Source organism: Neolamprologus multifasciatus, chromosome 10 (assembly GCF_963576455.1).
Source record: "Neolamprologus multifasciatus chromosome 10, fNeoMul1.2, whole genome shotgun sequence".
NCBI lineage: Eukaryota > Metazoa > Chordata > Actinopteri > Cichliformes > Cichlidae > Neolamprologus > Neolamprologus multifasciatus.
Window position 1 is genome coordinate 26,844,416 of NC_140448.1, and position 277,125 is coordinate 27,121,540.

The 277,125-nt window shown below is 40.1% G+C and overlaps 9 protein-coding genes and 1 non-coding gene across 27 annotated transcripts; 4 read left to right on the top strand and 6 right to left on the bottom strand.

Annotated features, from left to right (window-relative positions):
• Positions 1 to 40,702: 40,702 nt before the first annotated feature.
• On the bottom strand, positions 40,703 to 57,032 carry elmod1 (ELMO/CED-12 domain containing 1). 2 transcript variants are annotated; one of them, XM_085174145.1, is made up of 12 exons: positions 56,893 to 57,032; positions 56,400 to 56,462; positions 52,121 to 52,266; positions 50,560 to 50,588; positions 50,309 to 50,406; positions 50,018 to 50,147; positions 49,534 to 49,667; positions 49,259 to 49,327; positions 47,605 to 47,625; positions 47,271 to 47,321; positions 46,454 to 46,587; positions 40,703 to 45,393 (listed from the first exon to the last, which is right to left on the bottom strand). In XM_085174145.1, exons 2-12 carry the CDS (start codon positions 56,414 to 56,416, stop codon positions 45,218 to 45,220), a joined length of 1,005 nt encoding a protein of 334 aa, XP_085030271.1. In that variant the 5' UTR covers positions 56,417 to 56,462; positions 56,893 to 57,032; the 3' UTR covers positions 40,703 to 45,217. The 2 variants fall into 2 exon arrangements, with proteins under 2 accessions (XP_085030271.1, XP_085030272.1); XM_085174146.1 differs by lacking the exon at positions 47,605 to 47,625.
• A 3,073-nt stretch (positions 57,033 to 60,105) lies between these two features.
• Positions 60,106 to 66,495, bottom strand: slc35f2 (solute carrier family 35 member F2). Of its 2 annotated transcripts, none has more exons than XM_085174144.1 (9): positions 66,345 to 66,495; positions 65,754 to 65,853; positions 65,198 to 65,370; positions 64,643 to 64,770; positions 64,220 to 64,322; positions 63,794 to 63,950; positions 62,544 to 62,596; positions 62,270 to 62,424; positions 60,106 to 61,276 (listed from the first exon to the last, which is right to left on the bottom strand). In XM_085174144.1, exons 2-9 carry the CDS (start codon positions 65,840 to 65,842, stop codon positions 61,070 to 61,072), a joined length of 1,065 nt encoding a protein of 354 aa, XP_085030270.1. In that variant the 5' UTR covers positions 65,843 to 65,853; positions 66,345 to 66,495; the 3' UTR covers positions 60,106 to 61,069. The 2 variants fall into 2 exon arrangements, with proteins under 2 accessions (XP_085030270.1, XP_085030269.1); XM_085174143.1 differs by having other exon boundaries at positions 64,220 to 64,379; positions 66,345 to 66,494.
• Positions 66,496 to 66,804: 309 nt separating this feature from the next.
• Positions 66,805 to 89,968, top strand: LOC146510399 (cullin-5). Of its 4 annotated transcripts, none has more exons than XM_085174129.1 (19): positions 66,805 to 66,849; positions 74,193 to 74,302; positions 74,392 to 74,491; positions 76,445 to 76,621; positions 76,723 to 76,864; positions 77,869 to 78,014; positions 78,243 to 78,323; positions 78,885 to 79,023; positions 80,786 to 80,916; positions 82,082 to 82,189; positions 82,275 to 82,339; positions 82,432 to 82,564; positions 82,867 to 82,998; positions 83,233 to 83,356; positions 84,530 to 84,705; positions 85,131 to 85,292; positions 85,428 to 85,546; positions 86,416 to 86,539; positions 86,694 to 89,968. In XM_085174129.1, the coding sequence occupies exons 1-19, from the start codon at positions 66,820 to 66,822 to the stop codon at positions 86,886 to 86,888; spliced, it is 2,394 nt and encodes a 797-aa protein (XP_085030255.1). In that variant the 5' UTR covers positions 66,805 to 66,819; the 3' UTR covers positions 86,889 to 89,968. The 4 variants fall into 4 exon arrangements, with proteins under 4 accessions (XP_085030255.1, XP_085030257.1, XP_085030256.1 ...); XM_085174131.1 differs by having other exon boundaries at positions 78,885 to 78,978; XM_085174130.1 differs by lacking the exon at positions 66,805 to 66,849 and adding an exon at positions 70,674 to 70,769.
• Positions 89,969 to 90,905: 937 nt separating this feature from the next.
• capn5b (calpain 5b) lies at positions 90,906 to 154,566 on the top strand. Of its 5 annotated transcripts, none has more exons than XM_085174136.1 (16): positions 90,906 to 91,036; positions 91,214 to 91,278; positions 91,672 to 91,918; positions 104,768 to 104,941; positions 115,389 to 115,520; positions 127,810 to 128,018; positions 129,072 to 129,264; positions 133,831 to 134,024; positions 136,771 to 136,848; positions 137,769 to 137,964; positions 138,049 to 138,171; positions 138,258 to 138,454; positions 139,762 to 139,883; positions 139,992 to 140,045; positions 141,126 to 141,262; positions 145,861 to 154,566. In XM_085174136.1, the coding sequence occupies exons 4-16, from the start codon at positions 104,777 to 104,779 to the stop codon at positions 146,041 to 146,043; spliced, it is 1,983 nt and encodes a 660-aa protein (XP_085030262.1). In that variant the 5' UTR covers positions 90,906 to 91,036; positions 91,214 to 91,278; positions 91,672 to 91,918; positions 104,768 to 104,776; the 3' UTR covers positions 146,044 to 154,566. The 5 variants fall into 5 exon arrangements, 4 of the variants coding, with proteins under 4 accessions (XP_085030262.1, XP_085030261.1, XP_085030263.1 ...); XM_085174135.1 differs by having other exon boundaries at positions 91,702 to 91,918; XM_085174137.1 differs by lacking the exon at positions 145,861 to 154,566 and having other exon boundaries at positions 90,909 to 91,036; positions 91,702 to 91,918; positions 139,762 to 139,905.
• Positions 122,027 to 124,243, bottom strand: ompb (olfactory marker protein b). The gene has a single exon (XM_085174148.1). It carries the CDS (start codon positions 123,972 to 123,974, stop codon positions 123,492 to 123,494), a length of 483 nt encoding a protein of 160 aa, XP_085030274.1. The 5' UTR covers positions 123,975 to 124,243; the 3' UTR covers positions 122,027 to 123,491.
• Positions 154,567 to 157,272: 2,706 nt separating the features above from the next.
• On the top strand, positions 157,273 to 217,260 carry myo7ab (myosin VIIAb). Of its 5 annotated transcripts, none has more exons than XM_085174121.1 (50): positions 157,273 to 157,549; positions 158,728 to 158,830; positions 166,216 to 166,284; positions 169,069 to 169,182; positions 170,508 to 170,660; positions 171,323 to 171,507; positions 171,711 to 171,832; positions 171,941 to 172,083; positions 173,352 to 173,465; positions 174,182 to 174,335; positions 174,429 to 174,505; positions 174,643 to 174,762; positions 175,458 to 175,600; positions 175,689 to 175,899; positions 175,986 to 176,121; positions 179,409 to 179,515; positions 180,363 to 180,404; positions 180,987 to 181,124; positions 184,393 to 184,551; positions 185,269 to 185,361; positions 187,196 to 187,290; positions 187,509 to 187,593; positions 187,971 to 188,189; positions 192,097 to 192,414; positions 194,432 to 194,641; positions 195,758 to 195,934; positions 196,020 to 196,109; positions 197,118 to 197,245; positions 199,074 to 199,200; positions 200,275 to 200,394; positions 201,559 to 201,732; positions 202,015 to 202,242; positions 205,125 to 205,295; positions 205,377 to 205,494; positions 205,594 to 205,720; positions 206,682 to 206,851; positions 206,932 to 207,122; positions 208,983 to 209,101; positions 209,188 to 209,345; positions 209,916 to 210,069; positions 210,545 to 210,700; positions 210,970 to 211,075; positions 211,278 to 211,391; positions 212,305 to 212,392; positions 212,501 to 212,607; positions 212,821 to 213,006; positions 213,897 to 214,013; positions 214,168 to 214,251; positions 214,711 to 214,830; positions 215,309 to 217,260. In XM_085174121.1, the coding sequence occupies exons 3-50, from the start codon at positions 166,267 to 166,269 to the stop codon at positions 215,399 to 215,401; spliced, it is 6,579 nt and encodes a 2,192-aa protein (XP_085030247.1). In that variant the 5' UTR covers positions 157,273 to 157,549; positions 158,728 to 158,830; positions 166,216 to 166,266; the 3' UTR covers positions 215,402 to 217,260. The 5 variants fall into 5 exon arrangements, with proteins under 5 accessions (XP_085030247.1, XP_085030249.1, XP_085030248.1 ...); XM_085174123.1 differs by having other exon boundaries at positions 206,935 to 207,122; XM_085174122.1 differs by having other exon boundaries at positions 184,396 to 184,551.
• gdpd4b (glycerophosphodiester phosphodiesterase domain containing 4b) lies at positions 210,783 to 232,780 on the bottom strand. 3 transcript variants are annotated; one of them, XM_085174139.1, is made up of 16 exons: positions 232,655 to 232,780; positions 231,464 to 232,232; positions 229,098 to 229,201; positions 228,825 to 228,918; positions 227,226 to 227,285; positions 225,692 to 225,790; positions 225,492 to 225,585; positions 224,973 to 225,118; positions 224,475 to 224,557; positions 222,780 to 222,930; positions 221,924 to 222,148; positions 221,629 to 221,786; positions 221,401 to 221,548; positions 220,361 to 220,443; positions 220,166 to 220,245; positions 210,783 to 218,981 (listed from the first exon to the last, which is right to left on the bottom strand). In XM_085174139.1, exons 2-16 carry the CDS (start codon positions 231,617 to 231,619, stop codon positions 218,899 to 218,901), a joined length of 1,764 nt encoding a protein of 587 aa, XP_085030265.1. In that variant the 5' UTR covers positions 231,620 to 232,232; positions 232,655 to 232,780; the 3' UTR covers positions 210,783 to 218,898. The 3 variants fall into 3 exon arrangements, with proteins under 3 accessions (XP_085030265.1, XP_085030266.1, XP_085030267.1); XM_085174140.1 differs by having other exon boundaries at positions 231,464 to 231,650; positions 232,655 to 232,725; XM_085174141.1 differs by lacking the exons at positions 210,783 to 218,981; positions 220,166 to 220,245; positions 220,361 to 220,443; positions 232,655 to 232,780 and adding an exon at positions 220,457 to 220,704 and having other exon boundaries at positions 231,464 to 232,451.
• An 11,322-nt stretch (positions 232,781 to 244,102) lies between these two features.
• On the top strand, positions 244,103 to 246,772 carry LOC146510404 (aquaporin-11-like). Of its 2 annotated transcripts, XR_014876384.1 has the most exons (4): positions 244,103 to 244,829; positions 245,275 to 245,391; positions 245,652 to 246,459; positions 246,516 to 246,772. XR_014876384.1 is itself a non-coding variant. In XM_085174147.1 (3 exons), the coding sequence occupies exons 1-3, from the start codon at positions 244,241 to 244,243 to the stop codon at positions 245,756 to 245,758; spliced, it is 813 nt and encodes a 270-aa protein (XP_085030273.1). In that variant the 5' UTR covers positions 244,103 to 244,240; the 3' UTR covers positions 245,759 to 246,772. The 2 variants fall into 2 exon arrangements, 1 of the variants encoding a protein (XP_085030273.1); XM_085174147.1 differs by having other exon boundaries at positions 245,652 to 246,772.
• A 2,606-nt stretch (positions 246,773 to 249,378) lies between these two features.
• rsf1b.1 (remodeling and spacing factor 1b, tandem duplicate 1) lies at positions 249,379 to 272,687 on the bottom strand. Of its 2 annotated transcripts, XM_085174127.1 has the most exons (17): positions 272,498 to 272,687; positions 270,141 to 270,232; positions 267,656 to 267,748; positions 266,385 to 266,590; positions 266,211 to 266,302; positions 260,295 to 262,561; positions 259,925 to 259,972; positions 259,536 to 259,817; positions 258,898 to 259,002; positions 257,905 to 257,984; positions 256,944 to 256,998; positions 256,735 to 256,847; positions 255,471 to 255,538; positions 255,049 to 255,262; positions 254,728 to 254,951; positions 253,996 to 254,175; positions 249,379 to 252,765 (listed from the first exon to the last, which is right to left on the bottom strand). In XM_085174127.1, the coding sequence occupies exons 1-17, from the start codon at positions 272,649 to 272,651 to the stop codon at positions 252,203 to 252,205; spliced, it is 4,836 nt and encodes a 1,611-aa protein (XP_085030253.1). In that variant the 5' UTR covers positions 272,652 to 272,687; the 3' UTR covers positions 249,379 to 252,202. The 2 variants fall into 2 exon arrangements, with proteins under 2 accessions (XP_085030253.1, XP_085030254.1); XM_085174128.1 differs by lacking the exon at positions 259,925 to 259,972 and having other exon boundaries at positions 272,498 to 272,686.
• A 2,198-nt stretch (positions 272,688 to 274,885) lies between these two features.
• Positions 274,886 to 275,049, bottom strand: LOC146510406 (U1 spliceosomal RNA). Its single transcript, XR_014876633.1, has one exon. It is a non-coding gene; the product is annotated as a U1 spliceosomal RNA (small nuclear RNA).
• Between the last annotated feature and the right edge of the window lie 2,076 nt (positions 275,050 to 277,125).

Consider the following 277,125-nt stretch of genomic DNA (forward strand, 5'->3'; position numbering starts at 1 on the left):
AAATACACTGATCTGTCTTTGTGAGACTGTAACATACAGACAGAACAAATCTCTGATTTTGGTTTTTCCAAATGAAGTGGACCTCTGAAGATAACTGACTGTCTGCAAGTTTACTCCCACACTTTAAACTTCAGTAAGATGGCAGAGCTCAAAAACACTGAAACCACATTTCCAGTGTCCAGAGAAGGAAAAACAGAGGAGACTAGGGAGGATGCATTCGTAACAATGCAGGCTGGTGCTAAGTAACAGATTAATTTCACTCACTCACTAACACTAAAGCACACACACTTCTGGGATGGTGTGTAGCACACAGCAGGTAATGCTATTTATCATAATTCTGTTACAAATGGCCTATAACATCAGCACCACCAACTAATTTTGCAGTAACAGTATCAAAATGAATGAGTTAAGTTAACTATGGAAACCAAATAAGTCTTGGGGAATTAACTCTGTTTTGGATGAAGTCTCAAGGAACTGCTTTTTTTTATTTTAAAGTTAATGTCATTTTCTTTGGCACTTAATATAAACATCACGTCCATTTTAAAGTTTAAACTGTCTGAGCTAACACAGCAGACATCCTCACTGATGGTGTCGTAGCTTCAGCTGTGTGCACAGTTCAACAGAAATACAATCCAATATTTTGTAAACCCACAGCTTTCCTGAAACAAGTACAGTTATACTTGTTTTTTTAAATATACAAACTTAATCAGCAAGTTTGTCCAAGTGAATTAAAAATAAGTAGCTTGTGAAAAAAAAATGTCACATGAACTTGTGCAGTTTACTGTGCACAAATTCAAAGCACCTTCTTTGACATAGAACTATATTGAAACTACATTAGGTACACCTGTTCTTTACTGCTAATATATTGTCAGCAAATTACATGGCAAAAGCCTAAAGGGGCCCAATGCAGTGCAAGCAAAGTGCACCCTAATGCAGTAGCAAGTCTGTTTTTGGAATATTTAAATCATTTTTAAAAGCTATGAGGGCTGATTATTTTTGCCCTATGCAGCAGATTTATCAGCTCGTGGCCGAAGTCAAAAAGATCACAGGTGCTGTTAAATTTTGGTGTCTGCAAACAGGTGTCTCACATTCCCGAGAGCTGGTCTGCATCACTAACACTATGCCATAGCAACTGAGTGTGTTCCTGTGGCTATGTGGAGTTGCCTTTTGCAAATTTGTCAGTGTGATCTTCTTTTTTCCTCCCCAGCCAGAGCTAATCGATTCTCCACAGGCTGGTGGGCCGAGAACTGCTGCTTTCTGTCAAAGCCTTGAATGAGCTGGTGGGTGGATGGATTACTCCATTGTAGCGAGGGGCACGCAGCTAGAGATTTCACATTATATTAAATTAAAACCTGTAATTACAAAAACAATAGCCTGAAAATTGGGCGACCCTATTTTATTTTAATGAATGATTTGATTTTCATTTAAGACAGAAAATAGAGCCGTGCAATTCTTCCAGGAGTGAAGGAGGTTTTTCACAAGGATCTTAGGAATTAAACCCCGGCCTTATCGCAAGCATTTTGAGTTTAATAATTAAGTGATGGCAACACAGCGCTCAGGAGATCTGTGTGCAGCATTGAGATTTTTTACTCTGATTTCTCCAAAGTCGAGTGTCTCAACTCAAGCAGGTCATATTCTTTGTTATTTTAGAGCTGGAAACATGAACACCAATTAAAAGAATCAGACATTGTCCCTTCAACAGCCATCCATTCTTGGATTCCCTTTAGAGCACTGAAGAGAAGAAGAATCTCATTAAAATTGTTGGGATTACAGTTAATAGATTTCATTTTTTTTTCCTCACTTAGAAGTGGAAAGTGCACACACTGTGTTTTGGAAATGGAATTGGGATGAGCATCAAACTCAGAGAAACCAGAGGACTTGTTCTCCCCAGAATCGGCACAAAGTCATGACGCAGACACCCGTGAAGCCGTTAATGCCTCATTAAAGCGCACAGGTATGGGGAAACCTGTTTTAAAATCCTTCTGGTAACGAGTGAACTGGAGATACGGAATTCAAAATAACGGACTCCTTTTTGTGATCCAATTGAGATCAAATGAACAGACCTGTGATGAAAATAGTTTCATTAATTCTCTCTACAGAGCAAGAGACTGCGACAGGTGACACTCATGTGGTAGCATTTCTTTTAAACACAACTTGGGCCCCACTAAATCAGACCCTGCTTTATCTTCTTACCAGCAGGCAACACGATTTACAAAATAAATATGCTGTATTCAGTAAGTTGTAAAACATCCATTTACAGACCCAGCAAATATCAAAGTCATCTAATATGTGCACAATTATCAGTAATAATCCTTTAGTAAGTTTCACCTCAACCAGATGCTTTTGGTAGCCATCAACAGTCTTCTGGCATAATATTTGACCAGTCTTACTGTCACCAAAGTGCTTGTTTATAGGTGGTCATGTGATTGCTGGGAGTTTCTCTGCATTATTGTGGGGTCATATATGCCTTACAGTATAAAACGTCTTGAGGTAACTGTTTTTCTGATTTGACGCCATATAAATGAAATTGAACTGGACTGAAATCAAAGTGGTACCTGTCTTGTTTCTTTATGTTGTTGTGGGTTCTTAAGAATGACACCATTACTTGAAGAGAAGGTATTTTATCGAACTGTGGTTCACATGTAAACAAAGCTTCGCCATCACAGTCTACTCCGAGGTAACTCCCTCTGGCTCTCTAGCTCCCCCTACAGTCTAGGAGTATTAACAACATAAAACATGATACTAGGCAAATAAGGATTTGCTGTTATCATTACAGTACCCATACCACTGGCAGCAAAACAGCCCCAGAGGATGATGTTACCACCACCGTACTTGCAGTTGGTGGAAGTATGGTGGTGGCAGACATCCTAACCAATATCAAACAAATCTTTTGTATGCTGGCAAAGAGAAACGGCCAGTTGTAGTCAATCTTTCTTGTCGTTTTCACTTAGTGGCTGAAAGAAAAAAAAAAAAAAAAAAAAAACCCAAGATGTTGTAATACAGCGGTCCCCAACCCCCGGGCCTCGGACCGGTCCGTGACTCGTTTGGTACCGGGCCGCGAGAGTTGAGGCTCAGGTGTGAAATGTATGATTTTCAGGGTTTTTGTCGGTTTTCAGCGTTATTTTGTTATTGTTTTTATCGTTAACTCTGTTTTCCTGGGTCTTTTCACGAGTGTTATGAACAAATCTTTTTTTTCAGTACCGGTACTGGTTTTATTTTGTTGTATTTATCCGCGACACCTTAAAGGCCGGTCCGTGAAAATATTGTCTGGCATAAACCGGTCCACGGCGCAAAAAAGGTTGGGGACCGCTGTTGTAATAGCCCAGTCAAAGTCCAGACCTCAAAAGGACTGAAATGATGTAGCAGGACCTTAAGAAAGCTTGTGCATAAACAATGCCTGCAAACCACTAAAAGAACTGGACCCGTGTTGCATATATTAGTCTGTATTTCAAACTTTTGGCATTGTACTTGAATGGTTGCAGAGAATGTGGTGTTCAAACTTGAGTCATCCTGTAAACATTAGTCTATTCTGTCATGCATGTATAAATGTGTCCAGCCACAAAAAGTGAGAATTCCTCACTGGGAGCCCAGCTGTGAGTTGGCTAAGTGTGAACAGAGAGAGGAGAGAGATGGGGGCATTAAGACGTGAGGATATGGGAATGCCAGATGGAGGAGAGAGCACGCAGCCGTCCCATTATCCGATTATACATCACAAGAGAGAAGGAAAAGTCAGCAAGTGACTCATCTTTTTTTCTTTCGCTATAATGTTACATTCACATACAGCAGTGTACAAGCAACATATATCGCTTGGGATGCCAGTTATGTTTTTTTTCTTCCAACAAAGGTAACAATTACAGAGTAAACCCCTGACTGTTCTGTTGTCAGTGTCGTAGCATTAGGGAGACAGAACTTGAACTCGATGTTTGACATTTGAGTCGAGCGAAGCAGAAAAGCAAAACACTGAAAGACTCGCTGTCAGGGCTCTGTGTGCAGGCGGATGGAGAGGAGGATCCAAATGCGAGACTCTGAGACTGAATTGAAACTGAGAACCTTAGCTTTATTGCTGGTGATAAACGAAAACATGAACTGAACAATGATGCTGAGAACTGAACACACAGGCATAATTCTGAGGGTACGACGCAACACTGAGCACAGGAAAACACAGGGCTAATATACACAGGGTGGTAATCAGGGAATGGGCAACAGGAGGGAGACACAGCTGGGAGAAATTGGACTAACGAGACAGGGGGAACAAAGCTGCACACACTAACATAAGACATAGACTTTCACAATAAAACAGGAAATAAGACACAAGGATGCAGACTAAGAAACACAGACTTAACACGGGCAGAACTAAAAATAAACCAGAATAAGCTGGAACATAGAACATCATCATCATCGCAAGCACTAAGAGAATAAGAAAACAATCAAACACACCAAAGTAACTTGAAACGCAGATTCATCATAAAACCCAACAAAGCACCAGAGAAACATAAAGAACAATCCATCATTCAAAAATAAACCAAAACATAACTCAAAATACTGGGTCAAACTGACCCAGAACCGTGACACTCGCAAGTAATTGATCCAAACTGAGACCACTTTCATGGTGTAATAGGGCAATTAAATGTTTAAATAAAAGAAAAACATGGGGTTCAGGGACATTACCAGAAACATATTCTGCTTTTCTGAAATCATATAAGTACAAATTCCCAAGAAAAAAAATACATATTCCTCAAAATTATTTAGTAACGAATTTTTTAAGACTAAGTGTTGCAGTTGCAATTACCCAGACAGCAATATTAATTACCCTATGGATAGATACTGCCTGGACTTCTATATGAGCAACCCAGCCAAACTCCAAGCCTTTGGAATTAACCGGATTATTCTTTGCATATGAAGATGTGACAGACAACAGATTTAATCAAAGGAAAGCTTTTTAGATTCCTAAATTGCATATCCTGATTGAAATGAAGGCTTAAACTTGAGTGCTTGCTTTACAAATGTTTCCTTCTGTTCCTTGTAGATGTCGTTGCTTATGGAATTATGAATTTCACAAATACTCAGCAGCACTAATAAAGAGCTTTTGCCCCATAAAATCTGATAATACTCTGTTTCTTCATCACTCACGTTTCTTACTGTGTGTTTACACAAGACTCTGCATTTAATCATTAGTTATTACTCACTTCTGGCTCTCTTCCACAGCTTGTTTTGTCCCATCTTGCTTGCAGTACCTCTAACTGGTTGCAGCAGATGTTCACTCTTTTCTGAGCAGGGTTCTGCCGGAGGTTTCTTCCTGTTAAAAGGGAGCTTTTACTTCCCACTGTCGCCAAGTGCTTACTCGAAGGAGGGTTGTTTGATTTTTGGGGTTTCACTCTGTTATTGTAGAATTTTTACCTTGAGGTGTCTGCTGCTCTGAATTGAATTGAATATACTATCTAACATAGTATTCAGTGTCACTAGATAGTATGAATGGATTATTGTAACAGTTGTTTCAGGATTTGTGTGCCTTTTTTTCTATTAGCATGTAATCTAGCACTGACTAGAAGACATGTTTCTTTGCGTTGCACCCTTACAGTTTATGTGTGCAGCTTGCTACCTGTAAAAGAGTCCATGGTAGGAGGACCCAAATGCAGGATACACAAAATTCTTTAATCCATGTGGCTTAAGGCACAGAAAAGCAATAACAAAGGGAAACAACGCGTGCAGGTTCAAAAAACAGGTAAAAAGTACAGCATAAACTAAGAATGTAGAAGGAACTGTAACAACTAGAAAACACACAAAAGTGTAACCTGAAAGCTTTACAGCTGAGCTAAACAATGACAGCCTGATAAGTGAGACGAGGTTTATGAAGGCTACTGAGGAGACTGATTACTAATTGAATGCAAGGTGTGCCACAACCTTGGCTGGAACAGAAAGTGGCTAATGCAGCACAGGTGAGACTAAACGGACCCATTTACCATGAGCAGCAAACTGCAAATGGAAGAAATGAAAAGTGACAGGAATGACTTGACAAGCTCAAACATCCTAAACCATAGATGCACAGTTTGTGATGTCTCCATCCAGTATGTCTCCATAATGATACATTTTTAGACATTTTGGGGGGGGGGGGGGGGGTGTCATTGAATTAGCACTGTACATTAGCATTGCATGCACCGTGAACATGTAAGTTTCATTTAATTTGTGGAAAAGCTAGCATGGAGGTAGTTTAACTGAAAATAACTCCTGTCATAGCCTGCTGCTTGGGACAGAGACCACCACACAGAAACACACACTAACAAAGCTCCACTTCCATCCCTGTGAATCTTATTTACACACTTCAGATGACATCCTCTGAACTGAACCGACAGCTAAAATTGGAAACTTCACTGAAGCAGGGAGAAGTACCTATTTGAAAACATGAATGTCTTATTCCGATCAGTAATCTGCTATATGCTTCCCTCCGCTACTCCAAAATCCCCCCTGATCTCTCCACTCATTTAGTGCCAGTCCACTTCCACCTGTTCACGTCTCCCTTTGTGAAGGTGTAATTTTTCACTGCACATAAGAGCCTGCCATCAGACATAATGCAAGGTTTTGACCTGGTTTTTGTGCCACTGATGGAAGATTTTACTCTCTGAGAAATAGCTGCAATTTTTGCAGAAATTAAAACCTATTTTGCTACTTTAACTTGCTGTTTGATGCAGTTATAATGAGTCAAATGGCACTGAATTACTTGAAATGTGTCCCGATTCTAACACAGGGACAGAGAGAAGGAGGTGGTAATTTTAGAATCTGAAAATACATTTGATAAAGTATTTATACAGAATGAAAACCAGGCACAGAAACAATCAGTGATGGTAAATTTTCTCTTTCCATATGCAATAAAAGAAAGTCTTGACACGCAAGTCTCCTTTTGTGGAGACAATGGAATTAGTATAATATATTGGAATTGGATTACATGTCTTTAAGTGTCTTAACTCTGTAACTGAGCTTTTATGTTCAATATGTCTCGTTTATAAAAGTCAACCTGCAACCTCCAGGGCTCAAAAATGAAGCCAGCATGTAAGTTCCTCTTGACAGTCCTCAGATATTAAACTTCACAACAATAAAATAGATGTTTACAATCTGCTACCAAAAACTGTTTTAACCTCTATGATTAGTTTGTCTATGATTCTGTGGCTACAGATGCAGCTTGCTTGCATGCTTGCTACCATTAGCAAATGACTGAAAACTCCTACGTGTCATCCAAGTATGTTAACATCCATCTGGCTACAAACTAATATATGGCAGCAGCAGCCAAAATGCTGATGTAGATGCTTCAAAAAGCAAAATGGGGAGGTTATGATGGCTTTTATGTTTGTTTTCATCTCAAATATATTAAAAGTCATATTATTGCTTTATATTTTTCTTTTTTTAATATGAGAATGTTTCTGTCCTTCACCAACATGAAGATTCTTACAGTTCGAAAGGGAGAAATGTCTAAGTTCCACACAGACTGTCCTTGTACAGGCTTGTGTTTGCTCTGTATGCTTTCAGGTGTTCCCATTTACAGATACCTGTGTTCGGGAGGGGTTGTTAGAGCATACAGATCATTGTACAATTAGAACATATAAAACCAATGATGATGACTCTGCTACTAAGAATAGACCTTCTTATCGGTGAGGCCACGTCACTATTGGCTCATTGGCTTATATCAGTGTTCAGTTAGTTCAGTAAGTTCAATTATATTAAGGGGGCAAACAGCGCATGTAGTCTGAGAATGTAAAGTGAGAATGTCATAACTGTCCTTTCAGCAGCTTACACTCAATTTTTTCCTAATTTCATGGCATGCAGCAGTGGAAATTTAATTGCCCCCATATCTGACCCTGCTTTCAGATGTACACAAAATGATGACACGGTCATCGCTGACATTACATTATAAAGACAGCTTTCCCCTCTAGCCAGGAGCCGTTCTCTTCATCTGCTGTCTCTTTGTCCTTCATTCTTCGTACTTCTTCACCTATCCTCCCTGTTTCCATTTTCTCCTGTAACCTTGTGAGTTTGCTTTAATATTCATGGTGATTGAACCTGCGGGGAATTCAGCATGTCTCTCTAATTTATGGGAGATTGGCTTCATTATTCACCCGGTGATTTAATATGCATCATAGGATTGGTGAGTGAACATATGAGACAGGGAATCTGAGAAACGTGCACTCGGGATCACAGTGGTGGTTGGAGTTAAACTTCTGAAGAGTTGACTGATAGTTTCGCCCCAGGCGGTGACTCTAAGCCCCTCTTTTGTCAGTTCCTCTCCTTACACTGTCACTCTTCTTTTACCTCGTTGTTTTTAATGACATGGCTCCATGAATAGAAATAAAAGCTCGCGGTTTATTTTGGTATCGTGTTTGTTAAAGTAATTTTTTTGACATCTTTATGTCAGGTGAAATGTTTAATGTGCCCTGTCTTATTTTTATAGGAAGTAATGTAAAACTACTTCTCAGCAATGCCAGGAATACCTACAGTAGAATACCTCCAGACAAATTTCTTAAAGTGCCAACTTTATACCACCTAAAGACATACACTGTTGCCAAACGTATTTATTCTTCTGCTTTATAAATGTATATGAACATGAGTGACATCCCATTCTTAATCCATAGTGTTTAATATGATGTTGATCCGCCCTTTGCAGCTGTAACAGCTTCAACTCATCTGACTTTTCACAAGGTTTAGAAGAGTGTTTATGGGATTTTTTGATCATTCTTCCAGAAACATATTTGTGAGGTCAGACACTGATGTTGGAGGAGAAGGCCTCACAGAACACGCTGAGGTCAGAACTCCGTGCAGGCCAGTCAAGTTCTTCCACACTAAACTCGCTCATCCATCTTTTGTGGATCTTGCCGTGTGCACTGCTGCACAGTCCTGTTGGAACAGGAAGTTGCCATCTCCAAACTGTGCTTGGACACAGTTAGTAGGTGTGTTTAAGCCACTGAGCCAATAGTGACGTGGGAACATGAAATTGTCCAAAATGTTTTTGGTATGCTAAAGCATTAAAGCCCCCTTTTTCCATTAGTACCTAGTTGGATCGACTTGCTACAACTCAACTCTGATCGACTGGTTTTCCATTACAATTTAGTACCTTCTGATGTGTGTGGTCGTTGTCAAAGCAATGCGTCCAAGCATCCCGTGAGAGCAACCCATTCTTTCACAGATGTTTGTAGCAGCAGTCTGCATGCCTAGGTGCTTGAATTTATACACTTGTGGACATGGAGATGATTTGAACACCTGAATTAAAATGCTTGGCTGGGTGAGCCAATCACATAGCAGCAACTCAGTGAATTTAGGCATGCAAACATGGTAAGATGACCTGCTGAAGGTCAAACTAATCATCAGAATGAGGTAGAAAGATGATTTAAGTAATTCTGAACCTGGCAGACAGGCTGGTCTGAGTATTTTACAAACTGCTGATCTGTCTGCTGGATGCTCATCTCTGAGCACACAGCAGCACAAGACAGTTCATAGTCAGACTAGTCCACAGACCACTGAAAACCCATCCAATAAATGTTATTCTGTAAGAGCCACTGGTGAGGATCAATCTTCCGACCCAAAAAGGTTTCTTGTGGTGATGGAACGAGGGTTATAGCATGATGTTTAACCCAAACCACCAACACCAACCAATCAAAAGTGAAAAGTGACTTGTGGGTTGTGATGGCAAGTCACACATCGTAAGATCCACACCTCACCATTAGTTATTTTCACTTTAGTTTACTTTGTAGTCACTACATTCAATATATTTTGCTTGTTGTCCAATATATTGTTTTATTATTAAATTAGTTTTTCCATCACACCTTACAATGTTGACATGGAGTGCATATCAACACTGCAAGGTCACAATTTTGTTTTATGTTGTAGCCTCATTGGACTGAACCACATGCTTCATTGCCTGGATGGCAGCTGATAAAGAACACCCTGAGAATACAATGGAAACCCTTACAATCCCCCCAAAGGCCAAGTCATCAAAAGACTTTGACTCAGATATATATATATATATATATATCGATAGATCAATCGATAGATATATAGTACACACACACACACAGCAGGTCACCAGTCTGTCATTGCACTAATACAGACCACACCTATGTCCAATTTAAAATCCACAGTTAACCTAACATGTATGGTTTTGAACCGAGACAAAGCTGGATAAGAGAATCCATGCAGAGTCAGGGAAAACATGCAAACTCCATTTTAAAGGTAAGAAAAATGCATTGGTTTTTTTCCATTAAAACTGCACACAACACTACCTAAAATATTCTATTTAACAAAATGCTGACTCTCTTCTCTTCCCTGTATTTCTCTTTGTTTGTCTGTCTACTTCCATGCATACATAGCTATCTCCAGCAACCCGTCTTTCCTTAGCTGGCTTTCCCATAAGGACCACATTCCTCCCAGCTCCACTCTCTGACACATTTACTCTGTGTTATCTTTATCCTTTCACCTCCCTATGCTAAAATGGGCATTTGTATTCCAGAGTCAGCCTGGCAGGGTATGCTTATCTCTTCAGAAGGCCTTTGAAAAGGCTCCGATTCTGCAGAGGCAACCTCTGTGACATTTCATGACACATTAACAGAGTTCAGTAGGCAGGTCACTAACTAGACAGCTATTGGTAGCAGATCCATCAAGGCTATGATGGGAGATGAAGTATTTGGTTCAGCATCAAACAAAGCACGTTATTCCCCAGTGCAGGCGAGCAGGATGGGGAATTCCTAACACACCACGCCTGGCTTCCAGATGTGTACCATGATAGTGACAGACGGATGTGACCTGTGTAAGGTATTTGAAGCTGAGTGGGCTTTGTGATTCTCAAGTTGCTATGAGTACTGAGACAAACCAAAAGAAAAGTAGAGACTATAATACTGATTGAGCTTACCTTAAACTCCTGTGGTTTTATACAGATTTCTCTGGATTTTATAATTCTCCAAAAGCCAATTAGAAGTGGAAAATGCAGACAGTGGCTTGATCTAAGTGCACAGACAGTCATAATAATGGTCAGTGAAGTCTGGTGTTTGCTTCAGACCCATGTAAGTGCTGTGGCTATGAAGACAGATATAAAATGCTTAGAGTAAACTATAAAACTAATCATGTATTCACTTCATTTACAAGCTTTTATTTATTTTTATAGTTTTAACAAATATTCTATGAAAATTAGTTATGGGATTTATTATTTTCATCTAGTTTACTTAATAAAACTTCTATTAAAGTGGGAACTGTTATGCTAATTTATAGTTTCATCTTTCTAATTCTTAGGTTTTCTAGAGGAGCTTTGCAAATAAGCCTTCTTTATCTCATACTGGGCCTTGGTGCAGTTCCTCAGGTCCTTTTCCACTAACCATGATAAGTGTGTTGCTGACGTTATTGTTAATCTTTATCTGCCACCAGCCAGCAACACCAACCTCACTAGAACCTGCTGTGGGGCCTGAGCTACGGAGAACGTTCTTATCTGGTCTTACTTGCCTTAAAGTAATCGGTCAGACCAAGTGGTCCCAGAAAGTTATCAATCTAGCTATAAGCATGTTTATGTGAATAAAGCAGAGTTGTTAGCGATCACAGAAAAGCTCACTGGGCCCAAAATCTTGCTTTGTAGAACTGGCCTCTGGTCCACTGCTAGCTCTAATCTTGCGGATCATCTAATCTAAATCTAATAACTAATGTTTATAAATCTTGTTTAACTCTTAAATTATCTGAGTCCAGTTTTGTGATTTCCAGAGACTCGACCAACTATAACAGCAAATCCTTGTTTTCAATCATTGAAAAAACAATAGCCATAGTGGCCTTTTTTATGCACTGACATACTTTTACTTAAGTAACATTCTAAGTGTTTTTGCTTGTAATTGAGGTTACTTTAACAGCGTAGTATTACTAAATTGCATTTAAGTAACGAATCTGACTCCTGGTGGGAAAAAACACTGCTGCAGATGTCCTTGAAAGAGCTTTAGGAAAATATTTGAAAGAAAGAGAAAAAACAAGTAATTTATTCTCTTGTAAATATGAGGCGGAAAAACTGTCTCCACTTAGAAAAAATATCAGATGCAGTTCTATCTTTCCTCTTACAAAATACACTGCAAACATACTAAACTGTGTTACTATGCATGCCAGCTTCTTTTCCTGCTCATGTGGACTTGTGTTGTCAGCACAGCTGGCCCTCAGCTGACAGCAGTGTAATGTGTGGTTGGTCTTCAGGTCCTGGCACATTTCTTCTCGCAGGCCCTCTTGGATAATGTTTTCTCAAAGCTGTGAAAGCTGTCAGGGCTTCACTGCTTACTGGGGCATGTATCATCTACAAGCTGCCTCAGCCTCTGTTCTTTTTTCATCTTTGTCCTGCTTCTTTTGTCTTTTAAGGTGTGTAGTCACTCTTTCAAGCTGTATATACTGCATGATGTCTCAGGGAGGGAAATTACTTGAAGAATTCAGCTTACACATCCACTGATATCGTAGTTGGTAATAATTTACCGTAGATTAATGTACACATTACAGCCTGTTCAAATACGGTTTAGTTTAAGATCTGATCTTGTCCTCGTTGGTGATAACTATGCATCTAAAAGCTACTCAGTAAAAGATGAACAGAAAACTCGCCAGCTGCATCTCTACAGCCATTAAAATAGTGAGACACCTTGGGCTCTTTCCTCTTCCTGAAGCTTAGGCCTGCCTGGCTGCAGCCTCTTTACTACCTGTTCCCATCTCAGTCCTGTCACTCTGGTGTTGAGCTGCTAAATGTTTTCACAGACCTTCCTTCTTATTTCGCCTTGTCGGCTACAGCCATCTGATGCCAGTTTTCTCAGGGTGTGGCCGAGCCTTCCCTGTGCTGGTGCTCTGTCTGCCGCCATAAGTTGACTTTTTTTCTGGCCATGAGATCGAGAGAATTTGGTTTAGGCACTAGATCATAAAAGTCTGAACTTTCCACATGTTGGCTTTTTGTTCTCCATTTCTCCGCTCCATACAGCAGCAATGATTTGATGGTAAACGGCCTGTATTTGTATAGCGCTTTACTAGTCCCTAAGGACCCCAAAGCGCTTTACACATCCAGTCATCCACCCATTCACACACTGGTGATGGCAAGCTACATTGTAGCCACAGCCACCCTGGGGCGCACTGGGACACTGGCGCCACCGGGTCCTCTGACCACCACCAGTAGGCAGCAGGTGAATTGTCTTGCCCAAGGACACAGCGACCGAGACTGTCCAAGCCGGGGCTCGAACTGGCAACCTTCTGATTACAAGGCAAATTCCCAACTCTTGAGCCACTGATCGCCCTGATGCTTGAATTGAGCAACTTGTTGCGTTGGCGGATCTCCTTGGAGCTATAGAGGCTCTGATTTCATCTCAAATATCTTCAGAACAGAGTCTGCCCCATCTTGCTTGTCTGTCACTCCACCGTTAAGAAGTTTACTTCTTCTAGGAGTTCATGGTCCAGTCAAATGAGTTAGTTCCTGCCTTTATTGACCTTCCATGTCTTGATCTTAACTGTGTGGTTGTTCACACCTGAGCTTAACATCGACATTATAGGCTTTTTTTTGTCTACCCTTGCAGGTCAGGCTGAGATTGTCCACAGACATGGCTCCATCTCCAAAGGCCATATTTTGTGTGCTTGAGAACAATGTTGCTCGATTTCCACATAGTTTGATCCTGGTACTTTACATTAGCCAACTTTGTTAGGATTTCACACCAGAAGTTGACTCTTCAACTTCTTTTGAACAATCTTTTATTCTACTGAAGAATTTCTGCAATTTTTCCAAAACTGCAATAATCTCTATACACTAAATTTAAAAATGTTATTATTAGTAGTTATGAAGCATAATTGAAACAGACTGATGTGGAATTATAATAAATAATAACAAATATATGGCATCATGTTAAGTGCACACTTTTGAGGGAGAATTTAACAGTATTTCATTATGATATTTGTAACAAGCCTCGAAAGGATTTGAAGTTGACGTCATTGTCGACTAACCTGAAGGATGTGGAAGAACGGAGAGTCCCGACCAGGCTCGCTCGCAACCCGGCTTCTAAATGAAGAAATCCCGAAGGTGATTAGATTAGATATTATCTGCTGGGATCTCTGGTCCAATAGTATCAGCACTGCTGCTGTTTTTCTGTGTTGTGTTCCCCAAGAGAGCTTGTCAACAAGACAGCTGACACGAGGGCCACAAACTGAGTACTTATTCAGATCAAAGGTATGGAAGAGATGCCAGAAATGTGTCAAAACCAAAGAAGAATAGACACCTGCCTGCCCTGCAACATGTTAATCACTGTCAGCTTCTTTACAATGATGTCAGGGTGTACAGAGTGCCATCAACGACCTGCTGTTATGGAGAGGGAATTTTGTGCTTACAGAGCTGTTTAATGTCTTAATGAAGTCACTCGTGTGAAAAAGATAAACGTCTGTTGCAAGAAAAAAAAAAGTTCCCCTGTGGAGAAGAGGTTACATTTCTGCTGAAACATGGAAAAGTAGATACTCAAGTGATGCATTTTCTATTTCTCATTCTCTGCTTGGTATAAATAACTATTTGCACAAAGCAGAATGCAATTTAAAAAGTCGTTGCAGAAACCTTTGGGCCCAAACGAAACCTTGGTTTCTGGTGGGCGGAAAGGGAAATATAAATTGTTTGTTCTTATTTCTCACAAAGAAAAAGAAAATTGAAATAGCAGCTGTGCATTTCAGAAGTTTTCCCTTTGCCACAGAAATGCCTCCGCTGTAAGGACAAGTAAAAACCCTGAGCCTGTGTGATGGCAAAACATCACAAAGGCTGGAAAGGAAAGGTTAAAACAAAATGAAAGCACGTCCGTGAATTTACCTTTAGACCACTGGGCAGTTGGAAATCTAGAGAAGCTCAGCTGATGAAAAACTGCAGAGAAAATCTGTTAGCATCTGTCTTTGTCAGAGTGACTGGAAACAAGAGACAGGTGGGAACAATTAAGAAACTGAAGAGGTAGGACAATAAACACAGGAGGTAATACTACAGGAGACACACAAGCAAAGCTGGTAACCAAAATTGAGAAAGCCAAGAGAATCCAACAGAGAAAAGAAGAGACAGAAGAATAAGAGAGAGCCAAGGAATCACAATGTAAAAACTAAGCAAGGTTGGCAGAGTCTCTTTTGAAGCCTGAAGCTGAGACCATTTTTAAACTGCATTATTTTCTTAACTACAGACGACTGCTTTTTGACTCCCGTAAGTACCAGAATTTACCATAAATGACTCACCAAACAAAAAAGTAAGGGCCAATGACTTCCTTGGATTTGACTCTAGTGGGGAAAAATGGAAGTTTTAATTGTGTCTGCAGTGGCTTCAATGTTCAGACCGGAATTTATTTTAATGCAGTGATTGTGCAGTTTTTCTTGTTAGCTTGTTGGTGGCATGTTGTTATTGGCATTGTTGACTCGCAGTAAAAACTACAAATTTTCATGTAAATTGTTTTGCCTGGTGCAAAAAATTAGCAAGTACAACCACATGGACAAAGTGGAGTAATTTAAAATAAAACATTGAGTTGAAGGATGAGAAGAACCAGTGATTGACGATATGCACAAATCATTTACAACAACCTCTAGCCAACAACTGTTTTTATAACTCTGAACAGAAGTATTTGGAAATTCTCTTAAAAATATCCTTACCTAAATATATATTCAACTTAGTTTGTTGTACCTTTTCATAATCAGTAATGTCTGTGTAGGCGTATGATTGTGATTGGGGGGTGTATGAAGAAGGTTCAGTTTAGGAATAAACAAATGAAAGTGAGCTGGTATATTTTTAATCTTAAGGACTATGAACTCTGGAATAACATTTAGATCATGTGAACATAGAAATTCTAGACTTGGTTATGGCTAATCTAGAAGGTCTTACAGACACTTTAAAAAACAGAAGTACAGTGAATAATAATAACCATAAAGCAAAACTAACTTCTCATAACTATGAGGCTTTAGGTGGGTTTTCAAAGCTAGCACATAACCATGAAATTCTTCCACAGCTAAACATGAAGGAGACACAATTGCGGTATCTGTCTTCGGTTTGCTTCAAGGTTGGAAATATTTCCTGGATCGCTTCTGTCAGGGCCTTCATACCTCCACTGTTGCCCGTCTTTGTCCTCTTTTCCCTGTTTTCTCCTTGCCTGTTTCTGTTTGGTGGTATTTGTGCAGTTCTCATTCTAAGAAAGGAGGATCCTGCGATTTTTGTCAGTGCCACTGGTATCGGTAAGCACAGGATTACCTCCTGAAGGAGAATGTCTGGCCATCAGTTGATGCCCTGAAGCTGAAGCTCATTTGGGTTATGCAGCAAGACAACAATAATGTAAAAAGTGAATTTTGTTTTTGTTTGGGTTATCTTTGTCAAATATTACAATTGTTTCATGATCTGAAGTGTAGCAAATACTTAAAAGGAAGAAAAAAATCAGGAAGGGGGCAAATACTTTTTCACAGCACGGTATGTTGTGCAAGTAACAACATAATTGTTTAATTAGTAACTGCAATGTAATGTAATACTATAACCATATCCATTACATCACTGCATTATAGACAAATGTAATGTATACAGGCCATGATGTACCAATGCATTAGTGAGACAGTGCTGTTATTTCCTTCTTGTCATTTTCAGAAGTGTGGTGTCACTGTTGTGAAGCAGTTTTTAATGCCTTACTGTCATGGTCCTGGGTCATGTGACTTGATGTTTTTATTCTTTTCAGTCTAGTTTCATTTCAGTTTATCTAGTTACATTCTGTCATGCCTAGGTTACAGTTTTAATTCATGATTTATCAAGCTCCCCATTTGTCTCATCCCTGTGTGAAGTTTTCTGTGTTAAGTCTTCGTGTGTTTATCTGTCATGTTTCATGTCCAAGTTTTCTTTGTTTGTCAAGTTCGAGTCATGTCTGGGTCTTGTTATGTTTCCCGTTTTATTTTGAACGATCCTTGTGTTTTTTGTTTATTGTATTTAGCTTCACGTCCCCTGTCCTGTCATTATGTAAATTATTGTCAGCTGTTTTCCCCATGTGATTCCGCTTCCCCTGATCATTCCTTATGTGTACTTAATCCATGTGTTTCTGCTCAGTCTGTGTCAGATCGTCTGTTATCCTCACCTCATCTTTTCATAGTTTCCGTTATTGTGTCACTGTTTCATAGCCTCCCTAGTTACTATGTGTTCATAGTTTTTTCATAGTTCTTTCACAGACTGTCATAGTCTTTTTAGTTTTCACAGTGTTCTTAGTCTCCTTAGTTTTCCCAGTTTCAGTGTTCTCTAGTGTTTTTGTCATGCCATCAGCCACAATAAAGGCTTGCTTTATTTTTGGAAACCTAGTTCTGTCTCCACCGTGTCTGCATCTGGGTCTACCTCTTCTTCACACCAGCGTACCCCGCTGTGACACTTACTTGCACTTCCTGCTAGGATTGAAAGAAATTAAAGCACAAACCATGATCTCCTGCCTGATGAACCAGCAACTTAAGTTCAAGCTTTTTCACAACAGGGTGTATCAAGGTTTGGGGAGATTTGTGATCTTGGTTAATGTGGACTCCTGGGTGTTGCTGGTCTCAGTCATCTAATCATCAAGCCACAGTACTTATACCTCAGTACCGTAACACTGAGGCCATCTCCAGGTGTTTTATAAAGATTTCCTCTGTGCGCTTGATCCTCTTGTGTACCATCCTGCTCTGTTTGCTCCAGTCTGATTCACCAGCTCAAGGCCTGAACATCATTCACACGACTAAATATTTTGACAGCCTGACAGCTTCTGGTCACAAACCTGTTTTCTTTTTAAGTAACAGGCACCTCCATCGTCTTCAGCCAGAAGATTTCCTTTTGTTCCGACTTCCCTCTCTCTCACCACCTGCCTGACAGTTAAAGTGCAGCCTGGAGACAATCAAACGCTAATTACTTCAGACTCAACTCCCTTCAAACCTTACACAATGAGCACTTACCTCTTTCCCTGCATTACCAGTAATTTGTGTCCCGATTAAGGAGGGAAGGATTTTTTTTTTTTTTTCCAGTTTCATCAGTCAGAAGGGTGGGAAGCTTTGTGAGACCTGGACATAATGTCAGGATGCCGACAGCTCCTCCTCGCAGCTGAGTTATTACTTTGAGAGCTTGACTGCAGGTACAGCACTTTTCTTTTACGCTACACCACTGAGCTACACAAATGTGTGTTTGATCAAAGGATTAAGCAGAAAAAAGATCCTCTTGTTTCATTTATTCAGTCAATATGGGGCCTGTCAGTTATTCCCCTCCTTTTTGCATGTCAAAAAAGTTTTAGTCGGGTTGCTACAACAAATTAAAATTCATTTATAGGCACTTAGTGTTAACAGCAAAACAAAAGATTTTGATCCCTTTTATTTTTCCCTCCTTTACCTCCCTCAGGCAGTGTTAATTTGGAGTTGCATGTTTCCTTACTCGCAGTATAGGTGCAGTCCTGTTCAATAATATTCATTGTAACAGAATAAGCTAAACACACACTTTTAAAGTAGGACTGCTCAATGTTTTGCCAATTTCTTTAAAAAGAAAAGAAGTTGAGCTACATCAGCACCTAAGTGTCGAAATTTGTGACAGAAGTATTGAGTTTCAGTCAAATCCCTGCATAACACAAGGGTGAATCACATTAGTGTAAATTTAATATCGCAGGATCAGTGCTGTAAGTGTGTCTGTAACTGTACGTCAGTTGAGCCACATTACAAACATCTGCCTAAATCAGTAATACCGCCACTGTTAGGAGGTGGTGGTGGGTAGGTGTATTGTTGTTTTTGGGTTTTGTTTCCCTTCTTGGCACAGGTAGGCGGGGCGGGGCTTGATGGCATTCCGGCACACCTGCTAGTGATGGGATTTCCGGCTCTTTTTAGAGATCCGGCTCTTTCGGCTCGGCTCACTAAAAAGAGCCGGCTCTTTCGGCTCCGAACCGGCTCTTCAGGTTGTTTTGTTGCTTTAATTATTTAATCATTAACAATAATATAAAATTATGCAGAAAAGGAATTACTAATGTTAAAAAAAAAGTGGTTTTATTTATATATGTTTATATATGGCCCCTAGAGACAAAGCACGTACAAACTCTAAAGCATATACAAACTCCAAAAAGCACGTACAAACTCCAAAACACATTTCTAGCGTTTACTGAACTTCCAAAACAGAGCTACCCAGATCACTTAAATTACACAATTGAAAGCATGTGTGTATTGTTTGTGTATTTATAGACAAGCACTCATATTTATTCAAATAATTAAAAAAAAAAAAAAAGTTCATTACCTGTTACTACCACACACCAAATCCGGTTGTTGATACTTCCTGGCTTGTGTAGCCACTAGGAAACAAAAGCTCAACACTGCGCCCTAGCATCCTGGAGCACTTCTTTGTCTTTTGTACGTGATTCTGAGTTTGTACGTGTTTTGGAGTTTGTACGTGCTTCTGAGTTTTTACGCGTTTTGGAGTTTGTACATGCTTAGGAGTTTGTACGTGTTTTGGAGTTTGTACATGCTTTGTCTCTAAGGGCCACCATAAATATACTTTATTTATTCACTCCACATAAAATGTAATAAATAAATCATATAATACAAAAAACAACTATTTACATTTAAAATTTTTACATTTTCAGCTTTTTCCTTTTAAACAAATTTAACGTGAAACAACACAAAACACTGCAAACCACAATACAATTAAATATAAATTAAAATATTAAAACAAATAGAAGATGCACATTCTCTGTCATATGGGCCTGCATGATTTCTGAATCCTTTATCATCTGCAACTGAAAATAGTGGATGATTACTATACCTTTCTAATGTGACGTTGTTGTCCCTGGCTCTCTTTCTCTCTGGCTCTGAGCGCAACTAACGCCCCTCCCCCCTCTGCTCAGCGTAAAGTACAGGCCGCGTGTGCGGAGTTTAGCGGAAAAAAGGGCGAGAGAGAGGGTGAGAGAAAGAAAAAAGGGAGCCGGCTCGCGTCGTTCACTTCAAAGAGTCGGCTCTAAGAGCCATTTCGTTCGCGAACGACCCATCACTAACACCTGCGGCGCATCGGACGTCATCAGTGAGCGCTTTTATGGAGCTGAATCTCAGACGTCTGGTGTCGGAGTATTGTCGTTTTCATAAGTGGTAACGTGTTGGTGCAAGCTGAATCTGTTGATTCCACGCGATTGAGCTGCATGTTTTTAGGATCCATCACCTGCCTGCTTCTCCTTTGTTTTAGCCTGTCCCGCTGCCTGCTCGCCTGCCTAGTTTTCTAGGCTTCTGTGGATCCGTGACGGAGAATTACTTCGTACCAGGTTGTGACCACCGCTACAGCTGTATTTCGGTGTTGCAAGTAAGCTCTCCAACTCTCCTCGTCCACTTTTAGTTTAACTCTCGGCTATCGACGTACTCTGTAACTTTGTTTGTCCCTCGCTTTTAGGTAATTCCGGTGCGTCATCGGTCCGCCCGCATACTTCGGCTCCGTCTCATCCTTTCAGCGCTGCTCTCCGTGCACATTTTTATCTGTCACTGTATATAGCCCCTTCCCTTGTAAATATTCCCTCATCAGTGTATATAAATCTGCATCACTACTATCCTGTGCTCGTGTGTTTCTGCCACTAAATCCATCCGGGTAAAGTCCCCCTAACAGCCAGTTCAGATATTTCAGAACGGGGACTTGAATCAAAACATAGCTTTATTAACAGAACGGGAAACAAGGCGATACAAAAACAGTACAAAGCTAACTGGGAAAACAAAACTGACAGGGAGGCACAAGGAAAGTCACACAGCTTGACGGAGGATGCGATGAGGAACTGTGGGAGATGCAGACATAAATACTCAGAAGGATAACGAGGGATGTGGGAACACACGGGGAACACAGCTGACACTGATAATCATAACGAGACAGGGCAGGAGCAAACACAACATGGCGTATACTGACGGGAAACTGACAAAGTAAAACAGGAAGTACACAGGAGGGGGATAGAGAACACGGGGAGAGCAAAGACATAACGGGCTGGGGAAAACATGAAATAAAACACGAGGAGAAACGAGGCATGGGAACTCACAGATACATGGAGGGGGACACATGGGTTAAAGACACGAGGGGAAATCTAATAAACTAAACCAAACAACCTAGGAACCATGGAATAAATAAAGAACAAAATACAAAAACACAAGAAAACTATGACCCAGGACCATGACAATAATACAATAAATGATATACAAAATAAAGCAAAATGCATAAGTGCAGCCTTCTGGACAGCTTTGCAAATCGTGCAAGTTGCAGTTTCTCAGTAAATGCAGGGGAAGATGAATTATTTTTAAACACTTTGTAACTCCTCTGTCTTATGACGTGCATTTTAGATCACAAACTGTTAAAAGCTCACTTTTATGTATTTATCTTAGACTGGTTACCTGTAAATGGATGGATCCTGGCAGCCTCCAGTTCCCAGGGAAAATGTCTATTCCTTGACTGGTTGGCAAGTGGTTGCTGGAGGTTTCAGTCGCAAAGAGGGTGACACACGAAAAGCCTTCTTACAATTGCTTTGATCAACAGTAGATTACCCCAGTCATCGAGATGCTAACCTGTCTGGAAGCACTTGCCACCTACTAGCAGGGAAAGTAGTGAAATTTGAAAGTGTGATGCAAACTAGAAATGGACTTGCACAGCTGAAAAAACATCCCAAAAACGAAGAGAACAGAGGAAACAAGCGTATGGCTGTGGCGGTCTGAGCCTCAGCGTGTGTTTCTGTTTCCTGTTTTATTGTGATAGTCTCTTTTTCTCTGTGAGTTATGTGATGTTCTGCTTCCCCTGTCTCGTCAGTCAGACTATGTTCAGCTGTGTTCCCCAGGTTTCCTCTCTGCTCTCCTTCCCTCTTGTGTATATATTGTCTGTGTCTCCCCTTGTCTGTTGTTGCGATCTCCCTCAATGTGTGTGCTTGCTGTTCAGTGGTTCCAGTCAATATGCTGTGATATCTGCCAGTTTAGGTTCTGTGTATTCTTGGAACTTTAATAATAAAGCTCCAGTGAGTCCAGCCCTACATCTGTGTTCTGCACATATAAGGTCAATATAAAAGACTTCGGCTCTTCGGTTCTGAGGATCTTGTCTCACTCTGGGACAGAGAGCAAGTTCCCTATACTTGAGCTGGGCTTATACTGTGCGATTTTTGGTCCATTTTGAGCCAATTTTTCAGTCATGTGACCGTTTTGGTGATCGGCCCGAGTTTGGCCTTCATCGTGTGTCGTGCATCAACCAGCTCCCGATCATCAATCGCTTGGTCGTGAGGGTGTCACTGCAGCTTCTCACACTGCACACGCGCAAACACATAAATGTCGGTGAAAAAGACGGAGTAGCACGGCAGTGCAGCGTGTGATCTGGAGACAAGCGATGGAGGCACAACTTGTACAACTTTGGCAAGCTCATCCGAGCCTTTTCGATGTGGAAAATTATCACAACCACAACAACCATGAAAATAGTTGGATTTACACTGCTGCTCAATCACAGCTGCCTGATCAATGTTTTTCATTAGCAATTTAGCAAAGCTGATGGTGGCGGTGTGCATGTCTGTGTGAGTGAAAGACAGAGAGGGAGAGCGAGCGACAGAATTTCTGTTATAATCTTCATGTTATGGACGCACAGTTTGAGCACTCGGGTCGCATCAGAGCATCGGGCCGTATAGTGTGAGACCCTGCATTGTGACCTACGAACTTTCAACCCCTGCGAGTCAATCGTGCAGTTTGAGCAGATCCGATCTGCTAATTTCACCCTCTTTATATCAGCAATTAACTCTTCATTTCACTCATTTCTGTTACCTTTACCTGCCTCTTCTTGCATCTTTACTTGAGTTCCTTCTCCGTGTCCTGAATGTTAATGCGGCCTGACCAGCCAACTGCTCCCTGTTTTATTTAAAGCTCTTTTGTCAAAGTCCAAATTAAAATCTACCGCATCAATTACATTTTCCAGCATGGAAAAGTGTCTGCCTCGGTTGCCTCGAGAGGGTCTGAAAAGCTTTTGATTTTGAAATTATAGCGTTAGCTTTAGACCTCATCATCCCTTTGCCCCTTATCTCATTATTGTGATGTCCCTCGGTTTCAAGCTTTATATTCTGCAAGCCCTCTGATCAGAGCCCTCTATAGGTATTTTACCTAATGTTCTAATAGACTTGATGGATTTTTAAACGGGGGGAAAAAGTTTTTAAAAGTCTCACTATCCTGTCAAGTACTTGAAGCACATAGAGATTGAGAGTACATTCAGAGCCATTTGAAGCCTGACATTTAAGGGTTTATAATCGACCCTTCTTCAATTATAAGTTAGTAAAAGTTCATATTTAATAAACTGTGCACCTATCCAACTAGTAATGAAAAGGTTGAGATATATTTTAAAAATAATAGAAATTCCAAAAGTGTCAAATTCTGTGCATTATAAATCACAGAAGCTCTACAAAAGCACAAAAACTTCAGATGCAGAGTTTTTCAAACTAAATAACTATATTATTTTATTCTATGTCATGAGTTTTAGAATGAGAACTCAAATGCAGACATTCAGGCAGATGGGATAACAGAACGCAAGGCTTTTACTATGGCAGCTAGAAGGTCCATCACAAACAAGTGCCTACATGTGAAAGTAAAACTTGAGCAGGCAGGGAGGTAAACAAGGAAGTTCAAGGGACATTAAGACAAAAGACAGAGGGAGACTGGATTATTTATGCACATGAGGTAAAAAAAATAAAAGAAAATAAAAAGAAAAGAAACTGAAATGCAAGATACAACTAAATATCAAAAAAGAAACAAAACAAAAAGTCAGTTCAATTCAGTTTTACTTACATACCTTCAAATCACAACAACAGTTGTCTCAAGTTCCTACAATAATACAGAGAAAACTCCAACAATCAGACAACCCCCTTTGAGCAAGCACTTGGCGACAGTGGGGAGGAAAAACTCCCTTTTAAAAGGAAAAAACTTCCAAGAGAACCAGTCTTAGGGAGGGGACAGCCATCTGCCATGATCAGGTAGGGGTGAGAGGTGAAAGAGGAAATAAAACATTAATAATATAAAAAGTAAAATGAACCTTTGACCTGATGGAGCATTATCAGAAATAATCATTTATGCCAGTCCGTTCAGAAGATGCTTGTTTTTTTTGTTATCTTTTTTTATGATTCTCCTGATATTCATGATTCTGAGTGAAAGCTTTGAGTTTTCTTGTTTCTACAGGGAACCACAGAGACTCACAAAAGTTACCGCTGTATTTTGTGCCTGCCTATGTCTTTATTTGTCATGTGCCAGCGAGATGCTTAGCTGTAAGAGGTAAAAGATGAAAAATATTTGTTGACCATAGTACATGTCAAAGGCGAACAATCAGAGAAGGTTATGTCCACTGTGACTACCTGTACTAATAACTCAGATATCATCATGTTTGCTCTGCGGCGGCTGTGGTGGTTTCTGCAAACCTTCACCTCCTGGTTTGATGGAGTCATTGTTTGCTGGATGGTAAGATGACAGTATTTTACACCTTCACACTAAAGCCTTCTCTTCTTGGTTGCAGTGCTACAGATGTCACCCTTCTCCTGCAGTCTTCAGTCAATAATGCGATCCAAAAAAACATATCTAAACAAGTTGCTGCTGTCGAATTTTGCCCTTATCTTTCTATGCATTATAACTTCTCTTCACAGTTGAACGCGAGGAGCATTTTTCTGTGAGAAGATTTAAAACCTGGCAACTACACAAGTCTCATGAATATACATTAATAATGCCATGGGAGCATGAGTTGGGTTTTAGCTGGTATAGACTATATTTCCTCAAAGAAATCCTCCAAAGTTAGCTTTCAACTCAAATGATGGTCATGATTTATGAAATGCACTTAATGTTTTATTCAATATGTCTTAAATCTAGGGACTGAGCCCATAAAGTCTTCAAAAAAACAGTTTCCAGAGACCACACAGCAAAGGAGCCAATGGCTGTTTCCTCATAGACTTCTATACAGCTGGAAGTAGTTTTTGCAGTCCGGGGATATGCCCCCTAGTGGCTATTAAAAAGAATGCAGGTTTAAGGTGCTTCCATGGTGGCTTCACTTTCAGACTTGAATGCTGTGTCTATTTATGATGAGAAACACACTAAATTAACCACAAAAAACAGGGTCATGGGCACTAAAGTCTCACTGATGCACATGGAGAGTGAAAGCCGGCCTTTCTGTAGCTCAAATTCTTGAAAAAGTTTGGAGCGGGGTTGTTTTGTATGGGGTTACACAACTGCAGACCAGTCAGGATGCCAATGGATGGTCAAACACCTGGCAACGGGATGCATTATGGGAAGAATAGGTCTGTGAAATGTCTTGGTGGTGTGATCAGGTAGAGGATCAATAGGGTGTCCATGACCCTCTTGGGGACACTCCCATGGGGCTTTAAATCTGGGACTCTCCACCAATTGCTCTTAGAACTGAAGAAGATTCTGAAATGAGAGGTGAAATGTCTTGAAGGAAACATAAAGAAGTCCAGATGGTTTTCTTTCCAAGCTCCTTAGATTATAGGAAGAAGTTAAACCAGCAGAGGTAGTGCAATGCTTTTGGCAATGTTCTGCTGGGTAACGTTGGGTCCTGCAGACCATGTTCACCTTTTCGTAGAAACTGATAACTGTGACCTGTTTCAGGAGGATAACATGCCTTGCCACAAACTAGGTTCAAGAATGGTTTGACGAGCACAACAACGAGTTTGAAGTGTTCACTTGGCCTCCAAATTCCTCAGATCTCAATCCAGTTGAGCATCTCTGGGATGTGATTGACAAACAAGTTCAATCCACGGAGGCCCCACCTCTAACTTACCACAGCACACCTTCAGGCGTGTAGTGGAATGCATGCCTCTATGGGTCTGGGCTATTTTGACAGCAAAAGAGGGACCACCACAATCTTGGGCAGGGGATCATAATGTTATGCCTCATCTGTGTATGTGATATATTATTTGTTGTCTGTTAGAATCAGAAGAAGGTGCTGATTCGCTTGGTAATTTGGTAGCAGCAATCCGCTTCACTTATTTTAAAAAAAATCACATCAGTTAAGAATAGTCTCACTTTAGTGACCATATGCTGCGTATGAAAAACTAATAGGATATACTTGGTGTCCCGAAGTTTCCGTCATGGGTTCAGACCAGTAGTTGCTGACTCATGGATTACATCGAGGCAATCGCCTTTTATGGAACCACAGTGTTTTCATTTCTTCCCGTTTCATCTTTCTTCTCACAGGGAGGCTTCCTGGGATCATTATTGGGACATTTACAGCGGCTCTGTTTTCACACATCAGTTCTGCTGTGTTGTGTGAGAGCACACAGGCGCTTTGCACTCTGCTGCTTGAGCAGATAATGCAACGCAAATACAATCAGCTGCTGCTGCCAGTGAGCAAAAATTAGCATTTGTGCATGCTAATTACTTATTATGATAAGGACTGCAGAATTAACCAAGAGTGATGAGGAAGATGAGCTGTAACAATGATGACATCATAATGGCGATAACAACAGCGATCCATTTATTCCTGATGGTCCCAGTGATGAAGAACGCCGGGCTACAAGAAACGACTGGATTATTATAATGCCGATGTGCAGCTCCATCCAGCATATTAGCTCATCCTCCACTCTGATAAGCATGTACGAGTGCAGTGGTGGGATTATGCAAATGGCCAATGGAAGAAGCTGCCAGTTTCCCTGGCAGTCGACTTCAAAGCGGCCAGGACCGGAGATGGAATTAGTGCTCTGCCTAATCCCACTGGAGGAGGGCGGGAGGGGGAGCTGCACTTTATTAATGCACCAGCAAGCTTAATCAGAGAGGGAGAGGAGGGAGTGGGGGGCAAAAATTTATAAAAAGCTATAAAATAGTGGCAGAATGAGAAAAGATGGGTGTACAGGAGGTGAAGGAGGACGATGAGAACAAGAGATCGAGTGGAGTGTGCATGATGTGTTTGTGAACAGGGAGAAAGAGAAGCGCAACATAACGAGGAGATGATCAAAGAGAATTTTTATGGCAGACCTGGAACGTTGTGATTTCCACAGTTTCCAAAACAGAGATCCTTTTCCTGCCAAACTACCACACCTGAAATTCACTCTGACAGCAGGGTGCAAACCGACCCTTAAGGGCAGATCAATACAAACACTGCAGTCTTGCATGTACACTTTCATGTGGGGAAGTTGTTCTCGGTGTACCAGCACCGACTCCCTAACACAGACTCGCAGAAACAATGTGCTGGTTCTGCCCACGAGTTTCCTGTTAAGTTATGCAGCATGACTTTTATTTTTGGTGGGATTATTAGAGATTATTGTTCAGCATCTCCATGTGTCTAAGAGAATGTAGAGCGCCATTCTGTACTGAGATTTCCAAAATCTAACTGTGACCTTTACAGTTCAAATGATAAACTATAGTTAAATTTCTACTGTTCATGAGACTGCAGTCACACAGGAGGAGCTCTTTTTTCCATTTCGTATTGCTCCACACGTTATCTTTTGCACTGCTAAAGGCATAGCGGAAAGGATCACTAAGTCGGAGCTATCTCAAGAACTACAGGCTAGATCATAATGAGCTATAGACTGGATATACATGGCCCTGGGAAGATGTATCCTCATGAATTTGGCTGTGGTGAAAGTGTCATTTTTGCTTAAAACGGTTCTTAACTCACAGATTGTTTTACCTGGCCCTACATGAAAAGTAGCTGCCTCTATTTGTTAAATCATAAGTTACCTGCGATTAAGCACTTTTTTTGGAGTTTACTTATACTAGCCTCACCTGGGCGATTTTTGGGAGATTTGAGTTCCGTTACATCTAGTGTCACACTGGGCGGAGGCCAGAAACTTGAACAGAACCCAAGCACAGAAACCCAGAGCGGAGGCAAGAAAGCGTTTTAACACAATTTATTGGTGAGTGTACAATACATGTCACGAAGGTAAATATACAGGGACGTTGCTAACTGTGGCGTGGGAACGTGGCCGTGAAACTATCAAAGTGGCAGGACCATAAGGACAACTGGATCTGGCAGGTACACTGGGGAGAGCAGAGTTAGAGCTGGGTTTAAGTGGGCTACTAGAGAAGGTGAGCATAACAGTCTTTCCAGCTTACTTGCAGGAGGTGGAGGTGAGGTGTTGAGGGGGAGGTGATGTAATTCCTTGGGGTTTGAGAAGGTGAAACGTTGGATCTAAAGTGGTGAGCGGGCAGGAGGGCAGCCAGGCAGGTGAGGTCTGGAGATATTTCCCAGTGAGCGGGAACCGAGATCCAAGAGGTGAGTGGCAGTCGGCACTGGAGAAAGTCCTGGAGCACAAGAAACAACACAAGTCAACCTATTTGAGAGCAGAAACATGAACATGAGAGCCAGTTACCAACATCAGGTAGATGACAGCGTAGAGCTTAAATCCCCTTTGGCCTGATTGCCGCAATTAGCTCCAGATGGGTGAAGCTGTGGTGGCCCTGCCCATGGGCAGATCCAAGGATCCAAGGATGCTCAGGAACTGATGGAAATTTCCAGCTGCTCACTCAGACAATGACATCTAGAGAAAAGCTAACACAGGATTTTATATAAAGAACCTTACAGCAACAGTCAAACATGGTGGTGGCAATGGTCGTGGGATGGTCTGGGTCTGCTTCACTGCTTCAGGACCTGGATAAATTCTGTACTCTACCAGATAATCCTGAAGGAGAATCACCAGCCAGTTTGTGCCCTAATGCTCAAACACACGACGCAGCAGGACAATGATCTAAAACACATCAGCAACTCCACCTCTGAATGGTTAAAAAAACAAAATGAGGGTTTTAGAGTGGCGTAGTTAAAATAGCGTGCTTAAGAGGAAGACAACTGGGGAAAACACAAGTAAAACTGCCGGCTGTACCACTTCACCTTGTTTTAATGATGAATCGGGCAGATGTGAAAGTAATGGACCCCTTCGAGGACCTCTCTTATAATTCAGCATCAATCATGTTGTCCTTGGAGTGCTGTGACCTCGCTGATAAGTCACAAAAAATTAGTAGGGACATGGAGTTTGCAAGCACCCTCTGCTGATATAATTTAAGTAAGTGTGAGGAAAGTGTGCTTCAGCCTTTCTTGATTTCTTTACGATAAACCAGGCTCTTCTTTACAAACAGACAAGATATGACCCGACCGTTAATATTAGAGGATAAACAGTCCTATTTAAAGTAAGGCAGACAGGAGAGTGCTGCAGTGGCTTAAATTAGTGGACTGTGAACCAGCGCATTGATGTTTGTGTCCGATAGGTACATTAGTTTTTGTCTTTTGGTTTGACTTCAGTTTATACACTAAAACTTCTTGGTAAAGTTTAAAATTTGTCACGTGAGATAACCCTGGATGCTGAAAAAACTACTTAATTTTATTTTAATGCACTGTGTACCCTCATTTTGAGAGCACAGGGTTAACTATTCCCCTTGGCAGCAGAATTCAAAGCAACACACAATCCACAGCCCACGTCAGCCATGACAACATTCAAAGCACAGGCAAGTGAATATTTCAAGGTGTTTACTGAGGTCAGTGCTGGCTCTAAAGCTATTTTATGTGTAGCGGTAATAACAAAGAAGTCTGTCTTTCAATAAAATAAGGCATTCTTTTTATTTTAATGATATTTCTATTCAAATATTATTACTATAAATGAAATGTCCTGTGGTAGCGCTAAAACAATTGTTTTCAGACCAACCAGCTAAGTCTGATTCATGTTGATAAATATGATTGAACAGGAAGGAGACACTGAGCAGCCATGCTCAATGTGATAGCCAGTTATCTGGTTACGTATTTTCATGCCACCATTGGTAATAACATAAATTGTGGAATAAGTATTTTTATTACTGAATAATTTGTGTCATGATTCAGTTTAAAGTTTGGTCATGTTCCTTAAGGCTATGAAGTCAGCAGGATCTCTTTCTGTTATCTTCACATACCCTAACATGGGCAATAAGGATAAAACATTAAGCTAACTCACTAAGGTAACCCAGGGTTTCACCTGCACATGTACATTAAAGCAGCATCTGACCACCATCTGATCACCATTATGGACAATTAAGTGTGGGGCTGATTTTCCAAAGGAAGATAAAAGCTATATTGTGGGAAAAGTGAATGTGTATGTGTGAAATAATACATTAATAGTAAAATCTAACCTACTTGAAGCAAGGAGGGAAACCAGCAGTACCAGCTGTGTAAATTAACAGACTTATCAATATATAACAACTCTGTCATTAAGACATGTGGGGATCTGATGGAATATAATTTGTGTTTCATTAAATAAATGCTTAAAAGACAGCTTTAGTTTTTTTCTTTCAGCTTCAGCCTCAGCCACACGTAGGCTATAAATATGCACTTTAATCTCTTGTACGATCATATATTATTGTTTATAGAACAACAAAATAGCTGTAAAAGTCTTTGAATTAAGAAGTAAAGTAATACAATTGTTGGAGGGTGAGGTTAATTGACGATTTTAAATTGACCATAAGTGTGAATGTGACACTTCCAGGATGTACCCTGTCTCTCCCTATGGTAGCTGGGATAGACTCAAGTCAGACGCAGCACTGAACTGGATAAGTGAAAGATGGATGGATGGAATAAAGTTGTGTCTAAGAATTTGTATTTCTTACTGATGGGAAACAAACATACATTAGAGTCGACTGAAAAAGACTTTCGACCCACCTTGTGCTTGTTCAGCACACGGCGGACAATTAGATCTTTCAGGAATGGTGACATTTTTTTCTAATCTACAGATGATTAGGTTCACAGCACAAGCTACCATGACAAAGCACCCCGGTAAGATGTGAAACACCTCTATAGTTCAGAAAATGCATATATGTTTGTGGTATCCACAATGTTATAAAATCCCTCCAAAAGTTCTTTGACTCCAAAAGTTGATCACTTCTAATTTGTGCTAAGCCAAGTTTTATATGAATCTGTCCAAACCAAAATAAATGCATAATTTCCTTGTTGAAGGTAATAATAATAATGTATACTTTATTTACCGTAGGTAAATTTCAATCCAGCCAATCCAGCGCGCGCGCACAGGGGGGGGAGGTACCTTGCTCATTCAGTGGATTCGAACCCCCGTCCCTCCATAGGGGGACCACTCTACCTACTGAACTATTCCTGCCCTTGTAACAAATCCCTGTAACAAAGAGGGATACGAAACAGCTTGCAAATAATGTAGTTAGTATTGTTTTATTGATATTATAAATGACTTTAATGTAACTATATTTGTTATAAAAGTGTAGCTTTCAGGGGACTATTTTTTTTAAATCCTTAAAATTTAGGATTATCTCCGCAAATGTCCGTCATTTCATCCTTTCAGTTTCTGTACAGCTTTAGTTTTCAGAACCATCTTTAAATAAACAGCAGCTCACATGTATCAAATAATCATAGATAGATCAGCAAATTTTCAAACTTATGTTTAATAAACCCACCGTGCTGCTGAGTCTGATACACACACACACACACACGTGGGTGAATATTTGTCTGTTCAAATCAGGAGAATATAGAAAAAAACAGTGTGTCAAACTGTCAGACTGTAATCTTTTACATTTGGCTTTACACGTTGCTTTACATGAATGTGGTGGAGGTTGGGCAGGCTGTTGCTGGCTGAAATTGAGGCAATGAATTGTTGCCCGCTAGCACCTTCACATGGACGTTTGAAGCTACTGTGGAAATAACTGTAGCCTGACATCATGCTAATGTTAAGCTGAAGAAGCTCAACGACTGTGTTAGTAGCCTGTGGACACAGAAGGAGGAACGTATTGACGTGCCGTCCTGGAGGAGTTGGTCTACCTGTACAACCTCTGCAGGGTCCAGGTGTCGCCTCATGCTACCAGTAGTGACACTGAGCCTCGCCAAATGCAAAACTAGTGAAAAAAAACCTGTCAGATTATGAGGGGGAAAAATATCAGTGTCCTCCACCTGTAAAACCTGTTTTGGGGGTTGCACCTGTTGTTAATTTCATTAACACCAAAGCAGTTGAAACTGATTAACAACCCCCTCTGCCTCTTAACTGATCAGATCAATAACCCAGAGGTTTAACTGATGTGATTAAAAAGTGTTCCTTTCATTTTTTGAGCAGTGTACAAACCATGGTAGGGGCTTTCAGTGTCACATTTCACTATGTTGTGATTTTAATTCAAAGTAGCTCCAAATATCATTTTTTATGTCACAAGCACTGTTAAAGCTGTGATCATAAAGCCCAGCTGTATTTGGGCTATCACAAAACAGCTGATATTGCAGCTGTCTCAGTCATCATTTTCAAAATAAGACACGACTCCTCGTGTCGTTTCCTCACCTCCTCTGCTTGCGTCTCTGGTGGGAGGGACTAAGACATGAGTGGAGGTGTCAAGGATGTGGCAAATGGAAACAGGGGAGTATTTACAGTGGAGAGAGTGGTTAACTAAGCAAGCAGAAAATTGATGAGGAATGAAGCAAGGACTACAAAATGAAAAAGCATTCTGATGTTTTGTTTCTGTGGCATCGCTTCCTGAGTTTATTTTGTGTTAGTGTGTGATTCCTTTTTTCATCATTCAACCCCTCTAAAGAAAACCAAAATGTTTCAGAAATCACTCACTGTATCAGGAGTTAAGATAAGATAAGCATCGCACAATACCCTGTGATACCAATACCTCTGATGTAAACTGTATCACATTGTATACAATTATAAACTGTGAAATAAACTGAAAAAGTGAAAAGGTGTTTTTTTTTTATGTAGTATTTTGAGAAAATATGCCATTAGTGATGAATATTTATCAGAAATTATGCGTGTTGGTTTTAATTTATTTAGCCACTGTTTTGTCATTTATCACTTCTCTGATTAATGGTTCTGAGAAAAATGCCTGAGTAGTGTCGAAAAGTGCTGTTTAATTTTGCCAATCAACTCTCCTCTGCATATAAACTACCCAGGAAACACAGAGTGATGAATGAATGGGTGATTATGGATGCGACCAGTGACAGCATCAAGGAAGGAAGGCATTAATGTTGTTGCGATAAACATTTCTTCCATCCACTGTCTTTTCAGCATTACCAAAAGCCATTTTTTAAACTCTAGATTGTGCTCATCATCTTACTTCATATGTGAAAGATGTGGGATTGACTCGAAATAACAACACCTTAATTCATAAATAACATTTATTGGTTTCTTTTAGATTTAGCAGGGAGAGTAACTGATCCAACTAAAGAGAACAATTTCTAGGTTGGATCATATTGTATTGAAATCAGTTTTAGTAAAATCTCCTTTCTTGCAGCTGTAAAGTCAATTACATCACAAAGATGTCAGTCATAATGCCAAGGAAAGCTTGTAAATGTTGCAGGCTGTAATTATTTTCTAGTTTTCTCTCTTTTACCCAAAATAATAATAATTTGAGATCTTCTCTGGTATGCATCACACAACAGACTAAAGCTGCTATTGAATAAAACTACTGTTAAGAAACTATCAATGTGTTTAATAGACCCCATTTTCACAAGAAGAAGGCCTACCATTAATTAATGCGTCAATCTTAAATATGATGAATCTGTCTCTATTGATGGGCTAAACACCATAGGCCTTCAAGTTGGTGTTAAGTAAACCATTAGTTAAAAAGACCCAGACTTCTTAGCTAATTATAGACCAACCTTCCTTTTATCTCAAAAATTCTTGACAGACTTGTAAAGCAGCTAACTTCATCAGATTTCAGAGCTCATCACAGTACAGATGCAGCTTTAATGAATGAATAATGGCTACAAATGATCTTCTTATGGCCTGTGACAGTTGATTTATCTCTGTGCTTGTCCTGCTAGGCTTCAGTGCAGCGTTTGATACTGTTGACCATAATATTTATTAGAGTAATTACAGAGTGTATTAGAGGATTAGAACATTAAAGGTAGTGCGCTGCTTTGAGTCACATCTATCTAAAAGACTCTAATTGATTCATTTAAATGGAGAGTCCTCTTCATAGATAAAGGTTGAATACGGAGTTCCACTGGGTTCCATGCTAGGGCCAATTCTGATTATGTAATACATGTATGTATGTATATGCATTAGCGGTGTAATTTGAGCGCATAGCATACGTTTCACTCCTATGCAGATGACACCCAGCTTTATCTATCTATCAGAATCAGAATGAATCCAGATGACACACAGTGATTAGTTAAACTACGGAGAGTGCTTAAAGACATAAAAGACTTTGATGACATCAAAAGATAAGGATTTGTCCTTCAATGTGTATAGTAAACAAATGTGTAGGAGGGTTTTTTGTATCAAACATACATTGATTACTTCTAGGCAGTGTTTGAATAACAGGGTAAGGAGCAGCTATATGCTAATAGTCTCATGCATTTGATTAACTAAACATCAGCAAATGTGACCACCTATATAAAAGCAGAGGTTTTTTCAGATCTAGAGCATTCAGGTGTCTGTTAACACACAGCAAAGGAGGAAAAGCATCAGGAGTGACTTTAGATCTTAGTTAGAGGGAATGATTGTAAGGCAATTTTCCAACAAAACTGTTTGAAAAGTCCATCATTCTAAGAGATAAAGATTGTTCACACCTAGATAAAACCAAAGTGGAATTACCAAAGTGAAAACTGGCAATAATGCTCGACCCAAACACAAAACATCAGCCAGGGACCACACCTCTGCCCCAGAGGTCAGCTGTTTGATATTCGAAGAGACTGTTGTTTTTCTTGTCCATGTGACATTTTTATTTTGATCTAGATTTTGCTGATTTAAGTCTGTTATTAGCAAAAAGGTAATATAAAACAGTTCTTGAACACAACTGGAATCATTAGCAAGGTTGTCCATAAAACATTGTGGAATAACATTGAGCTGACAAGTTGTGTTGACGTGGCTAAAACTATAGCTTTAACTTTGGAGCTATTTTTTTCAGTCGTGCATAAAAAGCCATCAAGTGCTTATTCAGTGTTAAAATGCTTTCAAGTTCAGCTACCGAGGAGTGGATAAATCTTTAGCACTTTAGGATCTTCCCATAAAGTTCTATCCAGGGTGTGTGAAATGCTGTGTCTCCTTTTTTTCTTTCTGCCAGTTGGACCTGAGCTGGAAGTGTGGCTGGATCCAGAGGTCAAATCATGTTCCGGGTTAACTTAATGTCCGACCTTTTCAACTATTTCCTTGACTTTGCCAAAACTCAGCGACCACCGGTGAACGACTGCTGCCTGGAGTTAAAGTTTGACTCTTTGGATTTACCCTGCCTCCCGGTGTCTTATGTTTGGGCCTCTCCTCCTGTGGCTCATTTCACAGACCTCTCAGCTGGACTCCAATCAAATCCCAAACACATCTCAAGGACAATTAAAGCAAAGAGGATGCACTTGACCAAATTAATTTCATTACAGATAACATTATCTACAATCACGTCTGCTCTGCATCCTCAGTACAAATGTAGTAAGGCTCTTAAAAGAACAGAAGCATTTTGTCTTGTACTTAATATTAACTAAGTGCCTGATCAACAAAGCTGAGACTTTCATTCTTTTATCAGAGCAACTAAAACACATTTAAGCACTCTAGCAAACTTTCCTAACAGCTTGTCAGTGAGTGTTGGCAAATTTAGAAGTGTTTCTAGTTTGTTTCCTAACATTAGAGAGACAGACAGACAGAGAGAAAGAGAGAAGAGGTTACAGTGTGTAATGATAATGCAAGTGGAGCTACATGTACATCACATCAAAGCGGTGGATTAGTGCGGATCAGCTCCAGACAAACTCTGATGTAATGAGAGCTAAGTCAAAACTGCAGTGCTGTGTTAGACACATTAAAAATGTGGATTGCCGACACAAATCTTAGTCAGCACTTATTAGGCTTTCTGCCGGCAGCAAACATATTTTACTGATTCAGCCGACAAAATCATGAGAGATGAAGCTGGGAGACCATTTGTTCTATTCTTATTTAAGCCATTTTATTATAAGTTGTATTTAATTGCAGTAACAACAGAGTTTCAACACTTCTTGGACAAAGTATCTTAAACACGTGGTTTTTTTAGACTTTTCTAACAAACCAAAGGATTTCTTTTAAAAATTCTGACAGCTATTGTGATTTATAACTTGGATAGGCCGTCTGCCTCAATAGACTGGGAGATGCGGCTTTTAATGTGGAGGTCAGGTGCACCTAAAGGGTAGCCCACACTACAAAAGAAATTCAACATAGTCAAGCTTTCTTTGTGTTAGCAAGCGTGACAAAACCTAAAACCCCATTCTGAGTATCACAGTGATACTTATCATCTTTCTCATCTTCAGGCTCCATCCACGTGCACATAAAAATACGACTCGTATGACTCTGCAAAAATTATCCATGTGAGTGCCGCCCACACCAGAAAAGTCGAGATGATGATGAAAAAATGCTAAAAATCTATGAAGAACATGTTAAAAAATACGTAACAGTGCAACACCGATGCAAATGATAAAGCAGATTAATGCTGCAGAACATTATTATCACAGAGATTTAGTCAGTTTAATGAGACAGAAAACTCTTACTTTAAGCTTGACATAGCTCACTAGCAAATAACTCCACAGTGACTATAGCAGGGATGCTGACAAGCTTTGAAACGTTAGTCAGCAGCCTGCCACACGCTCTAAAATAATTTAAATGTTTCTTCACAGCTTTTTAAACTGCTCTAAAGTTCTACAAAAAAGCTCACTAAGCTGAAAGACAGATACCTGTGACAGAAGGACATGGGCATAGTCAGTGACAATAAACATAAATTGGATGCCATTTAAAAGACATCTTTCATCGTTCATGCTCGCCAAACTTAAACTTTAGCTTTGGCTTAAACCTTTTAATTTATTTGATCGTTTTGTAAGTCTTGCCTCCTGTGCTTCAGACCAACTCTTTGTCAGTGGGCCTCCAAGCCCTTTTTTTTTTCCAGAGACTTGTGCCAGCTCCAACCTTCACTCCTCATCATTTCCTACCCCAGCAGCTCTTGATTGTCTGCTTCCACGGCCTCATCTTCATTCAAGCAACTTTTAATGATTCTCTGCTTTCAATGAAAAAGAGACTCAAATATTACAGTTTCCTGTTTCTGGGTCAGCTCCTGCTCATTCAAGACTGTGACTGTGGTGAGTCATCACTTGTGAGGCATGCTTTTATCATAGAGGGTTAAATATACAAAAACAACACAAGGCCACATCTGCAGACTTTCTGCGTTTGTTTGGAGATTGTGCAACACACACTGTACATCATAGTGTCGGTGTTAATCTTCTCTGCACACTCAGAGCAGGAGTGTTTGTTTTCTGCGTGTCATCAGTTACTGATAGGAGACAGCTGCTTGTTCATGAGAGTGAACGGAAGAGATCAGCTAATCTTAATTACTGTTTCTAACAATACAAACTCCATATATTGTGATTTTAGTGTACAGATTTACCTTCTTTAAAGCTTTTTTTAGTGCTGCGAGCTGCTCTTTTATACAAAAAGGTGTAGCAAATAAAAGAAAAATCTGAAGATAAAGAAACATAATCATTTTGCTTCCGAGCAGGGCGTTAGGGATGTGCTCATGAGTTTTAAAACTATTTATAATCGACACATAGTACTTGAAAGCCTTTTAAAGCAATATTGCTTTATTCAATTTTATTTTATTTCTATTATCCACCATCAACCAGCAACTGCAAATAGCCACACGTGGAACAAAAAGTTCTCAAAACTGGTTATGGACAAATCAAGTGTGTGATCATGTATGAGTTGTATAGTTTTAATGTTTTATTTGGGAACAGAATGGTGTGTATGTGTAAGTTTGGTGATGGAGTTTTTATTATGAATGAATGATGATTTTTTATGAATTATTATGTCTATTTTTTTATGTTTAAGGACAACAGATGGAAATTAGCCTTTGGCTATAATTTGGCATGTTTACATTCATGTAATTTTTCTTTTTTTACATTTATGTTCATTAACATGCACTGTCCTAAATAAATAAAAAATAAAAAACAGTACTGAGCTTCAAGTAGTTTTGGTAACAAGATATTTTCACTGAGAGTCACACCAAAAAATACAAGAGTCCCACATGTATACATCCAGTGTATAATTTATTCATATGCTTTAATTTTACGTGAGATAAACCGCATGTCTTGTAAAGTGTTTTCATGTACATTCGGGTCCAGTTTGGTCCACATGAGACCCTCAGCCGGTCAACCAGTTTGAGTTTAGTGTAACATTTAGTCAAGCAAAATATATGTTACAGCTCACATTACAGAAATGCCTTTATTCACCATTTGTCGTTACAACGCCGTTACCGTTACTAACAAGAAAATGTGGTGCGGTCGCGTTACTATTTTTCAACAAACAGACGGTTGAAGCTGTCTTCAGCTTACTGTGGTATATCAGTAGGAAGTAGCTGTCTACGTAAGTAATCTGGGCGCTACGGCTTTAAGCAGCTGCGCGCGCTCCCGCAGACGGCAATCACTTTTTGGCACAACAACTGGAGCTAGGGGGCAAAACAATCGCATGAGTGCTGCTGTTTGACTGAGGAAGAATAAAGTAGTTGAGTTGTGGTAACCCAAACACATGTCCACTTCAAGATGAAAAAGCAATAAGGTGATATATACCAGTTTTTAATTGTGTTGATAGGCTACGTAAAACCCAGAGTCATGATAAACAATTTATACGCTGTGTTTTTTCCTCAATAGTTTCGCCACGTTTAACGTCTACGGACAGCGCAGCGAGCACTTTCTGCTCATGACCAAAAAATAAAAACAAACAAATTAAAAAGAACCCCACCCCTTTTGTGTTGGTGGAAGAATGTACCATGTCGACCAATCAATTTGGTTATTTAGGAAGAGGGGGAAGTTTTAGGGGTGACAGCAAGAGAGAGAGGGTTTTGAGATATAAGAGATTTGTGATGTTTAGCGTGTGTGCCGTTAATGTGTTGTCTTGTGTAGTTAGTGTGTAGTGTTGTGGATAGTTTTGTGTTGTGTGTCAGAACAATGAGGCAGCTGCTGAATGAAAACAGGAGTGATACACCTGCTGCTGTCAGGCCTGCAGGCATCAGGCTGTGATGTTCTCCTTTATAGTGGGCATAAATTATTTTTTCGAGTGGCACAAATAATTTGTGTGGCATCTTATTGAATGCAGAACACCTGACTGTTATGCAAATAGTTTGAAATGGTTACACAAAAGGGTAAAAGGTAAATGGGTGCAAGTAACTTTGTTGTTTGCAAAACTTGTGCATATAATTTTAAAATTGACAATTTATATTTGCATTTGAAGTTATGAAATATGATTCAATAAACATGTTTATTGAATCTTTTCTACTTTTTTCTACTCGGGTTTTATGTTTTTTCTCTGATTTTAGATCAATTGTGTTAGTACAGTATGTCAAAATGAAAACATAACTGTAAATTCAAACATGTGAGGTTGTGCTGAAAAGGATGATACCAAACAAGGCAAAGTAAATAGTTTTTAACCCTTTAAGACCTACCATAGAACCAAGTCCGCCAGAGCTTATATTATATTTTTACATGCTGTAGTGCCATTTTTGGGAGCATTCCAAGTTGCTATACATCAATACGACCATTATAGCCCAAATTTTAATAATATGTATGCATTAAGTGCATAGTAATTACATAATTTGCAAAAAAAAAGTGCAATAAACTACAAAAAAAATTGAAAATTGTTTTTGTTTTTTTAAAATATATTTCTAGTTAGAGAAATTTAAGAGGCTTATGCCTCAAAACTGTAAATACAAAAAAGTTGTACAAAATTGTTTCCCACCACAGGAAATTTATTTTGAGTGTCTTCATAGTTTTATTTTTGAAATACACCAATTTTTATTTACTACAGGAAAAACTAAAACAAATATTATAATGCAAATTTGCAAAAAAAAAAAACCAGCGTATGCATCAAAATAAACTATTTCCAGCAGTGCAATATGACTTCTAAGCATCCCAGAAACAATACAGAAAGTCATAAAGTCAAACATAACTTTTAAAAACACCAGTACAGGCTGATGGGGCCCTGAAGGTAAAAAACTACATTTCCGAGAAAATGACGTCACTTCTAGAAGCAGACGATGGAGGGAGGAGTGAGGGAGGAAGATGTAGCATCTTTCAACTTCTGTTTTGTTCAGCATCACTTCTGTTGTGTTTTGTGTGCTGTGCTAGCATTTTCTTAGGTTGCAGTGTGTTTGACTTCTCAGGGCCAACCTCAGAGGCTGTGGCCCCGATTTCTGATCTAGTTTTCAGGTCGTTAATTTCAATCAGAAGCGTGTTTAGGGGAAACAATCATCGGTAATCTTGTTTAGCAAATGCTTTGCAAATAGTGCAAATAGTGACCCTGCAGTATCATCTGTTCTAGTCTACATCTTCTGCTTTTTTCCCCTTGTTCTCATTTCAAAGCGGCTCATTCTGCCTTCTCTTATGTTGCCTCACTGCCCTCTGCTGTTCATTGAAATTAAATGCACGAGCAGCAGAAATTCAGCAGCATATTTGTCATAATTTTGACTCCATTGCACATTAGAAAAGAATCCAAGTTGGAGCGATGTTTTGTTTTCAGCTTAGAAAGCAGAAGTCGGGTTATGAGCTCGTGGATGTGCAGGCGGGTCATTCATCTTCACGTTCTACACTGGCCGCAGATATTGTGTTAGACCTGGGCTACATGCCCATTATTTGTCCTGCCTCATGTCCATATTCAGCTAAACAGCTAGAATAATTATTTACACCACCTTCAAAACAAAAGCTCCACAGGGTTGCATTTATTCTGGCTAATCTCATGAGTGCTCTCTATGAAACAGTAAGTCCATAGAGAGTGGCATTTCTACACTTTATTAAAAGCTCTTTGTTTTTACTGTATCCAACCAAAAGAAAGTCAACTACACGTTTAACTCTCCTTTGATCTTTATTGTGATCTCAAAAAGTACAGCACAAATAAATGAAGCACACTACAATATTCAGAAGTACTTTACTGAGGAATACACAATGTCGAAGCAGCGACCGTATCATGCAGATCGAGGTCTCTTAGGCAGTTTCAAAGCAGAATATACAGCAGCATGTACCTAACTTCATCTACAGTATCGTTGGACACGTCGGCCCTCACACCACAAATTACTGATTTATTAACATAAAGAAAACTGCATTTATATTTTTACAGTAGTGCAAAGCTGACCACAGTAAAGCAAAGCAAATGCAAGCAGGAGATAAAATCGGCACTGACATTCACTAAATAAATCAGCTGCGTAATACTGACAAAAAGCTTTGACATTCACTTCAAAAGGAACAAAGGTATTCAGTACTGTTCAACACAATCAACAGTGCAAGCATGGATGTAAAATTAATGCTTGTGTTGTATTTCTTTCAGTAATGTGATGAGTACATTTGTCAAAGCATGTTAAATACAGTGGTTGTGTGTTCAAGAAAAGACGTGGGCTTTAACCATTTGGTGAAAAAGTGAGTGTGGCTCAGAGCTGAGATAAAAAATCAAAATGCTGCTCCAGAGACAATGAACTGGATATTACCCAAGTCTGTCTCTACAAAAGGACCTCAGCTGTGTGACAAATAAGACAGCTGCAGTGGTCCTAGTGGGTCCACGTGATGAATATCAAGAGGGGAAAATATTTCCTGTACAAAGTTTTGTTCATGTTGTTTAGACCGTGTATTTTTCCTTATTTGTGAATTAGAAAACAGTTTAATAAAAAAGAAATCGTAATGAAGAATTACAGAGCAAGAATTGAAGAACAAGAGTTCAGGGTCATCAAATTTAAAATAAAGATCCCTCTATCAATTAAATTCCCTGCTGATGCTGACCCTAGGTTTGCCCTAATATCGGCCATGTCTTCTTTTGGCTAGCAGGACTTTACTAGATTAACCTGGGTGTCTTCAGGCTTAATGTTAACATCAAGCAGAAAAAAGCCAGTAACTGCTAAATATCATTGTTACATAACATTAGCCAGAAGAACGACACTTAGCTTATGTTATTTTATCTACTAAACCCAGAAACATTATAAGAAAAAAAAGAACATTTTATTGAACTGTATCAGAAAAATCTATAACAGCAGTAATGGAGAAGTGTAACTTTCAGGGGGAACCGCTTTTAAACCCTTGTTTTGGTTTAGTTTAGATTTGACTGGTGATTTTAGCCATGTAGGTTTTTATGTCCCAGTGACAATTAATTAGGATAGATTAGGATAATTGAAGTACTCCTTCAAAATAATAGCATAACCACGGTTGCCTAGATCGCTGCTAGCTACCTAAGGTAACTGCTAGCCGGCTAACCGTTATTAGCTTAATCGCTAAAGTTGTACCTAAGTACTGTCTGAATCCACATCAGTTTTGGATTTTTGTACTGTGTGTTGGAGCCTTTGTTGGTGTACAGGATTAGTGGACTCTATTTAAGTTAGCATTGATTAGTTCTTGTATTTGGGAGTGAACGAGGGGTGGTAAGGGAAGGCACTCTGGAGCTAGCATAAAGGTCATGCTTTGGATTTTCAAGGACAAATCCCATTCAGTGTTTTACACAGGAATCATTTTCTAAGTTATGTTACAATCTGTTCTCACATCAGTAATAAAATAGCAGTCAATTAAAAATGTTAATTAGGGTTCTCATTGAGAATGTAATCCAAATATTTAACTGCATTTTTCCTGAATACTAATTTGTGATCCACTCACTGGCCACCTCATACCAGTAACACCTGGCTAGTACCACCACATCCCAAAGGGGCTCTACTGGATTGAGCTCTGGTGACTCTGGAGTCAACATTTATGTAGAGTGAACTCGTTTTGATGCTCGAGAAACCAGTTTGAGATGATTTGAGCTTTGCAACATGACACGTTAACCTAATGGAAGTAGCCATACGATCATAAAGGTATGCACACAGTTATCAACCATATTCAGCTAGGCTGCTTGGTGGCTAAACAATGCTCAACTGGCTCTACCATCTGAATGTTGCAGCAGAAATTCACAGTCGTCAGATATAATTCTCAATCTTCTTTTTCCAATTCAATTAGTAATTTTGAGCAGGTCATCTTGACCATGTCTATATTCCTAACTACACCGAGCTGCTTCCATGTGTTTGATTTAACATTTGCATTAGCAAGGAGTTGAACTGTGTACCTAATGAAGTAGCTAGTGAGTGTATTTCTCATAGTTTTCTTGTTCAGGTCATTCTTGCACATCTTAAACATGTTCTTTTAATAAAAATAGGAGTTAACTTTAAACAAAAATATGAAAAATCTGTACCATCAGCGTCCTATTGCTCTCACTAGGAGGCTGATGCCTCCATCAGTCAGATTGCTGATGGTAGCACAAAGGAAAGAAAAACATTTTGGTCAGTGTGACAGTGAGAGCTCTGCAGGTGGTGTATTGACTGGCAGGTCAACACCTCCATCATATTGCATTTTAAACTTTCACTGTCAGCTCTCCTCTGTTTTAGCAGCAGTCACTTAATAAACTCCCTATGGAGCAACTCTGCATTTAAATGTCTTGCCAAATTCCAGCATTGTTAAACGCAGCGCAATTGCCGCCACAGTCGAGGAAACCTTTGTCTGCGGTAATTATACTAATGTTTCAAAGTTAATGTGGTGACATTTCACCTGTATTCAGCTCTGCATGTGGCTTGTGTAAACTGATTAGTATTCCAGCTCTGAGTCAGAAAGTTAAACAAAACACTCAGGCACGCATGGTGCAAATAAACACATTTTAAAGAAATGTGCAGTGAAATGAGTGTAAATTATTGCTTTGGCTGATACAACAGTGGACACAGTGTCACATTCAATGAATACAAAAAGAATCAAACAATCGTGGATGTGAGAAACATTCATAACAGAATCTCTGCATGGAGTCAAATCAAAGGCAAAAAGCTTTTGCAAACCTGTAGAAAATGTTCACAACATACATATTTAGATTTCTACTATCCAAGCTGGGAGCAGGGTTGCCAAATGCCACACATCGAGTAAGGTTCATAAATTATTTATAAACATAATTTAGCAGGTTTGCAAAAATGAAATTTAAGCAAAGCTGCTGCTCCACATTCGATATTTTGGCAAGGAGAAATCTTAGGTGTTGATGTCATTTAGACACCATCTGTGGCAGTTCGTAAAACAGGTGTTTCGAGGTGAAGTGGCCCTTTATGGTTCGACTGGAACAGCACCAGCAAAAGTTCTCTCAAACTTTGATTTGATGAGGGGGATTTTTCGCCTCTGGTCTACATATTCTCATCTCCGCTGAATTATTTTTAGTCCCAATTGGGGCAGAATTACTCTACTACCTACTCTGCTAGGTAATTTTCTGAATGCAACTTCAAAACAGTCAGAAACAGTCAGCACCACTGTGACAGAAGATCTTGTGGGAGTCCCGCTCCAATTTAACTGGATATAAAATATTTAAGTGTGGCCAAATGACATATAAAACTGGGTTAAACTTTTATATTATGTTTGATTGCATCCTGCTGTGTCCACAAGACGAAAACATGAGACTGAGATGCAAATTGAAATTTAAATAGAGATTCAGAGGGATTTTTTCTGGAAATTCAGCAGCTGCTAAACTTAGTTGGAATTCATCCCCTCCCAAAAAGGATCAAAAACACCCCCCTTGCCCCATAAATCACACCTTTTTATATGTCTATACGTCTTTGTCTCTGATAGTCAGTGCGCTAACCGTCAAAATATTCCAAACTGCTGATCAATACATCGCAATCTATCTAATAGCTGTTTTTGGCTGATAAAGTAAATTTGGTTTGTTATTAAATTAAACAAAAAGGGTTCATAACTGAGGTGTAACGGCTGTGATACAATCGTTATGAGTCCTTAAAGCAACAACAATGAGTGTAGTGATGGAGTGGTGCCAGCCTCCTCATGCACAGCTACAATCGCTATGGTCATCTCTGATGCTGGTGGTCTAACGCTGCAGTGAGGGCAGATAGGCAGTGTGTATGTGTGTGCACTTCTTTTTTTAATTTATTTTTTGGGGGTCAAACATCTGTTTACAGTGTGGGAAGTCTGAGGGAAAAGTCCCCATTTTAAATTATTAAGATCCTGTCTAAGGTTAGATTCTGTGTGTGTGTGTGTGAGTGTGTGTGGTTGAGTTAAGCTGTTGGCAGTGATGCGACATGACGTTAGCTGGGACGTGTTGGGCTGAGCAGACAGGGAACAGAGCCTTCCTGATATGTCCAGCAGTTGGAGGAACCATCTCTGCGAGTGTGAGGCTGGTTCTGATTTATTGATGGCCTACCAGACATCTAAGGGAGACCTCTGTGGGGGTTTATGAAGACGGGAGACCTCTGTGGGGGTTTATGAAGACGGGAGACCTCTGTGGGGGTTTATGAAGAAGGGAGACCTCTGTAGGGGTATGAAAGGCTCAGTGAGGGTGATGGTGGGGGAGACACGGGACCAAGGGGGTGTTTAGAGGTTGACAAGGTGGAGATCGGAGGCAGAGAAGTGGGGGCACAGAGCCATGTCTGGGTTCTTCAGCTGTCGCAGGATCCTTCGGTGGAACTTGGAGCGGACTCGGTTGAACTCCATGATGTCGCTGGGATCCTCCTCAATCCAGAAGCGGTGGAACTCCTGCATCAGGTAACCTGCCAAGAAAGAAAGTAAATAGACACATATGTGCAGCTAATCCACAAGTAATTATGCTCGTACTGCATTTTAGCATCTTTTTTATTTTTCCACCACACAGTTCAACTGATTTGTTTCTTTCTCACACCTCTTTTTTTTACCACAGCAGGTGGAAAAAAGAGAAAAAGCTTCCAATTACAAATCTGCACACACTGGTAAACAAACAGCTGAAAGTTAATGACATATTTTTAACAATGTATGTGGTTTAATTTTTTTGCCACTTTAGAGCATTAGAGATTTTTTTCTATGACTGTATACAGTTAAGGCTCTCACAGTTTAAAAGATGAACGTAGTTCTGGCTCAGAAAAGTGGATGCAATGCAGAAATAGCCACCAGGGGCGCTACCTGTGGTGGACCCCATAGACTTCTGCTGCGATAGAAGTCCATTAACCCATTTTTGGCCAAACTGATTAATTCAAATAATAATAAAATAATAGTAATCCAAAATACATTTTGTACATTTTGGATATTTTAAGTTTCAGAAGGATTATCCCAGGTATGCTCGTTGGTTAAAACGTAACAATTACAGGTCTGCAGACAGTGAAGACAGTGACATGCGGTAACTCTCACCTTTCGCATCTATTTTCAAAACACAAAAATGTTGATTCCAGTTACTGAACAGTTTTAAGTCAAAGAGCTGATGTCTCAAACTATAAGCCTTAACAATCTGCAGAAACATTAGTTATAAAAAGAGTTCCCAGATATACAGTTGGAATAAAGGTTGAAACTACCCAAACAGAATAAAAAGTTTTCTGTCCCAGGCTTTAAACTTGTATTATTGATATGTTTGGCTCGGGGTATTTGGAGAATGACCTGCTTTGGAAGATGCCACTTGGTTAAAATACAATTTTATGCAAGTTCTGTACACCAACATCTCCCCAGCCTTAAACTTTAAAAGAAAACTTTTTTTTAATTCTGATGCAAAAACTTACAAAATTCTAAGCAAAATGAAAAACACATAAATCAATATACAGGAAAAATAAAGACAAAATACTGTTCATCCCAATCCAATGTACTCACAGAAGGTCTGCTGGAAGTGCAGCAGGCTGGGCATCTCTGGAGCCACATTGTACAGATGGGTCTTCAGAGCTCCACTCACCAACAGAGAGTAGGCCAGATCTGTGATGTTGATGCCCACAATGGCAAAGGAATACCTGGAGGGCAAAATATTTACTAAGTCAGTAGGTGGGACCCTGTTTTTTGTTAGACTGCTGTGACAGGAGAGGAGAAGCAGACAGCAGGTTTTCCATTTCACAAAAGATTTTATGTTTTTTAGAGAACGGAGATTACACTCAAACAGATGGAAAGAGAGCCTCTGTAATCAAATTACCATAGACATTAAACACAAGGACTTAAAATTCTAAAGGCATAAAATATAGATTAACAGGATTACTGTCCCAACATCACTCGGCCATAATGGTGTGCTCAACATCTTTAACATTTCACTTCATGACAGTCCACACTCAGTGCAAATCACAAACTGTCTATTTATTAAAGACACTGTTGCGATGTCGCACTTGTTTTCTCACAACAATCCTCGGCTCTATTCGGCGCTAATGCAGACTGACAACAGAAGCCAGCGTAGCAGTACAGCGGGGCACACAGTAGTAAAATACTTCCTGCCCATTAGCACATAAACACAGTCTCTCCTGCTTACAGATCCACACACTTCTACAATGCACTCACATGCATATGCTGGCTTGTTGTGAGCGTCACATGCTGAAGCTGCTCTGTATTGAGGCCAAACCTCACACAGCTCCAGCAGCAGCAGCCCAGATTTCCCTGCTCCACACACACGTGCATGTCTGCATATATTGCATGTGCATGTGAGACTTACCCAATCGCTTTGTCAAGGTTCTTCTGTTCCCATTCAGGCTTGTTTACCTCGCTGTGAAGGACACACACTTGAGTCACGGATGGTTTACATGTGAAGCAGCAATCACAGTGCACCATAATGCGCATAAAAGCTCAATCTTCTGAGAACAGTTTAGAAACTGTCTGTTAATGCTGATTTATGGCTCTCTCTTTTTCTGCCTTTAGGCTGACAAGACGATGCTTCAGTTTGTATAAATTATCATGCTTAGTGCAGCTTTAGGTGCATGAAAAATCAACCTAAATGAGTAAGCAATGAACGCGGCAAACGGCAAGTGAATGAAAGTGAAGTTGAGTACCTTGGCTTTCTGTGTGTGCTCCTACAGTGCATGAGACAGACAGAGAAGGAGACATGGGCAGAAATGGAGGTGGAGGAGAAACAAAAGAAAAAGAAGAAGAATCTTCATTTTGGAAATGAGACCGCTCACTGGGATGCCGATGAGAAACAATACAAGCAGCAGTAGTCAATAAAAGATGAGGCAGTGAATGGCATCAAGCTGTAAAAATGAATATAATCAAGCAGAGTATGATGGATGCAGAGTTATGCATGATTAAGTACAGTTTAATGTAGAAGGAATACACCAAGTAGTTGTAAGTAGACGCTTTGATTTATTCTTATGTTATATCTGTTTTTAAGCTTTTCTTCATAACCATCAGGTATTATGCTGGACTGGTAGCTTCATTAGAGCTTTGTTTTACTTTAAAAGCAAAAAAGGGAGAAGCAATGAGCTAAAAGAGGCTAAAAAGATTTGTAAACTGGTCATAAACGTCAGCACTGGTGGCACTTGTAATACAAGTAGTTTAACCTCCTAGGACCTGGTGTCCACATATGTGGACATCACATTTTGGGACGTCTAGACCAAAATACTTAATTTTTCTCTACAAGGGCCTGATATCCACTTGCCACTGTTCTATCAAAATTTGATACAAATGTCCTCATATGTGGAACTCATTTTTCTCAAAAACAAAAATTAGGTTAAAAAAAAAAAATCTGGTAATTCTTTGTTTTTACATTCTTTAAGTCCCAATCAACCCAAATAGCAAAGAAAAATTAAAAATGCACGCCATGAAAGAGTTCGGGTCTTAGGAGGTTAAAACTGGCCTAATTGCTGTCTGCTGAATTAATGATTTAGCTACATAGGCAATAAAAAAACAGATGTGGCTAGATCTGAAAAATGAAGCCAGTGCTGAATTGCCTTCACTCTTCTGAATGGCCAGCAGGGGGCGACTCCTCTGGCTGCAAAAAGACTTCCATTTGTACTGAAACTATGGGAAAAAACCTCCTCGGTTCCCTAACTGTGCGACCTCAATTAACACTTTTCTGGTGTCTTTATGAAGTCAGTTGCCAGAGGCCCGTCACATTTAGTAAAACTTAAAGTTCATTTTTCAAATTGTGGTCAGTGTTAGAGACAGAAAGTACAATTGCCCAAGCTATGTACATTGGCTAAGGGTTCAATCAAATCAATCTTAAGTTGTTAGTCACTGACAGAAAGCTGTCCTGGTTTTACCATTAGGTCCACCGTTGATCACTTTTGGTTTCAATAGAGCACATACACTATGTTTGGCATACATATGGCCTTTTAGCGAACAGATGTGATTTTTTTTTTTATTATATTTTATACAAAACCAACCTCACATCCATGCTTTGTTTGAATCTGAAGGATATTATTTCCAGCACTGTGGTTACATCTAATATAATGTGTTATATTGTGATTCTGCTGTATAGTTTACACACTTTTCATTGACTAATACTTGAACTTTGTGCTATTATAGCTCAATGTGCACTTTCCTCTGTTATTGCAAGGTTACATTTTTCTGTACTTTTCTTTTTCTATGAACTATAAACTCCATAAATTCATATACAGTCTACATCTGTAATTATTGACAGAGATGTTCTACCAGTCCACTTGGTGTATTCCTTTCATATGCCCATGAAAGGCAAAATGAACATACTTGTGCTTTGGTTGGAGGGAATCATGGAGCATCTGCAGGGCAGTAGCCTTGTCGTGTTCAGCAAAATACCTGTAGAAAGACAACAGAAGGGAAAAGGCACGTCTGAACTTCCCGCTCATGGATATGCATATGTAGCCTATGAATTATAATTATTTATTTATAGTTTTGGCTTTGATTTAAAGTCTTTAAATGACATGCTGAACATGTATATCTCCATATGTAAGTGTTGCACTGCTTGGCTGGTTTTTAGTCTGTGTTCCAGGTCGACAGCTTACAGCAGGTTGTGCAGGCCCAGCAGTCCCATGCCCCTGAAATCAGTCTTTGGATCGCTGCCCTGGAAACCAATCTCACACCACTGTTTGGATATGCGACCCGTGAGAGGTGTGTCAGGGCGCAGCTCTTTCCATAGCTACAACACACACACAAGCACACAACCACAGCTCAGTAGAGTAAAATTATTATTCTATAACAAAGCATAGTATTCATTACAGTGTAATATCATGCCTGACAAGTGTAAGTACATGAGACTGTAATATAGTGGTACAGGGGGAACTTTTTCTATAGTAAAAAATGTATTTAATTTAGTAGTGGGAGAACATCCATTTAATGAAATGAACTACGGGATAACCGATTTAACTCAAGCAAATGTAAAGAGTAATGGTTCAAATAAGTGACCCCAGTCATGAAGTTTATCTGACACTACATGAAGACAGATACAATATTTTGTTCTCTTTAACCAACCAGAGAGAGACTGCATACCTTCATCAGCATTTCCTCATGCTCAGGATTTTCGCAGTCATAAGGCTCCCTGCGTAGCTTCTCCACCTCTGCCACCAGGCTCCTGTAGCCCACAATCTGCAGCAGGCTGGCCTGCAGAGAGATGCCAAGCCTGGAGAAACAAAGGGTCAGGTAGTCCGTTTGTCTCTGAGGAGTGCATTGTATAAACTCTCCGCTGTCCTTCACAGCTACTCTAGAGATTAGCTTCCTTTGTTAACCTCTAATTAACCACAACACAAGAACAGAAATGTGATATGCAGCGCAGAGTCTCACTGTGGGTTGGTGTCAGGGTTAATTTTCTTCAAGGCCATGATGTCATCGATGGTTTTCTCCACTTTATCAGGATGGACGCTGAGGGCAGACTGCAGCAGCTGGAGTGGATAAGAGCAGAGAAGATGGCAGGAATATAAAGAGAGAGGCAAGGACAGAGTGGGAACGCATGTTAAGGACTGAGGCAAGAAGACTGAGCAATAAACCCGGATTATGTTGCACGTGCATAACGACAGATTGAAAGAGCCCCATACCTCATTCTTGGAGTACCTCAGAGATGACTCTGCAAGGAAATGTTGCAAAGAGTAAGACAAATGTGTACAGTGACAGTGAACAATGCTCTGTCCAATGCCTCAGACTGCTGATATGGTACACTGAATGTAAATCATGAATCTCTGAGCTAACGTAATACTGAATAAGTAAGAGGCAGAAGAAAAGTAGATGAATGAATTCTTGTGTTGGTTTGATTATATTCTGATTCTTCTGTGTTCTTGTCTGTGCTTCGCTCTGTTCAATTACTGTGTTTAAGCTTTGAATCATTTGTGTTTCCTCCTCTTGCACATCCTGGTGTTAGTATTCATGTATATATTGGTTATTTCCTGTTTTACTTAAAGCGTTTTTTTCTTTTGGTTTCTACATGTGTTCTGTTCCCCTAACAGGCACTCTGTGCTTATATGGCTGTTTTTCCCTCCTAATTCTTTAGTTGTGCTTCCCCGTTTATGATCCTGTGACTCACCTTTGCTTATTGATCATGAGCCTATTAACAGCATGACCCTTATTACTTTGTCTGGCTACTGTCTTGCATCTGAGTCCTCCTCATCACTATATCACTTCATCACTTAAATCATTTTAAGCATATTTGCACTTCACAAGACACTAAATAATGTGGATTGCACAACACTGGACATTATATTCCTCATTTCCAGTTAATACTTGTACAGCTGCTGTTATTGTGTATATATATATTTATATTTCTTCATACATTCTTATATATTTCTATACTGTGTATTGTGTATTTTGTTGTACAGTTATTTTATTTTCAACTTTAATTTATATATTTTATCTTATTCTTTCCCAGTTAAATTTACCCTTCATTCTAATTTGTGTTGTACTGTTATCTAATTTTTAACTTAATTTTTATATTTTATTTTATTTTCTTCCTTCCTAGTTAAATTTACCCTTTTTAATTTTCATATTTATTTCCTATCTTATTCATGGCCTTTTCTTTTTTTCTTTAGGTCACGAGCAGTTGTCTAAGCATTTCACTGCATATCGTACTGTGTATGACTGTGTATGTGACAAATAAAATTTGAATTTGATTTGAATTTTAAAATCCAGAATTAGATCTATCCTCATATTGTAGCAACTTGACAACCACAGTGAATTATTTAGGCTCTTTATTTTACAATATAAAGTGCATGCTGATTTGGCACTATATAAAACTGAATTGAAGGTAGCCATGCCCCAAAGAAAACTCTTATTTATCATCTGTTTTGCTCAAAATGTGACCAAATTTTACAAAATGAACACAATCCTGTATCAATGAAATTTATACAACAAACACAGGCAGAACGGTGTTTACTGGGGTCATAAATCAAGTGAAAAACATTATTCAGATAGACTCCTATACATGAAGTCTAATAGGCCCCCCACTGGCCATTACACAAAATGCAGACTTACGTCATTTCCACACTGGCTTCACAACTGGAGTCTACGTCTATTTCAAAATGCAACTAAATATGACCAAATCATATACAAATATGAACATTGATGCATGAGTGCGAAACATTTTTACAAATAAGATGAAAGTCATACCTATCTTGAGGGTCCTGCGGGCTCCATGTTTGTTGTTGTAGCAGATTCGCTGCAGCTCGCAGCGTCCTGTAAACTTCCTGACAACAAACTTTAGGCCCCGCCAAAGACACTTGCAGTAGAGGAACACAAAGAACTGGGTCACAACTCTGCAGGGGAGAAAACAAGGGGATTATACTCCTAAATATTTACACAGATATTATATACAGTGGGTAAAATAAGTATTGAATACATAACCAATTTTCTAGGTAATATATTTCTAAAGGTGCTATTGCCATGAACTTCTCACCTTCATTTCTCAGTATTACACATAATTTATGGGCATCTGTGGTTTGATTTCTTTGCCTGTGTGGATTGGATGTGTTGTTACCGACATCAGGTGAGTAATGAAATAATAAATAACTGTAGGTATGATTTTTTTTCTGTTTGCTTTTTTACAGTTCAGCATATTACACAAATATGCCTGCATAAATTTATTTTTGACCAATTTTGTTTCACATTAAGTTTGAGACAAAGACACTGAAGTGAAAATGCAGAAGCAGAGAGGAAGACACAAAGTGTCAGAAGAGTGTGCTTCACTTCTTGTCTACTAGGGGAGACTTGCAGCACATCAAAGTGTGCTATTTTTGCAGGGGACGCTGAGAATGAAAATGGAAATGTCCTGGGAAATGCATAGTGACCCATTAAGAGAATAAATGATTTCCGGCCTTCATCCGCCTCGGTCTGCAGAGAATGCTGAACACAATCCTTTTTTTTTCTCAATGTTTTTCCCATCAGTTGTCTCACTAAAGATTGAAAATTGTATTTTCCACTACTACACTCAAAAAAAAATGAAATTGGGTGGTTGTTACATTTGCAAAATTCAAACTTGTAATGTGAACAAAATAATTTCATGTTTCTGTGGTAAACGTAATCAAAACAAGTAGGATCTGCATGAAATCCGGCAACTTAATTTATTCTTGTTGAGATGACATGATACAATCTATTAAGAGTGGTTAGTTGCCTGGACTCACAAAATTCACAAGATCACACAAGAGTTCAAACCACAGGAAAATCACTGGGGTTAGAAGAGACAGACAACCATACACACACTACATATATGCCTTAGCTATTTATTGTGGTTTAACCTGTAAAGGACAAAAATGTACAGAAAATTCTATATCAAGCCTTGTAATTATAGCTTCCCTATTTTTTTGAAGTCTACATTGACAGCTCGGTGGCACAGTAGTTAGCACTGTTGCCTCGCAGCAAGAAAGTCTTGGGTTCAAATCTGCAATCTGGCCAAGTTTGCAGTTCTCTCTCTGGGTCCTCTGGTTTCCTGCCACAGTTAAAAGTCATGCAGTAATTAGGGTTAGGTTAATTGGTGTTTCTAAAAGATCTGTGAACATGAGTGCAAATGGTTGTCTGTCTCTCTGTGATAGACTGGTGACCTGTCCAGTACTCTGACTCTCACCCTATCACATCTGGGATAGGCCCCAGCCACTGCAACCCTGGTAAAGATAAGAGGATGGATGGAGTTATTATTATAAATCCATTAACATTTTATGTTAACCAGACTCTAGACTTTGTTGAACACTCCAAAAAATAACTCTTTAAATGAACTTAAAATAATCATGGAAAGGATTTCCACATTAATAAATAGCTTTCTATTACGATTAAGCATTTAGTCGCACTAACGTAATTTGCATGGGTTGGATCAACTCAATTAAATTAAGTTGGACTCAACTGTAGTAAAACAGTTGATTCATCATTAATTAATCACGTTAGTCTAACTCAAGTACATTAAGTTGGAATAACAGAATTGCATAATTCTAAAATAAAGCAATTTATTTACATGGAAATTTTTTCCATGATTTTTTTATGTTAATTCAAAGAGTTATTCAAAGAGTCTACTTCTTTTTTTAATTTCCAATGTATAAATGGATTGGAAGCATTAGTAGGTAAGCTAATGGTAGCAAGAAAGCAGATTTTGTGTAGCGATTGGGAGGACTCACAGTACTTTAAGTACACTTGAAAACTTTTCTTTTCTATCCAGCTGCTAAACCTCTATCTTTGTTCAGCATTTACAATTTTTCCAGACAGCTTGTGCACAAAGATCACAGTAGGACATGATCTTCAGTATCAACAACAAAAAATAGAAGGGAAGAACGGTCCGTGGGGATTAATCTCTCGTTCTCAGCTTGTGGATGAGACTGGCATGTTGAACAGCTCGTACTGACATTCAGCTTTTTAACCTTCAAGGAAGCGAACACCGAGCAAAGTGAGAGTGAAGGAGGCGTTTAAGGTTATATAGCAACCCACAATTACAGGCTTAATACACAGAACTGTCTAATAAAATGTCCTTGAACAACACACTTGCCACCTGCTAATCTATTTTAAAGGGTTACCCCACTGAGTCATACACATAAAGGTCAGTTTGCTGGTTATTGCGAGACCTGCTCATCCTGTGAAAACGGTCAAAACAATGGAGACAACCTCCCACCATCATTTTATTAAACTTCACTTTGATTTAATTACACACAAGAAAAAACCCTAACTGATGTCCCCAGCTGCTAAAATGATTAAAGGGTTTCCGTTAATTCCTTCAAAATACTCTGATCAGCCAAAAGCATGAATCATATTTCCATCTCTAAACTATTGGTAGAGTCATCGTAGCACATTAGAATAATTACTGTAAGCAAACACAGCCATCAGTGAAAAACATTGGCAGCCTCTACTGGCTTCTACTGTTCATTAAAAGTTAATGAAGCTAAAATTTCTCCAACAAATTTATTCATTCACTTGGGAAATCAGTTGGGATTTATGGGAAATTTGGTATGAACTGGGGCAAAGGGGGGGAAAGCACTGGTGGGTAAAGCCAATTTAAAGATTGATGACTACAGATGTGGAAAAAGCACAGTTATGAATACTGCTGGCTTTGCTAAATGCAAAACATTTAAGAATCTAGCTCCAAAATACTGCCAAGTTATTTTTTTCTCCGTCATTTGGTGTTTTGCATTAAAGGTGTTTTATTTCACCTGGGTTTTGTTCCCCCCTCGTGTTTTGTCTTTCTCTTTGTCGAGACGTTTACTACGCCAACACAGTTTCACAGCAGCTTGTGAAATGTTAACAGCTTCTAATCGTATTCATGGACGTTAACCTCCCCTCCTTATTTTCACGTCCCTGAATACATTTATACATGTCAAGCCTTATATGTATAGATTCCTATGGATGCTTGTTTCCACTAAAGAACAAAATGTCTGTCCTTAAGTCAAAATTTTAAGTTATGCAACTCAAAATTTTGCCTTACATGAGCATACTTAGTAAGTCATCATTTTATCCGTCTCAATTTAGCCCTGCATGGGAATTTTATTTATTTATTTCATTGGCAGTAACGCGCTTCCATGGATTTCTGTGAATGTACAGAAATGTAATATTTTAGCCTTTTAAAGGACCAAAAAATACCATATTTGGAAGTTGGTGATGGAGCAAAATGTTCTACTTCCTGCAGCAAAAAACATGCTACAGATACATGCACGTCTGTCTGCCTAAGAACTTCAGTTCAAGACAAACAAAATCTGATCTGCTGCTAAGCTGTCAATCATCTAGACCAATTTAGAACCACCAGTTAGAGTGGTAGAGTAGTCTTTGGACTATGGAAATAAGCCAGAGAATCAGGACAAAACACACAACAAACTTAACACAGAAAACTAACCAGGCCATTTAAACCTCTTGCTACAAAGTGACAGTGCTAACCACTTCTGCATCAAACTATATATATAGAAAGCTCTTCCTCAGTGACCTCAGTAAACACTTTCCTGAAGACTTTATAGGCTCAGGTGTTAATTTCACCCACATTGATTAAACTTTTGCTTTTTAATATTATACTCTCCCAATTTTGGTCAATATTGAGCCCAAAATAGGGGGAAAACCCATCATAATTTAAAAAAAACACACATTAAAAAGCCAAGGCAGAATGCAGAACTGTTAATAGAAACACCTCTGGAGCGCTCATTATTAAGAGGCCTCCTTACAAAGGGACTCATTCAAAGCCATTCACACCATAACAGCCACTTACTGCTACACAATGCCATAATGGACTGGAAAGAGCTTAAATGGGAGGACTGGGAATAAAGGGACCGCGGTGCTTGTTATTAATAATTAATTATAGCAGGTAGAAGGCAAACATGGATAAACAAGCTGAGAGGAGAAGGAGGAGAGCGACGATGAATTCCTTCACGTTTCCATGCAAAATGCAAATCCACAGCACAGCTTCCATCTTAATCACGGAGACTCGCCTTACCTCAGGAAATGCTTCATCTCGGCCGCTGTTACCCCTCGGGTGCTGGTGCAGTTGAGTGATCACCTGGAAACGGGGGAGATGATGAGTGTTTGAGGCTTGCGGACACGGAGCCGTCAGACAGGCCCGAGCTCCGGAGCTGTCCGCGGTGCTGAGGAATTAACGCGCATGCAAATCTGCGGCTCTCCGCCGCAACAGCGCTTGATTCCTGCGAGCCGCAGAGCTTCTGTTTGGGTTAAATTTGGTGCTGTAAAAACCACAGCCAGCCATAGAAGCTCTTGTGGAGGATTGAGGGCGGTTATTTAATGTTTTCAGAGCAGAAAAAGGCAGATAAATTCAATTTTCATTCCTCGTTCGTCTCCGGTGTGATTAGCAACCAAGGCGCAAACACTGAGTAATCTGTAGCTGAAGACGCTACAGGAAATCAAACAGCGGCTGTAAAAGGTTTACCTGTAATATAACCGGTAAAACCAAAAGAAAAAGACCCTTTTCTTACCGATTTGGGATAATAAGGAGGCAAAACGGAAGGCGGGAGGCGGCAGGGTGCAGCGTTTTTGTCCTCTTCTCTGGGCTACAGTCGCCTGCTTTCCTCCATGATGACTGACACTCAGTCTAAAAGCTACAGCAACAGCAACGCATTGCAGAATAACAGCACTCATGAAGTCCCAGGAACATTTTCTATCAGTATCATGTATTGATAAAACTGGATATGTTCTTGCTTTTGTACCTTAAAAAGTGTAGTTGCACGTTTCCATCTCCTTGTTTTCATTGTTCAACTCTCAACCAAAACAGCTTTGCATGATTTATAGTTTAAAATCATCCTTATTTGGTTTATACTTGCCCTTAGGGCCTCAGTTTGTCCCTTAGAACAAACCAGTTTAGCTCATTTCCTTTCTTCTTTAATACGCTTTCTTCTGATTGGCTGCCCCTCAAAAACAGATGGTTTGAATAGCATGTGGGTGGGGCTTCTGGACCTGAGGTAGCCGTATTAGAAATAGCTCCCTAATGCCTTATAGATCCAAAAGCAGACAAAGAATAAACTGAAGCCTTAAGTTTTGGTTCACAGGATTTTGGTTCTTCATTATTTGAAACGTATCACTATGAACACCAATAAATGTTCTAGTACAGATATTAAAGGGAACGTGTAATAGGGCCACTTTAATATCTCGTAGTGTATTCATTAACCTCCTGTGGTCTGAGTCATCATTGGTCATTACCCTAAAACGGCACTATGTTTTGGATAAAAGCAAAAAAGGCTTTTTTTTAAAGACTTGCATAAAAAAAAAAAAAAATACATATTAGGATAACATGGGTTAGGTTTATTTCCAATGGTGGCTTCACAAGATTCATCTCATCTCTAAGCTGCATGATCCTGTGATGATTCAGCTTGGCATTTGCCATGAGTTTGCCTTTCCCACTGATCCACTGCCAGACCAATCACACTGGATGAAACTGCATGCAGCATGATGTTCACCACAGTGTTTCCAGACTCTTCTGTCTGCCACATGTGCTCAGTGTGAACCTGCTCTCATCGGTGAAGGGAATGGGACATCGGTGGTGGACCTGAAGGTTCTGGTGCTCTCTGGATAATGCCAGTCAAGCTCTTCAGTGGTGGGCTATGAACACTAAGTCCAACTAATGATGTCAGGCCATCATTTCACCCTAATAGAGTGACAATCTGATCAGATACATACACATGAGCATATCACTGGAAGTCATTTTGTAGGGCTCCAGCAGTGCTACCCCTCTTCCTCCTTGCACAAAGCAGCAGATTGATTGATAGTTGATGTCCTTCTGCAGCCCTTTTGTCTCCTTGTGTGACAGCCAATCTCCTGCTGCAGGTACCATCTCATGCTATAACCAGTGATGAGCAAAACAGGAAAAAGCTAAATTATAGATAAACAAGTTTTTTAATTATGTACTTTTTCTAATAAATTAATTTACAATAACATCTCAATACATTTACTGTTTTTATTCAAATATAATACATAATAGACCAAAATATTTTTGATTGTTTGCTGTGCTCTGTATCTTTACATCTGTATTTGTCTTGGACCGAGAACCACCACCACATTTGGGTTTCGTATTGCTAAGTTTTCTTTACATCCTGTAAGTTGTGAGGTGGGGCTTCCATGGGTTGGACTTCTATCCCTTATTGGATTTTGATCTGGGGAATTTGGAGGCCAAGTCAACACCTCAAACTGGATACTGCCGTTGCCTTCAAACTATTCCTGAACCATTTCACTTTGTGGCAGGGTGCATTATCCTCCTGAAAGAGACCACAGCCATCAGGGAGTGCAGGTTCCACGAAGAGGTGTACGTGGTCTGGAACAATGCTTAGGTAGGAGGTACATGTCAAAGTAACATCCACATATAGGTGCAATGGTGACGAGATAATCAGTGTTGTTCACGTCACCTGTCAGTGGTCATAATGTTATGCCTGATCAGTATGCTTCCATGTTAGTTTACTAATTAAGGTCATGACATAGTTAAGGACTCTTGTTCTGGTTAAACTGAATACATAACCAGATCAACTTTCCTATATCATGTGCAGAATTATAGCACGTGTCATATTTCCACATCATCATATTTTACACACACACATTCTTGTTAAATTACATTCACCAGCCACTTTGTTAGGTGCACTTTGCTAGAACCCGACGTAACTCCCCTTTGCTTTCAGAATTCAGGGTAGAAACATTCCTTAAAGACTTTGGGTCATATTGACATGATTAGCATCACAGAATTGCTGCAAAATCTTTTGTCTGCACATCCCTGATGCAAATCTCCACCACATCCCAAAGGTACTATATCAGTTGAGATTTGATGACTGAATTCTGACCCTACCAGTCTTCTACTCTCCCATTTTTGTGAGCCTATATGAACTCCAGCCTTCAGTGGTACAGTGCTGTCTTCTACTGCTGTACCCCATCTGCTTCAAGGTCTGATGTGCTTTGCTCTTCTGTATACCTTGGTTGTAACAAGAGGTTATTTGAGTTACTGTTCTTATCATCCGGAAGCAGTCTAGCATCTGATATCTGATATCAGTGGGGCATTTTCTCCCACTGAGGTTCCACTCACTGAATATTTGTTTTTTGGACTCTGTAAACCTTTTGCTGGTTGTGTGGAAAACAAATCTCAGGAGATCAGCATTTCCTGAAATACTCAGATCAGCACATGAGAGACCAGCAACCATGTGGTGTTAAACGTCCCTTAAATCACCCTTCTTCCCTACTCTGATGCTGGGTTTGAACTTGGTTGTCTTGACCCTGTCTACGTCCCTAAATGGGTTGAGTTGCTGTCATGTGCTTGGCTGATTGGATACTTCCGCAGATGGGAACAAATATACCTAAACAAGAGGGCAGTGAGTGCATAATTAAGAGATAGAATATCCGCACATCATTTGTCTAATGCAGGACTGAGATAGACTTACATGTTTTCATTTCTGTAAAATCAGCATTTTAAAGTAAAGTAACTGAGAAAAGACAAGAACAAAGAAAATTTCAAAAAATATTTTAATAGTAAAAAAGTAAAACTCTGGGTGCAAGAAAGCCATGATGCTGTTTGTTGATTGCCAAATGACATGAGTATAAAAACTGTAACAGCACCAGAGGAGACAACTAAATGAGCTAAGTCATTTGTCTGCATGCAACCATGTAACTCAGAGGACTGTAAAACTGTAGACTGTAGAGGTGATGCTTTTTAAAAAAAAAAACAACAAAAACAAAACATGAAATATGGTGACATTTTATAAAACAAAAAAGAAAACAAAGAAAAATCAATAATCAAACAATAAACAGCAGCAGGAGTGAAAGTTGACGTCAACTGACCCACCCTCTTTAACCCCTTTTCTCTGTTTATTAAATAAAGGAGAAAACCGCAAAAATAAATCTTACAGGGGACCTATTATGCTTTTCCTTTTGTCTGTGATGATATTCTGTTAATATGCTCAAATTAAAAATAACTAAAGTCTAAATTAAGGCTCTGTTTATCAGAGGAGGTACTCCTAACATGGTCATCCCAGGTACACTACAAAGATTCTGAATACAGAAGCTCCACCTACCAGTTGTTAGAACTTTGTTTCTGAGAGGCAGCCAATCAGAAGACAATTGGCTTAAATGGGGAGGAGCCTAAACACTTTGTTTTAGACAGTGGATGAAGTGAAGGGCTGTGCTATTCAGTTCAATCCGATTTCATTTATACAGCATTGTGCTAACGCCCACAATAAGATTTAAAAAAAAAAAAAAGGATGATTCTGAACTGTGGATCACACCAAGCTAAAGAATAAAAACATGGAACTGAAAATAGACACAATAAAACTCTGAAAACTTCAAGGGAAGCAACAGGCAATACTCTACAAAAATGCTACAGCATTAATGAAAATGTGGCAATACAACTGTAGGACCCTAGATGCAGTCTGATTTCTTGTGCTTAAAATGTATACTTTTATTCTGATAGTCTGGTGCAGACAGGAAGTTTGGCAAGAAGAGAGTGGAGCCACATGGTTTTTTGACCTCTCAATCTCTCTTCATCTATTTTGAACTGAGCACACACAGGTAGTCTCTGGCTTAGTGCATAAAAGCTCAACTTCTGTAACAATATTGAAGTAAAAAGAGTAAAACTGGCCTTTATCCACTGACCTACAGTAGGAAACAAAAGACGTCATTCTTCAGTCATGGTGTGTCGTTGGCTGTGAGTGTCTCGGTTCTCTGAGTGTCACTGTCTGCAGACAGCAGCAGCTGGTCTGAGGAGCTTTGAGCCTCGGGGTCATCAGATGCTTCAGCAGGCTCTTCGGGTAAAACTGAGTATGTTGGGACAGCGTTGAACATGATAAAACCCACGGTGATGACAACAAATGAGATGATGTAGAGGGCTGAAAACTGAGACACACAACAGGGACACAGATTAACGCTAGAGGATTTTGTTCATGTGTGAGGCCTTTTTTGCTTATACCTCCACTGTCATTAATCAAATGGAGTTGTTGTGGGCAGTGTGGTATTTCAGGTGTACGTCCTCTCCTGTTGTAATCCACCTGCTACAGTTAAACAACTATGATCTACCTTGTGTACTTTGTGGTTGGGTTTTGACTTCTTTTTCAGACCGTTTCTGCATTGTTCTGAACTAACAACAGTTCAAGGAGATCAAAATTTTCCAAAAGAAAAAAAAAACATTTAAAAACCAAGCAACAGTAACAAGAACACAAAATTCTTCTTCTGTCAAATCCTAGCCAACCTTCACATATCCATTAACCCTCCCCGGGTTGACTGGCAGCCTATTGTCATGTGATAAAGTCAATTTTTGCTGTTTATTGTTTTTTATGCAAGTTGAAATGCCTTCTTTTTTGCAAGTCTTGTCAAGTCAACTTTAGAATAAATCTTACAGAAAATCTTCAACAGCTGATCACACTTCTACTACCCTGTGTAACATATCGAATCCTTAAGGAGCTACTGGGATGACAGGGTTTGCTGATGCATAATGGATTATACAGGGATCTTGACCATCCTCTGCATCATTTACTGGGCATGCTGCTTGAACATTTTCTCTAACGTCAGCCTTAGATTTACTGCCACAAGGTCAGATACAGGAAATCATTACCCCCTTATTTAAATGCACTCCTAGCATTTATTTTACTGAACAATATACCTATTTGATTTTCTAAATATTTTTCAAAAGGACAAATTTTCTCACTGGTCATGTGCCTGTCATCTTGTTTTTCATGCTCTAGTAGAAATCAACTGGTTCAACACAAAATAAATCTTTTAACTAACCAATTAAATCATTTGCATTTCCTGCTGCTGCGAGACAAGGCAGAGCTATCGCTCATTTCTCTCATTAAGGACTGACATGCATACATACAGACATCACAAACTCACCTTGTACATGAAGAGAAAGAGGCCACAGAAGAGGCTGAAGAGGTCAGCGGTGAGCAGAGAGAGGTTCACTGCTGTGGCGCTCGTCATCTTCACCACTACAGGCATGAAGCTGTATAAAGCGTACATGCACAAGGTGTAGACTACAAACAGCATGGCTGCAGAACACAATAAACAGATTTGAGTGAGAGGCAGTGGAGTGATATTAAAATCAGAGACGCTTCTATAAATGTGATTATGTTGCAGTTTAATATGACAGTTCAGAAAGTGAACTCACAGATGTGAACGTCCCACTTGATTTCTCCTACTGCACGTGTTTCCAGCACAACACTGCAACAATAAGCAACAACAAGTTAAAATGATGAGGGAACATCATTAATAAAGGGTATTGCATCACAATTAGGTACTATTAGGTATTACATCATTAAAAAAAAATCTTTGTTTGCATTTGAACTCATTATACATGAGTAAAGGTTGAGCAACCAAAACTGGCTCCTGAAGGTCCTTATATGTAAGATATTATATCATCATGTTGCCTAGCAACCACTTACCAGCGGCCTAAAATGAATGAGTGAATGAATGAATGAAAGGCTTTAATGACCTGTTTGTAGCTTCATGTATTAAGAAGACGATGATTTTGATTTCTGTTTAACTTTCAAAACACTTAATATATATCCACAAAATCTTCAGTATGTGTAGTATATTGTGACATCATTGTGTTACCTAGCAACCACCTATCGACTGACTAAAACCACCAAAAACCCACATTTTTCCTGTTTCTTTGTTTGTTTTATTCATTTGTTTTATTCACGTTAACACTGGTGCTAGCCTTGGTCATCCTCAAATCCTCCATATTCATACATATACCCACAACCTAAATTTAAATAAAGCTCAACAAGCAAGGTCTTCTCACACAGATATCACTGAAATTCATAGAAAGTATAAGAAAAGAGGATACTAAAATCACAATCATAATCTCAAAATTTTCCATTTTCCAACTATTCTTGTTAACATCTTCTATAGAGTCTATCATGGTCTCATCTATGTGTTTTTGCTCTCGCCTTCTTATTGTTCTGAAACCAGATGAAACTTTTAAAACACAAGTTGCTAGCAAATAAGCAAACTGTGGGTAATTTTCATTTCTGACTTATGGAATGACTTAAATTCATAAAATGGATTTAATGTTTTAAATGAGCAACCCAGTCCAAATAGAAAAATAATCAAAGTGTTTGTGAAGGTCAGGTCCTTTGCTTGTCTAAGATCTGAGGAAAGACCCAAAGGATTTTGAAACCACAGCTATCGCCCCCTGCTGGCTGTTAAAAGGAATTCAGGTTTAAGACATCTGGTTCATCTATTAAACAATGTGGGCTGGCAGAGAGCTGTGATGTATATTATCTGACGGCAAAAAAATGACACTATTCACATTATATTAATGGTATTAGCACATTAGTAGTCATTACTCTGTAACAACAGCACAGAACAAAACTACCTGCTGTGTCAGTGGTGCAGAAAAACACAATATCTTACAGTTGTACACCGCTGATGAGAGTCCCAAACAGGCCCATCATGCCCAGGAATTCAACTCTGCTCAAGTTCTTCACTGTGTGCTCTTGGCACATGTTGGATATGGCGTAGAGGACGGCGCTGAGCAGGACCAACCCATCGCCCAACAGTACATCACTGGCTGCACAGAGAGAAAGCGGCAGTTAGTATAAGACACAGGCACAATTCCAATTTAATTCAGTTCAATTCATACCAACATCTGCCTCTCACACACTGAGGAATTATTTAATATGAACCTACACTGACTGCGTTACGAATCTTTTACAGTGATAAATGTATTTTTGCCTGTTTGTTTGTTTTTAGTCAGATGAGGATACTGGCTGTCTGAATGCATCAAGAGGATAAACAAAAAAGTCTGACATTAACTTTGACTGAGGAAAATGTGCTTACTGGATCCCTGGTCTCTTCCAGCCAGAATGTCAGCTCCTACCATGGCCCCCACCCCCAACAAACACACTGCTACAGCTACAAAGTGGATCACCCGATATCGAGTCTTCAGAAAAAACCAAGAAAGTAACATCAGAACCGGGATCACAAAGCAGTCCAGCAGCTGAAACACACACAGTGACAAACAGGCGTTAACATGAGGGCAAAAGACATGTTGCACTTCATGCAAGCCAGCTTGTTCCTCACAAACAGACCTCTTTAGTATAACCTCCTACCATGTAAACCAGCTAAGACAATAAGCTCATCAGGAATGCAGCATCAGGCTCGCCCCCTGCTGCCCAGTGAAGTCTTTTGGTTAACCAAACTATACATGTGTTCAAAGCAAAGTCAGGAGAAGAGTCTTTACTGACGACACTCTTTTGTTACCTGTATACTTGTCAGCGTGGTAAACTGGTACGCCTTCACTACTGCGTAGTTCGCCTCAACGTCTGCTATAGCCATCCCCAAATACTTCCACCAGTTGGTTTTTAAAATCTGTAGGATGTTCCTGTCACCTGAAGAAACACATCAGACTGAATTCAAATGGTCCATAAGACCCTTTAAACATCTAAACACTGCTTTACACATACATTTGGTGATCTGAACAAACTGTGAATCATTAACTCCTTTGTGCTATTTTCTGCTCCTTTGATCTTATTTTACTCACTGTTCAAAGGATATTATAAACAAAGGGAATTAAATTAAGCTTCCCTTTAGAGGAGTTGATGCTGTGTTGTGTTCATTTATTTGCATTCAAATAGTGGTTACGTGATACAATTATGACGTCAACGTGATTCTAAATTGCTAAATATTTTGTATCCATTTGTAATTAATTAATGTGTATATGTAAACAGTTTATGTTTACGATAAAAGGTGGATTTTCAGAATAAGAGCTCTAGTACTAATATTTGTTTCTGTCCGCTAATATGCAGACAGTCTGACCTTTGCGGGTGCTGAGGTATGTTGTGTAGGTGAACAGCAGGAGGGCGTAGTTGAGGAAGCTCTGCAGCATGGGTGTCTCCACTTTGGCATGAGTCAGGTACTCACAGCTGACTGCTGTCCCACATATCAGCAGTGAGAGGACCTGACCCATGAGTATAGTCTTCAGCAGACTCCTGGTAAGTGAAGAACACAAATCATGCATCAAAAGAAAAACACTGTCGTGAATGTCATGATGATATTCCAACTTGCAATTTGCTTAGGGATATCTAACCGAATATGGGGTGGATGCATATATTTGTATATTCAGCTGTATGCGCACTCTTGACACTGTGTGGTTTAGAGAAAATCCCAAATTAATAAACACTTGTGCACCCGCTTTTTTGTTTTTTAGTTATTAAATATGTATGCTGTACAACCATTCAACTCTTGAAAAAATGTGGATGTAAGTTCTCTAGTTCTTTTACAACCCTGGTGATTCCACGCCTGTTACATTCACTGATACAACATACATTACAGTAGCTAAAAACGAGATTTACACATCTAGATTTGTGCTCACCACGTGAAAACATCTCTCAGGTTGTATCTGTGCAAACCACAGCCAATCTTCATTTTCCCACACAATCTCTCCTCCACGGGCCCCTCCATCTCTCTAAGAGCTAAACGCATAAAGACATAACGACATGGACACCGAGCAAGATTAAAAGCTGGAAGAAAAATAATTGGGAATTAGTGTCTTTGGCTTTCAGTATCTTCATCAGACTGCCCAAGCAGAGCATGACACCTAATCTCCAAAGGACTGAGGTTAATGTACAAACACATTGAATGAAGTGATTAAACCCGGTTATATATATTTCGTTACGAGCTTTGTGTACACTGGAGGCGTCGACGCTGATAGGTTTACTATTACATGCTTTAGTTAGAAAATAAATATCCCGAATTGTAGTGTAGCTCGTAATGATTCGTAATACGTACTTAGGTTTACGTTAAAGCAGGTATAAATAATTAGTAGCAAGTACAGAAATATTAAACTTCAACTTTTCAAATGGAGTTTGGTGAACCTTGCGTCATTTATTACACTCCATTAGCTAAACAGCAAACAAAACAGCGAATTAATCAATGAATGTAAATGACTATAAATAAAACATACATTTTGACGTTCAATTATGTGGTGACATCCTCCAGCTGTGATGATTTCATGTTTATTCAAGAAGAATAAAATCTTCGTCCACGCGGAGACACCTCTCAACCAGGATGAACAGGACTAACCTCGTGCTCGCGTAGGACCGCCCCTTACGCTCTGATTGGTTGCAACGAATTCTAGGTGACGTGTGCACAGTGCAGTCAAACTTATGAAGCTGATAAAGAGGATAATTACAGTTAGTTTAGTCATTTAAGAAAAAAATAACACAAAACGTATTTTATTAGGGATGAATTATTGTTATTAGTATATTTGTACAAATTGCACATTGATGCTTTGGCAGTGTTGTTTACGGAAACTTTCATGCTTATAAAGTCCTACTTGCTGATCGCATACTTGTGGTATGCGGTGTGGAGATCTGCCTTTCTGATTTTTCTGATGGGCTAGCACTGCATCTCTATGCCTTGTTCCCGAGTTCCACATAATGTTCCACATTTTTTGCAGAAGTCAGCATGTGAGTCTAACAACACACACTTTATGTTTTTAAAAAGTTGCTGATCCGAAACCCAAAGAGGAAATAACCAGACAGACGAGCAGACAGGGTGACAGTTATCAACAAAAGTAGGCTACTAGCAGAGGCTAGAAACAGAGATTATATTTCTTCCGTGTTAGCCTCTCTTCATTTGCTTCCTCTTAAAACCCTTTCAAGATAAGATAAGATAACCTTTATTAGTCCCACGTGTGGGAAATTTGTTTTGTTACAGCAGTGGACAGTGCAAAGTTGCATAGAAAAATTAGAGAAAAAACACTGGAATAATATATCTATGAGATACTGTACACAATAGAATAGAATAAAATAAAATACTATATACAATCGAATAAAATAGAATACAAATGCTATATACAATTGAGTATAATACAACAATGCCAGAAAAGAGTATTGCACTTAGTGTTATAGCTATTGCACATGTGTGGATGTGTGTGTTTGATCAGTTGAAGTCTTTGTTGTGGAGTCCGACAGCAGTAGGGAGGAAAGACCTGCGAAATCTCTCCAATCCTTCTCCTCACATAAAAGCCCTGAATGGGTCTATCATACCCTAAAGACCTTATAGTATCATTGTATCCCAATAGAGCACTTTACTCTCAGCCTGAAGGCTTACTTGTGGTTCCTAGCATTTGTAAAAGTAGAATGGGAGGCAGAGTCTTCAGCTGTCAGGCTCCTCTGGTGTGGAAGGCGATCCCAATTTGGATTCTGGAGACAGACACTCTTCCCATGGCTTCCTATGTCCCCGGCCATTCCGCTGCTGCGTGGCATTATCCCTCATCCTGAAAGACTTGGGGTATTGTTATCAGAGGAAAAGTCCTGTGAATGCAAGACATGTTTAACTAGACCTTTGACAAGTAGCAAGAAATCAAGTATAATCACTATTTATGTATGCTGTCATGGCAGTGCAAGCAAGAATGCATTGTGATTAAGAAAGCATTCATCCATCGATTTTTAATTACATTATGTTCATTTTAGGTGACTTAGGTGCATTAGGGGAGACCCATCAAGCAGGCTTTCTAGAACTTGTACTTCCAGGGGATTTGTCCCACCTAAAGATTTTACTGCCAGGAGGGGTAGCACTGGATTACACCAGTATTTTTAAAGGTTTGCCTTCTCTCCCCATCTCTAGTATTTGTTTTGGCTATGGTCTCCCTATGCTCTCCTCTTCTCTCTTCGCAACCAGTATATGTTTGCCCTTCGCTAAGCCTGGTACTGCAAGATATGTCTTCTGGCAAGGACAGGAAAGGAAAGGAAAGGAAAGCAAAGCAAAGGAAGGGAAAGGAAAGGAGAGGAAGGGAGCTCTTCTTCTCCACTGTCACCAAATGCTGCTGAAAAGTTCAAGTTCAGGTTTCAAGTTTTATTGTCATGTACAGATAAACAGTGTAGCCACATTTACCTATAATGAAATACTTTGGCTCGTGCTCCTCAGTTTTGCATGACCATATAGAAAGTGTGCAGTTATATTAAGAAGAAAATAACATGAAAATAGCAGTAGTAATCATAATAATAAGCTTTGCGGTCCAGAGTATTACAGTTGCCATACCAGGTGGTGATGCAACTATTACCAATTTCAATGGTAATGGTTTCGATAGAAGTTTGTTATTATTCTAGAGTTCATGCTGAATCTTCTCAGGCGCCGCAGGAAGTAGAAGAGCTGCTGTCTTGCTGCTTTTGTGATCACAGCAACATTGTGTGACCAACTCAGATCCAAACCAAGGGATTGATTTTAGGGTTCTCATTTTGTAATATAAAGTAACTCCAGGCAGTTGTTGCAAATTGGAATTTTGGAATTGAAATACATTTGAGGTGAACAGAAATATACTAACCCAAAAGTTTCTACCTCCAATATATGCAGCAATGTGTTTATTAGAGTGGTGAACATTTCGCCTGTGATTTTTCCTGTTTTCTCATTATTTTCCCGCTTCATTTGTAGGCTATAATTAATATAAAACATTTGTAGACAACACAGAAGTTTGTATAAAAAGTAATGTTTTATCGCTATTAGCGGGTTTGTTTATTCATGAGGTGCAGCAAATGTTTAATTTGTCATATTTTGTATACGGTCACCAGAGTGGAGAAAGTATTATACAGTAACAGTATAATGTGTCTAAGTACAGGACAGGAAATGTCCCCAGCACTTCACTTTATAAATCAAACCTAGACTCTTACTCAAAGAATGTAGGTTTGATTTCTCCTAGCTTTTCTTTTTTCCTCAGCATGATCTTGTCATGGAAAAAGCTCAGCAGTGACTGAGCAAAATTCCCTTTTTTATTAATGTTGTTGTACTTCTCTCCTCTCTCCCTCATGTCATGCAGGGAAGGAATGATAATAAAGACCATGCTGACAGTGAAACAATAACTGGCCCTGGGACTGTACAAACATTTTCCTATCTCCAGTTCTGCACTCAGTGTGATATGTGGCAAATATTTCCTTTTAGTTTTCCTACATATCATTTACAAGGCAGTGAGAGTGAACTAAAACAGCAGAGGTAGTGCTATGTGGTTCAGTATGGCAGAAAATACCTTCTAATGTCTCTGATTAGCTGTATTTGTTATACATTATAGTACAGGAACCATTTTTTGTGGTTTATTAGTCCTAAATGCATAAATTCTGTAAATCCTATAAGGTTTAGAGAACTTTAAAAAAAACTTCAGTTAGTTGCAGATGATGAACTTCAAAAAAGATTTTCACAAACGTGATTATACACCGTACCTGATTTTTTGATTGAAGTTAACATAAAGTAATTATTAAGCAAACTAAAAGATTTTTATTTACTTTGACTTTGTTTTATAGACTCTTTATTTATTTTTTTATGAACTTGGAAAAGCAATGTTTTGTGGAGGTATGGTAAAGATGACACAGGAGATCTAGAGCCGCCACATTTTCACTATAATCCCTTACGGTTGGCAAAAGTAGTGCAGTATACCTGCTCAAATTACACTTTGCTCATGTTGTTTGTGAACATAAATAAATAATATTCAGCCTGAGAATATTTTAGCTAATGTCTATAATCTGTTTATTCTACAATGTTGTAATATGATTAATTTTTAAAAATCATTTTATGTTAAAACAAAACAAAACAAACAAAACACACAAATCATTTAAAATAATTCAAATATTTTGGTCAGGTACAAACTATGATTAAATCTCATAGTGCCTTTTTTCGTTCAATGTGACCTTACAAATTTTGGAACACACAATAACACTCCAAAAATTGATTGTACCTGTTAAAATGAGATGTCCACTGTGGATTAATTCCCAACAACTTATGAATGACAAAGCCTCTGTTACACTTACTACACTAATGTTGCTGTAAGAAAAAAAAGCACACACACACACACACACAAAATCAAAAACATAAAAATAAACAAAAAAGTTTTAGGAGAAGGAGAGTGCAGGAAACATGAAAACGATAACATAAACTTTAACAAGTAATACTTCTTAATGGCTACATTATAAACTAACTGTAACTAAAAATAAACCTTTTATGTGATTCTATAAACGTTCCACTACAGAGCGTTGTTAAATACTGTTATTAATAAAGGTGAAAATAGATTATACAACAAACGTAAAATGAGCACCACAAAAAGACATTCTGACATAGGCTGAGCTTTAAGGAACAACAAAAAACGTAAATAAATGCACGTAAATATTAATAAACAAAAATAATTTTACTTTATTAATACATATTAATAAAGTACATCTATATGTAAAAGAAAGTGGTTAAAATTATACTTTTGTCCTTAAAATATTTCTATTTAAAAAACAAAAACCTCCCTAACAACAGCGATATTTCGATAAGGTTAATCTTCGTAGGTCTTGTTGTTCGCGCGAGATTTTACGAGAGGATAAGTTGAGGGAACATGGCGACGTCTAATTTGCTAAAGGTAGGATCTACTTCGATTCAATTATTTGTACTCAGCGTCCGTGGAATTGCTTGTCATGTGTGCAGTGTGCTGTGGGTGTTTAGCTCCGGTGTTAACGAACAGCACGCTGCACCCGTTTGCGGCCGTCCCGTCGGTGTTTACTTCAGCGTGGAGCAGTTAAGTTGCATCTGGCTAACATTAGCCACTTATCAGTGATTTAGCTGGCTACACAGAAAAGCTACAACACTGCTAAATGTGAAGGGAAACGGCAGATACGGGGGAGCTGCAGAGTCACAGGGATGTATTCTCTAATGAGCCTGCGTTAAAATACGACCATAGTCTGTGTGTGTGTGCGCGCGCTGGGTGCAGGTCTCATATCCTCTACCTGTCAGTGGCTCAGGAATCTGCAGCCAAGCTAAAGGCTGCCTGGAGCTGCTCTGTCTGCTCTGTTGGCTCCTGTAATCTTCAGCTGCTGTTTCGCTAACAAAGCTTCGCTTGTCAGACACCTATGGATGTGAGCAGGCACAGGCTAGAGCTGAAGGCTAGGTATAGTTAAGTGACAGAAAGCAGTCTATGCAACAACTGTCTATTCAGTAGGAAAATAACTCAGTGATTCTCAACAGTTACTGTCAGATGAACATTCTTTGACCAAAACAGAATCTGTGTGGATCTTTATTATGAAGGCCTTCACACGCAAGGTTAATGATAGGTGTAAATAATTAAATCTGCTACATGTGACCACTCTGCAGTGAGCTATTTATGATTATCTGGTCCTTTAGCTTTTTACTTCTTTACCATAGTGCCATGTTTTCTTGCATTTATGAGATGATCTAGTAAAAAGTAAGAAAATTCGTTGTTTTCCACAACTTTATTGCCAACAAACGGTCATAAAAATACAAAAGGTGAAAGGTAAAAGGAGAAATGGGACACCAGAGGGTGAAAAAAGCTATGCAGACTATTTTGAGATCAACCTGTGTTTGCGCATATTAATCAAATTAAAAGCAAGAACTAGGCCACATACAGTTGTGTGATAAAGTATTTGTCAAACATGGTGGTGTTAGCCTGATGGTCTGGGGCTGCTTTGCTGCTTCAGGAAGTTGTACAGGTGGAACCATGAATTCTGCTCTCTACCAGAAAATCCTAAAAGAGATTGACAAAGCCATCAGTTTTTGCCCTAAAACTCGAGCTCACTTGGGTTATGCAGCAGGACAATGATCCAAAACATACCAGCAAGTCCACCTCTGAATGGCTCAAAAAAGAAATAAAATGAAGGTTTTGCAGTGGTCTAAGCAAAGTCCAGACCTAAATCAAATTGAGATGCTTTGAACTCACTTTAAACAGGCCGTTCAAGCTCGAAAACCCCCCAATGCGGCCTAATTAAAACAATTCTGCAAAGAAGTGTGGGCAGAATTCCTCCACAGTAATGTGAAAGACTCATTGCCAGGTATCACAAATGCTTGATTACAGTTTTTGCTGCCAAGTATGGAACAACCAGCTATTAGCTTTAAGAGGCAGTTACTGTTTCATATAGGGCCAGGTAGGTTTTGATCTTGTATCAAATATCTTTCTCTAATATTAAAATTTATTTGATAATCTGAAACATTGAAGTGTGACAAATATGCAAAAAAGTACGAAACTGGAACAGCCTGTATGTACCTACGGTGGTTGGTCCAGCTGTAGGGAAGGCCAAAACTCTTTTGATGATTGCCAGAGAAACCGTGATATACTGGTGATTGATGTCTGCTAATAATGTCATTTGCTGATGTCAGAGGCAGAGGTTAAAACAAAAACAGTAAAACACTAGCATAGTTGATCAGCCACATTATTTTAAATATTAGGGTTGTTATGATCCCAGGATTTGTGACCAACTACACTAAAATCATAAAGATATTTAAACTAGTTTGACGCAGAGAACCCGCACAAGGTAATCAACAAGTAATAAAAGGTTATATAGCCACAAATTAAACTGTGCAACTAGATGGTAGATCACTTTGTTTTGGTAGTCTAACCTCGGTCACGTGGTGTCGGTAATAGTAATAGTGATTGCTATATCACCTGTTCACGTTCTGAGGGAATTTTTGTGAATGAGTGGGTGATGGGGGAAGTTGACTTTTGCTGACCGCTCAAGCTTAGAATGTTTTTGATCACTGTTTTTCTACGGATTTTAAGGATTTGATAACAAATAAAGGAGTTTTAACCTGGAACTTTGACTTACGTTTTAAACAGCGGGCGCGTCAACATTATTCCCCTATTCAGCTGCTCGGCGACTCAAAGGCTTGACAGTCGCCAATACTTAGTCTATCTCATCTGCACTATTATCAAGTCTTTGTGCAATAATTACCACTCTAAAAACTCCTGTCATTTTTTTAAGTTTTTTTTTTTAATGATATATAACAAAAAAGCTAACACACTGCAGACTGAATCAATATCAGCACTGGCATTAATAATATCAGACATATCAAAAGTCCATCAGCACCGCAGCGCTTCTTGAATGAGTCACTGTATGACCCATCAAAATGAAAAACAGCTGAGATTAAATTAAAATCCAAATGCTTTTATTTTGACTTTTTGTACAAATCAACAAGTTCAACACATCTGAGATATCTTTTCCTTATCTGGCTTCACTTCACCTAACATCATCAATCAGGCTGAGTGGTCACACAAAACTGCTTCACAACTCGATAAGTCAATACAGAGTTTATCACTCTAGTTATGAGGTGAAGTTGGCAGCATCTGACCAATCAGAGAGGGGAAGAGCACTGCATGAAAGTCAGTAAAACTGAAAAGCAATATAAAAATAAAGTCGATTTAAGTCAGAGTATGTAAGTTAACAGACTTCACAGTTTTGGTGTTAAGAAACAGATTTAGCCTACTTGCAGATTTTATATGTGGTACAGAAGTACAAGGTTCAGACTTCCTGTTTTTGGATCATCTATATTAAGGCTTTTTTTGCTCACCAGGGAAAGACAAAGACTCTGTCACTGAAAACTCTTATTGTCAGCACACTGAGGTCAGAGCAGTTTTCCAGGAATGGTGATGGTGTTTTCCAATTCCTAAATCAGGCTTCATGGTCGGCCCGTGAAGTCATGTTTTATTCTGTGGCTGAGGAGGGGGAGCTTTGTCCATTTTGATAAGTCATCACAAGTGATTGTTCTCTGTGGGGAAGACTCTGCATTTCTGCTTCTCCTCTCACTGCCTCCCATTCCCTTTCATCTGTATTGTCAAAAAGAAACCTCCATCTCAAAATTTTGTCATTGTACAGAGAAAAACAGAAAGCTGAGAAAGTGAAACTTTCTCAGTATAGTTTTTAAAAAAAAAATATATACATATAAATCGTAAATTGCCAGGTGTTTGAAAGCAGATTAATGTTGAGTTGTAGCTCACCCTAAAGTTTTGTTTTAGTGATTCATATAATTGGACTCTTCTCCTCCTGCTTGTTTCCAGAACAAAGGCTCCCTTCAGTTTGAAGATAAATGGGACCTGATGCGCCCCATAGTACTGAAGCTCCTGCGGCAGGAGTCCGTCACCAAACAACAGTGGTTTGACCTGTTCTCGTAAGTTTTCGGTGACTCTACCTCTGCGCTTTCACCTTAGGCTTTGGTTTTTAGATGTGATGACGTGACTCCTTTATTTGCTTCGACAGAGACGTCCATGCTGTGTGCCTGTGGGACGACAAAGGTCCAGCTAAGATCCACCAGGCCCTCAAAGAGGACATCTTAGATTTCATCAAACAAGCACAAGCAGTAAGCTTTTTGTCTTCCAGTTCATTTAAGTTCAGTGTTTCCTACACATACATGTTGCTTGGACAGCATATACAAGCATCTTACCCAACACTCAAGTATATTTTGTGACTTATTTTAGCGTTTTGTAAATGTTTTTGTATCTACCTGAGTAGATGAGAAAGTCTTCCTGTTTAACATCTTTGCATTTTTCTAATATTGTAGTTTTATCTTCCTTTACTGTGGCTATGCGACTAGGAAGAATGGGCAGTTTCCTAGTGATTACACTGAACTTTTCTAGACAGAGGTTGAACGAGCAAATATCCTCGATCCCAGGCAATCACTTTTGATCGCAAGGTGATTGCACAGGTTGCCTAGGGGAAGCAACATGTCTTTAAACAGTCACAGTTTGACTTATATTGACTGCAGTCACTCTCACACAGATTGGGAAAGGTTTGGTGTCTAATTTGTAAATGCAGACAGATGCCTTCACATTACCATCAATCTGAGTCTGCAACAGGTCTCTTTGCAGTAGTGGGCTCCACTCAGCTTGTTGTATTCTGGGTATATTCCTGTATAAAAGCAACATTGTCGTTTCACAATAAATTGCCGTATTGGAGAAACTGCTTCATTATTTGTGGAGCAATTTTTGATTCTTATCTACGGGGTTCTGGCTGGACACTGAATGTAAGTAGTTGACATGAATTTCTGTGGATGCAGATAGCAACAAATTTGCACTTTTTGTCAATTTATTACAGTTAATCACTTTATCTTCGTAGACAGATTGCATATAATTGCAAATGTAACCTCATTCAGTCACAGATGAGTAGCAGACCGACTGCATCTTATTGGTGTTTTAACTCCGTTGTGACACACCTAAGATGCTTTGAAGAAGACAACTGACAGCAAATGATCCTTTCTTCAAAGCAACCATTGCAAACCTCTCATCTCAGACCACTGTTTTGTGTGACTGTAGGGCCATAAAATATGGCCCTACAGTCACGGCCACTACACCTGTCCATGGTTGTGATTGTTGACATGCTACCACTGTTGCATCTTTCACGTCCGTCTGCTTGTAGCTAGTCTGATTGCTGTTGTTGGAATAAATGAAGCTAGATATGGAAAAAATATCTTTTATAATTTAAGCTTTCTTTGTAGTACAGCCCCTGTTTCAATGAACAAAATAGATTCATGTCATGAGTTCCTCTTTTGATCATTTTTGCAGCACACATAGACTTTCAGTTATTTGTGAGGTTGCCTCTACTTTACAGTAGCAGAAAAACCTTGCCCCACTGCCTTAGCTGACACTTTCACACAGTCCTCTGAAGATCAACTGCTCCTTTCTTCTCTCAGAAGGGACATTTGGGTTTTGAGAGTCCCCTTTATGCTTAATTGGCAACATCATCGCCCAACATTAGCCAACTTCCCCTGACAGATGACCCGGTCAGGCCGGACGGCATTCTGCTCTCTAGTACTCAGAGCTTTAAAGTCACGCTGAAATGAGTCCCTCCTTCCAGCGTTTAAAGAGTAGGTTTCACTTTAACAGATTTTTTTTTCTCTAATATGGTATGGCATTTGTAATAAAAATACTTAAAAGATATAAGTATTACAGAACTTTAGTAAAATCTAGCCTAGTCTCAATTTCAAACTGAGATTGATCAACTTCTTCCCCAAAGTTTTGTGTAAGTTCTCCTTTTTTTACCTGTTAGCTGACCGTTTTGGGAACTGCTCCATTAATTGTTGGATGAATGTTATGACAGAGATTTAAAATTATCTGTGTCTGTTTGAATGATAGATACAGGCTATGTTTTTTTTCTCCAGACATTTAAAAAATACTTTCTGTTCTGACATCAGTTTAAATTTCTCATCAGTGTTCGTGCTGATTCTTTAAGGTGTATCTTAATTTTAAATATCGGCTACCAATTTATTTCTGCAGGTGCAAACTGGCCCTAACTTGTGTCTCTCTCCTTTTCTTAGCGGGTGCTTAGTCACCAAGATGACACGGCGTTGCTGAAGGCGTACATTGTGGAGTGGAGGAAGTTCTTCACACAGTGTGACATTCTGCCCAAACCTTTCTGCCAGCTGGAGATCACTTTGATGGGTAAGCAAGGAAGCAACAAGAAGTCCAACATGGAGGACAGCATCGTCCGCAAGGTGAGTGGGTTTGTTTGTTTCTGTCTTTTTACTGTGATCCAAAGAAACATTTGTCAGTGTGCATGTTTGTGTTTAACACTTTTTCTCTATGCTCACTGCAGCTCATGCTTGACACATGGAACGAGTCCATTTTCTCCAACATTAAAAACAGGCTACAAGACAGTGCCATGAAGCTCGTCCATGCCGAGAGGCTGGGGGAGGCCTTTGACTCACAGCTGGTCATCGGAGTGCGAGAGTCATACGGTGAGAAAAACTGAGACACACCTGTTTCAAGCTTTTGTTTGGATCCTGCAGGCGACATCGGAAGGTTCAGTTTGTCCAGTCATAGATCAGAAAGGGTAGAAAATCTGACTGCTCGTGAATGACAGCGTAGTAGCTTTTGGTTTCAGAAGCTTGGTATTGAGGCTGAGGCCTCCTGTTCTACATGGCAGACATTGTTTATGAATGCACAACAACTGGAGATGGTCTGCTTCACACTTTTTGGACTACTGGAAATACTCTTTGTGTTATACATACTAAAGTCTTGAGTCACCCCTCATTTCTTCGTATTTCTTCGCTTTTGCAATCAGAACAATGATCTGAATGCACCAAACATACTAACTCTTTAAGGCGATGTCCACACCTACTTGGGTATTTTTGAAAACGCAGCTTTTTCTATGCGTTTGGGCCTTTGGGCCTTTCGTCCACACGTAAACAATGTTTTTGCTCACTGAAAGCAGATTTTTAAAAACTCCTGCCAGGGTGGAGATTTTCAAAAACTCAGTTTTCAGTTTCTTTCTTTATTGAATAAACTCCGGCCAAGAGACCAAGTGACATTTGAAATGATGAAAACACTTGAAAAGTAACACAAAATTAGCTGCCTTTCCAGAAAAACACAAAAACTTTTCAGAAGTACTTAAGGATTTCTGAGGGCACAAAACCCTGTTTACTCTTTCCCTCCCCAACTTCTAGACTTCTGATTGGCCAACATTTCTACACGGTTAGGATTTGGCATGTTCTTGAGAGCCTTTGACTTCGTTTTTTGCATTTACAAAATTGCAAAATTGCTAGCCCTACGTCCCGGGGCTAGCGATATCTCCGGTCGGGCGACCAAAATCTATCTCAGCCCCGCCCGTCGGGCTAGCGATTTTGCGAGCCCTGAAAATGGAGTGCTGTAGAAAATGTAATTCATCACCATCTGTAAAAAAACACAGGACCAGAAATCGTACTGTATCTCACTGTGTGATGATTTTTATTGTCCTGAGCAGTAAACCTGTGCTCCAACCCCGACGACAAGCTGCAGATCTACAGGGATAACTTTGAAAAAGCGTATATGGATTCTACTGAGAGGTTTTACAGAACACAAGCACCGGCCTACCTCCAGCAGAACGGCGTCCAAAACTACATGAAATATGTGAGTAACACTCCTGGACCAGAAAACCGATTTCCCAGTTTCTCTGTTTATTTTAATGAAACTGCTGCTCACTGTTTACTTGCTGGTATAACTACCTTTATTTATCCCATATTTGTGAAATACCAACTATAAACATTTAAAACTTACAGGCTTTTCGTCTTTATATGTTTACTTTTAGCTTTTTCTAACATGCATAAATATTGCATATATATGTTTTATTTTCATCAGGCTGATTCGAAGCTGAGGGAAGAGGAGAAACGTGCCCTGCGTTACCTAGAGACGAGACGTGACTGCAACTCTGTACAAGCAGTTAGTATAAGCTCCATTGTTTTAGTTTGAAATTTTGTAAACATGAACATCAATTTCTGTGGTCTCTAAATGTTTATATTCTATTTAATTTTTAAGCTTTTTCTTCTTTTTCAAGTTACAGTAAAAATCATTGTGCCAGTTTCTGCCATATTTCACGATTTTCACCCAGAAATCAAAGACAAAAAGCAACTTTTTAAATTATACTCGTTTACTTTGTGTGATTAAAAGATTGCAAATAAATATTTAGAGTATGTAAATTTCCCTTGAACTGCAGTTTTTACTGTTTTTACAAACTGCTGTTTGTAGTATAGTGAGTGAGTATACAGATGTGGCCAGGTGTTCCTTTCACATATTTCCTTTTACTTTAATATTTGGGTTATTTCACACAAAGCCTATTTCACGTTTCCTCTTATTATTATTCCTTGATGAGCTTATTCCAAGTTTGGTCTTCTCCTCTTACTCTTGGAAAGAAAATGCTGAAGGATCGTCCCAAAAATGCTGATTTCTGATATCTGCACGTGTGTTGTCTCTGAGTGTTTTTGCCTCTGCTTATCTTTGCAGTTAATGGAGTGTTGCGTCAATGCGCTAGTAACATCGTTCAAGGAGACCATCTTAGCCGAATGTCCGGGCATGATCAAACGAAATGAGACAGAGAGTGAGTACGGCAGGACTGTTCCCACCAAAGGCTCAGCCAGCTCAGGTTTGCACTAGAAAATAGCCTGAACAAATCTCTCTGCATCTGTACAACATCCCTGTGTGATAGTATGACCAGCCTCGTTAATCTAAAACCAAGTCGGAGGTTTACACAGAAGGCGACGTGTGAGGTGGAAGGTCGTCACGATAGATCCGTCTGTCACAGCACTCGATGTTCTAACTGAGTGTCCTGTGGGATCCAAAGCTTTTACTTGGCGGGGGGGAGACTGGTTAAATAGTATACACCAAATTTCATAACGTTAATAACAAGAGGTATTCAGTGGATCATAACTGATTCTCGCGCTGGTTTGAAAACACACAGACTGAGTGCAGGAAGTGCAGAAGTTGTTCAGGTTAAAGTAAAACAAAAATAAGGATTTGAAACTCGTTACTCAGACATGAATTTGTTGTTTGTTTTTTTAATAATAAGAGGCTTTCAAGTCTTGTATCTGTGCCCAACCTTTGAGACTTATTCATTAGTTTTTATATCAGAATAGCGCACTGTAAATTGTGCCGAAAGGAAGTCTGGAAATACAATAAGCCGGTGCATGCTCAATCTCTGACTGGAAGCGCTAATTCGTCATTCGGCTTGTGTCAGACTAAAGTAACTGTTAAAACTGTTTGAAATGCTCAGCTATACAACAAGGAGAGATTGAGAATTTCCTTTTAGTTCTCAGTTTATTTGATATTAACAAAAGTTAGTCAATTTTGTCTGTTCTTCTGTAAAACAAACTAAGATTTATTTTTAGAATTAATATTTTGTTTCTAAGTGGAATTGACAATTTAGTAGCCTGTTTCGTTTGTTCTATTTTGAAACTTAAACGCTTTAGCAGCTGCCTTTTGTGTAGTTTGCAATATTTGCCTTTATTTATCTGAAAAAGTCTCACGTTCCTTAAGTACATCTACCCTGTTGAACTTATTATGGGAAATAAATATTTAAATCAAAACAAGCTGCTGATTATTTCACATTTTACTTGTGAGCAACAGCACATTTAAATCTTACAAATAAAGTTATTTGACTTATATCGTGATATATATCGTTATCGCCTGAAATGAAAAAAAAACATATCGTGATATGAAAAAATCTTATATCGCCCAGCTCTACATTAAAGGTAAGTCTGTGCTCATTGCCACAGATGCATTTAGTTTTGAATTTGATATTTTAGCTGCTGGTATCACATCTTGTTCTTTTCTTTTGCTCACATTGCTGTTCACTGTAGATGAACACATCCTGGTGCATTAAACCTACCCAGAGATTATGTAACATTTTTCTTCCAGACATTTTTCACGATTGCAATGTAAATGACCAATATGGAAAATCTTAAGAATACATAAAAGTTTGTATTGGAGAATTGTTTCGTGATTAAGACCTCTGTCAAGTTTCTGGGCTGCATTAACCACCCATCCGTATTATTAATGCATCTGTGTGTGTGTGGTTTAATTCATGAAATTGACAAAGGCCTTCCACAATAATGGATTTTAAAGTAGCTCATCTTCTGCTCGTGTTATAATGTAGCTACAAAATGAACATTAGAGACATGTCACTAGTACAGAAATGCGCATTTAGGGATTTAGTTCAGTCTTAATTTTTTAAGTTGTATTGATTCTGGTAAAGACTGGGGCATCAGAGTTATTTCTTGCAGTATATCATCTGTTTTAGGGTCTCTCTGCAGCAATAACACTGCCCACCTCCTTGCTGTTGACTGCTCCATAACTCTGAGTCATAATCTTTCTAAAAAGCAAGGATGATGCCTTTGCTTTCACCACAGAGTTGCACCTGATGTTTTCTCTCATGGACAAAGTGCCCAACGGCATCGAGCCCATGCTGAAGGACCTGGAGGAGCACATCATGAGTGCTGGGCTGGCCGATATGGTAGCATCGGCGGAGACGATCACCTCTGTGAGTGTCGCACAAACAAACATGCCAAACTGGTGATGGTGGGAGGTTAGCAAGAATAGACTGCAGGTTATTACAGTTTGTATTAACATCGTTTCAATGACAGCAGTAAATGCTGAGATGCCGTCATTCTTATTAATCAAAACGCCAGCATGATAATGATCCAGAGAGAGATCGTTGGGGTTGGGAAAGGAAATGGGTGTGCAGCAGATGATGAGTTTATCTTATGCATGAAGACTAAACATCCATCCATCAATTCTCTTTCACTTATCCTTGTCAGGGTTGCTGGGGGGCAGCCTATCCCAGCTACCATAGGGTGAGAGGCAGGGTACACCAGTTGCCAGTCTGTCGCAGGGCTAACAGAGAACATGTTAGATTTTTATTTATTTATTTATTTTTTTAATATTGCAAAACATTTTCCTCACTTTACACCTCCACACTTCTGTTTAAGCTGAAAAATTCTCATCTTACACTCAGTCCTTTTTATGCAAATAAATTAATTTAGAAATTTAGATGTGGTACAGCAAATCTACACAAATCCTTGGACTCCTTAGATACCCCATCAGGGGGTATTGCTGTCACCCTGCCAGGAGGCCAAGTGGGCACCATGGACATCGAAGTTTGTGAATGGGATAACTCGAGACTGAAGCGATGTAGGAATTTAAAACTGATACCATAGGTGAATCTACTAAAAACTTCAGACGAGTTTGAACTTGACCTCAAGTCCAGAGGTAAAGTTTCTAAAAATCTTGTGGATGCAATATTCACCTGGAATTTTGAAAGAAAAAAAAGGCTGAGGGGTGCCACTGGCCTCAAAGTGTATGTCCTTTCTCTTTTAAGAAACACTATAAGGCTGTTGCCAGGGAGTAAGTCTATTGCTTTCTACATAATTCGTGCATTGTGAAAATGAACCAGATGGGGGGGCTTTTATAAATGTTTTTAATTTTAAGAATAGTGCATTTGTACCTGTTTGTAACTGGTATTACAGATTGTCCTTATGGCCCCTTTTTTAACGGTTTAGATTTTTAATGCTTAAATTATAAAATTTAAGGCCTGTAGATAAAATTTCAACGTACTGTAAGTTTGTGGACCTTGAGCTTAGTTAATGTAAATCTGAACTTTTATACTGATCTCAGTGAGTGGTTGCACCATCGGGTCTTTGTTGCAGGACTCGGAGAAATACGTGGAGCAGCTGCTCACCCTGTTTAACCGCTTCAGTCGACTGGTGAAAGAGGCCTTTCAGGATGATCCACGCTTCCTGACTGCTAGAGACAAAGTGAGTCACACTTCTAAGTTCCATTGTAACTGTAGGATGCCTGTCTTAGAATATCCTCAGAACTTTTTTTCAATCCTCTTTGCAGGCCTATAAAGCGGTTGTGAATGATGCCACGATATTTAAATTAGAGCTTCCCATGAAACAGAAAGGGTAAGAGAGCTGCCTGCATGAACTTCAGCTCCGAATGATAAAAGCAGCCTGACAGCTTGATTGCACTCGTCTCTCCTCACCTGCGTTTACAGGGTAGGGTTGAAAACTCAGCCTGAGTCCAAGTGTCCAGAGCTGCTAGCCAACTACTGTGACATGCTCCTGAGGAAGACTCCACTCAGCAAGAAGCTCACCTCTGAAGAGATCGAGGCCAAGCTCAAGGAAGTGGTAAGTTTAGTGTTCTTATTAGTTTATTAAACTGCCGTTACTGATTCTGACATTGATTTACTGTTAGTTATTGCTCTGGAAGTCTTGAGAGAACATGCAGGAAGAACATGAAACAGGCAAGCTCTGACTTTATTGGAACGTTAAGAAAAAGCAATAACCTCAACAAATTTGTGCCAGCTCAGAAAAATATTCCTACGTGTTTGAATTCTCAAGAAACTGCAACAAACACCAAAGGTCGCTGCTGAGGCATGAGTCCTTTCCAACCGGTGTTTATTTAAATTTATTTATCGGTTTTCCTGCAGCTTTTAGTCCTGAAGTATGTCCAGAACAAAGATGTTTTCATGCGCTACCACAAAGCCCACCTGACCCGTCGGCTCATCCTGGACATCTCAGCCGACAGCGAGATAGAGGAGAACATGGTGGAGTGGCTCAGGGTAGGAGCTAACGGGGAACATTTACTTTCAATTTTTCCTTCTATGAAGCTCACCTTACTCTGTTTACTAAATGTTTTCATCAGTGAGACATCTGGGGCTGTCTCTTTTTCATTTATCATCACAAGTATCACCGAGAGAACATCATAATAAGAAACTGCTCGCAAATTAACACAGATACAATTAGTAACACGATTAATTGATTCATCTTTACTGTGATGTCATTTGTCCAAACAGGAAGTAGGAATGCCAGCCGACTATGTCAACAAGCTAGCGAGAATGTTCCAAGACATCAAGGTGTCGGAGGACCTCAACCAGTCCTTCAAAGAAATGCATAAACATAACAAGCTTGCTTTACCAGGTAAAGTCAGAAAATGTTTTATTTAATAAAATGATGACAGAGTTTGATAGTTTGGGGAAGCAAGTACGTTTATTTTCTTGCTTTTCTCCACTGAGATGAGCAGATTGATGTCACTCATGTATAATCTAAACACAAAGACTAATGAGCAGTAGATTAGCTTAGCATAGAGGCTGGAAATGGGGGAAACGGCTAACCCCTACGACTTAAAAAAGTAACATAACATGTAAATTACCTGGGAGGAGACACAACCCCAAAGGGCCCTTACAGTTCAATACACTGCAATCTACATCCTCCACAAGAACAGTGAGCACAGTGTTCAAAATAGACAGACATCAAATTAGGGCTGTGCGATATGACCAAAATCTCATATCCCGATATAAGAATTCTATCGTCCGATAACGATATAAATCACAAAAATGTAACATTTTCTTGCGGCAAGTGTTTCCAGCTGCGCCTCATGTAGCTGGAGTCGAGTGTTTTAACCGATGGATGAAACGATACATTTTTAGACATAAGTTGTAAAGGCCACCGTTTTCTTTGTGAGTATTTATTACACGGCGTGCTGCGGGGAAAAGCCTGTTCTAACGTTTGAGTCTAAGGTTTATTTTTTAGCACCTGACTGCTCTTTTTTACTTCTCATCCGAAATAATCTGCTCTTTCACGTGATTCAGTTTATTTTGAAAAGTCTCAACAGGATCTTGAGCTTTATTGTGAAAGGTTTATGTGGAACATAAACAAGCGGACACGGGATGGTGTTACCGTCGTTGTTGCTAACGACAACGCATAAAAACAGGCGCTTGTCCGTCTGTAGTGTGGTTATATTAAATATAAGAGAAAGAGAGAACTTTAAGAAATTAATATAGTCACTACAGTGACCATCAAAACGATGAAAAAAATATTGCCGTAAACAGTTTATTTCGCAACACCACGAAACAAACGATAGCGTAAAATGAAACGATAGACGTTTTTATATCGTCATCCGATATATATCGTTATATCGAACAGCCCTACATCAAATACTGTTTCAACATTAGATAACACAAAAGCCTAAAGACTTTCTTTATGCTAAGCTAACTAGTAGCTGGTTTTAGCCAGCAAGGTGCAGTAATGTGTACTTTTGACTGGGATGTGCTATAACTGTAAACTTTCTCATGTTGGTGCGCTCCCTTGCAGCTGACTCGGTCAACATAAAGATCCTGAATGCTGGAGCGTGGTCGAGGAGCAGCGAGAAGGTTTTTGTGTCTCTCCCTACGGAGCTGGAGGATTTGATACCTGAGGTAGAAGACTTCTATAAGAAGAACCACAGTGGCAGGAAGCTTCACTGGCATCACCTCATGTCCAACGGCATCGTGAGTCTAACGTGTCTTCACAGGAACTCACAAAAGCAACTTAACTGTGAAATTGCACCATTCCAGTTATTGTAATGGCCATGGAAAACTTTCACTGGTGCAGCTTTGCATATTTCACAGATTAATCCTTTTTTATCTAACACTGAGCTCAGCAGCTTCTCCACTGTCTGAAATAAGCTAGTCAGCTCCTGTCCCTTCAAACCAGCATCCTTCTGATTATTTGCCCAAGCTTAGAAAAGCATGTGTGTGTCTGAGGTGACCACATTAGCATATTAATTGTGTATTGAACATTTTCCAGGCAACTCCTTCAAACGTTTTACAAAGGAGAGTTTCGACCGTGCACATGTACTCCTCCCGCGATCTATTATTTCTTTATTGTTTGAACTTAGTAATCAAACTAAATAAAATGTACTTCACTTCTCCAGATAACGTTTAAGAACGAGGTAGGCCAGTATGACCTGGAGGTGACCACATTCCAGCTGGCGGTGCTGTTTGCCTGGAACCAGCGACCGAGGGAGCGGATCAGCTTCGAAAACCTCAAATTAGCCACTGAGCTGCCCGATGCAGAGCTGCGACGCACTCTCTGGGTAAACAACGAGGACAAAAGTGCCTGTGAACTGTAGATGACTGTCTCTATCACGTCTTAGACAAACAAGTTTGTTCTTTTGTTTGATTAATACAAAATTTTCTGTTTCCCTCCTTAAACCTCTCTGTTCGCCCAGTCTCTGGTAGCGTTTCCCAAACTCAAGAGGCAGGTGTTGCTCTATGATCCGGCAGTGTCTTCGCCAAAAGACTTTGCAGAAGGAACGTTATTCTATGTCAACCAGGAATTTTCTCTCATGTAAGTGATCACGTTCACCCTGTTCCTCTCTTCATCTTCTTCTTCTTCTTCTTCTTCACAACTTTGCCTCTTTAGTGCTTTCTGTGAAGTTTTAATGCACAGCCTGGTCTTAGTGAGGAAGAAATATAATTTTGCACACTCTGTTGTTTCCAAATTACTCCTAAAATCCATTACATAACTTTTGAGTGTTTGGAAGTTTAGCTCTGTGCATGTGTTTCAGCTTTTACCACATTTATAGCATCAGACGTACTTGAGGGACACGAGAGATGCTGAGAGGTTATTGAATGAAATTATGATATTCCAAAAATAGGAACATTTCAGATTCAAAATCACTTCATTCTCTTTTTAATTTGAAAACACTTTTGTTTTTAAGAACAGGATCTTAGATGTGCTTTAAATGTGCAGCCCTATGCAAAAATCTTGAGGCTCCCTTAATTTTTATGAAGTTTTTCTACGAACGCAAGAAATTGTTGCAGTGATAAATGAGAATACATTATATAAACGAGAAAAAAGAGTTTTTGTATTTACTCATGTTATCTTTGTCTAATAACATTTTTGTGATTTGAAACTAGTAATAATAAGAAATATAAAAATATATGCAAATGTAATACAAATAATATTATTATAAATAAAAACCTATTAAATAAATAATAGCTTAGGTAAGCAGGGTTAGACAACATGGCGGTGTGCAGAGGTGCAGCAGCTTCTTCCGGGCCTCTCTGCGTCACTGCTGTTAGTGCGAACAGACCAGTGGTGATGGTGTTTATAGTTGGTGATTAAATGGTCACACTGCAGACCAGATATCTTAGTAGAGATCACAGGTCCATACGCTGACCCAGGGCATTTCTTTTTCAAATTCAACTTTACAGAAAAAATTCCAAGGTTCAGAAAAGGGGGAAGATCAACCTGATCGGTCGGCTGCAGCTCACCACGGAGCGAATGAGAGAGGAGGAGAACGAGGGCATCGTCCAGCTCAGGATACTAAGAACACAGGTACAGAGATGAGCTCGCAGCATGCAAGTGGAGAGGCTGGTGCATCTTCATTTGTTTTGAACTCCACCTACTGTGAATAAAGAGCCTCACAGTGCAGTTTCTTGACCTGCTTTGTTATTTTTCCACCCTCCTCTTTTCCATTTCTCACGTCCAGGAGGCCATCATCCAAATAATGAAGATGAGGAAGCGCATCAACAATGCTCAGCTGCAGACGGAGCTGGTGGAAATCCTAAAGAACATGTTTTTACCACAGAAGAAGATGATCAAGGAGCAGATTGAGTGGCTGATAGACCATAAGTACATAAAGCGGGATGAGACGGATATAAACACCTTCATCTACATGGCATAGCAGAGCACATTAGGATGACTTGTTCTGACTTTGGTTTCAGTGGATCAGGCCTGATGGACACTAGAATACTTCCAGGCTCCCCGTCCTTTATTTAAAAAAACAAAAAATCCTGTGCAGGGAGGCATGAATTTTAAGACTGAGTCCTATTTAAAAAAATTCAACTTCCTGCCTTAAAGTTGTACAGACATAAAAAACAAAAACAAAGACCAGTTGCAGTGGGAGTCTGCACCAAGTGATCATAAGTATTTTTAGTTACGGCGGGGTTCCTCTGCCGTCCAGATGAGGCTGTTAATCTTTAATGGTCTGCTTGTGATGCAGTGGAGCATCATCGGGGCAGCCACTATAACACTCCTGCTCAGTGCTTGCACACTTCTGAAGGCATGCTGACAGGAAACGGCCGAGGAACTCAAAATACCTGCAGTCCATGTTTAATCCATGCCAAATCCACATCATCTGAACGTTGAATAAAGCGCCGCCCGCGTCCCTCAAAGGCTGCTATAACCTGTATGGTGGCGGCTCTCTGCAGTTAAAGTGATCAAACACTTAATCTGGACTTTGTGTGAATAAATAAACAAAACAAGATAAGCACTTCACAGTTTGCAGGACTGAACCAGACAACAATCTAAAGCCAGCTCCAGACTCCCTCAAGCCTCTGGCCCTGGGTAAAAAGTTAGAATCCGAGTCCCTGCGACCAAATGTACCCAGGAACAGAGGTGGGGGTGCCGGAGTGATGCCAGGAAGCCTGGGAGAGGAGGCTGAGGTCAGTATTACACATGGTTAAAAACTACACTTCAAAGCTATAAGAAAGTGTACTGTGAGATGTGAATAATGAAATGATGAAATAAACAGCACCTTATTATAAAACAACATGTAGGCTTGTCTTTCATCACATGAACAGTTTAGGTGATTTCTTTTTTTTAAAAGGAAGCCCTAACAATCCTCTTAATTGCCCTCAATTGAGGTATATTTGGAGTCATTTACAAGCCTGTTTCCAGGCAGAGCCAAGAGCAGCGTACGCTTCCTTCACTCAATATGTTGTTCATAGAAGCTTTAAAGAGGTTGAAGCTCCAGCAACTCTAAACTAGGATAAAAAAACAGCTTTATTACTTGATCAGCACCACAGGCCAAAACGCATTAGTCAAGTAATAAAGCTGCTGTTTATACTGCACGTGTTGCTAGAGCCTCGACCTCTTCAGACCCTTGGTTCTTCTAAACGAACCTTGGAAGTAGGTGAAGTTATGCTAGAAACCTCCATTCTGTGCCAAGAGGCTATCAATGAATCATTTTTCCCAAAGCTACACCTTGTAACCAAGCAGGAAGAGACTGTGGAGAATGCAGTGTAGGTTTATAATAGACTGCCAGTTGTTTTGTTTTCACACAAAGTGTCTCTTATAATTTGGCACTACAGCAAGTTTACTTTAGCCCAGAGGTACCCAGACTTTCCTGGGATCAGTTGCTAGTTTGGAATAAAGCAAGAAGCCCACTGTTTAAAAATGTGGTCATTGGAAGCATCACAAAGAAGGACGATGAGCCAGTCGCCGTGCCCTGCTCCTCGGTTTCTCCGTCAGATTCTCTCCTCACTCGTCACCACCGGTTTTCAGTCATACATGTACTCCTTTTTGAATTTTAGTAATCCCTGTGAGCTGAAAGCTCAAGATTCAGACTCCTTTAAACACCCATGGCATGATCATCTCAGGTATACGGCTCTGGATGTGAGCACAAAAATCCCACCCACCCCCTGTGTCAGAGTGGAACTGATGGGTGGATCAAGCATGAACCAAGTAAAACTTATTTTGAACCATTAATCATGAAAGGCTTCCTTCAGCCTCCATTTATAGGCCATGAGGGCTGTTGCAGTTTCTTGTGTTAATAAACACGCAAGGTTACCCTATCGGATAACACTCTGGTACGGTAGTTAATTTAATAGTGAGTAAATCTAACATGTTACAGCTAAGTGCTGGTATAATGAGTACAACTTCGAGCTAATCTAAAATGTTCTTTTTTAAAAATTATTATTATTATTATTTTGCAGGATCGTGGTCCAAAACCAACAGTAAATACTGATGCAAGGTGAAAAGTTATTAAGCGACCAAAATACATCATCTTTATGAACTTTAGTAATAATTATATCAGTTGTGTTGTAAAAGTACCCTCTTGTAGTCCAGGGCCAATCAGAGATCACCAATAATTCTGCATAGATTCTCTTGGGACAACAGCTGTCCCAGGTTTTTGTGCCTATACATCATGCTGATTTTAACATAAACTATATAGGCAAAAGTATTTATCTCTTTGAATTGCTGCAGGTGCACCTTGCCATGCAGTCTCCCTTTACAAACATTTGTGAATGAACAGGTTGTTCTAAAGAGCTCATAGAATTTGAGTGTGGTGCTGTAATAGGATGCAATCATTGCAACAAGTCCTCTCTCTGAGATATTACAGTATTTAAGTAGCCTTATTGCAAAGTGGAAGCAACAGCAACTAGTCTCCAGCCACGTAGTTGGAGAGCAGAGTCACCAGTGCTAAGGTGCATAGTGCCTAACAGTCGCCAATGCGTCTGCAAAGCTCCAGACTCCCTCCTATCATTAACATCAGCACAAAAACGGTGCAATGGGGGCTTCATGATATGTGTTTCCATGGCCAAGAAGCTCCTATGTGGGTGGCCCAGTGCTTTTGTCCATATAGTGTAATTCACTGGATCAGTGAAAACTTTGACCAACTAGTGATGCTGGAGGAAAGGCCAGTTGGCTCTGTTAAAATAAGTGGCACTCATCCTCTGGGGACCATGAAATTTTCTTTTCATTAAACGTGGAGATATTTTGAGCACTGAAATTTAAATGAAAATTAGATTTTGTTTAACAAAATTGTGTTTTTTTTCTTCCCATCATTAAATCTGAGGCTCACGTTAAAGGCAGTTTGTTCACCTGTAGATAAATGATATTCCCAGCAGCATTATAAAGGTGGTCACTGAACAGCAGATGGTGCCAGAGCCTCAGCAAAAAATCTGGAATCTACACAGCAGTGAGTGTGCATATGAAAATCCATCACCTTAAAAAAAAAAAAAAAAACTCCTTTACACACACTTGTGGAGGTATGATTCAGTCAGTTTCTCACTGGTAAGGTAAGCTTGCATGGGCTTGATGTAACTAAGTACTGTACTCTCAGGAAAACTTAAGGAAAAATAAAACAACTATTAAGCTCCAACGTTTTTGCTCATATGTTAATTCATCAAGAGCGAAATATTTTAAGTTTTTTTTTGTTTTTTGAAATCCAGTGATGCTTTTGTCATGCAAAAAGCTCCAAAACTCCTGAAACGTGAGGCAGTTCCGTTTTATTTTTAAATAGTTATTACTTGTAATTTTTAAGATTTGGTTTTAAAACACAAATAATGCAATGATGTCACTTTTGACTCTGGGTCACGTATCACTATTTTTCTATTTTTCAAAAATCAGTCAGTTAATTAGGAAATTAAATGAGCAATGGCAGAGTTCGTGAAGACTATTAATATCTCATCATCGTCTGCTTTTTAATACTTGGTAATTGTTATATTAAATTTCCTCGCCAATACTTTTGCTTTATGTTTTAAATTGAGGGCTTACTGCGTGGATTTGTTGCTTTTTTGATGAAACGACTCATTTTTGGGCAGTAAATGCGCAGTTGCAGTCGGTCCCGTTCATTTAAGAAATGCACGGTATTATTTTATTGCACTTTGCAAAGCACAAATCTTGTGTTTTAATTTGTAAAGAGAAATGTCAAATAAACCTACCTGTGTTTATTTTTGTTTTAATGACCTTAACTGTTACATAAGTGGAAATCTGTAATTGGGCGGATAGGTTTCCTTAATTACAGCAGATTGCGTCCTCTTGTTATTTGTGACAAAGGGGATTACAGCAGGCCCGTTAACTGAGCGCATGCGCACTGTGTACAGCCCAATATTGAGGATTCCCGTTACGTGGAAGCAAAGGAGATACACAATTTCCCATTTGTACCTTCAAAATAAAACTCACTGAAGCGCGGTGTTAACAAACCCTCTTTATAATTAGTGGTAGAACTAACAAATCAGGTGCTACTTCTTCCCGAGTAAAAGTCGGCTAAATGTGGAAAATGAGGTAGAAAAGGAAATTCCGCTTAAAATTTGGTGTTTTACAGAAGTGAGTACGGAGTGTAACCAAAGTTGTCAGTTCAAGATAAACATTTAAAAAGATCATATAAGCGCAACATATATAGACAATAATTCAAAGTTAAAATATCAATAACTAAGCCGACGAATAGGGAAGTAAAAATACCTGTCTCTATGGACGTCACAGTATCTGCCATTTTGATTTCAGGCATGAAGCTGGCACCTGTCCAGGATTTTTTTTTACCATCTTGATAACAGTCGCCTTCGACCACGGTAATCAGCTTCTACTCAGTTAGTAGTTAATGTTATGGTTTAACTGCTCTTTGAGTCGAGTTATGGCTTGGAAATGGCACAATGTACCAATTAGCATGCACTTGCTAGCGATTTATGGGCAAAATGTGCTTTGGTGAAAGAAAGACTAAAGGACAAGGGACTAAAGACTAAGTGTCCTTTTATTTAAATTAAACACAATATTATATACAATATAATGTGCGAAAAATTACATATTTTTATTTTGTAATTCATTTTTTAGAAGTAAACGTTAAGCTCCTGGTCATCTCCATGGTCAGGGGCTGGGGGTTGTTTTATGGCGCCCCCTGCTGCTTCGCTGGCTATATTACAGGTCATGTGTGTACATTTTTTTTATTTTTTTATTTTGAAATCAAGAGAGCGGAACTCCTCGTTTTCCATCCGCAGCTTGATGCTGCTTGGGTAAGGAGAGGAGAGGAGGAGAGAGGAGCTCCGTCGGCGGACCAGGGAGCGCGTGGAGAGGAATCCCAGCAGCCCCCACCCCCCCTAGCCCCGGAGAGCGAGAGCCGGACCGGCTGGATCCCCCTCCTCCCTCGCCTGCTCCCCCCCTGCGGAGGAGGACCCGAGAGAGACCCACGTTGCCACGGGAGAGGCCTCGGTTCAGGTGAGGGTGCTGTTTTAAGCCGCTTCAGGCTGCTCTCCCCCTTGGCAGGCAGGTGCTGTGTGAAGGGCTGCCGGAGATGGAGAGTCGGCGATCGGCGAGTTAAATCTCGGTAGATTCGATATCCTGTTACTTACTTGTCGTATGATTTACACGGCCTCTGTGTGCAGGGCTGCCGAGCCGATAACGAGAGGTGAGGATGGGGGGTGGGAGTGAACTCGTATTGCACCGGTGTGAAAGCAGCTTTTACTTTGCGCAAAAAGAGCGCTATATATTGTGCATCTTGGACGGGAGAGCCGCTCTTCCAGGCTTTACTCGTCTTGCCTGTGCATTTCAGGGCTTGCAGCATATCCACTGTTTCAAAGGTGCTTAGTCTTTTACATTCTCGTTTCATATTTACAATGCACAGCCACAGTTGCATTAAATCTGTGTGGAAGCCATATCTGAGCGAGCTGCTGTTACCCTCACCAAATATCACTCACATCAGTAGTAATGGCTCCTGCTGGAAAATTAAAGCCTTTCTCAGTAAGTTTTCCTCTCAAACAGGGACTTTCTGCGTGACTCTGTGCTGCCTGTTTTTCTCCCCCACTCCACTCGGAGTAATAAATTAGTAATTGCACAACTATATTGTTCTGCAGAGAACCCAGAGGGGAGTGGATGCACATTAATAGTCTATGTTTGGACCACTTGCCAGCTTTCAGGGTCTAAAAGTGGACACTCTCAGCATGTTTTTACTGGCATTCAACCTTAATCCGATTCGTGCCAGGTAAGATGTGTAAACCCAATAATCGCTACTTCATATGTGCCATTATTGTTCATTAAAGAGAAGATAGTGCTCAAAAATGTCAGCTTTTTGTCGGGTTTAACTAACACCTTATAATATTCCTAAACCACATAATGTAACATTTATCTATGTCATCATATAAGTGTCGTATGAGTAGCTAAAAGTGAAATAGTCTGGCCTGGGTGGACTTTGGGCATAAGTGTTGTGTGTTACGGCCAAGCCCACAGAAGCACAAGGAGATACTGCAGAGGGGAGATCACGATGCTGGGAGGATGGGGGAAGCTGGGATAGCCCTCCTCCGTGATGCAGGAGAGAGGTGGGGGCGGTGGATGAAGGATGGTCTGGCACACCCTTCCCTCTCCTCTCTCTCCCTCTCTTTCCGTGGTGTTCTGGTGCATTACTCCTCCCTGTTCACTTCAGAGCGTAATCAGTCTGTCAGCAGAAGCAGACTCAATCAGTCACTCCCTGACCACCACCACCACCACCACCACATCCAGTTTCACCTGAACACACTCTGATATCTGACCACACATTCACCACCATTCTGTGGGGTGCCTCGGCTTTAAGCTCAAATCGGTTCAGTAATCTTTATTTTCCGTTGTTGTTGTTGTTGTTTTTGTGACTCAAAGTGTTGTCTATTCATACAAAACCAGATGGAAACGTGCAATACTCACATCACTCTTCAAGTTAACTACGCTACAGCCCACCTACACTGCATTTCTGCTCTACAATACACCCTTATCATCTCTAGTGTGTGAATTTCCTGCATGTGTCGTGAGCAACAGCTAAAAGAACAGAAGAACAGCCTCTTACTGTGATTCCAGGGTGTGTGTGGACTCATTTGCACATCATTATTCAGTGATGCTTTCTTCCCCCAGATCTGATTAGATACGTGTTTTTCTGACTAGCTTAGAAGACTCGTTGCCATTCAGTGCTGTGTCCCAGGAGCTGTCCGTGGTCCTTAGATTGCTGTGTGTAATTCACTTGGGTGTGAATGGGGGAAAGAGACATTTTGCAGAAAGCGCTTTCAGTGTTTAAGTAGAGTAGAAAAGCTTTATATAAAAACCAGTCTATTTAACATTAACCATTAATGCTCTTAAAGGAACTCTCTGTCTCTTTGCTGGTATAATATGGAGGTAATTTCATTGGCTCCTCTATCAAGATTCCACGGAAGAAGGTAGGCGTGCCCCAAGCTCCTAATTTGCTAACAGATTAAATGGAAATATGCCTACAGACTTAACAGCTTACCTAAAAGTAAGAAGAACCTGAGTGTGGGTAAGGTTAAGCAAAACACACAGTAGAGTCACTGTTTGTGAGTTTACTCTGACACACAGAAAAACTTCTCATTTGGAAGTTGCAGATGCAGATCTTTGGAGTGCAAAGACTGCATTTCGAGATCTACACATGACTTCATTTGAATTGTTTTAGTACAGACTTGTAGCAAAGCATGAAGTGGTGATAAAAAAGCCCCATTTTTTTATCATTGAGCATGAATGTGTAAGTAATTTTTGCTTTATAAGACCTGGCAACCACTTTATAACCGTGTTATAAGCCTTTTCCTAAACCTGACCGTGTAGTTTTTCATCCCTCACTGTGTCAGTGATACTTGAATTTGGTCCAGCTCTTCCATTTCTCTCAGTCTCCGTCTTATCAGACTCATCAGAGTCAGTCGCTCCAAAACAAATATTTCACTCACTGTTTTCAGCCATTCATCTGGCCTTGGTGGATCTGGTTTGTGGCATCGCTTTGTGATGGCTTTCTTACAGGCTACTAACAAGATTTTAAACAGCTGTCTGTCTTCTCTTCTACTGACACAATATTTCCTTCCATATTACCTAAATATGGTACCTTGGTATATGAAAGCCCAGTATTTTGGCAATCACCAAAATTTCAAAAAATTGTACTGAATTCTTGAAAACCGCGTTCTCTTGAAGTATGTGATGATGTAGTGGATTGTTGTGTCTCCGTATTTGCAACCGTTCATCCTCAGAAATACTCACACGTTACTTTTCCCATTTCTGTTTAACATATAGTGTTGTAGTTCCTGTTCTCCTCATTGTTGGTATAATTTAGATATTATTCTATAATTGAAAATATCTGAAGTGGTCCTTTTTGTACACTGTAAAGCTTTGTTTTATGTCCTGAAACCAAAGGAAATCCTTTTAATTAATAAGCTATCAAAAAAAGTCAACTTTTGTCTCTGGCATGAGCGTCAAAGCGATTCACTCCATCACCAACCCACCAAACCTCCAAATGCAGTTTTTTTTTTCCTATGCAAGTGGAAAATGTGCATTCTGTAGATGTGAGGGTGGACTGCTGAAGAAAATGTGTTCAAGGACTCAAAAATCATGTAGAACCTGACTTGACTTCACTTTATTTTCCCAAGTAGGGAAACTTATTGCGCAGCAGCTTGTGTGATTAAAACCAACAATGCACAAAAATGTTAATTTATTTCATTCCAATGAAATGAATTTACTTATAGCAGAAAGTTTTAAATCTTTGGAAGTTTTGACTTTCTTCCCAAGCAGAAGTCCTGAAATTCTTCTGGTGAAGGATATTTCTTTCTGGCTTAATGCATCTGCCACAAAACTGAAATTAGTAAATTAAAAAATATGAGTCTGCGTTGATTATTTTTTAATATGTTATTAACTTAAAATAGGCTGCTGTGATTATTAAAAAATTAGGTTAGGTTTATGGATTAAAACACTAACGGGTTAGTGTTTAGAAATGTCATGGTTTGAAAGCTCAGATTTCTTGGTTGACATGGTGACACAGCCCCCGAATTTATCCGGACAAGCTGCAGAAAGAAAATATGCCAGACTTTTTGCTAAAAATACATTACCCACAAATCCCTGTCGACTATCAAGAAAAACACGTGACATTTTGTGTCCAGGAACGCGAACAAAGATTGACTCTTTTGTGATTGTTTCAGTGTGGTCCCACCCAGTGCTGTGTAACAGGAGCTCTCCGTGGTCCTTAGACGAATACTCTTCGTGGTGCTGCAGAAGAGGCTCGACAGAAGGAGGCTCGAGTCGGAAAACAAAATAATGCGATACTCTTTGCATTAATTTTTCACTAGAGGGCTGTCAGTGTTTTCTCATTATAAATCCAGTGCACCTGCTTCTTTAACAGCAGTGCTCTTTCACCCCCTCCTTAAAGCTCAAACTTGCTTAATGTTTTGGTTGATGTAAGCAGAGAGAGCATTCCTACAGTAAGATCAATCTGGAGGAAGCCTAACAGTGTTTCTTATAAATGAAGTTTAAGAAAATCACTGCAAAACAAAACATGTTGTTGAATTCAGTTATCTGCATGATGTTGGTAACTTAATGGATAATCAATAAGTGTGGATTACAATAATAACCCAACCGCAGATTTATTTTTTCAATTAGTTTGGCATTCGCGTATGTCAAAATCTTGCCATTTTGCCATCATCGATACTCTGCGATGCCTCGGCAGCACTGGGCAGCACCGGTCGAATGACATCAATGTTGACATCTGCTGACCAGCAGCTCTTCCTGCTCAGTAATGCAGGCATAGCACAATGAAGCAAGGGCAGCTGGCAGTCTGCACCTTCGCTCGTATTCAGCCATTTGTTCATGTGTGTTGTTCACTCACAGCGAAGATCATAGATCATTCTGGGACTGCAATCAGTTTATTATCACCTCTCCACCAAAATCTGTAACCTCACAAGATGTCAGGCTTCTAACACTGTTGTGTAAACAAACAGGGGAAAAAGCTCAGTGTCAGAAATGAGGAAAAAGCGAACATTGTGAATAATTTGTTTTCCGAGATCAACAGTTTAGAGCGCAGTTGAAGATTAATATTTGCTGCTGGAGGCAATGCATTAAACAACATGTTGTTATTACATCAGCGTTGCTCACATTTGTCAGAAAGGGCCCTTTGTTTCCTCATTCTTATTGATCTCTGATTGGCTGACTTTTCCCTCCAGCGTTTCACCTCTCTCCAGTGCATGAGCCGTCGTTTTCTTAATCACGTCTCCATTGTTTTGGGGGAGAGATTTGTGCTTTGTGTCAGCTGGGAATTCTTTAACTGTCATTTTGTCCTTTCAAAAGTCTTCCTCCTCCTCCACACGCCTCCTCAGCTGCATCAGGATTTACCTCATTTATTCATTCTGACTGCTTTCACTTCCAAACAAAATCTGCCACGGTCACTTCTAATGGTTGAATTTTGATAATTCTATTGAATGATGGAAATGCCATCTTCCTATTATTCACAGTTTCTTGGTTGTGTTGTCTTTGTAATTTCTGAAGAGGCAGAGAAACCAAATGGGCTGCTTTTAGCCTCTTGATGACTACCAGAGTCTGCCCTGCCTCCACTCGCTTGCTTCACCCTTTGTTCCCATAGCGTAGGCAGTTCTTACTGAGTTTCCATCGGAGAAACCTCCCATCTGCTTTCTTTCCGCACTCGTAGGAGGGCTGAAGTCTTAAATCATCATAAAGCACGTCTTCCCAAACATCTGCCTGCAGTCCAACAGCATTTCTTCCACATCAGAGCTCCTGTGGCCACCAGTAGACCTTTTTCAAAGCAGACGTTTTCAAATGTTATTACGGGAAAATCACATGTGCATTAATGGTGGTTGTGCTCCACTTAGGGAGGGCCCTGCTATTGTGTACGCTGATTCGCTGTCATTGCTCAGGGGGACACTTAATGGAACAGAACCACTGTTAAAGAGAGGCCTATTAATCTCACTTTTAGGTCCATATTGTTATTCTTCTGCTAGAGAGCTCTGAAAGATTGACAGTACTAAATAATCCTGATTTACTTTTACAGTGGGGCTACAGTGGCCCATTAGCTCATCCTCTATCTGTGCCAGAACTGGAGTTCAGCTCAGTTCAGCTCCATGTCACATTAATGTGTGTATAGGTAACAGTCCAAAAAACAAACAAAGAAGATGAGTTTTAATTTTAGACTGATCAGGAAGACACAGCAACACAGGATTGTTCCAAGGATGTAAATTAAAATATATATTTAGGCACAACAATTGATGAAAACCACAAGTGTCATTTACAAGAAAGGATCCCGAGGCTTATACTTCAAGTAAAAGCTGTGGGAGCTTGAAAAGAACCAGACCTGCAGACGTTTTATTTCTGATCTTCATCATTTATCAATCAGAGAGAAAGAGGCGATTCCAATAAACCAGTCAGAGTGATCCTTTTGAAATAAATCTTAAGTCCTCACCTATCAATTCCTGCTACCTGTGTCAGTTAAACAGCAGTTAGAAGCCTAGACCTCCCACCTCCTCCAGCTTATCCGGGGGAACACCAGGGCGTTCCCTGGCCAGCCGAGAGATATAATTTCTCCAGCGTGTCCTGTGTCTGCACCGGGGTCTCCTCCCGGTGGGACATGCCCGGAAAATCTCACCCAGGAGGCGCCCAGGAGGCATCCTTGTCAGATGCCCAAACCAACTCAACTGGCTCCTTTCGGTGTGGAGGAGCAGCAAGACAACAACACAGAGTGATGCAACTATGTTAGTCCAGAGTGGTGGGAAAGGGGGTGAGCCACTCTAAGTGATGGTGATGCACTGCCATCAGGACGGAGATTTTTGCAAATCTCGTGTGGACAGAGTGCTTTTATACCTTTTCATATTTATTTATCATTTATTATCATTTATTATATAATATTGTTTATATATTAATTTAACTCTGATGAATAAATCCAGGTGCTAGTTGTGCTTTGATTCTCTTGTTGCTGCTGTTGGTGTGCAGCTCATTAATGTCAATGTAGAGCTGTAACGTCTTCTTCACTGCAGTTGCCACAAACATACATGAAATTTCTATAGTATGTCAAGTGTTTACCTTAGCTTTAGAGTGTATTTGTCAAATGGGTTGGGTATTTGTGTGTGTATATGTGCATATAGTTATCTTGGAAAGGGATTTTGTGATAGGGGCATTAGATACGGCCCATTATGGTGAAGAGGGAGCTGAATGTAGCTGAGGTGGTTTGGGCATCTGACGAGGATGGCACGTCTTACCAGGAGAAGAAGTGGCTGAGCTCAGTCATTCGACAGGGACTTGGAGTAGAGCCGCTGCTCCTCCACATCGAAAGGAGTCAGTTGAGGTAGTTCGTGCATCTGACTAGGATTCCACCTGATAGCCTCCTAGGTGAGGTATTGTGTCCTAATGGGAGGAGGCCAAGGGTCAGACCCAGGACTCACTGGAAAGATTATGTCTGAGCTGGCTTGGGAACGTCTTGGTGTCCCCCAATGACCCGAACCCAGATAAGCGGCAGAAAATGTATGAATGGATTATCCAGTAGCGGATTAAAGCAGTAGTTGTTCTCTCAGATGAATAAAAAGAAGCAAAAGTGCTAAAATAGGTGGCAAATGTACCAGCATAGGAGACTGTATGGGAAGTGCAGGCGTCAAGTTTATGGATCGTCCTGCTTCACAGAACAGAGAATTTGTTTGAAAATTAGATATAAATGCACCACATACTGACAGATAATCATAGTAGAAACCTCGCAGCTTTAATTTTCAGCAGTGATTGTTGCTGTTCTTGCCACAGTAGTGAAGAAATGCAGCCCAGCAGCTTCTCAGGATTCGTTCTCTGCAGGTGATCCTGTTGGCAGTCCACAGAGGCCAGATGACAGCATGGTTTTCCCCATTGCAGTCACGAGCCAAGTCACCAGGCCATCTGTCAGACTTTGCTTCCAACTGCGACCTCCTCATTCCCCCAGGAATTTACTTTATCACTCACTCAAGAGTGAGATAGCTTGTTAATTCCTCTAAAGTGAACTTACTGGCTATTTTCTTTAATTAAGGTTAGAGACTAATCAGATACAGGCTGTAGGTAATGTGACATATCTGAAAGCCACACTTGCAGCAGGATGTTTAAAGTTTGCTTGGAACATATAAATGTCTGCTGAAAGCATGAGATTTCTCAAAGTGTCAGAAAAAGTTAGTCCTTAAATCCTTCAAGTTAATCGTGTTTGAAAGGTACTGTGGTTAGATTTCATTTAGCTGCTGACGTACTTTCAGTGGGGCTGCTCTCAATTTTCTGTTCTCCTCATTTTCCCAAAGATATTAGATGTCATTGAGCACTGCTGGAAGGTGAACAGGTCATCTCAGCCCAATTAAAAAACACTTTATGTTAATAGCAGTGCTGCGTAGTAATCTGGCATAAGCAGGATTTGGTTTTATTACTTTACTATACTGAGAAATACCGAGACATTTTACATTATACATTAATACCACAGGCACATGCACACATGTTTTGTTCTCCAGTCTTCAGTTGTTGTTGAATGTATTAGGTCATTTTTCGGCAGAAAATGCTGATTTACTGCTTCAGAGTTGACCTTGTTCAGATGCAGATTGGTTCAGTACCAAGTTTAGCAGGGATACATTTCCATTTCTCTGAGCAGGTTTTTCTCCGCACACTTCTGTTTGCAGCATGATCCAAACAACATCACAAGAGCATTTCATCTGTGAGTTTTAAGATGATTTAAGATGAGTTTGAAAAGCTGTAGCGGAATAAGCCCTCCCACTTAATCTGAACATCTCCCCCTTGACTCTGTGTTGGAGCACAGCGTCACTTAAAAGCTGAGCCCTACAAAGACTCGAGTGCCTCAAGCAGCCGGATTATACACTGGTGTCTTTTTAGCATTCAGAACGCGTTAGCTTTAAAGCAGCAGGCTCTCATAATGCACCCGAGAGTGCATCTGACAGGTTATGTGTATTGTTTGATTTGCCAAGTATAAGCAACTAAAATGTACAGGCTCAAATATGTGCACGCCCTCACTTAAATATTTTATAGAGTGATGCTGAAAGTTTACAGTGTACCGACTGTCAAGCATAGTGTTGGCAGCATCATGCTTTGGGGCTGTTTTGCAGCCGCTAGTATCAGTATATAAATGAAGGAGGACTACTACGGTTGGGTATCGTCACTGATTTCTAGAATGGATTCGATTCTGATTCACAAGGTCCCGATTCGATCGATTCGATTTGAATTAGGGAAATTTTGCCTCAGACAGTCAGAAATATTATAATTCTGATCATTTATTAGTACATATCCATATTTTTATATCTATAAAAAGAAAGGTGACACTTCTGAGACTTTGTCAAAGGTGTAAGCATCACAACAGATGCCGTTGCGTCAAAGTAACTGAGCATAAAACGGAAAACATGAAGGAGATTTTCCTGACCTGGCTTTTTATAGCAGAAAACCTTAAAAATATTCTGCAATACAACAAAAAATAAAGAAAACCATAAATTAACATATAAACATTACCAGATGCTGCTGAAGTGAAGCAGAACAAAGTTACAGAGGTTTAATTAGAGACACACCTAAGCGTTTTGCAATTTCGCATAATTTTAAAAAAGTTTAAATTTCTTCAGTATTGAACAGCAGACATGAGACTTTCTTGTCGGAAGTCAGTTAAATTAAAAGAAAAAATAAACAGTGGCCGACAGCGCTGTACATAATGGTAGACTGGTGGGTAATAAGCAAGCGAATAATGCAGAAAACAGAGATTTTTAGATGGGAAACTGTCTTGAAGTACACTGAGAGAGAAAGAGTTGTGCATGAAGTGTTATTTTATCGTGGTGGAAGCAAAACAGCAAGAGTAAGAGGGAATTCATGGCGATGTTTATGTGAAGCTAAATGTGAAGCGTAGTTTGGATCTTCTTTTGCTGCTGGTTTGGTTGGATAGTGATGAAACCTGCAGCTTCAGAATCTAGCACAAAAAAGACGTAAACACAAAGACTGGACTGCCGACCTACCAGGATCAGTGGGATGTCGGCTCTCAGCCCCGATGGCGTGTCTGTGCCGTCGGGTGAGAAAGCCGACATCTCACTGATTCTGATGAGTCGGCGGGTCTGTGCTTTGTGTTAACCTCTTTGTGCAGAATCCGTGTATCTGTGTCTCATTTACTGTTTTAGCTGTTCGTTGGTTGTCAAAATTTAACCTGAGATTCTGGCGTTTCGGGCAAAATAAATTTCTATTTAAAATTTTAATAAATCGATATCACGTTATTCAAGCTAGAATTGATTTTAGTGGTAAAATCGATTATCAAAACCCACTCATAAGGACTACCTCCAAATTCTTCACTTCAGCTTCCCCTCAGCTCATCAGCTCGATATACTGTGTGCAGATTTGGTTGTTCAGACAGGGTAATGATTCCAAACACGTATTAAAACTGGTTTTAGAATGGATAAAACTGGCTAACATTAAGCTTGCAGAATAACACTTCCATGGCCCCAAACCATGCTAGGCCACATCTATGCTAGGAAACCAACAAAATTCAATAAATTCTATTAATTCCGCCAAGAAGAGGTCAAAGGTCAGATAGCCACCCAGAAACTTGGTGATGGCTACCATAAGTGTCTGGTCGATGCAAAGGGACATTTAACCAAATATGTGGAAGTATATGCATATCTTTGAGTCTGTGTTCTTTTGATCCTGTGTGGATTATAGAAAATACAAAAAAAATTTGAACTTGTGCACCCAATTTTATTTTAAGTCATTAAAGATGTATGCTGTTCAATCATTGCACCCTTGAAAAAAAGAACAGTTCAAGGAATTAATCAAAATCAAATCAAAAGCCCCAAATTATCAGGACCTTCATGTCCATGATGAGTGCATGGTATCTTCTGACCACAACCATAGTAATACTAATCCAGTGTTTATCAGCATCAACTGTAACTATTAATATTTGTGTTTTTCTCCTGCTGTTGATATTTCTTTGTTTACATTTCTTCCTGCCAGCAGTCATTTTATTAGTTGATAAGTGTTCAGGGTCTAATAATGGTTCATGGCACTGTACTATTATATGTGCATCTTGGCAAATCAATCAAAATAAAGCAGGATGTCACATTAACCTTGAGTGCAACAAGACTTATTGATCTGCATGATCTGCATTTGTCTTCTCCTGACTTCTACCTGTCAATAAGACCTTTCCACACACACAGTACTGTTCTTAGTTAATATCAAGAACATTATAAGAACAAAATATTTAGAAAATTTATGTTTTCCATAGTTTACTAATTTGAGGTACAACCACAGCTAGATTCAACATTAAAACAGTCTTTAACCTGCCAGTTCCCGAGCACACAGAGTCTGTGTAATAGCAATGTAAGAGCAGTGCCAGTGTGCAGTCTTCTACTGCTCTTAGACTGGAACGTATAAAATGAATTGATCAAGTTACGGATTAGCTAAATGCCATCCCATCTCAAGTCAATGATTCCCATTGTGGGGATTGAGAGTCTCTTCGTGGGTACGCAGGGTTAAGCTGCAACATTAAGACTTTGGATATTTATTTCCAAACTTTTCTTAATGTGTGAAATATTAGATTAGCTTATTATGATTAGACATGTGAGGTGACACAATATAACAACTGAACTTCCTGTTTTCAGGAAACAACATAGGAACTACTTTGTGACACTGTAACTGGGTAAATAATAAGGTGAGTTAATCAATAATAATTAAAAAACATTCTGCCGTCAGACAAAATAAGAAAATATATTTTTATCACCAGTCAATAAACTCAGTTTCTAATCAGCCAGTATGATTTTGCCTTAAATGCCTTACAGCGAGGCTCTGATTTCATAAGTTGTCAATAGTTCTGCTGGCAGAGGTATTGATTATGATGTGACACTGATAGAAAAGGACATATGCAAATTGCTGACCATGAAAAGTTCAGACATAAATAATTCTGTGCATCTGAAAAGCATATTGACTGTTTCTGAGGTTTTAATTAAATATAAAGAGTTGTCAGTTGTGTTGAGTCCAGTGCTAAGGGATAGCTACCTGTTTCTGACATTCTGACATAAAACTAATAAATATGATGAGTTATTTAAAAACAGTCGATAAGATTAAAACCCTATTAGATATTGCTGAAGTCGGACTTTTAAGGTTGACCTTGTGTACTTTGTTGTTTTATTTTCTATCGTGTTCATATGTTGTAAGTAATCTCTGTGAGGCAAAAAGGCTCTGTTTTAGACAGTTCTTTTCTACTCTTGGCTCTTTATGATGTCATTAAGAAGGCATATCGCTAATATGACTATATCAGGCACATAGTTGATGCAAAGCTACTCTAGTAAACTCCAAAAATAAGAATATGGATACGATAATAATAGATCACATTTAATAAGTAATTTGCTAAGAAAACATGCACTTCTAGCTGTAACTGATGTCACCTTTGGTTATTGTGTCTTTTATCAATAAGGGGCCATATCTACCTGAAAGTGTCATATATTATATTTTTACTTGTGCTGATGCTCAGAAATTTGAGCTCTGAGGCTTAGCGATACCACACATTTTGGGGCTGATACTGATATTTGACTGCTTTCACTGTGAATAATATTAATCTGAAGTGTGAAGGAGTAACAGGCAGACGTGTGAGGTGGAAGCGCTGAACAGCTAGAAAACAAGATATTTTTAAATCGCCGGTGGAGACCAAAATTGAGCTAAAAAGAATGAAGAAAAGTATTTTAATTATTAGTATGGAAGAAATGTGGCTCCAAATAAATTATAACATTGTTTTGTGTTTGCTTAATGTGTAAATAAATCATTTTGTATCGATGTGTAGCCTAGTGATGTTAAGTAAGCACTTAGTGATATGTAGAACGGTGTGCCATTTATTCAGTGTCTCAGTATTGATTATCCCTTCAATAGTTCTTAGTTTGCCTCCTCCCTCACTCACCGGTTCCCCTGCTTGCCCTGAGCTGATCAATTTATGTGTGACTCCTTTAATGCATAGCAGTGATAATTAGGCCCAGGAGGATATCAGTGAATTGACAGATTAATCATTTTGACCCAGTGAAGCCTGGCTGTGCTCAAGGCAGCAGCGCACATCGACTTTCTGTTTCCACTGAGAGCTTTCGCTGCTAAGGTATTACCGTCTGCTGGATTCAGCTGTCAGTCTGCTGGGATGACTGTGAGTTGAAAACCAGATGAGCAAGAAGGAAATTTATTTTCAGAAATTACACAAGATGGTGCTTTTTCAGAGAGGATGCTGAAATGTGTATGTGAAAGTCAATGATAGAAGAGGAGGGTGGTGTGATGACAGGATGCAGATCTGTACTTCATTGCCATCTGCGTTGTGTCCTCCAGGGCTGCAGCATGTTCACTTCAGTGAAGGCCTTCGAGGGGCAGCAGTACTCCACCCTGAAGAGGCAGTGCTTGCAGAGTGGCCTGCTCTTCGAGGACCCCCGCTTCCCCGCCACAGACGACTCGCTCTTTTACCAGGGTAACAGGATCGGACGTGTCGTCTGGAAGAGGCCTCGGGTAGGTCGGCTTGTTTCAGCAAAACAAAAACTGATAAATCTGATTAAAAGTGCAGCATTAAAGATTTACTGCTGCTGATGAATATAAATATACAGGTATTCATTTTACAGTTCAACAAACTGCTAATGAAATGTGTTTTAGCATTTTTAAATCCATTTATTTATTTTTATATGAGGAAAAGTATCTATAGGTAAGCACTGAACCAAACAAGAGTGTTGATATCTGTGCTGTGCTGGATGAAATCACTGGATTGTAGGGGCGTGTCCAGAGGGGGGCGAACAGAGGGGCACTGCCCCTTAGATAAGATGATCTAAAAATATGTTACACTATATTTTTATAGCTGAAGTTACCCAGCAGTTAATAAGAAACTAAAATAATCTCCAGCTGAAAATCAAAAGTGATGTAATAATTATCTAAAGATTAAATAATATAGTCTGTAATGCATATCATTCTTAGTAATTACTACTTTTACTTTCGGTACTTATATTTTGATAAAAACAAACCTCATGGATTGGTTACTGATTGGCTAATAATATAATTACCATAAAGAATGACATAAAAACTTGGTTTCGAGTAACACATTTGGTGCTTTTTAGGTATTGTTTAGTTTTAAAACTGCTAAGGCGTAGAGTGTCTATGTCCAGATATGAATTGTCAATAAATAATAAAACTGTACAATCATTTCACCATGAAAAAGAACAGTTCAAACAAATCATTAAAAGCCTCAAATTACCAAGACATTCATCTTGGTGAACAAATGTACATTTCTGACCACAATGGTTTAGGTCGAATACAAACTCTGCGATATCTAAGATTCAAATATGATAAATGGTATCGAACACTCCTAACCACCACTTTAACTTTTTTACAGTTAACTCTTTCATTCCTTTAAGGCACACTAAATACAACAAACATTTCTGGACTCAACCAATCAGTATTTTTGGCCAGTGTTTCCAATTCTACCAGTAAGAAGCCTCAATAAGCTTCAGCTTCACTGAAATTCCACCTCTTTTTTTTGCCTGTGTTATTTAAATGCCTGTAGATAAGCAGCTCCAGTAATTCTAACATGTATGTTCGCACAGAAGGAGTAACAAGCTGTTATTCTTGGTCCAAGATCAGTTCACCCACTGAAAGATATGTGGGAGCAATGTGCCTTTGAATCTCTGGAAATAATTTGTGCTAAGATGTTGCTAACTAACTGTTGTTGTTGGTGCTTGGTAGTAGTAACTGTATTTATAACTGTATTTCCATGGGGTTGACCCAGATTTTCATGAAATGAGGATGAACTGTCTAAGTGTGAATGCAACTAAATACATGTAAATATTCATTGATTGCAGTAGATAAATACAAGTGATTGAGTTACTTTGCGCATTGGATATTATATCGCTCGCTACTGTTACTAAATATTAGCTCCATATTAACTCTTTCTTATTTTTTTATTATTGATATATTTTCATTCAATTACTATTTCTATAAATATTATGCTACATGTAGTTTCAGTAAATCTATGTGTTAACCCACAGTTACACGCTCTATTTGCTAACTCTTAATGTGGTAGAATTAGTATTACTGTTATCATTTTCCACACTTACATTTTAAATGTAAGTTTAAATTATTCTACTTTCTAATTCTAATTATACGCAGTTCATTGTAGTTCAAAATATTATGGTATTAATAAAATGAGATTTGATGTGTAACATCTAAACAAGTATAAATTATTGACTTGTATAAAAAGACGTGTATATGTTTGTCAAAATCATTTTTTATGTTTGTGTAATGGTTAGCCCACCAGATAGCAGATTTTTAATGATCAAATTTAATCATTGATTTTATTGCCTTGTTATCGGTCCGCTCTCAGCCCTTGGTAGTTTTTTCATTTCTCGTGTAACTTCTTCCTGATGTTGACTTGGTATCGTTACATCTATCACTACAGCCGTCTTCCTCTGCTTATCTACAACTACTATGTCCGGTTGGTTAGCCATCACCACTTTGACTGAGCTAAAATCCTTCTAGATACAAGACATTCTCAACCACCCTATCCCATTTTGACCTCAGGACTTACCATGTAAGCCACTTGATTATGCCGCTCCATGTATGCCCTGCTAGCTAGCATCTTCCACCCTGCTGGTACGTGCTGGATTGTTTCATGGGGATCTTTGAACAGTCTGCACCTGAGGTTTTGCCTGGATCTTGTGCTTAGAGCTTGTTACTGTGCTGCCATAATTAGTGCCTCTGTGCTGTCTTTCAGTCCAGCTTTATCCAGTCATTGGTAGGATTTCTCGACGTCAGCTACTTCTTCTATTTGCCGGTGGTACATGCCTTGCAGGGACCTGTTCTTCCTTGATGGTTCCTGTTCTTACTCCTCTTTTTTCTCAGGTTTCTGCTGCCTGAGGTATTCACTAAGCACACTATCAGCCATGGCCGCTTTCCTAATGAACTCATAGATCGTTGTTGTTTTATCCTGGATAGTAGTTCTGATACTCACTAGACCTTCCTTCCTCTTACCATACAGTCTCAGGGCCCTGGACTTGAGGTGAAACCCTCCATGCATGGAAAGGAGCTTCCTTAACTTCATTTATGGACATTTGTGGTTTGATTTCTTTGTGCAGTTTATATATACATATGAGGGAAGTAAACGTGTGAAACTGAACATACTGCACGTTGGGGTTGCACTGAAGTCACTGACAGTTCAGCAGTGTCACAGATTTTTGGGAAGATGCTGTGTTTCAGTGTGTGTGTGTCTGTGTGTGTGCGGAGTGCTCTGAAAAGACGGGGAGAAGCTTAACCGAATGGCGCCGAGGGTGTATAGAGATCTCTTGTAGAGATTTGCGAGCGATGCATGGGTCTGTGCCGGCAATGTTTTGTGCTATTTCATGACACACTGGAGGGCCTTTTTGTGAGCTTTGGTGTTGCTACTGTACCAGGTTGTCACACAGATCGCTTTATTGTGCATCTGTAAATGCTGACAAGCAGTTTTTAGGCGAAGTTGGCTCTCCTTAACCTCCTAAGAAATGAAAGCACTGTTGTGCCTTACCCATGACTGCTGAGGTATTGTCATTCCAGGCAAGATGAAACCTAAAGCTGAAGACTCCTTGAGTTCTGTGTGTAGGGTTGTTTTTGCAGCCCTACATCTATATCTCTTTGGTCTTTGTGATGTTTAAGACCAAGTTATTATTGATTCATGATGATGTCCCTGTATGCATGCCTATTGTTAGCAGTTATAAGTGTGATGACTGTTGTATCGTCTGCAAACTTGTTGCAAATACAACAAGAGCTAGAATTTGGGGTCTGAGCATGCAATTTGGTAAATCTCCAAAATGCAATCTGAATTCAATTCTTATACAAGAAACTTTACCCACAACTTCACAGTTTATATGTTCAGAATAATTTACTCCTCAGCATACATGCGTGTAAATAACAACCTATTCCCTGGACAGTCAGTGAGGCACAGCCGATGCCCTGCAGCAACATTTTATTCTGGACATAAATAGTGAGCAGTGTTTGCACCTGTAAAAACACTCGAACTGGGGAGTTATCAGTGCCAAAGGTGCTTGCAGAACAAGAGTTTTGTGACATAGAGAAAGACGAAACATTTATAATTCAACACTAACATCAGTTGTAATCAGTCATTGCTCTACTGCACTCTCTAGTCTCCTGTATAAGCTGGCACCGCGCGTGTCTTTCGGTGGTGGATGATATCAGATGTAGGGCCTCAGGATTTACTGAGCCGAGTCCCCCGCCGCTGTTATCCTCCTCTCACAGCACGTCGTGGTTCTGGATGCTGTAACCTCCTTCTGCTTGTGTACCGCTGCAGCATGCAGCCAGCGTGCATTGCCATGGAAACTGGGTCACACAGATTATATGTTTTGGTCTGTGCTGATGTCAGTCATGCAGACGGAAAACTGGAAGAAGTCAAAGGGAGAGAAAGCAGGAGGAGCATCCTTTTCATTTTTGCCAGCACGCGATTTGTGTCGTCACTGACAGCGGTTTATGTGAGAAGGTTAGGAACCCGGAGCAGGACATTTTTAGCCCAGCTATTTTTAAAGGTTTTATTGAAGCTCAAAAAAAGCAAAATTAATGTGCTTTAGTGATTTTTATTGGGGATTTTCTTAATTTTGCTTAAGAATCTGTAAAAGCACCTCCCTGTACACCAATCATCCTTTAATATTAAACATTAAAAACACTGACAGATGAAGTGATTAACACTGATTATCTTTTTTTAGAAGTCCTAAACTAACCTTTCCACAATGCCTGCTGTTTGAGTACGAGATAACATGAGCATGAGAGGTCCCCTTTTGGAGTACTATCTGATGAAGTAGTATTTTTACCTGCCAGTGGTGCTTGCATAGAGCCAGACTTGAATTGATGAGTGCAGCAGCATTCAAAAGAGTCTGGACTTCACCATCAACTTTGCAGATCAATATCTCCCATAGCATTACCAGTGATTGTTGCTGTGGTTTTTCTTGGTGCAATCTATCCTTTTTTTAAAAAAGAAAAAAAGTAAAGAATGTAGCTGACCCAAAAATCTACAAGACAAAGCAGAGCTCTGTTTTAATTTGTTAATGCAAAAGCTGATTCTGTTCTCTCTGCAAGCTCTTAGTGCAGCATTTCGTTCAAGGGAGAGTGCACGATAATGAAGTTAAACATCAAATTACTTAGGAGCAGAGTGGCTGTGAGAGAATGAAATGTTCAGAGCAATCAAAATGTATGAGGTTCCAGACAAAGGCTCATTTAAAAATACTGTATGCACACTCATTGTACTGAGCTTTTCTGCAAACTCAAGTTTACATTTAGGTCAAAGACGCTGTTTAGGATTAGAATGTTTTTAGCGCTATTTATAATTGATCATCTCCTGATTCTGCTCTGATCCTGTCTTTTTGACCCAGCACTGCATCGAGTAACCTTTTCTCTTATATGCAATAGGTTCAGCATATCCTTAACAGCTCACTTCAGTATGGCTTCTCTGACTCATTGATCCATATCGGACTCCTTTCACAATGTTTGACTGCCTCTTCTAGAGTAAACGTGGATGCATTGACATCTGAGATCAACAGTGGACTGACTGGCTTCCACAGATAGGGAAAAACTCCTGTGTAGATCCAAATCTGTTCCAAACAGTAGCAGAAATACGCCGGCTGGCCACAGCTGTTACGAGGTACAGTTCACATTTTGTGTTTTTGATTTCTCTTGGGGGACTAAAACATGTTTGTCCTACAGCGCCCACTGTAGCTAGGAATTAGGATGGGCACGCAAGCAGAACTCACTTGACTACAATTCACAATATACTGACATCTAGCAGTAAGCTTTTTTTCACATAGGATATTTTATTTAAACTCTTCATTTAAAGTTTGAATTTGTGGGCATTCCCTTCTCGAGTCTTCGTGTAAGGTTAAAATGTATAGGAGTGTTTTAATGGTCTTCTAATTCTTACAGGTTATTCTGGTCCTTGAAAATGAAAAGATCCCTGCGGCCTATTTTCCTGGCCTCTAAAGTAATAACTTTCAGCCAATTTATCTTTCTATAATGAGGAAAGCTGCTGTTAGCAGGCATGATTTTACCTAACTGTTTGGGTTGGTAGTTTGGCATGTAGGAAGTCCTCTGTGAGAGTCCTTGATACCGGCTTAAGTTAGTCTCTGCATAGCCTAACCTAGGGTAATAATCATAGCATCAGAAATGCTGACCTCGGTCCTGACTTCCTGTACAGGGGTAACTGGGATCCATTGCTATTTCTCATCCTTGAACATCAATAACTGCTAATAAATCAAACTTCATACACGCATTTGTGCTTTCAGCTGGTCCAAACTACCAAAGCTGGTGGTGATGGACGCAGCCGTTACTGTTACAAGTGGTGACAGTTTAGTAGTGCCAAGGAATGCAGGTAGAGAAGAAGAATGTGAACTGGCAAACCTGTGTGTAAATAATCCAAGCTTTCATTTTTTTCAAAAATGTTGGGTTACTTTGGATTCTCACTGCTGGATTGCACTTTTTATTCTCTGGGTTTTTGCACTCGTGGCTCATGTCTCCTTTACCAGCTGATGAATGGTGCTGAGGAGGGCTGTGAAGCCGGTTGAAAGGTTCTCAATGGCAGGGTAAATGATTAGGCTGTGCTCAGCCACAATATTCACATTACTTCAGAGACTGCAGGGCTGGGCACTGATCAATACTCTATTACTTTTCCACCTGAGCCAATCCCTGGATGGCAGGCCACCACAGGGAGCTCTCGCCGCTGCTCAGACTCCACCAATCAATGTTGTTGCGGACAGGGAGAAGAAACGTGATTAGATATCTTAACTCAGACACAGTTTCACAGAACAACATCAAAACATTGCCTCACAAAGTTCTGCCGACTTGCACGTACAGAGAGATTTCAGACAGGAAGCTCTGGTGCTGGTCAGTGTAAGGTGAGAGGATCCTGCTGGTAGAGACTGCAGGCCTCTGGGGAGCACTGCAGTGGCCTCTGCTTCAGATTAAAAGTTTGCTTTTGCAGCATACAGCTTTGCAGAGTCAGCAAATGACTGACCTTATTGTGTCCTGTGTGTGTGCACACGCTTGCAAGCTTTAGGTTCACACACTTGTGTGTATCTGTATGCTGTGATCTGCCTTTATATACATGCACATGAGCCGTGAAGGCTGATAATAGCACTAATCTTCATGATTAAAGTCAAATGGTGTGCTTGAGGCCGTCCCAGCCCACATTGGATGGGCTATTAGAGGGCTGATTCAGTCATACTTAAAATCACCCCTAGGGCACACGCTTTAAGTCTCTGTTCAGCTGCCATGTTTAGACTGTAAAACAGTATGCAGACTACCGGGATTTGCCTCAGGTTTAGAGTCTCTTCTTGGTGGGTGGGTATGTGTATCACCAAAAGACCTGCATGTAAATATTTTAATTTCCAAATGAGCTGCAGAACTCCAGACGTCCTATGACATTAACATCAGCACAGAAACTGGCATGGGTTTCCTGTAGGTGTAATGTATAGGTGGTCCACATAGTGTGGCTCACAGAAAAGTCTACATATTCAAAAAAAATCATACCTAGTGACTATAAACAAGATCAATAGAACTTAACCTGGTAATATATTAAATATTAATCGATTACAGGGATACTCAATTAGAATTTAAGAAGGTCCAGAGAAAATTTTCTCAAACAAAGGTCCAAAACATCACAAAGTTCCACACTTACTATAATTCAATATTAGATAAACATGATCTTCAGGCATTCAGGTGGCACTGCATTGATTGATTGATTGAATCTTTATTTTGAACATGTTAAAAAAGTACAACAACATAGAATTAAAAGAGACAAATAAACAAAGCAAAGCAAAAAGAAAATGAGCAACCACAACTACAAATAACTTTCATGTTCAAAAAGGAGCAGGAAGAAGCATGAGCTTATTTAATCCCACCCCTTTTCCACTATCTAGTAATTTATAGACTACAGAAATACCTCCTTGCAATCACATTATATGTCATGTGTATTTTTTTTTTTAATTATTATTCTTTTTTTTATTTATTTATTTTATTTTATTTATTTATTTATTTTTAATATAGATACATATATGTTTCTATCTATCCATACATACGTATTTACACATACGCACATATACACATTAAAAACGGGCATGATTCTGTCGTGGAAATCACTGCATGAAATGAGGAACACTTCCACTGTCTGTGAACACAGTTCACCATGCTGTCCACAAATGCAGGTTAAAGCTCTATCATGCGAAGAAGAAGCCAGATGTGAACATGATCTAGAAACACCACCATCTTCTCTGGGCTCACTTAAAATGGACTGAAGCAAAGTGGAAAACTAAATACGGTCAAGGAAAACTAACAATGATTAAAGTCAGGTCTGGCGAGCAGATGCACACAAGTCACTGTGAACTAAAAAGCATCAGTCACATCTTTCCTAAATGTGGATTCTGCAGAATTGGTAACGCAGGTGTAAAACGAGTGTAACCGTTTTCTAAATTTTGCCTATTTAAAAGCTCGACCTGCACCATGCTCTCTCCCTCCTGGCCCCTCTTTTACTTTTCTAACCCTAGTTGAGTGCTGCCAGTGTGTAAAGATAAAGAGCTGCTAAGTGGTCCCATGCTTGCTGCTGCCTGTTGAGTAATGGCCGAGGTGCTCATCGACCCGCTGGTCCCATAAAGAGAGCAGAGAACAGACAGGCTTCACACCCAGAACACTGCAAGCACAGCTCTGCAGTAAAAATGAAGCTGGCTCATATTTTGTATCAGGTTAAATTAAAGCTTGGATGATCTCATTTTTTGTTTTTCTTTTTAGTTAGTGCATTAGATGATTTTATACAAAACAAACTCTTCTTTGAATATACGTGAAACACCTGTTTCTGTTTTATTCTGTCTTAGGTTTTTTGTTATTGTGCTCCATTATTTTATTTCTTCTATTTACTTGAGCTTGTTTCCTTGTGTAATCGTTTTTTAACTGTTTTGTTTTGCCATAATATATTTTATATTTTATAATCATTTATTCATATTCAATTCCCCTTTATCTAATCTATTTTTAAGTTGTATTTTCTGTTTTATCTTTTCAGTTTTTATTTCACCCAGAGAGTGAAATACAAACTGGAAGCAAGAACGCCAGGTTAGAATCAGAAAATGTTTAGAATAATATGAAGTAAGAGAAAATTGTAAAATCTATGGTGCATAGTATCATTAAAAGATAAGAGAGTCCCACTTAATTTAGGCTGATAAGCCAAAAACCTGCATTCAACAGCTCAGTGCTGCACTGATATTACCATTTCTTTGCCAGCTGGTTATCATATTGTTACAAAAATGTTACTAATATGCTATTACTGCTATTACTAATATATTTGTTTCCATATCTTATCTTCAGGTATTGCCCTGATAATTAAGTAGTAATAGCTTCTTATTTCCATATTATTACCCCACTATCACTACATTATTATTGAGCTGCAATAGAAAGAGTGTCAGGGAACTTAGTTTGCTGCTGTAAAAGTTACAACTACCATGCAAAGAAAAAACATGGATCAGCAGGATTCAGGAGTGCCTCCATCTTCTTGTGAAAATTGATGGAATTAAAATCCCAGTAAAAAAATCAAACAAAACAACACCGTTTGATCCACAGTGTCCCTGGACAGTCTCTGATTGTCAGCAGCTTCATTTTTCAACATGAAAATAATCTTAAACACTGCCAAAGCAGTAAAAACATAGTAGGATTTAAAAACAAACAAACACAGTGGAACACTATCAGTCATGGATTGGCCTCCCCAGAGCCTTAAAATTGTTGAAGAAGTGTGAGATCATGTTTACAGAGAACAGAACAAAAGGTGGCCAGCATCCAAAGATCTTTGAATGCCCTTCAGGAACCCTGGAGAACTATTCCTGATGACTACTTAACGAAATTATGAGAAAATCTTGTCTTAAAGAGTTCAAACTGTGCTGAAGAATAAAGGTGGTCATACTACACATTAACTCTCAAGCTTGCTAGAATTTGACACTGTTGTTGCCTTATATAAAGTGTTTCCTGTGTGTTGGCACCCATTTCAGTAAATTCCCAAACCCTTACAGAGAGTCTTTAAAAGCAGAGGTGAGGCAACACTGTGGTAAACATGCCCGTCTCATGTTGCTGTCATCATCAGGTAGAGCTGGTGTTCTAGTACTTGAAAGCTCAGTGGTTTCAGCCCCAACTCCTCTTGTCCACATGTCAAAGTGTCCTTGGATAACATACTGAACTCCAAACTGTGTGTGTGCTGAGTGAGAGTAGAAAAGCTCCATAAATGCCACTCAATTCACCATTTACACAGCGACCCAGATTTGTTGGAAACGGGATTGTGTTTGATTTTTAAAAGGCGCAGATAACCTTGTGTAGCCAGCGTGTATGGACGAGAGTAAAAGTGTCCACTGACAGCACGCGGCCTCTTGTAATCGCCCCACAGAAGATGTGGCTGTGCGTGCCGATAGATGTGCAGAGTCCAGTTTACATGCGGGAGAAAAAGCGTGAGCAGCTCATTGAACGTGTTGTTAGCGGTAATAGGCTGTCTGTACACACTGTGCCAGAAAATGGACCTCGACACAGCAGCCGCAGCAAATGTGATTTCACAAATGCACACAGCCCACCCATCACCCCCCCCCCCCCCCCACTCCCGACTCCTGGGTAGAAGATCATGACTGTGAAACATGGATGCATAAGGACAGATGGTTTCTTTCTGATTCATGAACTCAATAACCTATTTATGCACCTCTGTGCCTTGTACTGTGGGCTGTACACACAGTTTATTAACCAGAAACCTTATTTCAGAGGCGTTTCACCCTCGAAACAATAACTTGCTTCTTTTCCCCCCATTAAAATTATTTTTTTAAAACACATATAAATAATAGTATGAGTTCCTGCAAGGGTTCTACTCATGTACTGGCTGTGCAGCGTGTTTCATAAGTGTTTTTGTCTTTCTCTGGGAGTGTAGGAGCTGTGTGAGGACCCACACTTGTTTGTAGATGGCATCAGTGCACACGATCTGCATCAGGGACAGCTGGGTAACTGCTGGTTTGTCGCAGCGTGTTCCAGCCTGGCCTCCCGAGAGTCTTTGTGGCAAAAGGTAAGAACGTGTTTTTTCCTCTGCCTTTTTTCCTGATTACAAGGTTGGATTAATCTTGTATTAAACCCTGAAAACATTAACCTACCGATGAAACACTTCTGGTTTGAATTGTGTCTGTTGTTACTGTAAATCTGCACTTAAATGATTTTAAACAAAGTGTGGGTGGGAGTATTTTTAAATCCAGACCAAGCTTGTTGTTAGCTATGGGTGGTATGCATTTAGGATCTTTTTAAGATTACGGAAATGTAACTTTGAAATCGTTGCTTCAACCACTCAGTCATCTTCAAAGCAAGTTTGGTGGATCAAGACGGCGATAAGATGGAGTCGGTCTGCTATCGGTTTGTGATAGAATTCAGTCAAGTTGGCAGTTAATGCATCTGTTAAATAGTTGCTGCGGGACAGCAATTTATCTGTAAAATGACAGCCACTCAGCAACCTCGTTTATATTTTGGAAGATAGTCAGAATCCCAGAAGTTGAATTTGAGTTCCTTGATGTAAAGAGACGAGTTGCAGACAAATTGTTCTGACTCAAACTGATTGCAGTGTGTTTGCAAACTGTTCACAGTCAGTCCAACTTGAGCCACGATTGATTTTCATCATCCATGTCTTTTTGGATCTTGAATGTAGCAAGAAACCCACCTAGCTAGCTAGTATTACCCAGCATGCTTTTCAGATTTGTGATTTTATAAATGTTTAGTGTTGCAAATTGTAATTTTTCAAGTTCCAATTCCCCACCCATTTCTCCACCTCTTGTGAAAATATCGAACTATTCCTTTAAAACCGAATAAACTAATGACTGCAGCTGCTTGCCAGTTGAAAGCTGCTGTACTCTTTTGCTCCCTCTAATGGCTGAGTGTCCATTTTTGTCAGATAACTTCTTCTTACTGAACAGTTGCCAGCATTACCAAACAAACCACACACAACCCTTTGGTTGAGGATCAGCCAGGTAATGGAGGCATAGTTGAAGAGAGAAAGTCCCTGTGCAAAAGTGTGCACAGTACATTGGAAAAAAGGGATGCATCATATGCTCGACTGTGTTTAAGCATCCATTAGGAAACATTACTGTAAGAAGTAAACACCAGACTGCATCAGTCAGTAGAAGTCTGAATAGTCTGTGGAGTCTCTGAGGACAGACTGGAAGCACTAAGGCTAGATTGATGTCCTCTGAATGGGTTTTTATTAGTGAGGGCTTTTTTATTATTATTTTACATGGTTAACCAGCAGAGGCGTTTCTGCACTGCTAAAGCAAGCAGGGGCACACTTAGCAGTAAGAAGACAGAATACAGTTAGGTCCATAAATATTGGGACATTGGACATAAACTTTTATCTAATTTTGGTTCCATACATTACAACAGTGAAGTATTAAATGAAACAACTAAGATGCAGTTGAAGTGCAGACTTACAGCTTTAATTCAGTGGGTTGAACAAAGAGTGGATAAAATGTGAGGAACTAAAGCATCTTTTTTTAGTACAGTCCCTTCATTTCAGGGGCTCAAAGGTGATTGGACAAATTAAATAACTAAAAATAAAAAGAACCCTGTCATTGGTTTGCCTCTGATAGCTGCAGACTGGGAACACCCCACAAGGGCTCCAGCTTATCTAGCCATCACAGTGTGGCCCTTTGTCAAACTTACCTATTTTCCTGCTGCTAACATATCAACTTTGAGGACAAAATATTCACTTGCTGCCTGATATATGTGCCACAAGTGCCATGATGAGAAGATAATCAGTGTTATTCACTTCACCTGACAGCGGTTTTGTTATGCCTGATCAGTGTAAGCCCTTCTAACACCACATCCTGTCACTTAGCAGCCATCTTTGCAGTTATTCAATACAGCTCAGAGGTGTGGTACATTTTCCCCAAAGTAAGACTTAAATGGAAAGTTTGACAGTGTTACAGCTTCATTAACTGCTCAGTCCAGAACAGTTAACATCACCGATTAACGTTATGATATCATAACAACCTAATATCGTGCTAGCTGCTCAGCTATCTTTGATACAAATGTGCATTAGTGTAGCAGCTACACTGATTCATTATCTGGGGGAAAACAAAAATAAAAACAGAAAGATTTGCATCCAGTGGTTTCAATTTAAATCAGAGGAACCTGTTTTGCTTGTTTATCTCTTCTTCTTGTCTTTTTTCCTCTTCTGGGTTTGTGTTTGTGCTGTAGAACCACAACAGCTTTGGAGAGCACATTTGTGGTTTTTGTGTTTGGACCACACGTTGTGCACTATGGAGAGTTGCTGGCACTCCATTAATGTATGCACGGTAAACCCCCTCAGCTAACCTGAATGATCAAACCATGGAGAAGAGGCCAAGGCTCGAAATACACTCGCATAACAATTATATAACCTGCTATCACAGAGCCTACACAACCTACAACATAGACTACTATTCGGGATTCAGTGCCTTGTCTGCCTTTTAGCCAATTCATAAAACGAAAAGCAACAAGACTTTTAATGCTCTTATAATGCAGTTTAAAATATTACTGGTTAGCTAGCATTCAAATACACCTGCCTGTTTGAATGCTTCAAAAGGTGCCACTCAAAATAGTCCTGACTTGAATACAGTTTAAATCAGTGAGTAATCTAAAAATTTAGAATTGACTGAAGGAACTGCAGTTTTTGGCGTTTCCACTTTGACTTCAGAGGTTCCTGCTCTGTAGCAATATTAGCATTTTAGCTCTGGTGAGGCTTATTCAAGCTTGCAGTGGCGAGTACTTCACCAGTGAATGCAGACGTTTGTACCCCTCAGCCATAAAAGGCTGATGGAGTGTTATTGGCGCTGTGACTGGCAGGCGTGGATATCCAAGTCTGTGAATGCGATAACTCGAAAACGAGGCAACGTAGGACTTTCAAATTCATCAAAAACCATATGTGTATCTACTAAAATTCATAAGGTCAAGGTCAGAGGTCAGGTTTTCTGAAAATCTTGTGCTCTTGTGTGTCACCTAAGACTTTCATTGGTGCATCTACTATGAGGCTCAGGGGTAGAACTGGCAGCCGCTAGTATGTTTTTTCACTGTAATAAAAATCCAGAATTAATTCACAAGTGGAACTTCTGTGTCTTTGTGACATCTATGGCAGATTTCTAATTTGGAAAAAAAAGGTTTTATGCAGAAAAAAATCTGATATTCTTCTGATTTTCTCATGTTTGTTTTGCATTGGGATCAGCCTTAGCAGGTGTCTTTTTCAAGATTTATTTTTAGGCATTTTGATTCTATTTGATAAGGTGGGTAATAGGTGAAAAAGACAGGGGGGGGGGGGGGGTGACATGCAGCAAAGTGGATGTCATTATTAATCAGTCATAGCTGTTGTCCAGCAGTGTGGTTTGTTGTAAGAAGATGCAACAGTGCTTTAACAGATTTCATCCAATGTTTACTACCTCTGCTAATTGAATAAAGGTGCATTGGAGATCTTTAAATGGACCGCAGAGAGCTTCATTCAGCTGTCTTTACTTTGAGAGATGTAGTTCGCTGCAATGAAAAGTCAATTTGAAGCCTTTTAAACACAGATTTAAATAAACAAGTGTTTGCATCCTGATGGCACCACACAGCCACTATCGCCAGCTCGAGCACACAAACTTGCAGCGTTTTGTCAATAAAGAGCAGTTTATTTGAACTGTGCTGAGCTCTGTAGCCGGTTTGAAGTCTCTGGCGTCAGAATGACTCTGAGATGTTCTTTCACGTGCTGATAGAGGAAACAAAATGATTAGTGAGGTTTAATGGGATTTGAAACAAGATGCCTCAGCCTGTTCTAGAGAAATGCTGTATTGTGGAAGACTAGGCCGAGTACACATGGGGATTCTTACATGGCAGCTTGATCAGGTCCATCCTCAAGGAACAGCATGTCTGCTGCTTATTTCCCTTCTTAGGTCTTTAGTTTTGGCTGATTATTTTGTTCTGGTTTTTCCTTCTTTGTTAATGTCTTTTCTTTTTTCAAAATGATGCACATGTCTGATTAGAATCACTGTAAATCTTCCTTAATCCACCTGAGCTTGTTGAATGCACGTTTGTGTTGATTATTGCCATCTACCTGCAGTGTAATTGTTCCTGTAATTTAGCAGCTAAAATTCACAGGCCATTTTTCTGGTGGATTGCAGTTGTTATCAGACACCTGTAGGTGCATTATCACCACAGTAGGCCTTTCTTTGAAGCCCCAGGTGGCGTTCTGAAATGATAGATGCACTTGTAGGCTTGTTTAATGCAATTTTAAAATGCATGCACACAAGTACAGGAATTAAGTGTTTGTGTGAAATTTGTAGCTTTCCCTGCATTCGCCTCTGAAGCCCACCTGGTCTTTTAGTTCTACTAAAATAGAGTTTTCGGAGTGCTGCCTACACGCGTAAACATGGCAAAGAAGTTATAAAACTAAAACTTTTATTGCTGAGCCACTTACAAAACAAACAAGATGAAAGCCAAGAACAAATAATCCAACCAAACCTTCAAATCTTCCAAAAGACAAACTGCAAGGGATGAAACAACAAAGAATAGAAAACTGATAGGGTTTAAATACACAAGAGGAGATTGGGACAGAGTGAACACATCTGGGGAAACGGATGAACTGAATCTAATGAGATGAGGGACTGTCAAAGTAAAGCAGGAACATTGGGACAAGGACTAAGACATACTAAATTGACAGAACTAAACATGGACACAGAAACCAGACACGGGGACGCAACTGACTTCTCACAGGAGATGCTGAGGACAAAAACATAAAGACTAGGCTAGGACAGACTGGACACGTCAGGTAACTTACAAAATAAACAAGGTGTTTAAGTTCCAGTGTATTTGACCTCTCAGGGCCACTGTAGGCATATAAAAGTGTGGCACTTCTTCCAGAATTGCTCCAGTAAAGCCACAAAATGCTGTAAATCATAAACTCAATTGTGTCCTGCCTGAACAGGAGAGAGTATTTCAGATGTAAAACGAAGTGTAGTCAGTGTAAACACAGACCAGAAGAGGGTCCATCATACTCGGGCACGGTACGAGGTAACTACATGTCTTTTGTGATTTTTGTCTGTTTTCTGTCACACTGAGGTTTTAAAATTCTTTTTTGCACCTTGACTTGAGAAAACATCTTCTTCTTTTTTCTTACAAAAAACCACAAGAAGATGCAGTGTTTAAATAACAGTATGTTAGTAATGTAAAGCTTTGTGTGATGGTAAACGTGGAGAAAAAAGGAGGTAAATTCGTAAAATAATCTGCAGGCGGGAGGAAGTTTTTATGGAGCGGAGCATACTCAGCACAGGCCCAGGTGTCGTCTACGCCGCAGATGGCCCTCCAATCAGCACCTGCAAGAAAATACAGCTCAACAGAAAAGAAAACAGACTCGTAGGGTCATTTGGAAAATATCTGCTCCATGCTGCCACCCCTCAGTGTGCGTCGCCTGCAGCTGCTAAAGGAAACTTCCAATCAGCATCTGCTGCTGTATTTTTTCCAAGATGTTGCCACTTGTTCATTCTTTTCTTGTTTCTTGTTCTTCATCATTAGAATTTGTTACATAATAAATTATAATACACTTTTTAAAAAAATACCTCCAGGTTTTAAAACATTTATTACTGACTCTGTCCTGGAACCAGAGTTTCTTCATTCCTCATTTTGGACACATTTTATTGAGTAAAAATGTATAGGGACACATTTTGCTGGGGCTTCCCATGATGCACTGTGTGTTTCTTCTTCACTCACCTTTTCTCTCACTGTGTGTTTATACACATTGCATCTGAATTTAATCGTTAGCTATTATTAATCTCTCTTCCATAGTGTGGCTTTTGCCCTGTCTTCCTTCTTCTTCCTGAGTCCGGTTCTGATGGAGGTTTCTTCCTGTTAAAAGGGAGTTTTGCCTTCCCACTGTCAACAAGTGTTTTACTTATTTGGGTTCATGTGATTCCTTACTTATTGAAGTAAACTGAAATTCACTATTCTTATTTGAAATAATCTGCCTTGCTATGGTTTCATGTCGGCACCTTTGAATATAACCAACACTTGCAGTCATTGCCTCAAAACAAGTGTAAACAGGAGGAGGATTTTTGTGTCTTTTTAATAGAGATTTAATGCGGTTGTGCTTCCACAGACATACAGGTTTGTGTCCTTTCCTGTGCTTTTTGTGTTTGTGTGTTAGGAGGTCGTGGTGGAGACTGGAGGAGAGACAGGTGGACCATTTTACACATATATCAAGAGACTGAATGAGCTAGTTGTTACTATCTACCGTTTTAGCTGTTGGGGTGCTCCCACTGATATAGTCTACATTCTGTTTTTTTTTTTTCATGCTCAATGTGGAAAAAAATCCCTTGTTAGTCTCTCTCAGTAGCAGTAGCCCTGTTCTGGTTTTGTCGTGTAGCATGGAGGGTGGATAGCGCTGCATTAATGAGTAGACATTGCTGACTCCTTCTGTGCCCGTGGTTAGCAGTTATTACTAATGTCACGGGGGGGATGATAGGCATACCGCCCAACCTGATTGGGCTCTAGTGCTGAAACACTAATTGGTCGTCACACAGGAAGTCAGGATCAGCTCCAGGTGGATGCTTAGTTTAAGTTTTCCCTATGAACCAAAATGTGTCAACAAAGTATAGCTGAGACATCTTTCAAGCCATCTAAAAGCTAACCATATAAAAATGTCATGAATTTAAATGTAAATGTGCAGGAAACAAAGTAACAGGTTTATTTTTCTTTTCTTTTTTGGGCATGATAATTCATGTAATTCATGAAAAATTAGGCTTTAATCTTAGAATCCTTGATTCTTAATTCACAGTTTTTGAATGCATTAAGTAGCCAGTGTCAGGTCTTGTAAGCGAGGATAGACATCCTCATTTACTTAGTTTCCTGCTAGTTTTACTTCCTGTGAGAGCAAAACAAGTAAATGGTCCAAGTCTCCCAGGAGCAGACACATCTCCCTGGAGATCCTACTTCAAAACATTTTGTACTTTTGTACCAGTTAATTACCTGCAAAAAGCTGCCAGCTTTTAAAGTTCTTTCAAATAGTTCTGGAAATGTTTTAACTTGTCATTTTTGATGTTCTTTTATTTGTGTTAATGAGAAAAATCCTCACTTGATAATGGGATGACCGGTGGGCTTATTTCTCTGGTGCATTAGTTTACCTCTCAGTCACAGGGCGACAGGAAAGAGTGAGCAGAGAAGACATACCAACGAGGACAGTCGGTGAAAATTCATATTCATGCATTCAACACTGTTGGCAAGATCGATTTAATTGAGACTCTTGAGAATGTGCAGTTAGATTTTTTTTTTTAAGCAAAACCGAGCCTCTGAGTTGCATGTTAGTCACACGCTTTGTACGGACAAGAAACGAGTCTAAAGCCTCCTGTTGTCTGGGTTATTTTCCTTTTTCTCTCACACTTTTCCAGACACTTGTCTTCTCATTCACAGTTAGCATTTCATCCCCTGAGGCAGTTTGAAAGCAGTCAGGGCGAGCCTGCAGGAGGAAGAAGTGGAGGAGGAGGAGGCAGAGAGGTGAAATCCACATGCATCTCCTCACTTGTTTGTCAGGGTCACCATGTAAGACAGAGACCGATGAGGTGGCAGGAACCTGTTCCCCTCGTCCGCTGGGGAATAGTTGCACCCATCCACCCAAGTAAACACTGTCTCTATGCATTATCTCGTGTGGGAATCGGCTCCAGCAAACCCTTCAGGGCTGGCTGTTTGTGAGTTAGAGATGGGATAACACTTTTGTTCAACACTCAAACCCAAAGCACTTAAGAAAATGCAGATACGCCTTTTAGAATGATTGGATTTATTTCAATGATCTGATACAAAGCTATGAAACAACAACCTGTTTGATCACTAAAGTGTTTTTGAGTCCTTAAAGGATGTCATATGGCCTGTGTCGATATTTTAGAGGGGAGGAATCATAAAAGGAGACAGAGGGCTGGCTTTATAGTAGCGGGTTCCTCAACTGAAAGCACACAAGCACTGAAGATGAGTCCAAGTATCTGTCCGAGATCCTACACGCCGCGTCTTATTTGTCCACCGTGAAGGTGATGGAGCAGTCGACCGTCTCTGGGCTGCAGCCTTCTGAAAATGCAAACAAGAAGTACATCACCTTCCTCACCTTGGCCAGCTCTGCGATCCTCTCACCGAACTCGTCAGCGTCAGCCTCGTAGCACTGGACCGGCGCATCGTCCCCATCGCCCGCCGCTCTCCAGAAAACACCTGGCGGCTCGAGCAGCTGACGGGTCATCAGGTTGGTGAGGTCAGGCGTCCAGAGCTGCGAGGTACCCATGATGGTGAGGCGGCCCGGCTGGGCCAGCCACACCTTCCAGTGTGAGAACTGGAGGGACTGGTTTGAGAAGTCCAGCCGGTACACGGCCTCATTGCCCTGCAGCAGGCGCTCGCCCTCCTGCCTTTTTTGGCCGCGCTGCTGCAGGGACTGAACCCGCAGGCGCATCACCTCCGTCAGCTCCACGTCCAGCCGGAAGGGCAGCTTCACCTCTTTAGACATGCTCAGAGGGCACACCTTGACAGGCAGAGAGGTCAATACCAACTGCGAGGCTGGATTAGATCGGCAGCTGTGTCGAAGCTAATTTATCTCTGTCCAGACCCTCCTGTGCTCCGCTCCTTTCTGCTGGCTTACACATGAGCGTGTACTACAGATAGCAGAGGCGGGTCTTAGTTAGAACTACAGAAGGAGATAGAGAAAACAAGATGCAACCACAGTGCAGGGTTAGCCCTCAGGGAGCTGTGCTTAATAGTGTTTGTCACATTCGTTTGTGTCTCTGCTTCCTTAGATACAGATTCTTAACTGTAACACGTTTATTGCATCAAGTGTCGTCTAGATTTTGGAAGCCTGCATGAGTGGCAAAACAAATGTGAATGCCAGAAGTAAGAGTCAGGTGGTCCCTCGCATGTAATGGGTGGGCTTCTGTCATCTGAGGATAAGAAGAAAGGAGTGTTAAGTAAGCCTCTTCACTCCTCTTATGTGGCAGCAGGGGAGACCTGCGGGGCTTTGTGCTTGTGTCTCTGGTCAGTCGTTGGGTCACTTTCCCTCCAGAGTTCAGCTGCAGCACTGCCCAGCTGAAAGCTGAGATAAATGGAGCCCCCCCCCCTCCCCCCGCTATGCACACTGCAGAGACAGAGACTAAGTAGCAGCGAAGGTGGAGTGCAAGAGAGATTGCTTCCCGAAGGATTACGAAATGACTCCGTGGTGTGGTGCTTAGATTTTTTTGTTTCTTCCTTCTCCTCGCCTGTAAAAAGGAGCTGTTGCTGCCTCTCAGAGCTCTGGAGGGGCCAGATTCTCTCCATCAGCGGGTGTCACCTCCTGCAGAGAGGGTTGACAGTAACTGCTGTTCAGTTAGCGCACCCTGACATCTCCAAGATCTCCCGCTGGGACAGTCAGTCACACATGTTGTCGCTCTCTGCATCATTTGCAGGTTTTATCGGAGACTGTATTCACGCTGATAGAGGCTTCACAGACACTCTTTTTGTAGGTCACTTCTGGTGTTCATAAGGTGCTCCGTTATGAGCCGCAGTGGGATCACGGTGAAATGATATTTCATAAAAGATGAAAGCAATCACACCACGCTGTAGTTTAGAAATCACTTGTTGTGTCCCCTTGTACATTTCAGGTTGTTGTCCGGTCACTAATTTAATTTCATTGCAGAAAGTATGAAGATAATCATCATTTAAATATGTGAGTTATAGAACCAAATCAGTCTGAGAACAGCTGATGAGGAGGAGAGAACAAAGCTCTTCTTTGTACCAGGATGTAAAGATGTTTATTTCTGCTGTCGGCAGTCTGTTGGGATTAACATTATTTTGGCTGTTTGACTAATTTCCTGCAGCAGGAAGTTGTGTTCAATGAAAAAGCTGAGATAAAATATTGCTCGCCACACATATGCGGACCAGCTGGGAGTGAAATTCAAACATACAGTGGGAGCTACCGTAGACTAAAGTAGAGCTAAAAGGAAAAGCCCTGGACTCTGCACTCTCAACCACAAACACACGCACAGCAGCATGCATAACAGTCTAAGGTAGCAAAAACAAAGAATTGGGTTTAACCAGATATTAATATCTGATCATATGAAAGAGGTTAAACATCTACTTAGCATACCTAACACTGCGTTGGTGAAAGTAGATTGGGGATATGCAGTGTTGGGAAGGTTACTTTTAAAATGTATTCCATTACAGAATACAGAATACATGCCCCAAAATGTATTCTGTAACGTATTCCGTTACGTTACTCAATGAGAGTAACGTATTTTGAATACTTTGGATTACTTAATATATTATCATGCTGTTTACAACTACATGAATGTACTATTGCTGTGTGATTTATTACTGTTACTGAAGGTCCGCGGCTCCGAACTGTAGTAAAGGGACCTCTGGCTAATATGGTGGGTTCTGTGTCGGGCTCGTAGCTGAAAAATAGCTTTACTTTGTTGTCTGGGTCAACTTTGCTAGCGAGAGACAGAGAGAGACGTTGAAAGGCTGCTCCAACGAACTTAGTGTTTTTGGAGGAAAACAAGAACACGGTGTACAGTCGAGTCTTAATAGCTTACTTACAACTGGGCTCGTCAGGCTCTCTTCTTGGCTGCAGTGGTTATTATTATATTTACATGCTTCCAGCTCCCGTTTTTGCTCGATGACAGCTCATACTTTTTCCTTTTTCTCCCTCCCTCGCTCACAGACACATAACGAGTATGGCAGTCCATTCTCCCTGCAGCACGGACTACACTGCCTATGATGCTACATTCTTTAGAGCTATACTGGTAGCATTCTGCCTATTAGCTTAGCACAACAACAACAAAAAGATGCTCTCTCACCCAGGAAACACGCAGCGAGAGAGAGCGTCACCCTGTAACCATGGCAACCGTAACGCTGCCGCCTGGAACAACAGAACGTAGCTGTCAAACAAAACCCAAACAGTCCTGACCCGCCACAATATTAAACAGGGAAGTACCGCCCTGTAATCCATTTATTTCAACAAAGTAACTGTATTCTAAATACCACCTTTTTAAACGGTAACTGTAACGGAATACAGTTACTCATATTTTGTATTTTAAATACGTAACGGCGGTACATGTATTCCGTTACTCCCCAACACTGGGGATATGTCAAAAACCTCTGGGAGGAATTTTGCTCATTGCGTCAGGAACCAAACTTTGCTGGACTGGCACAGCATTGTTCCTATAACAGAAGGAGAGTGAGAGGCTATAATAGAAATGCCATAATGTTAACAAAGGCTGTAACCTGTCTGCTGCAGATATTTCTTTATTTTATTGAAAATCAGTCAAAAATGTTGTCATTTAACTTTGGTTTACACTTTTTTAGGAAATTTGGGTGTGATTAAGATAATAGATGGTTTCATTATTAAAGACAAGACTGAAATACAAGCTTTTTTTGCCTGCATTGAGTCAGTATTCTGAATGGTGAGTTATATATCAAATACATATTTACATGTGCAGTCCTGCGTTCATACACATGTGCATGCTTTCTTAAATCAGTCACTATATGCACTTTGTGATACTAGGGCAGTTTTTAGTTGCATTGTGTGGACCGACTCCAGCGCCACTGTCTCAGACTGCAAGGTGGTGGCGGCAGACATTGTGAGCTTCTTGTAGGTGCAACACTTCTTCACCTGCTGCAGGTGTGGTTAAAGGGACCCTCCAGCACACAGGGGCTCTCCAGAGCAGAAGGACGACTGCCGTGACCGGTTTCAGTCCAGTACGGTGGAGTCAGTGTCTCTCACCGTAGCTGAAAGATATCAAAGACCTGAGGGACCTGAGCCTGGAAGAGCACAACTGAACTTTGAAAATAAGAGGACTGTAAAGTAATAAATGAGTTGCAGGTAATGTTGCTCTCTTGGTCAAAAGGAGGTCAAAAGTTCTCAAAGTTGGGTTACTGAGCCACGTCTCTGTGCAGGAAACACTGCTCTGTGCCTGCTCAGGGCTCTGAGGTCATCAAGAAATTCCTGATACGTGTATTTGATTTACCTCCCCTGTGAAAAAACTAACTGCAGTTCACAAAATGGAGTCTGGTTATGGGCATTTCGCTGGGCCAGAGCAAATGCAGGCAGCCAAAACACACACACACACACACACACTGCAGTCAAACAGTTATTACCTCTCACCCATGTCCTATTACAGCTGGATTTATGACTGTGAAAGCCAAGGTTATAAATTTGTCCCCTAATCCCGAACGCAACAGCAGACATGAGGGGGACGGTGGTCTCGCTTCGCCTGCCCACTCCACTATGATATTATTTGTGCTCCATGGACCAACGGCTATTTGTTTGGCTTACCTGCCCCTCTGCTCCCCTGTCCTCCTCCACCATGTAGGTCATTCCAGACTGGAAGGAGCAGGAGTGGGATACAGAAAAACCAGACTCCTACGCTGGGATTTTCCACTTTCGCTTCTGGCGCTTCGGGGAGTGGGTGGACGTGGTGATTGATGACCGGCTACCGACGGTGGACAACCAGCTGGTCTACTGCCACTCCAACGACAGCAACGAGTTCTGGAGCGCCCTGGTGGAGAAAGCCTATGCCAAGTGAGCATCAGAGGCAGCAGATTTTACTTAAACTCGACTATAAATCCATCGGAGTCAGATTTATGAAGCTTGTACAGAGTCACCAAGGGTGTGGTCACATATTGGTGTCATTAACACTTTTTTTTCACATCACAGATACATTCATTATTCCTAGAAATCATCCCATAACACAGAAATTTGTAAGATGTGTTAAACTGTGCTGAACGTTTATCATTTATCAGTGAACAGGCAAGACGAGCACATTTCAGCAGGTTTCAAGCCCGATACAAAAGAATTATTATGTCCTTCATAAAACACAAGACGGCACAAGAGTACATCATTTTTTAGACGTGGATGACTCAACATTGATATCAAATAACAAAAATTATTTTAAAGCTATGCAGAAAACACTCTCTGCCTTTTTTTGGTCATTAATAAATAGACATTTTTACCATAAGCTTGAAAGCAAAATTTTAATAAAATGCAGGAATTAAGTGTAAATTTCTGTTGCTACACCTGTGAATATGGCATCAGTTCTTTATTACTTTTTTGTGATTTTTAAACAAAAAACATAAAACTCTACAATCTGTTGTAGAGTCAACAGCATAAGACAGCTAAAAAACAGACTGGAAATAAAAGTGCATTACTTTATGAAGGTCAGAGGTTCTTTTGTGTCTTTCATATTAAAAAGGTTTTATGAGTCACATCTGTGGGCAGATTACTCCAGAGATCAACACTCATTCATGTGCACAAGTTTGCTCTTTTAGTTCTTTCATGGAAAAGAGATAAATCGGTTAAAAGATGTGATTGATGTCCATTTTCTCAGTATTTTGTACGTCAGTTTGATTTTATAGATTTGCTGAACTATTTTTATTGCTTACACTTAGTCATTTAATGTAACCGGTATCTGTAAATCGATTTTAAATTGGTAAATTCTCTAAATAAATAACACAAAAACAAAACACATCATGGCCTTATCTCTGTTACCACATTTAACCAGTCAGAAGTAACCTGTTTTTGCGACAGTCCCAAAAAAATAGGAACTGTATATGAAATAGTTCCCTCTTCCTGCAGGGTTTACGGCTGCTACGAGGCTTTGGATGGGGGGAACACGGCTGACGCACTGGTGGACTTCACGGGTGGTGTTTCTGAGCCCGTGGACCTGCTGGAGGGTCAGATGGCCACAGACGAGGCGGCCCGTAACCAGCTGTTTGAACGAGTGCTCAAAGTGCACAACAGAGACGGCCTCATCAGCTGCTCCATCAGGGTAAGAACCGTGCGAAAGGTTCAGCTTAAAGAACACGCTAAGAAACATCAGTTATTCTAACATGCTTGTGTTTGTTGGATGTACATATATGAATATGAAGCACCAAAAAAAAACCTTGAACACAGCCCTCAAATCAAAGCTGATTTTCTTTGTTAAGACTAAAATTTGGATTACAGTTCAATTTCTGGCCATACTTCAGTAATTAATGTGCTAATTACTGCACAGAAACTCTCTTACTGGAGGTCAGAGTCAAAGATGTTGGTCTAAACTGCAGCTCAACCGGCTGATGGAGTAATTTTAGTTGGAACTTAAACCTCATCCCACTCCAATAGTCAGAGGATGTCAGTTTCTGCTGTTTGCACTTCATCCAGGTGCAACAGCACAGAAGTAGAGTGTCAATTAAAGATGCATTCAAGCACCTGACTTTTGAAACAAAGCCATCGGGAATCTCGCACTTGGCATTTCAACAGCATTCAAAACCCCGCTGTCTGAAAATTGTGTAATCACCCACAGCTGACCTCCCCAGAGCCCTTTAATAATTAGAACGTTTTCTATTCTGATTTAAAATCCAGGGATGAATAACCAACCTCTGCCTGTCGTGACTGACTTTCCAGAGACATTCAATTGTCTGGCAAAGATAGCAGCCATCTCAGAATCTCCGAATGAGCTCTTCTCAAAGGCTCTTCAACTTTGTGCTATAATTAACGTGCGAACGAGGTGCCATTGTGCGCAACATTTCAGATTTGTGCCTGTGTGTCTTTTCCTGTCCTCAGCATTTGAAGAACCAGACTCGGGTATTGTTATAGGCTTCCTGTTAGCAAAAGCAGGTTTTAATGTGGGGATTAATAAACGGTCCATTCCAGTGAAAAAGAGAAGCCAATAAAAACTCACTTATAAACCAGGACAAATTTATGGCCATTTGTATTAAAGTTATAATGTAAAGACGTGAATAGTCAGTTAAAATCACGTTCTGTTACTAATTTGGGTTTTTTCTGCTGTTAGTTACTGAAATGACACACAAGGTTTTTCCACCCTGACGGCACATAACTGTAGCTGTAAGGTAGTGCTGGAAATGTAACAACAGTCAAACTTCAGGGCTGTGTATGAAGTTTCTTTGAGTCTCTATTTTATTTTATGTATTTATTTTCTGGCTCTAATTTACAAGTTATATGTGTGTGTGCTCATATGTGTTTGAGCACAGGAAATTATTATTTTTGCAAGAGCTTCAGTTTTTATTTGAATAATTTAAGGAGAATTTTTTTTTTTTGCTGTTAGTAAAATTTATTCTTGGAACTCATTTAGATTCAATTTAATTTTCACTTAAATAGCACCAGCCTTACAACAACATTCATTTCAGGGCACTTTACATTCTGTTGCGAAATCAGTTTTACCCCGGTTCTTTTTTATTCCTCGAGCGTCCAGAGACGGCACCGGACTCAGTAGTCATTTTCACAAAAACTTTATTCATCTTTATTCATCTTTACTCATCTTTATTTATCCTCATTTAAGCATGCATTCTTCTAGAAGGGAAGACTTGACAGGCCAATGTCCCTCTGCAAAATCTTCACCCCTTTGTTAGTTACAGCCAGCTTTATAGAGGCAACCCCATCATAAAACCCCCATGGTGTGCTCCAAACTCTGTGTCTGTGTGTATGCACGAGCATGCGAGTGCCTGTGTGTGCGCGTACCCGTATGCCTATGTGAGCGCACGTGAGTGAATGTATGTGCGTACCTGTATGTATGTGTGAGTGCACGTGAGTGACTGTGTACGCATGTGGGTGTGGGTGCGTAACAGTTAAAGCACTGTGGGTGCGTGTCTCTATGTACGTGACTCCCTGCCGGTCATAAAAGTCCATCTCCCTTCCAGACCACAGTTATCCAGTTACAAATGTTGAGACCCCCACCCAGGTATCCTCTGGGGAATTTCCACTCAGCATTAACTCCTCTTTGTCTTACTTTCACAGTTCAACTGGGGGAGGGTCTCTTACAATCTACTCCTAAGTTCATGACACAGTCAGGCCTTTATTTATATCCAGGGCAGGGTCAGTGTCTCACAACTCTATATCTTATCTAACACATTCCTAAACTCTAAAATAAGACAATTCCCTTTGAGCAAGCAACATTGGAAAGTAGAAAGTCAGACTAATTTGAGTACAATAAATGGGTCAACATGGATAAAACATGGATGTAGCCACTCTGATGTCACCCACTCGTTACTGAAATCCTGTTCTGCACCTCGAGCTGAGCATTTTCACCGTTGACATCTTGATGTTTTGAAACTAAAGACGATGACGTGTGGATCTGACTGACGTCGGCAGTCATTGGCCAATGAGGATAGCATTGATAATCCTGTCTTTTGGACACTAAAAGGTGTTAAAGCGGGTCGTATACCAATCAGAACGTTGGTGGATCGATCCCCGCCTCCTACAGTCCACATGTTGATGTATCCTTGGGCAAGATATTGAACTCTGAATACCCTGATGCGTTCATTGTAATGTGGGTGTGTGTAAATGTTAGATAAAAGTGCTTAGGTATAGATATCAGCAAGTGACTCAAAACTGAGTAGAAAGATACTATATAAGTAGCAGTGGGTTACTGTAATTTGCAAGATGATCTTAATGTTTTATTCAGTGTGATCTGAAACCAAAAGTCTTTTTACAATAAGATAAGCAGCTCCCTGCTGGCCTTTTAAAAAGACAACAATTGCATTTATTTATATAGCGCCAAATCACAACAAGAGTCGCCTGTAGGTGATGGTTAAGACCTCACAATAACAGAAAAAAAAACATCAATCAGACGACCCTTTATGAGCAAGCGGGAAGGAGAAACCTCCTTTTTCCGTCTGTCGGGGCCGGCTGGGGGGTACAGGACAAGATGCACCTAAGAATTCAGGTTTCAGGTGCTTAACTTTTAAGACCAGGAGGCTACGTCCATCTTTTATGCTTTCTGAACCTCCAGTAAACTGAGAATTGCTGCTCTCCTGCCACCATCTGTTTAGACATCAATATAGCAGCTTTTCCACAAAGCTCAGTTCTTCCAATAAAACATTAAGCCGACTCACCTCTATGCAAGAACAAATAGTAAAAGCTGTTGCAAGCATAGATTTTATGTAAAAGATAACAGATGTTGGTTACTCGAGCTTTTTGAAGTCTCACCTTTTTGCCTTTTTTTCGAGCTTTTTGGCCCCTGCAGCTTGCTTTATTTTGTTCTTTGCTCTTTTTTTAACCAAAACTGATCATATTTGGTATGTAAGTTGAACATACTGACATGGCGGTCTGTGACAGTAGACATGACGGACATAGCCTATATGATGTCACCCATTGGTTTTGCACTACATTTCCACATTCCAGCATTAGCATTTTGTCTGCCACCATGATGGGGAAGGTTTAGAGCCAGAAGCTTATATATCAGCTAACACCACCTAGCATTTAACAAAGCTGCATTCATAAACTATACAGGTGGAACACACACACACGTACATCTGCTAAATATTTTCAGCTGCCTCATTTAGGGGTCGCCACAACAGGTCATCTGCCTCCATCTCACCCTGTCCTATTTCTACCGTGCTCCTCTGTGACACCAGCCCTCTGTATGTGCAAACCTTCCTTTCTTCTTTTGCCACAAATCCCTCATGACAATCATCTTCACCCACTCCACCCTGCCTCGGCTCTCTTCTTGTAATCGGAAGGTTGCCGGTTTGAGCCCCGGCTTGAACAGTCTTGGTCGTTGTGTCCTTGGGCAAGACACTTCACCCGTTGCCTACTGGTGGTGGTCAGAGGACCCGGTGGCGCCAGTGTTCGGCAGCTTCGCCTCTGTCAGTGCGCCCCAGGCCAGCTGTGGCTACAATGTAGCTTGCCATCACCAATGTGTGAATGTGTGTGTGAATGGGTGGATGACTGGATGTGTAAAGCGCTTTGGGGTCCTTAGGGACTAGTAAAGCGCTATACAAGTACAGGCCATTTACCAGGCCGTCTTCTTCACCTCTCTGGTGCACTGTCTGTTGTTTTGGATGGTAGTTAAAATCTCTCTATCTTCAACTTTCAAAGCTGCTTCTACGTACTTTCATACTCTTCACTCTTGTGCATACCTCCACCTCTCCAGGCTGTCTTCCACCTGCTCCCTCCTCTCACCACAGATCACAGTGTCATCTGCAAACATCGTAGTCCACAGATACTCCTGCCTGACCTATTCTATCACCCTGTTTATCACCACTGCTGATAATTAGTTCTAATTAACAGACCAATAAAATACTAAACTGAAGCACAAACCTCAGGGATGGGATAATACTAGTGAGAATTCCTTTAAAAAGACTTTAAAGGAACAACAGCACAAACACACATTTAAGAGGTCCCTTAAATGTGTGTTACCTCCAGTATGCAGGTGGATGAGTTCAGGGTCATTATTATGGGGAAAACGTTCCATAAAGTCCCAAACTCAACTTGACTTAGTTTTGTAGACTGCCTCAAGTGGCCACCAGAGGAACTGCTTTTGTATGTTAGCTTTGTTTGTTAGCATTCTTTTCTTTTGTCTAGACTGACAGAGGCATCTGTGTTTTCTGCTTTCCAGGCGACCACAATAGAAGACATGGAGGCGCGGCTGGACTGCGGTTTGGTCAAAGGCCACGCCTACGCCGTGACAGATGTACGGAAGGTGCGGCTAGGTCACGGACTGCTGGCCTTCTTCAAGTCGGAGAAGCTGCATATGATCCGCATGAGGAACCCTTGGGGGGAGAAGGAGTGGAGTGGCCCTTGGAGTGACAGGTAATCACAACACTGCCACCTGCAGGCAGGAAGATAAACTACTGAAGCTCCTCAGTCTCAAATCCTACCCTGTTAAAGGTAATTGAGCTGTCTTCATCTATCATTACTCGTAGCAGACATCTTACCTCTGTGAGTCAGATGTGGAGCATTCCCAAAACAATGTATTTTGCCCGTAATAGGATACGTGACCGTGTCAAGATCAATTTAACCAATTACATAAATTGAAAATGTCAAAGTGCGCCAGTCCCTTAGAATTTGACTCACGAGGTTCCTAAGAGACGTAACATGACGAATGATTAAATGCCAAACGACCGAATAGAAAGCAATCCATACATAAGGTCCAGGACGCAGAGAAAAGAGGAGGACGATGAGAAATGTCATGTAGACAATGAAAAATGGAAATGCAATCAAGCTAATGGGCCGCAGAGCAAAGAAGAACGGCTAAATTCAGCCCAGTCGGAGAGCCGCTTGTTTATGAAAGCAGCTCAGACGTCCTCGAGAAAAATGTTTCAGCTCAGTTTTGTGCTTTCTGCTTTGCTCGCCTGTTTATTCTACGCTATTCTTCTAACAGGAGTGGGTAAAACGGAAAAATAAATGCGCTCCCTCCTCGTCTCTGTCTTCGAATCGTGAACGGGCAAATTCGGTGAAACAAACAGGGAGCCGGTAAAGCCGGATAATAACAGACTCTGAATTATTGATAAGGCTGAAAGAGAGACAGCTGTTATTAAAGAGACGTGAGTCATCCCTCATCATTCACTCACTGTCGCTGAATAATTCATTCATGGTTTGATAAAACCCGTTACTGTAAATGGAGGCTGACAGACCGCTGGACGTTTGTCAGGGCATCATAAACGGAGACATAAACACAGAGTTAATGCATCCAGTAAAACACCTGTGTTTCCCCTGAGCACTGAATACAGAGGAAACCTTGATGTGCAGGTATGATTCACACGGTAATAAATACCACGACTGGTGCTTTAAAATAGAGCTCAGGAGGGAGAGACGCGCACGCGATTCATTTGTCTGAACTCGATACAGCTACTCAGAAATAAACTTTATAGCTGTGGTCGTTATAAGTCTTGCAATTAATATTTATAATATTCTGTTAATAATTTAAATGTTTTTCCTCTTCCCCATATTTGAGGTCCCACCATTTTCATAGCAGGCAGATGTATATTATTTTACTAGTAACTGTACGCATCTTAAATTAATGTTGTATGGTTTAAATCTGCTAATCTTGTGTAAATGTGTTTACTAGTACCCTTAGGGATTATTTGCAGTACTCTGAGGGTAACTTAAGGTAAGCTATGAAAGGAAATTTTGCAGTGAAAGTAGCAGAAAATAAAAATTGAAATATTTCGAGTGACAAAGACATGTTTGAAGCAACAGATTGCAGGTTTTTCCTCACAATTAAAGAGTTGGGCAGGATTTATAAAACAGAATGGTAACGCAGGGATGAGTACATCTGTTCAGTTTTATTTACAGTATATAACGCTGAATCACAGCAACAGTCACCTCGAGTTGCTTTATATTGTAAGGTAAAGTCAGTAATACAGAGAAAACCCCAACAATCAGACGACCTATGGGCAAGAAGAGAGCCAGAGTTTAATAATAACTAATGATTAAATGCAGAGAAATGTCTAAACACGGGTGATGGAGAAGACAAGCGTGAAGAAGAAACAGTCCTAGTTAATAGGCCTGTTAACTAAAAGAGGATTCAGATACAGTTGATTGAGCCCTAACGACAAATGTTTTTAGCCTAATCTTAAAAGTAGACAAGGTGCCTGTCTCCCGAATCCAAACTTTCAGCTAGTTCCACAGAAGAGAGGCCTGAAACCTGATTGGTCCGCCTCCCATTCTACTTTTAAATATCCTAGCAACCACAAGTAAGCCTACAGTCTGAGAGCAAAGTGCTCTTTTGGGGTGATATAGTATTAACCACAACATGGTTTATGTAACTCAAATGCTGACTCAACCAGGAAAGAGATGATCAATAAATCGTGCTTAAGAAGCATTTGCGGGGGACAATTTTCTTTATGGAGTTCTTTATGGATGACGACTTCTGTCTTCCCACTGATTGTTGTACATATTTCTGGCACTCCCCCCTGCTGATAGTAGCAGCTCTGACAGGTAGACGTGGGCTTTCATCTCCACACTACGAATGCAGTGTCATACTAGACTCCAACACGGAGCAGCTGGCTCTGTGCAGCACCTAAGCTGAATGAGAACAGTAAAAAAATCTTGGATGTTGGTTACTTGAAAGTATAATTACGTGTTCAGACATTATTTTTTGAGGTCTTATTTGTAGGCTTGATTTTTGCTCGCCCAATGGTCCATTTATAGTTGGTCTTTTAGAGGCTTAAAGGTGTTTCGTTTGTGCCGTTTAACCAGCAAGAGGCTGTGAAGGCTCCTGTATTGTGTGCTGCCATCACAGAGGAAATAAATTGATGATGAGCAGGGGGAAATTAGCTGTCACAAATGATGAGCTCAAAAAGATAATGCTCAAGGATCCCCCCTCCATGTGCAGCACCTGAGCCCCCCGGGCTCTGTTGCCAACACATGAGACAGAAGATAACGTGTCAACAACAGACGTCACCCAGAGCAGGTCCAAATGGGTTCAGGTCATGAAACAGTGAGGCCTTTTACTAAAATCTGACACACTTATACAACAAAATTAAAATCTACCTCTAACAAAAGCTCATTTGACATAAAAGCCTGTTTGCTCTTTTGTTTTTGCTCCCTGCAGTTCGGAGGAGTGGAACAAGGTGAGCAAGAGTGAGAGAGAAAAGCTGGGCGTCACCGTACAGGACGACGGCGAGTTCTGGTGAGAGCCTTAACAAAAAACACACCCACAGTCATGTTGTTACCTTAAAAAAAGGCTACAACACTTTTATTTTCAGGCACCGATGTTTGGGCCGCAGGAATAGTTTGACATTTTGAGCTTATTTTACTTCCTGCTTAGATTTTTGATGTTTTGATCCAAAGCTAAAGCAGATGGCCTGTCATGTCTGCTGTTACAAAGGTAGATGCTCATACTAAGGACATTATATTTTTTGACAAACCCAAAGTTAGGACCAATCTGAAATGTATCTGTTGCAGGGGTTGAACTTCAGAACTGCTGTTCTGGGAAGACTAGAATGTGAAACACACTTCTTCCTGTATTTTATTGTTTAATTCCTTGTGATGTAAATGAACCGCATAAAGATAATTAAGCAATTAAACATGGTCTAAAAGTATACGCATTTCTGTATTGTCCTTTTCTTTGGCACCAACCTCAGAATGATGAGGGGAAGGCAGAGACATGAATAAGGCCTTCAAATCACCTCTGATATTGCAGCAATTCAATAGCTCTTACAGTGAAACTAATTAATTTCTGTATCTCACCTACAGGTGGGTAGTTTAGCCAAGCATCAAGACTATAAGCTCATTTATTAGTTTATTTATTACTTTGTTGCTTTGTTGCTTGTATCACTAAAGAAAGAGGTCAAATTAGACTTAAGATTAAGAAGATTATCTTCATCGTGTCAAATAAAATGATGCAGTTCTTCTTCAGAAGCCCTCGGCACTCAAACTTTAGGCTCATTTTATCTCAGCTCTGTACATCCTAACCATTTGCTTTGCTCCTGGTTTTGTTTCCTCTGCTTTTGTACCTGTTCAAGATCTTCTTCTTTCAAGCTTTTCCCTCTAGTTGGTATCCACTCTCTCTGCTCTCTTCTCTCCTCTTTTCCTGCTGCCCTCCTGCAGGATGACATTTGATGACTTCTGCCAGTACTTCACTGACCTGATCCTGTGCCGCCTCATCAACACCTCCTACCTGAGCATCCACAAGACCTGGGAGGAGGAGGTGATGAGGGGCTCCTGGGTCCACCGGCAGGATCCCCTACGCAACCGATCCGGAGGCTGCATCAATCACAAAGCCACCTTTCTGCAGAACCCTCAGGTCGGTACATGTCGTGGTTTTGTCTTCAGGAACTGTGTGATCAGTGCTGGACTGTGATGCACCGTCCTCTTTTTCTCCTCCTAGTATGTGTTTGATGTGAAGAAGGTGGAGGACGAGGTGCTGATCTGCTTACAGCAAAAAGAGAAGAGAGCCACACCAAAAGAGGGCAAATCAGAAAATCTCGCAATAGGCTTCGATATCCACAGGGTAGAAACACCCACACGTAACCGAGAAATCCTCAAAGGGTAACCAGGAAGTAAACCTGTGATAGATCTGGATCTTCTCCTTCACAGGTGGAGCTAAATCGGAAGTACCGTATGCACACAGCCCAGCAGAAAGTAGCAGGTTCCATCTACATCAACTCACGCTGCGTCTTCCTCAGGAAGGAGCTGAAGGAGGGCCGCTACGTCATCATTCCCACAACCTTTGACCCCGGGCAGCAGGGTGACTTTCTGCTCCGTGTCTTCACTGATGTGCCTTCAGACTGCAAGTAAGTGTATGATAGTCTCGCATCTGGATGTAAAGAGCTGCACTCGGAGGCTTTACATCTTTAAAGTCTCGTCAGAGGCTGATGCAATTGGATGCATTATTGGATGAAATTGTACTTCCTGTCAGTCACTTTACACAGTTACTTCTGCAAGAAGTAATTTGTTTCAATATTTGCTCCAAGACCTCCCATTTAATCAATAGTTAACACTAAACATCTGCCTACACATCTGGACAAATCATGGGCTTAATCAGGGGAACAATGCTTAATGCTTGGTTCTGTGTTGGTCTGACATGTTTATTATCAGCTTCCTTCCTTGCCTGGCTTATTTTGATTTTCTCATACCAGTGTTGTCCTGTCTAGCTTATTTCAATCATCTTATGCCTGGGTTTCAGGTATCTTCCCCAGTTTATTTTGATTGCTATTTTGATTGCTACCTTGGTTTAGGTTTCCAAGGTCAGGGCGACCGTGGCTCAGGGGGTTGGGAAGCGCATCTGTAACCGGAAGGTCGCCGGTTTGTTCCCCGGGCTCTCTGTCCTGGTCGTTGTGTCCTTGGGCAAGACACTTTACCCTACCGCCTACTGGTGATGGCCAGAGGGGCCGATGGCGCGATATGGCAGCCTCGCTTCTGTCAGTCTGCCCCAGGGCAGCTGTGGCTACAACTGTAGCCTCCACCAGTGTGTGAATGTGAGAGTGAATGAATAGTGGCATTGTATGGGACAATGCACTTCGTTCATATCAGTCTTAGACCCCACTGCTGCTGTTAGGTGCGGTGCACATTTCCAGTTTTGTCTTAGGCCTTTTGAAGCTGGTATCCTGCTTAGAGTATACTCTTCTGCTCAAAGCCAGAATGTCTGTATTTCAGCCATTATAAACACTGTTTAAGTCTTAATATAAAATATATATAATTTATATATAATATTTTCCTGTCTTTAATTTTAAAAATGATTTATACAGTGTATGAGGACAGTTACAGTCCTACATTTACACTCATTAAACCAGATTGATTCCTGTAATAACACAACCACAGAAATTCTGCCAAGGAAATCATTCATGTTAGCTCAAGAGAAGGACTGCTTCACGCTGTGTTGATACATCAGCACAGTAACAGATAGTAGATAATTTTTCACCTGTTATTTCCTGTTGCTTTTGGGACTGCTTTCATTAGGACATCCAGAAGAAGTACAGAAGTTTGGATTTTCCTCTATTTCTGCTGACACTGGCAGCGTTACAGAGGCCTGTCACACTCCAACATGAGGCATATCTGTGTTCATACACCCATGTACCTGTGCTGTCTTCATCTTACTCAGAGAGCTGACCCTGGACGAGCCTCCTCAGACATGTTGGACGGGGATGTGTGGCTACCCTCAGCTGGTCACTCAGGTCCATGTACTGAACGCTGAGGGTCTGCAGGGACAGGACTCCAATGGAGGTCGGTATGAGGACTCCAGTCGGTGCGTAGCAGACGTAACCTTGCCTGACATTGAGTGCTGTGTTTTGTATTTGCATGTCAATGATGAAGTGCTGTGAAAACCCACAGAGCTGCACTGCCTCAATCCCAAAAAGAGAGCGAGAGCCCAGAGCAAAGCACGAGGTACCTCAGCACCACCCGCTGAGATAATTTAGCTAGTGTAGCGTCTACTGCCTGTAGTGTGCCGCAGTTATGGCTTAAATCTCTTACTGTGTGTGTGTGCATGTGTGTGTTTGTGCGTGCGTGCGTGTGAACTAACTGCTGTAACTTTAACACAAAAGTTCATGTGATTGTGGCGTCTTATAGTATGCTTCTGTTAAATAAGTAAATCAGCGCTGAGCAGTCAGTGTACACCATCCCCCAAAAAGTCGCTTTATTTACATTTACTCCACAAAGAGCCACCAGAGCGAGCAGCTCCTCATGTTTGATTTGACAGATTTTACTTTATTTTTACCCTTCCTGAGATAAAACTGTTCAAATCTTTTAATTGTTAGGCAAATGTGTAAACCACTACAGTAAGGAGCCACTCGACAGGGGGTCATTAACTGTTCCGATACCAAGTAAATACAAGAGCCAGTTTTTGTTTTACTTTAAATTTATAAAGTTAGCTTATGTAGGGGATAGCAGTGTGTCATGACTTAAGAGATAAATCAATGAATTTCCCAATCCTGAACACATTTAATGACCACCATGTGTCTGTCTCTAAAGCACTTTAGTTCCACCTCTCTTAATAAAAATAGATTTGACAGTCAGTACAAAAGGGCTCAGATGTTTTTCATAATGCATGTTTTTATCTTCCCACAAAATTATTCAGTTCAGTGGGCTACATGCTGAACAGAGGATAGAAACAAAGTATCAATTCATAATGCCAGTGTCAGTCCGATACCAATACCAACATTGGTATCAATACTATCATTGAGCCGCCCACCTTTACTGCTTTGTACATACTTATAAAGCATAAGTGGAGGCAGAAATACTAGTTTTTTGTTGCTGTTTTTTAATTAAATAGTATTTTTTTCAAATGTAGAAGTCCAGAGGTATTATCAGCAAAATGCACATTGTTAATAACAGAAAAATGTCCTCTGTGGCTGTTTTTTTATTAATCAGTGTACTATATTAATACATTTTTTTGGACATCTTGCTGGTTTTATCCCGGCAGAGCTATTTTAAACTTTTAGATATTTGTTCATTTTTTTCTGACAGCTGTAGATCCCTACGTCATCATCACCTGTGAAGGAGAGAGGGTTCGTTCACCAGTTCATAAGGACACACGGTGCCCAAACTTTGACATCAAAGGCCTGTTCTACCGCAAGAAGCCCAAGGAGGGCATCCACATCGAGGTGAGCTGTCACTCTGCAGTCCGTAGTGTGAAAGGTTGAAGAAAAAAAATGCAACTTCAAATTTGATTTGTTCTTTATCCCTCAGAAACTACAGCTTTTGGCCAGTGGCCTTTGACAGCTTTCGCATTTATGCATGGCACCAAAATGTAAAGTGCACATCTTCTGAACAGTAGCTATAAAGGTTACTAAAAGGTTACTGTTTGCTTACTTTGGATTTCATTGCATAGTTTCACTAAAATCAAATCAAGGTGACAGGATGAGAAAACAAAATCTAGGAAGTCTTGCTATATACTATGTGTTTATTCTGCGATCAGACCATTTTGTAACCTCTTTCCCTCAGGCGCTGACAAACACATGGTCACTCTAAATTAAATACTAGCCATTTGAGTTGTTATATAACCCACATAGGGTCTTAAAAATCATCAGATTAAAGCATAAACTCACATATATCAAAGGAAAGTGTGCAAAAACTTAAACACCAGCAGGTGTTTCATAAAAGGAAAAAAAATATCAAGATTAAAATAAACAATGTTCCAGAAAAGGGAAAAAGCTCACGTTCATATTGCCACTACATGTAAAATAATTTACATATAAAGAAATTAAAAATAAACCTACAGAACAAACATGTTATTATGCAGACATAATATACGCTGTACACAAACAAATAGTAGCCGTAGAATTCAAAATACAGGGTTATCCAGCCAGTAAAAATCCAATACTAAGCATTGATCACATTTACTGAGAAATAAATGTTCATAATTACAAATCTTAAGTTTTCCTCAGGGGCATCAAACTGTTATTAACCCATTAGGTAAAACATTTAGGTCAAACTACCGTAATTCTTGAACCATTGGCGCAATTAAAAAATTCCAACGGTTCCTGAAAGCATCAACTCTGTGCTTTATCAGTGATATGAGGGTCGTGATGGTAATCCCAGGTAGGGCGCCACATTCAGCGAGGCTGCTGCGACACTGTTCCTGGGATTATTGTAATAATCCTAATTAGGGCTGGGTATCGTCACTGATTTTTAGAATCGATTCAATTCCGATTCACAAGGTCCAGAATCGATTCGATCCACGATTCGATTTAATTCGATTCGATTCGATTCACTTCGATTTGAATATGGGAAATTTTGACAGTCAGAAATATTATAATTCAGATTAGTACGTTTACATATTTTTGTATCTATAAAAAGGAAGCTGACACACGCAAGACTTTATCAAAGGTGCGAGCGTCACAGCAGATGCCTTTGTGTCAAAGTAGCTGAAGATAAAACACAGAAACACATGAAGGTGATTTTTCCTGGCCTGGGATTTTATAAAAATATTCTGCAGTACATCAAAAACGAAAGAAAACCATTAATCAACATATGAACATTACCTCTGAAGTTACAGCGGTTTTATTAGAGACACGGCTAAGCATTTTGCATTTTGCATAATTTTAAAAAGTTTAAATTTGTTCAGCATTGAACGGCAGAAATTAGGTTTTCTTTTCGGAAGTATATAAAACAGAAAAAAAAAAGTCGGCCGATAGCGCTGTAAACAACGGTAGACTTGTGCGTAACAAGCAAGCAAATAATGCAGAAAACCGTACAGAGAGAGAGAGGGGGAGAGAGAGAGAGAGAGAGCTGTGCATCGTGGTCGAAGCAAAACAGTAAAAGTCAGAGTGAATACATGACGATGTTTTTGTGAAGCGTAGTTTGGATCCTCTTTTGCTGCTGGTTCGGTCAATATTGTTTGGAGAGACATCAAACTAACAGCTTTACAATCAGCGCATAAAGGGCGTGAACACAAAGCGCGGACCCGCCGACAGATCAGAATCAGCGAGCTGTCGGCTTTCAGCCCCGACTGTGAGAAATTCGACATCTAACTGATTCTGATCCGCGGGCTGCGCTGTGTGTTTAAGTCTTTGTGCAGAATCCGTGTTCCTGCTCTCATTTACTGTTTTAGCTGTTTGGTAGTTGTTGAAATTTTGTGAGATTTCACCTGAGATTCTGGCATTTCGGGCAAAATAAATTTATATTAAAAAATCGATTCAGGATTTTAATGAATCAATTTTACGTAATCCAAGCCAGAATCGATTTTAATCGATAAATCGATTATAAAAACCCACCCCTAATCCTAATATCACTGAAAAGCAATAGTTCCCCGCTGCTTTCGGGAACTGTTGGAATTCTTTTATCGAGCAAGTGGTTCAGGAGTTACAGCTGTTACATATGTTGAAATAAAACGTTGCAAAACCTTACGTTTCGCCACATTCATCGCTCTCTGGTCTCACGTCGACATCCTGTGTGACAGTGCTGTATGTGTGTGTGTTTTAGCATTTTGTAACTGAACACGTGGGAAATTTGAGTCTTGTAAGTTGAAAAAAAATTCAGTACATGATGTAGACGATCTAGGGCGTGAATAATATATTTCTTATATTTGTAGATATGTCAAAACATCTTAAGTATTCGCAAAGTGAAAGCAAGAACCTAAATACACAGTCGACAGTGACGGCTGTAGAAAAGTGGGAGCTAGCTGCAGGAATAATTTGGGTTGATAGTCTCGCGGCACTTGTCTTCATGCAGTTTCACAGCGTTTCATCGCTTGTCTCATATTCAGTCCTTTTTCCCTTTATCAACTCTCTCTTTGAGCCTATGGGACGTGAGAATGAGGCTGCTAAGGATGTTTGCAGAGCATCCATAACTAATCAGTTACAGGCTCCATATCAGGCGACACATGTAAACCAGTGTATTTGTGAGGCAGGTTATTAATAGTAATACGATGTTGGATTTGCTCGTTTAGAGCTGTGAAATTGTTTTATTTGTAACACAGTGAGGAGTGGGCATTAGAGCTGGTAAATCATCTGTATTTACACACTGTTAGCATCAGAGAGAGACATCATTCATTTAAATAAATAAGAGAGTTAGACGATCACATGAGGTATCCTTCATGTTGTTTTTCACCAAACAATCTAAAAGATGGACAGATCAATTCAAAACTGAGTAAGGAGACCTGTATTGAGCTTATTAATTTGTCCAGTAGAGCTCCATTAAAAACCCAAGTGTACTTAATGATTCATTTGATCATTTTCACTATTCATCCGTGGCCAGTCCCCTCGCTTTTACTTTGGAAATTCAGTCATTCTAATCCCAGTTACACATCCCACGTTTTCAGGATTTCAAGATTTCAGATTGCAGTCAACTGAGGTGTTTTCTTAGCCCTTCTAATTTAAGTGCATAATCTTAGCTACTGTGGCTGCTATAGGACAAACATGTTTCAGACAGACGAGAGATGATGGCTGTGGCCGGCTGACCTGTTTGTACTACTGTTTGGAATGGATCTGACTGTTAGGCTGTTGTTGTTGTTGTTGTTGTTGAAGGCTGTCACTCCATTGTTTTCCTCAGTTGTGAAGAGGCTGTAAAACTGCCATTTCTGTTGATGTTAGCTGCTGTTAGCCTCTGTTAGCTGCTGTTAGCTGCTGTTAGCCTCTGTTAGCTGCTGTTAGACGCTGTTAGCTGCTGTTAGTCCAGGTTAGCGAAACTGTCGTTGAAGTGGCTATACCTTTTGTTGAACTCTGACACTTGAGAATAAACTCTCATACGGTGTAATTGCATAGTAATGTGTGTATATGTGTGAATACAGTAGCCCTTTTTTTACTATTATAAAATGTCAAATAATCACTGAGAGACAATTACCTTTATGTTTATTGGTTAACGTGTGAATAAGGACTGTTTATTCATTTAATTTTGTTATTTAATAAATAACATTTTTTTTTACTATTAAACAAGCTTTTAATAGATTTCAAAAATATTTGTTTTATTGTTTTAAATCAGCGGTCCCCAACCCCCGGGCCACGGACCGGTATCGGGCCACGAGAGTTGAGGCTCGGTCGTGAAATTTATGTTTTTCAGGGGTTTTATCGTTAACTCTGTTTCCCTGGGTCTTTTCCCGTGTTGTAGTTGTGTGTCTTATTTTGAACGAAATATTTACACGTTACCATAGCGACCAGAGAGCATTAAGGGGCATAGAGGAGGATGTTACTTTCAATGTTTTTGGCGCATTTCAGCAGGATGCTGCTAATAAAGTTACACAATTACACAGTGAATTCACGTTTAATATTATATTTTTATTATTATTATTATATTATTATATTTTTTATATGTTTTTGTCTTGGTCGTATCATTTTATTTTGTTGCATTTACCCGCAACACCTTAAAGGCCAATCCGTGAACATATTGTCTGACATTAAACTGGTCCGTGGCGCAAAAAAGGTTGGGGACCGCTGTTTGTGACATGTGGTTTAATTACTTTGTAAGTAGTATATATACTGTGGGTACCCTTATACCACCACAAAAACTTTTTTTAAACAGATACTCTGACATATACGTTTCAAACGACCTGTGTGAGTGAATGACGGGAAAAAAGGTTCAATATTTCTTCGTGCTGCCTTGTTTCCTCTGTGTTTTACTTCTCTCCTTCCTAGTGTCTTCTTTCTTCTGTCACTTTCTCTCTGGTGTATTTCCTTTGCTGATTCCTCCTTTTTTGTGCTTACTGCCTTTTGTATTTTTTGTTTCCTTCTTTCCTTTCTGACTTCCTCCCTTGAGCGGCCAACAGATCTACAACAAGAACATGATCGTGGACACCTTCCTGGGTCAGGTGATCTTGTTCAGCGACCCCAACGAGCGCCAGGAGCAGCACACGCTTCACCTGCGCGACAAAGGCAGCCGCCAGGACAACGACCTCCCGGGCACGCTCACTGTGCGCCTCATCACGTCCACCACGCTCACCAACATCTGAAGCGGCAGTTTATACGATTGCAATGATCGAAGCTCAAGGTGGCGTACGAACCGCGCCCGCCGTTCATCTTTTAACCGTCGCGGGAGCTCACTGTGTCTTTTTTTTCCTGCCGCTTGCGCTCTCTGTGTGTCTCTGTTTTCCTTTGCTTCCTTTAGCTTCACAGGGTTTTATTTTTGAAGGAAGCTGTACAGGGGGTTTGTACAGAATATTTTTAAATACGTTCCTGTCAAAATTGTTCATCAGTCACAAATTTGTTCTTAAAGTAGCAGAAATCTCTATCAGAGCAACAGTTTAAGAAACTGATGAAGTTTTATCAGATTTTTTTGCTGTTCTGACCCTTAATTACAGACTCGTTTTATTTCTTCTTATACTCACACACACACACACACACATACACATGAATATAATACATATGCAGACATCTCTGCACTCTCCATGCATGTGCCACTGTTTCCAAGGGCTATGCATTGCCTTAAGGCTGAGTTTGTCTCACCTCTTTGAGGAGACGAGGGGAGGTGGGTTATGTTGAATACTATTTATCTTGGCACAGCCTTGGTTTAGTTATTCTTTGTCTCTAAAAGTTTGCATTAAGCCCTGCTTTTTGCCACCGTGTTATCAGCTTCTGTCTCCCAAATGCTCTTTTATAACTGTGAATAATCCTCCCGCCCAGCTAGCCAGCCCAACCACCCAGACACCTCAAGTCTTCAGCAGTTTGCTGGTGCTTTGGAGAGCATGCAGCAGTCTGTCACTTTTTACGTTGGACTTCAAAGCCAACAGCAGCTCTTCTCTCCCCTCGACTCAGTGCTTTTTCTGTGTTGTTCTGTGAGCGCACCCGCGTGTGTGAAGTCTTGCCTCCCGGTTTCCATCACTAGCATCATTCGAGAATGCTTTCCGTCGCCGGCTGCTATGGACGATCTCTAAACTGCATGGCTTTTAAAAAGAAAACGAAAAAAAAACCCCGAAACTCTCTGCCTGTGCTGCACATCTTTCTAGTCGTAGCTTAGCAGCCGGTGCTTCTGATAGTGCTACCCCCTTCCTCCTCCCCATGCAAACATCTTTACTGTCCAGTGGAGTGCAAAGATTCACCCTGACATAAATCAAGTGCTTTATGGGACCAAAGAGGAGCCAGGCCCCCTTTTCAAACCGGCCTAGCCTGGCCCGGCCCGGCCCAAGCCTAGCGACAAACCGCCACCCCCTGTGCCACATCATCTCTTAACGGCAACACCACTGCCTGACGCTTCCTCTGACTTGAGTCTGTCGGCCCGGGCCAAAGACTCACGCCACGTGATCCCGAAAGACAGCAGCTCTGCAAGCGTGAGTGTGTGAGATTGTGTGTGTGTGTGTGTTTGAGTGAATGTCATGTTATACCTGAAAGAAAAAGATCACAAAGGAAAGGTGTGAACCGAATAGTAAAAGGGACCTTTTTTGAAGGGAAAAAACACACCTTGCACTTTATTTCTTTAGCTTTGAGGGATAAAAAGAAAAACCCTCGGAGACTACGGAGAGAGAGAGGAGTGCTTTAGCAGAGGAGACGTCCTGCCAAACAACCTGTGCCATCGCCTTGTTCCTGGCTTTGCCTCCACAGCAGGAAAACAACTCGGACGAACTGTTGAATTCAGATGGTTTTGAATATTGAACCAACACTGGTACAGTTTAATCTTTTCTCTGATGACATTTCTCGCGTAGATCGTGTGGCCATCCGATCCGACCTTTTACCATCCAGTCGGCTGCTTGTGACAGAAAATAACAGCCTGTGTTTTTTGTTTCTCTTCAAAAGTGCAATCCAAGTTTTATAAACTTTTGGTTATTACGTTTTCCCCTTAAAATTTGAAAAATGTAACTTATGGTTATTTTTAAGACATTTCCTTTGAATGTAAACCATTAGTGGACTAATCTCTCAGACAAAATATCAAGCCCCACCCCCCTTTTTTTCAGTGCCCTTTTCCATGACTTGAACTGTCACTCATGGCATTTAAGTGGTCACACATGTTTGTGTACAGCATCTTTATAAATGTGTCTTGCATGGGTTATTTTTCCAAGATATCCACAGCCTTGTATTGTACTGTTCAATTGTTACTCTATATATTTATTCTTTCTATCTCAGAAGTCTTGGAAATGCTAGTTTTGAGCAGTGAGCATGTCTACACTTAAATGCACCTCATGTCAATCTGATCATGTCAGTCTGTTTGAAGCAGTTGTGTCTTGTACTACAGTGATGCATTCATAATGCCTCTAGCATCTGTGAACATTAGCAGCAGTTGTCAACGACTATTTAGGTGCTATTTATCTTCTTCTTTGTGTTCTTTTTGTTGGTTTCACTCAGAAAGAAAATGAGCGTCATGTAACATGAGACTGAATCTGAAGCGTGTTAACAGTGCAAACAGCCAGTGTTGGAGACTGTAGTGCAGAGCAGTGTGAGATTAGACAGCCTGCCGGTTTTTATTTGCAGGGTATTTCCTCTTTATTCTGCCAATCAGTTCCATGCACTTCTCTGAAAACAGGCAAGCTCTGCAACATCAAATTGATCCTGAAGTTGGAACCTGTGACTATGGAAAGAGCAGAGGTTACTCCAGCTTTCACCACTTTATGTTTGGCTCCTGAACTTGTTTAAATAAAGGCAGGCTCTCCAGTGGTATCGATGCAGAGTTCCCTCCTAACCAACACCTACTGTGAAAAAAAAGAGGTGTTTGGGTAAACAAAGAAGGCTTTCCCCCTCCCTCATACAGAGAGTGGCCTACTGCAAGGCACTGAAGTCCCAGCTGTGGTTAATTTAGTTTGGTTAAAATGAGTTTCTCTTTGTCCAAAACAGTGTAAAGATCATTTTTGTCTATGTGCTAAAAAAAATTCAGACAGCTCAGATAAATGAATTTATTGCGGAAGATTATCAGTGCCAAATGTGTGCACGGGTGTTGTGATACAGAGCTTTTATTTTTCCTGAAAAAGAAGGATCTTTTGATCTTTTAGGTATTTTCTGAATCCTTAAAGTATTTTCTAACCACCAAACATTGTTTTTCCCACACGATAAAAAATTTCCACCTTTAAGTTGCAGATGTAAAACATTAAGGCAAAAACTGCATTTCATATATCGGCCACTTGGGGCTCCAAAACGAGTCATTGTGCTCTGTTAAAAATGCCCAGGTTTACAGAGTTAAAAAAGAAAGTGTGTATAGTCCAGAACACGATTTCTGTCTTCGTATCGAATGAATGCGAGATGAATGTTCAACTCATCTGTTTGGATTTGGAAATGCTTAAAATTTAGGGATGTGGTGGCTTTGTTTGCAGACAACAGCTGTAGTCAGCAGCTGTCTGACTTCACCGCCACCAAACTAAATCACTCGACCTTGTTTTTGCTCTTGGTGCCTTTTGATGCATTTTAATGGATTATCCAAAAGCTCCCCTCCATCGTCTTTTCTAAATTCTGGCTCCAATAAAATACCATAGTCGTGGCCAAAACTCTGATGTGAAGGCTTCAAAACTGCTGAATCTACAAACTAAACCGTGTCCATTTCCATCTTTATATACAGACTATGTAAATGACCTGCATCCTTCTTAAAAAAATGCAAAATTAACCAGACTTCATAAGACACTATGCTGATGCTGAGTAACAAAATTGGCAAGGCTTCACGAAAGAAAATAGCTTGAAAGTAAATTTTTATTGTTCTTTTACTGTGCAGGAGACTAAAAATCTTTTGTTGAAATGGTTGGAGCTGTGAGGATTCTGGAAATGCTTTTGCAACCTCAAATGTCAGTGTTCTGGGTCTTAAATTTATTTATAAACACAGCCTCTTCTCTATGAGTGAAATGTAGTTGTCAGATATGAAAGATATAAGATACAAAGATATAAGCTGGAATCAGACAAATACCCTCTCCTGGTAAACATGTCGCTGTGACGGGCTGTAGTTTTGGTGTTTTAACCAATGAGGTTGCTTACAGACAAATCACATGGGACTCAATTAGCCCATATGGTTCCCCTCCCCCTCTCCAATCATCAGTCTGTTTACTGCAGGTTGACACGAAATGCATTGCTTGTTGCCCAGCAGTGTTCCTCATCTGTGATTCCTGTGGATGAAACCAGTATTTCTTTGGCATTACTTCCACAAATGTGTATGTTAAATGGGAAATGGATGGTTGTGGATGCGTTTGGAAGACAAGAAATGACCAAACCAGATTCTCTCCTACTCTTATGTCTAATTCCTAAAAATGCCTGAGCTCTTCAGCGTGAAGTTCATTCCTACCACTTCTATACATAGGCGAGGGTAGAAACACAAATCGATCAGTAAATGAATACACTCAGGTCTGTCTTTACTGCGACAGACTGCTCTGCTTTTTTCTCCAACTCGTGAAGAAGACCACAAGATACTTAAACTCCACCACTTCCTGGAGTAGTACTCCTTTTCCATCATGGCCTGAGACTCTGGGATGCTAATTTTCACCCTGTCTGTTAGCATTCATGAATGGCGTGAGTGGCAGTCAGTCTCTGTTTGTTAACCCTGCGATGGACCTGCCATCTGTCCAGAGTGTGCCTCGCTTCTCACCTAGTGAGAGCTGGGATTCGGATAATCGGTTAGGAAAATGGATGGATAGATATGGCCCTTATTTTTTTGTTGTTGAGTATAACAGCAGATAAGTGAAGGGAGATAATTTTTCATCAACTCTTACAGGGACTGAACAGGACATTATTTTTATTCAGAAGTACAAGCTTCCCATCAGCCAACCTGGATTTTATTTCCCTCTGAGTGTCCCTTCAGGTGATGCCAGTTCTGTACTGTGAGGTTTCCAATCAATGGTTCGCGGCTCCGGCTGTTTCTTTATTCATACAGAAGTGACGCAGAAATATAACGGCTAACACTGAAGTTGACAGCTGCGACACGTGTGAGTATTTAGGCACTAGAGTCAGCAATCATAAGAGTACGGAGTCCGAGCCCCAACTCATGTGCCAAAAAAAAAAGGTGTTTTATTTTGAACAGATGCATTGTGGGTGATGGAGTGTTTGAGTCGGACAAATGCTTTTGTTCCTCACTACATGCCCAGTTTTTTTTCTGCCTTTTGTCACCGTGTCGATCATTGTAATTGTTGCACATTGTAATCCTTTTGCCAAAAGTGTTTAATGGCTTTCACTGTTAACCGCCACACAGACACGCGCACACACAAACACAAGCACACACTAACACACACTTACACAGACCAGGCTTTGTTGGAGTGTCTGGACCTTTTTTTGATAGTTGCTGTAAAGCGTATCAGTCTTCTGTGTAGATTTTCTGCATGGCCACGCCAAAGCAGGTTTGAAGAAACTGTTTGAATGAAGCCGAATTAGTCACAGCGGCGGCGACTTTTGTACGAATCCAAAAATGCCAGTGCATGTAGCAAAAACACTTCAGATCTGCTCGCGCCACCACGAATCACAGAGTGTTCATTTTCAGTTCTCAGAGTGCCGTAAAAACCCACTTGCTACTTTGATAAACATACTGTGTGAAGTAAAAGGCTTGTGTCGCACACTTGCATGCATGGAAACAGTAACCAGTTTTCTAATATTTTGTATTTAGTATCCAGCAGTATACAGTATGTATATAAAAGTAGCAGGAACTTGACTTATTCGTTTTTATCACGAGATCCATCTTTCTGGTGGATGCTTATATCTTAGACACTCATTTCAAGTGAATGCACTTTGTGTTCACAACCTCTAGTGATCAGCTAGAATGTGTAAAGGAATCAGATTGTTTCTCTTATTCCTTCTCCCATAATGCCTTGTGTGAGTTTCAGTTAGATCCATAAGTATTCGGATCTTGTTTCTTTATTTCTGTACACCACCAAAGTGGATTTAAAATCAAGCAAACAAGATGTGATTGAAGTGCAGACTTTAAGCTTTAATTCAAGAGTTTTAACAACAGAATTGCATTATTTCAGAAACTTTTCTTACTCTTGGGGTTTGCTTTGGGCCGTTATCCATTCGTGCAGAGACTATAGCCCTCTATACTTCATAATCATCCTGCTACTTCTATCAGCAGCAGTATAAAACTACAGGGCCTCGATTCTTCTGGAAGTCAGACATGCCCACTGCACAGTAGTTTTACCAACACGTTTAGGATTAAAAAATATGAATGTAGCTTCTGTGATGTCACCCACTGGTTTCTGAAGTCATGTTTTGATTGGTTAAAAAAAAAAAAGTAGTGACAAAAAAATGTGGGTCTGATTGAATCCTAAGTTTGGAGGTTCTTGGAATGTTTTATCTGCTTGATTTGTCATGAAAAACCACAGAACAGCTCATCAATCAACTGTTCTATTACTTTTGAGCCTCTGAAATGAGCAACTATGTATAAAAATGTCCTGAACAGTTAATACAGCCCTTTTAGTAAAGCCCTTTAATTAATTCAATTCAATTCAATTCAATTTTATTTATATAGCGCCAAATCATAACAAAAGTCGCCTCAAGGCGCTTCATAGATACAAAGAAAAACCCAATAATCATATGACCCCCTATGAGCAAGCACTTTGGCGACAGTGGGAAGGAAAAACTCCCTTTTAACAGGAAGAAACCTCCGGCAGAACCAGGCTCAGGGAGGGGCGGCCATCTGCTGCGACCGGTTGGGGTGAGAGAAGGAAGACAGGATGAAGACATGCTGTGGAAGAGAGACAGAGGTTAATAACAGATATGATTCAATACAGAGACGCCTATTAATACATAGTGAGTGAGAAAGGTGACTGGAAAGGAAAAACTCAATGCATCATGGGAATCCCCCGGCAGCCTACGTCTATTGCAGCATAACTAAGGGAGGATTCAGGGTCACCTGGTCCAGCCCTAACTATATGCTTTAGCAAAAAGGAACGTTTTAAGCCTAATCTTAAAAGTAGAGATAGTGTCTGTCTCCCGAATCCAAACTGGAAGCTGGTTCCACAGAAGAGGGGCCTGAAAACTGAAGGCTCTCCCTCCCATTCTACTTTTAAATACTCTACTAATTACACTCTAAGTCTGTACTTCAGTCGCATCTTGATTATTTGATGTAGAAATTCACTGAGGTGGTGTAGAGAAACAAAATTACAAAATCTGTGTCATTGTCCAAGTGCCAGTCAACTGCCTCTAATAGGGGCATAAGAAACTTCTGACATAGATTGATTGGGGACTTCAAGTAGTTTGCCGGTGTTTCGTGAAATTGAAAGGACTACACAATGATCAAGCACACCTTTCATACATGCAGAAAGGGAACAATCCAGAGATAAAGAAGGTTTAGGAGAGCATAGATGCAAGGTGGAGAGAGGGAAAATGAAGAAGAGGAGACACCTGCAGTCATGATGCACACAAGGTTCAATGGAAGTAGGAATCAAGTGAAAACATGTTGGATTTAGAGCGCTTATCATTTCTAGACAGAACGACTGCTTGCGTGCTGATCTTACAGCCTCGTCAGCTTGCTGCATGAGTCTAAATTTGAGTCGAGGAGCGGCTGCACCAGATATCACGTTCATCCTAACGACAGCATCATGTAGGCCGTACCGAATTTGACACTCTGACATTTTTAATCTGAGCTCGAAGTCTTGTCGAATCAAGGAATGAGCTTGTGATTCTTCTTGTATTTTTCTGCTGTTTATTAACTGGAGACTGGAATACCTACTGCATGGTGACTCTTCTAGAAAATGCTATGGTCTTTATAACAAGTATCTTTTATCAGTATTTTATAACCTTGTTAATTTTATATATCCACTCCCAACTACCGTGTTTACTGATAGCTAGGTATCAGAGAGCCGTGCTGTATGTTCTGTACTGTGTGCTTGTCTGTGTCTTCTTTTTCAGCGTGAGCTTTACTTTTTGTTCTGTTTTTTTAACGCTTGTTCGTTTTAATTTGGTTCTCGGTTACACTGTGGTTATTTTATAGCTAAGATCTGAAATTATTATTTTTTCTTTTGTATTTAATGTCAACTTGTGGCATGACTTTGAAATAAAACGGAAAAACTTATTATGGGTCTGTCATAATTTTTGGAATTTTTGCAAATTTAACTCAAAGGTGAGTACTTCTTCTTTTTTTCTTTTTTGTTTACAGCATTTAAAAATTCAGTTTAGTACAACAAATAGACACGGGCAGTGTTGGGGAGTAACGGAATACATGTACCGGCGTTACGTATTTACACTTACCATTTAAAAAGGTGGTATTCAGATTACAGTTACTTTGTTGAAACAAATGGATTATACAGCCGTCTTTTCCTGTTTCATATGGTAGGCTATGCCCTGCCTATTTTTGGTAATTTTACGCTGGTCTAAACCCAAGCGAAACACACATTAAGAGGCTAATGCCTGTGGCCCATGTCACCCCTACTTCACGCATAATGACGTGAAGAAATATTCTTTAAAATTATTATTCAACAAATGAACAGCCAGAAACAGGAGACGGAAGCATGTAAATATAATAATAACCACTGCAGCCAAGAAGAGTGCCTGAGGAGCCCAGTTGTAAGTAAGCTATTAAGACTCGACTGTACACTGTGTTTGTGTTTTCCTCCGAAACAATAAGTTCTGTTGGAGCAGCCTTTCAACGCCTCTCTCTGTCTCTCGCTAGCAAAGTTGACCCACACAACAAAGTAAAGCTAGTTTTCGGCTATGAGCCCGACACGGAACCGTATTAGCCTTTAGGTCATTTTACTACGGCTCGGAGTCGTTGACCTGTTTTATATACGCGCGGAATAGTTTACTATACCAGATCACTGCTAAAAGCAGCCTTACCTAATGTCCACCCCACTGTTACTCATTTTATATTAAGATTTAAAAATCTAGTTAGTATTGTTATGGCGAGTAGCCTTCAGTAATAGTAATAAATCACAGCAATAGTGCATTCATGTAGTTGTAAAAAGCATGATAAAGTATTAAGTAATCCAAAGTATTCACAATATGTTACTCTCATTGAGTAACGTAACGGAATACAATTGTAATTTTGTAAGTTTTATAGCTTTTCTGAATGATAAAGACCTCCATCATGGCCAGTCACATTACACTAATTTAATTAGAAAAAAGAGGCAGATAGAAAGCCACTATAAAAACAAAACCTGCTCTGGAGAATAAAATACGAAAAAGATTACAGCCTTAAGTAAAGAACGTGTGAATGCATGGGGGGATCGATGCTTGCACAAACAGAGCTGCCTTTTCATGAAAAAAAAAGCAATGTCTATACTAAAAAGACCAAAGCATCCATGCTGTTCCTCTAATATCGATCCAACACAATACTGACACTGATATCTACACTACTGATACAGTGGATTATTCAGTCCTTTGAACACTGAGCCATAGTTTCTTAGTTTAGGGTCCTTTCAGACACTCTGTATCAGCTGTTGATGATTCCTGAAATCATCACACAGCAGAAGTTTTGCTGAAATATATTTAAACTATTAAAATAAATCTAAATAAACAGTGAAGTTGTGACACATGATCATTTAAGGAGGTCTCTCTGCTAAAAAACACAAAAGTGTCCTGATATCAGCTCTGACACACTCAGGCAAACGGGGAGGAAGACAAGAAAACTTGGACCTACGTTGTGAATAATTAATAACAAAATCTGTGAATAATCAATTGAACTTCACTGTGTTATATAAAAGTACAGGCTGAGCTCTCACCCGGTGCCTGATTTTTGTTCTCCATGACAGAAATTAAAAACTGACTTTTCAGAACAGGAAATTTAAAAAGCCAGATATTTTCAGATTAAAATCTGATGGAATCCCTTCATACAGTTACGTGTAACAACGTTACTCTATATATCGGGGATGTCAAATTCATGTTACATCGTGGGCGACATACGGCCCACTTTGACCTTAAGGCGGGCGGACTAGTGAAACTCCACTTTATGCCAGTGTGCAGAAATTTAACGAAACATTTAATCCTCGAAATATCTTAATATGAGTGAAATAAGTACAATTTCAACAGTGTGCTTCTGCTACATGATGTGTAAAATGCCCACACTGGCCTGTATTTATAATCTTCTTTTTTTCCTATAGTAGAACTTACCTATTTAGCATTTTCTGTCATTTAATTGTTTATCCATCATGTACCTGTTTGGTGATGAAAATTCTGTAAAACTTAAGAAAATACCGTTAAAAGTAGGGGTGGGGGAAAAAATCGATACTGTGTAGTATTGTGATATTTTGTTTGCTAATAATGTATCGATACAGGGACAGCAGAAATCGATATTTTGTTACAAAAAACGTTTTTGTGGACTGGAACATGCTCTGACTTCAGAGCATGTTGATCCCTTTTCTGAGCAAGAATCCTGACATTCCTTCACTGTCCAAATGTGTTTAACTTGTTTTTTGGCAGCAATAAACATGAAAGTTTACTTATTTTAATTTAAGACATGTTTTATTTTATTTAAGTTTAAAACTTTTTGATTTAATGTAAAATTATATTTTGTTTTAATTTACTTTCAAGTTCTTCAGTTGCTGAATGGGCTGCATAGTTTTCATAAATTGCATAGTTCAGAATAGCTATAATTGTACCAGATGGTTGCATTCAGTTAAGTTGGACTAGACTGTAATACAAACCGTTCAGTTTGTCAACAATATAACTGACTGAAATGAGAGAAAGACTGAGTGTGAGACTTTGATATTAGATGAATATTGATAAAGTTTACCTTTATGTACAGAATCTGAATATCGCAAAATATTTTTAAAAATTGCAATAATATCGTATCATGCGTTAAGTATTGTGATAATATTGTATCGTGGGATGTATGGGGATTCCCACCTCTAGTTAAAAGTGCAAAATCTATGTACTTCATATTTCCCAAAGCCTTCCAGTGGGCCAGATTGCCAGATTGGAGTTTTTGCTGAGCTGATTCTGGCTCTGGACTTTGTTTGACACCCCTGTCATATATAATATATTTATTAAGAGCTGAATTAAAGCAGTGTTATTTGCATGCATGCGTCTGTCATGGAGCACTGAGATTCATTACAAACCTGAAAGACCTCACCCACCACTGTGTGTTGCACCCTCGGGTTACATGAATGGGTCTAAACAGTATACAGAGGGACACAGGGGAGGTTCTGATCATAAACAAGACACAAAAAGGCAGATAATCTACACAATTTAAAACCTGCGCATCAGACGATCTGCATTCCCTTTAAAATTCATACCAGAACCAGAACTTGGAAATCATGACCTGGTTCACCTCCCTCTTCACCTCCTTCCCCCAGCTGATCCCTGTACAGTATGTGCCACCAACAGGCTCCACCCTCCCAGCTAATCAGGATCAGCAGCCATGAATGAGACGCAGCAAGAGAGTCTCGAGAGCCCTGTTACTGTCCCAGACATCAGACTGTGAGAGGGCTGCAAGCCACCTGCAGGAGGCTGCGACCACAACGCAACCAGAAGAGCAGAAGTCTGTTGGAAAGATCTAAGAAAACGACAGAAGCAGAGAAAACGACTTAATTCTCCAGTTTCTTCTCCAGCCCTTCTTCAGCCATCCTGTTAACTTTGGGCAGAAGACAACAGAGGATAGAAGAGAAGAATAGTGGATCTTATGAATTGTGCTGAGAGGTAAGTGGGGCAGACGAACATGGGTCGAGGCCTGAGGGCTTATTAGGCCAGAGGGCCGCTGCTCTGCTATAGCTTTAGACTAAAGCCTCTTATTGCTCACTTCGTCCTGTGCCAGCATTTAAAGCAGCCATTGTGTTTCCCTCAAAATAAATAGATCTGGCTGCACTGTGTATTTATTCCATGAAGTCTGGATGGTTTCTTCTAAATTAGATTAGAGATCACCTCTTGTTACATAGGAACGTTTTTAAGTGTCTCTTTGAGAGCAAAAACCAATGAAAGCGGCACAGAGGAACATCATTCATGCATTACAGCAGGTTAGAGAGGAGCAGTGAATGCAAACGTCAAACGCTGAGAGCTTTTCAAACTCAATTATGGCAGCAGGAGTTTATCCCATTGAAGAAGCTGAAACTAGAGAACGGCATTTTTCATTTGATAATCCCCAAACTGATTAACTGATTGTTTCAGCCCTTTACTCAAGGGGATCCTTTTCTAGCACATTTTGGATGGTTTTCAACCACATTTATGAGACCGAATGGACTTCAAGTGTAGATATTCTGAGTTGGGGGGGATTTAACAGCTGTTTCAGAGCTCAATAATTAAATTTTTATGCAAAATCAAGATGGGATATGTGAGGAAAACACCAAGAAGTTGCAAAGTTGAACCAGCGAGTCTGCCTGTGATCCAAGAGAGCAAACATATCTAACACTATTATAAGAAAAATGGGTTTTTTTTATTAGCTAACCAAAGGGTTGGGCCTTTACAACTTCATTGTAAAGAGTTTAAATAGCTTTAGATTTAGGTCAGTTTAAATATGAAGTTAGAAGACCAGCGGCAGACGGGTGACCTCTCTAGGGTGAACTGTACCTGTCACCCTGTGACCCAACGGTGGGTTGGATTGGGCCATGCTTGAATGCATTACCACATAAATCATTTGTGCACACATACAACACACATGGGCCTTCTCAGAGATTGCAGTCTTTAGAGAACTATATGATTGCGGTTTGTCAAATTGGCACCAATGTACACAGTTTAATCAATTTTATTGGTTCACCATATGTTTGACATATAAAAGGTAGATCCTAGAAGTAGGGATACAGCTGAGTAAAAAGTACCTTTAGATGTGCCCCGTTTCAGTATTTTTATTGACTTTTGAGGTTCTCCTATGTTGTGTTTTGCAGACACTGAAGCACTTGACCTCATGGAAATGAGTCTCCTGAACTCTCTTGATCGATGATGAACGTTGCGCGCCCCTGTGCGCCGGAGCCTGTGAATCCCTGCCATGTGAGTCACAGCGGACGCATGTGCTGTGCAAACACTTGTTCGAATAGCATTAGAGGCCACACACACAGATTAGCAGCCGGGGACTTAAAGGTTTCTCTCAGCCGTTACATGAAAATCTCAGATCAGAGTGACTCTGGGTCTCGTAAGAAGAAGAGGTTGAAGAAATAGTTGTTAGGCAGAAAAACAGCAGGAAAGTTAATATGTTGTGTGCAATTTCTATTAGTAAACTTTATTAGATTTTGGCAAGTGAAAAAAAAGAGAAAAAATGAACAATAAACTTTCAGTTGCCCAGTGACAGCTGATTATAAGACTAAGACACAAACAACACCTGGCAGGTGCTTAATTATTTAATCAAGATCTGTCAGCCTTTTGTGGCCTATCAGCCGGTTTGTAGCCTCATTAACTACGACGCTAATGTTGGTTTTCTATTCAGTCCCCTGATGTCATGCAGATTAGAATATCTCAACATTGCCATTGAATTTTTAAGCATTTTCCTCTAAAGCCACAAACATGAGCTTCATGTTTTTAGTTTTAGTTAAATAGCCTAGCATCTATCAGCAAGGCTGTGAGAAGGTGGGATGCCGCAGTACTCCCTATCACAAAAGGCAGACATCACAGGACAGTCAAATGCTCCCAAATATAGACAACAAAACTTATAAACAAAAAAACCCACATCTTTATTGGGGCAAGAGTCCAAAACTCCAGACTGCAGATGAGGGGAAAACTCACCGGCAGATAAAAAGTTCAAACAGTCAGTGTTACAGAATAAGAACACAAGCAGTTTGAGGGTTTAATTATACAAAAGGGAAGATGGGAAACATCAGGGGAACACAGCTGAAAGTAATCATGGAAGAGAAGTCGAGGGACTATCAAAAAAAGTTAACCCTTTAAAACCGGTAGGAGCGGGCACGCTCTGTTTTGCGTAACTATTTTTAAATCCCGGTAGCTCTGCAACCACGTGAGCTAGCGCAATATTTTTTTTTGCATATGAAACCTGAGGAGTTGTACTTACATCTTATGCCATCAGCTTGTCCTAAGTCACAGTTTTCTTCCACATGTAGCTTTGCAAAAACTGCATAAAAAGTGCTTGCAGCAACAAAAACATAATATTCCAGAAACACGCTTTGCCGATCCGATCAGCTGTTCGTAACACTTCCTACATTGGATTAGACGGCAGTGCGAACTATCGCATGTCCGGCATGACCTGGCCGAAACCGGAAGTGACGTCATTTTCGCGGAAATGTAGTTTTTTACGGTCCGGGCCTCAATGAGCCTATACTGGTGTTTTTAAAAGTTATGTTTGACTTTATGACTTTCTGTGTGGTTTCTGGGATGCTTAGGACTCATATTGCACTGCTGGAAATAGTTTATTTTGATGCATAAGCTGCTTTTTTGCAAATTTGCATTATAATATTTATTTTCGTTTTTCCTGCAGTATATAAAAATTGGTGTATTTCAAAAATAAAACTATGAAGGCACTCAAAATAAATTTCCTGTGGTGGGAAACTATTTTGTGCAACTTTTTTGTATTTACAGTTTTGAGGGATAAGCCTCTTAAATTTCTCTAACTAGAAATATATGTTAAAAAAACAAAAACGATTTTCAATTTTTTTGTAGTTTATTGCACTTTTTTGCAATTTATGTAATTACTATGCACTTAATTCCTACATATTATTAAAATCTAGGCTGTAATGGTTGTATTGATGTATAGCAACTTGAAATGCTCCCAAAAATGGCACTACAGCATGTAAAAATATAATATAAGCTCTGGCGGACTTGGTTCTATGGTAGGTCTTAAAGGGTTAAGTACAAACTCGGCAGAAAATGTATAATAATAAACAAAAGAACAGATAAGGGCGTTTTCAATTTTTTATACACTATTGCTGATGTCATTTATTTAAGAAGTAGTGATTTTTTTTTCACCAGCATCATGGTGAAATGACGTTATCCAGTAGTAACCAGTAGTTAAAAGTGGTGCATTTTTTTTAAAATGAGCGATCAGCAGAAATCTATCACAACTGATAAGAGTAATACAAAAACATGATTTTTTTTTATTTTTTTAGCACATTAAGTAGCTTCATCCCTTTGAAAACTCTTAGAATTGTCACACGATGCATGATAGACACACCTTTCCCCAATGATTGTTATATGCTATCCAACTTCTGCTTTTGATCTGGTAAAATATATCAACAATGAGGGTTGTGTTATGTTTTGTTTTGTTTGTTTCTTAAGAGACTGTAGTTTCAAGACTGGCCCTCTTTTTAATGGTTTCATGATCCATTTTCTCACCTGTTTATGAGCCTAATGTTTGCAGGTTGAACAGTTTGCAGACAAAGTTAGGGAAGGACTGCTGAGATGGTTTGGACATGTATAGAGTTGGGAAAGTGGATATGTCGGTCAAAGGATGGATTTATGGATGTAGTGAAGGAGCACATGCAGAGGGTTTGTGTGAGGCAGGGGTGAGGTGGAGGCAGATGATCTACGGTCCGGGCCTCAATGAGCCTATACTGGTGTTTTTAAAAGTTATGTTTGACTTTATGACTTTCTGTGTGGTTTCTGGGATGCTTAGGACTCATATTGCACTGCTGGAAATAGTTTATTTTGATGCATAAGCTGCTTTTTTGCAAATTTGCATTATAATATTTATTTTCGTTTTTCCTGCAGTATATAAAAATTGGTGTATTTCAAAAATAAAACTATGAAGGCACTCAAAATAAATTTCCTGTGGTGGGAAACTATTTTGTGCAACTTTTTTGTATTTACAGTTTTGAGGGATAAGCCTCTTAAATTTCTCTAACTAGAAATATATGTTAAAAAAACAAAAACGATTTTCAATTTTTTTGTAGTTTATTGCACTTTTTTGCAATTTATGTAATTACTATGCACTTAATTCCTACATATTATTAAAATCTAGGCTGTAATGGTTGTATTGATGTATAGCAACTTGAAATGCTCCCAAAAATGGCACTACAGCATGTAAAAATATAATATAAGCTCTGGCGGACTTGGTTCTATGGTAGGTCTTAAAGGGTTAAGTACAAACTCGGCAGAAAATGTATAATAATAAACAAAAGAACAGATAAGGGCGTTTTCAATTTTTTATACACTATTGCTGATGTCATTTATTTAAGAAGTAGTGATTTTTTTTCACCAGCATCATGGTGAAATGACGTTATCCAGTAGTAACCAGTAGTTAAAAGTGGTGCATTTTTTTTTAAATGAGCGATCAGCAGAAATCTATCACAACTGATAAGAGTAATACAAAAACATGATTTTTTTTTATTTTTTTAGCACATTAAGTAGCTTCATCCCTTTGAAAACTCTTAGAATTGTCACACGATGCATGATAGACACACCTTTCCCCAATGATTGTTATATGCTATCCAACTTCTGCTTTTGATCTGGTAAAATATATCAACAATGAGGGTTGTGTTATGTTTTGTTTTGTTTGTTTCTTAAGAGACTGTAGTTTCAAGACTGGCCCTCTTTTTAATGGTTTCATGATCCATTTTCTCACCTGTTTATGAGCCTAATGTTTGCAGGTTGAACAGTTTGCAGACAAAGTTAGGGAAGGACTGCTGAGATGGTTTGGACATGTATAGAGTTGGGAAAGTGGATATGTCGGTCAAAGGATGGATTTATGGATGTAGTGAAGGAGCACATGCAGAGGGTTTGTGTGAGGCAGGGGTGAGGTGGAGGCAGATGATCTGCTGTGGTGACCCCAACAGGGAGCAAATGAAAGAAGAAGACTTTAATGGTACGGATTTAAGTGGTGTTGTAAAATTTCTTGTACTCTTGTGAACAAAATCTGTTGAACTACTAAAGTATTTCATACACCTGGCTGACCTCTAAGCTCCACAGCACTTTTATCTTCTCTTTTATTTCTCCCTATAAATGATTTAGGTTCTACTTTAGTAACTTTTTGCACTTATTTTTTCCCTCCTATTTTCAGTGTTACCCCAATATATCAGTATTATGTCTCGCTCATAAATATGTTCAGGTTCTGGTGAATTGAGACAACTTTTGCGCTGTTTCTGCACAGAAATTCAAAGTCAGGCAGTTTGTTTACATGATGTTGCTTATCCTTTGCTGCTATTAGAATAAATGGGGATTACCTCCAACAGATCACATTGTATTACAGCATCCTCTTCATAAGCAGCTCAATGCAAAAGCGTGTCAGTTACATAGGTTACTGTGATAATGGTTTGGATCCTTTATTATATTATTATTACTTTTTTTTTTTATTAAACAAGGGAGTGTTAGAAAGCAGGCAAGAAATATTGAATTATATATTGCTTTTTACACCCAGGAATTGCAAAGTACATTAAAAAAAGCAGCATTTTGAAAAGAAAACAGGACATAAAAGTTCACAAAATTTGATGTACAAGTCTTTTGGAGTAAAGTTACAATAGAACACAGAAAATAAAATTGGGGGTTAATATTTGTGCAAGAATTGAAAACCTGAAAAGTAAATGTCATAAAAGCAGGACTGCTGCAAACACTTGATTAAATTGTCAGAGTAAACAGGGATGTCTTTCGCTGCCTTTTCAACCTCGGAGGTTTTAGAAACGTAAGCGGAAAACTAAACTAAAACTGAGTGAGGAAAATATTTTAGCGAACTGGAATATTAGTAAAAAAAAAATAAACAGTGTGTGTACTTACAAAATTAAAATAACATAAAAATACACAGGAAATTTATTTGGTTTCTTTATTTTTTTTGTCAACATATGTCAACAGAAATCAGCCTGTTAATGCTTTTAATGTATAAGTAGCTTTAAATGTTGTATAACTTCAGGTATTTCACACAAAAGGAAACAAATTAATCTGGGAGTAATTTAAGTACTCTTTAATTTTAAGGTAATTTTGCAGTAAAACAAACAATTTCTTCATCTTACATTGTAAATACACTGCATTTTTCAGGACAGTTGAATAATAGAACATCCGTCACGCACACTAACATAATGAATACTAAATAAAGGTGTAAAAAAAAATAAAAATGGGGAAATAGTGTTTGTTCTTCTGCAAAAATAACATGAAATTGCATGTGCATTACTTAAAACAACTTACATTTACATAAGAGTCTAGTAAGTTCCTTTTTCCTGTAAAAACTTCACTCAGGACCCCTTTATTCTAGCTCGCCTACTTTTCAGGAGATATAATCACATGTAACTTCAAATAAAATGCATTGAAATTCATCTGATTACAGTGGGATTACGCCTTTAGTTGCTGGCTGTATTATAAAGTGAGACCAATTTTTACAATGGAAAGAGTCACCTTCTCCATGACATTACATCATAGTTTTCCCAAATGTACCTTTGCATTACTTACTGTACCTTATTTATTTTCTTTTCATTGTTTAATTGTATTTATATCTTTACTAAGTCCCGTTTCTGTTTTTTATTACATTTTTTCTCTTTCACTCTTAAAAAAAAGAGAAAAGGTGTTTGAATAAATACTTATAATTAAAATAAAATTAAAATAAAAACTAGTGGAAAAATGTGAGGCCACGATGACGCCAGTCCACATTGTAAAGTCAGGTGGAGAGCTAAGTGTCTGTGTTTGGGACGGTTGCCAGATTGGCACCCTGTGGTTCTGGATTAGAAGTTCTGTCTTGGTCTAAGCTGAACATATTGTGACTGGTAATTAATTGTATATCAACTCTATTGCCCTTCAGTAGCTTCACTTCACCACATGAAGCTTATTTTTTATGTGCATATAATCAGACTTTAATACAGTTTTCTTTGCAGTCTAAATAAATGTTAACAGATTTATTAGTGCTCCAATGGGTATTTAATAGATTTAGCCCCTCCCCCGTGACATGGTTTATCTTCATCACTCATATCCTCTGGGTCATTGTGTTTCTTCTCTGGCCACACAGGCTATTTATTTTACTAACGTGTTTGTTTTTCCTCAGAATGAATCAGCAGAGAAGCAGTCATCTTAGTTTTATTTCTCCATTCGCCCACCTCATTCATCCTGCCTTTATTAATTCAAACCAATCTATTTGTTTTCTAACAGCTCCAAACCTCGCCTTGTTTAATTAGCTTGTGTCACTCATACTCTAGTAGTTTTTTCTGTGTGTGCTATAGTCAGTACAAAATACAAACCTTTAAAGACTAACAATTCCTCTACTATAGTTCCTTAGACAAAAAGGCCACTATAAACACGTATCCCACTATATGTAACAGCCACATCACCTTTAATATAAATGAGTACAAAAACAGTAAGACAGCCTCACATGGAAGGAAAATCATAGCTGCAACAACTATGCCTCGTACTTAAGCGATGGGATTAGCCCCAGGAATCCCAGTAAGCCTTTAACAGCCCCTATCAGACCCTTTAAACTCTGCACCCGCCTCCCGTTTCCTTCACTGGTTGAACCACAGGACTGTGCGTCTCGGCTCTGAAAAGACTGATGGTGGTCAGAAATGAAAATCAGACTTTTTGTTTACCTCCTCATATTAGATCTCAGACCTCTTACGGCTCCTAAAACCCATCACGAACTATAGCACGTCTCTGATCTAGTTTATTTAAGTGTGCAATATGAAATGTGTCTGGTGTGCACAGTCTCTGCAACTTTTATAGTGATTTTTATGGCACGCAGCTCTACCACAAATGCAGTCCATTGCCCTTTGAGATCAGTGGAGCTTTTTGAAGCTATAGACTGACATGTTTTCATTAGAAATGGGTGGAGGCTCAAACAGAGCTAAAACAGAGTCTAAAATTCAACATGAATCTAAATGAATGATAATAATGATAATACTGCTCTGTATTGGTAGGAGTTAGCCAAAAATGTTCACCATAACAGCTTTGTAGGTGATAAGAAGCCTAATGTTTGTGTCACACAGCTTAGATTTGCTCCTAAATGCTCCAAAAATAAATGAACGCAGTCATAACTTCAATCCTACACAATATACTACGCAACAATATAAACTTAGATATCTTTTGTGTACACTACTAATGCTGACATACTCTCGTGTTGGCAACTGTTAGTCTTCAAAAATCATCCATGTTTCAGCTCGTTTCAGACTGGGGGAAGCAGCAAATCAAAAAAAGCTGGCTTAAAATGAGAGGAAGTGTCTATTTTGAGTAGAGTTAATAGTATAGAGGTAGAAAAAAGCATAATATATCATAATGAATTAAAAGTAGACGTTGTTTTTTCTTGGTCTCAACAAAGAACATGAAAAACTTGTGTATCCTGTTTTTTCCCCCTCATCTGTTCTCTCATCTCGTCAACCATTATCCAAAGAAACCTGTTGAACAGTCTTTGTTTTGGTGACTTTCCCTCAAACTGTGTGTATAAAAATGTGTAATTCATACATACGAAGTAGATGCAGTCTGTTGTCTCAAAGTTAATGTGATGTCTGTGACTGGTTTCATTTTAGAGCCCTCATATGGTGACTTCTGATGACCTGGAATCAACACGAGGCTGAACCATGGTCATTCTGCAACAGGTGGGTCCTGTACCAAATGGTTCTGAATGTCTACAGAATCCTCGTCTGTAGACGTTCACTTCCAACCTCCTTGTCCTGTCCGTGTATTAAAAGTAAGTTCTTAAGTTCGTTTCTGTACAAATGTTTTGTGGGAATTATGGATGGACATTAATGTAAAAAGTCAGGTAATATTTTTTCCTTTGCTGATATTTATTATTTTTAAACTTAGGTGGAGTTTCTGTTGGTGTCCATGTTGTAATGGGACCTGGTTAGATATTGACATCAGCAGTTTATTTGTTGTAGCAGAGAGTCACAGATTTTACTTTGAAGGAAATCTCAGTTTCTGGATTGCATCACACTTTTTGCAGTTTCCTTACCTCTCTGCGAGTATTTGGAGAGTATTTGCACCCAAGTTGATAACAAAAAATATATTGGAGAACAAAGCAGTTACAAGGAACTTTTCAATGCATTACTCGCCAAAAGATTTTTACGTAGCGACCAGTGGACCAGTGTTTTTGCCAGAGGAGAAAAAAAAATTGCATGGATCCATAAGTCAAAAGTTTGGGTTACTATCTCAAAATTTTGAGAAAATAATTAGAAATTTCAAGTTATTTCATATCAGATGCTTTAATTGTCTGAGGTCTAAGTCTTCATAGATGCTGACTCTACCATAATATTTAGAGAAAGGCTAAACAGACTAGTGTTTTTAATTTTTTTTGTTTGTCAGTTAGAATATTGATTTTATTTTTTGTCTAATCGCAGAGACTCAGGAGAAGTTATCTTTGCTGAGGGTTAGAGTTGAGGTTAGGGTGATCACGCTTCAGTGCATTTGTATTATGATGGTTTCTTTTGATTTTCCACTGAGGTACAGAGCTTTCTCTAATGACTTAAGCCTCTGCCATAACCACAAACTTGATACACAGTATTCTGTGTTTGATTATTAAAGAAGGGAAAATTAAACTCAATTTTGTAAAGGCTCAGAAGTCAGTAGGTGAATATCTGAGCACAGCAGCACTTTTTTACTGTCTGTCTGAAGGATCATTTGGGATTTATTGAAGGAGGGCGGAAGGTTACTGAACTCGTTCATTTTTTTCTTCCATATTATTATCATGAGAAGCCATAATCGTTACATCAACCTTGCCAGTGCCTCTGTTCATAAAAGATCGGCTTAAAATCCAGATTGTGGCTCTACTACTTTAACACAAAAAGCATAGTTTCGGTCTCTTTAGCATCAACTCATGCAAGTAGATCAGTTTAACCTGACATTTTAGTGTCTTATGGGAATGTTTGTTTGTTATGGTGGGCCAGCCAGCAGGTTTAATGATTTTAAACCTGCCGAAAATCAAATTGTGAGAAAGAATGATTTATTCAGCGTGAGCTCCACAGTCCTGACACAATAAATATAGAAAAAGCTGGGCAGTTACCTCATATCAGGCCATCAATAGTTTCCCTTTCAATAACTAGATGCCAGTGCCTTTCTCCCCCGAGAGTCCTGCAGGGCACGACTCAGACACTCCTGCACCGTTTCAATCTCAGCTCAGAGCCACGGCTATGAATCTCATTCGAGTGGGAGACATCTGGATGTTGTTAAATGGAAGCAAAAATAGCATCTTTAAGGTCACAGTCTAGACTGTGGGGATGAACGCTGAGCATCGTGCTGCAGTTTTATGATGAGGGTTATACCAGCTCCCCTTCTGATTTACATCTAAATGACACCTCGTGTTTTTCATTCATTGGCAAAACACAAAATGACCTCTGTGCTGACACGTCTATGATGATAAATGCACTTTTTTAGGGTCGGCTGTGTTCATCGGGGTTTACGGGGTGGCTGTAGCTCAGGTGGTAGAGCAGGTCATCTACTGATCGGAAGGTTGGTGGTTCGATCCCTGGCTTCCCCAGTCTGCATGCCAAATATCCTTGGGCAAGATACTAACCCCAAATTGCTCTCCGATGCATCCATCGGAGTATGAATGTGTGTGTGAATGTTACTTAGAAAGCACTTAGAAAGATGTGCTTGTGCGAATGGGTGTGAATGGGTTAATGTACAAGTTGTGTACAGCGCTTTGAGTGCTCAGAAAGAGTAGAAAAGCGCTATATAAGAACCAGTCCATTTACCATTTACCATTTACCATTCATCTCCAGGGGGCTTGCTTTTCATAGTATGTCTAATGGCACAGTCAGTGCCATGATTGGTTGACTGTTTTGTCGATTTTTAATACCTCCTGTAGCAACCTGCTCAGGCATGGTTTTTGCTAAGTGTTGGTTCCACCTCAGGAAAATTAAGCCTTATTTGTTGTAACATGGGGTTACCTAAGTCTCAGTGTTACATCATGGCCTTTCTGGTGGATGTGGTCAAGTTTAAATCCTTTTTTCAGGCTAAATCCTCAAAATTGTGACCAGTTGGCAGCTGAAAAACTGGGTAACTGGGTGTGTGGTGCAACTGATATTTCCTGGTTATCCAACATGTATATTCAAATAGTTGAATGCAGACATGGAGACCGTAACAAATGTCATGTACAGCTAAGGCACATGCAGCTCATCAGGTTTTGCAGCTGTTATGGGGAAAACCTGATGTTTTCTGCTCAAATTTCAAAATAACATCTAGGAATAAAAAGAGTTAAAGTATATATATGAAATAAGAAATTATATGATTACAAACAGTTGACATCTTCTGTTACAGAATTTTTTAACAAGTGCTCTGAACTTTCCCAGGGAGATAAAAAAAAATTCAGCTTCAGTTTGCTCTGATATTATGATGTTATTCTATTACTTCCTGCAGTCTTTAACTAAAGTTTTGTAATCCAGGGGGACTATGTGTGGCTGGATCTTAAAACGGGCCGGGAGTTTGACGTCCCCGTGGGAGCCGTGGTCAAACTGTGCGACTCTGGACAGATCCAGGTTCTGGATGATGAAGGCCGGGTAAGTCTGCAGAAAAGCAGGAAGGACCTGAAAGCAGTACTTCCAAGGTAGACTACATAAACAAGAGAAACTAGAATTTAGGTTTTACAAATATGAAAACAAAGGAGACTGCGTAGATACTGTGATAAGGACTGAAAGTGGACTGATGCTATATACACACACAGAGTATAATCAGGGAGGACTTGATGACAGGATACGACAAAAACCAGAGAACACAAGTAATAAGAACTAAAGGCCAAAAACAGAGGAAAAGATTTATAAACTAAGAGCTCCAAACGCCCAAGCTTAGATTCTAAATAAATCAAGAATAGTTAACAATAGACTTGAATTCAGAGTCAAAAACTCAGACTGTGTTTTGCTGTTGCACACTTGTATTGTATTAGACCATTAAACCTAATCTGCTTCCAATAATTTGTAATGCTTTTCATGGTCATGGGTTTTAAATGGTTTGAACTTTTTTGAGTATTTGCTTCATTCTTAGTTCACTTATTACTTTCACCTTTCTTCATGTGTTCCCTTAGCATTTTAAGCCCTTGTTTCTTAGTTCGAGCTTCTGTTTGTATTAGAGTTTGATCCATCAGTGTCTCGCTTCATGTTCAGTGTTTCTATTTAGTTTGTGTTTTACTTAGTCTCCCATGCATTGTCTCTAGTTTTAGTTTCTGTCATTTAACTTGATTGTGTTCAGTTGTGTTTAGTTCCTAGTTCCCCTCCTGTTTCCACTTACCTCCTTGTGTCATGTGTATTTTTAGCAGTTTGCCTGTTTTCTTTGTTATGTTGTTCTGATCTCTTGTTTCTAGTGTGTTCCTGATATGGTTTCCTTTGGCTTTTGAACTTTGTTTTGTCTTTTTTTTTTTAGTTTTTTTTTTTTTTGGGGGGGGGGGGGGGGGTTGAAATCAGCCTCAATAAACTCTCATCTGCTAACAGACCAAGATGAAGTGCACAAGTCAAGTTGTTTAACAATCAAGTTCTGTGTTGTGTTGATCTGCAGCATTGAAGACAGAATTTTACTTGAATGTTATCGGATTGATTGAATTTTATTTTAGATATTTTTTCTTTATTTCTAACTCTAAACCACACTCCTTCTGTCTTACTGTTGATACCAGTGTTCATTTTATTACAATTATTATTTTCATTCCCCGTCTAAACACCACTGTACCCTGAATCTGTTTATATGACAGGTAGCATACAGATTTTTTTGTCGTTTTAAAATGACACAAAACTGCCAATTAATTGTTTCCGTCAAAGAAGGATGAGTCAGTGTGACTTCATGTGGCTTTTGAGGCCTTTGTTCCTCTAATCTGCTTCCTCGTTCCTCACCAATGCAGGAGCACTGGATTTCCCCTCAAAATGCCACCAACATCAAACCCATGCATCCAACCTCCATACACGGGGTGGAGGACATGATCCGTCTGGGTGACCTCAATGAAGCTGGCATCCTCCGTAACCTGCTAATCCGCTATAATGAATGCGTCATCTACGTAAGTTTCCCTTTGTGGCACCAACGCAGCTGCATGTACGATCGCCTGAGGCGCAATTAGTTTCTGTAACTTCCAGGCCTTTTACTCGCGTGTTCAGCAAAGCAGTAACCACTGGCTTTGGCCCAGTTAAGGTCTTATTCAGGTTAATCTGTTTACTTGTATCTTAAGCGCCCAGCAACAGCAGCATTTACTTGTTGCTATAAATAAAACAGAACGTCCCTTCCTTGCTGTTTGACCGGAGGTTCACCGATAGAAACAGGCATTTGTACTTGTAGTATAAAGAACAGCTTTGTGACTTGACTAATGCTTTTCGGCCTCTAGCCTTCATCAGGGTCATTAAGAACTATATTGTACACAGCATAAATGTTTGAGTAGAAAAAAAATCTTAATAGGAAAAATGTTAAACAGCCACTCATATGCATTCAGTAAACCTTACCACCAATTCCCCCAATCATGTGATTACACAGGAAAAAAATGTAAAACACCCAATCTTAGAAATGCTAGTAAGTCAAAGTTAAGACCACTAAATAGGAATAATAGAGTGACATTATTTTTATAATCATACCATGTTAGTAGTGTTTGATTCACATATTTTGTCCCTGAGTTTTTGATCTATCTCATGTTTAAAACATCGACTTTCGTCTGTCTTTGGGTGTCTGCAGACATATACAGGCTCAATACTGGTAGCAGTCAACCCTTACCAGCTGCTGCCCATCTACACTCCAGACCAGATCCGCCTCTACACCAATAAGAAGATCGGCGAGATGCCGCCGCACATATTCGCCATCGCAGACAACTGTTACTTCAACATGCAGCGGAACAACAAGGACCAGTGCTGCATCATCAGGTTTGCGCTTGATCATTTCATAAGAACTTAGAGTGATGGACGTGCACCATTTCTAAACAGGAAAACCTCTGTTGGTTAAAAAGGGAGAACGAGGCTGGTCATAGTTAGTATCCTTTGTGTGCTGCTGCTGTTTGAATAGTTTATTTGTAATTAAATCATCATGTTTATTGCATGACTGTGTCACTGTTTTCTTTATGAGGCAGCGGTGAGTCTGGAGCTGGGAAGACTGAGAGCACAAAGCTGATTCTGCAGTTCCTCGCTGCCATCAGCGGGCAGCACTCCTGGATAGAGCAGCAAGTCCTAGAAGCCACGCCTATCCTCGAAGGTAAGCATTAAACTCCAAAAAAGATCACCTTCAGTCCACGAATGGACAGTGAACATGGAAGAAAGTGTCATGGATCACCTTCATCGTCTTGTTTGTCAATTTTTTCAGCTTTCGGCAATGCCAAGACAATTCGAAATGACAACTCCAGTCGCTTTGGGAAGTACATAGATATCCACTTCAACAAGCGAGGGGCCATTGAAGGAGCCAAAATAGAGCAGTACCTGCTGGAGAAGTCCCGCGTGTGTCGACAGGTGAGAAACCAGATCCAGATGAAATATGTTAAATCTTTCACAACTCCAACCACAATTAGTCAACATTTGTAGACAGATGGATGGTAAGCAATGATCTAGACCTGAGAATGCAGTTTGGGATGGGCCTGAGTGAAGATTGATGGCTGCTCCTGGGTAGAGGTTATCTGACAGCGAGTCTAGGAGTTGTGATCCTGCTTCTGAACCTTAGATAAATACAGTTTAATATTTTTTACAAAATCAAAAGTCTGACATCAATGACAGACATACAGTCTCAAGTTTACATGATGACTGTTTTTACTACTAAAATACACATTAACCAAATAATAAACAAATAAAGAAGCTATTGTGAGCATATTTGCAATAAATATTGAAGAATTAAATTATTAATTTAACTAAAACTGCAAGACGTTGGATGGTGATTTTGTCTGTTTGGGTTTGTGATCATTTTCAATTTATTTAAATTCAGTTTTATTAATATAGCTCCAAAGCACAGCAACCGTTGCCCAAGTTGTTGTAAGGTAGTAAGATAAAGATTCTACGATAGTAGAAAGAAAACAGAAACAATCAGACAATCAGAAAAACTCCCTTTTAACAGGAGGGAGTCTCACCTGTCTTAATGTTTTACTAGTTTGTCATTTATTATTTGTTTATACAGCAGCTGCCTCCACTTTGGTGTTCACAGGAGTTGTTATATTTAATAAAAAATCAAACTCTTCACAGCTGAATCAAAGTGTGTAATTAGTCATTTACACATGACTAGGGGCGATCGTGGCTCAAGAGTTGGAAGTTCGCCTTGTAATCGGAAGGTTGCCGGTTCGAGCCCCGGCTCGGACAGTCTCGGTCGTTGTGTTGACACTTGACACTTCACCTACCGCCTACTGGTGATGGCCAGAAGGGCCAACAGAAGCGAGGTCAGTCTGCCCCAGGGCAGCTGTGGCTACAACTGTAGCTGCCTCCAACAGTGTGTGAATGTGTGTGTGAATGGGTGGATGAGTGCTTTGGGGTCCCTAGGCGGGACTAGTAAAAGCGCTATACAAATACAGGCCATTACCATTACCATTTATTTATCATTAATTAAACAGGGGCAGATGAGCTATTCAGTCTCCCTGCATATGTGGACATATTACATACAAAAAAAAAATACTGGTCCAAGATTAATAATATATACACTTTATGATACGTAAACAGTATCACGTAGATGCTGCTTACATGTGCATAGCATATTGTGTGTCGGACATACAGGGTTTGCTTCTTTCTTGCTCCTGCAGGCTCCAGATGAGAGAAACTACCATATTTTCTACTGCATGTTGAAGGGCATGGCTCCTGAAATGAAGTCAAAGCTGGGCCTGGGCCTTGCCACAGACTACGCCTACCTCACTATGGTGAGTCTCGCCAGTTAATTACTCATTTTTAGTGATAAAAATGAGTAATTAAGAAATCGATGTAGCCGAGTTTAGCACTTAGGACATCACTGTGTTTTTTGTTTATAACAGGGTGGACTACTGCAGTGTTCTGCTATCTGCTCTATTAAAAATGTTTTTAATTAACCTCAATATATTTCAAATCTCTACAGTCTGAGTGTTTACTGGGCCTGGAAGGAGAGAACACAGTGGTGCCTTTCATCTTACATGTTGCTTTTAAAATCACTTTCTTGTCTTTAAAGCTCTTTATGTTCTTGCTCCAGTATGTAGTGCACCCTCTCCGGTCCTCCACAACCAAAGGATTAACAAAGTGTTATTTTAGTAAAAGAAAAAATTACCAATCAAAATAAAGTATGTCTCAATTAATGCATGAGGTTACAAAAAAAACAGTGAGTGGAAAAAGACTGTGTCCTGATGGTAAAATGAAGCTAAAGTACAGAAACATAAATGGTGCAGTAAATGTTGTGCACAAAGCTTCAGGGATCATAAGTAATATAATAATAATGTAAAGTTAATTTACCTTTTCCGATAAAGAGCAGCACGTAGCTGCTTCCCAGAACATTTCACTCGGAGCTGTCAGGTAAAACCCATTAAGCCACATTGCAGTTACCTGGAGCCGCCGGCCTGGTTCTGCTCATAAACAGCAGACCTGAACTTGGATTTCTTTTATATCACAGGGTAGCTGCACAAAGTGTGACGGTCGTAATGACCTGAGTGATTATTCCAGCATCCTGTCAGCCATGAAGGTTCTCATGTTCACCGAGACGGAAACCTGGGAGATTTCCAAGCTTCTGGCTGCCATCCTGCATATGGGAAACATGCGATTCGAGGGTGCGTGAATACACAAATCTGAAGCATCAATCAGAAAATTTGCAAACTTTACAAACCTGTGAAGAAAACGATGTTCTGTCTTGCTTCCCTCAGCTCGTACCTATGATAATTTGGACGCCTGTGTGGTTGTGAGATCTCCTGACCTGGTGACCGCTGCGTCGCTTATGGAGGTCTGTAACTGTTCTCACACACATGATTGACACACAACCATTTTACTGTTCTTCCTTAGAAAAGAGTGGCTTTAAATCTCTTTCAAATTGATATCTGGCAGTTTTTTGGTGATGCTTTTGTTCGTTGTGAACCGTAGGTGGAGCCTAAAGATGTGATGGTGTGTTTGACGACACGAACCCTCATCACACGTGGTGAAAGTGTTGTCACCCCTCTAAGTGTGGAGCAAGGCCTGGATGTCAGGGACGCCTTTGTTAAGGTACCGATTTTGTCCTGTTTTAGAGGTAATACACGTAATCACCAAGTCTTTCACAGATCATGTTGTGATTGTCCTCCAGACAATCCAACTTCTTCTTTCTATGAGGCTGTCTTTCTGCAGACACACTCTACAGCTATAGCTGGTAACAGAGTCCTTGACTTACTCTCCAGGAGATCTGCTGTGAGCTAAAGAGCCAATTTAGCCATTACCTGCAAGTCGGAGAGCTCGTTCATGTACAACTATGCAAGACTCACTTATTCTGCAGAGCAGGCGAGAATTTAAGACCCTAGATATTATTACAAGGCATGGACATTTGTTATCACTGTCATAATGGTTTTATGGAGCTTGGTTAGGAGAGCCTGCACAGGTGCGATGCACACACAGGAAGGTGCTGGCTTACCTTAAAATGTGTCCCTCCACTTACCCCCCTACGCTGGTGGATGGGACACTGCTGGTTATTTCTACACCTTTGGTGGTAATTGTGTAACATTTTCCCATTCCTAATAACTATGAAGTATTTATGTTGGAGTGAAGTCTGGGAAAGGGTCTGTGGGAAAATATTTTTGGGAGTCTCCGAACCTTAATGACGCTAATGACGTTGCCGTACAACGAAGCCAATGATGGTGATGAAGAAGCACACTTAGGAGGCGGTGAGCGAGTCTGCTTCAGCAAAGTTCATGAATTCTGTCATCCAGGGGATCTACGGGAGGTTGTTTATCTGGATAGTGGATAAGATTAATGCTGCCATATACCGACCTCCTTCCTGCGAGAGTACCATCATCCGAAGATCCATCGGTTTGCTGGACATCTTCGGCTTTGAGAACTTTATCGTCAACAGGTGAGAAGTTGTGTAAAAGAGTGTTTTTGTAGATCATTTATGCTACTTTATTAGTTTAACGCTGTCTTCTTTTTTTTTTCCACTGTAGTTTTGAGCAGCTGTGCATCAACTTCGCCAACGAGAACCTGCAGCAATTCTTTGTCCGCCACGTCTTTAAACTGGAGCAGGAAGAATACAACCTGGAGGACATCAGCTGGCAGCACATTGAGTTCACAGACAACCAGGATGCATTGGACATGATCGCCAACAAACCCATGAACATCATCTCCCTCATAGATGAAGAGAGCAAGTTTCCCAAGGTGCAACAGATATTTAGTAGATACCTGTAAAGATAAGTCTTGCTGAATTTGGCTTTGATTGATGTGCGTTTTTTTTATTTTTTCAGGGAACTGATGCTACGATGCTGTATAAGCTCAACTCTCAGCACAAGCTCAACTCCAACTACATTCCACCTAAAAACTGCTACGAAACCCAGTTTGGTATCCAGCACTTTGCAGGAGTTGTACATTATGAGACCAGAGGTATGTCCCTGTTCATCAGATTTTTTTCTGTTTGTGTTGGTTTGTCTGATTTAAACTTATATTGAAGCAATGTTTTTTATTCTCTCACTGATACGTTTAAAAATGCCAGCAGGAATTGGCTGTACTCAACAGGCCAGTCACAAAAGTTGCATAGACCTGACGTGTAGTTACATGTCTAGGGAGGTGCACATCGGGTTACAACGTTGATTTCCCGCTGAAGCATAAATTTCCAGTAACTCCAGACCCTAATTTGTCCTTTGAAGGTTGTTTTCCCGAGTCTTTCAATCAAGTGGGAGAAATAAACATTCTATCAAAAGGTCATTCAGAAAAGTTAGCTGCAGGCACACTGAGAGGATATTGATTCTGAAATCAACCTGTCCTGACAGGATTTTGCTTGTTTCCTCAAAACGAATGTGTTCTTCCCGAGTTATTACTTTTAAAAGGTCAGTAGGGAAAGTTACCAGCAGGCACATTAAGATGATATTGATTAAAAAATAACTTGAAGAAGTTTTTTCTGAGGAAGCTCAGACAGTTCGGATGAGGGTCTCACGGAGGGTATTTGGCTACAGCAGTCTTAATAGATGCTTCATCACATCTGACCAGAGCTCTCACCTCTCAGGCTCTTACAGCTGCTGGAGAAACTAATCATTACCACATACTCTGAGCTGGTCCAAAACTGAACACTTTGTGTCACAAGATTCACTCAGAATTACATTAAAAAGGATATTAAGGATAAATATCGGTTTCAATCAGAAATTCTTCATCTGCAAAAATCAAAGCAAGAATTTAGAGTTTAGATGCCAGAAGAATAGTTACAAAGAAATCATTTAAGCCAGATGTTCCGGTCTTAAGGGATATCGACACAGGAAGCGATTCACTCATCGTGCATTGTTTTGATGCTGGGAGTCGGCTCTGGTTGCCTGGTAACCATCTAACATGTCTACCAACTTGTCATAAGTTAATGTCATATCCTTCACACTCATTGGTAGTTGAGAAAAGTTTAAAAGGGCATCCACACAGGAAGTGACTAGCAGCAATGTAGCGTCCAGAGTAGGGATGGGTATCATTTAGGTTTTATCCAATACTGGTGCCAAACCGGTACTTTTGAAACGGTGCCGGTGCTTAAACGGTGATCGAACCGGTGCTTAAAGAATGGAAAACACAAACTTGTCCAAAAACCTTTTATGTTTAGCTGTTTTTTTGTAAAAAGATAACAATGTTAGCCTTTTCTGCAGCTATAGGTCATATATGGTATCATTCTTGGCTGGAAGCAGTGCTTAAACAATGGAAAAAACACAAACTTTGTCCAAAAACCTCTCATGTTTAACTGTTTTCCACTTTTTCTTTGGTCATTTTAGCCTTTTTGGCCAGGGTGAAGGGAGTATCTGCCATCAAACAAGAAGACAGCTGCATGTAGCTATGATGATGTTTGCTAGTTCACCTTACGTGCATTAATTTAATAACGTGATTAGCCTACTCAACGTAAATTACACACGAACAACATTAAGCTACTGACCCAGAGAAGAACGGCTGCTGCTGCCATCATCATTTCTGCTACACTGGCAGGGCTAGGGGCCAGGACTCTCCTCTTCGGGTTCTTGGGGGATGTTGCTAACTCCGGTTCCGATAACAGGCACCACACCGGCAGTAGATGTCCTCGGTGTGAGCTCTTGCAGCAAGCTATCAAATACGGTGCATTTCCCGGCTTAAAAAAACGCTATGCGTTGCCAGGTGTTTCATCAGATTCGAGGTGTTACCTCCTTTGCACAGTATCAGCTTAAAGCACTTGTTGCAGGCTGCTGAGTTTGCATATTTTGCTGTGAAGTACAGCCAGAGTTTTGACCGCTTCGCCTTGGGCATTTTTAATCTGTAGCTCTGCTTTAAAAGAACGTACGTACCTGGGCCCGCCTACTATACTTGGAAAGGTAAAATGATTGGCTAGAATTCAAAGTGTATGACATCTCAGGAAATAAAGCACCGAAATGTGCGCTGCTTTTCGGTCTGGTTACTACTGTTTATGTCAGAACCGGTGCCATGATACCGGTACCCATCCCTAGTCCAGAGGCCACTGAAAGTCAATTACATTCAGCGACTTTAAGTGACTACAGGCACTACAGGCACTACGGGGACCCGCCCATTGGCCTCTCAACTTCAAGACAAGACATTGAAGCCACAACACATGAGAGTGAAGGATAGTGTTGACTGACGTATGAGACCATGGTAAATACATAGGGTTACCTAGACAACCACAGCCTGGAATGTCCACTAGTGGCCGATCATCAGCTTCAACACACTCCTTAACTCAGGACCAGCCCAATTCCCATTCCCAGTGTTTATTTGTCCTATGTGACTGGTTCCGGTGTGGATTAGCTATTTTTTTTAATTTTAACCTCCTAGGACCTGGCATCCACATATGTGGACATCCCATTTTGGGTTATTTAGACCAAAATACTCAATTTTGCTCTACAAGGGCCTGATATCCACTTACGAGGACATTATATGCTACTGTTCTATCGAAATTTTAAATGAATATCCTCATACGTGGCTCTCATTTTTCTTAGAAACAAAAATCAGGTAAAAAAAAAAAATCTGGTAATTCTTTTTTTTTTTTACATTCATTGGTTCCCAATATGCCGAAATATCAAAGAGAAATGAAAAATGCATGCCGTGGAAGAGTTCGGGTCTTAGGAGGTTAAGTTTAACAGCTTAACCACACTTTGTTTAATGTCTCTAAGCTACAACATGCAGACCAGCTTTGAACAGAATTCACTAACATGTCATTTCATCCTCAGGAAAATATCCCTTGGTTTGTTTGAGTTTGTTTGGAAATTGTTGAAAATTGTGAATCAGACTCTTAGCTAAGTGTTGTCTCCCTTCAGCTGCTGGATATTTAATTGGTTTTGATGTGAATGCAAAACCTAAACTTCTCTTACACGTATTGAAACTTGAGGTGACTGTTGTGATTTGGTGCTATATAAATCAAATTGAATTGAATATTGCTCATGCACGATACTGTGCTGCTGTATGAAGTTTAGCTTGTTTCTTTAAAATCATTGCATTTTCATTTAATCTGAAAAGGTTATTCAAGAAAGTTAGCAGTTGTCACACTCACAGAAGATATTGATTAAAACGTTTCAGTTCAATTTAGTGTTGAAAACATGACCAAAATATAGTGATTTTTTTTGGAAATAAATTTCTGTGCAAAAATCAGTGCAGTAAAAATGTTGATTCAAATAAGATATAATCAGTCCACTGTCTTGCTTTTTCTCATTACGCCCTCCTTTCAGGCTTCCTGGAGAAAAACCGAGACAGCCTCCACACTGACATCATTCAGCTCGTCCACTCGTCCAAGAATAAGTTCATCAAGCAGATCTTCCAGGCTGATGTTGCCATGGTGAGACCAACAAATGCATTAAAATCATGACACTGTACGTTGTATCTTTTTTCTGTTTTGTTATTTGGTTATTTGGGTTGGTAAATAATCGATATTCACTTTATTTATGATTTTGGCTTTGAGCTGGAAGAACTCATTACTTTCTTGGATTAATTTTCACTACAAAGCTTATGAAGGCTTTTACAGCAGCGCACCTTCACGCCTCTCGAAGAGTTCAGCCTCACTGATTGTTTGTTCAGCTTGAGCTACAATGACAGAAAGAGAGCCTTTGGTCAAGAGGAGTAGGTAGAAGAAGTAAAAGACATTAAGCCTGAGCAGCTGCCTTTGTTTTACCCGGCCCCTGTCAGCAACATGAGACTGTAGCTTTCCATCACTCTCCCACTGCACAGATCTCCCACGATGTGCACATCTGCCACCCCGTCTTTGGTTTGGCTGCAGCTTTGCAGGGACTGTGAGTTGCCCTTGTGAGGCAAGCTTAAAGGTCCTAGCTCCCTACCTGATGACCCGATGTCCCACACCGCATCCACCTCTCTCTTTATTAATTTGTTTTAAAGATTTATAAATTGCATGATGTTTAAGATTGTAAGTAATTAGATTAAACATGTACTTATGAAATTACAATATTGATCAAAATGATCATGAATATGTTTTTTACCATAGCCGAGCAACCCTACTTTAACACATTGCATCATTTTCAGTTTCTTTCTGAAGCGTTTTAAATCTGTAGACCGGTGTTGTTAACATCGCTGCTGTCTTCTGCCTTCCTTCGGCTTCTCTCCTAATGACAAACACCTCCTCTCACTCTGCTCTCTTTTCTCTTTCCTCTTTCTTTTCCTCTTGAAATCAGTTTCTGTGTGGCTATCAGCAGCCCAGCACACCTGCTCCCAAGGTAATCACCAGCCTTTAGCCACATGTGGTCTCTCCAACCCCGTGTGTGTTCTCTTAAGCCGAGTCCAATTATCCATGACGTGCTTAGCAGCATCCCTCTGCTCCCTCCCAGCCCTTCTTTTTATTTCACAGGTGTGCCAAAAGCAGAGGGGAACATTGTGCCGATGAGGGGAAATTTGGCGTGAAGTTAATGAAAAATAAGCTTTCAAACTCTCTGACACAGTAGGCAGTTCTGCATACAGACGAAAACTCCTGCATGCTTTTAAAATGTTTAAATCTAATTGTGTTTTGGCTTTACTCACAGGATCACAGTGACAACTGGTGTCAGAGATTTTGTGTTTTCTCCTCTTTTAATTGTCCGTCGTGTGCAATAGAAATAACGTGTGAGCGATCTGTGTTTGCTTTGTGGATCTTAAGAGTTTGAAGCCACTGGTTATTTATGGTTGTAGGCGTTCGAAATTACATTCCCATTTAGGGTGTTTTATATACCATTGTGATGTCCCACAGCAGCATCAATAGCATGTCTTTACCTGCAGTGCAAACATTCTGAAACTATCTGTTTTGTATGTGTTTGCGTTCGTAGGGTGCTGAGACAAGGAAGCGCTCCCCGACTCTGAGCAGTCAATTCAAACGATCTCTGGAGCTGCTGATGAGGACGCTCAGTGTGTGTCAGCCGTTCTTCGTTCGCTGTATAAAACCCAACGAACTTAAAAAACCCATGGTGAGCATGATTTATTACTATGTATGCGCTTCTGTGTTGCGATGCCCCAGAGTACAGAGATATGTTCAGAGTAGGGTGACCATATTTTGATTTCCAAAAAAGAGGACACTTAGCTCAGTCATGAAGAACTTGCTTAAAGAAACATATTTAACATATTTAAACGATTCCTTCTCTGTGTGGTTAATTAATTGTGAAATAAAATATGTCATATAGGCTTTTACAAGTCAACAAGTGCAAAAAAAATAACTTAAAACCTCATCTGCATAAAAAAAATTACCAGTACTGGGTCGGTATGAGGGCTGGACTGGGACAAAAAATTGACCAGGGCATTTTGACTAGAGACCGGCCCACCAGGTATTACAGGAAAAGCCATGAAGCCTTTGAATGAAAACGAACGCTGTTGTGACAGTGATGTACACAGTCTTGTTGGTATATGTATGATTTCTATACATTGTACATCAGATAAGAACTTTGTTTGTAAGATTCAGATAATTATTTTTTAAAACCTAGACATTTTAAATGAAAATAAGAAAGAAAAGTATTTCATTGTGTCCCGCTTTCCCTGTTAATGCCCTACCTGCCCCCCTGGCAAAACTTTGCTAGACCCGCCCCTGACACAGTTACCAGCTGTCAGCTACATAGAAAAGGATCCTGGTGTTATTTGTCTCTCAGAAACAGTTCATAACTTCCCTTCAACTCATTCATGGCACCTTAAAGGTAAACCTGTTTCTCCATCACCTGTTCAGCTCTGATGATTCAGTAAGGACATCTCCTGGTTTCATCTTCATGTTTCCCTCTCACCAGATATCCAAATCGATATCATATCAGTAACATAGCACCCACCAAGCTGTATAGAAACTCCGTCATGCTAGCTAGTACGCAGTACGAGTTATTGTAACTGACTGTAAAATGTCAGCACAACGAAAATAAACTCCACCTAAACTTGGTTTATATCTGACCCAGATAGACTGCAGGTCATAACTTCTTACCTGAAGTTCAGTTTACCTGACACTCATCCACCTGCTGGCCTCTGTGGAAGCTCCGCCATAGACACCACCAAATAACTGAGTTATTTTTACACACCGGCCAGCATCTGGTCAATCCACCACCTTTCATTGTTTATACCGTTACAAAACAACAACAACAACAAAACCGCCTGGTAGGGATGGGTATCGTTTAGGTTTTATCCGATACCGGTGCCAAACCGGTACTTTTGAAACGGTGCCGGTGCTTAAACGGTGCTCAAACCGGTGCTTAAAGAATGGAGAACACAAAATTGGTCCAAAAACCTCTCATGTTCAGCTGTTTTTTTGTACAAAGATAACAATGTTAGCCTTTTCTGCAGCTATGGGGCATATATGGTATCACTCTGGGCTGGAAGCAGTGCTTAATCAATGGAAAAAACACAAACTTTGTCCAAAAACCTCTCATGTTTAGCTGTTTTCCACTTTTTCTTTGGTCATTTTAGCCTTTTTGGCCAGGATGAAGGGAGTATCTGCCATCAAACAAGAAGACAGCTGCTTTAAGCGTGTGTGTGGGTGTGCCTGTGTGTGTGTATTATCGTATCTGTTCATTTAAGAAAAACTAAAAAATATGTGAGGGGAACAGATTGTATTGTCATTGTAAACTAATGTACACTTGTCTCTCAAAAATATGGAAGACAGCCGCATGTAACTACGACGGTGTTTGCTAGTTCACCTTGCATGCATTAATGTAATAACGTGGTTAGCCTACTCAACGTAAATTACACACGAACAACATTAAGCTACTCACGCAGAGAAGAACAGCTGCTGCTGCATCATCATCCGTCATCATTTCTGCTACACTAGCAGGGCCCCGGGTCCGATAACAGGCATCACACCCGCAGTAGATGTGCACGGTGTGAGGTCTCGCAGCAAGCTATCAAATACGGCGCATTTCTCGGCTTTAAAAAAAACACTATGCGTCGCCAGGTGTTTCATCGGATTCAAGGTGTTACCTCCTTTGCACAGTATCACCTTAAAGCACTTGTTGCAGCCTGCTGAGTTTGCATATTTTTCTGTGAAGTACAGCCAGACTTTTGACCGCTTGGCCTTGGGCATTTTTAATCTGTAGCTCTGCTCTAAAAGAACGTAAGTACCTGGGCCCGCCTACTATCCTCAGAAACGTAAAATGATTGGCTAGAATCTAAAGTGTATCACAGCTCAGGGGGAAAAAAGCACCGAAATAAAGCACTGAAATGTGCGCTGCTTTTCGGTCTGGTTACTACCGTTTATGACAGAACCGGTACCTATCCCTACCGCCCGGTATGCCCGATGGTCAGTCCAGCTATGGTCAGTACGAGGATTTCTTTTGCAGTTCGTCTGAAAAGATGCACTTGCGCTTTGGGATCGTTTAAACATCATTAGGCGCGTTGCTGCGTGCTGTCAGTCCCATCTGTGAGCGCAGAACAAACGCTGACAAAGCAGCAGTTCGGGGATGACGTCACACGCATGGGTCCTCTGTCGGAATACAGGAAAACCCGGACATTTTTATCAATCTCGAAAATCCCCCCGGACAGAATGTGAAAAGTGGACATGTCTGGGGGAAAAGAGGACAGTTGGTCACCCTAGTTCAGAGTGCAGCCACGGCATAGCTCCGCCCCCTTGTGAAAACAGACTGTCTCAGTTATATAGTTTTCATACTGTTAGGCTACTAAAGTAGAATTTTTACTTATATAAAGGGTCTAAATATTTCCTATCACACAATATACATATATATATAAATATTAAACTTTCTCATATTTGTAGAGTTAAATCAGAAAACTGATGATGCTAAATTAACTTAGCATATACCCGGCATAAAAACTTATTAGAGCATGAAAACGCTAGCTCTGTCTGAAGGTAAACTCATGAAAAACTCGTAATGCTGAACATACAGTCATAAAAAGTATTATTGCAGTAACATAAGACTATCAGTAGGACTACATTTTGGCTGGGAAAACTATCTGCCTGAAACGTAGTTAGCTACGATAAGCTAACTAACGCTCCTGAAATTATAGAAATGGTCTAAAACACAAGCATCACAAACATTAGTTTGAAACTAAAATAAAACTGGGCCTGTAAGCTTCTAATTTCACGTATTCATAGCTTATAGCTCACCAGTGATTGTGTGGCCCACTTTAGCATGATGTAGATTTAGTTTTGGTTTGAACCCCAAACCTTTATAAGCCTTCATTTGCACGTCAGGAGGCACTGCAGAAAAGGGTTGACTCATGTTTTAACACTGGATGCTTGTTTCTCCTTCTCAGCAGTTTGATCGAGAGCTGTGCGTTCGTCAGCTGCGCTACTCTGGCATGATGGAGACCATCCGGATTAGGCGGGCGGGTTATCCAATCAGATACACCTTTGCTGAATTTGTGGATCGTTACCGAGTCCTGATGCCTGGCGTCAAACCTGCTCACATACAGGTCAACATTAAAATCAGTCATCTGTTTCACTGCTTAGTCCTGACAGATTATTTTAGCTGAGATATTATCATTATTATTAAAGAATCTTTTACTTAAATTACAGAATGATGGATTTTTAGAGCATATATCCACATTAATACAGCATATAAAACACGGTGTAGAGGCTATTTGAGCTTCCAGTCTTGTATCAAATATAATTACGGTATATTTACAGCAGCTTACCATTGTTTAAAAATGTGAATATGGTTTGGAAAGTATTTGAAGCTGTCTTTAATGAATTTTGACCTTAAATTAACTTACTTAAAAAATATATTTGGATATATTTAATAGATGTTTGTTAAATTTAAAACTGACACATTGCTACATAACCTTCTTAACTCTTTCCCCCATTGAGACAACATTTGATGACCTCCCCTGTAGCGTTAATGAGTTTTGACATTTTTTACTATATATCAGTAAAGTTGTGGTTTGTTCTGGATTTTTCCAAGATCCCCCTGACATCAGTCATTTTGTTTTATAGGCAGGAAATCTAATATGACAGCTCAGAAAGTTCAGAGAAGAGAAACGAGGGTTACCCCAGTAGGTGTCTAAGGTCGAAAGAGTTAAACTGACTGTAATTCAACGTTTCCTTAATTCTGATGAAAATCTTAATGATAAAGCTTAAAACAAAGTACAAATTCATGTCAGGAGTCATTATTTCTAGTTCTTTCTTTCCAGGAGGACTTACGAGGAACCTGTCAGCAAATAGTCCAGGCCCGGCTGGGAAAACATGATGACTGGCAGATTGGAAAGACTAAAATTTTTCTAAAGGTTGGTTTCCTCATGTGAAAGTTAGCTTACTGAGGCCTTGATCCAAAGACTTTTGAATATTCGGCAGAATATTAGACAGTTTAGGCAGCTGGTGATGTAGCAAAAGGCTTTTCTGCTGTCATTTTCATGCACAACAAAGCAAAACATTGATAGCCTTAAAAAAGTTTTAGACCTTCTTAATGAAGCTCGCTGCAGTGTCCATCTGTGTAAATGTTGAACAAGGTCTTTAGTTCATTTATCACAGGATTTCTTCTGCAGCTCAATAAACTTTTTTGATTTTGCAGGTTCTTTTTAACATAGCAGCAAAAAGAGAAAACACAAGCATGCTCAATCAGCCAATGACATTCACTGCTGTCATCCCCAACCAGACACTTTGAGGGGGCAAACCATCCTAGCAGGTCAATCGTATGTGGTTAGGGTATACACTAGGTGGAAATGCTGTACTTCCTGGCTGTTTCTACTGTTCTTTTCTAATAAAAGCAAAATCACCAAAAACTTTGATGACCAAGAACATTTTTTACTTTAATAGCTCAAGTTTGTTCCCTCTAGACTTTCTTCCTTCCATACTCTGAATGTAGCTCTCAGCCTCAGTCATTCCTAATTAGGGCTGCCACAAATGATTATTTTGATAGTTGACTAGTCACCGATTATTTTTGCGATTAGTCGACTAATCCGATCATCATCCATTGGAGTACAGCTTATTGCACCAGCATGCATCTGCTCTTATATAACTATCATTAGCTTACAGCTTTAAGTGTTTAAGGTATGTGCAAACTAAAAATAAAAACAAGATGATAGTTTATTACATTTCAATGAAATTTGCAGATTGTTTCGGTGAAGTTTAATAAACTCCTTGCTATCTAAAATATAACAGGACACCGGAGTAAATTCTCGAGCATCTCACACTTCTGATAATCAGTTGTCTGCTTGACTTTTATTCAGCTGTGCAAAAACTATAACTTTGATCTCAGCCAAACCAATTTACTCAGGAACAAATAAAATACTAAAAAAAAGCCAAACAATAACATTTTTAAGTTATCTTAGTGACATATATCATGTTTAACCTGAGTAGCAAAAGACGGCGGTGGGTTTGAAAACGATTTGCCTGGAGTCCGGTGTTCTCACGGGCTCTAGTGAGTCTTACCCCCGGCTAGCTATTGAGCTAGTGGGTAACAGACGTCTCCGAAAACGTCAGAGCGCTTTTGAAAATATGTGGTGTCTTGATAAACTGAGCAGATATTTGAGGTTTACACAGCTACATTCTCGCCTGAAAACATGTTAAACGTTTATTTTGTGACCCAGAAAGAATAATAAGAGTAATATTAAAACTAACTAGCTGCCGCCATTGTTGGAAATGGAGCAGGGCTGCGCTATGAATTCTGGGACAGAGCTACTTCTTCTTCTTCGGGGTTTAACGGCAGCTGGCATCCTTGTACATGCAGTGCTGCCATCTTCTGTTTCAGTCCGTTATTACACTCTTAAATCCTACTACTTATTCCTGCGTCTTTTGGGATCTTACAAAGCTTCAAACGACGCCTCGACTATTAAATCAGTTGTCGACGATTTTAATAGTCGACGTAATCGTGACTAGTCGACTAATCGTGGCAGCCCTATTCCTAATGAAGGTATACATTTTATAAAATGGGCCGAATTGTCTCAGTATGGGTCCCCAAGGCAAAAAACACAAGCTCCTATAAAGCTAATTTCAAGTGTTTTATTTAAGTTATTAAACATAGTTTTGGCAAAAGCGCTCTACGTGATACTGTGCCTTTTTGTTGCATATTATAATTTAAGAAATTTTCTTGTCTTTATTTGCCACTTTGTCTCCTTTCAGGATCACCACGACATGCAGCTGGAGATAGAGAGGGACAACGCCATCACCGACAAGGTCATCCTTATCCAGAAGGTTGTGCGTGGGCTTAAAGAGAGGTAAGCGACTTAAGACGATTCCCAAATATCAAAAGTTTTTGTAGCTCATTGGAATAATGCTCTCTTCTTCCTTAAAGTGTAAAATTAGGTCCAGCATATGTACATATCTTTGGTTTACCACAGCGTGAAGCAAAGGAGTAATGAAAAGAGATTTCTGTCTTAACCTACAAAGATAAAGGTTTGAAATCTAGTTTGTTTCCTTCTGTCACTCCTCCAAGGACAAAATTCCTCAGACTGAAGGGCGCTGTGACTGTTATTCAGAAGGCCTGGAGGGGTTACCAGTGCAGAAAGAATTACCAAATTGTGAGTCGTCTACATCAACAGCCTGATTTTCTGTAGTTTTTTATGCACTGAAATATTCTGAAAGCCTCAGTATGTATTTGTTTCTCCCAATTTTCATCTATTCTCTCCGTTTTTTGTTTTCAAATTTGCAAGGTCTTCTTAAACCAGATTAAAATGAGACAGAGTGCAGTGGTAGCTCTTTCTTTATTTTATTCCAAGTTGCATAAAATTGCTTCTTGCAAATGTTAAACACATGTGAAAACATTCCTTCCCCAAGATGTACTCATGTGCGAGCCTCAGCACACGGTGTCCGATATAAACAATTACAACACCAACAAAAAACAAATTAAATACATAACAATAATCCCTGACTTGTCAAACGCGTTCCCCTCCATCAGATGCAGTCCGGCTTCTTGCGCCTCCAGGCCGTCTACAGGTCGAGGAAGTACTACCGAAGCTACCGGACGACTCGCCGTCGCGTGACTCTCATCCAAGCCCGTTGCCGCGGTTTCCTCATCCGGCAGGCATTTTGGCGGCGTCTTCGTGCCGTGTTGACCATCCAGGCCTACACCAGGGGCATGATAGCCAGACGCCTCTGCCAGAGGCTCAGGGCAGAGGTAAATAGTTACTACATTTACTACTGCTACCTAAATCATGTTGTAGGCGGGTCAGGAAGACGAGAACACTGGTCCTGAGGGCAGACTGACAGATGGAGGTGAAAGATAATATGGCGTCTTTATTATATTTCATCGGTGCTAGATGCAACTGAACACAAGTTTGTTACTTTGATGAAGAGACAGACGATATCATTTTCAAGTCTACCCAGTTAGCTTAGCTTAGCATAATAAGTGGGGGAAAAAAGGGTTCACCTCTAGCTTCTGTTCAAAAGTTACAGATTTAATATAGATCTACTAGGGGTGCAACGATACACAAAATTCACGGTTCGGTTCGGTTTGATACTTTGGTGTCACGGTTTGATATTTTTTCAATACAAAAAAAAAAGTTCATGCCTTTTTAATTTGTCATTTATTAAAATTATAAATATATATTTTAACTCAAAAGTACAGTTTTTAAATTTAATGTTGCTGAAACAAAAAAGTAATAAATATATATATATATATATATATATATATATATATATATATATATATATATATATCTGATCGAGAAATCACTCATCTTTGGAAAAGAGTTTATTACAGAGAAATGGCTCTTTCCAAACTAAGAGCTATACTATACGCTTCTTCTGGGCTATATTCTCAGCAGCATATTAAACATATCAGGTCCCCATAAGGAGAATCATGTGCTAACGGCTGTCTAAACAACTCGGGTAAAGTTTGTAGCATGCGTGCTTGTTGTTTTTGTCTGCTTCCACTTGTCTTTGCACTAGGATGATGTCGGAGTAAATGTGCAGTCATAATCGTTGTGTTCCCACTAGTGCTGTCAGCGTTAATCTCGTTGAAATGACGTTAACGCCAACACGTTAATGAGCTAACTGCGCTAACGCACTAGTTCCCACCAATGTAATTGAGCATTGTGTGGCACATCCGGCATACTGTTTTACTTTAGTCCATGACACGCTTACCTTCAGGGTCATACCTCACAGGAAAACCAAAAGAGTTCCAAACGCCAGATCTGAATGAGGGTGGGGGAGGTTCAATTTGCCATGTTGCAAGGAGAGCTTAACTTCTGACTCGCTAGCTTGCGCTGCGCTCAGTGAATCTGCGTTCGACTACCTAGGCGGAGTAGACAGACAGCATCGTCAGAAGGAAAGTTGATAAAATTAATTTAAAAAATTTGTATTGTTCGATACATATGCATACCGAACCGAAAGCACTGTATCGAACGGTTCAATATCAATACGAGTATTGTTGCACCCCTAAGATCTACATAGCTACCAGCTCCAAAAAGTGAAGCCAATGCAGAAGTGCCTTAAACCTTACCAGAGCAGGGGGTCCTGTGTTTGCAAAAACCTCATAGCCTCTTTTGATTTATGATCTCATTAAACACCTTTTGATGAGTTTATGGCCTCAGTCACTAGTTTTCTGCCTTGTTTAATAATGTCAATTTTGTAACTTAAGATCACATTAAGAGTGCTATTTCGTAAGCAGTGGTTATCAACACTGTGGCTGATCAGCATTTTGTATACAGTCTGTACTAACAATATCCAAATGAATCTCAGTCAGAAACATATAGCTCGCTTATTAGTGCCATTTATCTTATTTAATGCTAAAATAATTTTTAAAAATAACACTTTTTGATTTTGTTACCTTTAGAAAAAAACTATTTCTTTATGTTAAGCTGCTCTGGTGGCTCTGGCTTCACATTTTCACGAGAATAGCAATTATGTGAATAACTTAATTGCGACAACAGCCACTAAAGGATTAGGGAGTTGATATAAACGTCAGCGTGCCGTTACAAAAATCCTTTGATAAATAAGAGGCCTCTAATCACCAATCATTTTATTTGCTACAATGAGCAAAATGATTCTATGAAGTAGCAAAATAATCCATAATTGAATCTTACCTTTTGATTTTTGTATCAGTCATGTCAGGCTTTATTTAAAAAAGCGACCACCCCACCACTGTAAGTTATTTTTTATTTCTTTTTTGGATTCAAAAGGAAATCCCTGTCATTCCAATGAAAATGTTTAATGTGTGTGTATGTGTTTTTTAAATATGCTTGGTTAGGATGTAATTTATTCAGTTATAATGTATAACCCCAACTTATTGAAAGTGTTCCTGAGATCATGCAGATATTTCCATGACAGACTCATACATATTTTTAATGCAGTGGTGCCTGAGGACCCTTGTCCCTTGCGCAGAGATTTCTCTAGATTTTTTTCAGTCTTTTGATGATATAATAATGTGCATTAAAGATGAGATATTCAAAGTCTTGGCAATTTTACGTTGAGGAACTTTATTTTGAAATGCAATTTTTGGAGAACATCTGCCTATCATTACTCCCTATAAACTCTGCCTCTCTAAGAAGCTCTTTTTATACCCAATCATGTTACTTACCTGTTGCCAAATAAGCTGATTAGTTGTAAAGATTTTCCTCTATATGTTTCTTTTTATTGCTACTTACTTTTCAGCCTTTTCTTTCCCTCTTTCCAAGTTTTTTGAGACATGTTGGTCCCATCAAATTAAAAATTGCCTAATATTTTTCATTAAGCAGTAAAATGTCTCAGTTTAAACATTTGATTTGTTTTGTGTTTTATTGTGAATAAAATATGGGATTATGACATTTAGAAATCATTGGATTCTGTTTTTATTTACATTTTACACAGCGTCCAGCCGTCTTGGAATAAAGGTTGGACATTTTGGTTTATCATGTGGTCAGACATAAGATGAAAATATTAGTCCTGGGTATTTAACTCTGAGTGGGGTTGTCATCTTGGTGGTGGTCCTGGAAGTCAAGCCACCCTCACATCATGTGATTGGTTAGGTCACATGAGTTGCCTCTGCTGGCCTTCATTGGGTTTAGGGTAGTCACGGCTCAAAGGCCCATTCTGAGCCAGGATTTGTTAGTGTGACTTTAAATAATTTTTTAGATCTTTTGCAAAGTTTTGTTTCACTTATCTTTATATATTCTTGTATTTATTCTTTCTGTATTAAACTCTGTTGGCCTAAAATATGTCAGCATAAAACTATTTTTTAACACATTATGTTACAGCGATTTTATGTAAAAGTCTGTAAAGCTGTTTTCATGCATGCACTGCAGCTCTGAGCTGTGATGAACACGATTCGATGGATTCACATGTGAGAATGCAAATGTCCCACGTAGTCCTGCCAGCACTGACATGCTGGTTCTCAGAGTATTTCCAGTTGCTCGGTGCAGACTGTTTTCCCCTCTGTGCTACATCTTTAAGAGCATAAATGTGGGTAATATCCTGACCTGAGTCTCAGGAAATTGTCCAGAATTTATGTGTGAAAACAGCTTTTGTAAACTATGGAAATGTTTGTTAGCTTTTCAACTTTTTCAGGGTAAAATTGCTATTTTTATATGATTTCTTTTCCCCTGAAGACTGTTAAATAAACTATTGTATTTTGTCAATGTTTGCTTAATCTCATTTTCTTATTAAATTGAACGTTCAGGGAACTGTAATATTCTCAAACATGTCTGCAGTTCAAGCGAAGAGCGTGAGCTGTCTAGGAGCACCGCAGCAGAGCGGGTGACAGACCAGAGGCGGCTGCTGCTGCGTGTTATCATGTTAAACATGTTCATGTGTCAGAGTGTTACAGTGTTGACCTCTGCGCTGTTTTTATTCGTTATTGGTTATGTTAGTGTGTAGAAGTTTAGATTTATTCTTCTGTGAATAGCTCATACTTCATGTCGTGTTCAGCTTTAAACAATATTCATAATCTTTGTCGACTATTATCTAATGATAATGATTTGTTAGATTAGTTTCTACTCTAGTTTTGACTAACAGTTAATAGAGAGCAAGACAAACAATAAGATGACAGAGAAAAGTTCCTCTGTGAACTCTTGTCCCTCTGTTCCTCCTCTCACCTCCCTCTACAGCTGCAGCATCGACTGGAAGCTGAGCGCCAGCGCCTGGCTGAGGAGGAGCAGCTGCGACACCAGATGACAGTTCGGCGGGCGAAGGCTGAGGCTGAAAGGAAACACCAGGAGCGGCTCATTCAGCTGGCACAGCAGCAAGAGGAGAGGGAGCGGGAGGAAAAGGAGGAGTCGAGAAGGAAGAAGGAGCTGCTGCAGCAGATGGAGAGGGAGAAGGAGCAGCCAGTCGACCACTCGGACATGGTTGACCGTATGTTTGGTTTCTTGGGGAACTCCGGGCCGCTGCCCAACCAGGATGGACAGGCACCAGCTGGTTTTGAAGTATGTATATGTGGGTTTTGTAGTCCAGTAAAAATGTCTGATTAAATCATCCATTAGCTAGGATTCCCCCCTAGTTTTTGAAGGGGACACACGGGGTTCTTGGGATTTTTTTCCAGGAAATGTCAAATATGTAATTTCCTTAATTTCTGGTAATCTGTGCATGCCCCTGCATGCATTTATGATGGAAATAATATAAAGATAATATCCTTGGCCCTACAGAGGTTGCATGAATACTATCAATACATGTCATTGCCAAGAGGTGTGCTGTGTCTCCTATCTCAATGTCAAGAACATGGAGACAGGCAATTACTTGAGGAGAGCTGGACAGGGCCATAGAAGGCTCTTAACCCATCAGTGGACCAGTAGCTGCTCCTTTGTGCAAGGAGGAACAGAATGAGCACTGCCAGAGCCACAAAATGACCTCCCGCAGGCCACTGGTGTGAATGTGTTCACACATTATTACTTCTAGGCTACTACTGTAATTCATTATTATAAGGAAGTGCTAAAAGCTCCCTAAAAAGCCTTCAGTTAATCCAAAATGCTGCAGCAAGAGTACTGATGGGGACTAGAAAGAGAGAGCATGTTTCTGCTCTATTGGCTTCCCTTCATTGCCTCCCTGTTAAATCCAGAATTGAATTCAAAATCCTGCTCCTCACATACAAGGTCTTAAATAATCATCTTATCTTAATGACCTTGTAGTACCATATCACCCTATTAGAGCACTTCGCTCTCGCTCTGCAGGCTTACTTGTTGTTCCTAGAGTATTTAAAAGTAGAATGGGAGGGAGAGCCTTCAGTTTTCAGGCCCCTCTTTTATGGAACCAGCTTCCAGTTTGGATTCAGGAGACAGACACTATCTCTACTTTCAAGATTAGGCTTAAAACTTTCCTTTTTGCTAAAGCATATAGTTAGGACTGGATCAGGCGACCCTCAATCCTCCCTTAGGTATGCTGCAATAGGTGTAGACTGCTGGGAGATTCCCATGATGCACTGAGTATTTCTTCTTCAGTCACCTTTCTTACTTTTCAGTCACCTCTCTGCATTGAATCACACTTGTTATTAATCTCTGTCTCTCTTCGACAGCATGTCTTTATCCTGTCTTCCTTCTTTCTCCCCAACCATTAACGACGGATGGCCCCGCCCCTCCCTGAGCCTGTTTCTGCCGGATGTTTCTTCCTGTTAAAAGGGAGTTTTTCCTCCCTACTATCGCCAAAGTGCTTGCTCATAGGGGGTCATATGATTGTTGGGTTTTTCTCTGTATGTATTATTGTACGGTCTACCTTACAATATAAAGCACCTTGAGGCGACTGTTGTGATTTGGCGCTGTATAAATAAAACTGAATTAAATTGAATGTCTGACCAAAAAAATCTGAAAAAACTTTATGAGAGTGGTCTGAGAGCTGACTTCCTTTATTGGGCCCTGTGCTGACTGCCTGGCATCATAGCACCTGACTGACATTTGCCATAGAAAGCCAAAATTGGCACCAACACTGGCACCCCGCGCGTTTCACAGATGAGATTCACTTTGAGCACATGTGACAGACGTGAAAAAGTCCAATCATGTTGCCTGCAACATCATTCACAAATGACAGTGGCTCAATGGTGCACAGACTTCTATAGGCTAGGCAACAGGACCCTGACTGCTGTTCGGTATCAGGATGTAATCCTTGGACCCATGTCAGACCCTATGCTGGTGTAGTGGGTCCTGGGTTCCTCCTGGTCCACGGAAATGCTCCGGCTCATGTGGCAAAAGTATGCAGGCAGTTCCCGGAGTCCAATAGTAAACCTCTGAGATATTCTGTTTCTGTCCCGCCGACACCACCAGGTTCCACCTCAGACTTAGTGATGCCATGGTCCTAGTCTACACTGAGGGTTTTAGTACTATTTAGATGTAGGAAGCGGATGGTTTGTTTGGTCCTCACCGAGAACAGTGTTCAGTGTTTTGGTCTCTGGTCCCTTTCAGCTCTTCTGTTTTTTGTCTCCTAGAAATTTCTCTCACATATCATTTTGTTTCTCAGGATTTGGAAAACACGCCTCGTGGTGAGGAAGCTGAAGAGGAGGTTTTGAGCGAGGCTCCCCCGTTACCTGACGAGGAAGAGGAGGATTTGTCAGAGTATAAATTCTCCAAGTTTGCAGCCACCTACTTCCAGGGTGTCTCCACCCACACCTACATCAGACGGCCACTGAAACAACCTCTGCTTTTCCACGAGGACGAAGGAGACCAGCTGGTGAGGCTGACCTTCGATCTCTATCTCAAAGCCTTTTACAGCCCCCGATCATCTATTTAAGTTATTCGTATTATTGGTTAATGGGCTCAGCAGATTTACACACGTACCGGCTGCTGAGCCGATTACGAATATGTTTTGGGCGAAAAAACTTAAAAGTTAAAGTTAAACTGTCACTCTTTTTGTCCTTTTTCTGGAAAAAGAAGAGAACACAACCATATCACCAAAAATGTTGGTTTTTCAGTTTAGTTTTGGTATGAATAAATTGTTAATTTTCTTATTATAACACATAACAATCCAATCATCTTATAAAGTTCTTACTGAGACGGCAAAACAGTCACACCTACACAAAGGGACCTTGTAACTCCTCGTTAGCAGAAAGTCAGAGTTCAGACATGTGAAGGAGCAACTAAAATCCTCTGAGCTTCGAACACTGGCCTACAAAAATGTTTACAATGCTTTACTCTTGACTGCTAGTGGTGCTGCAATATAGGCTGTAACCTACAGCATAGCAGCTGAATAAAACAAAGTGCATAATTATGCATCAGACCCCTAAAACTGAGAATAAAGACACTGATTAATTTGCACACAAACACTTTCCATGTGTGTCTCAAGCAAGTGCACTATCAGTGTCTCCCTCAGTGTCTTTTCAGTAATGTATCTAATGTCATGGCCTTTTTTGTTAATGGAGGTCTGATCAGAAGATCTGTGATCTGCAGTAATACAATCATAGAATTTTAGTTTGAATAAATAACCGTGCAAAAAATGTTCCCCAATAGCAATAAGAGTTCACCAAAAACACACACACAGTTATACATTTCAGAATTCAAAATTAGTTTAGAACTTTATCTCAAAGTGCTTTGTACTGTACTGTAAAGACCCCACGGTGTTAGAGAGAAACCAGAGAGATCAGATGATTCCCACGAGCAATAACCTCACAATGGTGGGAGGAAGAACATTGCACAAAAAGAGTCTCAAAGCTGGTGATTTTTTATTTATTTTTATAAATCAGAGATAGTGCTGTAGAATAATTTTGAAATCACTCTAACGTGTATAATGAAAAATCTGGTGATTTCAAAAAAGGTTTTTCTTATTTGCCATATTTGACCTGTCCCCCAGGCGGCTTTAGCTGTATGGATCACTGTGTTGAGGTTCATGGGCGACCTCCCGGAACCCAAATGCCCGATGGTCATCAACGACGGCAGCGAGAAGATCCCCGTCATGACAAAGATCTATGAAACCCTCGGCAAGAGGACCTACAAGCGAGAGCTGCAGGAGCTGCAGGTGGAGGGAGAGGTGAGAGGATGCTGGGGATTGTATGAGTCGTTACAGATTGTCAGGTCAGAGCCTCCAAAATGCCATCTCCTGTTTGTACCTACAGAACAGCTCCATAGATAGCCAGAAGAGGAACAGCGTCAGGCATAAACTCGTGTCACTCACTCTGAAGAGGAAGTCGAAGATCACTGAGGAGGTGAGAAACACATCCCTTCTTTTCAGCTGATCTAAGTAAATAGTTCATTTAACATGTCCCATGTTTTCCACTTTTAATCATAGGGTGACGTGATAACAGTATATAACCAAACCTTAAAACAGTGTTAACTTAAACAAAAGAAATGGGAGAACCTGGACAAAAATGGCGGTGTAGTCAGTACCGTCAGTGGTGACTCCAGTTTGGTGGCTGTTCAATGGGGTGTGTATATGTGTCCCATATTATATGTATTGTACCGAGTCAGTCAACTGAAAGAGAATGAACAGTTATGCCTATAACTTCTGCTCCCTGAAGGAGAGGAACTGGGTACAACACAAGATTGCCCCGCCCCAACTTGGCTTGGTGAAGACTGCTATCGAACTGAGGGATCATTGTGATGATGGGGTATATGTGCAGATGAGCCTGTGTGCATGTCATCACAGGTCATCTGCCTTAAAGTTGCAAACAGAGATTTCTTCAGCCAGGACATGCAGAGGTGTGATATCCCATCTTATTTGTGTTGTACCTCATTCCTTTCCTTCGGGGAACAGAAGTTATAGGCATAACTGTTTGGGGTTTTTTTGAGCACTGGGACACTTGGACACCGGGAAACTGAAGGTGGCACACCAGTGCAGTGTTGCACTGTTGCCTCACCTTGAACAGATCCTACATTTGCTGTAATGTTTGCATATTTTCCCTGTACCTACATAGATAATGTCTGACTTGATAACATAGAGATCCAAAGATAAGCCTGTTAGGTTACCTGGTGGTTCTCAGTTGGATGTGAGGACCCATGTTTTTTCTCTTCGTTAGCCTTGTGATGGATCAGTAACCAGTCCAGGGTGTACCCTGGACTGGTTACTGGTAACAGCTGGGGTAGACTTCTTGTTGAGAAGTTTTTTACCACTATAGCCGACAGCCCAAAGACTGAAATCCAAATGTTTCTTGGATTCTGCAAATTTAAGCTCAAAACCTTCAAATTAATGCTTTTTTCTGTAACGCTGGTGGCAGGTCACCAGGCGGCTGACAGAGGGGGACTACAGTCTCCAGGGAAACAGCATGCTGGAGGACCGACCCACCTCCAACCTGGAGAAACTTCACTTCATCATTGGCAACGGCATCTTGCGGCCCACCCTCAGGTGACCCATGAGTGTCATCGGCACTAAATAGAGGCTGCTCCTAGAAGCAGCAGTGAGGGATGAAGATGTTGCTTGCGGCAGCATGACGATGCTTTATCGATGTTTTTGGACCAAGCAAATGACGCACTGATGTTTTTGTTCTCTGGAGTTGATGAAAAACTTCAAGATTTATTCTGATTGTAGATTTTGTCTCGAAGATGACACTGAATTGAAATGAATAGGTTTGTTGAAATCAGATGGCTTTTTCGGCTAAATTCAAGTGTGGAGAGCGTTACTCCTGTGAGTGTGGAGCTTGAATAGTTAGTGTGGAGAGAGGTTTACTTTCATACCATGATTATTAAAAGTATGTAAATGGACTGATTCTTATATAGCGCTTTTCTACTCTCCCGGAGTACTCAAAGCGCTCTATACAACATGCCTCATTCACCCAATCACACCCATTCTCACAAGCACTTTATCTATACTTAGTGCTGTCTAATGACATTCATACACATTCATACTCCGATGGATGCATCGGAGAGCATCTTATTAATTTAAAGCTATTGAGATGATTCTGGCTTGTGCATTTACTACAACCATTCAGAACAGTCAAAATTAAAGGTCTCATAATCTGCAGACATATACTCCTCCTGTCTGCTTCACAGAGAGTCACTTTCCACTGTATGGTTTTGTAAACTATTAGAGACTCTAAATTCACAACTTAGAGGAAGCCCACATACGAGATGTCTGTGAAGGTTCTCGGTCATCCAGGTCATCGTGGTCAAAGGAGCTTGCAAGGAAAAGCGTCTGGACTTCTTTAAGTAATTTAAAGAAGTCCAGACGCTTTTTTTTGCAAGCTCCTTTGACCACATACGAGATGCTGCAACACAGTTTAAGAAGCTTAAAGGAAAAGAAAAATACATTTCTCACAAAGACGGAACACAAATAAGGCAAAAACAGAAAATCTCCTGTAACTCAGCGATTAATAACTAATGCTATAAATGGTAATATTTAAACAAAATGGGATGATTAGTTAAAAAAGGGAAGATAATTTGGAAACCAAAGTAAAATTAATTAAAATTATTAACAGAAAGAATTTTTAATATTGGAGGAAACAGAGAAATGATTCAGATTCAGCACAAAACCTGGTCACTCTCCATCTTTTGTTGGGTCTTAGAAACTGCCAGATGAGTCCTGCCTCGGCATCTGTTGAGCTCGGGTTCATTGGGCTTCAGCAATTTAAAGACACAGCTCTGAGCCGAGTACACAGCCTTTCACATGTTTAGGTCTGGCCTGATAATGCTTGTTTAGTGGATTCACTGTAAAGATCCACATTCTGGAAATGTTCACACTTAATGACCAACGCTTGTAAAAACAATGTGTTGAGAATGACTGTTACAGAGTATCAAGTCTGTAACAACAGAAATGCATTTTATGTATATATCTGAAATATTAATGACTTGACTGCTGTTTTCTTACTTTCTGAAACTTCTAGCGGACCTGAATGGTCCCTTTGGTGGACTAGTTTTAGCCCGCGGGCCACATGTTTGTCAAAATGAAACATTAGTGTTTAGTCCATTCTCACTTTAATTCAACTTTATTTTTCTCTGTAAGTGTTAAATAGAAACCATTTTATGCTGTTGACATAGCAGACCTGGAGTATGTTCTGTATGGAATATTTGGCTATAGATCACCTCGCTGCAGGAACACGGTCCCTACATCCAGATGCTGGCCGATCCTCTTTGGAAGTTTTTTTTAAATGGGGTCTAATTTGATTTAGGTCTGGTGACTGTCTCGTGTATTGAAGAAGGCGTCTGATCTGTTTGTTGAATGTTGTCCTCTGCCTCAGAGACGAGATCTATTGTCAGATCTGCAAGCAGCTCAGCCAGAACCCGTCCAAAAGCAGCCACGCCCGCGGATGGATCCTGCTGTCCCTCTGCGTGGGCTGCTTCGCCCCCTCCGAGAAGTTCGTCAAAGTAAGAAATGTATTTCTGATGGGAAACCTGATGATTAAATCTCACGGTTAACTGGTGAAAACTGCAACTCATTTACCTTAAAAAACTGAAATGGGGAAAAAATAACCACAATTGTAACTGCAGTGTCACCATTTTTGCACTTTTACACGCTCAGTTTTTCACTTGTATTTTCACGTTACTGATATTTGCCCACCACTGCCTGAGTAAAGTGTTTTGTGGTACTCACTGTTTCAACTCTATGCCGCCTGCAGTACCATTATTTTCATCCATGTAATTGTACTACACATGAAAGGTCAGGAACAAAAAGAAAATTCATTTAATAATAATATATTACAGATGATTTAAATTTGACCATAAAATAAAGAAATAATGGTAAACTGCAATAAATAAGCATGTCAACAGAAACACGACCGGGTTTCAAATGTGGCTGATGTTTCTAATCAGCCACCTAACAATGTTTCTTCCTTTTTACTAATGTTGGTCAGCCAGCTGATCCAAAGCAGACATGTGTAAAAGATAAAGTCATATACACTAAGAACAAAGATATAATCTTTTGTTTTCCGGCAGTGGATTTCAGTCCAGGAGAGCAGATGGGACAGATCTATAACTCGATCCACTCGCATTTAGTCAGTAAACAGCAGTCTGTCCGTCTCCACCATCACCATCAGCAGGTCTGATGGCTGAAAATCAGTTTAAGTCCTCAAAGAAGTAAAAGCTTAAAATAAAGTAGTCAAAGGGAGAATCTCAAAGATATCATCTGCAGCTTGATCATTGCAAGGATTAGTTTTTAACAAAAACATAACAGGTATTTTGGTCTGACTCAAAACAAAATATTACATCTGAAAATCACGTTTAGCTTTAGAAACTTTTAATTAACTTTTTTTCTGACTGATTTTAGTAAAATTGAGTTATGAGTTTGATTTCATTTATGTAAACAGAATAAACATAATGCTGTGTGCAGTGTGTCAGCCTTTGGTATGTCACACCTTTAACCTTTAATCTGCTCAGGGCTGTAAACAACCTTTATGTCAGTAATACGATGAATATTTTCTCTTCTTTCTGCTCTGTTATCAGTATCTACGGACATTTTTGAAAAACGGTCCTCCGGGTTACGCTCCCTACTGCGAGGAGAGGTTGAGGAGGACGTTTGTCAACCGCACTCGGATGCAGCCACCGTCTTGGTTGGAACTGCAGGTGCCAAAAATCTTTCTGCTCTGTGTCGTCAAGTCCAGCCAGTGAATCCAGTTTGTCAAGTGTCTCATCTTTTAACTGGAAGCATTTGCAACAGTAAATTGATGGGATGATCAGCGTTTGTTGTTCTGTTTGCGGTTTTTAGGGATTTACAAAGCATGTAGCTAATGCTATCACTGTTATCACTGAGTAACAGTTACAAAGCTCACTGTGTGCTGAGGGAGTGGTGTCCAGTTTAGCTAAAATCTGTAAACTGTTTGTTGAAATACATCTATAACTATATAACTGTAATAAATATCAGCATTAAATATTAGAAACTAGAATTAGCTGAAAATAACTGAGATAATAACTATTTTCATATCATTCCACTGGTTTTCATACTTTGGTTTGAAAACTGAGATGATTTTAAGATAGTTTTTATACTTCTTTTCAGGTGTTTAAAATGTTACATTACATACATGAAGAAACATCTAGAAAGCCTGACGATGTTTTACATCAAATTACCGAAAACTGTAAAACTTTACAAGAAAACAGCTAAATGTAGCTAGTTTATTAAAATTCAGTGTTCTTTACTATATTTATTCTCTCTTAAATTCTCATTAAAACATCAACTCATGTGATCTGGAAGAAGCCATTGGTCCTTCTTTAATTTTAATTTTATTTATCGAATTTTAAAGTTTGGATCAAGAGGACTGTAGCAGTAACCTTCTGACCTTCTTTGTCAGTTTCTGACTCGTGTTTCTCAGGAGGCAGCTCGCTCTTTCTCCTATTCAGTAACCACAAAAATGAGGCAGACATCAAAAATAAAGGATAAAAGTTTATTTATTCCACACAAAACCAATAATTACAAAACAAAATAACCACAATCAAACATCACAAATTAAAGACCTCAACAAAAAATTTAAATCTGTAACGACTGATCAAAAACTGAAATTAAATTTGAATTTTTTTATGCTTTGTTATACTTTTTCATCTCTTCTTTTTGTGGTTTTCTACAGGTTAATTATCTTTAATATTAATAATGGGGTTATTTTTACAGGTGGTTGGATGGTAGAGGTTGTAATATTTATATTTTGAAGTGAGCCTATAACACCACAATGCTGCACAGCTGTAGGACATCTTAACTGTTGCCTGTCTGAACATGAGTCTCATTGTTTTTCCCTCCAGGCCACAAAGTCTAAGAAGCCCATCATGCTCCCCGTGACATTCATGGACGGCACCACAAAGACACTCCTCGCAGACTCGGCCACCACAGCCAGCGAGCTGTGCAACGCACTGGCGGACAAAATCAACTTGAAAGATCGCTTTGGCTTCTCGCTGTACATAGCTCTGTTTGACAAGGTAAAACACAGGCTCTACTGACAGCGAGGTTATAACAGTTAACTATAACTAAGACGTTTGTCAGAAAACGTGCTTTGGTGCTCATCTGGGACGTCTGCACGAGTGTATTATGAATTTCCTAAATCTAACACGGAAGACAAACTTAAGTGAAATGATCAAACTAATACTTGGAACTAACTGAAACTAAATTTAAATAAACAATATTTTTTAAAATGAAAACATTTAGTCAGTTTGTTCAGATCTCATGGAGTTTATAGGTAACTGCAAGTATGTTTTCATCAGGTGTCGTCTTTGGGCAGCGGTAACGATCACGTCATGGATGCCATCTCGCAGTGTGAGCAGTACGCAAAGGAGCAGGGCGCCCAGGAGAGGAATGCTCCCTGGAGGCTGTTCTTCAGGAAGGAGATCTTCAGCCCCTGGCACAACCCTGCCGAGGACTACGTTGCCACAAACCTCATTTATCAGCAGATCGTCCGGGGGGTGAAATTCGGAGAGTACCGCTGTGAGAGGGTGAGCCTCTGAGCTGTGTGCAACTCTGTGTAAAAGAGGGTGAGATACTGAACGTTGAGTTCGTCCCATATGGATCCACTGGAGTAAGACTGTGTGAATATTACATTAAACCCACTTGAATGGGAGAATGAGGCTTGTAGTAAGAAAGGTTTCTGAGCATTTAAATAGAGTAGAAAAGCACTTTATAGGCACCATTATGTAATGTATGGTTGCAACGACAGTAGTATCACTAGGGCTGGGTATCGTCACTGATTTCTAGAATCGATTCAATTCCGATTCACAGGGTCCCGAATCGATTCGATCCACGATTCGATTTAATTCGATTCGATTCGATTCACTTTGATTTGAATCTGGGAAATTTTGACAGTCAGAAATATTATAATTCAGATCAGTACATTTACATATTTTTGTATCTATAAAAAGGAAGCTGACACACCAAGACTTTATCAAAGGTGTAAGCATCACAGCAGAGGCCTTTGTGTCAAAGTAGCTGAGGATAAAACACAGAAAAACATGAAGGTGATTTTCCTGTTCTGGGATTTTATAAAAATTTTCTGCAGTAGATCAAAAACGAAAGAAAACCATTAATCAACATATGAACATTACCTCTGAAGTTACAGCGGTTTTATTAGAGACAAGGCTGAGCGTTTTGCATTTTGCATAATTTTAAAAAGTTTAAATTTGTTCGGTATTGAACGGTAGAAATTAGGTTTTATTTTCGGAGGTATATAAAACGAAAAAAAACCCCGTCAGCCGACAGCGCTGTAAACAACGGTAGACTTGTGCGTAACAAGCAAGCAAATAATGCAGAAAACAGTACAGAGAGAGAGAGGGAGAGAGCGCGCGCAAGAGAGCGAGCATGCGAGAGAGAGCTGTGCATCGTGGTCGAAGCAAAACAATAAAAGTCAGAGTGAATACATGACGATGTTTATGTGAAGGGTATTTTGGATCTTCTTTTGCTGCTGGTTCGGTCAATATTGTTTGGAGAGAAATAAAACTAACAGCTTTAGAATCAGCGCATAAAGGGCGTGAACACAAAGCGCGGACCGCCGACAGATCAGAATCAGCGCGCTGTTGGCTTTCAGCCCCGACTGTGAGAAAGGCAACATCTAACTGATTCTGATCCGCGGTTGGGCTGTGTGTTTAAGTCTTTGTGCAGAATCCATGTTCCTGCTCTCATTTACTGTCTTAGCTGTTTGGTGGTTGTTGAAGTTTTGTGAGATTTCACCAGAGATTCTGGCATTTCGGGCAAAATACATTTATATTAAAAAATCGATTCAGGATTTTAATGATTTTACGATTTTACGTTATCCAAGCCAGAATCGATTTTAATCGATAAATCGATTATAAAAACCCACCCCTAAGTATCACCCACTGGTTTCTGGAATTTGCACTTTAAAGCCTCAAGGTTTGCATTTTGTTATAACAATATACAGTGTTGGGGAGTAACGGAATACATGTACCGCCGTTACGTATTTAAAATACAAAATATGAGTAACTGTATTCCGTTACAGTTACCGTTTAAAAAGGTGGTATTTAGAATACAGTTACTTTGTTGAAATAAATGGATTACACGGCGGTACTTCCCTGTTTCATATTGTGGCGGGTCAGGACTGTTTGGGTTTTGTTTGACAGCTACGTTCTGTCGTTCCAGGCGGCAGCGTTACGGTTGCCATGGTTACAGGGTGACTCTCTCTCTCTCTCTCTGCGTGTTTCCTGGGTGAGAGAGGCCTTTTTGTTGTTGTTGTGCTAAGCTAATAGGCAGAATGCTACCGGTATAGCTCTAAAGAATGTAGCATCATAGGCAGTGTAGTCCGTGCTGCAGGGAGAATGGACTGCCATACACGTTATGTGTCTGTGAGCGAGGGAGGGAGAAAAAGGAAAAGTACCAGCTGTCATCGAGCAGAAACGGGAGCTGGAAGCATGTAAATATAATAATAACCACTGCAGCCAAGAAGAGTGCCTGACGAGCCCAGTTGTAAGTAAGCTATTAAGACTCGACTGTACGTGTTCGTGTTTTCCTCCAAAAACAATAAGTTCCGTTGCAGCAGCCTTTCAACGCCTCTCTCTGTCTCTCGCTAGCAAATTTGACCCAGACAACAAAGTAAAGCTAGTTTTCAGCTACGAGCCCGACACAGAACCCACCGTATTTGCCAGTATCACAGCCAGGTCCCTTTACTACGGTTCGGAGCCGCGGACCTTCAGTAACAGTAATAAATCACAGCAATAGTACATTCACGTAGTTGTAAACAGCATGATAATATATTAAGTAATCCAAAGTATTCAGAATATGTTACTCTCATTGAGTAACGTAACGGAATACGTTACAGAATACATTTTGGGGCATGTATTCTGTATTCTGTAATGGAATACATTTTAAAAGTAACCTTCCCAACACTGACAATATAAGACAAGGCCTTGAGTGTATCAGCGAGACAAGACTGAGATGGTCTGGACATGTACAGAGGAGGGATAGTGGATATTGGACAAAAGATGGAGCTGCCAGACTGAAGGCAAAGAGGATGGGGGACATGCAGAGGGCTGCCGTGACAGAAGAGCTTGAGCTAGTTTTGCAGCTTTTTGATCTACTCATCCTTCTTTGTTCTTCCAGTTTTCTTATCCGATCGTAGGGTCGTCATCCAGTGCTGGATAGGGCACCAGTCTATTGCAGGGCCAACGCAGAGTAACAGACAACTACTTCGTAATTACAAAATATACAGAAAGGAGGGGTAGCTCAAGACTTTTCACAGTACTGTATATTGATGAGCCCATCTGGTTCTCCTGATATGATCTTATCTACTTGAAAGAAGAGTTGATGGCAGGTTTCAGGTGTTGGGCTTGCTTTCTCCTGTCCATCGCTTCACCCTGTGTCTGTCTTGAAGGAGGAGGACTTGGCAGAACTGGCCTCTCAGCAGTACTACGTGGATTACGGCTCCGAGGTCCTCCAGGATCGTCTGCTCAGCCTCATTCCGTCCTACATCCCCGACAGAGAAATCACCTCCACTAAGACTGCGGAGAAGTGGGTTCAGCTCATCATCAGCGCCCATAAAAAGGTACCTGCTGGTCAAGTGATGAAAACCAGTCTTAATTTTGTGCTGTTTTCTGGGAGAATCTAACTATAGCTCATTGTGCAGGGAGTACAAATGAAAAGGAGGGTAAACACGCAGAAGGTGAAGGAGGATGTGGTGGATTTTGCTCGTTTAAAGTGGCCTTTACTCTTCTCACGCTTCTACGAGGCCTTCAAATTCTCTGGTTGGTAAAACACTGTACCTCTTTCTAAACTACTAAATGCTTTGTTCCCATCAGTGGTTGTGGATATTTTTTAATGGATGTGACCACATCTGCTCACAGGGCCTAGCCTGCCCAAGAATGACGTTATCGTAGCGGTGAACTGGACCGGCGTTTACTTTGTGGATGAACAGGAGCAGGTCCTTCTCGAGCTCTCTTTCCCAGAGATCATGGCTGTGTCCAGCAGCAGGTATGACAAACAGCCACAAATGCACCAAATGACAGGCACCCCAAAATAAAGTACAAAGTATATTTGAGTTGTACAAAGTTAATAAGTGAATTAGTTGCTGCTGGTTTCTTGGCCTTTACATTGACCTTAAAGGTTCTCTACAAACAAACAATTGATTTGTTTGTCTTAACATCAGGAAAATCTTGGTTATTAATGGCGTCTTCCCACAACAACGTCTAAATCTGAAGCTGAAGAAATCTGATTATATAGAGTCTATAAGAAAACAGCCTAATGGCTCTCTTGTGTCGCTTTATGACCTCAGAAAAACCTTCCCTGATGAGTTCATGGTCTTAATCGTTGCTTTCACCTCTGGTTGAACAGAGCATAATCTGTATTTTGTAAACATCCCATTTAGATAAAATGGGAGAATAGGTCATACATGAATTAGAGTAGGTCTAGCTTGTGGTTGACAAGTTGCTAGCCATGTAAGCCTGAAGTATAAGAAGGGTTTCTCATTTGTCATATCTGGTTTAAAATGACATTCAAGCATCATCTAAATTAAATCTGTTTTTCAAGGTGTTCAATCAGTTCTGTCATGGAGACTCAAATCACTGAATACTAGCACATGCTAGCAGGCAAGCTATATTTTAGCTAACATTAGCCAGAATAAACAGGGTTTGCTCCTCAACCTAGCTAGCTAAATTCAGTTTTGCTAATTCTCAAGCCACACTATTTTGGAGGCAACCAAGATAATCAGAGATGGTATCATTCTTTAATACATAAAATTTTTTTTTTACATACATAACGTTTAATTCCAAACAAGATTTTCTTCACTTCTGTGCTGATACAAATGATTGTAAGCATGTATTAATTAATAAATTTTTTTTTTCATTTCTAAGTTTTTCGGGATCTTCTGCTTGTCAGAATTGCATCTTGTCCATATTTTGAACTATCATAGTTAAAGCAAAGTTTAACTTTGCAGGGGGGGTAAACTCCAGGGACAGAGCTTCACTCTGGCCACCATCAAAGGAGACGAGTATACGTTCACCTCCAACAATGCAGAGGACATCCGCGACCTGGTGGTCTCCTTCCTCGAGGGTCTAAGGAAGAAGTCCAAATATGTGGTGGGACTGCTAGACTGCCTGAACCCACGTAAGATTCACTGATGAATTAGAAATAAAAGGGTGTTTTTAGGAGCAGAATGGTTAATCTGTTTGTCATCTCCCCGGCAGTAGGGGTAGATTCCAACTTCCTGAGTTTTGCTAAAGGAGATCTGATCATCTTGGACGAACATGACGGAGAGCATGTGATGAACTCTGGCTGGGCACACGGCATCAATGACAGGACCAAACAGAGAGGGGACTTCCCTGCTGACATTGTCTATGTGCTACCTACTATCACCCGACCACAGTATGATATAGTGGTGAGTGGGGTCAGAAAAATAATCTCTGTCTTTTTTAATCCAGCAGGTTGTTTTTACAGGACAGAACTGGAAGTCTTACCAGTTCTTCCAGTGTAAGTGATTTCAGGATGTCCCTGTGCAACAGTGTGTAGACATACCTGGTTATTGTAGCTAAGGCATTTGAATTATCCATGTGTGCAGCAGCAAATTTCTGTCAGGCTTGAAGGTGTCAGGGCTTCTTTAATGTTCGGTACCTTCCATTCTCTTCCAATTATTCAATTTAGGGCCCCGGGGGCGCTGGAGCCTCTCCCCGCTGTCTTAGGGCGAGAAGTAGGGTACACTCTGGACAGGCTGCCACTCTGTCGCATGGCTAACACATAGAGACAGGTTGAACCTTGGTTCCTGAACATCATGACCAGTTTTCTCTCATTTTTGAGGGTGACAGTTTGGGTCTTCTTCTAGAACTTGGCAACATGGTTACATATCCGCATTACGATAGCCGTAATGCTCCGACAATCCATCAAGCGGTGCGGCTTCGTAGCTTAGCAAAGTCGTACTAAAACATTTGACAGATTTTCGAGTGCCGTGTACCACATAAAATCGTTTCGAGGTCAGTAAACACAACCAGAATTCATACATGAGGCACACGGGATTATAAGGGGCACTGTCGATTTTCAGAAAAATCAAAGGATTGATTTTAAGTGTATTTTCCAAAACAACGATAATAATGACGGCCCGCTTGCATGCTCTACCAAAAATAGTGCTTTGTTGTGAAGTTGCAGCATTTTTACAAACCAATTCTGGTTCATCTGTTTCATTCAACAATCTGCTTTCGCCTTTCTTATTCCCCGTCGCCGCTATGCTTTTTCCGGCATGTGCGTATGAAAACAAAGGCACTGCACATGCGCGTTTTACCCATATTCTATCGCAATATTTCATTTTCTTATCGTTGCCCAACATGATACCGGTATTACTGTGAACGGTATGATATGGCCCAGCCCTACTTGTACCTACATACAATTATGTGAACTGATGGTTTTGGAAACTGCAGTTGTTCAGGAATGGCTCCAAGAGGCCTTCCCAACTTGTGTAAACCTGAAATTCTCTTAGAGTTTCAGAGTTACTTGAAGTTTCCTATTGTAAGTATTGGCCAATGTGTTTGTGTGTGAGTGCTGTCAAAGAAATCCTTTAAAATAAAAATGACCATGATGTTTAAACTGTGTAAACTGCTGATCTGACCTGTCAACACTCCAGCTTTGCTATTTTTTTTTAATTAATGTCAACCAAACTGCCAGTCATCTATTAATTAAAATTTACACACAAAAAATCCTCACCGTACATACATTTTCAACACATGTGTGAAAACAACCTGATTAAAGCACCATGTGAGCAGCTGCTGTCTCTCCAATTGTTAGCTATTAGCTGTCCACCATTTTTTTTTTTTTGCAGTTTTTCTCCCAATTAACAAAAAACACAAAAATAAATATATGCTAGTCTCTCTGTGCAGCCAGCTGTGTGTTTAATGGCTGTCTACAAAGTGTAAAACACTAAAATATTACAAAAATATTGAATTTGCACATTATATTATCATCAAAAACACATCACTAGTTTTCTGCTTGGTATACTGTAACAGAAAAAAGTGCTTTAACCACACACTAAAAGCAAAAAAGTGATGGATTCTGAAAGGAAGGTTTTGACAGGGATGTGGTTGTTGAACTCCAGGTATTGGCTGCTCATTAAAAGGAAAATTAACTTCCCAAAAGCATTTTTTTCTTCCTAGAAAATGCTCTGAAATGTGTTGATGTACTTTGCTGAATTAACCAATTGGAAGGGTCAAATATGAAAAAAATCAAATCTTCCTCCTGTTTTACTGTCTCTCAGGCTCTCGTCACCATGACTCCTGATCAGAGGCGCGAGTCTATCGGTTTGTCCCAGATTAACCTCCAAGAGGATAAATCTAAGGCCTACACTCTGGAGGAGTTTTCCTACGACTACTTCAGGTAACTAAGTCTAATGTGAGGCTGTTTTAAGTACAAATGATGTTAAAAAATATGTGTGAAAGTTTCTTCTAACCGCTGTTCTTCAGGCCTCCTCCAAAGAGTACTCTGAGCAGGGTGGTGATCTCGAAAGCTCGAGGGAAGGAGCGTCAGTGGAGCTGCACCCGCGAGCCTCTCAAACAGCCTCTATTGAAGAAAGTCCTGGCTCACGACGAGCTCTCCCAGGAGGCCTGCCTTGCCTTCATAGATATCCTTTAGCAGAGGGCGTGATTGATCATTTGTTTGGCTTGCTTGTTTGCTTTTTCCCTCTGGTGCTTTTGTTACATCAGAGCAGGTAATTAACTTTCCCAAGGGACCATATGAGAAAGTGGAGGTGTTGTGAACGGCTCAGATCAGTTCTGATAAATATTCATTTTGTTTCTTTATAAACTGCTACTGGTAAGAGTGGATGTTGCAGGCATCCAAGCCTGCAGTCACACCTGTCGACCAAACTCCCCATGAAAGTTACTCACTGTTGTTTGTGATTTTGATGGGAATCATGAGCTGGTCTTGACTGCTCCATTGCTAGCAAAGGTCTAGCTGCTTTTGTAGCGATTGAAACTGTAATATTGAATCTGCTCTATACAAAGAAAACATGCTTTGTAATGCTGGTAGGTTAGTAATTTTAACATGAGAGTTTATAGGGATGAACTCGGTTTTTTGGAGCCAGCCAAGTGGCCATCAGAGGAAGTTTGCAGCTTGGTTATTTCCAGTCAGCCATACTGCCTGACCTGTACCAGCCTGTCGTTATGTGAATGGTCCTTAACTGTGTTTGCACCTGTGATGAAGTATATGGGCGACTACCCGTCCAAACGAGTGCGTTCTGTCAACGAGCTCACCGATCAGATATTCGAAGGAGCCCTGAAGGCCGAGCCGCTCAAAGACGAAATCTTCTGCCAGATTCTCAAACAGCTAACAGACAATCACATTAAGTAAGTAATGAAAAAAACTGTCTTTTCTTCTATCTCTTCTTCTATAATCAATATTTTAGCTCAGTGTTCACAGTTTAAGCTGTGAGTGTTCACTTTGATCACTCTCAAAGCATCTCTTACATCTGTAACATGCACCTTCCTGGTAACCCCAGCGGTTCTTTCACAGTCTCTGCAGCACCCTTAGAGTCTTTTTTGCCACTTGAAATTCATTAAATTCACACAAGCAAACAAAACTGGTGTTTAACATTTTCGCCTGCTGTACCGTCACCACAAACAAAATCCCTGCACACTTATAAATATGCCTGGTAGCAGCAAGAAAATAATGATATAAGCATGAAGGAATATGAACATGCATAGAAAATTTCTGACTTCTAGATGTTTCTCACTAAATGACACTTTCTTTCCTGTGTCACAAAGCCAAAATCCTGACCCTCAGTTTGTGCACTGTTTACCTTGTCATGGTGTTTGTGTGCAGGTACAGTGAGGAGAAGGGCTGGGAGCTGCTGTGGCTCTGCACTGGTTTGTTTCCTCCCAGTAACATCCTGCTGCCTCACGTCCAGAAGTTTCTGCAAGCCAAGAAACACTATCCTCTGGCTCCAGACTGCATGCAGCGGCTGCAGAAAGCCTTACGGTAACACAAACACACACAGTTGTTGTTAACGCCTTTTAAAACGTCTTCACTGCTGCTTTTTACAGCTTTAAGTCTCACACCACTCAGTTGAGAAGCACCTGCAAGCAGCCTCTAGTTTCCAGCTAGTTCATACAGCTCAGTTACAGAAACTATAGTGCATATTACCCCAGTGTGTGATTAAATGATTGCTTTAAATTACAATTTTTACCCCTAGTAATTGTTTTTATTATATTTTATTCATTATTCATCCTCACTGCCCTTTGTGCTAGAAACGGATCAAGGAAGTACCCTCCTCACCTGGTGGAGGTGGAGGCCATCCAGCACAAGACGACTCAAATCTTCCACAAAGTTTACTTCCCTGACGATTCAGACGAGGTCAGTTACGACTAACATTTAAAAAGTACATTGTTATGTGGTATTTTACACCTGTGCATTTTGTACACTAAGGGAAAAAAACTGTAATTTGAGACGTGCCACCTCTTTAAACAAACAGGGAACTTGCATCATTCACATTTTTCTGCACATTTACTAAATATTCTGCTTATAGCTTGACTTTAGTTTATGTTTGTGTTCACAGGTGTTTGAGGTGGAGTCGAGCACGAAAGCCAAAGACTTCTGCCACAACATCTCCGGACGTCTGATGCTCAAATCCTCCGAGGGCTTCAGTCTCTTCGTCAAGATCACTGACAAGGTGACGCCTCCATCCGCAGCCCGATCGTACAAACGTATTCACTACAAGCTCAGCTCAGGGGCAGCAAATAGACAGATTAGACAAAAAAGCCATAATTTTCTGTTTCTATGCTGATGACTTTTCTTTTCTTGTTGTGCTGTTTGTAGTTGTTGCTCTCTCTGCTGTCATATTTCTGGTAGACCTTTGGTTCTCTACCAAGAATTTGTTGTTTCAGACTCATTAAAAGTAACATTTTTGGTCATTTTTCATTAATTTGGAGTCAGTTCGTTTTTATGTCGCATCCTATTTTCACTGGTTTGACCCTCTTCCTGTTTTGTGGTAATTGTGAGTCTTTTCTTGGTTGTTTTGGGTCTCGTTGCAGATGTTTGATTTGTGTGGTTATTTTGCATTTGTTAATCATTCTTTTTGTGTGTTTGTAGTCATGTTATTTATTTATTTAGTGGTTCTGGATTTTTAAGTTCTTCTACCACCTCTCTGTAATCAGTTAATTGATTTCTTGTCAGTTCGTGACTTCCTGGTTCCTTTTGTGTTTATATTTTGTTTTTTGTTTGCATGATAATTTTTCATCTTAAGTGGTGTAGATTTGTTTCTGGAAATCATTCTGAGGATGTTTTCAGTCTGAGGTCATTTTGCTTTTCTCTAGCTGGTTTTGTTTGTTTTTGTTTTTTGGGGGGGATTCATAGGTTGTCCTTTGCTGCTCAGTTTGCTTGTAATTATTTTTATTTAACTTATTTTTTTTTGCTTTACTTTCATCTGTACAGACTTTGCCTGTACGTGTGATTAGTTTACATGTAGTCGTAACTTTTTACTTTGAATATTAGCTTTATTTTTGAGGAAGAAGGGATCATGCCTACCATTGAAGCCATTCAACATGGATCTTCTTTACACAATTAAAACCTTCACTTACTTCCAGGTCATCAGCGTGCCGGACGGCGACTTCTTCTTTGACTTTGTGAGGCACCTGACTGACTGGATCAAGAAAGCCAGACATGTAAAAGATGGTAAAGCCCATCAGATCAGATTCAGATTGAAGCTCAGATTATCTTTGATCTTCTCGCTGATTCTTCTTTCTTTACCAGTTTGTCTTTTCACCTCTGTGCTGTGTGCAGGTGTAGTGCCTTCTCTGACCTACCAGGTGTTCTTCATGAAGAAGCTGTGGACTAATACACTTCCTGGAAAGGACTCCATGGCTGATTCCATCTTCCACTACTACCAGGTTAGTCCCTCTGCAGTATCAGTGTATCTGGTTACTCTTACTTGATTAAATGTTGAGATAAAACATTTTAAACTTGCCTGATGTAGAATGGATGGTGTAGACTAAACTCTGAATCATGCTCTGTCTCTATCTTCCCTCCAGCTGTGCAAAGCTTCAAAAAAGAAAATCTGTGTGTGGTATCAGTTTCTTACCAGCTGTTGTCTTTCTCTGCAGGAGCTGCCGAAGTATCTGCGTGGCTACCACAAGTGCTCAAAGGAGGAGGTGCACCAGCTGGCAGCGCTGATCTACAGGGTGAAGTTTGAGGAGGATAAATCCCACTTCCACAATATTTCCAAGATCCTGAAGGAGCTCGTCCCCCAGGACCAGATCAGACATTTGTCCCCAGACGACTGGAAGCGGGTGAGCACGCGCAGATTTAAAAATGGTAAAAAACTGAATGTCTGGATGCAGGAATGGCCTCAGGCTAATGATGACTATGTTCAAAAATAATTTCCTCTTCAGTTTGTTGCCACAGAAGCAGAATTCAAAACATCAGATTTGGATTTAATCCTCGGGTGTTCATTCATTCATAACCTTTCCTCAGTGATCACAGTTCTTTCTCTAATTACATATTTAAGATGTTTTCAAGCTTTCGTTCAAAAATCCAGAAATAAGGTCTGGTGATTGGTGCTTTTTGGCTCCTATGCTAGGCAGTTAAAGTTTTAATCAACAAGTAAAAAACACTAAAGTTAGATTGAACTTGTCGTGGAAATCTAGTGAGACAAAAACTTTTAATCGCACATTAAAACTTCTAGGTGACTCAGATGTTTTATGCAGGAGCTTTTATTGCAAAAGAGCCGACCTCATGTGTTTACAGGATCCTTTGAAGCACCGGATTCAGAAAAATTTTAGTTTTAGAGGCCTGAAAAAGGAGTCTTGGCCTGAGCCATGCTGCTAAATACACGTTCCTTAATCAGTCGTAGGTACTTAAGTTTCAAATGAGTTAAAATGATCTATAAAACTGAAACAAAGTAAAAGTTGTGTGCTGATTGTACTGATTGAAAAGAAGTCGAGACAATCACCAGGCGATATGCAGAGATTTAAATCTGTAGCAGCACGTCAGCTTGTCTCTCTGACGTCATCCCAAACCCCAAAAAGAGGCTTTACTGTTTTCAGAGCTCTCTAGGAGTTCGAAAACATTAAAATCCAAAACATATCCCACAGCTGCTTGCTACTTTTATAGTCACTTACAAGTCTGTGTGCAAAAAGAGTGAATGAGTGTTTCATCTTCCTGTTGTTGTGTGTCTCAGTCCATCGTGTCGCTGTTCAACAAGCACTCAGGGAAGACTCGGGAAGAAGCCAAACTCTCCTTCCTCAAAATCATTTACAAGTGGCCCACGTTTGGTTCGGCCTTCTTCGAAGTCAAGGTAAAGACTCTAGAGACTCTTTAGTTTATGAAAGCTTGGAACTTCTGCATTCACTGTTTCCTGCTCTATTTGATCTACTTTCACTTTTAAAAAAGCAGCACAACACTGTGACAAACTTTGCATTTTTGGTTTTTCTGTTTTGCTTTTTCTGCAGCAAACAACGGATCCTAATTACCCAGAAACCCTCCTGATAGCAATCAACAAACATGGAGTCAGTCTGATTGATCCCAAGTCTAAGGTGGAACACGTTTATCTTTGATATTTAAATCGATCTGTATTGATAGAGCGCTTTGCTACTCTGTTCCCTCCCCTCACTCCCAACTGGTCACAGCAGATAGATGCACCTCCCTGAGCCTGTTTTCCTCCAGAGGTTTCTTCCTGTTAAAACAGAGGTTTTCCTTCCCACTGTTGCCAAGTCCTTGCTCATAGGGGCTTTTCTGATTGTTGGTGCCTTTTTCTATTACTGTAGTTTCTCTCTGTGTTATTGTATTGTATTTACCTTACAATATAAAGCACGTTGAGGCAACTGTTCCTTTGAATTAAATATCTGAGCACTCAAAGCACTTTTTTTTTTCGCAATTAGTTTTTGATTTAAACCTGGAAATATTTGTTTGTATGTGAAGTTTATGCTCAGCTAATTTGAATGAGTTTGAGCACTGGATTATTCTCTTATCCGGCTTATCAAAATTTCCCGTAGGACATCCTCATCACTCACTCTTTCACCAAGATCTCCAACTGGAGCAGCGGCAACACGTACTTTCACATCACCATTGGAAACCTGGTGCGAGGCAGCAAGCTGCTGTGTGAAACGTCTCTGGTGAGCTCTTAGTTTTTGTAACATGAAACAAAGAGTGTGAGCATTTAGCTTTCCAAACAAAGCTGCTTTTAATGTGATTATGCACAGCCTGAGCAGTGAAAGCAGCGTGCCGGCAGATTTAATTGTCTGTCTTTTCTGTAGACGCTCTCATTTATCACGTGTTCCACCAACAAGATTACGCTCTGCAGGAAGCAAAATCTTTGCGTTCACATTTGAATCGCTCATTTATTTCACGTGTAATCAAGTTTTTTTTAAGTGTGGTGTCTGAAACGATTTTGCATGGTTACCTGTGCTCTCTTTTTAACTTCAAACTTGATTACAGCTCAGAGAAAAAGGGATGAAGTAACAGTTCTAACGTCACAGGAAAACTTATGAGGAAATCAAATCAGTGATCTTGTGTGAATAATAATAGATCCTTATACAGTGAAAAGAGCCGCACATCCCACAAAGCAATCATTAATGTATTCTCATCCATCAGGGCTACAAAATGGACGACCTCCTGACCTCTTACATCAGCCAGATGCTGACGACGATGACCAAACAGCGAACGTCCCGGGGCAACAGCAAGTGAGCAGAAGGCTGGAAAGTCATTGATCCCATTTGATCGAAGCTGGACACAAACACCCACACGGCAGAATGTAAAAAACACGCTAATGGCTGACTGTGACGCTCTAATGTTTTCACACTATAACATCGGTCCTGTCTTAAAACTCACCCGCTGCCTTTAAATGACTTTTTCCTGAAGCTGGACTTTGTGTAATTGCAGTGATTAGCAGTGACGTTTATTTTCTGTGCTGTAAAGTGTGACACGTTCAACTTTCAGTGAAACCACTTTTCACATGTCTTGACTGAAGTGTGCAAAAAGATTTTTATACTTTTAACATCTGCACTGAAACAGCTGGGCCTGTATTTATAAAGTGTCACTAAGTAGGAACTTGGTCCTACATAGGCTGAAAGTGATGAATGCAACTGTTCTCGTTTGACCGTGTTAGGCGAGCACAGTTAAATGTCTTGTTTGGCATCATCGATGAACCGATCCTTAAAACACTACATTTAAAATTTGGGGCCAGTCATTTTTAGTGTTTCTGTTAGAAAAGAAATAGAAGTTAGATCATTTTCTGTCCTATTAATCTCCATCTTAACATGCCGGTTTCAAATCTGAAGAAGCATCCTGGTCACTTTTCCATAAAGTCTCAAAGAAATCTTGCTATGTTGGACCTGGTGATATTTACACAGAGAGGTATGCATGAGGTTTATGCGCGCACACGTCTTGTGTCAAATCAACAGTTTTTATTTTGCAGATCCTTGAATTGCTTCTACTTTATAGATCATATTCTTGATTATAGTTCATTAAGAATATAAAATGGGATAAAAGTTCAACTAGAATCCTAAAGGCATTTTTAGAGTCAGAGAATTTAGAGTCATTCTTTAGAAACTGATCTAAGGAGCTTGGAAAGAAAAGCATCTGGACTTCTTTAAGTTTCTCCAGATGCTTTTCTTTCCAAGCTCCTCAAACTACGATGACCTGGATGACTGAGAACCTTCACAGACATTTAAAAAATGATCCAATATAAGAATATTTCCCAGTCTCACCATCTTGTTTTCTATTGAAAAATTCAAGGATCGTAATACACTTCCTAAATTCACTTCAGTTCATTTAGATAAACAACTCTCACCTCAAATCGCTTTATATTGTAAGGTACAGACCCTTCAATAATAATATTTCTCACAGAAAAACTGCCAAATTTTACCTCTGCACCTCTAGTTTGGTCTTGACAATATTTTTCTGATGACGTTAGGGGCGTTTCCAAACCTTTTCTGAGCAGAATTTTCTCTGGAGCTACTTTTTTTATCTGCATATTCAAAATTTTTAAAAAGATTCATATTTTTGTTTATTTTTTACAGGTAGCACCCACAGCCTCAGAGCGTCTGTGTTGGCTCAAAAGAAAATGCCTCTAACCTCATCACAAAAGTATGTTTTTAGGCAGACTAATAACATTAGAAATCTGATATTTACACAACTCACAAGTTTGTAGACTTAAGACTTGCCAGGTCTCTCTTAGAAATGAGATTTTTAATCTCAATGAGATTTTTTTTAGATAAATAAAGGACTAATAAATATCAATGATGACTCTACTTAAACCTTTGGAACCCCACCGGACTGACTGTGGGTCAAGTCAAAATGATGTTGCATTATTTTTGAATTAATGGATTAATTTGTGCCGTTATTGTACCCAAATCTTTATAATCCCAAGAGATTCTGTGATGCTTCATTCATCCCTGACTTTTAACTATGGCTGTCTGAAGCAACATCTCCCCGTAACATTAGTCCTCTGGTTCTTTTTGTTTATTTAACTTGTAGGTAGTGTTCTTATTTATGCTTACAGTTGTCCCAAAGTTATTAAATCAACGTTATGACATTTTAAAAAACATTTTACGTTTTAGATGTCTTCCTTTTTTCTTCTTCTTTGATTTGATCGATTTGTTACACTTTGCCAATTTTCACAGTCAACCTCAACCACATCAGGAACAATCTCCAAACCTGTGAACACTATCTGGACTTGAACTTAGCACTGATGTGGAGGAAATACGAGTAATGTTGCTTTTACTTCATTGTTAGCATCCCATGTGTGTGCCACAAAGTTCAAGCATTCTTTGTATCCAGTAGGGATTTTTTTTCAGTGTCTCCATGTGTACTGTAGCTAGTGAATGATTCGTATTTGTCTCTTCTTTTTTTTAAATATATGAATTTAGTATTAATTTGTAAATCATGACAGAGTTATGTTTGTTCTGGATGATGTTTATGAAGCAGAAATTGTTTCATCCATATGACCACATATCTTATGTTGTAGAAATAATAAATAACATTTTCCAAAGAGTCCTTTGTGGTTGGTTTCTTTAAAAAAAAAAAAAAATTGCAACATGAGATTTTAGATGCCAGAGAATTTTCCCTGCATGATCAAAGCCATCCAAGTACCGGCTGTAAATGAACTTTCATTCTGATATTTACTTGTAAGCTATACCCTTACAATCATGTATAAGTTACAACATTTTAATTAAAAGTAATCTCTTTCAAATACAAATAGAGATACTCAAAGATTGAGCAGGTATTAAGGTACGAATGCGAGAATTTAATAATTTTTATAGAAAGCTATTTGAACGCAAAAATGCTCTTATTTGTGATGTTTAACTTAAAAATGTGTGCGTACATTATCAGTATTTATTCAGGTTCTAACATACACATGTTAAATAATCAAATGTGTTAAAATGGTTGTGAAATGTAACAGGCAATTATAAGCACTCAAAATCATACCATACACCTGTGACACTTCTGAAAGAAAAATTTCTCCATAATATTTTAGCGCTTCTTAAAAATGTATATTCTACTCTGCTAATGCTCATTACCTGTAAATTACTTAAGTCCAAGTTTTTATAATGTGGTCCTATTTGTCTCATTTTCAGCTCCACAGTTTAGTTGTTGTAGTTACTCTGTTAAAACATTTCGTTTTACCTTCATCCCATTTAAGCCAGCTGTCTTCCGACTGGCTCCCTAAGACAAACAGAAGGTTTGAACAGCAGGTGGGCTTAGCTTGTCCAAGATAACCAAATTAGTATCGATGATTTTTTTCTGCCACTGAAAAAAAGTTAGCAAGTTAGCATGTTGAGCTAACCGCTCTGGAGTCTGAGCTTTTGGCTTACATTACTAGCTGTTTAATACAGCTCAATATAAAGAGTTTCTCATTAATATAAATAGAGGAATATAAAATCAGGTTGACTAAAACGGCCCCTGTGGGAAAGGTTTAACAAGTGCCATCTAATAAGACACTGGAATTTTGTTAGCTTTAGCCAGAGCCAGGCTAGCTGTTCCCTTGTGTTTCCAGTCATTATGCTAAGCTAAACTAAGCTGCTAGCTGTTGCTAATCATTTTAAGTCTAACGTAAAATGATTTAAAACGCTAAACCAGATAAATAAAGAGTGAAGCATTGTTTCAGCCACTTTAATTCATTAAGACACAGAAGTTTTTTGAGGTTGGCAGTGTGTGATTGGGCTTCGAAGGCTCAGCAGACATTAGTGCTCTGTTACAGCCGCCAGGCTGGGCATCTTTTCCGCTGCTGAGTTCCCACTGGAGACCGACCAGATATCACTCAGCTCTGAGAGAGAAGATATAGTCAGAATTAAACAAAAATGTAAAAGTATTTTTCTATAATTTAATCTACAAAATCTCATTTAGACTTTCTGAGCCAAAGGTGGGATCTTTTCTGACCAACAGTTCAAACACCCGCATGACAAAAATTTAAATCCTAATTTTTTTCACAAGTTGGAAACATTAGACACACACTTGTTTGTGTTTTTTTCTTTTTTGTTTTTTGCTTGTTAACATTTTCAGTCCTCTAATTCAGTCCTCAGTGTGAAATATCAAACCAGCTTCTTAAACTACAGGAGGTAGATGAGAAATAATCACAAATCACACTAATTCCATCACATTGTATTAACACAGGACTCCCCAAAAATGTTTTGCAACTGTGAAAAACAATTGTTGATTTATAATCATTGCATTTGCATTGCAAATAAGATGTTAGACCTGTTTGTTTTGCACTGATTACAGTGTACGTCTAATACCTCATCTCATAATTAAATCTTTGTGAAAACCTATACTGTAAGAAAATAATTCAGTTTAAGTCTGTAAACAACCTTATAATGGCAATTTTCCAATATATACTATATTTTCTACATGTATAAATACAAAGTGCATAGTGATGATGGATTGGATTTATATAGCGCTTTTCAAGGCACCCAAAGCGCTTTACAATGCCACTATTCATTCACTCTCGCATTCATACTCTGGTGGAGGCAAGCTACGGATGTAGCCACAGCTGCCCTGGGGCAGGCTGACAGAAGCAACGCTGCCATATCGCGCCATCGGCCCCTCCGGCCTAGGTGTACCCTACCGGGAAGGGTAGGGTAAAGTGTCTTGCCCAAGGACACAACGACCAGGACAGAGAGCCCGGGGATCAAATCGGCGACCTTCCGGTTACAGATACGCTTCCCAACCCCCTGAGCCACGGTCGCCCCGACCATGACAAATTCATTTTTTATTGAGAAATTTAACCAATCTGATGGTTATATTTCCATTTAGTTGATTATTTATTTGATGTAATTAGGGGTTTTAAACACCAGATTCTTTATATAAGTACAGAAAAAAAAAATCATTGTTTACTCTCAATGGGGTGATTTTAATTTAGCCTACAGATGAAAATGTCTGTGTGCGTCACATATCTAGACTCCAGTTTTCTTCTAGTTTTTTGGGTTTTTTGTTTTGTTAATGGTAAGTTACCCTTTTTAAATTTGCTGTAAGTGCCACCTTCCAACTTGATCCTGCTGCCCGTGCAGAAAGCCAGTTCTCTCTCTCTCCATCTGAAAACACATTTTCATCTTGATAGAGAGCGAAACATTGCGATTACAGCAGAATACAGGTTGGGTGTATTGGATGCGAGGTAGGTGTGTGTGCGTGTGTGTGTGTGTTTTCCACCTGTGGAAGAAGAAGATAAGGAGGATCAGCACAAAGGACATCAGATCAGTAAGAATCCACATCAGTTTATACTCATCGGGACTCTGAGAAGCAGATCAGAAGAGACCGCACGGAAGTGAACAGGTGAATATTAATATCTTTCACACATGAAACAATAATAAAAAGGTAACAGATAAAACCACAGTTCATTTTATCATCTTGATAATTACTGTAAATTCCTGTGATTAAATATGGTTTAAAAGCTTCCCTGATCAAGCTTGTAGCACTAATTTCTACCACAAGATGGTGCTGCAAGTTAACGTAACCAAGCACTTATTCGACCAGGAGGCCTGCCGGCTGTAGTACTATAAAAAGAAATATCAAGAGTTAATCAAAGCCGAGAACACACTTGAAAAGATTTCAACACCTCTCTGATAAAAAAGAATTGCCCAATGATATGTAACAATGTGTATTATAACATAATTTAGCATGCTACAGATGTGTTTTAGTGCTTTAGATGACTAAATGATGTATTAAAACAGATATAAGAAACAAATGTTACAACAAAAGCAAGCAAAACTTTATTTATGTAGTACAAGCTCACGATATACACGGTGTACGTTGTGTTTTTACAGATAAAAAACATAAAACACTCAACCGCAGGACACTTTAAAACATGCATGCATGAACAATTATTAGAACCTAAAAATTGCAATCGATTAAACAAGCAGGAATAGGGTAAAATAATCATTAAAGCCAGAAACGGGACTACTGAAGGTTAAATAGGAGTTGCTATGAGTTTGGTTTAATCCCTGATTATGCTGGATGACTGATATGATTTGGTAGGTTGCTTCAGCAGCTTGGACCATAAAAGGTAAAACCCCACTACATGATACTACAACCGCACCTTATCCAAACTACCTCAAAATCGATACCCTTACTCCCCACTGCTAACTATATGGTATCATCACTAGGTCAGGTGTTTCAAAATAAAAGCTTCTACGGTAAGAAAGAGAGGGAACAGGTCGATGTCAGATATGAAGCGCATTGCTTGAACTCACCATGATAAACAAAGGGGAACTGATGGTGCTGAGCAGCTGGGGGGCGTTAGTGGTGACTGAATGCACTCCAGCACACCAGGCTAGAGAGTAGAGCCACGGCTGGCTGATCACATACAAGTTTGTGGTGATGTTTACTGCAGTGTACTCCCTACACACGGGAGAGGAGAAAGTCATGAATATTACTAAACACAAGGAGGAGGACAGTACAGACACACACACTTGTGTTACCTGATGAGCTCAGCAGACATGGAAGTATAGTCCAGGTTGAGTTTGACGATGTGGTTACTCTGGAGCTCCTCTAGAGGGAGCCGACTGCCTGAAGTCTGCTGGAGCTCAGGATCGAGTTCCTGGACCAGAGCTCTGAGATTTGATGGCAGCCAAAGCACCTAGATATGGCATGCAAGCAGTGTTACCTACTACCCGCTCACAGTAACTGCACTCTTTACTCTTTTCAAACGGCAAAATGCTAAATTACAACATTTCACAGTGGAGTCTGGTGATAGAGAAATAAAATAAGCCTCGCCTGTGAGGAATGGATGGATGATTCATTCTGGATGACCTCGAGCGTGCGCTGGATCCAGGTGTCTCTGAAAGGGTGATCTCTGGGTGGCCGATAGAGGTCGAAGATCACGAGTTTGCCCGTCTGAGCTGCCAGCTGGAGGAAGGCCTGCAGACTACAGACCGACTGGTTTCCAGCTCGCTGTCGGTCGTCTGCGTTCAGAGAGCCAGCCGTGCCAAATGGGTTGTGCTGCAGGGGGTGACCATCAATAACCAATCAATACAGTGATTTCATATGACATGTGATATGCTTTTCATTGGCCAGCTGAGTTTTTTTTCCCATTTTTGGCTGACTATCAATTCATTTGTGTCCAAACATGCTCAACTCCCTCCTGTAGTTATGGTAACACTCTTAAACCTCGAATATAGTAAACAAACTATCTTTTGTTTTAGCATTTCGTTACATCCATACATCCATTTTCTGCCACTTATTCTAGTCTGGGTCAGGGTTCTCTCTCCCCAGCTACCTCCTCCTGCTCTAACCCTCTTCTGGGACGCATTTCCAGGCCAACCAAGTGATGCAATCTCTCCAACATGTCCCGAGTTTGCCCCAGTGTGTCAGGTAGACATGCTCAAAACACTTCAAATGGCTTATTTAAATAGAAAAGATTAGCAGCTGTGCTCTGAGCCCATCTATGGCAAACAGCAGGTAAAAGAATATCAGAGAGGTTATTAGCTGACCCCTCAAACATGCAGGGAATAAAATCAACAATTCTTCCTTATTTTTTATTTTTTAGAGCTTTTTTTCTTTGGTTACATTTTTCAAACATCAGAGAATAGCTATGACTATCATGGGAAAGGTCATTAAATGGCAGACTCACAGACAGGAACCAGTCCCCGGCGTTCAGGCTCTCCAGCTCGTTCCAGGTAAACCTGGCAGCTGGAGTATTGGTCCGGTTTGGGAAAACTTCATGGATGTTGGTCGTCCGCTGCAGAGTGTAGTCATGCATCAGAAAAGGCACTCCATCAAAACTACAAGGACAGGACAACAGTATGAGACTCTAAATGGGGCAGGGAGCTTTTCAGAAACAGAAAAGTCAGCTCGCCTGAAAGGTTATTGTATTTAAAGTTTAATAGGGTTAACTGAGACCTGGCTAAGTGCTTGGTCTCCAGTGAGCATGTATGTAGAGAGCTACTGGCTCAAATGCTCAAATTCTTTTATCAATACTTTACATTCACTATTACACAAACTTGGGGAATTTAAAATGCCAATGAATTCCTCAAAAAGTCGATTATCCTTGGATTTATTGGATACTTTGATTCTTATTCTTTATACTCGAATTTAATAAACAATATTTTTTGTAAATGTAATGGATAACACTTATAACAGTAGTTTATTAATGAGTGACGTCCAAATCAATTAAAAAAGTTGCCTAAAGGTTCTTTATATTTTAAGGTAAAGACTAATAATACATAGAAAACCCCAACAATCATATGACCCCCTATGAGCAAGCACTTTGGCGACAGTGGGAAGGAAAAACTCCCTTTTAACAGGAAGAAACCTCCGGCAAAACCAGGCTCAGTCAGGAGCAACCGTTGGCAGTATCTCTTTGGATCTCATATTGAACGTACCAGTGAAAATATACCGGATTTGGAATCTACTTCAGATCTTTTATCTCCCTAAAAGGACGAGAACAGCCCTCACCCATGATACTGTGTATCTGTCAACTGTCCAATTCCTGTCAAGCCTCTAAAAATGGAGGACTGCATTTCAAAATGGATCTAAGCATTAAACAGTCTTGAATAGTTTTAAATCTGAGCTGGTTTAGAGAAGCAAAACTACAAAAAAATGTCACTGGATCTGACTGTATTTTACACATAATTAAATACCATGTGGTAGAAAAGTGTCCGCCACAAAAAGAACCAAAAGTAATCGAGCCAACGCTGCAGGAATCATAAATGTTATTAGATAAAGAAGACTGTGGTTCATTTTTGCAACTGTTGCAATTAGAATTTCACATCTTATAACGTTAATCTGAAATCAGATCAGTCATCAGCAGAAAAAACACCACAATTAACAGGAAGTGAAACAAGATGGCAAGACATCCACAAATGTTTGGTCACATGATCAATCGAGACAGTCGGTGGCCACGCCCACTGTTGATTCTGCAGCATCTGCGTATTTAGTTGCAGTTTTAAAGCCACGTTTGTTTCTATAGGACATTTTAAATAACCCCAGCTGACCGAAGTGCTGAACAAGTTATTCAAAATATACACTTTACATAACGGTCACTAAATGAGCAATAAATACAGAACAAAAATCACACAGAACAAAGTCAATAAGACGCCGTTTGCATAATAAAGCCCAGGGTGCTCGGCTCAATAGTTTTGAAAGTGTTTTACAATAACTGAGACTGTGCAGTGATTATGTGGAAAAAGTAAGCTGCTGACATGTGACTGCTTTGTCACTTTGCAGCATGTTTTCTAAATACTGTTTAGGCTGCATTGCACCGGGCTCTCAGGGCCATTGTACCATAATTGAACACACATGCTTTCGCAGAGAGCTCCTCGCTGACCTGATGGTGACATCCGTCTCCAGACCGTCACACCCAGCCTCCACCGCCTTCTCAAAGGACATCAGGGTGTTTTCTGGAGCGAGCTGCAGAATGAGATCAACAGAGAACAGCAACTTGCAGCAGCAGTGCATGCGGGGACTTTCTCTCAGCCCTGAACAAAACACACAGGAAGGATGTGAGCTTCCCTTTGTTTTTGTGTCAGTTCAGGGCCTGAGCGGTTCCCCAAGAACATATTTCACATTACACTCATTTATGTTGTGTCACATTCAGGCTTAAAACTCTTTTACAGACCAAAAGGTTTTACAACAGCATGTAAAAAATCATTTACTCTCATGAACAGCAACTGTTTGTTTATGAAAAGAAAATCAAAATCTGCTTATTTCTGTTACAAAGAAAGAAAAATTCTGTTTTACTTTGTCATATGTGACACTAGGACAATTGAAATACTGCTGCTCTCTCACTTCAGTGTACAGGACTGTGTACTGTGTTTTTGCTCACCATAGGGGCTCCTCTGTGGCCAATGAGAGCCGGTGCAGGGCCCAGGGTCCCCTTCTCTTTGATACAAGGAGAATACAACCCGAGGGGAACCAAGTAGAGGGACAACAGGACGGTCAGGTACACGGCCATGATCAGGCCTCGCCGTACTAAAACACAAACACACAGTTCGTGGATGTATTGGTGAGAAGAAAGTAAAGTGTTGTGAAGTCGTTTGGATGAGTTGGAAAATCCCAGTAAGACCATCCGTTCCTGAAATACTCAGTCACTTAAATCCCCTTTCTGATGCTCAGTTTAAGCACCTTTACATGCCTAAATGCACTGAGTTGCTCTAATGTAATTGGTTAGTTGATCAGGTGTACCTAACAAAGTGTCTGCTGAGTGTAATTTGCCCATATTGTGCTTTTCTTGTGTTTCTTGAAAACTTATTTTTCAATTTACTTTAAATATGAGTTTTTATGTTTATCATCTTTTCATATATCAGAATAAAACAAACATTTTAAAAGCACGTCTGAGACTCACCCGTGCTTTTCATGCGAAAGAAATGCAAAGCAACAGGCCAAGCCAGTGATGTCATCAGTAAGAGTCCGCCCACATGTAAGAAAGGTGCTGTTACCTGGTCAGGACAAGAGGGAAAAAAAATCTAGTAACATCTAACACGAGAAGTGGAAATCATAGACACACAGAAAAAGTTAAGTTAAAGAGGAGAAGAAGAGCGTCACCTGGAAGGACAGCAGCAGTGTCCTCCATTCTTTACTCCACAGGTTGGACAAGACGGCCATGGCGATGACGGAGACCGTCAGGCTCACCAGGATCCCGATCTGCAAAAAACAGTGTCAACGTGTAGAAACATGAAAAATGTTTCATATGGATAGAAAAACGTCTTCATTTGGCGACACTGACTAGAATTTTTTTCTTTAGCATCCAGTGAATAAAACATCGTAATAAGCTCAGAGAAAAGAATTAGCAGGTCAATTTTAAGGATGATGTCTGGGTGAATATAAGGAGAACAGCAAACATGGAACCACAGTATATATGTATATATAACAACAGAGTTTGTGCAATTCTAACAAGCTTTAAAGTCAAAATTGGTACAATTTCTTTAAGCAGTCTACAGGAACAGTTCGACAGGCTTCTCAAAGGACATTCAAAGCTCTTCCTTGGATGTCGGCTGCCTTTGTTATCTGTCAAAATGATCCCACACTGCTTCAATAATATTGAGGCCTCTGGGAAAACCAATCCATGACGTATAGTTTTCCACTGTGTGTTTTTCTATCCAAGTATGTTTTTACTGCACTAGCAGTGTGTTTTTTCACATGGTTTTTCATGGTGGATTAGAATCTGATGGCGTTTTTCATTGGCTTTGAAAAGGTCCCAAACACCACTGTGGTCAAATGCAGCCTAAACCATGACCGAGCATCCACTGTGTTTTAAACATAGCTGAAGACACTCGCTGTTGTCTCTCTATCTTGACCTCCTCTGTACTTATTGACGATTTGAAGCAAAAATGTATCTCAATCAGACCTGTTGCCACTAATTTTCAGTCCAGCTCTTGTGTAATGTGGCATATCTCAGCCTTTTTAACCTTCCTTAAGAATGGCTTCGTTACGGCCATCTTTCCACTGAGACTTTTTCTGATGAGACTTCAATGAGCAGTCGATGAATCAACCAAAGGTCCAGATTTCTCTCTCTCTTTTTCCTACTTCTTAAGGAAATGACTTTCAGACACTGAAACTATTTTATCTTTGAAATTTTTCATAGATCCAGGTAAAGTAATGGGGACACAAATAATATGCTTTTGCCACAGGCTGCTAGTAACAAAGTGCCAGGAGATATAATTTAAAATCGGTTCTTTTATGTGTAGATACTAGATCATCCCCATATGTTAGGTGATTTTACTGTGCTTGAATGATTCATAGGTCCATGTTAAGTGGCTTAACAAAAATAAATAAAATTCCTGTGAAAATGCCAGGTCAGCCAGTGTTCAAAGAAGAATTTTGAAAGACCTTCAGAAAGCCTGAAGAACTATTGCTCATGACCACTTTAGTAAAATTAACAGAGAAAATAAAGAAAGGTCCCTTTAAGACTGAGCACAGTAATTATCCACCATAATTACTGTGCAGACATTCATGTCTGAGCTCAGAATTGTATTTGAAGTCTGCAAACAAAAATCTATGAAAAAGCTGCTGACCAGTTCCAGTGACACTGCACTGACCCGACATTCCATAAAAACTATGAGAGACATCACTGAGTTACCTTGTGGCTCCAGTGTAAATAAAGCTTCTGGCCCTCTGACAGCAAGCACACAGCCAGCAGCTGCAGAGACAGAAAAGCACAGACAAAATAAACTTGGAAAGAGATGATGAGACTTTCTGGGCAAAGTCTGAGCTAGTCTGAGGAATAGTTCAAGTTCAAGGTCTATGTGAGATATAGTTAATAAATGCATTCACCAAAGGGCTTGCATTTCTGTACTGGCTTTAAAATTCCCATAATAAAACTGACTTTTGTGCTCAGACAAGCCTGTTTTGTGCTCTTTGTGTTCTGGTTCTGCACTATTTTTTATCATTAACTGTTACTCTTGCACACTGGAAGGTCACATGAATGCATAAGGGCGGTGCTTGGCAAAGTTTAAAGCAGCCAGAGCAGAGTTTATATAAAATCCTGACCTGTCATTGCCTTTGTAAAACTGCTTTCACACTTATGATCTGGCCAGGTTCTCATGAGCTCGTCGATTTAAAGTAAACACACAAACAGTGAATCTTGTTTCTTTTAAATGTACAAATACCCACTTAAATTTTGAAACTAACATGCATTTCATCTGCAGATGAAGAAGAAGAAAGTGTTAAAACAGAAAGGCAAGTTGAGGTAACTAGACTACCTCACGGAAAGACTGAATACTAGTTTCACTGGCCTGTGGCCGATTTATGACTGATTTAATAATGAGTGTGCCTTTGGACTGCAGGAGGAAGCTGGTCTATCTGGAGAATTCAAAGTACAGGGAAAATATGCAAATCCCAAACAGCAGCGATTAGTGACCTCAGAAGTGTGCAGAAATGTTGATAGGTGTATTTTTGTACTACGAACAAAGGCAGGCTTACTGGTTCCCATGTTTCCACTCTTAATGACTAACAGCCTCCCAGCTTTTCCTGCATATTTATGAGAGCAATAATAAATTGATCTCTTGCATAACTCTGCAGCAAAGCAAAGATGTCAAAATGTCAAAGTAGCCCAGAAATGAGTGAAAACAGCAGCATAAAACTGCTGCGGGGCTGCAGATCAATCGATTTCCCATGAATCTACTTATGGTGGGGGGAGGGTATGATTTGTGGGAGAGAGATAGGGTAGGATGGTTAAGGGCATGGCATCAGCTGGGGTGAGTGGTACACCCAGAGTGCTAATTATTCTCTCTCCCTGTATAGTCGGTGCAGGGCCTGAGGATGAGGAAGTGAACAGAATGTGAATGTTTCAAATCTGGGCGGCTGCTGGAGCAAACAATTGCAGTTACAAGTTACAAGATAATTTCAGTGATGGTGGATTAAATATATACAATATTTAAGTGTTTGCTTTTATTTTTCGGGTTTTAAACAATCAATCAGTTGCTTCAAATTTGTGTTTGAAAGGAAATTACTAAAAGCGATTGAGGTTCCTATTTTTATGCTGTTGTATCAATAAAATATAAAAGAGAAGTTAAATTAAGACTTTTTTTCTAAAAAACCTTCCAAAAACACTACAAAATAAGACAAAAAAAGCAACAGTAAAATGTTGACACCACTTGGATAAATTATCCAGTCAGCTAAAAGGACAAGAACAAATCGAGATGAGAGATGAAAAGCCAATGCAGCATTTGTGTCTCACCACAAGCACTGTGACGTAGGTGAAGAAGACCACAGCGACAGCCAGCAGCACCACAGACCACGGGAACCAGAAGCCCAGGTTCCCGAAGTTAAACCTTCAGTCAAATGACAGGAAGCACAACAGACATGAAGGCAGAAAAACGTTTGTTACATGTTCAGTCAACAAAGACATATGAACGTAAATTTAGCACCAATGATTCCTGCAGCAGATTAATGTGAACAGCTCTATGTTTACCTACGACACTACTATAAGTGCAGGAGTCGCTCCACCCACCAGTCAAAGTCGTTGTAGTCATTCTTGGCTTGTCCCCAGAAGTAGAGGAACAGCAGCGTCAAGCAGAAAGCCGCCACAAGCACAGCAAAGCTGGCACCCTCCAACTGATGACAGAGGAGACAAAACAATGAGAGAAATTTGTTTTTGTCATTTGTTCTTGTCTAATATTTTCATGTGTGTGCGGGTGCACGGGTATGTTGGTATGGGTATATATATATTTGTAGGTTGTGTATCCTTTGAGGTGTTAATGGGGTTATTGAAAATGTGTATATGTGCGTATGTGTATATACGTATGTATGGATAGATAGAAACATATATGTATATATATATATATATATATATAAAAATAAATAAATAATAATAATAATTTAAAAAAAAATACACATGACATATAATGTAATTGCAAGGAGGTATTTCTGTAGTCCATAGATTACTAGATAGTGAAAAAGGGGTGGGATTAAATAAGCTCATGCTTCTTCCTGCTCCTTTTTGAACATGAAAGTTATTTGTAGTTGTGGTTGCTCGTTTTCTTTTTGTTTTGCTTTGTTTATTTGTCTCTTTTAATTCTATGTTGTTGTACTTTTTTAACATGTTCAAAATAAAGATTCAATCAATCAATCAATTCCCCGAGTTAAATCCAGCCCCCCGCACTGTTTACTGCTCTGTTTCTGTGGCAGTTTAAGACTTCCTCTGAGTCTTACAGAGACAGAGGAGCTCCAACCGACAGCTCTGTTCAGCATCGGCACAATAAAAAAAGCGAAATAAAGTTGTTTAACTGTAATGTCTGAAAATTATTTCTCATTTGGTGACTTTTACAGTTGTAGAAATGCAAATACTGAAGTCAATAACTGCAGAAAACAAAACAAAGAATCAACATACTGACACGTCACCCTTACCTTATTTCCTTTTATTGATTTGTTTTATCTTCCTCCAACTTATATTCTCCCACAACGATTTATTAGTGTTTTTTTCCTGTTTGCTGTTTGGTTTAACGATAAAATTCATGTTGCTGACCACATAATGTGTAACACATGTGTCTCTAAATTTAATTATTCAGCATTTTTTTCAGCATATTTTGAGTGCTTTTACTCCTCTCTCTTTCCAAACACAGCATCTCAACTTTAGATGGCTTTAGAAAAAGAATTGGGTGCACAGGTTTCAATTTTTGAGCGTGTTCCTCTAATCCACAGAGTCAAAAGTATATATACCAGCTCAAACATACACAGACTCCTACTAATATTTGGTTAAATGTCCATTAGCAAGTTGTACCTCGACTAGATCCTTTTGATATCCATCAACAAGTTTCTGGCATCATTTTGGGTAAATATTTGACAACTCTTTTGAGTTCATTTGAATTTGTTGCACAGACCTGGCTTTTAGACATAGTCCACAAAATTTCAAAAGGGTTGAGGTCGGGTCTCTGGGAAGGCTGTTCCATCCGGCTTTATCCCTTCCAAAAATAGTTTTGTTGTGCGTTTGGGATCAATGTCCTGTTGGTTGTTGATTTGAAGTGAAAGTGAAGAATTTGGAGGTTCAATATTCCAACCACTGCACAGTCCCCAAGCATGATGCTACCACCACCATGCTTGACACTTGCTACAGTATTCTCAGGTTCAAAAGCCCATGACAGGGATGAGCCCTGGTGGTTCCTGAACATCCTAACCAGTTTACTCACATTTGAAGATCACAGTTAGGATCTTCTTCCAGATCTCATATTTTCTTGCAGCTCCCTATTATTTTGAGTATTCATCAATCCATTGAGTGCTGTCAAACAAATCCTTTTTATGCTCACAACTACCAACTGTAGTCAATCATGATCACCAATTAGAAGTTAATAGGGCTTGGCCTCATGAAGTTAAAGGACACTGTTGAACCTTCAGGACCACTTATTCAAATATGTGAGTGTATGTATATATTTGAGCCTTTGTGGATTAAGAGAGCTTTTTTCCCTAAACCTGAATTTTCTATTTACTCCGGTTATCTTTGTCTAATATTAAAATTTGATGATCTGAAACACGTAAGGGTGCAAACATGCAAAACAAAAAATAAGAGAACAGGAAGGGGTTACATGCTTTTTCAGAGCACTGTATGACTCGAGAAAGGAAAGGGGGCCACAGAGACGGCTTACGTATAGGGCCTAGAGTTCTGTGCTGATTTCTTATATTGAATCTTTAAAAAATAAATTCCAAAACATTCAGTTTCCCTGGACTTTAATTTTGGTGAGACCGCTACAACTTAAAATAAAAAAAACCAAAAACACTGAAACTCCTGTAAACTTAACCACAGTATGATTCATTAATTCCAATGATAATAAACAGATGACTTTAGCTGGAGCAGAAGTGGCTCTTGTGTTGCTGCTTCCTGACCTTGTTGCAGCAGCAGCCCTCAGGCTGACTCCTCTTGTAGTGTTTCCACTGGCAGCCGTACAAACCAGCCAAACATGACACAAAAGGCTGGTGCTCATAACGTTGCAGCAACTTCACACGAAGGCTACGAAACCACTGCGACAATGTAGACGCCATGGCTCATACACACGCTGCCACAGCCTCCATCCTGCTCCAATGCACACAGAAATAAAAAAAAAATCGACTAAGACAACCAGACAAATTCGAATTACAGCTAAAACATCAGTAAAGAGGCAAATAAAGTAAAACAGGTGTAAAACAGAGGCCAAAAGGGTCTCAAGTTTGCATTGAAATTGTCCAATAGCTACTAAAGCATCACTTTTAGGGTGTATTGTAGCATACAATGTGTGCAAGCTAAACCTGAGCTCATTATTTACTGTCTTTTTGTTTTGTTTTTTAAAATAGGATAACACTGAGAAACCTTCCAACTCCTCTGGGCTCAGCTCCCAGAAAGCTAAAGTTACACAGCTCACTGGTCGGTTTTGTCCATCACCTGCAGGCTTCTTCACATATGATACTCAAGTGGGTCATTATCACTACAGGAGAACAAACAAAGTCTCACCAGTTTTGTTTGCCCCCTTTAAGACAGATTTACTTACAGTGTGCTTGTGTATTGACTGAAATAAAGTGAAGACAGATGAAACTGATTCAAGTATTTAAAAAAAGAAACAATTGTTTCCTGATTTCAGCATCACTGGCATTTCATGGCAGATTGTCATGGGTCCACTTCCTGGAAATCATAAAAACATGACATGACAAAATATCCACCAGTCATCACGAAACTAAAGACAACCAACCTGGGATTATGGTGCTAAATCTTGCAAACTTTTAATCCGACTCAAATCTCACTTTTTTGATTCACTTAACACTTTCCTTCGTGTGTTGTATCGTGGCCGAATTAAAGATTTAGACTCTATTTCATCATAAAAAGTGCTAAATGACTAAAACACACTAAGCGCGTTCGTAAACCAGGATGAAAATATTAAAATTGTACATTTATTTAACGCATTCTGGTGATGAACGCTCCATAAAACAAAGAACGGGACCTGAGGACCTGTTCAGAGCTCAAGCGAGCAGCGGATCGTTACAAAAACACTGTGCAGCTTCCACTTCAGCCTGTTTTTTGTTATATCGTAAGGACAGATCTCCTACCTCCAGGCCGGTTCTCCCTCCGGATAAACGGCAGAGAAGAAGCCGCAGTGTGCAGCCGTCCGGAGCAGGTGGCCTCGAAAAACGGGTCAAGTCAGTGGGAATTACTAACACGGGGACCAGGGGAAAGGCCCTGTCTTCAAAAATACAGGCACACATTTTTTAAAAACACGTCTGCAGTAGGATTTTAGCCGTTTTATACAATCTTGTGCATTATTTTTTCGCCATTTAGCTTTTATTTAACTCCATAGCGAGATTTTATATGTATCGAGAATATTTAGTAAATATTTGCAAGTATAAGACAACGGAGCGGCTTTATTTTGAAATTAACACGGAAATGAGAAGATTGTAAATGTTTCTCTGCTTTACTGCTGTTGATGTCCTGCACCTCTGTGTCATCCACCGCCACCTGTTGCCGCAGTCGTGGAAAGACACTGCGACCATCATCATCGTCGTCGTCATCCCAAGGAAAGCTTGGTTTGCAGGCTGGCTTTAAAATACACGGGTCCCATAAGCGAGTAGATAAAGAAATAAATAAATGAACTATTTCTAAACATTTATTTGCGCAGTTATTGTAAAGGAATTCAATTCTATTTTGCGTCATCTCACAACAACAGTCGCCTCAAGGCGCTTAATATTGTGAGGACCCAACAGTAACACAGAGAAAACAGAAAACCCCATCAATCAGACAACCCATTGTGACCAAGCACTTAGGCGAAAGTGGGAAGAAACCTCCAGCAGAATCAGGTGAGACTGATTGGGGGTGAGGGGAGGAACACAGGACAAAGACATGCTGTGGAAGAGAGCCATAGTTTCATAATAACTCATAATAAAAGGTGTATAAACACATAGTGAGTGAAAATGGGTGATAAGAGAAACACTCAGTGCATCATGGGAAGTCCCTAGCAGTCTAAGCCCATTGCAGCATAAGGGAGGTTTGGGGTCACCTGATGCACCCCCAACTATAAGCTTTGTCAAAAAGTAAAGTTTTAAGCCTAGCCTTAAAAGTAGAGATGTGTCTGTTCTAGGACCCACAAGCAAACCAGCAGTCTGAGAGCGAAGTGTCCTAATGGGGTGATACAGTACTACAAGGTCATTAAGATAAGATGGCACCTGATGATTCAAGAACTTGTATGTGAGGAGCAGGATTTTCAATTTTACTTTGTATTTAACTGGAAGCCAATGAAGAGAAGCCAATATAGGATAAATATGCTCTCTCTTTCTAGTCCCTGTCAGTACTCTTGCTGCAGCATTTTGGACCAACTGAAAGCTTTTCAGGGAGTTTTTAGGGCATCCTGATAATAACATATTACAGTAGTCCAGCCTAGAAATCATAAATGCATGAACTAGTTTTTTAGTGTCACTCTGAGACTCTTTTGCACGAAGAGGAGATATCAGTCCTACATATTTCTTTAATATGTGTATTGAAGGACATATCCTGGTCAAAAATGACTATGAGATTTCTCACAGTGTTACTGGAGGGCAAAGTTGGGCGTCATCTGCATAGAAGTGAAAATGTATGCTATGACTTCTCATGATACTGCCTAAGAGACACATGTATAAATCTTTCATTTCACAGGTCACTGAAAGATCAATCCGAGTCCATCCCAGGCTACTCCGGTTAGCCATGTTACTGGTATAACATCTACTATCCACTATAATTTAGGTGATTCATTCAGTTTCATGTTAGAGATGGAGGTCTCAAGAAAGACAAACCCACTATTTATTGTTTAAGTATTTTATACATAAAACTGTACAAATATTCAGCTTGTTTTACATTATATGAAAAAACCTTTCAGCACACTTCACCAAATTCACCTTGTTTCTTTTCCTCACACTTGATTGGGTCTGGTGCTTGCCCTTAATTGTACTCACCTGTCACACATTATTTAAGGACTGCACTCACCTACAGCTCACTTTCACTCCTTCCCCTTTCCCATATGGGGCGTCAGCTGAGGTGAGTTTTTGTTTGGGTGTCCTCAGTTCACGTATTATTCTAATTTAATGAATGACTTAAATCAAATGTTTCTTTTCAGAGTTAGTAGTCCATGTGTGTCCTTCAATACTGATTATTCAGTTAAATGAGAAACCTGTAAGTGATTGATGACTTCATTCTCATTCTGATCAGATGAGCCCATGATGGTAACAAGCTCCCGCTTCCTCTGAACCACCTCCTCCTTAACAATAAACGACAAAATATTAACAAACAGAAGAAAAATTTAGGTGAGCATGTCTTTTTCCTTTCCAATATTAATGAACAGTCTTGGAATATCTGTATAGTTGGTCATCTGTTTGCAAACCTGTAGAAATTCAATTATATTGATTTTGCATACGTTCATAGCGGTTGCTTTAAGGTGCTTTAGTTTTATTAAGTGAACAATAGATGATCTTTGAGCAGCAAGTTCAGTAAGGGTCAGGATCTGGTTCATCTGGAGGTGAAGGTAAAGAAGAGGAAACGAGCACAGACATCACGAGAGGGAAGAGAACAATTTAATGACACAAATAGATGGCATAAAAACACTAGGGGAGTGACAAGAGGTGAGTCCTCCAGCAGCACAACTAAGTGGTGAATGCATTCTGAATACAAGAGAGCAGAAAAGGGAAAAGAAATCATCCCGATTCATTTTTTTTCCTAATGAAACAGTTAACAGTCTGTACAGAGTTTTCATCGGATTGCAGTGCACCCCCGAGTCTGGTCATGCTTTCCATCTCATCATGCTCTTCCGCCCCCTGAATGGCTAATGTGTCATCTCTCCGGTCCAGACAGGAACTCTGCTTTCTGAATATCAAGTGAAGTTAAAGCCCAAACAAAGTGATTCCTTCACTAACATCTACAGGGTGGGCCATTTATATGGATCCACCGTAATAACATGGGAATGGTTGGTGATATTAAAGTCCTGTTTGTGGCACATTAGTATATGTGAGGGGGTAAACTCCTCGAGATGGGTGGTGACCATGGTGGCCATTTAGAAGTCGGCCATCTTGGATACAACTTTTGTTTTTTCAATAGGAAGAGGGCCATGTGACACATCAAACTTATTGGTAATGTCACACGAAAAACAATGGTGTGCTTGGTTTCAACGTAACTTTATTCTTTCATGAGTTATTTACAAGTTTCTGACCACTTACAAAATGTGTTCAATGTGCTGCCCATTGTGTTGGATTGTCAATGCAACCCTCTTCTCCCACTCTTCACACACTGATAGCAACACCGCAGGAGAAATGCCAGCACAGGCATCCAGTGTCCGTAGTTTCAGGTGCTGCACATCTCGTATCTTCACACCATAGACAATTGCCTTCAGATGACCCCAAAGAGAAAAGTCTAAGGGGGTCAGATCGGGAGACCTTGGGGGCCATTCAACTGGCCCACAACGACCAATCCACTTTCCAGGAAACTGTTCATCTAGGAATGCTCGGACCTGGCACCCATAATGTGGTGTTGCACCATCTTGCTGGAAAAACTCAGGGAACGTGCCAGCTTCAGTGCATGAAGAGGGAAACACATCATCATGTAGCAATTTCAAATATCCAGTGGCCTTGAGGTTTCCATTGATGAAGAATGGACCCACTATCGTTGTACCACATATGCCACACCAAACCATCACTTTTGTTGTTCCAACAGTATTGGAGGGATCCATCCAATGTGGGTTAGTGTCAGACCAATAGCGGTGGTTTTGTTTGTTAACTTCACCATTCACATAAAAGTTTGCCTCATCACTGAACAAAATCTTCAGGAACTGACGGTCCTGTTCCAGTCTTTGTTTTGCCCATTCTGCAAATTCTGTGCACCGATCTGGGTCATCCTCGTTGAGATGCTGCAGTAGCTGGAGTTTGCAAGTGTGCCATTTGTGAGTAGCTAATATCCGCCGAAGGGATGTTCGACTAATGCCACCCTCCAGTGACATGCGGCGAGTGCTACGCTGTGGGCTCTTGCTGAATGAAGCTAGGACAGCCACTGATGTTTGTTCATTAGTGACAGTTTTCTTGCGTCCACATTTTGGCAAATCCAACACTGAACCAGTTTCACGAAACTTAGCAAGAAGTTTGCTAACTGTAGCGTGGGAGATGGGTGGTCTCGTAGGGTGTCTTGCATTGAAATCTGCTGCAATGACCCGGTTACTGCGTTCACCAGATATCAACACAATTTCGATCCGCTCCTCACGTGTTAACCTCTTCGACATGTCAATGGCTGTGAACAAAGAGAAACTTGTAAATAACTCATGAAAGAATAAAGTTACGTTGAAACCAAGCACACCATTGTTTTTCTTGTGACATTACCAATAAGTTTGATGTGTCACATGGCCCTCTTCCTATTGAAAAAACAAAAGTTGTATCCAAGATGGCCGACTTCTAAATGGCCACCATGGTCACCACCCATCTTGAGGAGTTTGCCCCCTCACATATACTAATGTGCCACAAACAGGACTTTAATATCACCAACCATTCCCATGTTATTACGGTGTATCCATATAAATGGCCCATCCTGTACACCCCGCAGATAGCTTTGTTTACATGAACCTCTTACAGCAGATAAATAGCTGCTTTTACATCATAAACAGAATAAATGTCTAGTAGTTCATCTCGTTTTGCTTGAACTTTCATTCCCACTGGGTGGACAGACTCCCACTGCAGCTGCCGGACAGACTTTGTAAATATTAACAAATTCTGCACAAATAGGAAATGCCAAGTCAGGCAGATGACAAGCAGCAGCTTCACATGCTGCTGCTTGTGTGCAGCAATGGTAGAAATAGTCTAGTTCAATTTAACAAAGAAAATGTAAGAGTGTAAAGCAGCTTGAGTTCAGCCTTTATATAAAGTAAAGCGGAGGTTGATGAGATGTTACTTAGCAGATTTTTTTTAAGTCAAAGTTCATTTTCTTTCCATCGCTGAAATGCTAATCAAAAGGTAATTAATGGATGGAATAGCTCATTTTACATTTCAGACCAAAGCAGCAGCGGCCCAACTAATCCCACCATGGTAATAGCACTTCTGTACTGCAGGCCTGAGCTTTTATAGACATCATGTGAGGGAGCTACACGTGAGGATGCAAATGTCAAATGCAGGGAAACCGGTCATTAAAGTCTATTTGATGTCCAACACTGCAAACTTCCTCCAGGCGTCCATTGTTGCTGCCTGTCAGACTAAAATACATTCAATTGTTTGGATCTCTTGATCGAATGAGTTACGGGTTTTTGGATCATGCCACAGCATCTCAATTAAAAATCAGTCCTAACCTTAAGCCCCAAAAGGTTGATTCTGATATAAAAAATGCATTTACAAAACCATTAAGAACCAGAAAGAACAATAGTAAGGACAAAAAATATAATTGGACCATTTAAAAAAAAATCATGTGTAAAACAATCTGCATGTATAAACAATAAAATGATCTTATGGATCGCAGGGAGTCACGTATAACACTTAATATGCAAAATGGAAACAGATTTCCATCTACTAGTCAGAAGTCCAGCAGAACCAGATGACATCGGTTAATTAGTGCTTTGCTCAGTTTAACATAAGCTGCAGTAATCTAGTGTCAGTAATCTAATTTTTGTCTTAACAGAAAGGAATAATTGCATGTTGTCTGCATAGTAATGTAAGAAATACATACAAAGAGAATGTGTCCAGAAATTCATCCCTGAGGGTCACTGATGAGGCTATCAATTATTATGATTTCTGAAATATTTGATAAATATGATGAAAAGTCATTTTAAAGAAGTGTCAGAGAAACCAATGCAACTCCAGTCTCTCAGAGAGAATGGTATGATCAATGATTTGACTGGAATATATATCAAAATGTGTTTTTGCCCTCAACCAGTCCAAGTAACTGATGGTCCACAGCTTTTGAGGATTTTAAAAATTATTAGAAGTTTGGAAATGGGCCTGTAGTCAAACTGTGGGATCTATGATGCTTTTTCTTTAAGTTAACAGATGACAGTGGCTGTTTAAGTAATCTGGCATGCACCCAGATGATAGATGATAACTCCGTCTTCATGGTTGAAATGTCAATTTGATGCACCATCAGAAAATGTATACTTCAGGCAACTTGCATGCCTTTGGACTCTAAAGACATTGCAGCACCTGAAGGGAACTTCTGACATTAATTTTCTCACATTATAGGTTGAATGCATATAGAAAATTGTATCACACTGTGTAGGCTTTTCTTGCACAGAAAAACAAATACTTGGCATGTTGAATAAACAGACAAATGATCATCGCGTTTGCTTAATGGCTGTCAAAACTAAAAATCAGTCAGCTTGAACTGTTCTCATACATGGAGCTTACTAGAAAAAAAAAGATATTTTTTACAATCAGACAACATGGCAGGAAAACCAGACCTGTTGATAGTGTTAAACAGGAACTGATGATTGTGCCTATTATTGCTAATCAAGCCAGAGAAACGGGATATTCTTGCATCTTTTAAGTCAGTTGAACGAGGTTAATAACTATGTGTGCTGGTAGCCCACATGGAGGTTTTTTCCATCTAGGTTCAGCTTTTCTGCTCTCTCATCTATGATGACAAATATGATCATTGATCCAAGGTAAAAGAACGACTGGAGCAAATTTGGATTTTAAAGAGGCCACGTTATCAAGAGCTGCACAATTAGAAGAATTATAGATTAAATGTAAGATCAGATGAAAGCAGACTTCAGAACTTGGAGAATTCAGAGGGGGGTTTAGGAGGCTGCTGATAAACAATGGAGCAAACTAATTCTTTAAAAATTGTTGGGTGGACAAAGTTCCACAAGGGGGCAGCAATCCTCAGCCAAATCTGCTTAATACAAAATAAATAAATCGTTTAGAGTAAAAGATTTATTGGACAAAGATCTGCAGTTAAGAAGGCCAATAACTGCGAAACTGTCAGGCTGATTTACAGGGCACAGGAATGAAATTATTAGGTCCGGAAGTAGAAATGTGATCATTTTGCCCTTATTACAGGGATTGGTAAAATTGGTTTCTGAAGAATATGAGGTTAGTGAGTTACTAATTGGTATAATGGGCAATGATTATGGCTGAGCATTATGGTTGTGGACACAGGAGGCCTGTAAAGGGAGCTGGTACAGAAAACAGAAGTACAGCTCACAACATGAGCTGGAGAAAGGATAGAGGGATGTAGACAGACGGTATATTATTACTGTCTGTCTGAATTATTACTTACTATGCAAATCTTACATCTCAATGTCAGTGTACTCCATTTTTATATTGCATTAGCGCAACTGCAGCCCCCTGAAGCAATTATCCAGTGTTTTTGGGAACACTGGGGGCAAATATTGATAATGTGTACTTTATTTATTGATCCCCGGGGGGAAATTCTTCTCTGCATTTAACCCATTCACTCCTTGAAGCAGAGATAAGCACAGCTGGATAGAATTATTAGTTACATCTCATCATCTATGCAAGTCTTACATAGACATGGTCAAGAGGACCTACTGAAATTCAATCTAAGCATCAGAATGGGGCAGAAAGGTGACTACACGTGGCAGGCTGGTCTGAGTATTTCAGAACCTGCTGATATGCTTGGCATTTATCCAGTGAGTGGCAGCTCTCTGGGCAATGGCCAGACCACTTTGAGCCAATAGAAAGACAACAGTCTGAATGCACAACATGTAGAACCTTGAAGCAGAGGGGCTACAGCGGCACAAGACCACGCCAGCTAAAAGAAAAGCTCAAAGGCAAGTTCACCGACACTGGACAAATGTTGCCTGATCTGATGGGCCTCCATTTCTGCTGTGACTTTTGGATGGTAGGATCACAACTGACCTGTTTGGATGGGGAACAGGAGATTAACATCGTGCATGTTCACCTGATGAATCTGTGTGTTTCAAAGAACGTTGCTGAGTCTATACCACGTATACCTACTAAAGTGGCCAGTTAATATAGGTCAGAGGATGCTGTGCAAACAGAAAACCAGTTTTCATGACTGATGAAAACTTCTCTTACACAGTAACACCATATCCATAAAACATGGAACTCCCCCCTCTACATGTAGAGGATCACCACCACTGCACCCTGGATGCACAGGGTGTATGAAAGGTGCTCCTGTGCCTTTCTTTCTCCTGCTACAGTTCATGTGCACACACCTGCATACAGTTCATTGAAAACCTGTCAGAGAACAGGTTTTCAATGAACTGTCTGATTTCTGCTGCCTCTGCCTGAACTTCTCACTGGTAGAAAGGTCAAATGTTAACCCTTCAAAATATTTACCTCCCAGTTCCTGATTTGACTTTTCAAAATAAAGCATGGGGTCCTGTGGGACACTAAAAATAACTCAAGGCCAAAAAGGGAAATTGATAGTCAGCAGGTCTGGGGTGCAGCCCACCTTTAACTGTGTCAGCTGAAGTAACTCCACCCTGCCTGTTAGTGGATGAAATCATGCCTGTTTTTGTTTGTTTGTTTGTTTTTTGTTATTTAACACTTTGTAGACAGAAATGGAACCAAGCGCTATAAGGAACAGACCAGTTCATAGTTACAGAGGACTGAGTGCCAACATGAACAAATACATTGTTAATTAAATGTATCAATTAAAACTGGAAATATTTAATTAAATTATTTAATCATAATTATTAGGGGTGCAACGATACACAAAATTTAAGGTTCGGTTAGATACTTTGGTGTCACGGTTCAATATTTTTTCGATACAAATAAAATGTTCATGCCTTTTTATTAATTTGTCATTTATTAAATTTTCACGGCACATTCTGCACCACATCTCTGTGCGTTCATCATTTGTTTGAAGCCAGCTTACCTCCTGCAACCACTTTTCTGAGAATACGCGCTTCTTTTGTGGTTCTGACTCCTTCTGACATTTCTTTGGAGATGGAGGAACACCAAAGTAATTGCTTAAAGGAGCTTATTCGACATCTTTAAGAGTTCTAAACAAATGTCTGTCCTCCTCAAGAAAATCTTATGTATGCAAACAGGCGTTGCAACTTATCTTGTGCGCGTTTTTTATTTTGACAGCGAATGCGCACCTGCGGACCACTTATGTGCAGCCCTGGTTATTTAGCTCGTCATATTGCAGCCACAGAAATTCTTTTGTCCATGAAACCATAAAGCTGCACTTTCTTTTTGCCTTATAGTCTGATTTGTCATAACTTTTCCGTTTTGTGGTAAGCTTTTCTTTGGCTGTCACTTCTTCACCCTGACCTGTCTTATTTGGCTCAGCAGAACTCAAATATATATCCTGCTGCTTTTACACACGCACTCACATAACGCTCAGCGATTCTCTGCGCGATCAACCTCTCACATGTTTAAGCTTGCTGCGGGAGATTTCACTTGTCATGTTTGCATAGTAAGCTAACGATTGATAAGACGATGTCAGAGGAATTGGTGCGCAAATTATCATCACTCACCAATCAGTGCTGTCGCTCTCTATACACAGTTCACGCGATTGCAAAGTGAAAGCAAAAAACAAGCGCAAATTCAAACGTGATTTCAATATGTCACATATTGACAGTGGCTCACCGATGCCAATGACATAATTAACCAGCTACATTTCCGAAAGAATGCAAAAGCATTGACATATATTTTTCCTTCCTACGATAGGCCGACAGGCAGGGCAGGGCAGCCCGACTGGAAAAATCACTAGCCCCGGGACATCGGGCTAACGATTTTGCGAGCCCTGTATCTGATCGAGAAATCACTCATCTTTGGAAAAGAGTTTATTACAGAGAAATGGCTCTTTCCAAAATAAAAGCTATACTATATGCTTCTTCTGGGCTATATTCTCAGCAGCATATTAAACATATCAGGTCCCCATAAGGAGAATCATGTGCTAACGGCTGTCTAAATGACTCGGGTAAAGTTTGTAGCATGCGTGCTTGTTGTTTTTGTCTGCTTCCACTTGTCTTTGCACTAGGATGATTTCGGGTAAATGTGCAGTCATATTCGTTGTGTTCCCACTAGTGCTGTCAGCGTTAATCTGAAATGAGGCTAACTCCACAACACAGCAAATCTCCGTTAACGAGCTACCGCGGATTGCCCTGTGTGTGGGGCTGGACGGCCAACACGTTAACAAGCTAACTGCGCTAACACACTTCACACTTCATGTGTCATACTTCACATGAAAACCAAAATAGTTCCAAACGCCAGATCTGAATGAGGGTGGGGGAGGTTCAATTTGCCATGTTGCAAGGAGAGCTTAACTTCTGTCTTGCTAGCTTGCCCTGCCCTCAGTGAATCTGTGTTCGACTACTCCGCCTAGGCTGCACTGTCGAGCGCAGATCCACTGAGCGCTCAACACAGACAGCAGAAGTAAAGTTGATAAAATAAATTAAAAATGTTGTATTGTTCATACATATGCGTACTGAACCGAAAGCACTGTATGAACGGTTCAATATCGATACGAGTATCGTTGCACCCCTAATAATTATATATTTAATCAATTTCCCATTGTAATTTGACGCATTTTATTAAATATGTAATTATGCGTTTATTTTTGGCACTTGAGGCCCTGCAACGTTGTGGACATTTAATGTCATTATTAATCCAAAAATTCTGACTTGCAAAAGTCCATCTAAAGGCCAACAAAGAGACTGCTCCCACTCACATTCACGTCTAGGGCCAATTTAGAATCACCAGTTAAGCTAACATTCGTGTCTTTGGGCTGTTGAAGGAAGCCAGAGAGCAGTGTGAGTATAGTTAACTAAAACAAAATTTGCTGCTGGTAATTTGACTAGTTTTTCTGGTTTTGTACAAAACCTCGCCACTTATTGGAAAAGCATTTCTTACAGAAAGAGCATGGAACTATGTGCCTGTACAGGCATGTGTGGTGTGATCAGCAGGAACATGAACTGCATAAAAAGTTACAGCAGCAAAAGAAAAGGACTGTCCCCACATTTGAGCTTTGAATGGGAGAAATGGTGACTGCATCATATCTAAAGAGACTCTCGGTGAAAACGGACTCGATACATTTCAGAGATCAGATTTTTTTTAAAAAATGTTTATAATAAATATTCTGTGTTTTTGTGCTTTTACCCCATTATTTTTTTGCATTTACATTATACAGATTTTAATGCTGTCACAGGTAGGCTATGTGCCGGTTTTCCTTTGTTTAGATTTTTTTTTTTTTTTTTTTTTTTTTTAAAGAATAATACAGTAAATTAGAACTGCGTGTTGTAAAACTTTGAATTACAAACTGAAAGAGAAAGTGCCCTCAGGCTGACTCTTGTAACCGGTTTGATAAGGATGCTTGCTGTGAGTAATCCCGCCAATCACTGCAGCTCCCCATTTATTGCCCACTTTTAGTATTTGGCCTTTAGAGTCACTGGGGATTTATCTGTTTCTTTTTACCACGAAAACATATCACACCTCTATGGGATTTCCATTTTTTCATGCTTTTATTCTGACTGAACATGTGGAACAAAGCGGTGTCTCGCTGGCACTGAAGTATTTTGAGTCTAAATACTTTTAATTATCAGGCATGCAAATCCCCACTTTTATTTTGAAGGCGGTCTCAATCCGTGCGCCTTGACGCAGCAGCGTGGATCAAGTAGACTTTACTCTGACAGATGAGTCCTGAAAGTTGCCCCCATCACGAGGAGCGGCTTATACATTGAGGTCAGACCGTGTGGGGCAGTGAAGAGCCGGGAGATGAACGACCTGTGGGTTTCCGTAGCGGTGCTGGGGGTTTCGGTGTTCCTCAGCGAGCTGATCCGCTCCGCAGCGCGTGTGTTCCCGATAGATTACCGGATTTACCTGCGGGAGGCGGCGTCCACATTCCAGCTCTGCTGCTGCACACATGAACTCAAACTGCTGGGAGACTCGGCCCAGCTGGAGCTCAGTTACGGCTTGGCTCTCACCTACACGGTGACTCTTGTCCACTTGGTAACTTTCCAGGACGCGACCTGTAACCCCACCGCGGCTCTAGAGAGCGTTTGCCGCGGGACCCGCAGCTTAAGGGCGGCCGGCGTCGTCATTATGCTCCAGTTCGCAGCTGCCGTCGCCGCGCAGTCTTATGTCGCCTCCGCGTGGTCGCAGGGTCTCTCCGACATTCACCTGAAGCAAAAGAGCACTGACTTCAGGTGCTTCGATCCCCTAGGCGGGACGCTGCTGGAGGCCGCGGTGGTGGAGCTGGCCTGCGCCTTCGTTTTACAGGCTGCCTGCATGCACGCCCACCAACTGGACGAAAGACTCCAGATGCACTTCATCGCTGCTGTTGTAACTGCAGCAGTTTATGCAGGTGTGTTAATGAGGGGCACCTCCTACTCTTCACAAGACTAAACAAGTGAATGAAACCCCCTTTAAATAGGGTCACAGTTTTTGCCCGTACACCGCACAGACACGGAAAACCTTTTTCTTTTTTTTTTTAAATGTTAAGAACAATCCTGCACATTAATACTGGCAATCACCCTGCTATGGTTTCTGTCAGAAACATTGTACTGTTCTGGGAACCACAACATAGACCCACAAGAATCAAAATCTAAACGGCGCAACTTAAAATACTGATCACAATCCTTCTAAATCCAGAATTTAAACCATCCTGTCAGCCTTTGTGCTTGCAAAAGTGCAATTATTAAATGCAGCAAGCATGCATATTTACCCTCCTCAGCATGTGGGCAAAAAGTGCAGATGGTTCCATGCACATAAAGTAAATTAATTATTCTTCCATCTTTTGTTTTGTGCAGGTGGAGGGATTTCCGGAGCCATGTTCAATCCAGTATTGGCCTTCTCCATTCAGTTCCCCTGCAGCGGCCACACCTACCTGGAGTATTGTTTTGTGTACTGGCTGGGACCAGTTTTAGGTAAGCAGCGGACTAGAGTCCACTCTTTATGATCTCACGTCCACTTTTAGATGTGAGAGTGGTATTTGTTGTCTTTTCTAACTCTCGGCAAATAAGAAAACTGACTAAGAGCTCAGGACCGACCTGCTCTACAAGCTACTCCATGGTTCAATTAGGATGACTGAAGCTTGGCCTGTCATTTAAATGCACGACTCATACCTGACATATGTCTGCTTGTTGTTACCAAAATAGCTTCCTGTGTCTAACGTGTGTGTGTGCAGGCATGGTGAGCTGCATCCTGCTGTTTGAGAAGATCATCCCTTTCCTGTTTGGTGGGAGTACCGTTGGGCTGGACGTTCCTGCCGTCCACAAAAAGAAGACCCAGTAGGTGGGAGTGGGAAAAGCCGTGCCTGTTTTTAAAGCTTTTTATTCCTCATGTCTTAACGGATAACAGCAGCACAGCCAGCTTTTGTTTTTCTTTTGTTATTAATGCTGCAGTGCAGGGTTGCCTCACCTTCAAAATGTCTGTAAACACATAAAAAAAAAAAAAAAAAACCAATACACACTGTCAGGGTAAAACGCACTTTTACTGTCACTGAACAGCAAATGTCAGCTAAGATGTCAAATACACTGTTAGAAAGCTGGCAGCTAATCAGAACACAAAAGTGGCTTCAGTTTCTCACTAAAAGATGACAAATGTGCTTCATACAGAGGCTCAAACCTGCTGTTAAAATACTATTTTAAATGTTAAAAATAACATATGCAATCTGTGGCTTAAGGTTGGCCTAAAATCTTAATTCTTCTTTCTTCATGTGCAATTAAATGTTAGCTATAATGCGACTGCAGCTACCAAAAAGCATAAAATACACTAGCGTGCTTTTCTAGTTACCCTACATTTAACAGGAAAACAGCCCTGGATATGCACGGTTAGAGCGATTTTTATTAATAGTTATTTTCATGAATCTTATAGTCTTAAGATTTAAGCACAAATATTTAAAGTATTGCCAAAAAATAACGTGAAAATTGTCATAAGCACAACAACGATGAATGTATGCACTATTATTATGCTGAATGTATATTTGTGCTTATGTCATCGCACATGTGACGAAGCTGAAGAACAACAGAAGCGCACTGATTTTTATAAGTGGTTAATATGCAAACAAGTGGGTGTGATGGTGCAACTACTAAAATGCATCTTTTCTCTATGCAGTCTGGTAGATTCATGACTTTTTGGGTTGTGGGCGTTAATTGGAAGCACTTTAATTATTTATGCTGCTCCCTTATTTCCCATGAGCGTCACCACAGCGGATGGATCCGGCTTACACGACCCTTCCATTTATTTTGGTTTGGCACGCCATTAGGAGTACAAAGCCTGGGTCTGTTCTGGATTGCGGGAGCCACATTCCAAGCTTTTCTTAAGCCTGATATTACTGATATCAGGACATGTTTTCAGGGGTGTGAAGAAAGATCCCCGGTTCGAGACCAGAAGACTCCAATCCATTTCAGGTTGTGCCTGGAAGGTTATTCTGTGTATGGATCAGCTGTGGCAATCTCTCGTTAATAAGAGAGCAGCAGAAAGAATCTAAGGCACATACAGCCACGTGCAATCTCCAAATGCCATAAAACAAAGGGTTTAATCCACTCTTATTGCCAAACTGGGTGGTGTTGGGGAAAAGGACTGCAGATGTTTGGTTTTATTAACCATGTTTTCAAAGCCTTAAACCTTCAGATATCTTGCTTCTCTACTTCATGTAGCATGTTAAGGAAAACTGGACCTCAGTTGTAGGACATGCTAATGGTGATGGTTGGTTTTGGGTGACCAAACCTTTGATCTTTTATTGGTTTAATCTCAGGTTTGGCTCGGTTAACGTGTCTGTCTGGTAGTTTACTGTATTTAAAGGTTCAGGTGCTAGAATTATACTGTATGTGGTGCTGGTGGGACTTTGGTATTTGATTTTTAGGGCACAATACTGAATCTGAAGTTTCTGTGCATAAAGACAATTGATCTTAAAAACCTCCTACAGTTTGAGTTTCTGATTGTAAAACTGGGATGATTATTTTAAATAAGAATGTGATTAAAAACATTTGTCTGTGAACAAAATGTATAGTGGTTTTCTATAATGTTGTAATTTAAATGCAGTATTTTGATTAAAAATGTGTCTGAAAAATGTTAAATGCTGTGTTTTTTATTGGAAGGTGGCAGAAGTTTCCATGCAGACATTCGTGGGTCCTCGGATGAGGAATTGTCATCATTTAGATCCAATTTGAGGATAAATACAAAGACTAGCCAAACAAAATCTGCCTAGAATGAGTGTGTAGTGTAGTTTATATATCATACATACAGTAAATGTGTCATCTGGGGTCTTTTCATCAGTGAAACACACAACCAAGTGACGGTTAATCTCCTCTCTGAGGTTTGGATTATCAGAAACAGAGATCCAATAAAATCCCCCCACCCGCCAACCAGGGCTCACATGGTGCTGGTTACACAACACGACCTTTGTGTCCTTTCCTCCGCCGCCTCCTCTTCCTCAGGCGTCTCACACTCTCCAAACAAACAAACACCAGCGTCTCTGTTTTTCCTCAGCGTGGATCATCGTCAGCGCAGAACAGATGACAAACATGTGACCTTTGGCCCCTCAGCCTGTTAAACGAATGCACGGCGTTCCTTTAGACCTGCTGCTTGGTTGACAGAGCGGCACGTGCTCGATGGTTTGTAAACAAGCTTCCTCCTGCTGACGTGGTTAGTTTATCTCAGTGTGCTGTTTTAGAAGAGTGGTGCCAAAGTTCACAGCCGCAACAAACTCCTCTGACCCTCGCTCTCATGACACGAGAGATTATTTTATCTCAGCAGCGTTTACGATGGTGACGAGCAGCTTTATGTGGCTCTGAGCTTTAAGTGGACTTTCAAGCTTTATTGTGTAAAAGAGATACGAGGATCTGTGCGTCTGGCTGCTATTGATCCGGTGATCTTTTGGTCGGCAAGTGAATGCATAAACACAAACCAGACCATCAAATATTTGCAGCTGTGCTGTCTAAAACTGGGGATCTTCAGAGAGATCCCAAACTCTCTGATAAAGAACTTCTGAATTTTGGGAGAAGTTGTGAAGTATCTGTATGCTCATCTGTGCTGATTCAGAAGCCTTTCCTGTTTAAGAGAAAGTGACTTAAGCTGGAGATGGAATAATTAGTAATAATAATAATAATAATACTACATTTTATTTGAAGGCGCCTTTCAAAAACCCAAGGTCACCTCACAAAAAAACACAATTAATAAAAGGAGCAATAGTCATAAAATAGTAACTAGTGTGACAGTCATGTGACGGATCTGAACTGCTTTTATATTATGGGCCTATTAGAAGCGTCAACACAACAGATTTAACAAAGCTGTTTTTAAACCTTGGTCGTCTGCACTTTAGGACCAGAAACCTCCAGGTCGGGGCTTTTCATTTTCCCCAAAGTCAGCGGTAAAACCCAAAGTGAGACAATTTATGTCACTGTGACCTACGTCTGTGGAAAAGGCATCCTGAAGAGCTGACCCTAACCCCTTTATATAGTAATGTTTATTTAAGCTAAACAATAAAATGTCAGATGTAGCAAAAATGACAGAAATTAAAGCTCATATATGCAAATTTATAGTTAATTACTTTTTTAAAATTTCCACAAGGTTCAATAAAGATACCAGGTTTAGACTGCTTTATTATACATTGTGCTTTATCGTATTTATTTAATGTTTTCAGGGAGTCTCTTCTTCCTCAGTTCAGTTTTTAATGTTTTTCTATGGTGGGCTCAGTATTTATTTATTCTTATCTGTGTTTGTGAGGCAGGGAGGTCAAGGGCTTTTTGGTACATGTTCATGTCTTGTTAGCAGCTCAAACAACAAAGGGTGCAACTGCAACTCGTTTGTCGCCTGTTTTTATTTTCTTATGTATCATTTATGTATTTTAAGCGTTATAAGGGTCAGCTGTTTGTGCATGTTTTGCATTTGTAAAACGAGCACAGTCGACATCAGGCTTAAAACCCATTTTATTATGACAAATGTACAAGATCGGATTCATAAGAAATAACAGTAAAGTTAACAAAAAAAAAAAAATGTAGGGAGCAGACAAAACATCACCAACCAGTCTACGAGGATCTATACACAGTGGACAGGGTGTCTTTCCTCCCAGATTCATCATGAGGTAAATAGGAAACTGTTAACACTTCAGTCATTGGCACCGACCTCTTTCTCTTAAGCTTTTATTTCTCTCCATCCCTACGCAGGTCTCGCTACGGGTTATTTCATAACCATGAGATACACATTTATACATTCTCCTTATCTCTGTGGAGAATATAAACAGGGTTACACACAGCACACAGACACTCCTTTGCTCCGTCTCGACCCACCAGGACACGCACCTCTGTTACCTCTGTAGAACCGGGTTTCTATATTCTGCCCAGCTAATCTAAAAGCTAAATATCGTGTATAGACGCCTATGCTGTGCAAGCGGCACGTATAGGTTTTTGTCTTGGAAGTCATATTTTGGCCGTGGCCAGTATCAAAACGGTATGATAAATAGAGTGGTTTATCCTCTGAAGACCATGCTGAGACTAATTTACAAAATATTTTACAAACAGGCTTCACTTCCTCTCAGTCCTTGATTATTTTCCACGGCGACGTCCCGTTCTTCCCCCTCGAGCTTCTGTAACACGCCTTTAGCAAGTCAGCGCATGCTTACCCCATATGCAGTTTCACTGCAAATTAACACGCCTACTTCACGAGTCCCTCAGCACAAATGCACCAGGTCAGGAGATCCTGAAAGCATGCCAGAGTTTTTTTTGCGATTTTCTTACAAAAACTGTGCCAATATTACTTCCCTACAAAAGAAAACTATAAGAAACTCATGCAATCCCAAAGAATTGCTCGATATATTTTTCCATGGTTAAAAAAATGCCTCTAAATATATTACAGCAAAAACTACAGATATACACACAGACTGGTTCCAGCAGAGGTCAGTGAAGTCATTGGTTTGCCTTTTCCCCCTGTTCCTCTGCAACCCGACACATCGCTTTAAAACTATTTGGTTTTCATGATCCTGATCTGATCCGAACCTGAGCTCAGGATTATGGAAACGGCTCATGTCAGAGGAAACAGGAAGATCCAGGGGAGTGGAATAAGAGAGAAAACAGGCTTTCAGAGCCGAGTGTTGTTTATAACGAAGGAGTATTATGTCTACATTAAAAAATATATATATTCAAAGGATGCTTTTAAAAAGTCAAACCAGGGAGTTATTTTGCTTCAACTAGGTGATCTTTTTCTGGATATTTTAACCCCATTCTTTAATGTAAACCCTAACACTCCTTCATCCATTTAAAGATACTAAAAATCTAAAGACCTGCAGGCATCTCCACCCACAAAGAAAATAAGACACTTTACATCATTTCCTCAAAGAGACAACAACAAATAAAGGTTTAGATATACAAAAAAAATAGATTTACTGAAACCATGAATCACATGAAACCGATGAGAAGAGGCTAGTCTGGATCAGGAGAGTTTCACCTTTTGATTTGGTTTCTCCAAACAAACTATAACCTGAAAGTTCAACCTCTGATGCTGATGGCAGTGCGCGTGTAGTTAAAATAATTATATATGTATACAATATACAAAAGCTACTCTAACATTCAACGACAAAAAATTAGGTTCAAGGGGGGACGAACGAAGGTTGGTCACATATATACATTCACACCTTCATACAATGAAAAGGGGGGGTATATTTGACTGATTAGCATTTACTAAAAAAAAAAAAAAACCTCAAAAAAAAACAAACAAAAAGAGGGGGGGGGGGGGCGTGTTTTAATAACAAAATACACACCGGATATGATCAGAAAGAACCAATAGCTTATCAAATATATCCCTCACATGAAGCAGCAGCTCATGTTAGCTCAGCACGAAGCCTAAAAACCAAAAGTCCACCTGTAGCTCCTCTAAAGCTCCACCTTTTAACAAACGGGGCATAAAGGGTTCATTAGTGAGCTTTAAAAATGCCCACAGGTGGATTTGCCTGAAAATATCATGTTTAGGAAATTAAACAAACATTGTTTTAAAAGTATTAACAAACAAAAACCTCTAAATTTGTGCCGCACCACGACGGCCCCGGCTTTCGTCGATTGTAACATTGGAAGCATGTTTGTTAACGTTAAAAAACATCTGGTGCTAAAAGCTGCTGTGAAAGGTCAGCGTGCCAGCTGGTTAATTAAAGCAGACTAACAAACTAAACCCGCTTCCTTGTAGCTTATCGCGCCGTGTTTGTGCCGAGCTAAACGGCCGCGTCTATCATCTCATCTAACCCTGCCCGGTGAAGTGCGTTTCAATCAACATATGATTGCATTTCTTTAAAAAGCCATAAAATGATAAACAGATGTCCAGAACTTGGTGCCAATTATGGAATGATTTGGGTTTGTTTGTTTTTTTTAAGTTATTTAGCTTTCAAACAGACACTAACTTTTTCTCCACAGTTTCAGAGCCAAAAGTGATCAAAACCAAAACTGAAAACAGGACAACGATGACGACAACCGGGGGGACGACGGTGCTTCGGCGGGTCAAATGGTTATTTCCAGACAAATGAGGAATGATATGTTGGTGCACTTATTGGCTGCAGGATCCCATGGGGACAGCGTCACACTGGAGGTGTGGGGGTGGGGTCCAGGCTTCCAGGTGACATGAAAAAAACGGACATGGAGGAGGAGGAGTTGTTGGCATGGGAGGGAATAATAAAGTTAAGCAATATAAAAATACAATACCACCAAAAGAAAAAAGAAAAAAACCCAAACAAACAGTACACCACTTTTGTTTTTACAATTGTTCATTATTGCAGACGTAGTCCACGAGGTCTGTGACTCCTAACAGGTCGTCTTCGTCATCGTCCTGTGCCGCAATGTCCTGCCCCACCAGCCCGTTTGGTGCTATGGCAGCAGCCGGTGTGGCACTGATGCTTTTGGGCGGCTCCAGATGTGGGATAATGCCTGGAGCGGTGATGGTAGCGATGGTGGCAGCGGGCCGGTTGATGATACCCTCGAGGCTCTTTATGGGGCTTTGCCCGTTGGCGGGCGGCAGCTCTAATGCGTCCAATGCATTTGTTCCCTTTGACTCCTCCTCTGCTTTCTTCTCCTTCGGCTTCTCCTCCTGCTGCTGCTCCTCGTCATCGTCGTCATCCGAGTCGATGCGGTTCACTCGTTTACGGATGGGTCGATCCTCCTCGGAAGATTCGTCCGAGTCATCGTCGGAGTCGTCATCTTCCGACGCTCTCCTGCGTTTTAGCGCTAGGCGTCTGCGTCGCTGCCGGGAATCTTCCTCCGATGAGATTCTATTTGACCTCCAATCCCTCGAATCTTCCTCGGAGTCTCTGGAGAAACTCGCTGGGAAGAGAAAACAAGAGTCACATTTAGTCTTGCTGTCATCAGTCATGTTCACGTCAACAATGCCTCATTTACGCATTTTGTTTTTATCAGTTAAAACTCAGCAACTTAAAACTGATGCAAATAATGAAATAAGACTGTGTGTGTGTGTGTGTGTGTGTGTGTGTGTGTGTGTGTGTGTGTCAAACAGTCAGAATTTAAAATCAATTGAGGAAGAGTTTGAATGAACTTCATCTCTAAAAGACGGCATTAAACCAACACTTCTCTGCTGTCGCTGTCCATGGTGCTGAAAGTGAACGCACTTTGTCAGGGTTAAAACTGAAGTTTCTCATATGACATCAAGAGCTCATTGCTTGACAGTTGTCTGCCATCTCACAGGGTGCAAAGACTATTTTGCACCAAAAAAAGCACCAGCGATTGCTTTGGTTTCTAGCAGATTGCTGGGGTTGCCTGCAATTTTTAAACACCTCACCCATAAAAGGGCGATCACCAAATCAACAATGAGGCCACATGAGTTTCAAATTGATACTATTAAAAAACTAAACTACCAAAAATCTTGGATGAGTTAAAATCTCAGAGAGGTCAGAGGTCAACTTAAAAAAAAAAGAAAAGAAAAAGACTTTTAAATTGATACCATAGGTGTGGCTACGAGGAGACTGAGGTGTACTACTGCTGGTCACCAGTAAAAACTCGCCTTCACAGTAAAAGTTATGCAACTTTCTCAGTTTATGGTTTGGTTCATACTTTTGAGTTTCACTACAGCTCAGAGAGCAGCTCCGTTTGTAAGTCCATCACCTCTACTTACAGTAAATGTGCAAGCAACCAAAGCAATTACACGGAAGTTTTCCCTCGTGAAAGGCAGGTGTGCCGGATGGTCACGAGTCTAAGCTGGTGTGATTTATGTAGTGACTCTGGTCTTAACTATTTTAAGATCAAAGAGATGTCATGGGTACAGGAGGGAGTACAGAGGGAGCAATCTGCTGAATCAAAACTGGATGGAAAAAGTTCTTTTTTAGAAAGACATCAAACTTTTGTATTTGTTTTAAAGGATTTGTTATTAATACAGACCCAATGAGTTTGAAAGGTGATTTTTATTCTTACCTCTAACTGTAAGTCACAAAATATTTTAAGATAAATGAGTGGAAAAAAAAAAGTTGCTCTCCACACTTTTAACTCATCTGATTAATCTTTTTAGATGAGTAATTAATCACTCAAGTGTTTCTGACTGACCGTCGCTCTCGGAGCTTTCCTGCTGACGTCTGGGTTTCGTTTTGGCCCGGTTGGTTTCGGCCTGAGAGCCTTCAGACTCGGACGTCTCGCAGTAGTTAACCTGCTTCTTCTGGCTTCGCCTCGACCGCCGGCGGCTCATATCCAGATCACTGTCGCTGTACTCACTGGAGCCTTCGGTCACTGCACAGAAACGCACAAAAAAACAACAAAGAAGCGGTTAAAAATCAGAGGATGACCTGCAGCAGGAATATTATTAGAAACAAATTTTAAATGACATTGTGCTCAGACATTTAAACTGTAATTCTGACTTGCTTGTGTACCCCGACACATTCCCCTTTTTAACCTGCTCTGTTTCTGTAGTTCATCCTAAGGAGGCGCACCAGCAAGAGCAGGGTTAATGCTGGGTCTCTTTCCTGCACCACCACTGGTAATTTCTCTTAACTTTCTTTGCAGTTTTGTGTACTAGTCACTAGTTGAGCTTATCATCAGTCTTGTTTATAGTTTTACTGGGGGCTCCAACCTCAAACATTTGTGTTAGGTCTCTGCGAGTAATTTCTGGGTTTAAGTACTGAAATAGCAGCGTTTCAGAAGCGAGCTAAGCTCTGAAATTCTGGTTATAAGCAAAGATGCTCTGGTTGGATGGCTGGAAACTGTGGGGCAGACAACTCAACTACAACTTGCACCTTTTAACCTGTAGTCACGTAAAAAGAGTATAATGTAAAACAGATATACCTATTTCATCCTCATCGTCCTCTTCATCCGTCTCGTCCTCCTCATCATCCGAGTACCCTCTCGGTCGCCGCCGCTTTCTGGAGCTCCGTCTGCATGTCAGCAGTCTGCTCCGCGAAGGCTTTCGATGCCTACCGCTACCGTTGCTGCCAAAGTCGCTGTTGTTGGAGTCTGCCTCCGATTCAGCTTCCGTGTCGTTGTCCGTCACAACAAACTCTTCTTCTGAGCTGCATCCGAGCAAACAAGCGGACGCAGAGAGAGTTCAGCGTCTGGTGAACAAAACTGACAGATTTATGAGATTGGAAACCAAAAGTCAAACTGTACCTTTCACTAAGGCGAAACTCTTCCTCGCTTTCCTCCTCGTCCACGGTGCTGTCGCTGTCCAGGTCGTTGAGTCGCCGGCGTTTTTTCCTGCGCTGGCTGGCGCTGGGTCGCGGCGGCTGGCCGTTCTCCTTGCCCTCCTCAGCTTGTAGGATGGTAGAAATATCCTTCCCTCTGTGCCCTGTGATGTTGGCCATATCTTTACCCCGACCCGCTCCTGCAAAAACACCTCACAGTTATATTAAAAACTTCACATCTCTTCCACATTTGAACCGCTTCATGTGTAAATATGACAAGTTGCTACATTTTTCTGCATTACAAACAAGACCGATACAACAAGTTAAAGGAGCTTCAGATTTTGGGTTGATCTTCAGAGCCAGAAATATTTTCAGCAAAGTACACAGTACAGTTTCTTCTCCTCCTACCTCCACCCTCTGCTTCTTTGATGTCTTCTTCGATAGCCTCCTCGATGGCCTCGTCAAACTCATCAAATCTGCAAAGTTTACATCAACACAGACAAGAATATTTTTTGCTGCCTGGAGATTTTAAATGCGTCTCTGCCAATAATAACACAATCACCTGTCCAACTGCCGACTGACTCAAAGGGTGTTTCCACACCTGCAGCGTTTAGTCCGTTTAAATCAAACTGTGGTTTGGCAATCGCACTCAGGTACTGCGCCGACGTGCTACGGTTATGAGCCGAGTTACGCCACGTTTCAAGTTTTGTGAGGATCGGATTACATTTTTTATTTCTCTCCGATATCCGATCCAGTAATTTACGTCAGTATCGGACCGATACCGATACGTAATATCGGATCAGTCCATCTCTAATTGTTTATGGTGCAAACCTGATCCGACTGCGATCCGAACCAACTACTCCTGTGCAACTAGGTGTACATTACAAGTTTGAGTTGAGGAAAAAAAAAAGAAAAAAGAAAAATAAAAACTACTACAGAGCTGCAAAGGTCTTTACAGGCTAGCAACGAGCTTTGAAATGAACCTAAATTCTCTGTTTTCTCGCGTATCCCAGAACACAGCACCTTCTTCTGTTCCTGTTTACTTTTGTTGGTCCAGCCCAGACACTCCTGGCCAATAAGCAGAATGAACATTAACGTAGAATTTTCTCTGTGTGAAAACAAACCAAATCAAAGGAAAAAGCTAGAAGTTTACAAACTGATTTGGGCCAGAGTAAACCAACTATAGGAGTGAAAACACCTTAAATGGCTCACAGCAAAAGAGATGTGATAACATTTATCTCACACAGATGCACATTCAGCATCCGCCATGTCGACCAGGGTCTGTTTTCAGTAAACAAAACCTTTTAAATTTTTTTATTTTTCAGATACTGGAAATAATAGGTAATCTTTTTATGATTTATTTAGGGTAAAAAACAAAAAAAAACAAAGAAACACAACAACCCCCCCCCCCCCCCCCCCCCAAAAAAAAAAAAAAAAAAACAAACATCTGGCAGGCAGATGTAACTCCCCACACTGTGGCAGATCGAGCTTATCCAACAAACCCAGACCATCAACTGTTTGTGGAGTAGGCAAGATTTTCTTATGATGACTACAGCTCTATAGAAATTATATATTATCCGTGATTGGCTACTAGCTACAAACACTGATGTCATCAACATCAACTGATATGGACTGGTTGCCTGAACATGCAGCAAAATAGTATGTCTCGTACCTGTAGCTGATGGTTTTCTTCGCCCTCGTTGACCTCCGACCCCATCTCTTACTCTTTTTTGTTTCTTTCTTCTCTTTGATAATGATCTCTGGTTTTTCCTCCTCAACCTCAACCTGGAAAGAGTTCAGCGTCACATTCACAAACATCACCAGCAGGTCAATGTTTTTTCTGTTTTTATTTAAGACCCCATGACCTCACTAAGTACTCACAGAGGGCGCGATGATGTTCTCGACACTGATTCCAACATAAATCAGACGCTCTTTCCTGGAGAAGAAAAACACAGTAAGATGATCACACAAAAAAGTTCATCCGAGTGTCCTCTGTTTGTCAAATAGTGCAAACTTGTAAAAGCTTTGCAGTGCTTAGTTAAAGAGCTGCAATTTCAGAGTAAAAGCTGGAATTCACATCTACAGAAAGTGGACAGAATTTTCATAACACTGAGATCTTTTCCAGAACAGGAAATAAAATGGTTTTTTGGGAGTCCTGCACCTTCAAGGCAACACCATGGGTGTGCACTATTCTTGTGCACAGCTGTATAATGCCACCAGGGGGCAGTGTCAAAAATGTACAGAGAAACATGCCTGTGGGATATTCTTGTTTTAGCTTCTAAATGTTAAAACCAATGAAAATTTTTACTCTGCAGCAGCTCTGTGACATTTTTGTGAATTGCTTTCCCTTTATGGTGAACTCTACTGCTGCTTACTTCCTGTCAAGCCCACTTATCAACCAACCAATCACCATTTGACTTACAAATGGTTCCTGTCACGTTACGTCACTGTAGGTAAAAAGTAGGTTGCGTTCACAAAATCCTTCTTCCTCGACTGAACGGAAAACCACCGCAACAAGCTCAGTTAACAGTTAACAAGTGCTGACTTTTTTTTCTTGCTTTCTGGAAAGACCTGTTACACCACTGCTGAAGTCCAGAGAGATTTCAAATCAGAGAGGAAATAGAACAAAAATTGATTAAATTTTACTTTCAAATTGTATTTTATTGTCCATCTCCACTCAATTCTGTGGGAAGATGCTGTTGCTACGTCTGTGCCACAACGGAAACGCAGACCGGCTAAAGGACTGTTTACCTTCCTTAAAAATATGTATGTAATGTGGAATGGTTCAAAGTCATACCCAAACTGTTAAATTCAACAGCAGCTGAAACACAAACTGTCTCACCTCCTCTCAGCCCGCTCCTTCTTCTTCAAAGCAGCGTCGAGGTTTTGGAGCTGCTCTTCAAGTTTGTCGCAGAGCTGCTTCTACAGAGGGGGGCGAGTGATATGTTTGAACTTTAGTTAATCCAGTAGCTCTCAAACTGCACTTCAGCATCATGATATCAAACACCACACAAGTTTTAAAGCCATCATTAAGACTTCTTAAAAAAAAAACAAAAAAAAACGTGAAAAACAGCATCAGTGGTAGAGGTGGGAATCACCATACATCCCACGATACGATATTATTGCAATTTTTAAAAATATTTTGTGATATTCAGATTCTGTACATAAAGGTAAACTTTATCAATATTCATTTTATCTAATATCAAAGTCTCACACTCAGTCTTTCTCTCATTTCAGTTTTATTGTTGACAAACTGAACGGTTTGTATTACAGTCTAGTCCAACTTAACTGAACGCAACCATCTGGTACAATTATAGCTATTCTGAACTATGCAATTTATGAAAACTATGCAGCCCATTCAGCAACTGAAGAATTTGAAAGTAAATTAAAACCAAATATAATTTTACATTAAATAAAAAAGTTTTAAACTTAATTAAAATAAAACATGTCTTAAATTAAAGTAAACTGTCATGTTTATTGCTGTTAAAAGTTAAACACATTTGGACAGTGAAGGAATGTCAGGATTCTTGCTCAGAAAAAGGATCAACATGCTCTGAAGTCAGAGCACAGAAACCTTTTTTGTAACAAAATATCGATTTCTGCTGTCCCTGTATCGATACATTATTAGCAAACAAAATATCACGATACTACACAGTATCGATTTTGTTCCCCCACCCCTAATCAGTGGAGTCTTGTTGCATTATTTTAATCTACATTAAAAACACATTTACTTGTGGTTTACGCTGCCTTTTTCCTCCCAGTCGTTGACGGCCCACGGATGTAGAAACACTGAGCTAAATATACATTTAATTTGAGTGCACTGACTGGTACGTACATGCTGACAGGGTGGACAGAACCACTCTCCATCGGGGATGATCATGAGCGGAGGCCTCAGACAGGCTGTGTGGTAGCCGCTGTCACACGAATCGCACAGCAGGATCTGAGAAAGAGATACAGGCAGATCGTAACACAACAAAAGTATTTCTCTCAACAAAGAAAGAAGAGTGCAAAGTTAGCACAACCCATAGAATCAAACTACAGTAATGAGGAAATAAATCAGTGGCTGTTTTTTCCTGCTTGTCAAAAGTGAAGTTAAAGCTACTATATGTGAGATCACTGTCTGTTAGGAGGCGTTTTTCTGCTTCAGACTTTAACCAAAAACTCCCCAGCTGCCCTAGTTTCCTCTCACATTTGTACTGACATTAAATGTTGGGCTACATTTACATCTAACAAAGAAAAAAGAAAAAAAAGAAAAGAAAAAGCGTTGTTCTGCCTTCTCCCCACTAGGAGGAGCCTCAGGACTTGTTTCTTTTCCAACCTCACGGCTAAAAACTGCCCCCTGATTCAATAACACCCTTAAAGTCTCATTGTTAAAACCTTTCTGGATAATATTCCAGTCTCTCCTTGCTGTTATAATTTGAGTCTCTTTTCAATATAAATATATGCAGGTGAGATTTTACAGATGTTACACACCAGCTCTGGGTGATTTGAAAGACCGCAGTGTTTGCAAGGGTCGTCATTGGGAGGTAGATCTTCGTCGGATGAGGTCGAGGAGTCCGAGCTTCGCCTTTCTCGGTTACGGTTCCGCCTCTTTCTTGTACGCTCAACCTTGTAGTCTTCATCGCTGTCGTCTTCCTCCTCGCTCTCGTCTTCTTCGCTGGATTCCTCGTCGCTGTTTTCGTCCTCGTCTTCCGAGTCTTTCTTTCTGCGGCGCGTCCGCGTGTTGGACCACCGAACCCTTCGCCTCTTTCTCGCCTAAAACAAGCAGTAATGAAAATGTTAACGGAGGAAAAATAGAGCTGTGCAATCTGGAAAATGACCAGTCTGTACATAAAAGATGGACAAAGCCATGGCTGCAGTACCTTAAGCCTCCATTCTTTCTGGTGGCCAGCAGAGGGCGACTCCACTGGCTGCAAAAAAAGGTTATTCCCAAGTTTAAGGACTGCAGGACCTTCATGGCCCACCAGGTAGAAACCACTACTACAGAAATCTACAGGAAAGACATTTCAAGTCTTAATATTTTTTCTTATGGTCATCAATTTAAATTCCCCAATAAAAGTCAGAAAGGCTGATGAAGCAGGTTACACCTTAGGGTGGGCTTAACGCCTGACTATCATGAGTGCCGGTGTCCCTCAGTTTCTCATTCACCTCTAAGTTTCAGATGTGGAATAATGTCACAGCGTCTATGTCCATCTTTTGTATACAGTGCATCGAATGAATGCCTGGTCTTACCTTGGGTTTGGTTTGGCCTTCCTGATCAGTCTTTTTCTCTCTTGGCTTCTTCTTAACGACCTTCACCACCTCCTCTTCCTTGTCCTCCTCGTCTTCACGCTTTTCCTTCTCACCCTTCTCCTCGTCGCGCTTCTGAGGCGCCTGCGACTTCTCCTGCTTCTTGTCCTGGATCTCTACTGCCTTTGGCGTCGGCCTAGAGATCCTCGGCGATCTTCGCAGGGATCTCCCCACGTTTGTGTCGGACTCTGAGTCCCCCTGTCGCTCCTCCCGCTGGAGCTCAACTTTCCTCCGGTTGACTGGGCGCTTGTTTTTCCGGCAGACATCCTCCTCCTGAACATCTGCTGGAGCTTCACTGCCATTCGCCACATCTGTTTTCGCTTGAGAGTCCACATCCTCGCTTTTGCCCTTACTCTCCTCAGTTTTTGAGAGTTCATCTGCTGTGGAGTCCTCTTTGCAGTTTGAAAGCTTTTCTTTATCAGTGTCCTTTTCACTTTCCCTGTCAGCCTCCTTTTTATTATCATCTGATGATGGATGCTCTGCCTCGATTGCGCTGGGGTTTTTCTCAGAATCCTTCTCTTGTTCAGTCTCAGGTTTTTCATCGGAGGCATCCGTCTTCTCAACAGGGCTGGGCGTTTTATCCTGCCCTTCAGATGGCTGCTCTGCTGGCTTTTGTGCGACAGAGTTCATCTCAGCTTTGTCATCTTTTTGTGGTTTTGTCACATCGAGTTTTGCGCCCTGTGCCTCTGCAGCCACAGGCCCAGACACAGAGTCGCTTATCTTGGAAGCATCACGTACCGTACCATCTTCACAGTTGACAGTTTTCTTTATGTCTTCTGGCTTTTCCGTCTTTGTCTCACAGACTGTGGGAGCTATCTCTGCATCTTTGATGCCATCGTGCTTCTCTGCAGCTTTACACGAGTCTGACTTGTCGACCTTTTCGATAACAGGCTGGTCCACGCTCTCCTTAGTGTTGGCTGTTTCCTCCGCTTTCTCACTTGTTTTTTTAGTGACAGAGTTTGATTCCGAAGTTTCAGAGTCTACAGATTTCTCTGGTGTGTCTGCAGATTGTGTCTCTGTTGTCTTACAGCTTTCAGGCTTCTCTTCCAGAGCAAAGCTATCAGTTTTCTCTACATTACCCTCAGATGATCCAGTCTCTTTACAGTCACTCGTATCTGTTTGCTTGTGCGTTATATTTTCGGGCGCCTCGGCTTCTTTAGTCTGACTCGACTCGGACGTGTCCGTGTCTGTGCAGTCTAGCTTTTCCTCTGATTTTTTTGAAACTTTTGATTTGGCTTCTTTGGATTCGACTTCGTGATTTAAGTTTAGGTTCCCTGACTCATCAGCAGTTAATATATTATGACTTTCCTTTAATGTCGTTTTGTTCATCTTACAAGACTCCTCTGTGTCTGCTGGTTTGGATTCTTTCATTTCTGCGTGCTCTTCGTGATTAGAGGATTTCTCTGCTGCATTATTTATCTCTTTAGATAAAGGTGTCGATTCTGTCAGGGGCAGCGAAGACTCGCATGTTTCTCTTTTTTCCGTTTCCTTTTCATCTTGAGTTTTCTTCTCCAAATCGGCTTGGTGTGAGGCGACTCCCTGTGGCTCGTCCTTTTTGTCCTTTTTAACCTCCTCGTCGGTGGTCGGAGCGTCGTTCTCTTTAATGTCGACAGATTTCTCCACAGCCTCTGTTACTCGCTCTGGTGACCCTTTTTCTGATTGGGTAACTTCACCATTAATATGATCGTTTATACTCAACGCTTTCTTTGATTGGTCAGGAGTCGAGTTGTCTTTTGCAGCCTCCTTCAGATTAGAAAGAGATGGATTTTGCACTATAACTGCATTATTTTTATCAAAGTCTTCACTGAACTTCATTCCCCTTTTTTTCAAAGGGATCTTGGCCTGCTGGTCATTCTTCATGGCTTGCTGCATTTCCTCTGCACTGGACTTCTTCGGTTCCTCCCCTTTTTCCTCCTTTACTGATATACACAACGTCTCAGAGGCCGGTGTTTGTTCACTTGAGTTAGATTTAGTGTCCACAACTTCCATCGGCTCTTCTTTGATGTTCTGGGCTTGTTTACTGACATTTTCTGAGTCGAGCTCTGCCTCCGCTTTCCCTTCAATGACACCATTTAGTGCAGATTTTGCTTCTGAATTTTCAGATTTCGTGTTCTCTGTTACTTTTTCAATGCTCTCCGTCTTTGGAGAGACTGACTTGGTGGAGTCTTTGCTGTCTTCATCTGATGTATCTTCAGTTTTTCTGGTCTCACCTGTAACAAAATAAATACAATAAAAGAGAACAAAAAGATTAAATGGCTACTAGGAGCTCTGACGTACTTAAATACTCAAAAGTAAGTAGAATAATGTCGATTAATATGAGGTTTATTTTGACAGAGTTCATACACATTTTTCAGGGTCAAATTCAAGCACTTTTTAAAAAACTTTTAAGGTCCATTTTCAAGCTTTTCCAGCACATTACCTAAAAAAAGAATGCATGTTTCACTTTGCATCACCTCAGTAAGACCATGTAAAAATGAAAACAAATCATCTTAAGTCGAGTTAAATGAACTTTCTTTCCCTTTTGTTAAAACAGAGAAAAATGCACCACACAAAAAAATACCAAAAAAAGGAAATGTTGCCTTATATGCATATAGTGTAACTCAAAAAACACATTTCTCTTAAAAATTCCGATTTGCAACGCGAACAAATCAACTTATTAGAGATATTCATCTCCACTTGGGGAAAAAAAAAAAACAACCACCCCACAAAACAAGAAAACTGCCCCAAACACCACAATAATACACAGCAAGGCTAAATTAAGTCTTCTCATCAGTTATTGATGCTTCTTTCCTATATGACACAAAAATAGGAGACAGATGTTTTTTTTTTTAAACTAGTTAAGCACCCACGCCCCCAAAAATGGGGGCAAAAGGGAGGAGATCGTGTTTAATTGGTTATAACAAGAGGTCAAAAATATAAGTGCTGACATAAGTAGTGTCCGCAGAAACCTCTGAATCTCAGCTAAAAGCTCGTGTAAACCATTTCTACAACCACCAAACAAAGCAAAGACACCAAACAGTTAAAAGAGCAGTTACGTCACCATGAATCTGTGGACAGGTAATATCCATATTTTGATTTATGATTTGATTTATGAGGTGTTATATGCTTTAAAATACTTTTAAATAAATCAGGTGAGTGAAATAAAAAAAAAACAAATTTTTTCTATGTTTGAGTCACAGTAACTTTGACATAGTAACAGCTGCAATAATATTTACACCTCTGATGACATCTCACAAGTGTTAGTTGTATTTTGATACCCAGACTGTTTACACAGAGTTTGTTATAGCAGAGAAATACTTCATTTATTTTGGTCATTTCATTTCCAAGCAGAAAGCTCAGAGAACTCCTGGGGGCCTAAGAGGTTAAAGTTAATTCCCAATAAAACTAACTGTGAGATGTTTCATTATTGTTAGGGTCTGTATTATTGTTAAAGTCCTAACTGATCATTTTAAAGTGATTGTGCTAATAACATCATGTACAGTGAGACAGGCAGAAAGAACAGCACTGACTGGGAGAGGCTTTGAACAGATGACATACTCAGTTCAATTCAACATATAAGACTTTGAGAATGCACAAGCATCTACCTAAAATATATTTATTTAGTCTATCATCTGTGATATTATTATGTAAAATTATAATGTATCGTTCATCTCCCTTAAATAAACAGGCAGCCGTAAAAGTATGAAATATTCATATATTAAAACACTTAAATTTGTCTGTCGTCTTAGTGGCTGATAGTGCCCCACAGGTGTCAATGTGAGCTTGAAGCCATTTATCATTTTTAAGTTGCTCAATGTGTAGGTGCTCATGATAAACAGATTTTGAATGAAAGCCAGCGAACTTCGATAGCACAAAAAGAGCCTGGAGCCCATCCCAGCTACCATAGGCGAGAGGCAGGGTACACCCTGGACAGGTCGCCAGTCTGTCGCAGGGCTAAATTATTTTACTGCGTTAAATCCTTGTGGAGTATAAGCTTTCCTTGTTTACATTTATACTTGTCATCCAAGTTATGAAAACAAGAAAACTGCTTATGTCTAAACTAGCAAGATGCCAAACCCGGAGGTGCTCCCAGTTCATTCATTAGAGTGTTAGACAAGGTGCTCAGTACTGCGGGGTGTGTGTGTGTGTGTGTGTGTGTGTGTGTGTGTGTGTGTGTGTGTGTCTGGATGAATAAGACTTGTAGTAAAAGCTTTGAGTGATTAATTAAAGTAAGTGCCAGTGCTGTTTATCATTTACTATAAATAAAGCTTTACTCTGGTTGTGACACCTCTTTTCTGCCTCTACAGCCTGAAGCAATATTTCAAGCCATCACATCATTTGGAATTTCATTAAATTTCTTTCTTTATCATTGTGCACATGTGAAATGTATCAACATAGATAATCTAGTGTTAAAGACACAATGTGTCAGTAGACTGCACATTAAAGTAAACAGAGTTTTGTTTTCTGACTTCTCAGATTTAAGCACATAATCCCAACTACGGTGGCCACTGTAGGACAAAGAACTCCGGCTTCAATTAATTTAAGTGTGTGTAGACTGGTGTCCTCATCCATTTACTCTGTGGGACGTAAAACTATGTGAAAGTCTGATACAAGTCAATTAGTCAGCAGAACTCACTTCTGACAGCGATACTGAGGTGAGTTGTTGAGATTATCCTGAACTTCTGTTGGTAAGCGCTGCTGTTTTTGCCATTGTTAGCCTCGGTTAGCTGCTGTTAGCCACTGGATCTAACATTGCTGGAATCAGATACTTGGCAAATAAACTGTAAGGTGCGATTTATAGGACACTCCAGCCTGACATTAGCTGACATAACGTTAGCATTTAACCAGTTGCTGTTGTTGTTTAACCACCTCATTGTCAAACGACCAGAGACGGGGGGCTCACAGGTCTAATCTGCTGATAGCTGTGATAATATCAGGAATACGCGAGCATGTTTTGTTTTAAAGCCCTGATTTCAGTTCAGGAGATGAGTTTAAGCTTTTACTCAGATGCTGGCCTCCTTCTCAGATGATAATACATAGGGATGCCTATGAGTTTTCTTCCTCTTCACCTTTGGTGTACTACGCATGTGGCCAGTCTCTAGTCACAAACATAAAACGTGAACAGCAAAACAGCCACTGTATTCAAGATGGCACATCAAGATGGTGGCCTCCGCGAACCATACTTTTAGTAGATTAATTCCAAATTTATATAATTATATAGATAATTAGACACTAGTCAATGCCAATAAGACACATCTATGAAGGAGAAAAGTATATACACCAGCATTAAATTAGAAACAAGTGCACATGGGCACCACGCCACCAAGCCTCTGTGGCTACAATGTAGCTTGCCATCACCAGTGTGTGAATGTGTGTGTGAATGGGTGGATGACTGGATGTGTAAAGCGCTTTGGGGTCCTTAGGGACTAGTAAAGCGTTATACAAATACAGGCCATTTTACCAAGTAGATTCAGGGTTTGGTAGATTTGGTGTCAATCTCAAGAGCAAGACCTCCAAATTCCTTTTTTAAAAGATCTCTCAGCACTTCCGAGTTGTCATTTGAAGAGGAACTGGAGTTCTTTATTTGAGGCATCAAGCCTTTAAAAAAACAAAACAAACAAAAAAAAAAGGGGGGGGGGGAAGCTGCTATGGGGGTATGAAAATTATGATCTAACTGGCACAAGAGAGGTCAACTGAAGTGTGATAATCACTGCTCTGAGCGCGAGCTATGCCAGCAGCTCATGCTGATCAAAGATATTATTATTCAAATATTCAGGTGTAGGTTCCTAATGAAGTCTAAACATTTCTGCAACAATCTGAACTAAAAATGCAATCCAGCGAAAATTGTAACTGCTGGTTTTTATACTGAAAAACTCTTACCTTCAGGCTTCGTTTCCTGTTCTTTTTTCAACAGCGCAGGATCAATCTGCGTCTTCAGCAGAGCGACAACCTCGGCCAAATCGTTTCTATCTCTGCAAGGAGAGAGACAAACACATTTAAAAACATAAAACAAACGTTTATTTCACACCTGCAGGATGTTTCTGTCCGTTTTACCTGACGATGCACTTCCACGATGACCCGTCCAAGTCGTCCTGCTCCTCCACATAAACGCGCACGTTGTTGTCCTGGTCCAGTTGAAACCAGTACATCTGTCCGTCTTTGTCCCGGCCGATTGGCTGCAGGCGCATTTTATCTGGGTCCTCATCGTTGATGGCAGTTTTGAACTTGACGTTGTCGTCAAACTGACACTCACACAAATACTGCAGAAAAAAGAAAAGGCCCAATAAAGGAAAGTCAAACTACCTCATAGAGGCACAGAATTATATTTTTAAAAGATTTTATAGCAGAAACTTGAATATTCGTGGTTCAGCTGACGGTTCAAAACCTCAGCCTGTGTGAAAGGGAAGATACACCATTATTTAACATTTACATGGACTGAATCACTTAAGTTATGTTGACAGTTTGATACTGCGTCACTATGCATTAACCCAACCAGGTCTTATCAAGGCTACCACGCTTCTACTTCTGGGTCACTTCATTCACTCAGGGACTTCTTACAGAAAGTTTGACTATGTGGCCACAGTCTGCGTTCTGCCCCAACCAGAACCTTCAACAGGTGGAGAGCTGGTGAAGCTACACTGGGAAGAACCAGTACTTCGATTCAAGCTAACCTTCAAGAGTGTGGAGCTCTCGTCTGTCCACAGGAGACAAGGCAGCGGATTACTGCTCCTGTATTTACTCATCCCTCTGCCTCACTACCTCCACAAATATAATATAGTCACAATTTTTAGCTTTTTAGTTCCATAAGTAAAACAAATAATTACCGTTGATAGAGACCTATAGTAGCCTGGAAGCAGTAATACAAGACTCGGGCCAAGCAGCCTCAGTTTTCTCTATAAAAAGCTTGATGCAGCCTCTAGAAATGACGAGTGCCACAACTGAGGAAGCGAGCATATCTCAACTGACAAATATATATTTTTAGAGCCAGTTAATATAATCACAATCAAAACCTTTAAACGTTTAAAACAAGACAAAAGGCAATCTTTTTTTAGCTGCTTCCTCCCACCCCTGGTTTATTTTACAAAGCAACAAGTGGAGATTAAGTTCAAATACATGTTTGCGTACATCTTTAAATCTGACTGACTTCTTGAGAACTTTGCTCTATTTGCAGCTGCCCCACTCGTCTATGTTTGGGTGATACCTGCAGCATGTACACGGGTGTGTAAAAGCAGGCCAGTGGAGGAGAAAATGTTCATTTATAATATGTAATAGGGGAGAGGAAACCGGACGGCCATCCTGACATCCACCAACAACAAAAAACTCACTTTAAGTATCCCCGTCTTGCACTCCACCGTCAACTCCTTGTATCCTTTTTGCTCGAGTTCCCACGCCCAGGTTGTGTTGAACTCCTGACATACCTGCAAGGGAAACAAGTAACACAACAGAGTGGCATTAAAATACGTCACATGCTTAACCTTTATTTTCAGAAAAAAGTCAAACTGGAGACATTAGTCAATTAATAGAGGGTACACAGTCACTTCTTGAGTACGCATTAGATTAAAAAAAGTAAAAAATAAATAAGAGCCTCCGTTTAGATGACTTAAAGTGTCATGTTTCTGAGACAGTAGAAAAAAAAAAAGATGATATTTCAGGCTCTCAAGTCTTAATATAACAATGGTTACATTTTTGGTCAGAGAAATAAACACAAAGCAAGAGTGAGAGGCTGAGGTTGGCCAGTCAAAACTGTGTTACTTCTATTCTGATTATTTAAAACATAAATTTTACATATAAACACTGCCGTAATGTGTGTCATGCCCATTTCTTTTATTTCACAATGTTTTTGTGCTTATGTGTTTTTGCATGTTTGTGCTTAACTGTTCTTTATTGTGATAGCAAACAATAACAGAGGCGACCACCTTAGAGCATCACATGCTGGTTTGCTGGGACCATTTGTCTCCTCTCCTTCATTTTTTCTAAATTGTTAACCATCCCTGTACTTTTTTTTTTTTTTTTTTAAATCTACTAAAAAAATGATCTTAAAAGCAGACCCGGGCATTGTACATCCTGTGGGGCACATTCGGCCCTTTGGCTGTCCCTGACCAGCCAGTGTGACGTCAGTGTGAAATTAGGATTCAAAGATAAGTATCCATCACGCAGTTTGTCTCATTTCAGTCACCAAGCTTGATAAACTCCCCATCAAAGAATGGCTTACTGTTTTTTGCAGTTTTGTGGGAAAGGACAACACATTTTTACTGCTTTGATTTTGAAGGTGACTGATCATTTATTTTTACATTCTCATGTGTGAGTAAGCAAATGCAGCATCACTGTAAATACACTCTAATAGCCCTGAAAGAAGTCAGCTCACGATTTAAAAAAAAAAAAAAAGGAATTTTTTTTTAATCAACAACACTTTGACTTTTAAGTATTTATTCATTGAAATCAGAGGTCAAGCTGTGAGTTTAGTCTGTGGACAGCAGACTGGTGGGTTTAAGGACTGCAGTTTCAATCACCATTATGAGACTAAACACCCAGAAATACAAGAAGTTTTCAGAAGAAGCATTTGAGAATGTGTCCAATCCAGGTGAACCATAACAAGACTGCTTGAGGTGAGGACACTGCAGGAAATCTGGAGCTCCAGTTTAAAAACAAAACAAGACTATTTTGACTTTTTTCTCCTTGACTGTGGATGAGCTGTCTGTCTACACAGCATAGTTTCTCATCTTTCTATATGTGGTAAGCGACAGACTTAAGATCACAGAGGAACTGGCAGCAGTGCACTCAGTGAAAGGGACTGCAACTTCTTCACAGAGGTAAACGGTTGCTTGGAAGGGCTATGGCTGAAATGGGACAAACTGGCAGGTGTTCCAGCCAATGGCTGCTCGAATCTGACAGGAAAAATGTTTGGCCTTCTGAAGTGGATGTAATATAAAGAGAAATCTCTTTCGATTTGCCTTCATATATGAACAATCGTTCTCAGTAATGAAGTTTAATCCAGACACAGATGGTCTCTCAGTCACCTGCCCACATTTACACCTCAGACACTGCACCTGACTTTAAAGCACTTGTTAAAGCCAAAAAACAACAACAAAAAACAACAACTCAATTTTCTCTCAATTAACAAGAAGAAAACAAAACAAAAAAACTGAATACCTGCAGAAGATGTAATTGGAGCAAAAATAGCAACAGCACTTTGCATAATTTATAATATAACATATTTATAATTTAGCAAAAACATTGGTGTGGGCTCCACAACAGCCACAGTTTCTCCTGCGGCCCCTTGCAAAAATTACGAGCCCACCCTGCTACCCTGATGCTACCTGCTGACATCACCCCCTGAGTACCTTTTTCTACTCTGAGCGCAGGGATTACTGCCGTTTATTCATGCAAACAGCTCCGGCTCCTAGAGTGGTTACTGCAGGATGGGTCTCTCTGCTAAGACAGACCTGTCCATCAGATTATTAAACTGGGTTTTATTTTCCAAATTTGTCAACCTAGTCCCAGTTAGTAGATCCCAAAGTTGATATGCTGCAAAGTTAAAGTTTTTTTTTTTTAAATAACCAGATGATCTCTATAAAACCAGACATTTGCTTAACCATGTGGGAAGCATTTTCTATTAAAAAGCACGTTTTTGGAAAGCTGTATGTTTCTGAAAAGAAGCTCTTTTAGGTACTCTGGATGGAGTAGGAGCTGTCTGAATATGGCGCCATTTATTTTAAATGTTAAATAAATATTCTAGATTGTCCTGTGCCAAAACACTGTGGCGCTACTTCTTTTTCTTTTGTTCTGTTGTGCTGCGTGTCAACCGCTTACCTTGACGAGATACTTCTCCCATCTGTCTGCAGACACCGATTTGCCGATCTTCCTCAGCAACTTAACATGAAGATCAACCAGCAGCTTTGGAACTGCGGAAACAATAAAACAGAAACCCGTTAGCGTCTGAAAGGCATTTTAGGTGTGATGCTACAACTGTTGAGGAGAGTTTAAAACAGCCGTAAAGCAAGTAACACTGTCCGGTAACAGCATCAGCTGCTGTGACTGGAGATGAAATTTATTGCATCGTGGGAAAAGCTGACCAAAAAAAACAAAAACCCAGAGTGCAGACAAAAACAGCCAGGCAACAATGTATGCATATGTCTATGTAATGCTATTGGGCTTTTCATGCTAAATATGGCCCTTTTGACAATTTCTAATATGTGAATGCAGAAGAAAAAAAACCTGATTCTTGTATGTTTTTCTAACTGAACTTCTGCCCATTTTATTGATATTAACTTCATCTTTTCATCTTTGTTTACATTTTTTAAAAGCTCACATTTAATTAATTAAATACATTTATTTTATAACATTATTTTGCAATGAAGGTTTCCTCTCTGTGATATTTACATCAAACCAAGTCTGAGAGATGCTCTGATTGATGCTCATGAGTCTTAATTGACAACAAAAGAATCCTTTATCAGAGCATCTGCAGCAAACCATCTAAACCAAAAACAAAGCAAAAAGCCTTTGACTTAACATAAAATGTAGGACGAAGTCAAAAATGCGCAGATAAATAGGATTAATATTGGACATGCTTCATTTTCATCTCCTACTTTCTTTATAGGGGTCACCACAGGAGCTCAACTGCCTCCATCTCACCTAATCCTTAGCATCCTCACTAACCACACTGAACCTCTGCACATCCTCCTTCACTGCATCAGTGAACCTTCTCTGTGGTCTTCCTGTTTAATTCCTGCCTGGAAACTCCATCTTCCACATCCTTCGTCAAGTATATCCACTATCCCTTCTGTGCACATATCCAAACCATCTCAAGTGTGCCTCTCCTCTGATGTACTCATTCCTAATCCTGCCCATCCTGCTCACTTTTCGCACCTTCAGCTTTGCTTCCTGTCTTTTTGTTAGTGCATAGATCATAGCACGTCTCACTACCGCCTTGTAAACATTCTCTTTCACTCTTGCTGTTATCCTTCGCTGTGCGGGAGTCAGTGTCAACACATTACAGAGCCTTATTTATCTTTGTTTTTCCCATAAAACAAGTTTATTCTTTACACATGCCCGCCTTTTGCTGTTTACCAACATGCACTGGAAGGCCTCTAGGATAAATACAAATACACACTGTATCCTTATAACAACATATTGTTCCCTCGATTTGAAAAAGTATATACTTTTTAAGTATATATATTTTTAAAAAGTCAAATTTTAATCAAATAAAAGCATTGAGCTTGAAACTGTCGATAATTAATGGGAATATCGAACGTAGAAAAAATGTGTCCGTGGTGTCCTTTTAAAACACACGAGGTGATGGCACATGCTAATTAATACACACTCAATCAGGAACACTTTCAGATGAGGACGCGCATGCGCTAATCGACGCAACGAGATAAGAAAAACAGTCAAGTCGACCACAATTAGCAGCGGGAGCGGAAGAAGAAAACAATTTCTTAATTACCGTGAAATTCTTAAACACCGTTTTCTATGATGTGGTTATCGCTAAGAGTTCGGAAACAATAAAAGTCACAGTTAATTTAATTTCACATCAAAATCGCGCATATAGTTCCGCAGTAACCAGCAAAACTATTGCGTTTCTAAGGCTTTAAGTTATTTTATTTTGAAAGCGCCTACGCGTTTGTCCTCTGTTTTTGTGTGGCTTGACGGTAGCTGCGCGAAGCACCACAAGGCAAAATATTTTAAGTGTAAATAAAGTGCACAAATCCGTGCTCGTTTCACACACTGACACCTTCGGAGACCACTTAACTGAATCCACGCCGCGTGAGCTATCTCCACGTTCACCGCCTCGCGAGCACTGTCACGGCCGCATGTTTGTGTGCGTGTTGTGTTGTTTTACGTTACAACGGCAGATAAAGGCTGCTTGGAAAAAAATTAAGCCCAATTCAAAAGCTAAAAAAGTGACAGAAAACCTCGAATAATTCGGCCCGTTTGCAGCTGAATAACGATCAGAATGAGCACAGACGTGTTTTCTACTTCGAATGGCAGCTTCAGGGCGGAGTTAAGTTATATTTAAGTGAAGGAGAATGTTAAAAAACCAACACAATAACACACAGCCAGCTAACATTAGCTGCTACGTGCTAGCTCGCTACCATTATCATTAATGCAGCGGTGAAGTCTCTCCTCCTCCTCCTCCCCGTGAGCAGCGGGACCTTTTACTACCCTACCTGAGGATGTGTCCTGCAGATACCTCTCCAGCTGAGGAAAGGTGAGCTCCGGCAAGTCCAACAACGCTCCGTAGCGCTCAAGAAAAGAGCAAATCACAGCGTAATTTGGACACAAACCGGGGGAAGAACTCGCCGTTGCCGCCGAAGCAGCCATCTTTTCCACACCAGTGCAAGCCAGCCGGAATTAAATGCATGAGTTCCGAGTGTTACCAAAATAAGACGCTGGGATTGTAACCTGTCCTGAAAAGATAGCTTTTCCCGTCTGCATTAATATTTATTTATTTATTTACAGTTGCACTTCCTCTGTGTCAAATCAGAAAAAAGTTGCTTGAATTGCATTGGCTATTTAACATATGTCATTTATGCAACAGAATCACGTATTTAAAGGTGTACATCAGATTATTAATGGTTAATTCTACAGTTGCAGAGCATTTTTATACCACCCGTGAATTTGAAAGCAGTCCATGCACAGAAAAATAAAAACATACATTAAAAAAAATTATACTCGTCCAGAGACAAAATGTAAACCTATTTTTTTAAGTTGGTCCAAAATATGATTTAAAATACAAAAAAGTTCTTGAGGACTCCCAAAAGCCATTATTTGACAAGTTGTAGGCCAAATATATCATTTTTATATAAGTTATTCCTTTTTACATTTTTTTGTTTGTTTGTTTGTTTTAATTTTGTCGATATTTGTTTCTTATAAGTGTGCTAACATGCAAAATAATCATGAATGCTTTTTTAAACTCACAACTCACAATCTATTGCCTTTGCAATAGTTTGAATGGTGTATGTATGTATGGTGTATTTGAGCAAAGATTAGGCCTAAGTTGTCCTCCAATTCTAGAATGAGGCTAATTTATGCAATTTATTTTCTACTAGGCAGCAGATTTTAGTACTAAATAGTCCAACAAATCCATATCAGTTTCATGCTCTGTATTGGAACTGTAATGTCTTTAGTGATCTTCAGTTAATTCTGGTTTAAGCATTTTTAGAGAAACATTTTTACAAAGCATAAAGTTGTGTAAGAAAAAGGATTCGCCCCATTCCTCATTAATTAACGTTTTGTTAGTTTTTTTGTTTTTTGCTTTTTTCAAATCATTAAACAAATTTTCTTTGCTGGTCAAAAATAACCAGAGTGAATACAAAATGCAGGAGCACACTTCAGTTATGCAGCAAGACAAATATGCAAAACACGAGCAAGTCCACCTCTGAATGGCTAGAAAAAAATACAATTAAATAAAATTTAAAAGGGAAGGTTTTTGAGCGCTGTTATTGAATGTCTGGATTTAAATCAGACTGAAACACTTTGTCGTATCATTAAACAGGCCATTTATGCTCAAAAATCCTCCAATGTGGCTGCAATACAACGATTCTGCAAAGAAGAACCGGACAAAATTCATCCACAGCAATGTGAAAGACTCATTGCCAGTTATTACAAACACTTAACTGCAGTTCTTTTATTCCAAGGGTGGCAAAACCAGTTATTAGGCTTAAGGGGCACACAGGGTCATGTTTGGATCACTGAAACCCCGTACCTGTCTCACAATAGAGGCATCAGCATCCTTCAATTCGCTTTTTTTTTCCTTTGGAGTTTTCTGAATAACACTCAGTCTGGACCAGTGTACCTTCAGCAACCCTGTCACGGACAAATTGCCCCAGACAGCACATTACCAGAGCATTTTCTAACTTTGTTACAGGCAGTTTGACTCCTAGCCAGAGAAGAGTCAGCTGCTAATCAAAAGTGTGCATGCACATCCAGACCCTGCACCTTCATGGCAAGCATGACTGATTGTAGCCGCGGAGTAAGTACAGAGACTTTCTATTTCTATTTATCTACTAATCTCTGTCTTTTCTCCATCTCCCTTTTGGAAGTAATGTTCCACAAAAAATCCTTATCTTGCAAATGCATTTAGAGACGCTGGCTTTAAATATCTCGGGGTGCTATTTAGTCAAACATCTCCTGTGTTTCGTACAGATCCTAACTTTTCGTGTGATTTAAAACAGAGCTGCACGCACTCAGTACGTCAGGTTACCGGACACACAAGAGAAACCCAGGACGAAAGCCCCCATGAGACAGAGAAACAGGAAAATGTTCTAATACTATTAATTATTATAATTATGATTATTATGTTATTATTGTTGCCTCTTGGTCAATATTTACAGTTTCCCAAAACACAAAAAGGAACAACAAAATGCTCAGAATTACAATAAAATGAAAATAAAAATGCAAAGATAAAAGGTGAAGGATCTAAACCTTCCTCTTCCACCTCATCTTTCTTAAATGTTCTTACCTGTCATTACAAATGACTTCTATCAACGGATGTGGTCATTTACAGCAAAAGATCTGTCATCCAATTAACACTTGCTTGTCTTAGACATGATGGCGGGGGGAGAGCACGCATGCATTTCCCCACCAACATGAATTGTGCAGCTGACAGTCCCGCGTTTGGAGAATTCACAAAGGTCAGAATAGCCGGTGTGCAAGAGGAGAACCTCACTTTGAATGAATCACCTTCATGATTGCAGTATCATCTCTGTCAGATAAGTAAAAGTATTATGTTCGCTTATCACAGGCACACAGCGCTCACTGATGGTGCTCACAGGCTACAGACAGACTTCCACAGACGTCAGCAGCACATGTTTATTTGTCGGATCCCATCAGTTTTTCAGGAATGATCATTTCTTCTTCTTTTTCTTCTTTCTTTTTGCCTTAGACAAACAGCTGCAAAAACAAAGACACAACAACCAAAACTAAGTTTTCAACTTATTGAACATATATTTTTCTATTTCACTGAGCTTCTTTCATTTGTGTATTGTGGTTTGAACACGTTGTGTGAAATAAGTCTTGGTATTTTTGTCACTACCAAGATTTTGAAATTATTCTCTGAACCTGAGCTAATTTTGTGTATAAAATAACTACAGTAGACAAAGAAAAAAAGGGAACAGGGGAGGAATCACAGCTGGAGGGTGAGCCTGGTATAAAAAAGGAGGACACTTATTTGAGCAGCCAGCTATCCCACATACTGATTTGACTGTGTCCAAGCCCAGTGTCCACTGAGTGCTGCGAGGAACGCTGCAAACTGTTTAATGATATTTCTCCACCAACTACATCCAAACTAAATGATTCAGAGATGAACGTCATAGATTTTCTTGGTAGCTCTGTGTTCTGACTCTTGTGACGTCATCGACTTTGGTTCATTCTGATGAAGCTGTTGAACGTTCTGCTGGTGAAAAAAAAGACATCGGTGACTTTGAAACTTTTACAGGTGAAGCATTTTCCACAAAGCTTTGAATGCTCTTGATGCATGCTCAGTCATCCAGACAAGTAAATCTCCCACAGTTGATTCTGTTCATCTGGACGTAGCGTTTTCAGGGAGAAACGTTTCGTCACTCATCCAAGTGACTTCTTCAGTCTCAGCTGACTGCAGGTTTCCCCAATATTATAAACAGCATAATGCAGGATTTGCATAATGACTGAAACTAGCACCACTGAAGGAACAGTGGGCTGTGAGGTCAGTTCCTTCATCATAATAATGGAAATTTTCATGACCATTGATCAACAACCACTGATCAAAGACCACTGATTAATGGCCATGAGTACCACTGAGTGAGAGTTGGGGAACGGCTGCAATCACAGCATTGTAACGTAAATTGCCTCCTTGACTCCGCACATCCTGGACGGGGAGGAACGCTGGTTTGAGCGCGGAGTCAGGTTCAGGTTCTGCTGGGGAAAAATGTCACTGGTGACTTTTAAACTTTTACAAGTGAAGCATTTTCTGCAAATTCCATAATTCAAGCTTTGAATGAATTGTAGTGACAGAAAGAGGCCACAAGATGGCGACATTTGTCACATAGTAGATACCACCTGCTGGCTGTTTGGTTTATGTTCACACCTCTCCATGAGGGTTTTATATAAAGTTCAAAGTATTCCTCGTGATTTATTTTTCCTTTCTGGCTGAATAAAATAAATTAACTTAAGGAAACTAGGGTCAGTCTTTCATCAGTAATTGATTATTTAAAACACTTTACTACCTAAACTGCATTTTTGCTGTTTTACATGTTTGCTGAACTGCTTCATGGGCTAAAAACCTTTTGATTACTTAGATGCTGACTCTATTGTTCAAATCAAATCTATACTTTATGTTTTCCATTTGGCTTTCCTGGATTGACACGTTTCAAAATAAAAGCATTCAGTGTGTCAAAATGTGTCGTGTAAGTGTAGAAATATTTCTGTTGTAGGAAAACAGGATAAAATGACTGTGTTTGGGGCTTGAGGATAAATCTGATCTAAAAATAAACTTGTGGAAGTCAGAACAAGATACAAGCTTGAGTGCAATACTCTAGTAAAACTTCATAATGGGGGTATTTAGGCCCCACATCTCAGATGTTATCTACACTCAGAATATCTTTTAGTATATTATTTGGAAACTTGGTTTGGTCTTGGAATAAGTAGTTAATCATAGATATCAATGACATGCTGTTGTTGAAACACTCTCTGTACCTGCAGTTTGGTTTTTCCAAAAATGTAACAAACAAAACAAGGCCACACATGTTGATGACTGATTTCAACTCCACTTAACACAGTGACCAACGTGACCTCAGTCACACCCTGCTGGTGACCAGCA

Coding starts and splice junctions, on each gene's coding strand:
- elmod1 (XM_085174145.1), bottom strand. Junction 50,407..50,559: donor TGAGGTACTCCAAGAATGAG/GTATGGGGCTCT, acceptor TATCCACTCCAG/CTGCTGCAGTCTGCCCTCAG. Junction 49,668..50,017: donor ATGAGGAAATGCTGATGAAG/GTATGCAGTCTC, acceptor TGTGTGTTGTAG/CTATGGAAAGAGCTGCGCCC.
- slc35f2 (XM_085174143.1), bottom strand. CDS start 65,842: ATGGAGGGGCCCGTGGAGGAGAGATTGTGTGGGAAAATGAAGATTGGC. Junction 65,371..65,753: donor CTGAGAGATGTTTTCACGTG/GTGAGCACAAAT, acceptor TTCACTTACCAG/GAGTCTGCTGAAGACTATAC. Junction 61,277..62,269: donor TCTTTCTCTTCATGTACAAG/GTGAGTTTGTGA, acceptor TGTGTGTCTCAG/TTTTCAGCCCTCTACATCAT.
- LOC146510399 (XM_085174129.1), top strand. CDS start 66,820: ATGTTCCACATTTTTTGCAGAAGTCAGCAT. Junction 76,622..76,722: donor AGGACAGCATCGTCCGCAAG/GTGAGTGGGTTT, acceptor TGCTCACTGCAG/CTCATGCTTGACACATGGAA. Junction 85,293..85,427: donor AGCTGCGACGCACTCTCTGG/GTAAACAACGAG, acceptor CTGTTCGCCCAG/TCTCTGGTAGCGTTTCCCAA.
- capn5b (XM_085174136.1), top strand. CDS start 104,777: ATGTTCACTTCAGTGAAGGCCTTCGAGGGGCAGCAGTACTCCACCCTG. Junction 136,849..137,768: donor CAGGACGACGGCGAGTTCTG/GTGAGAGCCTTA, acceptor GCCCTCCTGCAG/GATGACATTTGATGACTTCT. Junction 137,965..138,048: donor CCTTTCTGCAGAACCCTCAG/GTCGGTACATGT, acceptor TTCTCCTCCTAG/TATGTGTTTGATGTGAAGAA.
- ompb (XM_085174148.1), bottom strand. CDS start 123,974: ATGTCTAAAGAGGTGAAGCTGCCCTTCCGGCTGGACGTGGAGCTGACG.
- myo7ab (XM_085174121.1), top strand. Junction 169,183..170,507: donor TTCTGGATGATGAAGGCCGG/GTAAGTCTGCAG, acceptor TCACCAATGCAG/GAGCACTGGATTTCCCCTCA. Junction 211,076..211,277: donor TCCCTGACGATTCAGACGAG/GTCAGTTACGAC, acceptor TTGTGTTCACAG/GTGTTTGAGGTGGAGTCGAG.
- gdpd4b (XM_085174139.1), bottom strand. CDS start 231,619: ATGGCGTCTACATTGTCGCAGTGGTTTCGTAGCCTTCGTGTGAAGTTG. Junction 221,787..221,923: donor CATCCATCCATTCCTCACAG/GCGAGGCTTATT, acceptor TGCCATATCTAG/GTGCTTTGGCTGCCATCAAA. Junction 218,982..220,165: donor TTACAGCAAATTTAAAAAGG/GTAACTTACCAT, acceptor CTTCTCTCTCAG/AGCTGAGTGATATCTGGTCG.
- LOC146510404 (XM_085174147.1), top strand. CDS start 244,241: ATGAACGACCTGTGGGTTTCCGTAGCGGTGCTGGGGGTTTCGGTGTTC. Junction 244,830..245,274: donor AACTGCAGCAGTTTATGCAG/GTGTGTTAATGA, acceptor TGTTTTGTGCAG/GTGGAGGGATTTCCGGAGCC. Junction 245,392..245,651: donor CTGGCTGGGACCAGTTTTAG/GTAAGCAGCGGA, acceptor GTGTGTGTGCAG/GCATGGTGAGCTGCATCCTG.
- rsf1b.1 (XM_085174127.1), bottom strand. CDS start 272,651: ATGGCTGCTTCGGCGGCAACGGCGAGTTCTTCCCCCGGTTTGTGTCCA. Junction 256,848..256,943: donor AGAACATCATCGCGCCCTCT/GTGAGTACTTAG, acceptor AACTCTTTCCAG/GTTGAGGTTGAGGAGGAAAA. Junction 254,952..255,048: donor GAGTTTCGCCTTAGTGAAAG/GTACAGTTTGAC, acceptor GCTCGGATGCAG/CTCAGAAGAAGAGTTTGTTG.